Source organism: Drosophila suzukii, chromosome 2L (assembly GCF_043229965.1).
Source record: "Drosophila suzukii chromosome 2L, CBGP_Dsuzu_IsoJpt1.0, whole genome shotgun sequence".
In the NCBI taxonomy this organism is placed as follows: Eukaryota; Metazoa; Arthropoda; class Insecta; order Diptera; family Drosophilidae; genus Drosophila; species Drosophila suzukii.
This window is the reverse complement of record NC_092080.1, coordinates 10,195,366-10,448,379: the sequence shown is the minus strand read 5'-3', so window position 1 is coordinate 10,448,379 and position 253,014 is coordinate 10,195,366. Positions and strand designations below refer to the sequence as shown.

Below are 253,014 nucleotides of genomic sequence, written 5' to 3'. Positions count from 1 at the left end.
GAGAGGCAGCACAAAAAAAAATTTGTTCGCCTAAAAGAACTCCTTTCGTTTTTTGGCAACAGGCCGCTTTCTCATCCTGGCCGGAATTTCAAATGACAAAAGGCAACAGGCTTTCGGGTCAAGCGAAGAACATTTATTTTGCATATACGTGTGAAGAAAATTGGTTGCGGAAACCAGAGAGCGGCTGACTTTATAAAGTGATTTCCTTGAATATTGCAGAAACTGTTGCTTTGAAATCTGAAACGAATGTGAAAATAAACTGGGCTTGGAAAATTCTAATAGAATTTTTTCCCTGTGGTGTAAAAATAGTATAGAAATTTCTTCTTATTATTATAACGAATTCCGTAAGTTGTATGCGTTTTTCTTTTATTTGGAAATTTTATTTTAAGTTTATATTGGGTAATCTTAATTTTCCTTAAATTACTTTGAGCAAATTTTGGTTTAATTCAGTAAATTGTTCAACTTTTGTTATGGGATTAAATGTTTTTGGTAAATATGTATCACTAGATCCATGACTGCATCATTGACCTAGTAATTTCACGCAATTGAACGCTACTCGATTTCATCCCTTGGCCACTTTTTATACTCCGGATTGGCTCTTCGTAACTATACGCCAACCGACAAATTCAATGGACAGTGCACAATAGAGTCGGCTGCCTAACAAACCCAACTTGTCCGATTGTGAACTATAACCAGGGACTCACTTATGTTGTAGTTACCGATTCATGTGCATGTTGAACAAACGACTTCACTGAACAATGCAAATAATTGTCAAACTAAGCTGGGCACAAAGAAGTCAGAGTTATATAGACGAAGCTACAAAAAAGTAAAGCCAACCCCTTGCAATGAAGGGAAGCATATGATTTTTATAGCTCTGCCAGCAGGCATTGTGCAAAGTTGTTGGAAATCAAGCGCGAATACACTGAGAAAAAAATATAGGTAAGTATTCAAAATCTATAAAGAGCTCATAATAACAGCTATTTATAATTTTTTAAGTGGACATTTACCATGTATCACCATTATTTCGTATTAATTATTTATTTTTCTAAATAACCATAGTATTTTTTGAGTCATATCACTGACAATTTTTTCTTAGTGCTATTTATAAGACGTTTAATTTATGTTTTAAACGGGAAATCTAATATTGACTGACTAATTACTTATTTCCAGTTCAACCTCAAATTTAAGACACCAAAAAAGTTATTATTAAGATGGGGCAATGCTTCTTAGATACTAAAAAGTATTTATAATTATTTTTAAGAATTCGTCACACATGATTTAGTAAGTAATATAAAATATATATTTAATTTTCAGTGTAAAAATCGTAATGGTGAATGGAGTGGAGTATGAGAAGAATGCTCTGGTGATTGTCTCTGAAAATCAGAGAATCCGAAATGGCGGAGGTAAAGTCGGGGAAAAGCTATTGAAACGTGCTAAGCGGCGCTTTAATCGCGCACAAACACGGATTCGGAATGGGAAATGTGCAGGACAAATCGACAAGTGCCACAAGTCGAATCCAGACAGAGGATCCTGCGACAGGAAAAAAGGTGCACATTGTTAGCCCTTCGTCCCCTGTCATTGGCTTTTCACATTTCAATGAGCCCGAGATTCCAGCAAGGAGTCACTGCCTCCATTTCGACGAACAATGAAAGTCAATAAATTTGATTTGACATTTCCTTAAGAGACGCCCCACAGTTTTTTTTCGCTGATTTGGCACTTTTTCCCCCGGCTTGTTTGTCGCCGAGCTGCAATTGTAATTTTATTATTATGCCTGACAAAATGTCACACATTCTTGTTTTTTAATGATCGGGGCGTTGTCTGCCAGCCATGTTTTTATCAATTGGTACAGCAGGATGAGTGTCTCGTTCTTCTGGTAGCGTTTCGGTGGAAAATCCTTTAAATGGGATGTAAGTTGGTACTTAAAGGTGCCTAAAGCTTGGAGAATAAATTTAGTTGGAATTTTTAATGTGTAAAATTATTATATAATTATAAATTAATTATAAATGTGTTCAAAAGTATGCAACAACAAAACGTTCTTTGAAATTCATCAGTCATACCCCATAATTCAAAATATATTATTGCATACTTTTAGACACCTTTGTACAAAATGCAAAGCCCAGAGAGACCATGTTAATGAGGTATACATAAAATAATTGTCAATATATACATGCAATTAGGCCCTATTATTATTTTAACCTGAAATGCATCAGTTATACTTCCTATTACAAAATATATTGTTGCATACTCTTAGACACCTTTATGCTAAATACATAGCCCACAGAAAGCCTGTTAATAAGGTGTTCATAAAATAATTGTCAATGTATAAATTCAATTAGGCCCTATTATTATTTTAAATTAATTAAAAATATGTATTGGTAAATCAAACCACACCCTACAATGTGCGTAAATATATTGCCTTACTCACCATACCCCCTGTAGACTTATACTCCTCAGACGCCAACTAATATAGAACAGAACACCACAGAAAATTAATCATTGATTTCTGGATTCGGCCGGTGTGCGAATCGAAATTTATGCATTGCAGCAAGTTTGCCAATAATTGGGCCTGGAAACTGCAATTGCTGCAATTGGTAACCAGGAAATTAATTTACAGCCACTAGCAAGCTTGGATTGCCAAACATCTCCGGATATCTGCGACGACTTACCCACCTGTATTTACCGAGCTCATTTTGAGGGCGCTTAAAGAATCAAAAGACCGGCTTAGAATCCTAATTCTAATTAAAATCATACAACTTGCGGCAATTAGGGGAGCAGAAAGACAAGGGTATCAGCAATTACGTGCCACACTTTAAGCGTCATTTTATGGCAGACATTGAGAGCCAGGTCATATCCCATGTTTATGGCATAAGCTGCTGCTTAAATGGAACGCATCCTCATCCACATCCACATCCTCATGGTGCCTAATCCTTTCTGGAGATTCCAACATTTGCCGGGCACATACAAAATTTAAAACGTTCTCCGTCTGTCGCTTGTAATTACATTGTAATTGCAACTGGATGTCATCTTTCGTATTCTGTCCTTGCTGCTGCAGGTTGCAATGAAATTTAATGCTTATTACATTTTGGTATTTAATGTGAAGGAACTACTTAGTTTGGCATATGTACTAAGAGAAGCGACTTGCCATTCCACTAGAAAAAACAATTTAAAACTGCTTCAAAAAACAATTTAAAACTGCTTCAAGTACTACTTTTTCAACAACTTATTATAAATAAAATAAAGACATTTATTCACTTACAAGTTAAAAGCAAATACCCTAAGGGTATTTGAGCATTGTCGTTTTACATTGACAAACTGCTTTTGATGTTTAGCTTATTTTGAATTATAATAGCACCAGCATTTGGGATTAGGCTTATTAGTAGACCTAAGGACATTATGCTTCAATACAATGTAATCATTAAGCCTTACGGCAAATTGCATAAAATTAAATTGCAATTTACTCAAGAGCCTTGCAACTCGAATGTAGAATATTGCACACAAACAACATGGTAAGTTTGTTTTGTTTTGTTTTGTGGCCAACTGAGTTATTATGACGTTGTTTGGCATTCAAGTGCGGGCAAAATATGTGAAAATTGTGTGCTCATTTGTGGTTAATTGAATGCATATATTACAGTTCAAATATACGGGATTTTGTGATCAAATGTCGATTTAATTGGCTTAGCAATAGCTAAGGGTCTGGCTTAGAGTTCGTCAATCTACAAATCCACAGCAACATGTATGGGAAAAGTCTGTAAATGCTTAAAATGTGAAAATACTGTGTGCTGTTCTATGCGCCACCCACTTTAGATTAAAATTCCCTGTGCGACGGCAACTCTTTCATTTCTTTGGCCACGCAGCAAATTAAAAAATTGTGCAACAATTGAAAGCACTCAAAAAGCAGGGAATATCAGCAGAAAAAAGCTGAGAAATTGTCAAGAAAATGCAGCGATGTTCATGCCACTTACAGAACACCGGACTAGAGTAGCCAAGACAACGACCGAAGTGCGACAAGAAATTAGAAAAGGAAACCAAAGGAAACTTGTCATCGAGGGATGTGACTTAAAGATACTCAGTAACACAAAATATATTTAAAAATTGTTTGTTTAGATTCGTAATTATGTGTCTTACTAGTATTGGTGAACACTTATTGATTTGAAAAACTATTACTATTGATAAAGACATTTGTTATAAAAAAAAACATTTCTTTGGTCACGCGAATTCTTCAGGTTCTGAAACTGCTTGTTGATACTCTGTTATACAAGAATGTTAGAAATATTCTGGACTCATTATACCCGTTACTCGTAGAGTAAAAGGGTATACTAGATTCGTCGGAAAGTATGTAACAGGCAGAAGGAAGCGTTTCCGACCCCATAAAGTATATATATTCTTGATCAGGATCACTAGCCGAGTCGATCTAGCCATGTCCGTCTGTCCGTCTGTCCGTCTGTCCGTATGAACGCTGAGATCTCGGAAACTATGAGAGTTACAATACTGGGATTAGGCACGCAGATTCCTGAGATTCCTGCGCAGCGCAAGTTTGTTTCAGTAGAGTGCCACGCCCACTCTAACGCCCACAAACCGCCCAAAACTGTGGCTCCTACAGTTTTGATGCTAGAATAAAAATTTTAATTGAAATGTATTGTTCTCATCAATACCTATCGATTGACCCAAAAAAATGTTTGCCCCGCCCACTCTAACGCCCATAAACCGCCCACAAACTTCAAAAAATCGTAAGTATGAACGCAGATATCTCGGAAACTATCAAAGATAGAGAATTGGGATTTCAGATTTAGATTCCGTAGCCTTGTACGCAGCGCAAGTTTATTACGCGAATATGCCACGCCCACCCTAACGCCCACAAATCGCGAAAAACTGTGGCGCCCACAGTTTTGATGCTAGACATACAAATTTAACTGAAATGTATTGTTCTCATCAATACCTATCGATTGACTTAAAAAAAAGTTTGCCACGCCCATTTAAACGCCCACAAACCGCGAAAACCTGTGACGCCCACAATTTGCATGCTAGATAAAAAATTTTAACTGAAATGTATTGGTGTCGTCAATACCTATCGATTGATCCAAAAATAAATTTGCCACGCCCACTCTAACGCCCATAACGCTTAAATCTGTCTACCGCCGGTAGGTGGCGCATTTTAATTTCGCTTTGCTGCTTGCATATCTCCATTTCCCTTTGAGTAACGGGTATCTGATAGTCGAGGTACTCGACTATAGCGTTCTTCCTTGTTTTATAATTATGTTTATAGTATTTGATAACAGATATTTTTTGAAAAATTATAATTGCTTGGCTCTCTCGAATACTTCAGTTTCAGAAGTTGCTGGTTGATACTCAGTAGTACAAGTATGTTCAAAATATCAAGGTTTATTTATATATTTTTGTTTATAGTGTTTGTAAATAGTTATTGCTGTATAACACTATTACTATTGAAAAAGACATTTTTTATAAAAAACGATTTCTCGCGAATTCTTCAGCTTTTGAAGCAGCTTGTTGCTTATATAGCGTTTCAATCCAAAATATTTAAAACTTAACCTTTTTTACCTATAGCTTCTGTATTATTTTATATTAAGGATGTGAGTATTTTAATATTCTTTTAGCTTAATAAAAAATGGTTAAAAACACAACATTTACAGGCCTTACAGCATTCTCTTTAAATCCCGTATTAAGGGGTATTGAAAATGGAAAAATTGGAATAGAAAGCCAGCGAGCAAATGCCAAGGAACACAATGAGATGAGCAAGCTGTCTTGGCTGGATGCAAGGACCGGGCTCCGAGGACCTCCAAGGTGCCAGGGGGTGTGGGCCAAGTCGGGGAGGACCTCCAGTCGGATCGGTGTCGGTGGCACGTGCAACACTTGCCACAGTAATTGATAGCACGCTAGAGTGATTCGTAGTGCAACTCAAGGCAGCTTTTGCCTTTTTGCACCGCTGCACGACAAATTTATTTGTTATATGTATTTCCATTGTTGTTTGTGCGAGATTAGAGCCTGGAGTATCCATTTAAAGATGTCTTTAAAAAGAATATAGCCTTTTGAGTCATTATGTTTTGTTAGTAGAATATTCCAACTATTAACACACTCTAAGGATATATATTGTTAGCTTATCACATTGCCTGACCATGTCTGAGGCAGTTTATGATGATGATGACGAGACACTGATTACGATCAGCTCCATTGTTGTGTGCACAATCAAGTGCGCATGAATAATTCCCCTCCGCAAGCAAATCCGTTATGAATTACACACACTTACGCCAACATTCCACAGTCAGCATCCTAGTACTTTGGCTTTTGGTATACTTTTTCTTTCCTTTTTTTTATGACTGCATGCTGGCTGAGTTAGAGGAAAGCTGGATGTGATTTACCGTCAACATCTTGGCACTGGAAATCATCAGAAGACTAGTAAGACTAAAAAAATTGTACTTTGTTGAAAAAATGATTTCGTAAGCCATCGAACCTTTTCGACATGGTATCTGTATAACTTACTAAAAACTTTAATATATTCAAAACCTCAAACAATGTAAAAGTATTATAAAAGTATTAAAAATCTGAAGAATTCGCGGAAGTGAAAAAAATGTATATATTTCAAAGGTTATTTGGTTTTTATGTGAAAATGTCTTTATTCTGATATATATTTTATTTTTCTTTATAACAAAATTTTCGATCATATTTTTAGAAATCTCAGTGTACATAAAAATCCATTGTCTTTGCGTTCAGAGTGCACAAATCTATTTTAATATTTTCTTATTTGCCACTGACATTTAGGAAAAAATCACATATATTGCAGCCCACAGCCTTTTTGTCTCCGATTGTGGAAGGGGATTTGAGCTGCGGGTGGAAAAGCCGACTACCTTAGGAGTTCCTTGGTGGAATTTACCCAGGGAGTACGACGTCACTAAAAAGATTTTTTTCTCTACTATTATTCCCACGTACTTAAATTTTTTTCTTTTTTCGTCCTGTCAGAACCTCTATATTCACACACACACAATCGTAGGGATATAACAACGACGATGACGTCGACCGAGAGATATGCAGAGATATAAAGCAATTTTCTACGTAAATACTTTGTAATGGATTTAGTAAGTAGTAAAGTATGACGCGTTTGGCATCTAGAGCATGTCGGCATATATCTGTACTTTTATGTGTGTTGCCAAAGCTCTGGCTCCTCAAATGTGTGTGTGTGTGTGTGTCTGTGTTGGCCATGTTTGATATTGTAAATCTCAGCATATATATTTTTGCGCATCATATAATTGATGAAAAAGTATTACAGCGATTTTCAGCGGCATTTTGTTGTTGCATACTTATGTGCGCAGACAGTAATGCCTTCGTGTGTGCCTTTCATATAGCCTTAGTAAATGGATGGATATTTAATGCTTTGTGTAATTTAAATATAATAAAATGTCGTACATCTTTTTTCCTTTTCCCTCTGACATCCAGGAGTAAGTACAAAGTATGCAAACATACACAGACAGTCGGAGAAATAATAATTTTACATACTTTGGCAGACATATAACGCAGTCGTAAAATGTATTATACTGATGCTTTTCCACACAGTTGAGTGTGTTGCGCCAAAGAATATGTCATAATTTTTAAGTGCCGTGTGTATGCTAAACCGTATGCAGAATATGGGTCTTTTATTTGAAATGGCTGGCAAGTAGGTGATAAACAACTTGAAATAAAATGTATTTCTAATTATTTAGGTTGACTAAATATTTCTGACGATTCCTTATCCTTGCCTTACCCAATTCAATACCGTTTTAGAGAATATAAAAGCTTCCAAATTTAAAATTAAGGTACCAAACCAAAACCAATGTAAACCGAATTTAAAAGGAATTGAATTTGAAATGCAATATACTGCACCATTTTTACAATAAATTCTTTCTAGTTTATTCCGCATTTCATTTGCGCTCGAAATACAACAATGAATAAAACGCCCCCACAAAACAATCGGTTAGCCAAAATTTGTTCACCTACAACTTGATTAAAAAACCACAATAACCCCCATGCAGTTCAAATAAAAAGTAAAAAAATAAAAAACCGGAAAAGATGGGGGAGAAACTCTCAATGAGCATTCGATTGTGGATTGCGGGATACAAAACGGTTCCAATATGATGCCAACCGACATGTTGTGACAAGGAGGTCAGCCACAGGGTAATTTAAATGAAATGAACAACAAATGCACTGGCACTCGTAAAAGGAAAACAAAGCCATATCCACTCCACATGCGACATGTGCCGCAAATGTTGGCCAAAAATAAATAGCTGCTGTAAATTCCGCTGAGAAGCTGGGAAACATTTATATATATATATATATATATATATACTACATATATATGAATAAGAGGGAACCAGTTGACCGGTTTGATTCCCATTGATTGGGGTGCCCAACAGTTCGCCCCACATATTGCTCTTCAAATTGGTCATCGACTGTAATAAAAAGCGAAAAGTATTGGAAAAAAGGATGACGGGGTCAAGCTTTTATGGCGCTAACAAATTGCTTTTTATAACACAATTTGCGTTGAGATCCAAACAATAATACTCAGCCATTTGTTTTTGCCAAGAAAGAGGCTACCAGTTTTATCTGTAGCGAAATGCAATGCAAATGGTATAGTTAAACAATTTAATGCTTTTGAAAGATTGACAAAGCTAATCTGCAAAAACATTTTACACTCGTTTTAAAAATATTCCCCTTGGAATGGGAAATCATCATTTATAGTGATAGTGTGCACTTAAACGAAAAACTATTTCGGCTTATCTATGGGTAACTTGTATGCAACATCCAATGAATTCTTGGCGGATTACTTCCATTTGTTTTAATAAAGTTTTTGTAATGATATAAACTGTTCAATGGTGAAAAGTATATTGCCGTGGAATTGTTATTAACTTTCAAAACATTTAATGCTTGCGGTAATTTCAAGTTTCAAAGGGTTTCTATCAAGCAATAGTAAATATATGATAATATATAAATATATGATTTCATTTCATAATATTTCATGATATTTCAGTGTTATTTATATTAATGTATATTTATTAATTTAAACTTTACCCATTTCTTAATTTTCCTTTAAGTTAATATTATTTTTTTTTAATTTAAATGTAAAATTGGGCAAACGACGGCGTAAATTTTCAAGTCGCTGCACACTTTATCGGACCTTGCCAATGCCATTTTCCTTAGAGCTCCCGGCTGTGTGCTCTTTCTATTATAAATAACAAATCCCTAAATACACCACTCAAAATTCAATTAAAACTCTCGAAGCGCCAGCGCTGGCAGATTTCGTAAGCCCCTCAGCCACAAATCCATAGGGGAGTCGGTTTTGGGAGTTGGGGATATGATGTCGTTGCCTGGGGGAGAATAACAAAAATCTCCTTTTCTGTTTCTCCCCCAAAAAACAGTTCACGAAGACAACAGCCATTGAGAGGTTTTGCTTTTTTTTTCAATTTTTGTTTCACTTTTTTCGTTTTTTTATAGCAAATATTTATTAACTGTTGTGAGAGGTAAATCGCAGCCTATGCCGGGCCAATAAAAAATCGCCATTGGGCATCGTCGTTGACCGGCACTTAGCATAAATTCAAACAATCATTTTCCCTGCTTATCGCCAGTAGACAGAGCTTATTGCCAATAAAATAAATTAAAATGGAAACGACAAAATAACACCAGGCTTACGTTTGCCGAGGTGAGAGCTCAAACTTTGTTCATTTCTTATACACAACACCGGGAAAATTGGCAAGCTGGAGTTGCAACTCCTGCAAAAAACGACAAAGAAGCCTTCGGTTGAGTTTTCGAAGGCTATATACGTTTGTATTTCAGATCCAACAGTTGCACATGTCTGCAACGGCATACAAATGTCATTAGGGAAGGCCGCAAGCAAAAGAAAACTTATGGGTTCCTTCACATAGCGATGGAATCGTGAGTTTCCAAAATAACTATGGCTAAAAATTTTTAAGTACTCGAAAATAGTGAGGATAAGATATAGTATACATAAGTACCATAAATTGCAACATGGTAGGTGATTAAATAAGTGATTAAATTTTAAATAAATATATTTTAAAACCAAATTGACAAACGTTATGTACAGTGTTATCAATCTGCTGTACACAGAGAAAAATATTGATAAGCCATTATGAATATTTTCCTCAAATTCAAAATCTTCTAGTTCGATGAATCTCGCAATCTGGCGCTTTCTTCGCATTTTCGATCTGAGAGAATTTTAAGGAGAGAAAAGTACTTAATATCAAGTTAATATCAAGTTACATTTTTTTTTACTAGTAAGCTACCTATGAAATAGGCTTCACGGAATTCGCGAATTCTTGAGATTCCTGTACTTTTTACATGTACATAAATTTTATTTTCTTTTATCAGTCCTTAAATTTTATTTTAAACATAAATCATTAAAAATAAAATTTAACAATTTTAACCAATACGTAATACCATTTTAATCATTATAACACTTCCTTTCTTGTTTACCATCAGAACCCATCCCCAGCGATTGTACTTTTCTGTTGGCCAGTTGACGACGCTGTTTGAGCCATTGCGAGCAGCTGTTTCCCTGCTGGTTTTTTGTGGGCCTGTTAAGTATGCAGTTTTTTCCCCCACAGGGGTCCTTCTAGCCCCCGAAAACCCCTCTCGGTTCAGAGGGTGCGTGTTAAATGTGTGCGATTTGTCGTGGGAGCTCTTTAATGGCAAGTGGGTGGCGGTGGACCGTTATGCTTATGGGTTTTTTGCATGGCGGCACGTGTGGGGCATGCAGATGGTCGACCAAGGGGGAGATGGACTTCCGGGGTCCTCTCATTCTGTCCCTGGCCACCGCAAAACTAAAATTGAACAAATTCCTGACAAATTGGAATTTGGTTTAGTTTTTCTTTTTGGTTTTTTTTTCTACTTTTTCGGACCTTTCTTGTGCCAGCGAAATTTTCTCGCATTTTTCTTGTTTTCCTTTTTGCAACTTTTTTTTTGGGGAGCTCTCTGCTATTGTTTCTACAAGATTTCGCCTCAAATATGCGCTTGGCCATTATGATTATTTCTACATTGCCCGCTCGTCCTGTTGAAAAATGACACTTTACAACACTTGTAATTTGTTTTGTTTCCCAGGGGTGAGGGGTTTTGCTGCTATGATGGTCAACATATACGAGAATGGGGAATTTTTTTTATATTTTGGGGTTACCATTGTGGTCGTCAATGTGATTTGTTGCTGGCAGTTTTGATGCCATTTTAAGAGATGTTTTCCTAAGTTAAAGTTAGAGTTAGACTAAGAGTTCGACATAGAATTTTACTTAGAGTCAGACATAGAGTTAGAATTAGAGTTAGTTACTTTTTCATAATAAACTAAATTGTTGTTTACTGAATAGACACAACTTTATTACTATCAGAAGGGCCAGCAATCCAGGTGACCGCATTTTAATCAGCGTGCAAACAATCGCTACTCACCGGCCAAAAACAAACCGCACAAACCAAATGTTTATATTTAGCATTTAAATTGAATGCATTATTTATACGTTTTGGATTACTATAAAAAGTCACTGCCGAAACAGTTGCAAAAGTACTAATTTGAATTACATCAATTGGTTAAAATCAAAAGCGTGACAAATTTCAGCGGTTATTTATGGGGGAACCTCCTGAAGGGTGGAAATGTTGTTAAATTATTGAAATGAATGCAAATTGCATTCTAGTCAACCGAAATGTTATGAATTGTCGAAAACCCAAATTGATTTTAAAGCCGTTTGTTAGTAATTAGGGTTATATTTCCTAATTATATAACTGAAAAATGTAGTGAGCAGAAAATATTTAATCTAACAAATAGTTGAGATAATTTTACTTTTGGGTCAATCAGTAAACAAAATGGGAAGTTAAAAATGTATGACATTGTTACATAAAAAACGATTTTTAAATATTCATTGATTTGCTAATCGTTTACACAATTACAATCCACTTGAAAGGTAAAGTTATTGCCATCATAATAACAAAATTTCATTATTATCAACTTGATATTCGTAGTGCAATGTTAATTTCAACATTTCTATCAAAGTCACGATTTAAGCGCTTTTGGAAACGGTCTTTGATGGCCATCTATCTTTCTCGCTCTGAACCAACTCACACTCAATTTACTAGTTAAAAAACTATGTACTATTTTTCTAGACCCCTCAACTTTTACAAGTCGATAAATGGGCCTTAATGAAATGGAAAATGACGAAAAAAGCTAAGAAATAAGAAACTAAAGTGTCGAATATATAGAATATATATATAGAAATGGAGCAACACGTTGTGACCGTTATTATGAACAGACAAGGGGCATTATTAAGTCACGTAGCATCGTGTGTAGATGACATTTTCTTCAATTATCGTACTTATAGTTTCCTTTCGCGTTTTGTTGACTACTTTTTCTACTTTTCGACTTGACTTTTTCTCAGCAGCCGGGTTAAATGAATTGTGGCTTGAATACGTGGTTAGGTCAACTTGATGACTCCGCCGAAGACAAAACTTTTAGCCATATTAAAGGACGTAGTACTCCTGGATTTTTCATAGGGCAAGGTTAATACTTTAAGAAGACTTGATATATAGCAAATTATGTAATGAAAATGTAAAAAATTAAATTATGTGTAAATATTTTAGGGTCTCTAGTAAAGCTTAATATAAGAAATAATAAATTGCATGCCATTTTAGAACTGATACAATCCCAAAAGAAGCCAAGTTCAAGTTGAAAGATAAGTAATATATTTCGAAGCGATTGAGGACCATTAAGAATTTGAGCACGCACAAGTTATAAAACAAATAAACCATCTACGCCAAATCAGATTTCATGGATATTTTAGTCAGTGGGCGTCGTTTGCGTTGCGAGTGCGGACCGTTAGCGGATTGAATGTGAAAAAGTGAAACTTCTGGCCGTTGAAAAGCAATCAGTCAAAATTCTAAAATATTTTGGACGTTTTTTGTTCAAAATTCAAAGCCTAAAATGTTGTTCCTAACCGCCCGAGTCGATCACACGGCGGAACAGATCTTCAAAATCAAGCAACTAAGACAGCTGGTGGAGAGTAAGCAAAATGCTAAATGTACATTAGTGGGATATACCCGTCGATTATACTGGATAAACTATGTATTTCAGAGTGCGATGACTTGATAGTGGGCACAGAGGACACCCTGCTGACCAAGTTCCTGCATTATACGCGCTGGGATACGATTAAGGCCTACCAGGCCATTCACGCCTACTACGACTTCAAGAGGCGCCATCCCGACTGGGTGGCCCGCCATCCCATCGAGCACTATCGTCAGATATTCTATGGCACCCACTGCCGCTACGTAATGCCCCAGGTGGATCGAAATGGACGGGTTCTGGTCGTCTTCAAGACGGTGGACGGGTTCCAAAACTACCCCAACTATCTGCAGAGCCTCGTCGAAATGGACGACCTGATCTTTGAGTCGCTCCTGCTGTTGCCCCGCGTCCAGGAAAACGGTATCACGGTCATTTGCGACCTCCAAGGGTAAGTCAATCGAATTCAAGGTCCCTAAATCTTACACAGTTTTTAATACATAGTTTTAATAGGAAATATTAATTAATTCATATCTTTTCAAAAAAATAGTTTTAACATTAAAAATAAATTCGAAAAACCATTTACGTATAATCTTAAATTTTCTTAAACATTAAGTGATGGGTTTTCTTCAATTGCTTTACATATCATAAATTTTGAACAGCTAATCGGAAAGTTCTTCTTTAACTAGAGTAGGTTCAGAGTAGGTGTTTTAAGTTTAGGAGATAAAAAAAAATATTGAGGTGGAGTTATTTTAGTTACTTTCAAGAAACACAAACCAAAAAACCTTAAGAAAGCAAACTTCAAGTCACAAATAACAAATTGTTTTACATTTTGTAAGACCAATTTTAAGGTACTAGGGCTTATACGATTTCTTTTTTTTATTAATTTAAGATTTATTTATACAGATATCATTTTGGTTACTTTTTATTGTCCCCAATATATTTAATTTTAAATTTTATTTTGTACTTCCTAGGACAACGCGGAATTTTTTGCGACAATTTTCGCCAACCTTTATGAAGACGGTGAACGAAAAAAACGGAGTCGTGCCCTTCAGCTCCCGAATCGTACATATTATCCAGCGCGGGTTTCTCATGCACATAACCTCCACGCTATTTATGCCCTTTATGAACAAGGAATTTAAGGAGAGGGTACGAATATTGTACTTAATTTAAATGCATACATTTTAATCGCTTTATTTCGTAGATCTTCACCCACGATGGTAAAAATCTCAGCAAACTGCGCGAAATGGTTGGTTATGAAAGTCTGCCGGCGGAATACGGAGGACCTGCCACGAATGTCCTGGATACCAATTTGATTTTCAATCATTTAAGCCAAAACGCCGAGTATCTAGAAAAGCTACAGACTTACGGGAAGGCTTAGGAAACTATAAGAAAGAATTGTTGGCTATTTTATTTAACCTGAATTTTGAACATAAAACAAATATATTACCTAAATATTTACAGAGTGTCTTTTAAATCTAACGACTAGCTACAATAAAGTTGGCAACGCAGTGTTAGAACAATCGATAAACGTTTAAAAACGATGCAGCGGAATCCAATTTTCAAAACTATGGAGTTGTGTTTATACTCTAACTTTTCTTCTGTTAAAATTTAACTTAATTTCCTATTTAGCTTGGAATAAAAGAAAACTTTTGTAATTACTAAAATGTAATTCTAAAATATATCGATATTAAATCGGCGGGTTTTTTGTTATCGCCCAAAAGGTCATACTGTTGTATTGTGAAATTTGTTTTCTGCGCCGAGCCAACAATTCAAAAATCTTTCTGTAAATATTCTTCTTTAATGGCTTCTAACAAGGTGGGTTTATGACTTATTGCATTAACCACAATCTTAATTTTATATTAATACCCAGGAATGCCTTATAATAGTGCTGGATGTGCGCACCTGTGCCGCCGAAGAAGTCAAACTGAAATCGGCGAAATGTGTGGCGGAGATTATTAAGGATAAGGTGTGTAAAATACTTTTAAAAATAATATTTATAATAAAACCGCTCTATTGCATCATCCCCAGATCGTCTGCGATAAGAAGGACTTTGTCTCCTTCGTCCTGGTGGGATGCGACGATAAAGAGAAGGAAACCCAACCAAATGTGGTCCCATATGGAGACCCGCAACTTTGCAATTGGCATCTTCTGCTGGAATTCTTCAAATTTGTTAATAAAACAGCTTGCGAGGAAGGACAATGGTTAGATGGTCTTCAGGCAGCATTGAAGCTTCAGGAAACCGCACTTTCGTAGGTACAATATTTCATTATCAGACTCTCGGTTTTATAAGGTATCCTCTATAGTTTCAAGCCCGCCAGACGAAGGATTCTCCTGCTCTTCGATTTTAATGACTTTCCGCAGGACTACGATAAGTTCAACGAAATCACGGACTACTTGCTGAAAGAAAACATTGATTTGATTGTGGGGTGAGCAGTCAATCTGTATTATTTTCCTATTGAAAACAAATTTATTACTTCTTTTTATAAGCAATAAGTTGTATTATATCTTATAATAAATATTTGTTTTTCGCGTCAGCACCCACAACATAGCCTACAAGGACAATGCCGAGACCGATCAGCCGCAGGCTATTTTCAACTTCTCGCGGAAATGTGGCGCTGAGGAGCTGGAAAACCAGAAGCACGTCCTCAGCCTCGTGCCGCGCTGCAATGCCACATTGTGCAGCTTCAAGGAGGCCCTGCTCACCGTTTTTAAGGTGACCAACCGACGACCCTGGGTGTGGAACGCCAAGCTGCACATAGGCAGCAAGATCTGCATTAGTTTGCAGGGCATGATCGCCATGAAGAACCAGACGCCCGTAAAGCTGACAAAGGTCTGGGCGGAGAAGGATGAAACGGTGACCCGGGAGACGCGACACTTCATCAAGGGCAGCGAGGTAACGCCGCTGCCGGAGGATCTGATGGCTGGTTACATGCTGGGCGGCACTCCGGTGCCCTATGACGCGGACGTACTGGAGCCCAAGGAACCGTTTCCGCCGGGTCTTCATTTTTTTGGGTTCATCAAGCGAAATGCTGTGCCGGACGAATACTACTGTGGCGATTCGTTGTACCTTCTGGTGCACCAGAAGAATAACAAGGCCGCCGCCGTCAAATTGGACGCTCTGGTCCGAGCCCTCATCTCCTCGGATCGGGCCATCATCTGCTGGAAGATCTTTAGCACCAAGTTTAACAGGCCGCAAATGGTTGTGCTGCTACCCCGTCTAGCAGACGACACTCATCCGGCTACTTTGTACATGCTGGAAGTTTCTTATACGAGTCAACACCATTTCTGGGATTTCCCCAGTCTGCGAACGAGCAAGACGCAGTGCAGCGAGGACCAGCTGCAGGCCATAGACGAGCTTATCGATAGCACCGATCTGGAATGCACCCTACGGGACACGCAGCAACCACGTCCATGGGCCCAGAATGATCTGCTTCCCTTCGACGGGCTGCCCAGCATCTTTGAGCAGAATGTGATGGACATCCTTGAGCGAAAGGTGATCTGGAATGATGACCGGGAAAGTGAAATGCTCAAGGAAAAGAATTTCGTAGATGTCTTCTGGCGAGTGCCGGAACCCCTAGAGGAAAAGTCGAAAAGGGCGGCTGCCAATGTGAAGAAGCTATTTCCCCTGCGCTACAGTCGCGCCTGGCAGGAAAAGCTGCTCGCCAAAGAGCAGGCAGAAAATGGAGTGCCCGTCAAGCAGGAACCAGCGGAGAAAGAGATCCCGATGCCATCGGATGGCGTGGGCTTGACCAATCCCGGCTCAGATTTCACGCGCATCCTGGCAAGCGTTCGATCCATCGCAAATGCCACCCAGCGGGATGCCCGGTTTCTGGCTCTAGCTGCCGATACCCGCGTGGTCATCCTCACTCTTTTGGAACGCAAAAAGCTCAACTGCGAGCAGCTGGGCGAGATCATTGCCCTTTACCGGCAGAGCTGTATGGACTTCAATACTTTCCAAGACTACGACAAGTTCGCCGAGGAGCTAAAAAAGATCACGCTGGCCAAGAAGCACAGCGAGTTTTGGCAGGACGTCGTGGTCGAAAAACAACTGGGTCCTCTGGTAATGGGCGAACTAACGCTGGACGACGAACTTGCCCTGAAAGCTTTCTACACCATTGAGAATTGGCAGGAGAAGGAGTCAAACGAGACAGAAGACGTGGAGAACTGACTTATTATTTTTTCTTATAATAAGCAACTGTATTATTCTGCGTCATTTATATACTACTTTTTACTTTCGCCTGGAAATAAAATTGTTATTAAATTTATATTTTCAACCGGACTTTGTGTTATTTTCCGTGTTACACGAGCTACAGGAAGATATGTTAAGAATGTGACCTTTTTTAAAAAGAACGATTTTAACGTAGAACATTAAAAAGCTCAACCACAAACCTTTGTTATTAAGTTATGGAATCTAGAAGTACAGTTTTGGGTACCTATTCTGTCAGCCATTGGAATTACTGAAAAATAGATCATGAAAAAGGATCAATTTTTGACACTCGATAAAAAAGGTAAATTTTAAAGAAGAATATTAGAGAATTCAACAACAAATTTATAGAGCTATCCGGCTTTAAAATCGGGATAAAATAACTGAAGTTATGGAATCTTGAAGTGCTGTTTTGGGTTCTCATTCCGAAAGCCTTTGCAATTTCGGAAAAGTCGAACATGAAAATGGGTTAAATTTTTGACCTTCGTTTAAAAGATAAACTTAAATGTAGAACATTAGAGAATTCAACAACCAATTCATAGATGTATCCCACTCTAAAATCGGGATAAAATAACTCAAGTTATGGAATCTTCAAATGCAGTTATGGGTTCCCAATTTTAATACATTGGAAATACGGAAATATCGGACATAAAAATGGGTTACATTTTTTGATCCTAGTTTTATGGATAAACTTTAATGTAGAATATTAGAGAATTCAACAACAAATTCATAGAGGTATACCAAGTCTAAACTAGGATCCAATATCTAAAGTTACGGAATCTAGAAGTGCAGTTGTGGGTTTCCATACTGAATGCCATGGGAAATACGGAAAACCCTGTAACCCTGCAAGTACTTTTAAACAAAAACCTTTTTTTTTAGCACGTGTTGAAAATTGTACACTGGTTCTTTTTCAAACACTAGTTCATTTTCTTCTCCAATTGATTCACGTTTCTGCATCAACTCTGCTCTGTGTGAACGCTTCGCACTAATCGATAGTTTTTCCGCTTTAAAGTAAGGGCGTTCCATTAATCAGCTGATTGGCATTGGCGTTTGTTAAATATAATTTGAATAAAATCGCAAATTAAATCTGTACCAAATTGTCCAATTTGTGAGGAGGACTAACATACACCATGGGCGTTCCGACGACCGATTGGGCGAACTGGTGTCGCCTGTGCGCCCGCGACGATGTCGTTTTCAAAGTACGCGAGCGGGACGAGGATCTGGTGAAGATCATCAGGAAATGCTTTGATGTGGAGGTAGGTGATTCGATTTCCTGTCACCCCGACTTATGATGCATTGTTTCTCTATGCCGGCAGATGACCCTCGAGGAGCCGGTGCTGGCCAGCATGTTGTGCGAGGAGTGCTACTCGGTGATTGGCCAGCTGCTCACCTTTGCCGAGAGCGTCAGCAAGATCCAGGGCATTTTTGAAATTTTGCGCAACTCGGAGCCGCAGGACCACCAAGATGTGGACGCCCTGCGTCGCGAATTTGGCCTACCGCCGACCTGTAAGCTGGAAATGGAGTTCCTGGACATCGATGATCAAGAGGACAAGTTTTCCTATGACGATGAGGTAATTTTTTCGTGTCATTCCATGACACCTTCACCTGAGGTGCCAAAAAAGCGAGGTCGCCCGCGTGGGAGCTCCACACGTTCCAAATCCGAGCTGGACGAGCCACCCATATCGCTACCCACTGCTCCATCACCTGAAGTTCAAATAAAACGTGGTCACAAACCAGTGAATCTTGCTGCCCAAAAATTGCTGCTAGAGGATGATAGTGAGCCTTGTCTAACCGACGAGGACACCACATCGCCGCAGCCTGCGAAACGGAAACGAGGCAGACCCAAGGGTCCAGGCAAGCCGGAGAAACTTAACCACAGCCCAAAACAATCGCCCGTAGAAACAAAAAGCAATACTAAATCCAAAGCAAAGGAAAAGAGGACCGAGTGCAGCGAGTCGTCCAAAGACCGCTCCCCCAGTCCGCCTGTCGACGAATTTACCTGCAAGGTCTGCAAGGAGTCCTTCATGTCCTTTATGGCCCTGCGCAGTCACAAACACGACGTGCACGGCGGTCCCAAGAGATTCGTTTGCGACATCTGCGGCAAAGGTTTGAAGACCTTTACATCGCTGGTGGAGCACAAGCTGGTTCACACGGATGAGAAGCCCTGCGTGTGTCCCGTGTGCAATGCTGCCTTCAAGAACAAGGCCAGACTTAGGGTGCGTAACGGGATACTCAAGTAGTAAGCTAAATCATGGAACTAACATGCATTTTCCAGGTGCACAGCCAAACGCACGGAGCGCCCCAGTTTAAATGCGATACCTGTGGAAAGATGCTGCAGACCCGGGCGAATCTGAACAAGCACAGGTATGTGCACACTGAGGAGCGACGCTTCAGGTGCGAAATTTGTGGCACCGGCAGCAAGAACTCCACAGCCCTTAAGATCCACCTACTGAGCCACACTGGTCTAAGACCCTATGTATGCAAATACTGTGACAAGGCGTTCGCGAGCAACACCAACTGCCGCTCGCACAAGTGGAAGAAACATCCGGAGCAGGCGGCCAAGGAGGATGAGAGCGAATCTACGCGTGTTGCAGTGCCCACGTTGGAAGAGCTTCGGGCCATGTAAGAGAATGCCCACGATTGTTTCAACAGTTCGAAATGTATCTCAAGCTATATTTTTACTTTCAGAACCCGCGAAATGGCGAAAACCAGCAAGGAAGCTTAGAACAAGAACATTCAGTTGATTTACATTTGAACTTTGTATATCCCACGTTGATAAGGAAGCTTAGAGCGAGAGCATTCAGATAATTTACACCTGAAATATAAGTTTTGTTCTGAACGATATTATGTTTAAAATAAAGTAAAACTTGTAAATGTTTTAATCTCCTAAAGAAATGTGTGCTTTGTCTCTCGAGTAACCTTCGCCTAACCCTTTTTAAAACCCATTTGATGTAAGTTTTCCAATTAAGTTTCGTTTTAATTAATTTCAAAATACATTTACATTAACGCACACTATAATTTGGGAATGAATGGATGGCGCATAGATCTCCAATCAATAGTCTACGCCACGGTTCGGTGACAAAATAGTAAGCGATTCAAAAAAAATTAAGCGATTAAATAATAGAAAATGTAACAAGAAGGTTTAAGGAACAACTAAAAATGTACAAATGTAGCAATTTGTGAGTGGGTCTGTGTGTGATAATTATCTAAATACGTTTTGATTTCGATGGTTTTTATAATTATTTGTTAAGTTTAACACGTTGAGAAGCAAAATCTTTTGGCATGGCCTTCCGAGCAGATAAATGAGTCAACAATTAGTTCATCCATGTAGGTTGGCTCTTTATCCGTTCCTCCTTCACCGCTCCTAGTCAATGTTCAGGGAGGACATCAACTCCTCGACGCTGCAAGTGAAGATAATTGTCGTTTGTTAGTAATCGGGGAATATTGCGAGTTCGCTGTCAGTTAGGCACGAATGTTTACACTGGCACGCACGTGATATCTATGTCCTGGAAGGCCACGCCCAGCCAGGCAACCACCAGGCAGTAGTGCTGGAAGAGTTGCAGCAGCAGTTCCCCCTCGTCCAGCATCTCCAGCCGCTCGATGCGCTGCCTTTCGGCCGCCGAGATGCTCTCGTACACCTGCACCATGTCCCAGGCACGGGCGCCAGTCCAGCCGCTGTCCTTGAAGCGGTTCCGCTGCGTCTCCAGCGACAGGCAGGACTCTACGCCGGCCAGGCTGCAGCCGCGTCCGCGCAGGTTGTTGAGCATCACATCGCCGAAGCGGTCGTTCATGTTAACCTGCAGCAATCGAGGTATTAATTGATACAGTAGGGCAAGTAAGATCTAATGCCAAAGGACGCTTACCTGCTCGTAGTTGACAAAGACGGCGGCCTGAAACTTTTGCGCAATCCACTTGAGCAGATTCCGGCAGTTCTGCGCCTCGATATAGACGAGCACGCACTCGGCGAGGAAGATGGTGGGCAGGGAGTAGTCCACTTCGGCCTGTTGCAGCTTGTTGTCCACCTCGTCGAGGTTGCGCAGGTCGACGCCCATCAGGTGATAGCTGGGTCCGTGGAGATCCGTGGGACTCAGCCGCACCTCTCCATCCTCGTCGTGAATCCTGGCCAGCAGGGCCTTGTTGCGCTTGATTGTGTAGCACTTGCGGGCGGTGACAGTGGGAAAGTCGAGCTCGATGAAGTTCTTCACCTGGTGGGCGGTGTCCCTCAGACGGAAGTAGAGTGTGTCGAAGCCGCAGCCCAAATTGATGATCTGGCAGTTGCCCGAGGTTTTCTGTGTGTGGGTAATGGGTGGGAAATTCGGTTAGGGCAAGGTCATCCTGGCCAGGACATGCGCACCGCAGGCGTGGCGGGCAATGACGGGCCTGGCCTTGCTGCAGCAATGCAACAGGATGACCTTGGCACGTGCCAGACAAATGGGAGCCACCGCGGATGGACTGACCTTTAGAAACTTCTCGACGCACATCTCCACGCCCTTGACCCGGGCAAAGTAGCCACGATTGATCTCCGGCGCCTTGCGCTCCTGGTTGCGCACAAAGTATCCGATGTAGTCATCCTTCCAGTAGCCCAGACGCACCGCACATCGCTTGCAATCACTGGCATCGTCGTTGGTGGCTATCACCGCCTCGTCGCACGGATGGAACTTGTGCGTCGAGCCGGCGGTCGCACCCGGCGATGGCGGCTCCATGGCTCTTCGGCGGATGTGCTCGGTTTGATCCTAATCCTTATTCACAAACAGCTCCTGGGGCGGCCTGGAGTCCCAGAATCCTTGTTTTCCTTTCCTCGGTTTATTTCTCCTCTGAAAACAGCTGCAGGAGTCGATAGACGATAACAGTGTGCAGCTTTGCTTGAAGCCGATAGCTCCGAAGTACCGATAGCTCGATGTCGATTGTTTGGCGCGTTTATTTAAAATTATAATGAACCAAAAGTTTAGAAAACAAGTAACAAAAAAAGGTATTTCATTGATATTTACCTTTCTGTCCCTCTGTTTTTTTAAATGTATGTATTTTCGTTGGACCGGTCGTCTAAATCCTATAGATACATGTTCATATTTTTGAAGAGCAAGGCCAATATCACCTTTTTGATTACCAAATGGTCCAACATTTCCGCCCAACTCCTTTAGTTTGAACAAAATAGGATGACTATATCGTACATATAAATATGAATATTCGAGCAATGTAAAAGCTAAAAATATGAGACTTTCGGAATCATATGCAAACTTTATTAAGTACAAAATGTTGAAAACTTCACATATTTCGGTTTTTTGTTGGTCTGGATAGCATTTTCGGGGTAAATTCCCATATTTGTTATTGATAACCTTGAAACAACTCTTAAAAAATGTTCTCGTAACTTGTCTGCTGGTTATTTGGTATCTTATGCTGCTCAGTGGCTAACTGCAGTTTTTCATCGACCTAATTGACTTAAGCACTTCATTAATAAAGGAAGGGTCAACATTGTAAACAAAGCGTGCTCAAGTGCTTTAATTGCTTCCCGCATCTTTGACATCGGAAGCTATCCCGCTTGGGTTATGTATAATTAAAATTAGCAGCTACGCCCAACAACCCGCTCAATAAGACGGGGTCAAAATGTGAACTGATCGCCAATTGGTTTTGCGCTGCGAAGCTCAAAGCGTGAATCACGACCCATCCATCCATACATCCATCCATCGTCTGCGCTCCGTCGTATATAATAGAATTTAATTAGAAATTATGCAAAGATGTTTTCCGTTTTGTCATGCAAAGATAACTCATTACTACGTTATTCAAAACGGATGCCGAATCTAGAATTAATTGGTTTGGAAGACGAGCTTTCAAGTTTTTGGAGTAATATAAGATTATCGGAATTAAAAAAGAGTTAACTTACTACTTACTTAACTGTTATCATTTTTTTAAATATCTAAGAATATGCTCAACAATTTTCGGAGCCTTATTATATTTTTTAATGTTGTGTGAGGGGTAAGGTATATGCAATGACCATGTGAAACAGTGGTTCTCTAATAATGTTGTATTATTTTAATTAACGGGTAATATTGGGTTCGAGTTTGAAATTGTTCTAAATATCCTAAAAAATATATTTATTTTGAATGGAATGACCGATTGAGACATAATCAAGGTGCACTTCGTCACTATGTGTACTACCCTCAGCAGTTATAATAAGAAATCACCTCAAAAAACAAGAAAGAGAACTAATTTCGCAATACCAAAGTATACCCCTGCGGATTGTTTCTATGGCAGCTATATAGCAGTACAATTTTTATAAAATGACGAATGTACCTATATCTATAGTATTACAAAAATGTCACATTTTAATTCACAAGCCTTAATTTTAAAGTAACATAATTATTATTATTAATATTGCAACGCACCAATTGGAATTATAATACCATCTGCAAAGGATATATACAATTTTGTAAAATTATTGTTTAAAATTATTATTATACAGAGCTTTAGACCCTTAGGTCTAGTCATTAAGCCTACAAAATGTAGATTATGTTATTTCTTTGTAGCTGAAGTACTGAGTCTTAATCCTGATTTACTTTCCTACCCTTCTTTTCTCATTCCTTATTTTATTTTTAGGGCCCCTCGTCGAAGGGCCCGATCTGATACCCGCGCTGCGGGCCTGTCGCCTAGCACCCACGCCGAGTTCCGCTCCTGCTCAGCTGGCTTGGCAGTCTCTCCGACTCGTTTTCGATTCGGAAACCAGTGTCAGTTTGTCGGCAACGCTCGAAAGCGTCGGTTGTGGTTTGCGTCGCTGCGCACAGGTGAGATACAATAACGCAGGAGCGTTCAAAGCTGCGCGCGCCCAATACATCGAAAGAATCGCTCGGCCAGGTGTATCTGTGTGTGAACCGTTGGTAACAGCCGGCACCTGAGTGTGAGTGTTAACTGAGTTTCGTTCTTTGGTGTGCGTGAGACGTCGCTTCTGACGGCATTACCTGAGTCTACCTGAGTCTCAGTCTCTGAGTCTTTGGCTCAAAAACGGTCATTTCAGCTGCGTTACGTTTTTTTCTCGTTTCGAATGCTTTGCTTTTTTAATGCTACCTTTTTCGGGGCGTTGGCTTGGCCAAGAAAGTTATTGTGAGTGTTCAAATGATACAAAAAAACGAAAATGCGAATGGTGATGGTTGGAAAATCGCGATTAGATAGTGAAATTACGGGTAGAAGCCGCAACAAGTTGCCACGGCAACGTCATCAATTGGAGCATAACTGTAAAAACAGTGAGATTGAGCCACACAGAAAGAAATGTTTTTGAGTCAAAATATACGAAGTGAAGGGCTTAAAAAAAAAAAATGTACCCCAAAAGCAATACAAAAATGCTCGAAATCTCCATTAGTCACATTAACAAATATTGAAAATATGTCTTATAACAATGACTTTACAAAATAAAGTGAATCCTACAAAGAATCATGAGTTCTTATGCGATGTTTAAAATTGTTTTGAAAATTTCAAATAGAGTTCCCCAACAAATTAATAAGTATTAAAGTAGCTCTCAAACGTCTTAAACCGAAAAGTATCTAATGAAATCAACAATGGATAGCATTTTTTTCTGTGCAAAAGTAGCAACAACACCTGTGTAATGGGCCAACTCAAACACAGATACGCACACACACAGGCGCACCTGCGCTTCACTTTCAGCGTTATCGTTGCGTTTATTGTTTGCTTTGGTGATTTGATTGCGAAAAACGCTAAACTTCTACAAATGATTCATCAACGGACAACAATAACAAATGCTCACAAAATTTGGACACGAAATTCGATATGAAATTTCTCAGGCAGTTTTGTTAATAAAAAAAAACACAGAGCTCGGCATATTTTTTGTGCAGGCGTTTGCACTTCCGTATTTTTAATACGAACCCTTCGAGGGTTGGGACATCGAATGACCGGGTAACTTGAGGCCTCCACATGCAGGTTAATGCACCCGTATCGGTGTGAGTCCTTGTGCCACTTTCAACACACTCGCAGTCAGAAGAATAGCATCCATAAGGCTCTGATCTTGAGTATAAACAAACGGAACATCCAGATATAAAGTCATATCTTCGAATTGAAATATTTTTGTATGTCAAAAAGTATTTTGGTTCATAAATTTCACAAAAATAGCCAATCTTAACCTTAGCTAGACCTGTTACAAAAATATAATAGATATCTATTTTATTTTCCATATCATAATATTCATTGTTTTGGTAATGCGTTTCACCTCTTTTTTCTTTATTAAAATTTTTACAGAATTTTTAGTTTTATAACGTTTTTTAGTATATTTTAATAATATTACAAAAATGTAGGAGGGAACAAGAAAAAAGTATTCAAACATTAGTGTCTACATTTTTGACCAAAACTGTACCCCTGAAACCATAATGCAACCAGGGTAACGACATTAATGTTGCATCGATACGACTGCATTGCCAATCAAATTCCAAAAACCAAATTTACCCGCCTTTGACACAGGCAGGTGTCTTTATTTTCTCACTTTTTCTTTTCATGCATTTCTTTCACGTACAAGGGATGAATTGGCAGGAAATACCTGTCACATTAGTATTATTGAGTGCATTTTATAGGTATTGCCTATCGTTTATTTATGACAATAGATTTGAAAAACCAAAAAAAAACATTAAACTTTGCCTGATAAGGTCCAGAAACCTATAAAAATTAACAATTTTAAAAATAAGTTTTCTCAAAAAATTGTATTATTTTTACAGTAGTAACCTGAACTGACTTTCGGATTGAAAAATGTATAATAGTCGATAAAATCAATTGCCTAACAACGTTTAAAACAATTTACTTTGGCTCACACAATCTGGGACATACCATTTCCCCAGCTTAGACCAATTTAACGCAATGACCTTTCTCCATTACGGCAGCAATTAACCCATTGACGCCGATTCCGAATACCCAGACAAGGCACGTAATCGTCGGTGTAAGGAGTCTCTCTTCAATCGACACCACTTCGAAGTCGCACTTTATGCTGTAACTTATTTTTAGCGCATTTTTTCGAGTCAGCTTTTCAAACGGGTTTGTCGGTCTCTCGGGCTCTTCTAATGCCGAAGTGAAGTGCCAAGAAAATTGAGCCAGCAACGTAATGTAAAACCAGTTTGTTCACTCTTACTCGAACTCTGGGCCGAGATTTGTTTTTATTCTGTTTGTTTATACTTTTATGGAGTTTTTGTTTGACCATCAGTGTTATGCATTATAAACATAACCAAATACTTCTCAAAATTATGTTTGAAAATACTTTAATACGTTTGTATTCAATTTTTATTTATTAATACTATTATAATTGTATTTTGATGCGGACGATAAGTCATTGTTTTGCGATTTGTAAGAATATTCATAAAAAAATACTTGGTATTCAAGATTTTTTTAAGACGAAATAAACTTTGTGACTGATAGAACCTTGCCTGTATATTTTTCTAGATCACCATGATGCACAAACTAAAATACCGCGATAAATTAAAATGGGTTTTAGGCCTTTTTCTGTTGATATGTACCTGTTTCGTAGAGACAGAGGCACAGACAAGAGATCCCAGATTTTATTCACGTCCAGGCGTTGACTACCATTGGCCAAACCCAGGGGATCCAGATTATAGGTGAGTCATCATTGCAGTTCGACTTATCAAGTTTTGCACTTACGTTTCGAACTTACAGAACCTACACATTTAACGATCGCCGATATGGTCACTATCAGCCGAATGGTTTTGGGGCCAACTATCCAGGCAGGAATCCACCCGGACAATATCCCCAAGGAATGCCCAACGAAGATCGCTTTCGTTTTGATCCGGTAAGCAAATAATTAATTTAAGCAACTATAGGTAACATTTCATAATTTATTAGACGAGGTTCAAAATGATATTAGTTTAATATCAAAGAGATTATAATGGTTATTGAATTCTTAAAAACAAAACAAACAAGTTCTCAGTAATCCGATTATTATTAGGAATGATTGGATATCAAATAACCAATCCAACCAATCCAAATGATCTAAATGTTGTATGGCCTCGCAACCCGCGCTTAATCAATTAAATTCTGTGACACAAAAAACTGACCCCTATACCAAAGAACCGAACCGAGACGATCCATAAGCGAACAATGCCCAGTCATTGAGAAAGGGGAGTTCGTCCGATCATCAGATCGTTCCAATATCAAAGTAATAATCTTAATTAAGTTTTCATGCCACCGAGTGAAGCCAAAGGCGACTTAATCAATTACACATGTCGCCCATTTGCTGATCGGCTTAGAGTCTCTATATGTTCATCCATGGGAAATGGGCTGATGATAATGATGGTCTCAATTTCTTTTTCCCCAATCGCAGAACGATCCGAATGCACGGACCCAGTTTCCGGGAGTTTTGGCGGGATGGCGAGAGGATTTGCAGGGCAAGCAACGTCGGGATTCGTTGACCCTGGAGCGGGACGTGTTCGTGACCACGAACTATGGCCAGGTGCAGGGCTTCAAGGTGTACATGTACGACAATCCCGATCCCAAGTCTTTCTATCGTCCCTTTCACTCGACTGTGGATCGTGTGATGGGCGAGTGCTCTGCGTTCCTGGGAATCCCCTACGCCCTGCCGCCCACCTTTGAGGGCAGGTTCAAGCCGCCCCGCATCCATCGCGGATGGCAGCTGCTCCAGGCCGTCGATTTTGGACCCGCCTGTCCCCAGCCTGTTCGGTATACGGGCGCCACCAAGGGAGTGATGGACATGGACGAGGATTGCCTGTACTTGAACGTGTACTCACCCAAGGTAAGTTCATCTTTAAGTAAGCGACTTATCAGTTCAAAATAATAGATCAGAACAATCATAATCATTCAGAAACTGGTGTATCAAATTTCGAAGAGTGGAAAACCAGATGTTTTATCTCGTAGTACCAAATCCCCAAAAATATTTGTGACTTTATTCTCCAACTAATTATACCTTAAATCATTCAGAAAAAAGTAATATCATATTTCGAATAGTGGAAGACCAGATGTTTTATTTCTATGTACCAAATCCCCAAAAATATTCTTCAAGAAACATTTTGTAGATTGTTATATTTCAGAACATTGAGAAGAAGTAGATACAAAACAAGAGAGTAGTTTATATTTATCTAATTAAATCTTTTATGGTCTCCTCTTTTTTAAGACTGGCGCTGGCGTAGCCCAAAAATACCCGGTGATGGTGTACATCCATGGTGGCGAGTTTATCCGCGGAGCCTCCAACTTGTTCCAGGGCCATGTCCTGGCCTCCTTTTACGATGTGGTAGTGGTGACTCTGAATTACCGCCTTGGAGCCCTGGGATTCCTTTCCACGGGCGATGAGAACTCTCCCGGAAACTACGGCATTCTAGATCAGGCCATGGCATTGCGTTGGGTCCATGACAACATTGAGTTCTTCAATGGAGATCGGGATTCCATAACTCTATTTGGCCCTGGAGCAGGTGGCGCCTCCGCGGGACTTCTAATGGTTGCTCCGCAGACGCGGAACATTGTGAGGCGGGTGATTGCCCAGTCGGGATCGGCTCTGGCGGATTGGGCTTTGATTCAGGATAAGTATCGGGCTCAGAACACGAGTCGCGTGCTGGGACAGCTTTTGGGCTGCTCCATCGAGTCCTCGTGGAAGCTGGTCAACTGCTTGCGCACTGGTCGCAGTTTCTATGAGCTGGGCAACGCCGAGTTTGCCCCTCAGGTAGGCAGTTTTCCCTGGGGTCCAGTTTTGGATCACAATTTCACACTACCCGGTGACGATTGGTACGAGGGATGGCGCGAAAAGGATTGGCGTTTCCTCACCCAAACCCCAGAGACTCTCATCCGGGCTGGTAAATTTAACCGGAATATCCAGTATATGACTGGGGTGACGACCCAGGAGGCGGCATTCTTTGTGGCCCAAAACGAATCCCTAAGTCCGTTTTACGAACTGGATGGTCGCTTCTTCGATCAGAAGATACGGGAGCACGTCTTCCGTTACAACTACACATTGAATCCGAACGGAGTATACGAGGCCATCAAGTATATGTACACTTTCTGGCCGGATCCCAACAATAATACGATAATCCGGGACCAGTACATCAATATGCTCAGTGATCTGTACTACCGAGCACCGGTGGACCAGATGGTCAAGCTGATGCTCGAGCAGAAGGTTCCGGTTTACATGTACGTCCTGAACACCACCGTGGAGGCACTGAATTTGCCGCAGTGGCGAAAGTATCCACACGACATCGAACGATATTTCCTCACCGGAGCTCCCTTCCTGGACATCGAGTTCTTCCCCAAGAAGGATCACCTGCAGCGCAACATGTGGACGGATAACGATCGCAACATGAGCCACTTCTTCATGCAGACCTATTCGAACTTTGCCAGATATGGGTGAGTCACTATTGGGATCATATAAATGAGATTATTTTAGGAAATAAATAGTAATATTTGAACACTAACTTCTTAAAATCGTATAAAAGACTAATTTTACTACTATTTATTTTTTTATTGCTTGTAGGATCGGTCTCATAATATTATTATATCTACTTTTGTCATTCACTGTAGCATTTCCCTTTTAGTGATGGTTAAATTTTATTTTAGTATCATGACTTTTAGTAAGGGTGTGTTATTTATTTCCTAAGGGACTACCAAATATGATTTTGCAGATGGAATACAAATTATATATTATGTCATAAGTAGTTCGTCTTAAACCCAAACTAGATCTATTATCTTACATCATATATTTTTATATTCCAGCAATCCTACACCTCAACAGGTGCTGGGCATGCACTTCCAGCGGGCTTATCAGGGCGAGATTCGCTACCTGAACATCAACACCACGTTCAACTCCTCCATCCTGCTCAACTACCGGCAGACGGAGTGCGCCTTCTGGACACAGTACTTGCCCACGGTGATCGGAGTGCTGGTGCCCACCTATCCACCCACCACTGAGTACTGGTGGGAGCCCAAGGAACCACTGCAGATCGCCTTCTGGAGCATGTCGGTAACCTGTTTCTTCCTCATAGTGCTGGTGGTCATCTGCTGCATCATGTGGCGCAATGCCAAGCGGTAAGTTTGGGATGGAGTTTGTACCATGATATATTCTAACAATCCCTATTCCTTATGCACAGCCAATCGGATCGCTTCTACGATGAGGATGTCTTTATCAATGGCGAAGGCCTGGAACCGGAACCGGATACTCGCGGCGTGGACAATGCCCATATGGTGACCAACCACCATGCCCTTCGTTCCAGGGACAACATATACGAGTACCGGGACTCACCCTCCTCCAAAACGCTGGCCAGTAAGGCGCACACGGACACCACATCCTTGCGTTCACCCAGTTCGCTGGCCATGACGCAGAAATCCAGCAGCCAGGCGTCCCTTAAATCAGGGATTTCCCTCAAGGAGACCAATGGTCATTTTGTGAAGCCAACTGAGCGTTCAACGACGCCGCGTTCCCATCCAAATGGAAATGGTCCGTCGCCGCCCGTGGAAGAGAAGCGTCTGCTGCAACCACTTTCCAGCACGCCGGTGACGCAACTGCAGGCGGAGCCGACTAAAAGGACTCCCACCGCCACCAGTGTCTCGGGCAGCAGTCGGAGCACCACCCCGGTGCCCTCCGCCCGCAGCACCACCCACACCACCACGGCCACTTTGAGTTCGCAGCCAGCGGCTCAGCCCAGGAGGACCCAGCTGGTGGAGGGAGTGCCGCAGACATCCGTCTAAGTAACCGCTCTCTAAGCGCGGGATGCGCTTAGGGAGTCAGCCGAATCGTCCAATCACAGAGCCTGTCGATGATCCAGGAAGAAGGAGAGCAGGTAGGTCCTGGTCTTTCTTCAAGACTATAAATATTTTATTTTATAATTTAAATACCACTCTTGTATTATTTTATAAGCCTTTTCTTTACTCTTAAAGTGTATTACATTATTAAATTAATATTACCCTTTTTCTTATAGCTCTTCCTGAAATTCCATTTAACTTAAGTTAGTTGTTTTCCGAAAAATGTAAGTTTAATTTTGTATTTGTAATACTTTTTTACACAGATCTTTGAGATCTCAGTTTTTAGTTATAGTTTAGGCAAACCAATATTCGTAAGATCTTACTTTAAGTTGTTCGTAAGTTTGATAACCCAACGAATACAAATCCATATCAATGACATTCCATAGCCTTATAATCGGCCCCTAAGTGTAAATATAACATAGGAAATATAGGAAGTAATTGTGTTGCTTGATAAACACATTTTAATTAGTTAAAATATTCTTTTTTCAGTAGATAAAGTGTGTTTATTAAACTTAGGTACTAAAATAAAAGTTCGTACATGTATTCTTTTATAGTGGCAGTGCTATCGAATGAAATTGTAGAGTATACCTTTAAAAAATTGTTAATGAACAAAAATAAATTAACCTTTATAAAAAAGAGAATAAACTAAACTATTTAAAACCTTTATTGAATAAAAAAACATACATTACATTGTCACGTCCCTAATTATAAGATTATCATGTAAAGCATTATATTTTAGCCACTCCCACACATCATCAAGAGCAATACCTACAGTGCCTTCACATCTTGTAATTGTCTTCGATGACACATGAGGTCTCATCGAAAATGTACCAATTAAGTGTGCCTTTCGTATAAATAGATGTACCTTAGTTTATATGTTTTTATATGTTTTATGTGTCGCATATAAGTAAAATGACCATACAAATTCAGTGTGAACCGTCCAATAACTTTATGTTTTCATAAGTATCGTGTACATTATTATTTCTTGTATATATCTTCATTTGTTACATGATTGAAAGCATAATGTATTAACACTTTGTATGTTTATTTGTATAGTTAAGTTTTATGTATTTGTCCCTAAATAAATTAATTTTACTGTACTCTGTGTCGTTTTATGATTTGTTTAATATTATTTGCTTTACTTTCATAATTACTTCACTTTTTGATCAGCAATATCATGATCTTACTGCAAGTATTTTTACACCAAACCAATAAGGCACTAAACGTAGTCGTGGGCAAAACCGTACCAATATATTTATTTTCGCATAAAAATAAAACAAATTTCCATCTTATTTACTTTGTCTGACGGTCTCATTTATTGTAACCTTCTTGGTTGTCGTGTAAACATTGAAAATATACAAAAAATGCGCCTTCATCAGAAATCCGTACTTGGACTTTGCTAACTTAAGATTCGTTTCATGTTTTGAAAAGATATATCATCCACTTTTCGCTTTATGTTACCTCGAAGGAAACAAGCAAATAATTGGTTAGATAGATCATTGAAATCAATTACGATTTCATAAAAACTAAAAACGAATGGAACTGGAAATAAGGCCTTACAACAAGTCTTCCTAAAATCCTACAGATATAACGAGGCGGCAAAGACAATGTCGCGCTTGAGCAGCCGAATGCCCTCGGAAAACTTGTTCTCCAAATCCGTGTTGCCGATGGTTTTCGAGGCCTGGCACATCTGTCGTAGCAGCTCCTCCAGTCGCCGCATGCATCGGATAATGGAGCCCTCGAAGATGTCGGTCATCTTGCAGACGGCGAGGAAACTGGAGCCCTTGCACCAGGCCAGCACCACGTCCATGAGGAAGGGCTTGAATTTGTCCACATACGTATCGGCGTCCAGATCCAGTTTGCATTCCGTCGACACCTTGGCGATACGACGCGCCAGATCCTGCATGGAGCGCAGTGGTCCCGATAGCTCAGTGGCGCTCTTCGGGGACTCGCTGGATTTCTCGTCACACACGAAGCAGGAGAGCAGAGACACGGCCTGTGGAGCGGTGAGGTCGTTGAACACGCCATTGAAGATCATCTCGGTCATGAGGAGTTCATCCGCCGAGCTCAGTTCGCAGGCCACGCGACCCTTGAACTCGATAACGTCGCCCGGCTTGCAGTAGCCCATCCGACGAAGCACGCGCTTGCGGTGCTTCAGCTCCTCCATTTGCAGTAGACTGCGGGCGGCCTTCAACTCTGCCTTCAGGTCCTGCAGTTCCGTTTGCAGCTGCACCTTGTCCTGGTAGCGCCGGTGGATGCGCTCCAACTCCGGCGACTTGTGCAACGGATGCTCCTCAAGTCGCGCCTCAAACTGGGCGATGGTATCGACAATGTCGCGGAATTCTCGCTCTTTGATGTTCATGTCATCGATGGGATTGAGGACCGGTGGACCCAGGGGGAATCGTTTCTTGGCCTCATGGATGGTCTTCAGCACGGCTCGCCGATTGTCCGCACTCCGCAGATCGCTGGGGAAGTACACCCGAATTGAGCTAATCTGGGTGATCAGCGTGTGGGCCACAGGAACAACCTCCATGCATCCCCGCTCGTTCGGTTTGCATGGCTCTGTGTCGCCGGATTTGGCCGCGGCCTCACTGACGTGCAGCAGGACATCGATGGTGACGCTGGGCTCACTCTTCAGAGGATTCTTGCGGCTCTGATCCTGCTTCTTGAAGTTCAGCACGATTCCCCAGTCGTACTCCTGTGAGCCGGCGGCCACCTTCACCAATCGCCCAGGCTGCAGGAACGGCAACAGATACTGGGGCTTCGTTATCCACTGGCGGAACTGCTTGCCATGTTGATCCAGTTGGGAACGTATGTGGTGGTAGGAAGCGATGTTGTGCTCGTCCTTGATGCTCAGCTTGTTCAGCTCCAGTGTCTTCTGCTCCACCTTGTCATGCAGGCCGGGAAGAGCTGCCTGGTTCTGGAACTGATAGAAACTGCGCTCCAGCATGTACTCCGGATTTATTTCCTCCACGCGCAGCAGGTTTAGCACCATGTTGTACGTAAGATGGAAAGCTGAGTTGATGGGATCCGCCTTGCCCTGCACAATATCGCGGCCCACAGCCGGAGAGACCTTCTCGTCGATCATCAGGATAACGATGCCCTTGTCATCCAATCCACGACGGCCGGCACGACCCGCCATCTGAATGTACTCGCCGGAGCTGATCCAGCGGAAGTCCTTGCCGTCGAACTTGCGCGGCGCCGTAAACAGCACTGTCCTGGCCGGCATGTTAAGGCCCATGGCAAAGGTTTCGGTGGCAAACAAAGCCTTGATCAGACCCTCGCCGAAGAGAATCTCTATGGTCTCCTTGAGAATGGGCAAGAGACCGCCGTGATGGATGCCAATGCCGCGACGCAACAAGGGCAGCACATTCTCCACCTGCGGCAGCCGACGATCCTCCTCCGAGAGCACATCCATGGCATTGTTGAACACCTCGTCCACCAGCTTCTTCTCATCTGGAGTATTGAAGTCCAGCTTGGCCATCTGCATGGCGTAGACCTCGCAGTCTTTCTTGCTGAACGAGAATATGATGACAGGGGCAAAGTTACGCTCCATGATCATCTTGACGATTTTAAAGATGTTCGTCTGACCGGCATTGGTGCCTTTGATGCCGCCATTGCGTCCCTTCTGATCTCCCTTGCCAGCCTCACCTGGAAAATATGAAAATTAGCACATGGATGGAATTTTATCTGACAGGACTTACCCGCATTAGCCAGCACTGCCATGGCGGTGGTGAAGTTATCCTCCTTAAACTGCCCCTTCTCGTCGACAATGAGATGGATGCCATCGCCACCGGCCGGGAAGATGTAGTGCTGCAAGGGAGTGGGTCGGTAGTCGGTGTAGACCACGTGACAAGGCTGCTTGTGCAGGTGGCAGACCCACTCGGCGAACTGCCGGGCATTGGGAATGGTGGCCGAGAGGAAGACGTAGCGCACATTGTCCGGCAGCAGGATGAGCGTCTCCTCCCAGACGACGCCACGCTCCTTGTCGCGCATATAGTGGATCTCGTCGAAGACCACCCAACCCACCTCGCGCATGATCTCGCTGCCGCGGTACAACATGTTTCGCAGAATCTCCGTGGTCATGATCAAACAGGAGGCCGAGGGATTGATCGTCACGTCACCGGTGACCAGACCCACGTCCTTGAACTCGTCGGTGAACTCGCGGAACTTCTGGTTGGACAGCGCCTTGATGGGCGTGGTGTATATAACCCGCTGCTTGGCGGCCAGTGACTTGGCAATGGCGTACTCCGCCACCACGGTCTTGCCGGCCGATGTGTGGGCCGAGACCAGGACACTCTGGCTGTTGTCGATGCACAGGATCGCCTGACGCTGGAAGGGATCCAGCACGAAGGGGTACTCCTTGGCGGGCACGCCGCTGAACGGCTGCAGGGGTATGTACTCCTGGTCGGGATGGGCGGCCACCTCGTGGGTGCAGGACTTGGGTGCATCCAGCAGATGGGTCACAATCCTCGTGCGCAGGGCCTCCAAGGCGGCGGAGTCATCCAAGTCGAGAGTGCGAACGGGTTCGTCATCCCCATCGTCCTCCTCCGCCTCATCCTCCGGCTCCTCTTGCCGCAGGCGCTTGGTGGGTTCCCCATTATCGTCTCCCTGGTCATCCGCGTTCACTTCTTTGGAGGATTTCGCCGGGTTCTTGTCTTTTGCCTGCCGCTTGCTTCCCTTCTTTGTACTTCCGCTTCCAGAGGGCTTTTCCTCCTGGTTAACTGCCGGTGGCGGCACATCCGGCGCCACTTCGTCGAAGCAATCGAACAGCTCGTCTATATCCATGCCAAAAACGCTTTTACTTGCCTTATTTTTACAAGTTAATTCAACACACGCCGCAAAACATGTGCAGAGTTTTCAGTGCTGACAATCTGTCTGCTGTTTTGGCGTATCTAGCTATTTATTAGGGGTATTTATTTAGAGGAATCCTCTAAAATATTGTGATAATTTGAGATTGATTCTTTTGCAGTTTGGTTTAATATATATGTAGTTGTAAGAGCACTAACACAAAATATCATTCTCATCGGAACAATGAAAGCTAAAATATAACATTTCATAGCTACCTATGAATCTCATGCTTTCCAAGGTGGAAACATGATACATGGAATGCGATTTTCTTGTAATGGCGTTTTCCCGAAAATGGATGTAACGATTCCAGGATTTATTTTGCGACTTTTAAGACAAAGTATTATTTTGTCGCCAAATTAATTAATTTTTTTTTAAATTTTGACTTTTTAAATTCAAAAAACATTTGTTTACCCCGTAAAAGCAACCTCTGTCAATTCGTTTAAAGAAATTATAAAGTTCATTTGTTCAACGACAAGATAATTAAATAAACTAGCTAACTTTTTTATTCAACAATTAAGTATTTCAAGAGCATAGATTATAACAAAGTTATTTCCGAAAATCAAGATTTTCCTGAACAAGTTCCGGTTCCGGTTCACAGGCAAACCAGCATCTGGTATATTTTCAGGTGCGGTCACACTGGCGCGCACAGCTGTTTTTTCGGTGGCCGATTAAATTATACAATTGTTGGCGTTTTCCGACGTCCACAAAGCAGATATCCAGGAACAAGCGGTGCAAAATGGTGGTTGGTGGTGCCTCGGATACGGGCGGCGTGAAGCCGATGGCCATTGCGGGCCGCATGGTGCGGGAGCGGGAGCGCCTGATCGGCATGCTGCCCGAGGAGCGCGCCTGGCGGAAGCAGTGGCTGAAGGACCAGGAGCTGCACCACGGACCCCGCAAAGTTCCGGCCCTGGAGCTGGAGCTCAACAATCCCATCAAGCGCTTCTACCGCGCCCCCCTCGACAAGGTCTGCAACGTCTTGGAGCCAGTCCTGGTGAGTTATCAACATGGGTATTATGTAATCATATGCTAGAGGAGTAACAATATTTTGGATTACAGGGCTTCCAGCGGGCATTCACCGTGCGCTACTGGACCGGAAAGGCTCTGCTCGCCCTCACCGGAATCTATGCCGGCGCCTACTACTTCAAATACAACCAGAATGTGAGTAATGGGTCCAGGATTTGATTTGTCAAGGCTTCTGGTGTTTCTATGTAACTAAATGCACGGATCAAAAGGTGGAAACGGCCTGGAAAGGGATATGTATGGGCTAGTAAAGGAGAATTTCCAATACCGCCCTCGTTGTTAGCTGCATGTGATTTTCAATATACTGTTTTTCTTCTTAACCAGTCAAAAAGCTATTGATAGGAAATAGAATCGGAAATCTGCAAATTCGTCTTTGAAAAGCTTATATATAGGAATATGATTATTAGTAGGAATTTAAATACTTTCCATATTATTTTTGAATACCTTTAAAGCCAATGTCGGCAGATTCCCATTAAGCTCGGTCTCTGCCGCCACAGAAACAGTGTGACACATCGTTTCGGGAAATATTCACACAAATGAAAGACAATATCAATATATTGCATGCATAATTTCATTAACTTATTAATATATACAGTAGTTTTTAAAGGATTTTTCCAGTTTTAAGAATGTAGCTTTTTAATTTAGGCCCTGTACACACCTTAATAATTTATTGAAGGTTTAAGTTGGTTTATAACTTTATATTGTTTCAAAAATGCTTTAGCTCCCGCATTTGTACCGCTTAGAGACACGCCAAAAAGCTTAAATTAGGGAGTACGTCTCCCACTATAAGTAGGAATATTTACCGCAATGAAGTCATTGTTTTGTTTTAATATGTTTCAGATATTTCAGTGTTTTTTGAATTATGCTCATTAATAGTTTTCAAACCCCATTCATTTACCTTTCTTTCCAGGACTGGACCCGCAAGGGCGGATGGCGTGTGATCCACTCCCGCAAGGCGTGCGTGCCAGGAGATGAGGGCTATCCCAAGGTCTCCGATCGTTCGGCGCCCTCTGATTATGCGGCCCGCGGATTCAAGCAGTCGCCTCTATAAGCTGAAGATCGTCCCCGAGCTCGCTTAGTGATTTTTCTTAAGTTTGAAACGTAAATTAATAATATCAAAACAAAAATCGCAATAAATATGGAAACGAAAACACAGAGGAGGAGATTGAGAATGGATTGTCGGTTTCTGCCAATGCTTCGCTGCTGAAGAAGAGGTTTTTCTGCTGCGCTTGGCGGATATTCTTTTCTTGGCTTTTACTTGGCCGAAAAGCTGCCTAAGCAGTTTGCCGGTGTGCTCAATTCGCCGAAATTGTTCATTATCGCCCTCTTTCTTTCATTTGCATTTTCGAGCTGGTGAAGAAACCAGGCAGCGGTTGAACCTCCAAGAAATGAGACATTTCGAGAAGGTGTGGCAATTGGCATTCAAACAAAGAGTTCAAGCAGATAAATTTAAATACAAATTTATAAAAAAGTATACTAAAAACATACAGCAAGCTAAGGTTAACAAATCACACGTAAAATAAAGTTAATAAGATGAACTTCACAAAAAAAAAACCACTCAACATATATTTCCAAACATTTAAGTAAAACAATGTGATTTGTTAAAAATTTAAAAAAAGTTCATAAATACTAATTACTTCGTAAGTAAAATCAATATAAATCGTGAAAAGGTGGTAGAACAACCATTTAATTTAAATTTACTTCCTTATTTTTAGTTTAAAAAGTGCGCACAAAAACACGATGATTTAAAAATGATTTGTGACTATTTTTTAGAATAAATAATTATAAAAAGAGAAATTTAAAGAAAACATCTGAAATTAAACAATAAATAAAAATAATAAATGTGACTCCTAACCAAAATTGATTAGATATTCAAATTTAAAAAAAGACCGCGAAAATAATAGGTGAGAAAGGCATTCATTTCAGATTTAAATATTAAAAGTTATACTAAATATCAAAAGATATACTAAAACCAATAAATTTAATTCAACTTATCTACAAAAATAAAATATATTCCAACACTAATAATCTATGAAATCTTAATCGTCGAATTTCATTATCAAAAAATAAGTAAAATAAATATCCTTCAAATTGCCCGCCAAAAAATTTAAAACTTACAATTGAGAATAAATCCATATAAGCGTCATTAGAATATTGAATAATGTTAATAAAACTATGATAAACTATAAAAGCCTCTACATAATAAACATAAATAAACAACTGATTAAATTCACGGCGATCAAAATTCAAATTAGAGCGCGTATCAACTGATTTTAAATAAAAGTGAAAGTTTAAGTGTTTTCTTCAGATACAACTACTAAAGATAAAGCCAGTTTCTGAAGAATATGATGTGCTATGTTTAAAAAAAAATAGTGCTTAATAGTTTTATTAATTATAAAACAAAACTCATCATAACCCAAAATTCAAAACAGACCGCGTAATCGAATGACTAAACTGTGTCTTGTGAATATGTGTTTTGCTGGTCTTTATTACATAAAACTCATATTAATTTATTGGAAATGTGTTAGGCGAATCACAAAAGGGATAACTGAAGACAATAATTATTAAATCCTAATAAATAACTTATGGTAAAATTGTGTTTAAAAATGCGCGCCTAAAAACGAACCACAAAAAAGAAAAATCTAGAAGTATAAATCGAAAAATCAATAAAATGTTGGGTGTTGATTAAAAATACATTATGTATTTTAATAAAAAATAGTAGCAAAACTTTCAAAAAATTAAGTTTTTTGCACAAAATATATAATTCAAAATTAAGCGCGCTAAAAAGAATATCATTTGATGGTTATGTTAAAAGTAATTTCAGATATAAAGTTAATAAAACATTTTATTTAATTAAAAAACGAATAATTTAAGTGAAAAAGAAAAAAAAAGATGTTAGTTCAAATAATAAGAAGTGAAGTGGCAGACAAATAGATTTATCAAACACAACGGAAGTAAGCCACTGAACATTCAAATGGCGCGCCCAATTAAAACCCCGCGATCAGCCCAGGTGGCAACTCCGCACCGTGTGGCCAGAGCGCCTGGCGCTCTCTTAATGCACTAGTGCTGTGGCTTTTTGCTCTTGCCTTGCTTGTCCGACGCCGATCGTCCTCTCTCGATTTCGATCTCATCTCGCCGCAGTGCCGACCGAACCGATAATTGTGTTATTTTCGAGTCGCTGAAAAGGCCGAAAAAGTGTGCTTGCGCTTAACTTGAATTTGTGCTGGCCAACGGGGATCGCTTCGAATTGGCCTTGACTTGCGTGGGGTTGAGCTGGCCGTGAAAAAGCCCAAAACGAAGCCCGAGAAAACGGCGTGAAAAGGTGACCAACAAAAAAAAAGGAAAAGAAGGTGAAACTGTCTTGCTGGCTGGCCGAGTGTCTGTATGTGTGTGTGTGTGTGCGGCGGTGTGTGCAATTTTTTTCCCCCATCACTCAAGTCCGCGTGTGTTTTTTCGTGTCCAATCTCCGCTAGAATTTGGCCAAATCCTGCCGAAAAGCAGGTGAGTGATATGGGCCAACTGGGCAATATTCGTGGTAGCAGGTGCTTGGCCCAAAAGTTCGTGAACTCTACGTTTCAAGCGATCTCCTTTAGACCTTTTTTTTCTTCATCTACATTCTACCAGTGAAAAAAAACGAAAAAAACGTGAGCAGCGACGTCGACGTTTTTCGCTCTCTCTCTTCTCCTCCCCACTCTTTGGGCGCGCTCTCTCTCTGCGCGCGCAGCTGTCATCGCTGTCAGCAGCGCGCGGCGACGTCGGGTTCCCGCGCGCGGGAAATCTCCGACTTCAATTGAATTTATTTCCACCAAATCAAACGGGATTTCCGGTGTTATTGCAAAATCAGATTCTCTGAGTTTTAAGCTTTCAATTGATTGCAAATACCATAGGGTTTTCATTTATTTTAATGGTTTTACAGGCCCGCAAAGTTGGTGCCAAAAATGCTCAAATGTTAATCGATGACAACAACAAAGTGGCAGCGGTTTGTTTGGTTTCAGGGCGGCGTTGCCACCTGGTTGCGCCGAGAACGTACGGTCAGATGTTTTGGGTTTGCAATTTATTGGAATTCCTTGCAAGGGCATGAAAACATATAATCAAAGGATTTAAAAAATCTAAAAGGAAGCGTTAAAATAATCTGTTTAACATTCTTAAACTAAAACACATTCCTCTGTCATTTTAGTTGTGTTCAAAGCGGTTTTAAAATTATTTATTCAATTTCAATTTGGAATTTTCTTTAAATTTATAAGTCATAGGGTCACTATACAAAGTTAAACTAGGAAAAAGAAGAAAAATCAGTATAATATTTTTGTAAGACTTAAAATATTTACTTCTAAATCCGCCCTTCTGGCATCCCCCTCAGCTGTTTTGCGACCACCCAGCTGAGAAGCCGTCGAACCTCCAATTGGAGTCTGACTGGCCTGTAAGGGACTCCAATTGCAGACTCCATTCAATAAAATGCCAAGTTGCCACCAGCGGCTTCATCTCGCCCCGTCTCACTCACGCAGCCCGTTCTTTGCGCGGGAGATGCTCTCCCCGTCTCTGTCGCCCCCATTAGACATTCAAGTACAACAAAGTCGCCCCCTGTGTGTTTGTTGCATTTTTTGGCGCTTCGGATCAGCTTGTTTTGGCGCGTTCCTCTTGCACACTCGCCGCAGTCGGCGTCGCGGTCAACGTCGCCGTCGACGTCGCTGCCTTCGGTGCCCAGTTCCACCAATTTTTTTTCGGTTCCAAAGCGATCACTCTGCTGCTGCCGCTCTGCTGCTCGTGAAGTTTTTTCGTGGCCGGCGTGTGACGACGACGACGACGACGAAAAACTCTCGAAAATCGTTCAATTCCCTCGAAAAACAAGTGAAAACATTGGGAAAAGCCAGCATTTTCCATCTTATTAGAAGGTAACAAACCAATTGCACAATGGTCTGATTGGAGGAACGGCGAAAAAAACGACAAACTAAGTGGAAAAAAAATTATATGACGCGTGTGTGCGGTGTGTGACAAGTGTGTGTGGGATGGCCAAGGAGAGAGTGGGAGAGAATAGCTGCGTTTGCCGTCGTGTCTTTGCATTTTTGGCTACGCATACAACGTCCTCTTATAAGAAAATTGACACGCTGTGGGATTAAAAACCGTTGCTTTCTGATTGGCAATGTTCTTAGAGGACTTAAGTTTTCCTGTTGCTGGTAAAAAGGAAATGCAGCTCATTCTTTTGAGCCGTTAGTTTGGGGAAACTTTCTAATCTTTCTCCCGCCCGAATTGCACTTTTCCCGCCATTCGCATAGATTTTGGGCGGTAAAACAAAACTGCGCCAGCCCAAACGCCTAATTCGCGCCACTTTGTGTTTCTCCATTCTTTTCCCCATGCTCATTTCATTTATATACGCTTCCTCCAATGACACACACATACAAATACACACACGTAGAAGAAATGCGCTCCATAAGTTCTTTTTCTCTTTCTCTCGCTCTCTTCCGTTTTATTCCAATCAGAACAGCGAGTCAAGTTATTTTTCCCCTTCCCAACAGCAACAACAAACAAAAACTTTTTAGTACTGCTCTGCCGACGTTGACGGCGACTGCGGCCGCGGCAGCGGCGGCGGGAAAAGTTCAACGCAAAACTTCGAACCTTTTGAAAACTTGACGAACACGAAGCAGCGGGCAAAGCGAAATGGGGAAAAAAAAAGTAGAAAAACATAATGAATTATGTCAAAAGTGGCGCAAAAATCTTTGGTACACCGGAAAAAAGAGAAATCAAGTTAAAATTCCATTATGTCAAGGGATATGAAGCCACACTCGAAGAATTCCTAAGTTTAAATAATAATAATGGTATATCTAAAACCAAGTTTTAATACAATTCATCAAACTAAAATTTTATTCCTAGAAATATTTTTAATATTTAAAATGATATTTTTTTTTGTGTAGTAACTATATGTACGTGGTTTTAACCCATGAGTAAGCGAGATGGCCTACTAAGTCGATCTACGCGTATGTAGAATGGAGTTCATTGATATTTCTCTGTGCTTTGGCTATTGCTTCCCCTCCTTCTCCATCTTCCCCTTTAACTTATCTTCCTCCTCTTCTCTTCTTGCCATTTACCTGCTACAATTTATTTTGTTGTTGTTTTCTTTGCAATTTTTGACTTTCTTCTTTGTGTTTTTGCATTCTTTTGGCGAGCTTTTTTGCGTGTTTGCTTTCTGCGCCGTTAAACTTGTTGAGTGGGCGTGGCGGGGCGTGTGTGGGGGGGCTGGGTGGTGGATTGTTGATGGGGTGGCTTTTTGTATACTAAATTTTGGGATTATGTCATGATCGGGCCGAAATTCCGTTCTTAAATGGTGGGTTAGAAATGTCTAGAATTTCGGGAAAACGTATTTATTTAATAGTGTTTTTATAGGTACTCATTTCCTCTACGATAGTATACTTCTCTGTTTAAGAAACTCACTATCCAAGCCGAATTTTGTTAATTTTGATCTTAAATATTTGGAAAATTGTTGCCTTTTAACAAAGGGCCATTGAGTTCTCCTTTTGTTTCCCCAATCTAAATAGTCCTTAAATCACTTATTCAAATCCAAGTCAACACCTTTTCTATTCTTCCCCTGATCAAGTGCTTCCCACCTTCAAAAGCGGCAGGGCATCAAAGGAATTTCTAGATGAGATGAGAACCCAAAAGTTATTTGTAATATTTTCTCATCCTACACGCTTGGTATAGGAATCACACATATCACCTGCCCATATTAACCCGAATTCCTGGTAAAATACCAAAAATATTTCTCAATTACAAGTGCGGAATGTTTTACAAATATTACATGCTATCCAAGGATGAGTTGTGAATACTAACTCCTTAAATAAATGAAGCATATATGATTGTGTATGTGGGGATTTTTTTTTCTTTATTGTCTATACATTTTTGTCGCTCCAGCAGAAGAATCCGATTCGGAATCGGAATGAGGAGGAGAAGAAGCCGTATGAAGGGCAGAAATAACAATGATAAACAGTTTCCAGTTATTCCCAGACAAACAAAGGATAGTCCGGCAGAAGAGTTGGGGAAGAGCCAAGAACAGGACGCAGGCCACTTGAGCTGGCTGTGGGCAGCATCCTTTTAGACGCTGCTAAATATAAACTAAATAGTCAATTGAGCGCGTCTCGATGTCCTAACGGCTACTTCAAGGCCGTCGATTCCTGGAACTGGAACGCCGCCGCCGCCGCCGCTCCATTCAGGAACTTTGATTTGTTCTCCTTCGGCTGGCCCGGCTTTACTTTCACACGCCGTTTTGCCCAGGCGGCGCTCTTCAGATACCAGAACACACAGATACTCAGATACACAGATACTGATGCACGCAGGAGAAGAGACCTCGACGAGGATCGACTTTCCTGTTTTCGTCTTCAGTACCCTGTAGCTAAGGTCAGGTTGGGTATTTGCGCAAGGGACTTGATTTGAAATTTGGTATTATGCTAGTTAATATTACGATTTCCACCAAACCAACTAAAAATTCGGAAAAATGGGTGTTCTTCAGAGTTATTTTAACGCATAAAATTAAAAGTTACCAAGTTACTATATCATTTATAAGACTTATACCCTGTAATTTTTCTAAATCCTAAAATATATTTGACCTTGCTATTAATTATACTTAATATTGATAGACTTTAGAAGGCTAGAAGATTTTAATCATCCCTGTGATCATGTTTTGAAAAATTAATCAAGCTTATAAAGGTGATTTCTGTAGGAATTTTTTAAGGGACTTCGGTTGATAGAACTTCTTAACAATATTAGGAACACTGAATTTAATATTATTTAAGTAAATTATGTGGATTTCTTTATAAACATTATGAGATAGAACCCAAATATTCGGTATAGTACACCATATGTGGTTGCCCAGCCCGTGTAGTCTTTCGTCCCTTGGAGTTCCAACTAATTGCAAGAGATGTAGCCAAACCACAACAAAAAGGAGGAGAAGGCAGCATTGGCATTGACAACGCAACAGCAGATACCCAGATACCCAGATACTTGTGCATTTATCTCGACTATCTCTGGAATGTATCTCGTCGCATGTGCAGAGCCCAAAATGCAGCCCAAAAAAGGACGCACAAAAATTGCAGGCCCAGACAGTTGAAGACGGCGTCTCCAGAGGCCCCCGGATAACTCGAGACCTGTTTTCCCTCTACTCTATATAGCATATACTCGCTGAGATACATACATACGTATTTATATATATTTTTTTGCGCTCTCCTTTGCGCATTTTGCGCATTCTTCTTTGCATTGCCTCAAGTTGCATTACATATTGTATCTCGAGACTTGGTTCCATTTCCTTGTGGGAAATCTTCGGCACAAAGCAAATATTTCGAGATGAGGGGCCTCTAAATTTGCCGAAAATACGGTCGACTTTATTTTCTATACTCTGGTTTTCCAGTTAAATGACCTTGGAGGACCCCGTCCAGGTAAACAGATTCACTCGAGCATCGCCTTTAATTAGGAACTGAGAGCAAAAGGAAACCCCTGTGCTTATCTGCTCGATCCGCGGCATTATTCATATTTGTATACCTGTCGCCGCGGATTTCTTCCGAACTCGCAGCCTTCTTCACTTAATCTTCGTTAGAGGAAGTTGCAGCCTGCGTGTGGGCAGTCCTTGCAATTAGTTAGGGCTCTATCCAATGCTAGTCGCTGGTATTTGGACAAGAAGAATCGGTTTAGCGATAATACAGTCATTTGTTTGCGAGAATCCCCTGTCAACTCCTTGGGGAGGCCCCAAAGATCCCATAGATTTTATTATAAACTCGTCAAAGAATATTAATTTTAGTCCATTTGTTTTAATTACCCCTCTTATTTTACAAAATGGATTGTTTAAATCTGATTATAAATGGGTTTACTTTGGGTTATGAGATCTTCAGACAAGATTATTCTCATTATTCAGATTTTATAATTATCTTTGAGCACTTAAGTTTCCTTTAAGTTTTCAAGTATTATAGATATTATATGATGGCTATGATGGGTTCTGATAAAAATATTGGTCTTACTGAAAGTTTTATGTATTTAAACTATTATATATTTTTCTTGCAAATCCAAAACGATCGTTTAGAGATAGGTTCATAGTTTTATGGTTTTCTTTTTTATGTAGCAAAATTTCCTTGTCGTTAATAGAATAAGGAGGGTTGAAAACTAGACAAAGCCGAGAAAGTAAAAATGCTCTAAAAGGACTTCGGGGAAGAAGAGGGAACCCAATTAATTAGAAGGCATATCCGCAATTAGTGTGAAAATGATGGTTGAAAAAAAGCAAAATATTGTGCATAAGAAAAGGCCGGAAAAAGCAAACTAAAAGAGAGGCAAAAAATGTGAGGAAAATGGAGAATGCCGTTGCATAAGAATAAGAAAGTAAGGGAAAGAAAGCCGTTGACTAAAAAGCATTCGCATATGGGGTAGGAAAAGGTGTCGAACTGAACTGAATGGTAGGCCGAAGGGAGGTCCATAAATCGTGGCAAATATAACGCCAGGCCCATATGTCACACGGAAAAAGGAAAATAGCTTATGGGAGGAGAACGGAAAGAAGGGCAGGGGAACAAGGAAACGCGACAGGATACAATTAGCGAAGGGGGAAGTCAATTGAAGTTACAACAGCAGCAGGAGCAGAGACATCGTCAGAATCCTTTGAGTTGGGGTAGGTCCATCAACAGCTGCCGCTCCCCTTCTCCACTCAACTCACCTGTCCCTGCATCGAAATCATCCTGCAATTCTAACAGAAGGCCAGCGATCAACTCTAGCCACAACAGGTGCATCGGGGAAATATCGAGGAGACGACTCGATATAATTAAGCGTTGTAAACCACTAGAAAATGTGGACGTTGCGCATGCGCCGAATGAGAAGCACCTGACATTGGTACACTCGAAAAATTAAATTCTCCAATAAATCAGCAATGGGTAAAGAAAAGTAAAGGGTTTTACAAATTTATTAAAATCTCTGGGAATTTGTTTTTTATATTACACTTAAGTAACACAGGATAGAAGTCAAATTGTTTTATAATTTTATGTGTAACTAAGATATTGTGAAGGATTTTATAAGTGTACAGGAAGTTCGTGAGGAGCAGCTGAAGCTGAACTTGCAGCAGAAGGCATCAATTGAGACTCGTGGAAATTCTATTATGATAAAAAATTGACCATCCCGTGACTACCTGTTAAGATGACCCAACTCCACAAAAAAAAAACTCCTACCCAACGTTCTGTTTCTGTAATTTGAATATCTCAGACCCATAGGAAAATGTTTACTTTACGTTCTTTTTGCTAAAAGCAAAAAGTTGGTGTATTTATATTGTTTTTCGAGAAAAACTCACGTAAACAAATTTGTTTGGGGTTTTCGAAACGAGGAAACTCCTCGACCACATGCTGTGTGTGCATGAGTTCTTCTCAAGGATCATATGTTGTTTTTTTCCACAAGGATCTACAGATAATGCGCTGGACTAACTGTTGATAGGTTTTGTGAAGTCGTAAAAACTCGAAAACACGTCACATGTGATGACCATATCTTGGGCTCTTAGATTTTTAGTGATGGAATAACGATTCTATTTCTTTTATTTTGTTCAATATTTATTGTTTCTAATATCTTTTTATATTTTTGTTTATTTTATTTGCAGTTCCTTTTAAATTATTTAAATTATACAAAACAATTCTGCTTTTGACGAGCAGCCTTTACAAAACATTCAGGATAAAGAACATAAACGGCTTATCAAGGCCGTACAATTATGGGTTTAAATGCCAAGAGGTAAGTTTCCTTTTTAAGTTTATTTTATTCTAAATATATTTTTTGCACATATTATTTTTTCTAAATCCCTTTCACATTTAAATAGGTAAACTAATATCAAAAATGTCTTGTAAATGATTAAACAAAATAAAGTATTTATTTTATATTTAAAAGTATATTACTATTTTATTTATGCTTTGAAAGGTATACGATTTTTTTCTTACAGGCAGAGTTACATATTTAGGTTTTGAAGCAGTTTTAAACCAGCTGAAAGGTGTTTAAGTTCTCAAGCAACCTGCATGTTTTTTGTTGACTTTTTTCTGATCTTAGACATTTTCCTTTCCCATCAAACACTTTTCGTGACTTCCATTTCCTCTGCAGCCCTGACCAAACTAATTAGCACCCCACATGAAAGCCAAAAAGGCGACTCCCCAACGGTCTTCAATAACATTTGTTTCTAACGCTCAGCGACTTCCTGTGGCGACATCCGATCGACTTCCTTTTTACCACTAACTATCCTGGTAGGCAGAGTCGCGTCTCCCTTTAATTCTCTTAACCAAAAGTGATGTTTATCTAATAGCTATTTCGTAATTATAAAGTGACAGAGCCCAACTGGTTATGCCCGAATACTCCCCGGGAAAAAGTAGGACCCGCAGGAGCTATAACCACTCGGGATCCTACTGTTCCTGCAGCCGTTTCAACCTTCTGACTCAAGTGCGATAATCTAAAATGCATTTTCACTGTCAATTTCCAAAAGCGAACAAAAAAACAGATGGCTTTTGTAGGTGTTAAAATCGAAACTGCGTTGATAACCAAGTGCCGCATTCCTCAACACTCTGCATACCTTTACAGGACTCTTTTTCGAGGTCCTGCGTGTGATTAGTATATAATTGCGCGCGAAAATGTCATTAGAAAAGTGTTTAGTTGTGGGACGGTTCAGGTCAGTTTGGTTGCTTCAGAGGGTTGCACTTAGGGGGTTTTTGGTTCGGTCTTGTTGATAATGCTGTCACAGCCGACACACACTTTTTGTGGCTTTTTCAGTCATGTCCTGGCCAAAAATTAATTGAGTTTAATATGTTTTCACCCTGCCGTATACAAATTTTGCTTGTGGGTGCCTGCGCATGACCATAATTGCATAATTGCCTAGTCATTTGGTTTTGTCAGTTGCGTCCCCTTTGGCATTCAACGTCATCATCATTGCCCACTGATCACTGCGATCACTTAAGTGATAGTCCATTTTATGGCCATATTTCGTGGTCGACATAATTATTGGTATGTGTTGCGAAACTATTTCGCTGACATCTATAACGGAATTTATCAAAAAAGTCAGGAAAGTTAAGTATTATAAGGTATTTATAGAATGTTGCATACTTTTAAGGGCACATTACCAACGCTTTTCTTTTAAAAAATCCCAACTGTTATCCTTGAGAGTTAAGAACACGATTTGTCAATAGATTAGTATAATAGTTACATGAATTCCGAAGCATAACTGTTCCCTGGATTCAAAAATAAAGCAATAAATTACTAATTCCTAATCCCAGCCTCACAGTTTCATATAATTTATCATGTGAGAAAGATCGATCCTTCGATAGTCCACTTATTATGCACTGGACCATGTTCCAGGAACTACTTCGTAGAATTTCTCCATGTCATCACCAAGATAGTCACCCTACCCATTTGCTACCTACAGGGATACGGATTCGAACCGACAAAAAGAAAGGGGGAAACGAAACCGAAACAAGGTTTCTGGCTTCGCCGCAAAAGGAAAGGAAACTTTCACCTCGAAATGACAAATTTCAGTTTGAACCTTAAGCCGCGGAGAACCTCTGACCCCGGGAACCCCGAGTACAAAGAAAGAAAGAAAGCGGGAAAAACTTGAAGGCCGCCTGCACGTACGCTCCATTAGTCCTTTCTCGCCGTAACTCATTTTTAAGCGATTTCATTTCCTCGTAATTTACTACGTGATTACTTTTTCTTGTTCATTAAACCATTAAACGCGATCGATAGTGCAGGGCCAGGATCAAAACAGGAGGCTGCAATCCCAGCAAGAAATGGCTAAAGCATTTGAATTTATGTGCAGCAGCCCTTTTTTTGTTATCCCCTTTCACAACTTCCTTAAGAAGGAAGGGTTTACGGTCCCAAGGGTTAGATTTCGTTTTTTTTTCTCTTTGCTCCTCGCTCAAATTGCAAAAATTCGCGCATCGAATTGCTTAAAGTGCAGTGGCTTGTTCTGCAACACTTGAGAGTTGTGGCAAAGGGATATAACATTAACATCTGCGCTCTCAAGGAGGGAAATCCTATTCTTTCCGTTTGCCAGCCTCTTGCATTATGCTAATGTCCATGCAAATTTGCCAAAATTGCTCAATCTCAAGGAGGAAAGGCTTTTCCGGGGCCCTTGCAGCGGCGATCCCATTTCCATTTCCCTCGATCAGTCATCTCGATTTCAATTTCCCGGATGTTAAATATTAATGTATCCGTTGGGCGCCTTAATCTCGAGTCTTGCATCGCGATTCGAATGCCGTGTCAAAATTCAATGAATTTATGTTCGTTTCGTTTGTATCTATTTAAGAACGCCCCTATGTGATTTGCTGCTTGCCTCCGTGGCATATTGAATTTCTCTATTTTGCGAAAAAAGAGGAGAAATTGGAAATAACTGATCCCCAGAAAATCGCACAGTGGTTCATTACGTGTATTTTAATACGTTTTAAACAGTTATGTTAGGTTTAAAGAACGTTTGAGTACTCATTTCTAATTATAGACCAATTTAAAGTTTTTGTAAAATATGATTTAACATAGAATTTTATTCCGCTTCAAACAAATTTCTAATTAATATTATAATAATTATATATAATATAATAATATTTATTTTTGAAATGTATTTATAAACCAAATAACTTTATTATCGTTGAAAAGGAACATTACAATGCAGCGTATTTTTAATATATTACAAAAATATCTTATTAAAAATAATATAGTTTTAACGTCCTGTAGTTCCACTGTTAATTTCTCATACTTTCTTTTGCAGTGTTTGTTCTACCAGCAGCACTGAGCCAAATGGCAGCATAGTCACAACCGCCCCCAGCAACGGAGAAGCCAGCAGCAGCATTGTCGTCGTCGTCAGCAGCAGTAGTAATATCAGCAGCAGCATTAGCCCAAACCCAAATCCAAATCAAAGCCCATCTTCGTCGGCAACTCAGCTAGAAGAAGAGCTACCGGGTACCTCAGCAGCCTCCAAATCAGTCGAGATGTGCTCTTGTGATAACCAGAACCTTGCAACATCCACAGCCGCAACTTCCAATGGCAATAAACGTAAACGGCGTTTAAGCAGCGACTCAAACGAAGATGCTAAGGTGAGTAATAATCTTTTCAAAATGTAAGCCCCCAGACATGGCAGATAAGTTTTATGAATGAAGTCGCTTTATCAGGCCATGTGACCTCGATGATTTTTGCAATCTTATCAAGGAAACGCCAAGAGCGACAGCAAGAGCCACATGCCGATGACCCAAACGATCTTCGACAACGATGATCAAGCTAATTTCTTGCAAAATTGCTCGTGCACTCTAATTTTGTATTCGAAATTGATTTAATGTTCGTATTCATTGAGGTCTTCATTTGATCTCAAGGTTCTTTTTTTTTAATTTAGTGATTTGTAGATCCCTAAAGATTGAGATGTTCATGAACTACAGAGTCTACTTTAATAATTCATTGTGCTGTTACTTTAAAATACTAAACTGTGATTATTATTATAAATATAGAACTCTATAAACTGACCAAGGATCATTAATCGGATTTAATTCTCAAGGATCATAACAGATCACTTTAGATTGCTTCGTCGTGCAGCTGGTCTTTGTTATTATCATTTAAAGGAATTGATAAAGAACACTTTTTATTAAAAGTATTGGTATACCCATTTATTTGATCAGAGTTTCCTAATTGTGTTCATTGATCACTGATCTTCAGAGATTTCTCTTTTTCGTATGTTTGGCAAACGATCTTTTATTTGTACTTCCATTTTGAATGGATAGCCCTTTCGTGGCTTCCAGTCGTTTGGCTGCCGATCTTCATTTGATCTTTTGCTGCTTGAGCTCTAGCCAAATAAGCCTTTGGGCACGTAGACAGCTACTTGGCACTTCTGCGCTGGCACAATGCAAAGATGAGCCCAAAAATAAACGCTACTTACTGAAAGGGCTCATTTAGCAGCATCCTTGGAAGCCCTGAAGTCAGATCTTCTCTCAAGTAGCTGCAATCAAGGCGGAGAACAATGGCTTCTCCTGGGCAGCTGTGTTGGTGCAAAGGATTTTTTCCAGTTCTATATGAAATATGGAGTGGAATAGAGGGAATATTCTCCTATACGTGCAATGAACTTGCAGAAATTGTTTTCGAGTTTCTTAGTTTGATACCCTGCTCTGGGGTATCCACAAATATCCAATTATATTTCACAGTTTTGATATCAAAAACATAAAATGTTTAAACCCATATAATATAACAAAAATAACTTTTTTGTTTTTGTCTTACATCTTATCTTAATGGCTCAATAATACAAATTAAATTGTATTTATACTTTTTGTATCGCAATTTCTACACTCAAACTAAACCATATTAAATACCAACTCTTTCAGTATATTTAATTTACCAGGGGTATCTTACCAGTCTGTTCCCAAAAACATACTATCTACCTTGGGTATTTTTTGCCATCGGTTCTCTGCTGTTTTTTGTTTTCGCAACGTTTCTGCACTTACTTCCCTGCCAAACAAATGTCATTCTCAAACGGAAAAAAATGGAAGGCCCCCTTCAGGCGGACGTTGTTGAGTAAGGGAATTCCGAAGGGGTCTTGGCAGAATGTTGAGCATATGCACGGCAGGACAAAGGAGCCGGAGACCAAGGACAGAAGGCGTCGTTGCGCATGCGCGCACACCTTTAGCCCAAGTGCGATATCTCCAGGGGTGGGTTTTCCAAAGTCAAGGCGGCCAAATGTCCGTTAAGGCCGTAGGAAGAATTTGAAATTGCGATAGTTATAGGTTAGCTTGAGGCAGGAACTAGATCAAGAAGGTATAGTTCGAAATCGGGATGGGTAAGGGATCGGAGCGACTACCGGAATGGGACAGAGCTCCGAAACCGCAAACAAGAATGCTCGAACGGAGGGGTTGAGCAACGCCTTATCCTTTTCAAGGATCACTGGGCCGAGTTTTTCCATTTCTTTACTTCCCTAATTAAATATTCATCGAGACGACATTTGCTTCTGCAGAAGATCCAACCCATAAAAAAAGAAACGCTTTCCAACCGGGTTGCATATTGCTACCCCGTTTCGGGACATGTTATCCTTATGCAAATGCCTTCGGATCCTGCGACGTTTGCTCATTAGATTTCCGTTAAACTTTTATGCAAATCATCCGGCTCCTTGGTGCAGCGCTTGTGTCATCTGTTCTCGGGACACGCACAACGCTCCTGCACCGGAATGCGGTCTTGAAATATTATACAATATTTGTTTTGCTGCTGGCACAAGGATCAAAATTATGGTATTATTTTACCAATTTGTCAGTGTAATGTAAACCCCTTTTTCTTATTTTTTTACATGGCAGGCATGAAATCGCTGAAAGTTCCCTGCTTTTTTTGGGAAACTTCTTTGTTTCTTTTGTCCCGAAAGGGGAGTTGGGTTTGTTTCGTCCGGGTTGCTTCTCTCGATGCAATCAAGTGCGGGTCTTGATTTCTGTCAAGTCAGTATCGGGACATTGTGGGAAACTGAATTCAAGTTTCAGTTTCCCAGATTGCATCCCGTTCTGGAATCGTGCATCATCTGTTTTGTAATTCAAAGTTATTTTAATTTTAAAGAGGATTTTATTTAGCTGTAGGTAAACAAGAGATGAGGACTGAATTGTAAGGGAAGCTTGGGCAATGATCTGTTTTGAGATTAATGACACTCAAGATTTAGCGGATAAGGAACCTGTTTAAATATTTGATTTTATACAACTATTTAAAACAGTATACATAATATGCATTCTTAAAAAGTTATCTTAAAATAATTGAAGTAATTTTAATTTTGAAAGCAAAGATACATCTTTATAATGATAAAGGCTCTTCGCAAGAAACGGAGGTAGTTAACAATATTAAAAAATCAACTAGGAAACTATTACATAAAACTTCTTTCAAGGACTGCACCTATCAAGAAAAAGTTGACACATTAAATCCTGAAGAAAAATGATCTTCCCTAACATTCATCAAAATGATTTTTCGCATTCAAAATTCATTCGCGGTTTGTCCTTTGTCCACTTACCCTCCTCCCGTTCCACCAATGGGTTATGCTTTAATTCGTTTTGTCATGGATCTAACCAATTGCATGATTAATTACATGTCCAAGCATTTTCTCCTTCCCCCTGGCCAGCCCAATTTTATATTTCCCCGATGATAAATCCAGCCAAGTCACCGCGAAAGTGTCGTGTTGGATTAACCCTTTATGGACTGACCAGGGGTCAGTTGAACTGCTTGGAAATATGAGTGTTTGTTATGGTCCTTCTGGGATTTGTCCTCTGGCATGTTGTTTGCATATCATTTATTAAAAGGAGAGCAGCGCTCTTGTCCCAAAAGTGGACAGGACTTGAGCTAATTTTGAACGATCATTCAGGGGAAGAAAGGTAATTTGTTAGCTTTTTCTGTCTTTAAAGAATTTATAATATTTCATTAAAAAAGATTCAAGCTATATCCTGAACTTCTCGGAAATCCTAATCTTTAATCAGTCTTGAGGTCCTGAAAAAATATTAACAATTACCGGCAGACAGACCATAGAAAAAAATTAAATGTTATCCAAAGACTTGGGGGAGAAATGAAAAGAAAAATAAAATGAAACAACAATGCAGCATATTACAAGGCAACAGCGGTGAAAAAGTTACACCTGGACCCACGCCAAGGTCTGAAAACTAAAGGTGTTTCGGTTTTCAGACAGACGGCCGTCGAAAGATTACGACACATAAGCGCAGGACTTTATAGGGTAGGCAAAAGCAGAAAGGTAGAATGAGAGAGAGGGAGCATACACAATGGGGCACCGGGATATACTATATTGAGGTTGACGACGCAGCAGAGGTTGTCGCATAACAATCGAATCGCTTCTTGACTGCTTTTTGTATGTACCCATAACTTGAGGAATTGCATCATCTGCCCTGGCGACCCATGGACTCCCTCCCAGTGAGATTTCGAGAGATGTTTTGGGTGCCCCTTGTGGGTTTGCTTCTTGCGTTTGAAGGAGCAGATCGAGACGAAGGACTAAGGACGACGATTGCAGCAGCTGCCTCGTTGGACTTTTTTGGTACTAAATCCTTGAGGCGGCGGCTTAAGGGCAACAACCCAGTTTAACCCTTGTTAAACTTGGGATGCAACCCTCTCGGTCCGAATTGGTCCAGATTCCAGCCCACTTCACTGGCTCTCACTAATTTCTCACACTCACTCGGCCGATCTTTCGCCTCGGAATCCGTCATGTCATAAAGTAAACTGGGAATTTTCGTGCATAATCTTTCTGATTTCTTAACGCTTGACCAACTCCAAATGGCAGATGCAATGTCCACGCACCAAAAAAAAAAGAAAACGAAGTGAAATAACAAGGCTGGAGGAATGTCCATTGTGTGCAGAGCTGGCTTCTTAGGCCATTGCACGCTTTGATTTTAATTACATTGCATCTGGATGGCTTGACATGTGTCCATATCCATGTCCATTTTCATTTCATTCTACGATTGCCGTTCCCGGTTACCTACATCATCTTCTCGGGAGGGTTGTTGCAGTTTGTTGGCCAGAAGAATAAGAAATTAAATTTGTCATGCGTCTTGGACCTTCCTGTCTTGACGCAAAAAAAAAATGTATTTACCCCCGACTCCAGGAGGGGAGTTCGAATCCGTATGTCTGCTGGAAAGGCAAACCTACTCAGACAATTAAAAATGTCACATAAATATCGCAAAATTTTTTCCCTCATTTTAACGTAACAAATTATGTGAAAAACTTTAATGGGCAGCAGGGTTGGTTGATGTTGTTAAACTTTTACGACGTGTGAGATTGACTGTTAAGAAAGTTGATGAAATACACCCATTATTTGATAAGTTTCAAATCCCTATTTGGCCCTGCAAACTTTATTCAATCAATGGAAGGATCATTTGCAATCATAAAACTAAGAAATACATAAGATATTACTTGGATTTTATATTTCTTTGTATAAAGTTATTGTTCACTTTAATGGGAGATATCTTTGTCTTAAATTTAAATCTTTATATTTTTATTTAATGGAGGGTCAATTAACTTTGACCCTAAACTTTTAAAATATAGAGAATAGCAACCATGTTCGTAGGACTGAAGTTCTAGCAACTTTAAATATAGTTGATGTATATATTTGCAATGTATTATACCATAAAGTTTAATGCTTAAGTTATAAAAAAAGTCAACATATTTTAGTTTTTCTAAAATTGCAATATTTTAAATAACTCAAAACAATTATTTGGCGTTAAAGAACGAAAATGAAAAAAAATGTACGTGGAATTGTTTTTAAAAAGCTGGGCTGCCAATGATTTTTTTTTCTTAAAATGCCTATTTTAATAATATTTTTTAAGATGTCAGCAATCCAAGCGTGACATCTGTGTCCCATGTTGTATACAATTTTTTACTTATGGACTTTCTGATCTTGGCTTCTGTTTTCCATCATCTGTCTGCAAGAGAACAATGGTCAAGGATCTCAATTGTTTTCGTTTTTCGTTTCCATTCCAATCTCCTATCCTATTTTTTTTGTCATTTTCATGCTGCAATCTTATGAGTCGGTCTCTGAGCTGAGGTTCCATTAGGCTCGCTCTATATTTGCCTTTATCAACACCCCATCCCTTCGATCAATGCCAAAAGATAATTTAGTAGAGTAGCCTCCAAGATGCAGGAGATTTTTAATGCAGCCGCTGGCAGCTCGAGCCAAAAGCTATAATACTAGCAAAAATAATTTATATACTTCCTATATACTCATTATGTATCGTTGTTTTGAGGGTTATGTGTAGGTAGTGATTTTCCAAACGTCTTGCGTCTACCTGAACGCACAGAAATGTTGACAAAAATAATTGTAAAAAGGATCAGGAGCCACAGCCGTCAGTGGGATTTGTTGTTGGGCTGATAAACACCCAGAGGCGAAAAATGCAATGCAAAAACAACAACGTCGACATCTCAAGAAGTACGGATATCTTCGGGAACTACCCCCGATGAAAAGAGACGGCTGGTTGGTTAGCGATCCTGTTTTTACCGCTGTAGAGTTGCAGTAGAGTAGTCTGTCGGGGGAAAAAGAATAGCAACCCCTATTTCCGAGACCGTTGCATTCGTTGGGCAGGATAACGACGATCGGGGATCGGGAATCGGGGTTCGGGGATCGGCGATCTGGAACGGAGAACGTCGAGCTCAGTTGCACAGCGCACGTCAACGCGATTGGTACTCGATCAAGCCAAGAGCGGAGTGAATACAAGATAAAAAAAAACAAAACAAAACATACCCATACAGCTAAAAGACACTGAGACCAAAATCTAAACCTAAATTATTCCATTGTCAAGTTGCAAAAGTTAAGACTGACAAATATTTATGAAACCAAAACCACACACAACGAGTGCAAAGAACTAATTTAAGAACCGGATTTGCCAAGATCACCCACCAACAACAACTACAACAAACCAAAACGAAGCCAAAAATGTTTTAAATGTTATAACCAAAAAAAAGTAAATCTTTTTGCACAATTGTTTAATCATACCAAAGAAACCAAAGCAACAAATTATACCCAAAGACTGCTACTAAATTGAAAAACATCAAAGCAAAAAGTGCAATAACGATTGAGTAGTATTGATTATACCAAAAAATATTGTTGTAAAGATAAAAAAGAAAAAGGATACCGAAACCCGTTCCCACGAGAAAATCCATACAAAGTGTTATTGTCCTACCTCCATGCGAACACAGAGTCCTTGATCTTTTGTGTTATCTCCTGGCTCTCATTTTGTGCGGGTGCATTTGGTTAAGCTACAACGGTCCATCTATCAAGGATTACGAATTTTGACAGCCGTGCCCACATAAAATTCTACTAACCAACCATTTCTTGGCTAATTAAATTCGGGGCACGTTTATAACTCCGCCACCCGTGTGTTCCTTTCATTGACTCGAGTATCCATTTCATCCGGTTGTTCATGTTATTATGAAGTTGGAACAGAAGCGCAAATTCATTGAAATGGTAAAGATTATTTGCTTATATATCTACTCTTTGTATATTTAAGTAGAATTTGAAGAGTGCAAAAAATGTTTTATCTGAAATACTTTTGAAAATGTGTTGATATACAAATTATTGACACATACCTATGCTGTGTATCGGAATTTTACATTTTAATTGTGATTTATGGATTGTTATTATAGAATATATAAGTTTTCCACATCCTTTAAACCAAAATAATATTGAAACCAATATTTTGTTATCTGTGAACTTTATTTATTTAAATTATTGGATAATTATAATAATTTATATAATTTTTTATTTCAGGACCCCGAACTCGGTTTTGAGCCTCCATCGGCCAAGCGCCAGCAGCGATTGCCCGCTCTGTACGGTAGCGACCAGGGAAACCTCTCGTCGGTGGCCTCCTCGGTGTACACGTCACCAATTGTCTCGGTCGATGGCCAAAGCACCCAGGAGCTGCTCAGCATACGCAGCTCTCCGGCCGAGGAGCTGCCGGAGGCGCCACACAGTCCGCTGCCGGACAGCCCGGACAGTCCGCCGAGTCCCGATCGCGGTGCTAAGCTGGCACCCGTGGTGGTACGGTATGGTGTAGACCAGGTGGTGACCACCACCACCACAACCACCGTGGTTACGCAAAAGCCGGATGACGATGACCTTTTGGAGGACAGCTGCGAGGACTACTCGTACGACGAGGATGAGGAGGATGATGTCGAGGAAGAGGACGACGAGGAGGAGATCTACTCGTCCACCATTTCGCCAGCCTCCTCGGGTTGCAGCCAGCAGCAGGCGGTTAATGGAGAGCGAACTCCCGGCCTCCAACAGCCCCAGCAGCAGATCCAGCTTCCGGTCAGCGACTTTTTGATCAATATGCAGGCACCCAACAAGATTCTGGACGACACGGCGGCCTTTAGCTGCATGTCGCCGGCGGTGGAGAACGGCCTGCGCATGTGCCCACTTCCTGCTCTGGCATGGGCCAATGCCGCCGATGTGTGGCGCCTGATGTGCCATCGGGATGAGCAGGACTCGCGGCTGCGCAGCATCTCCATGCTGGAACAGCATCCCGGTCTGCAGCCACGCATGCGCGCCATCCTCTTGGACTGGTTGATCGAAGTCTGTGAGGTGTACAAGTTGCACCGCGAGACCTTTTACCTGGCCGTCGACTATCTGGATCGCTACTTGCATGTGGCGCACAAGGTGCAGAAGACCCACTTGCAGTTGATCGGCATCACCTGTTTGTTTGTGGCCGCCAAGGTGGAGGAGATCTATCCCCCGAAGATCGGGGAGTTCGCCTATGTGACGGATGGCGCCTGCACAGAGCGGGACATCCTCAACCACGAGAAGATTCTGCTGCAGGCACTCGACTGGGACATCAGTCCCATTACCATCACCGGCTGGCTGGGTGTCTATATGCAACTGAATGTGAACAATCGCACCCCGGCCTCGTTCTCCCAGATTGGCAGGCAAAAGGCCGCGGAGGCGGACGATGCCTTTATCTACCCGCAGTTCTCTGGATTCGAGTTTGTCCAGACCTCACAGCTGCTGGATCTGTGCACCCTGGACGTGGGCATGGCCAACTACTCCTACTCGGTGCTGGCAGCGGCCGCCATCAGTCATACTTTTAGTCGGTGAGTTAGCTAGAATACCCTTTCCCATACGAAATGTATGTCTTACCGGTTATTTTTCCCTAATAGTGAGGCGGCTTTGCGTTGCTCTGGCCTAGACTGGCAGGTGATTCAACCCTGCGCCCGCTGGATGGAGCCCTTCTTCCGGGTGATCTCCCAGAAGGCCGCCTTCCTGCAGCTAAACGAGCAGAACGAGCAGGTCAGCAACAAGTTCGGCCTGGGCCACATCTGCCCCAACATTGTCACCGACGACTCGCACATCATCCAAACGCACACCACCACCATGGATATGTATGTAAGTATCTGAATGGTGATAAAGCCAAAAAATAACAATAATATTGACGGGGTATGATAAGGGAAAATCATAAAATATATTTATATTAAGATCAAAATTTCTTTAGTCACTTACTTATTTGAATTCTTATCTTTTAGGACGAAGTGCTGATGGCCCAGGATGCGGCGCATGCGATGCGCGCTAGGATTCAGGCTTCCCCGGCCACCGCGCTGCGCGCCCCCGAGAGTCTACTGACGCCACCCGCCTCTAGTCACAAGCCGGACGAGTATCTGGGCGATGAGGGCGATGAGACGGCGGCAAGAAGTGGCATCTCCTCCACAACCACCTGCTCCGCCACTGCCAGCAGCAACGGCGTCATGAGCAGCAGCAACAATCCTGCGACCAGCTGCAGCAGCAGCAGGAGCAATCGCTGAGAGATTGGCCGCCCTGCTCTTGGTCAACCATTCTCTCACACTCACCACACCCGCCCAAACAGTCTCTACGTTAAGTGTTTCTTATATTTAAATTATTTTTGTTAAGTGAAAAGTTATTAGTTGCCTAATTCCTATGCTAAAAACATATTTAATTTGAAATTTTCCACGCGCTTTTGTTTCTCAACTCGCGATATATATTCATTTTCCTCGCTCAGTTTAATATTTAACTTTGTGTATTTATAGAAAATCAGAAATATAATTTTAAATGTACACTATCTATAAAGCACACAAACGTATATATATATATATATATATTATACACCTAGAGTATAGCAGACAAGGCAAAACTGAATTAACCATTAGACTAATACCTCTTGAAAAGGAGCAAAACAAAGTCCAGCTGAAAGTTGTGCTATGGTCACAAACTTTGCTGGCGCCTAAAAAATGAAACACAAAAAAAAAGCTAGGTTCGCAATCAAACATGTCCAGCTGTCAACCAGTCAGTCAGTCATTCAATATCAATCACCGAGAGCCCAATTAACAAAACTAAAACTAAAACTGACGAAAATGAAAGGGTCAGCGGCGGCCCAGAGCAGATTACTTGACTAACCAACTAAAATTAGCATATAAGTCGAGGGAATCCAACTAAATCTACTAATGCTAAACACTGCATTTCATTCGACAATTAATCCTACTAACAATGAATCAACAAACACAAGACAAGTCCATAGCTGACATGGAGTGACAAAGAAAATGGCAATTGAAGAATATCTGAGTTATACACATGAATTGAACAGACTATATAAACACAAGTGCATGTATGAATATATACGTCAATGTAACATTTTTTTTAATTTAGACTAATTTGCCATAATTTGCTAAGCAAATAAATCCTGTACATAAAGCAAAACAAACACAAAACGCACAAAAACAAGAATGAACCGTAACTGAAACGCATATAATATATTATTATATAAGTGTACATTTCTATATATGGCATACACAATTTTATGTACATTCAAAAGGCAACAACGCAAAGTAGAAAAATATTATTATTCGTTAGTTTAGGAATAAATAACATGTAAGTGTTCATAAGATTAAGGCTGGAATTAAAACAGAAAACAAACAAAAACAGCAACTAAAAGAAAAACAAACAAAAAAATCTAATCTATTTATGTTTTATTTGTAGTTTTTAAAAGCAATAATCATTTTAAAAATATGAATTTGATTTTAAATAATTTCACAAGTACGCTTATATTCATGATTTGATGTCAATAAATAAACAATTGCAAAATCATAACCTTTACAAAACAAGTTGAATTAAATGAGTAAATAAATATATATTTTTGTAAATAAAACCGAAATTTTAATGGTGTTTTTTCTTGTGGGGGACAATTGGGATTACAATAATAATAACCTGTGCTGTCGCAGATCCAGGAAAGGGAATATTTTTTCTATAACAGTCGAATATTATTTTTGAACAATATTGTTTTTTTACAACCTTTTTAAGTTCAATTAAAAATCAATAACATTATTATGTTTAAATTGAACAAGGTTAAACCTGGGTATTTCATTTCATAATAATGACTAAAAATAATTTTTCACAGTTATTTGTTTTTTAATAAGGGTTTATTTCAATACTTTGGGCATGCAAGTTAGGGAAAAGAGGTCGTTTTAATTGAATCTTGTTAAAAGGGCTATAAAAAGAGAGGTCGACAAGTTAAGGACTTAATTAAATTGGCTAAGGTAACAATAATAAAGAATTATTGAAAGTTTTAATATTTATTTGGAGAATAAAATTATTTGTTCCCTTTTATTTAACAAGTTAATAATAAAAAGGAGTCTTAACCTATCTACATATCCTCTATTATTTATCAGCATTCTAAGTGTTATAAGGTCATTTGAACTATTGGCGCCTGAAATTAACGGTTGCACTTTGACCCTCATATCGACAGCTCTGTAGTCCATTTACATTCTGTACCGTTAGCAGAGAGGGAGAGGTTAACAGTGGCCATCGGCCCATCTGGCAGCACCGGCGGAAAGCAACCCCAACGGTCTTGGCCAAAATTGAGTTGAGAGGAAACGAGTTCGAATGGCGAGGAATCGAGAAATCGAGGAATCGTGCCCCAAGAGCCTGCTATCTTGCCCCAAAGAGCACACTCAGTTCGTGGCGAGAAATTGGCGAGTGTGGATGCGTTCCGAGCAGAAACCGCGTCCAAACAAAAATTCACTTCTGCCCAATGCAAGCCGAAACACCGATAAAAAAAGAAAGAAATACCAACTCAAAGTGCAATATTATTTGTCACACATGAAAGTTTAAAGTGTTTTTCTGGTTAAGTGTTGCAAAGCCAGTTTGAAAATCTCTGTATACGCCGCAGGATATCTTCAAAATCCAAACTTTGGAAAAAAAATCCAATACAGATATCTGTGTATATGTATAATAATGTATGTACGTGTGCGTGAACGTGTGCCTGTGGTGGTGGTGCAATAATTGTGAGCGCCAAAAAGCCGAAGAGACGAAGCCGCGCAGCCAAATAAATCTCTCGTCTCTCCAATCGCGCCTCTCATTTTCGCGCCGCTTTGCTTTCTCCAGTTCGAAAGTCGCGTAGTAAAAAGTGTCGGCAAATCTGCACCACCTCGCTGCACCACCCACCCACAACCAACCACTGAACCACTGGAAGCACTCTGAGCCACTCTGAATCACTCTGAAATTCAGCCAGTTGGCCACTTTGTTTTTGGTCAAGTCTTTCGCACTCTCGATTTCGAAATTCGAAATTGCGAATTTGGCGCGCACCGGAGCATCAAGTAAGTGAGCAAAAGGACGAGAAAGAGAGGGAGTCCTTGTCGGAGAGAGCCAGTTTGCCCCTTTGATTGCACAATAAAATGGGCAAAACAAAAAGCCAAATAACTAACAAAAGCGTGGTTGAAATCCACCAAATACCCATAAATTGCCGAAAGTTTCAATTGATAGAAGCATAAATCAAAATTCGAGTTTGTACAGGTATAGGTATGCTACACGTGTGTGTGTGTGTGTGGGGTCCTTGTGTTTTGCGCGCCCAAAGAAGTATGCTACGCCGTTTTACTATTTACTACTACGCACGCTCCCCCAAAAACACACACAGACACATGGCACCCACACACTCGCATGGGCACATGGCACATAATAACGGTTTATCGTTTACTACAGCCACGCAGCTTACGCAGCTGCGTAAAATCTCAAGGCTTGACCAATACCCCGTAACCACTGGCTGGCCTTCCAAGTCCCCAGCCTCCAACTTCGAAGGCCCCCTAAATCCCCATCTCAATTCGAAAGACAGTACATACAGTGCACGATGTACTTACATCAATGTATTCTGATATAAGGGATATTGTTTGGGTTTTTTTAGATTCACTTTTCACTTGCATAATATCTACAAATTTAACATAACGACAAATTGCATTGCAAAATATTTGGTGCCTCAATTCGTTACTGAAACATTCTAATTATATTTTGGACCTACTTTATAAAATTATTAGATAGCAAACATTATTTATACATGTTCTACAAAGATCAGCTATCCTAAAGATATCATTTTCCTTATAGATTTCACCCAAAATGTTCAAGTTTTTACATAAAAATGAGTATTGATGAAAGGTATAATAATTTAAAACTCAAAGCATGCCTAAAAAGTATTATAGACCCCAAAATAACGTTTATGTTCTGGACTTCTACACAGAGAAAACTCTGAGGTTTTCACATGAGTTGAAAATTATTCTAAAAACAGAGCGACATTTTTTCAGCTCAAAATATTTTCAATGAGCTTGAACCAATTTAAATTGAGAACATTAAACACAAAATATACTTACACGGTTTTAAAGAACGAATGTTCTCAATTCAAGAACAATTTGCTTGAATATTTCACTTTGTATAAAAATATGAATTCGGAATGAACCTAAATAGTTCAATACGTTTAATTCAAAAATAAATATGGGACAACATTCTTAGAAAAGAAACATTTGTTATTATATGTTAATATCTGATTTCTTTACAATATTTACAAGTTCATTGAGCAAATATCTACAAATGGATCAAAAGTTGTGAAATAATGTTCATATAATGACAGATTTAGTAGTAGCTTGCATATGCTCATTTGACATTAAAAACTTATGGACAACTAAAGTGCCAAAGGGTCTTTCAGCACATAACAATAAATATGTCATGTGGCCTGCTTGAAAGCCAACAGTGAACAGATTTATAACTTATCAACATTTTCCACTGCCAGACACACAGACATATCCGTCTTTGGTTGTAAAAAAGTTTCGTACGCCGCCTATTGAAATTTTCACAGGCACATTAATTCCATTACGAAAACTCCCAAGGCCATATTGCTTTTAAGCCGCCGCTGCTGTGGGCCAAACAAAACCAAAAAGTCAGGCCAAACATAAAACGGCAAAGGCAAACAAAACAGAGGGGCGAAATGTGGGTGGGGTGGAAATCGGGATGGGACGGGAAAGGACGAATGCGCAGGATGGGGAAATGGAAAAAAGAATGGCAGGAGCTAGCGATATATGCGATATAATAAATCTTTTGTATAACACGCAAAACTTTATGAACGTGCGCCAACTATAAACTTTCACTTTTCCACAATGGGTTCGTCCGCTCGATGTTGCCCGATGCCAACGTTGCGTATACGCCATGTTGCACATGCCTTTATTTTTATTATCACTATTATTTTTTCTACACTTTTTTTCCACCCGAGACGCCAACGGAAAAGGCTATTTTGATGACGTAATCGCAAATGACGGATTTTCACTTAAATGCATTAGATAAGACATGAGAAGAGCACTGAATAAAAAATAAGTTAGAAGTGATTAACGCGAAATATGGGTTGCTTTGATCACAGTTGAGGTAATGTTTACTAAACTATCTGGAGAAGTAAAATATAAAAGTTCTTAATCAGCAAAATCGTTATATACAAATATATTATCAGTTTCAAGGCTATCTAAAAACACACTTAGGATTTTTATTATGAACATCCATACTTCAAGGCAAATTCAAAATCTAAATAGATTGGAAGTCATGGCTACATTTTGTAAATTTTAATATATGTAATCAATCCATAAATTTTCTTGTAAGCATTTTTAAACTTAGCTGTTAAGTAAGTAAATGAAATGTGAGTAAACATGTTTGTTATTTTTTAAACTTATAAATTTTGATATGTTCAGGTTAGTTTTGATAGTTTAATTTTTATATTTTATTTATGGTTATTTTACCTAATTTAAAGGAGTATTTTGTTTTATAATATGTTTTATAAATTCCCAACTTTCATTGTTTTATCTACATCATAAATATATCAAGTATTTGTTGGTTCTTAAACACCATTATTATTTCAAACAAAGATAAGAACAGTAATGTGGCATATGAGGCCACATGCATTGGTTAGTTTATGCTTAAAGTTGCCTACTTCTCAGGGCTTGCAGTGAAGTCGTTGACTTTCTGGTGGTTCTGGATGTGCTGCCGGTTCGAAGTAGCATCCCCAGCGTGGATGGCGCTCCACTTCTGTCAAACTTTTTGATGTTGAGGCAGATGAGGAAACGGGGGAGGGAATCAGAATCAGAAAAGCGTGCGAAATCCGGTTATATACACACACACACACACATATTATGTCTATGTAAGTGCGTATTGGCCGCAATAAATTGTCTTTCATTCTTTCTTTCTGGCGGATGTGGTTGTAGGGTTTTTCGGGCTGTGGAGACTAAAGGCAAAGGCTTGCAGCGCGTTTAATGAAAATTATTACGCGATATCCTTGGGGACGCAGGATGTATGGCAATGTGCGCCTTGTTAGGGGGTGGCATGCCCATACAAAAAAGGACGAACGAGCGAAGCCGCCTTCCCACACTGCGCATGTACGCCAGATTCGAGTTCGAGTTGGTTTTTTCGAGCTCGAAAACATCCCGAAGTTCGTCCTGTGTGAGTTATGCCCCTGCATCCGTGTGCGTGTGGGGCGGTGGGTGGTAACGCATTTCTAGGTCAAATCCACATGGAGCCAGGGAATCAGCCCCAGCCCCTGCCAATTGGCCCACAATCCACAATCAAAATCGTGAAAACATATATTGTAGAAATATTTCTGGTCTGTTTGTGAACAGGAGAAAACTATTCGTAAACGAATACTCATTCTGAAATAGACAAAAATAAATACTGCAAGGCCGCAGACCAGAATTTTAAATAAGTTTTACTGAGAATCATATACTTATACATACATAGAATAATTTTTCGGAGTTTATCTGCGTTTATTTAATGTTAAACATTAGAATATACTTCAGTGAAAATCTTAAAACCGATAATTTTATTATATTTTTATTACAAAGAATGAATAGTGTTGTAGTATTTGAAAATTAAAAAATAATTTAATAATGATTTCAGAAATATATCTGTAGTGCTAGGTTTAATTATATCAAAAACCAATAAAAAAATACTAAATTATATTTCTTTCTCCTTTGCATTTCAGGTCAAAAACACACTTAACTACATATCCAACTACCAGTTCAATTAACAATTGTTGCCAAAAAATAAAAACGGTCATAAAAGCTTTGCAACAATGTTGAACATAACCGGGAAAAGCAATAAAGACTTTTGGCAACAAAAAACATCTGGCTTTAAATCGTTCATAACAAGTATATGAGAACGAAATACAATCTGAAACTAAAGTTGCAAAAACAAGTCAACAAGTCAAAACAAGTAGTGCAATAAAAAAAGAATATACCAACTATCGTAATGCTAAAGAGAACATTTTTCGTGAAGTGTCAATAGGTGAAAATAAATCAATTAAAACGGAAATTCTATTTAATTTCTGACCCGTTCTGCGGTGTTTATTCCATGTGCCGAGCACCAAAACAATAAAGCAAAAATTATACATTTTGGAAATCAACAAAAGGCAATCGATAGTGGGGCAAACCACAAACAAGAGATTGGGATTTAATCGTGAAATATCCAAAACGAATTGATCCACATAGATACGCACACATACAGCAGCAAAACAAGCGAAAATGGAGAGCAAACACTGGAGCTGCTTTGTGGCCATTGTTTTGGGCGTGCTAATATTCAAAATGCACATGTTTGTTGCATTCGCCGATCAGGATGAGGATATACCGCACAACGAGTAAGTTTTATTCATCATCCAGCATCTGACATCCGACAGGACCAACAGTTTCAATTATGCATTTGCCAAATATTTTGCCAATTTCCTCGGACAGGAAATTAATTGTAAATTTGTTTATTCTGCCCCGAAGCGTTTCAACAGCGTTTTCCCCCGTGCCCACTGTTTTCCATTTACCTATATAATTTACAACGAATTCTCGTCAACAAACAAACTGCTGAAACATGTATGCAAATCTGAACTGTTTTTAGTTTCAGTTTTGGTGTTGTGTTTTCTGCTCAATAATTGAGCTAAACTAATTGGCAGTGTTGACTTGAATAGTGATGTTAATGTTACTAAATATTTATCTGAACTACAACATTTAAAGAGTATTTTTTTAAGCAATTCAGTTTTGTTTATCTGTAACTCGTTGAACTGTACTGTACTCGGGAGCTATGAAAGCTAAAAAATTGGCAGATTCTTGAGGTTCTTGCGCAGTGATCACTCTAAGACCCACAGACGTTAGCTAGCGCCCACATTTTTAAATATTTTGAAAAAGTGTTAATAGAATTTTGTTCTTAATATTAATGCCCATTTTATTGAAATCGGTCCATTCACTAAAAAGTTATAAGCAAATAAAATGTGTCATCTCGGAAACAGCCGATTTGCTGCATGCATATATCCATCTCACTCGCACTAGCTTTCGCTGAGTAACGGACATCTAATAATCTTGTTTATTATTTAAATTCTCTAGACTTGTAATTTTATGGTGAGTCAACTCACTTCTGAAAACATTATGTTTATTACAGCCCTAAAATGTTTTAAAAGTATTTCTGTCAATGCCCCATAAAGTTTTAGTTCTGTAATTATTTTGTGTATAAATGTGTTCATGCATCATCGGGATTTTATGTATACCAAAATCTCTTGTGTGAAACTTTTGCCATTCGTTTGCCTTTATAGACCAATTTATTTATGATTATTACTTTGTTTACCACACACAGATTGAAATGAAATCCGTTCACTCCCTTTGACTTGATCTTTATAGTTATAGTTATAGTTATCGTTCTTGATATTGAGAGGAATGTCTCACAAATGGGCAGTTCCATTAAAAATGTGCATAAATGAAAAATAATGAGTGACAAAATGCCATTAACCAAAGAAGTCTTTACCCATTAAGTATACGACAAGATGGTTATGAATTTTATATGTAAGTAGATGGGTAGATTCGAATTCTATTAGTTAGTGGTTGGCAGGAAAAGTGAGGGTCTGATTTTCTGATGTGACAACGCGATACTTTTGTACGGTGTGTGCGTATCTAATGGATATATAATAGGATTTTGCAATTAGCTTCACACGGTGACTGGTGGATGGGTGGTTTGGTGGGTGGTTCGATGGTTCGGTGGTGCGGCGAAAGGCAACACACGTAACCGCAACGTTCACTTGGCTAATTAACCCAAAAACCAACTGCCATTTGCAGGCAAGGACAACTGGCGGCTGATGGGAATTTCGGGGGTGGGGCTACAGACCAGAAACCGGAACAGACACACTAAGTGATTTTTTCGGGGTTCTGTTTTCGTATCTAATGTTACTTTTATTTATTGAAATTAGTTTTGGCGTGTGGTTTTTGTGTTGAAATTCAATTAGTTATTTGTTGAACCGTTTCTGCCTTTCTGTTTCCGAGTTTGGTGGTAAAATTAGAGTCAATTCTAATAAACAAGTAGTTTAACGTATGTCCAGTTTTCCTTTTATCATTAAATAGCATCCAAAAACTTTTTAGAAGATTTGGTGACACCGAATTTTCCCGTTTTTAAAATAAAAATCTGTTAACTCCTTGACTTTTCTTCATTCCTGGTTCATCTTCGACTGCTGACATGTTGTGGCACATGCGTGAAATAAATTTCATTAATTTGAAAAAACAAACTTTTGCTTTCGCTGTTGGCCGGGTTTTCTTTCAACTTAACTGGAATCCTCCCTTCCTCTGGTGTCCATGTTGCCATTTGCTATATGTCACTGCAGAAATTCAATTAAATTTATTTCAACTTTTGCTGGCAGGCGGCAAAAACAAGCAGTGCCTTGAGGGTCCAGCTTTGACGATTATGTTTTGGCATGGCCCGTTGATGACGATGATGAAGTTGGTCCTGTTTCTGGATACTGGATGCTGGATTCTGGTCCTGCTGGTGGCATTGGTCCTGTGCGCTTTTGCTTTGACCCAAATGCCGTTCCACTTTGGAGGCGAAGTCGAAAGCCTTGTTTTTCCTCGCCTGGCCCGAATTTCCCTTGGCCTGGCCTTCATGGTATCAACGGGTTTTCCTTAGGCCGTCCGCTTTTCCAGCCGCCCATTTATTTGCCTCATTTTCAGTTGCAGTTGTAGGCATCGCCATTTTAATGCCTCGTTTGCTTAAGGATCCCCATCTGTATACCCATCCCCAACCTCCCTCATCCAAAGGCAGTTGCATTGACAGCATCTTATGGGTCACGTGCCGTGGCCAGAAACTTTAAATGGTGAAAAAGGGGACGGCCTGTGTCAACAGGATTGTTACATGATTCCTTTTCTGGCGTGGCCTGCGGATGAGCGATCGATTCGGAAAATTAATCGAACTGAAGGACTTTCTTTATGCGCAAGTTTTTACTTTTTATTCAAGGTTTTACTTTAGCGATTTAAAATTCAGTTCTGTTAACATCTTGATTTTCATTTATTTATTTTATAAAATATAATTTAGAACATTTCATGTTAATACTTAAACTTTAAATTATATGTTTTGGTACATGGCACATTATAAATTTTAGTTGTCTAAAGCTTACTTCCATTCTCGTTTTTAATGGAGTTGTTATTTTCGTTGGATCTGCAACTGGCAAAATTTGCTGCTTAAAAACAATTTTGCATTCGAATTACTGCAATGTTTTTTGTTTGGGCGTGGCTGATCTAATTACCGGCAGGGGCAGGCAGCTTAAGTGAATAAATAAAGCAAAATCAACAAAAGGGGAGCAAACACAGCACTAACTACTTATGACAAATGACAGTGAAAGTGCATTAAGCAGAAGTTGAACCAGAGACACAAACAGAAGTGACAGCAGTGCTGCGTCTGGCGCATTATTTTGGTTTTTTATTTTCCACCTACCGGCAGCCCTTAGTTTTATTTATCCGCTATAAGGGGATTTTGAGCTAGTGGGGAACACAACAAATTAATTAGCAAAAGTTGCTTTGCCAGGCTTGTGAGGTACACAGATCCAGAACGAAAAGTTCTGCACTTTAATGTAAGGTACATTTTTCTATGGGATACATATCACACATCCGTACCTTTATGGATTTCACTTACCGGCCCAGCAGATTGAATAGTTTTTATTGAAATATACATATTAAATAGGAATTGATTACAAAAGCAAAAAAGCTTTTATGCGTTGTTAAAAAAGATATCATGATATCATCATGATATAATAATATACTCAACGTTATTTATGATACAATCCAGAGTCCAGTTTCAAAGTCTTAACCATCAAGGGTGACATTCCCAAGGTTTGTTTCACTTTGTTATATTCTCGTCTAAATAAGATAATAGTAAGAATTACAAATATTTTTGCAGATTATTTGCTCAGACCTGCCATTTACCGTCTTTTAAAAATTGATCCGTTTTATTGATCTTATAAAGATATATAGATATATAGATAAATGTAATTTTATTGAAAGATATTTGCATTTAGGTTATATCCAATAAATCCTCTTCTAAGCATCTGTATAAAAATTAATTCTTGAAGATATATAGACATTTACTAAAATCAAATGTAATTTTACTGGAAGGTATTTGCTGTAACATCTTGATGCCCCTGCACACGTCGAGTGCGCATTGAAGTGCGCTCTTGTGATTGCGCATTCAAGTCTCTTGGCAGCGCTGGCAGAAGGGGACTCATTTCAATTTCAATGATGCAAAATGGCAAAAACCCATTGACCTACTCCATGGGTCGACTACAACTACAACGGCAACGAACAGCCTATTTCCACCTGCCTCAAAATAAACTTGCCGCCCTGAGAAAAGTGAAAAACTGCAAAGACAAACGTGAAACGACCGAGGAGGCCAACGGTGAAGAATGCAATGGAACGAAACTGGTTCGATGGCTTTGGGTGTACCATATATGGTACTTGAGCATGACATACGTGGTTGGTTCGTGCTCAAAAAGCTGAGACAGAATAGAAAGTCACTACGAATACACCTGAGCACACCCATACTTTTAGCCATTGTCAAGTTTCTGGCCAAGCAGTACAAAACATAAAAATCTATGTATAAAACAAAACGTGACTTTGTTTTTTTGCTGGGCCAGCAGGAAGAGTCCAAAGAATCGGAAAAAAGAATCTCTTCTACTTGAGGCCAAGAAGATGACGTTGATGGCCTTTCATTGCTGTGGGCTGTTTTGGACCCGATTTTCAATGTTTTTCTTGTTTCTTGTTGGATGTGTGTATATGCATTGTTCCTTTACTTTAAGTATATGTAGATATGTGTGTTTGTTTTCCACACGAACATGAAATACTTTTTGATAGCACAAAACTGGAATAGAATGTTGGTTTTGCTGGGTTTCATTGTTTAAAACCGAAATTTTGTTGTGCATGCCTGCTTATATATTTTCTAGAGAATTTTTGTGTTATGCATTTTGAGAATAGGATATGGCATTTAACTGTGTTCTGTGACATTTGTGGGTGTAGATTGTTGTATTTTAGGTTGAATTTAGCTTAGGAAATCTTGGTAAGTATTTGGTAACTAATATCTACGGGCGAGCATAGGGAAATTTAAATATTTGTTTATATTTTTGTGAGGTATTATATTAAATATTATCATAAGTATATATTTTAACTACTCTTTTATTAAGTTGTTGGTTGTTTTTTAAGTTTAATTCTGCTAAAGAAAATTTGGTAACTATTTGGTATCTTGTATCTACCGATGATCATAGAAAATTTGTAATATTTATTCCTATATTTAATAGGAATTAAAATTTTTCTTATTAACTTTATTAATAATTGGTTATCATTATACCCGTTACTCGTAGAGTAAAAGGGTATACTAGATTCGTCGGAAAGTATGTAACAGGCAGAAGGAAGCGTTTCCGACCCCACAAAGTATATATATTCTTGATCAGGATCACTAGCCGAGTCGATCTAGCCATGTCCGTCTGTCCGTCTGTCCGTCTGTCCGTCTGTCCGTCTGTCCGTCTGTCCGTATGAACGCTGAGATCTCGGAAACTATGAGAGTTACAATACTGGGATTAGGCACGCAGATTCCTGAGATTCCTGCGCAGCGCAAGTTTGTTTCAGCACAGTGCCACGCCCACTCTAACGTCCACAAACCGCCCAAAACTGTGGCTCCTACAGTTTTGATGCTAGAATAAAAATTTTAACTGAAATGTATTGTTCTCATCAATACCTATCGATTGACCCAAAAAAAAGTTTGCCACGCCCACTTTAACGCCCACAAACCGCGAAAACCTGTGACGCCCACAACTTTCATGCTAGATAAAAAATTTTAACTGAAATGTATTGGTCTCGTCGATACCTATCGATTGATCCAAAAAAAAATTTGCCACGCCCACTCTAACGCCCATAACGCTTAAATCTGTATACCGCCGGTAGGTGGCGCATTTTAATCTCGCTTTGCTGCTTGCATATCTCCATATAGCTGAGTAACGGGTATCTGATAGTCGAGGTACTCGACTATAGCGTTCTTCCTTGTTTTTATTATGACAACATTTTACGCATTTATTACCATTTTTATTTCATTAAGATTAACTCGTATCAGTTAACTCATTGCCACTCAACTTTCAACCTATAGTTGACCCTTACATAGTGTGGCTCCCATTTAATTATCATCACTTGACCCCAACCTCCCATCCCCACCATCATCATCACTTGGCCAGCTCTTTGTTGTTGCCAGCCAGACATCAGCATTATCCAATTTCAATCACTTTGTTGGCCACTTTATTTCGCTTCATTGTTTACGCTTTCATCGCTGCGGGCCACGAAGATGCGGGAAGTGCTGGGGAGCATCCGTTTATAATACAATTTTCATATAATTTAAATTCATTTTTGGCATCGCTCGAGCCATAAAACTTTGTCTGTGGCCCGCTCGACTGCAGTTGCACTTCCTTCCCATCGCAATCTGCTGTCTTTTTCAACAGCCCAACATCCCAACAGCCCAGCATCCCAACAACCCAACTTCCGGACCTCCCTCGTCGGCCATATAGCATATAAACATGCGCTTATTTGGTATCTAGATGGGATCCTTTCTTTGGTGTGGTGGCTCGCCGCCGGCTCAACATAATCAACATTGCGTATACGCAACATTGCTGCCGTTCGAGTTTCCTTGGCTTCACGTCCCTTTTGCCACCGTATTGATATTGCAGATAATGCCATAAAATTGTGCAAATATTTTTGGGAGTTATTATTCTGCAAGGTCTTTACTCTGGGCTCAACTTGACTTTGTCTTCTGGTCGTACTTTCTTTTTTTTATACTCGTTATATCAACGCTCAGACTTTGGGTCCTCCTGGTTTATTTTCAATTTGCTGTTGCTCCAGTCACATTCCCCCCAGCCCGCAACTTGTTTTATGAGCACTCGTTGTGCTGCTTTTGTTTTGCTTTTGACTTTCGCGTTTAGATTATAAATGTTTGGCAAATGTTTTCACAATAGTTGGCCGTTGGTCCTGTTGTTATCCCTCGACCCTTGGGAGTTTTCCCCTCACTTCCTTCCCAACCGTCTTCTGTAATGAGTTTTCCTGCTGTCTTGGGGGTTGCCCAAGTGATTTGGACTTTAGTCCGGTCCGGCCAACTGGTTGATTTACCTTTTTTGTTTTCGTAGCCAACTTTTTAGCAAATATTGAAGGAATATTCGTCCAAAGTACATTTTCTTTAATGATAATATTGGTTGAGTATTCTTGCCAGCCAGCCATTTATTGTTTAATGGGATATTTGTATGCATTTACGTAATGAGTTGGAAATAATTTATGCGCAATTTTAAATCGATTTTAATTGATTTTTAATCAGTCACGTGTCGTTGAATGGCTGTTAAATTGCGGGCTAATGGCTTTAAAAATATTTACCAATATCAGAGGAATGTGGTAATTGATAATATTAAATCCGTAAAGATGTTAAGACTTTATGACTTTATTTATAAATGACAAGGATTAAGTTCAAGACAAACCAATTTAATTTTAATTAATGACATTATTGTTTTTTTAAAGTATAAAATACCCGAACACAATAAATTTGAAAGCCTATTTTCTGAAAACGATGATTTTATGATTTTCCCTGACTCCTATAATTTAAAATACAAATATTTAAAAATAAAATACTTATTAAGGCTAAATACTAATATATATTTTCTTCACTTCTTGCAGGGTTCGCAACTGGGCCTTGAAGTTCGGCGTTGACTTGTGGGAGTTCGGACGTCAATTTACCAAAATGAACGAGATCAAAAGTGTAAGTAATTAGGTTGGCCATATGGCTAGACAAACAATAAATACACTATTCGATGGCTGTGATAATTTAGACATATGTATCTGATAATCCTGACATGTGGGTACGACCAATCGGCTGGGTTAATGGCTTCGATTGTCTGGCTGGGTTTTAGTCGAAACAAATACGCTTAAGCTCCTTGGCCACTTAGTTGAACTTATCGATAAGGAAGAATATATCGATAAAAGCTTTGAATGGCCCGGCTTAGTGGAAGCTTAACTAGCAAATGCGTCAATTTTTCGTGTTCTTCTTCGACGCTCTTATTTGGTTACTCGCTTGTTTGTTTGTTGGCCCTAATGCAATTTAAACACAAATAAGGCTAATTGGGGGGGTAAACCGTGGGTTAAGCGGGCTGATATAAGTATGTGCCTGGCTGCTATCTATGTTAATAAGCATGACTGTGTTTGGATTTGGTTGACTGCGTGGCCTGCGGTGAAAGATGGTGGCTTCCAAGTGGGTTTTCTTCCCCCCAACCGCCAGTCGCGTACTTTCGCGTTTAATCAGACGTGCATGAGTTGGTGGGCTGCTTTTATTGGCCGAGTGTGTACGTTGTGATGATGTGCGAGGGAATCACGCTTATGAGGATTTATCCACAAAAGGGACTGGGTTATGGGACTTTGTTCTATGTTCTACTTCAAAAAACGTTATTTTGAGACCAAATTTATGTTCTGTAAATATGAATAACTGTTTTTATTATCTATTAAAACAAAAATTATAGTAAAATATTTTTTAGGAACTAAATTCTGTTGTAAATTCTTAAAAACAGAAAAAAAAGTTATTTTGAGGCCAAATACATTTTCTGTAAATCTGAACAGCGGTTTTTTATTCCATTAAAACAACAAGTTTTATAAGAACTTGGGCATTACAAATATTAAAATACTTTTTAGGAAATAAATTCTTTTGGATATGCTTTAAAAACAGACTTATTTTACAAAAAGTTATTTACTTATATTTTTAAAAAGTACTGTCTGTTAAAAATAATATTTTATTTTTAATTACTTGATTGTTGCAATTATTTCAGAAATATTATATATTTAAAAATTAATAGAATTAATGAAAAAGATATGAAATTCATGTTATGAATAATATAACCAATTTTATTGTAATAAAAATAATGTCAAGGCATAATATTGATCATGATCATGAACATGGAATGATTTTGCTGAAAGCTCTTCGACCTCATAAAGGGTATAAATATCAGGGGAATTATACAGAGAAACAGGAATTGGGGAAAGACAGGGATGCTGAGGGGACGGTGGTACATGCGGAGGAAGCTACAGGATTCGGAGCCAGAAAGGCAGCTAAAATGCAAATAAATTTGCTGCTGTGACTGTCATTGAGTCTGTAATTGTCAAGTGCCTTGTTGCTGTTGCTTTGCTCTACGTGTATGTGTGTGTGTGTGTCATTGTTGTTGTGCTGGTGGTGGTGTATGTGTATGGGTGTTGCTGTCGCTGACAACGTTTGTTTGTGTTAATTTAAAGCGCACGTCCCTTACAACGACAAAAAAAAATGAAAACCTACGCCCAGATTGAATTAAATATCAAGTATACGCCGCGTTGTGCGTTTGGCGGAAATGCTCTGTGCCAGTCTCTTTGTGTGTGTGTGTGTGTTTATATACGCACACATATGTGCTTTATAAACATTATATCATACCATTTTGTGCGTGTGAAAGTTGATCTGTCCTTCCGTCGACGTGTTTCTTTGTTTGTGTGCTGTTAGTGGTTATGCGAGTGCAGCCCTTGTTAACGCCTTTCACTTTGGCATCAACCTTTCGATGGTTTGGCCAATAAATTGTGTGTATTATAAAATTAATGACATGCCACCCTTAAAAAAAGAGAGTTTGCGGGGGTGTTTCGGTACTTTAACTATGTGCTTAAAAAAGAAACCAAGCGAATTTATAAACTCCTGCTTGGTATCAAATATAAATAAGAACCCAGTTTGTTTTGGTACTTAAAACTTGTCCTTAAAAACAGCAAACGAATTTATAAACTCCTGCTTGATATCAAATAATAAAGATAATACGTTTATTTAAAGATATAATTTAAAAAAAGGATTGTAAAATATATCTTTTCTATTCAAAGAACTCAGTATTTTATTTTTAAGAAAAACTTGATGTAGCACAGTATTGATAGTATATATTAGACCGCATTTAAAATAATTAAACTCATGTACTTATAAACATTGAGCAGATCATTATTTATTTGATTAGATAAACATATTTATAAGAATTAAATTAATTACTGTCAGAAATAGTCATAGGACTTAGCATCTGGTCAAGAATCCAAGACTTGAATTCAAAAACGTCTGTGTAAGTGGCGGGAACGTTTTTCTGATTACAGCCCACGCCCCAGTTGACAATGCCAATTTGCTCGAATCTGGTTGGATCCTCGGCCATTGGGCAGAAAAGTGCTCCTCCGCCATCGCCGGTGCAGGCATCCTTGCCCTCCTCGCCACCAGCACAAATGAGACCCGAAGGTAGGTTGAAGGCTTTGCCCAACCTGGTTTGTCGCAATTGATCCTGGCAGATGTCCCTGGGCACTATTGGTAAATCGATTTTTTTGAGGATCCTTGTGTTGTGCTTATCCTTGAATTCTTTTTTACCCCAACCAGCCACCATACAGCGAGTGGAGGTGAAAGATCTTTTTTCTGTGGGCAGGCAGATTGTATTTATCCGTTGCGTTATTTGGAACTCGTTCTCCAGAAAGAGAAGTGCCAGGTTATTGGCTCCTCTTTTAAGATCAAATAACGGATGTATTACGATTTTCCTCACATTATGCTCTTCAAATGGATAGTTTTCTAAAGCATTTCCATAATCCCATTCACCCGCGCTGACGGAAAGATCTGCTGCCAACTTATTATATATCCAATGAGCGGTCGTGAGCACAACATCTGGGGCAATTAAAGATCCACCACTAAGGAATCCTTTTTGATGAAGCACAGCTACTGTCCACGGAAATTCACCAGGTGCTGCTTGACCATCAGTAATGTTAAAGTCCAATTCCAGAGGTATTAAACTGCCTTCACCGCATTTCGGCTGTTCATCTGCAAAATCGATTTCCTAAAAATGATAAAGATTGAGAGTGACCGTAATTAAAAGATTATAGGAGCGATTTCAAACACAAACAGATATATACGACATTTGCCGACACACTTTTCGACTTATTTAATAAGTCAGAAAATTTATATTTAATTCTTATTTAGGCTTTTTTAGACACTTACATTTTCAATACTTTGATTGTTCTCAGCTTGTTCAGCCGCGCCAAGTAAAATAAGGACGGATAGAAAAATTAATAAAGTCCAGACCGGGAACATGATTCCGCTCCGAGATTTAATTCTAATTGCGGAGACCTTTTCGCTACACGTTCTAATTATATATATGCGTTATCAAAAAAGCTTTATTTTGATAGTGGGATCAGTTATTGTTTGAGTATTTATTTAAAAAACATAAAAAGCAAGATTAAAAAATACGGTGGCAATCGTAAGCTTTTAAAAGCTTGAAGAAAGAATTATTTAAAAAAAATTATTTTAAAAACCAATCTAAGAAAGAGCTTTTAATATACATTTTGCATAATATTTAATATTTACATTTTTAGAATAATATAATTATATTACAATATTTAAATCTTAATGAAAACAGCATAAATTCCTTAACATAGTTATATTGAATTGGTTTTTTTCGCTGACACATTTTTTTTCTCCCGTTATCCTTCGAAAAATGTTTAGCAAAATAAGAAAAGGGGAAAAAAATTAAAAAGGAAAGCGGACAATGTTGTGGGTGTGGCCCGCCCCCCGTTTGGCTACACTCATTTATTCGCTTTTCTCCTGTTGTTTTGCTGTAGCTGCTATTTTTTTGCTATTTTGGGTAGCTGTTTTTTCCGTTTGGCATTTTAAAGTAGCATAATAAAATGTAAAACAAATGCAGCGCACACGTTCAGTTATGCGAAAGGCGTCGCAGGACAACAGGAACACCAAGGACAACAACAACCCGAAGACAAAATGGCTGCCACGAATGAGGAGCAGAGAGAGAGAGAGCGAGAGGAAACGGAAGGAGAAGAGAATGGACACGGAGTGCTAGAGTGTGAGTGTGTTCGTGTATGCCTGTGTGTGTGTGTGGAATGCCTGTGCGTGGCGCATATTCATTTATTTTATTTTCCGTATGCTTCTGGCTCGAAAGCGTTTAGCGCTGACTAGCTAAAAAAGTATCCATCTAAGCCATGAAATATGTTCTTCAGACAGATAAAACCTACAACAGGATTCTAAGGACCAGGCGAAGATTTAATGCCCTCTCTTTCAAAAATAATGTAGTTCATCGAAACAGATCAGACGATCGAAAGAATTACATCAGGGGCTGAGCCTCAAATGAAATATTGAGTGGTTTATTTGCACTGCATGGTCAAAGGATAAAGAAAATATTACTTCAGAAAATATCTCATATATTATGAAATAGCAAGAGAAATGTGATAATAAGAAATCACAATATTATTGCATCATTCTAAGAAATAAGCTTTGTTTCACAAAGTATATAGTGAGTTGTGATTACAAAAGATGGCAAGGTTGGTGACTCATTGTGGAAATTTATTCTATGCTCTTTATCAGCAATACCGAGACGGCATTTGATTTTAAAGGTTTCTAAAGAACTTAGAAAATTCGTAGGAAGTCGTCGTATGTTTGCTCCGGAAGGAAAAACAACATATCAGCTAAAAAGTCTTTTAGACAACAAGAGACGTATTTTCATAAGACTTATTAGCTATTTAAAAGTTAGAACAGAAATAATATTTAGGACCAAGAAGGGGTGAGAGTAATCAAAAAAATGGTCGACACGATATATATATGTATAAAGTTCCATATTTTGAACTTAAAAGTATCTGTTCGATTTTTGCCATTTAATCTTAACCCAAAAATAAAAAAGAGTTGAGAGCCGCCTTATAAAAGAAACAAATGGCGGCATATTTCTGTGACAGATATGAAAGGGTCTTATCGACAACATGGAAACGGAAAATGGACAAAATGACAGGAGTTCTTATTGTGAGCTCTGCGTGTGTGTGTTGCCATTATGGCAAATGATGATGTGCAGCTAACGGTGCTGCTGATCATTGTCGAACATCTGGGCACTCACTTGCAGTGAAATATGGGTCAAATTCAAGCAGAAATTACCTACTCGCTTTGCAGGCAAATAAATTTAAGCGTGCTCTCATTTTGCACGTAATACAAAACTTTTTAACAGCGGAATATATAAGAAAACAGAACTGGCGCGTGCTGTCGTTTTTCTTCAGCGTCCAGCCTTCGCTTTCCCTCACAGTTTTCCATTTTCCCTCCTCTATTTCATTTTCCCAGTCGTCTCCCACTGTAAGTGGCATGCAAATTATTGTTTTCTGCCTCTGCCAGCTTATTCTGGTTCTTCTACTTGGCATTCTCCTCGCTGCTTATTGAAGGTAAAAGTAAACCATTTGTAAGTCGAGTTCACGTTCATTGGAGAAAAGACTTAATATTTAAAGTATTTCAAGATTTTTACTTAGCAAACTAAAGATGGTCACCATGTATTAAAAAGAAGGTTTAAAAATCAAATTGTCTTTGAAGCTTGATGATTTTTTAGACATATATTTTGAAAGCTTCTTAATGAAAGCATTTAAAATATGTAACACAATATTTCTAAATTAGTTCCTCAATTGGTCACCATGTATTAAAAAGAAGGGTTAAAAATCAAATTGTCTTTGAAGCTTGATGATTTTTTAGACATATATTTTGAAAGCTTCTTAATGAAAGCATTTAAAATATGTAACACAATATTTCTAAATTAGTTCCTCAATTTTAAAACACATATTTTAAAGATGTATTTTTATTATAAAAATTCTAGTATAATTTTAGGTGTTAATATAAGGATGCGGCATAAAAATCCTAGTAAAATTTAAGGTGTTAATATTAGGATTTGGTTCGGAAATTAAAACTTAATCCCTAGCCATGTTTGTGGTTTTTGCATCCGCATTGTGCTCGCTGTCTAGGCAATTATAATTTTTCGTGTGCAGGGTCTGCCGCCCGAAATGCAGATTGCTGGCAAGTGGTTGCCCACTCCGGCGATACCAACTACCCATCACCAGGCGACTGCAACTCCCACGCGGCGATTCTGCTCCATTTCCCGGGTCTGGTGACAAATAGAAAGGCCTTGTTAAGGACCTTGTGGCTGGAATCGGGCTAAACTTTGGGGGGCGGGTCTTGAAGGGAGTCGGTTTTGTGTGTTTGGCTAACTAAGTGTGTGGCGAACAGTGTTGCGGACTGCAAAGAGACTAATCGTAAATCAAGGAGACGACTTGGGGGCCAGGGAATCCAAATCCCTCGGCCCAACTCCTTCATGGGGCTACTCTCCACTGGCTTTTGTGTGGTCCAAAATGCATTCGTGCCGCAGACCCACACAGTCCTTGATCCTCTCCATGCATATAAATATAGGGATGTATGTTTGTATGTATATACCCGTATATATAGCCAGGACTTGTCTATGCAAATATTTAAGTCTGTCGTTGTCGTTTGGTGGCGAAAATGCGAGCATGACATACAGCTGCCGGCAAACAAATGTTAAGTGGGGCGGAGACTTCTCGGGACTGGTCCTTAATGAAAGTATAAAGCAAATTAAATATTTAATTTCATCAAATCCTCGAGGGGTTTGTCCATTAAATGGACGTTGCAAGTGCCAGGTAGGATGACTCAACTCCCAGAAGATTATTTGCTTAATTAAGTGCAGAATAATTAAATGGTGGTCTGCAAACACTCTTCAAGATTGGTCACTTTTCAAGTGTTCTGTTTTTTGTTTTCCCTTTGTGATCAGTGCTAGTTTTCAGTGTTAGTTTTTAGGATTGATATAAAAGAATTCTTGAATATACCCCCTTTTTCCGAGTTAGTCAACCCTGGCCCTTCAAACTATTTTTCCACTCGACAGCAAAGGACCTTAATAACGCAATTATAACTGCTGGAATGAACTAACTTTTTACCTAGCAATTAAAAATACAGAAAAGCATGCTAATTAAAACTTTAATCCAGCTTTCGCGGAAAAAATGAAGCTTATCCATTAGAAGGAGAGAAATCAACAAAATATGACAGTAGCAATAAAAGCAGAAACTAAAAAGTTTAATATTGCAAAAAATGGGAGGGGAAAACTAAAAAAAAATGGTGCTGTACTAAGGAATTAGCAAAGGAAATCTCTGCTTCAGTGAACAGGGAAACATGCGCGTTGATGCGAGACATTGTTGCTCGCTTTTCCAAAAGGGATGGGGCCTCGAAGATTCGCTGGGGGATGGGAACTGGAGTAGAAGGGTGACAGCGACATCTTCATTAAAATCTAATTAGCGCGTTTCCAGACCAAGCCACAAAATGCCAAACCAGACCAAAGAGTTGCTCCGGTTTCTGGGACCGCCGCGGCACTTGAGCGCATAATAACTCAGACAGGAGGAAGCCAGGACGAAAGTCAATATATGTGCCTTAAACTACAACTGCACTGGGCGAAAAACTATCTTAAAGTGAGGGCTGTCGAAGAAGAGCCAGCTTGAACAATAAATTTGTTTGTTTTATTCCGCTAGGAAAATTATTTTCTTGAAGTAGAATTAAGATATTTTACTAGATGCTATTGTGTAAAAATAAAAAAATATAAATATAGTATGTTACATTTGATCAAATTTCCTGTTTATTAAACAATCTTAAATGAGTATCTTTATTCCTTTTCCGTTGTTGTGTAGAAAGAAAAAGAATCAAGTTCTTTTTTTTTTCAAAATATATAGTACACCTTATCAAACTTCCTGTTTAATAAACAATCTTAAATGAGTGCTTTTCCCAACAAATGAGTCAGCTAAAGATTAACATTCCTAAAGACCTTGACATTAATATTTCGCGCTATTAGTGATTAAAAAACCATGGTATAATTTTTATGTTTGTTCCAAGAACACATTAAAAATTTTGATTAATAATATATATTTGGAATGATTTAATAGGTTTTATGGACTTTTAAAAACATCTTTTTTTACGACAGGCATAACTATTTTGAATCTAAAAGAAATAAAATCATGGTGGCTTAGTTTCAGTGCAAAAGAATTTATAAATTTGCATTAGTGTTAGAAGCTGGCGGAGTGCAGGTTCAGGTGGCCGATGCTTCTGTTGCATCTGCTGCTGCATGCGTAAGCTGCTTAACTTGAGCTGGAATTCAACAGGAGCAGAAGCCAAAGCTCAGGAATGCTCCTTATTCGCAACTCCCCCCCCCCCCAAAGGATGTCCTTGCTCCAGTTAAAGTTCTGCACCAGCTGCATACGCACCCGCCGGTGGGTGGCTGAGTGGGTGAGATGGCGGAGCAGGCGGTGAAGGTTCGCTGGAGGGCTCCTCCTTGCGCAACATTTTCGAATTCCAGAGTCAACCGCAAAATGAAAAACTTTCTATGGCTGCTGCTGCTACTGCTGCTGCTACTGCTGTTCTCGCTCTTCGAGTGCTACCCATATTGTATACATATTGTATATACTTCCTTGCACCACCACCCCCTTTTTACCGCCCCACCGCGACAGGACACTCACACACACACACACACGCGTGCGTCCTTCAGGCGTGCATTGCATTTCGATGTTGCTCGCGTGGAAATTGCTTTATAAAATGTTTCCATCGCATGAAAGTTGGGTGAGGTTTTTGTGGGCGTGGCCCCTGCAGTCGTGGCTAATATCTTGCTAGCCCCCGCAGATATACATATAGAATATAGCCGGTTTTTTTTTTAGTTTTTCTTCATTGATCCTTTTTGTTAAGCTGCTGCTGCTTGCTTGACATTCTTTTAATTTCCAATGCATTTTCCCCTCTCGATTTTCACTTTGCCTCACTCCTTTTTTAACCATTGCCTTTGATTTGGCAATAGTTTGCTAATGGTTTTTGCAACTGCAATAAATCATTTTTGTAGGAAAACTTTGGGGATCCTATTACTTGTGTGCAAAGAAAGTAATAGAATTTTGCTCAATTTAGCGTCAAACGTTAAATGCATTATTCCTTTAGCTTTTTAAACTAGTTAACAAGGTATATAGTTACGCTTTAAGAAGATTATGGAAATCGCAGCCCTAGTATATTTCCAAGATGCCATTTAGGTAACAGACATCTTATGTTGCCACCTTAACCCACGAATGTGTGAGTCAAGTGCTCTTATTTTAGGCGCTTGAAATCTTCTTATAACATTTATAATGCTCAGTGGCATTACAAGTATATAAGACAAAGAAGGGGATAAACTGCTTGTGCTAGTAATACTTTCTTTTTTCGCCTTAACTTGTGTGGGTGACATTTTCTTTTTGGCCAACTAATGAATGCCTCAAAGAGGCTTCGCCCTGCAGTTTAAGTTCTGTGGTCACACACAAGCACACAAATGGTACATGGTTGGATTTCGGCTCAGGCCACAAATATTTGCAACGCCAGTGTGTGGGTACGTCTTCCTGTTCAAGTTCTCTTGGAGGAAAACTATAGTAAATGCATACCGAGAATAGGTTGGTCTTAAAATAATCTTAAAAAGTATAAAATATCGAAGAGTTTTTAATAATTATTATTTAGTTTGATGTTACAAATCGTTTTAGATTTGCGTCATTTGTTTATATGCGATTAAATACTTTATTATTTAAATTAATGTATCTTGTATTTATTTATATTAACTTATTTAATTTGAATACTTTTTTCTAAAAAGCTTTTCGAAATATTACCTTTTTAACTAGTATAATAATAATTATTATTCTTTATGATAAACAATTTCAAAAAGTCTAAATAAGTTGAATCCATGCATATATATATTCAGATTAATTTAGTGCCCAACTATATTGGTTTATTAAAATGGTTTTCATATATTACTAAACTATTTAATTATAACAATTTATAATTTAAGAGTACAGTTTCTCTTTGGGTACCCTTAATCAAACGATAAACGTTTTCAGAATGTTTAAATAAAATGATTTAATGCATATATTTATTCAGATTAATTTGGTACCCAACTATATTGGTTTATTAAAATTGTTTTCATATATAGCTTAACTATTTAATTATAATAATTTATAATTAAGGAGTACAGTTTTTCTTAGGGTACTCCTATTCATAGCCGAGCATGTTCCTCTATGCCCAGCCAGTTTCTCTACTCCTGCTGCTGGCACTGAATCAGTTAAGAAAAGTTTTCTAATTAATTCGCTGGAGACATGTACAGGGTCCTTCTCCTTTTCTTTCTCTTTCTCTCCTCGTTGCAGCAAAAACATAATTTAACTGACAGTTTGTTTGAAAAGTGACAATTTGAAATGGGCGTGGTCGCGCCCCCTCTATAACTCCATTCCTAAATTGCTAATTTGTGGCACTTAAATGCATAAAAAACTCATAAAATGCATTTGCTTGTACGAAACCCATTTCTTTTCTGTGCGCCTGCTACTCTTTCGATTATGATTATGGGAATTCATCAGGGGGGGGTGAAAAAAACCAGAGAAGAAAACTCATCAGAATTTTCCATTAAAACAGATGACAACACGTTCAATAGGAAAATCATTATAATGGCGAAGGGCATCTGCTTGTGCGTGTGTGTTGGTGTTTGGCTGACTGGTGAAGGAAAATCAGGGCAAATCGCTGAGGCCATTAACTTGGACATTAAATGCGTATTTCTGCTTCAATCTGAAACTAGGCTGTGTGCGTGTCTCACTTCAGTTAGCAGAAGCTCCTCAGGGGATAAGTGAAATGGAATGTGAAATTTAATTAGACTGTTTTGTCGCAGTCATGAAATCTATCCCAAAACATATAATATGTGTAATTCTTTAAGCCTAGAACATTTATTTTCCGTATAATAAATAGCCTTCTACTTAAAGGATATAGTCAATATATAAGGAGTTCGGAAAAGAAATAAATGAGAATAGTATAAAAACATGCTATTAAAAATAAATATTTATTTTTAGAGATTAAAGTATCCCACATAAAATGTTTGATAAATGTATATCTCTACTGAGAAATATAAGCATGATAGGAATTGCTTAAGTCAACATCCATTAAATTCAATGACCAGCGGCATTTCCCACGCCCATGCTACACAGCTTCCAAGAAAATGGAACCGAAACCGCAAATGAAAACCTAATTAATTTAATAAGATACATTAAAATCAATTTAAGAGTCGCCTGCAGCCATAGAATCTCCGCCTACTTAGGCAATTTCAGGCCGAGTCCGATTTCAGAAGTACATCACTGTTTTATGTTGGTCAATAAGAAAGCGCAAAAGTTTTACAACCCTTTAACCCCTTTCTTTTTATTTGCGAACCGACGCCCATCAGCTTTTATAGTTTATGGCTGTAGAATGTACTGAGAATTGTGTATCTGATGATTTTGGTTTTTCATTTGCAGCGCTTCAAGGACAACGACATCGAAGTGAAGCGCAAGGATGGCATTATCCTGCTGCGTGAATTGGCCGCCGAGGTGAAGAACTTTATGGATTTCAAGCGCAATGCTGTGATGGTAAGTGAATATCTCTGACTTTTTTCTCTGCTTAACCTCCAGCCACTCCCTGGTCTTGTACACTGACAAAAATTAATTGCCTTTTTTATACAAACGTTAAGTGTGCAAAAAAATCCCAATGCTCTTTGTCCTGGTTCAAAATAGGTTTTTATTAAAATATTGCTTACATTGAAATTCAAAAGAGGGTATTTCGTTTTCTATACATTTTGAAACATTTAAAAATATAACAACATTGAATTACATCAGAAGCAATTGACCTGGTTATGTCTTTTCAAATTTAAAGCTCAGCTGGCATAAAAATCACTCATACGCCATGTAGCCAATGAGATACTTTGTAAGGCTTGCTTTTTTGAGTGTACCATCCCCAAGCTCCCTGTTCTTGGGATGTGCCTACAATTGACAAGTGGCTCAATCTCTCAAAGCTCAAGGGAAAACCGGCGGCGGGCGAACTCTCAAATTTGAGGACGGCACTAAAAAACACAACAAAACAATAACACGCGGACACAGGACACCGTCTCCAGTGGGACACTGGCGTAAAGTGGAAAACAATAAATTGCCGTGGGGCCAGTCTGATTGCGGTGGTGCTGTTTGGCGGATCTGGGGGTTTGGGGGAGTTCTTGTGGGGTTCCGATGGGTTGGGGGGTCGGAGGTCGGCTCCAAATTGAAATTAAAGTGCGCCCCGCCACAAGCACAAGTTTTTGATGGCGCCCGCAGCTGCTGCGTGTGCGTGCCGAGCGATGTCACGGGACTGGAGCTCCTGGCACTCCTGGCGAAAGGACGAGCTGCCACCGAGGAAACGCCCCTTTCTGCGGTCCCTGCGGTCTGTCCCTCTTTGCGGCTCTCCACTGTGTCCTGCGTATCGATGAAGTCCTCCCGCCATCCGGGTAATTTGCCACGGGCCACGACCGGTTAATGATGCACAGTGGATTATCCGTAAAATGGAATCAATTGGTCCTAAAACGATTGTTTTATTTGCCTTTTATAGCGAACAAGGACAGAAATATATAAGAAAATCCGAAATATTTTCAAGAAGAAATGAGAATTCTTTTGTTGTCCTTTTTGGCTAACAATCCAAGACTAAATGTTCAAACACCTTATTCACTTTCTTCTCTGAAATCCATTTATGACTAAAAAAGGGAAAAATGAGGTTGGTACTTCAAGAAATTAACTTTTATTCTTTATTCATCTTTCATCTAAACAATTTAATTTTTCCTGAATAAGTATACCATTAAAATATACAAAATTATAAAATCAATTCAATTCGTAGCCCATTGTAGATGTAAATATATGAGACAAGTTTTCACTATTGCCGGAATCTTGGTCGCGTTGATTATTTCCTTGAGCAGACGCGTCAATCTGTTGATAGGGCCTATTCCCAAAGTTATTTTGAGCATTTCCATTGCCATAAGCATGGTTTGGATTGGCCTCGTGAACAACAAACTTACTTGGATTGACTGGTTGGAAAGGTATGTTGTTCACTGGGTTATGCTGTCCAATAATTCCATTTTGACCATATCCATTGCCAAAAGCATGATTTGGATTGGGCTCGTGAATAAAAAACTCACTTGGATTGACTGGTTGGGGAGGTATATTGTTCACTGGGTTATGCTGTCCAATAATTCCATTTTGACCATTTCCATTGCTATAAGCAAGATTTTTATCGGCCTCATTTAGAGTCCACCTATGTGGATTGACTCGTTGTACATGTTCATAGTGACCCTGGTCAAAACTATTCATTTCATCAGGTAAGGGACCATCTGTGGTCGCCCTATTAATCCATTGACGAAGGTTGGCCACATTAACATAAACGCCCGGGACTCCCGGTATTCCACATTGTACGCCGAAGTTGACAAGGCCCGCCAGTTCATACCGCTCAGGATCGTCCTGTCTTGGACAGGCCAGCGGAGAGCCACCATCGCCCATGCAGGAGTCCTTGTCTTTCTCACCGCCGGCGCACATTAGGCTGTTGTGTAGAACGAACTCGCCTCCTAGATATTGGCTTATAGCGTGCTGACACGTACTGCTCTGAACCACCGGTAGCTCAATCTTCTTCATGATGTTCATGTGGGTGAAGTCTTCGAAGGACTTCTTGCCCCATCCAGTGAAGATGCAGCGGCTTAAATCAAAGTTCTTTGGTCCTTCCGGCAGGCATATGGGATTAATATGGATGCTAGCCTTAAGCGATCGTTTGAGAAAGAGAAGGGCCACATTATTGGCTCCGCTATCCATATCAAAATCAGGATGACGCACAATCTGCTTGACCTCAGCATCCACATGACGATAATGCTCGGTTTCGGTCTTAAAGTCCCATTCGCCAGCCCGCACAAGAAGCTGCTCGGGATTCATGTCATCGATTTTCTGCCTGACCGAGATCACGACATGCAAAGCGATCAGGGCGCCGCCGGCCACGTAGCTTTTATCTGTTGCATCGAGCAAGGCCACCATCCACGGAAACTCGTTCTCCTGGGCCAAGTACTGTAGGTCACCTATTCCAAAGGTCGTTCCTTTCGGGTTAATACGCCCGCAGCTGGGGTTAACTGGCTCTTGGACGTCGATGTCTACTTGGTCAAGCTACAATGGAAAAAAAATGTGATTAAAAACAAGGAAGACGTCTAAATTGTATGCGACAGATTTGTATTGAAGTACATGTAGCGATAGTTCCTAGGAAAGCTTTATGATCTCGTCCGAAATTATTTATAGTTAATATTTAATATTTCGTTAGCAATTAATTTTATTTATAAAACTTCCAATATTAAACTAAAAAAAATTATATTGCCAATTGTTTCTAATCTGACCCTCATACCGTTCAAAGCTAAGCATTTTAAATGAAGACTTAATAATTTCACCTAAATTTTCATGATTTCATCCCGTGGCGTTCGTTCTTTATAAACGTAAAATTGCTAAAAATGTTCTTAATATTTTCGTTTTTTTTTTGGGTGGAAGAATATATATAATATATGCCGATAACGAATATATATAATGGGGACGGATAGACGGCAGGGAAATAACAAAAAAAGAGCCATCTTTGTAAAAAAATTACGTAAAATATGTTTATTATTTAGATACCTCACAAAATGTCCTATTTTTAAGTCGGAAGTCATGTACTTTTATGTATAAGCAATTATTTAAGGTTTTACTCTATTGTAATGCATACGGAAAGGTAACACTTAATAAAGAAAACAAAAATCCAATTTTAAAAAACTTTCCTTTTTAAACTCTTTTTACTTTCCCTTAAAAATTTTGTTTGTTAACCTTTTAAAGTGAGTAAAAACAATTTCAAACTACTTTGTCAAAGTTTAAGTGGCTTGAAGCACAATTGATAAGCTTTTGGTTTCTAATTTTCCTTTAAGCAATGCTTTAAAATATCTTTTTTTCAAATCGAAGTCTTGAAAATAAACTGGACTGGAATACACAGGCATTTTAATGTTACTGAATTTATTGATAGTGCTTACTATTAACTTCTGGGGACAGCATCTCGATGTGGAGGGGCATCCTAAGTTGCCACTCACTAGAGATCGATAGCCCAATTGAATTTTGCACCTAGGGCGCGGAACGCAGAAATAGTTGTTCGATCCACCGCAAGGCTGGTAGTCGAACTGTCCCTGGCCTTGGACAATGGCCAGGAATAGGCACAAGATTGAAATTATTTTGATCCCGGTCAGCCGAGCCATCCTAGTCAAAGTAATGAAATATACTGAGCTCTCTGGAAATCTGTGCCGTCGTATATTAAGCGCCAAAAACGATCAGTTGAACTCTTACAGATAAGGGGGGAAATACGTGAACTTCTACTGATAGGAGATTATATATTTATAAACATTCTCTGCGAAACTCGTCTTTATATATGAATTCATGAATATATTGCATATTTTGAGCGCAGACTCTTGGGAAATTTAGTTCCCAAAATCAAAGTTTTCGGTGGCTAGACTGTTGATACTGATAAATTTTAACTGGTATACCTGTTGGTGCTCATCAAGAATTTAGCATTTTATAAACATACAACCAAGTAAGTCGACCATATTTTTTATGACGGACGCTTTTCTTATAAAAAGCACAATTTTTTTACCAAATGCAAATGGCTTTTTTTTGGAAAAACTGAAACAGTTTACTGTATTTCAAGCGAAGCGTTTTGATTGATTGTTTTGAAAAAGTGTCTCCTTTGCCAGTCTCCTTAATACCCCTCTTTTAAGACCCTGTCCTGGGATTCCCCCCACTACATCAGCTCGTCCTCTCTGCCTTTCGTCATTCGTCTTCGATGTCAGGCCATTCATCTACTGGAAAGTTTTCCCCCGGGCTCCTCCTAATAGCAAATGGTTTTATATGCCCTGCTGCATCAACTTCTCGCATCCATTTAATTTAATTATGAAATTATTTACAACTTCACGAGTATGCAGGGTAAAATACGAACTCATTGTAGCCAACAAGCCACAGCACAGCTTATCAATTAAGTATTATAATAAACGCATGGAAATGCCCTTACGACACCACTGACACGACGACCCAGTGCGTGGGTATACATAAAGAATTTTTTATGATAGCCACAGAATATCGATTAAGTTTGTTTTGTGTGCGTGTTTTTTTGTTTTGGTTTGTTTGGATTTGCAAACGTTTTCTTGTGGACACTCCGCACCCACTCAAATATTACGCAGATGCGGAGTCCTTGGCTCGTACCAATGTCGCCCATAAAGCATCATTAATTAAAAGTCCACCTACGAGAACAGCAACGACAGACGTGGGAACATCAAAAACAGTCAGCAAACAAATCTGAAAAGAACCAACATTTGGATGACAAGCTTTTTTTGAATAGATGGACCAAACATTAAAGCCTAGCCAATACGAATCGCTGTGCTTTCATGACGAATTTAATATAAAAGTAGCCATGTATTTAAAAAAGGCATCTTAAGTAAGAATAAACTAATGTTGGGGAAATACAAAAATATTGAACTATCAATTTCTTGGGTAAATACATCCAGTTTTTATGTAGTTTCCAACTATGCAATTTAATGTGGCTTAGCTATGCTTCACATAAGATGTGGATATGGAATCTCGATAAGTAGTACTGGGGCGATGCCCACTTTATAATAGCAATATAAGCATTACCGGTTTTATGACACCCTCGGCTTAAAGCTGCTTGACAAGCTCTGTTAGACAGAGGCGTCGCTGGAAGGCAGCTACTGTAAAGCTTTGGAGGCTTATCATTGAAGAAAATAATATTGTAGACCTGTGAATACACTTGACTTGATAATGAGACGAACAATGTTCATCGGGAATTCCTGTAGTAAATAACGAGTTTTGAGCTGCAAGAGCAATGCGATAATTGATATCTGCGTAGTACGTTGCATTTGATTCTGGGAATCTCCCGATTTGATTATTCTCGCATATAATCTGGCTGCACAGATGACCTGAGCCGGCAGTATCTCATCGCTGATTGCAACGAACAGTTCACTCGAAAATGGAATCGTACACCTTTGTTTTACTGCTGCTAATTGGCTGCCTGATTGTTGGATGTTGCATGGCTGCGCCTCAAGGATGCAATGGCGGCTTTTATTCCACCAACGGTAACCTGGTGATCGACATAAACAGAATTCAGGATCACCTCAACTGTGTCAACCGGCAGCATCAAAATCGTGGATAACTCCCTCAGCTGGCTTTTAATCTTGTACATATTATATATATATAAATAACAAAGTGCAATGCAAAAAACAACGAAAAATGCTCAATAAAATCATCTAATCTAACCACAATTGACACTAATTTGAATTGGTACGACTATTTGTCGATAAACAACTGCTAATGCAGGTCGAGTGTTTAGCGCACGTGGGCTTTGGATAAACAACATTTCGTATTCGTGATTTTAATAAGCCGCACATGTTGGGGTCTCGAATAAAAATAAAAAAAACATTTTAGAACTCGTTTTTTGTTTACTATACATTTAATATATTGTCGGCTTAGTTCAACGCCTCGGCACTTGGTGAATTCGCTTAAAAGATTAACAAATACAGCTAAAAATACAATAATGTTAAAAGGTCTACTTAACTAATTATTAAATCATTAATTTAAATTAATAATAATTAATTGATTTGAAAATTTTTTTTCTTGAAGAATTATATAATTTCGATTAAGATCTAGAAAGCTAGATAAAAGAAAAACGTTTTCAAACCAAATAAATAGTGTTTTATATAATATTAAATGTTGACATTTGATTTGTTAATTTTCTTTCTTGAAGAATTCTGTATTTTCTATAAAATTTAAAGGTCGAAAGCTGGATCTTAGGAAATCATTTTCAGACCAACTAAAAAGTGCATTACATTTTTTAAATGGTTACATTTTCTAAGGCATCTAAAGTACAATGTTTATATATTTTATTTATAGGTTGAATCAAATCAGTGCTGTTTATGAGGTTACTGATTAGAATTAGATGGTATCTGGTTAAGTAGTTAAGCCATTTATTTAAAGGGACTTTCTTAGACTCATATATTGAAACCCCAACCATTCAAAAACTTATAAAGCCGACTCTGGTCGGGAACAGCGAACTAAGTGCTATAGTATTTGGCTCCCCGTCGCCCCCCTTGCCAGCCTTCGACAATTTGCGTTCATGTCGAACATGAAAAATAATGAAAAGCAACTCGAGCGCGACCACACTAGCAGGTGCTGGCCCCTGCCCGCCCTTTAACCCCACATCGACCTCCATCAACGTCACAGGCAGCCCCATATACCATGTGCACTCTCTTTCTTTCCCTGTCTGCATCACTCGGTTGGCCACCTGCAGTTGCCGTCGCCCTTTGTTTGGTGCGGCATTAAAATGCTAATTGCCTGTAAACATAAAGGCAACTGCAGATGCCGCAAATACATACACGCACACATCGCACAACAACACAGATACACACGCACACACATCTCATTTTCCACTTTGTTCGGGGGCGTATGCGTAATAATTTGTACACAGCGTAAAAACGTGTGGCAATCGCCGTTGCTAATTCGATTTCTATCGACGCCTGTCAATGCCGCTTTAACTGAGCTGTTGCAACTGCAACCTGAAACTCTTAAGGACCTTTTACCCTTACACCCCTTTGCCCTGGGCTTCCACTAATCGTGTCCTGTTGCTGACAGCATTTATTTGCATTCGTTTGCAAGCTGAAATTGACTTAAAAATTGCATTTAATGGCGGAAAAAGGGCAGAGCCACGCCCCCTGCACTCGCTGCCATTCATTTTCGAATAGTGCTGACAATTTGTCATTTGGCTTGTTAGATCTGTCCCCTTTTAAATTGATTTAGCCGGGAAATGGTCTGTTTTTTCTTTCCATTCCTTGAAACTTGATTTAAGGCTTTTCATTTTAATATATTAATAGTACTTTTTACTTCATCTACCTTTATTAAATTAAAAATTTAATAAATAAAAAAAAAAAATTTAATTCATAAAAATGACAAATAATTTAATGAGGGTACCTTTTTTCATAAATTTCGTATTATTTCGTATTATTTCGAAAAGCTTCTGGTTCCTCGATTAAGTACACACTACGAAGATACATGTTTTTTTTGTACTTAACATGAATTACTTAAAATACTTAAATTTGAAAAATGTAGGACCATCTGCACTAGAATAGCAAGGAATAGAAAGCCAGATCACGTCCAAAATGTATCTTTAAACAAAAATATCTTTAAATTAGAAAAATTAATTTTATGTTAAGTTATCTAAACATTTGTTGATAGATCGAAGGAAAATAAAAAGGATTCCAACTTGGCAAAGCTTTTTCAAAAACTGAAATATCCCCTAATGTTGTACCGCTTTTCAATATTTAAAACCAGTTAAAATTAAAAATCCTTGGGTTTATTAATGGACCTTGTCATATTTAAAAGGTGTACAAAGAGTTGAAGAAAATCTGTTCAAAATTGTATGCCATAAAAATGCTAGTCTTTTTCGGAGTTAGGAACCAAACAAAATCATTTTATGAACATAATTTTAGGTATTGATCATAATATTACAAATTTTAAAACTACATTTCCGTGACAAAAATTTTCTTTTGTATATTATTTTTTTATTGCATCTCAAAATGCTTAGTGGGCATCACTGTTTTGCACAGTGTCTCTCTTTGGCTCGATTTCCTTTTGGCCACACCACCCACCAACAGCCACCACCCACACTCACCCACTCCCACATCCTGGGTGGTGTTGACTTCTTTTGCCATAATGCCACTTGCACTTTGACGTTGACATTGTGCAAGCGAGAGGGCAGACGCAGCTAGAGCGAGAGAGAAGGATGGCTGGATGGGTGTGTGTATTGAGTATATTGGAAAGCTGTTCGGGTGTTTTAAATAGAAACATGCAGCAACGCGGCAAAAAAGTCTTCACACTAAAAGCATTTGCCTTCCACTAAAAAAGACAAGAGAGAAAAGAATCTTCAGAATGGCAGCACACAAATTTGTTGACACTTACTCAATGTTGTAATTGCACTTGCGACAGATTTACTGATCTTGTCATTAAATAGAAGAGAACTTAATGTTTTTAAAGCGAAATATTTAAATTTAAAATCTTGAAATGTAAAGAAAAAGTTTTGTTTTATAATAAAAGTATCTAGAATGTTGTATTGCCATGCTTGGGAGAAGTAAAATACATCATAAATTATATCTTTAAATATTTGTAAATTAACATTTGTCCACAATGTTCGTGATCGCATAGTAAAAAGCATGGTCTACCAACAATCTTAAAGGGTTAAGTCGAAAGGAAAACAGCTAACCGCAAGGCAAAGTTGCACTTAGGTCAGGAAAAAAGGCGTTTGTAAGCCCCCAAGAAATCCGCATTAAGTGCAAGTGTGAATGTGTCGTCGCAGCCCAGTCAGCCAGTCACACTTGTGGCTAAAAATACCCAACAGATTTGGCCAGGACAGACCAGGACATACGTACTTGAAGAGGACAGGTACCAGAACAGGTGCCAGCCACTTGATGTCAGTCAGTCCCTTTTGCCACGGGGCTAGTCATACTAATCAGGGGTTCCCTTACACAGGATACTCCCTCGAACGTCGTCAAATATTTAGCTGAACTCATATTAAAACGTAATATAAATTTCTTTTTCGGCTGCACAACTTATTGCTCCAACATTTGGCACGTCCATTCAGATGGCAAATATATTGCAGAGACTGCTAAGAAAAAAATCGCTGAGAAAGAAAGGAAAGCTGGCTGGGGAAAAGAAACGAAACGAAACGAAAAGTCTGAGGTCGGACAGAAATCGTAGCTTAAACACACATCTTGCATTATCCAGAGAAAGGAGAAAAGAAATGGGGATGGAAAATCACTCGGCTGGATCTGGCTTTTCACTTGGCAAATGGTCAACGCGTATTCGTTTTTTTTTTGCCCAGCACACTTTCAGGCTGTTGCTCCAGCCAACGCCCAGAGTCCTTGAGTCCTTAGCCTTATCCTTCTTGCGAACAAATTGCGTGCAAGTAGCTGCATTTTGCTAATTCCGGCAGAGCCCAGACACTGCACCGCTGACATTTGAGCAGGTCTCCCCAGTCTCGTTCTCGGTCTCGGTCTTCTAGACCCGGTTCCAGTCCCATTTCCATCTCCATTCCCATACCCAGCCATCGTTGGCGTTGTCATTGTTGGCTTTTGAATGTTAAGATGTCGACAGCTGCACAGACGAGCGACAGGGAAGCCAGCTGGTGTCAACTGAGAATTGTGTGCGAGAGGGCATTGCTCAGGGTCGGGTATCCAAGACCCACCCATCTATCCATCTATCCACCTATCCACCTATCCACCCGACCATGCAACCCTTTTCGCCCTTTCGCAGACACCTTCTTATTTTCTACCCCCTTCCTGTGCATTTCTTTTCTTTTCACACTGCCTCGACCTTTCCATAAGTGCATAATATTGTTGAGAAAAAATGTACAACAAATATTTCATAATACACGGCCATGTTTTGTCTGCCGTTCTATGCCATCATGTTCCATCCCGAGTTGTGTTAGACAAAGCGACTACGCATGTTGGCAATTATTTACATGGCTATGACATTGTTGGCCTTTGGAAATAACTAGGGGTTCAGACGAATAACATCTTATAGGGGGTTATTCGCGATGCAACAACTTCTTTTTGCAAAGCTTACAAGTTAAAGCACTCTTAAAAAAAGTATAATTTATATAAGGTCTTTACATAAATCAACAAAATCAAAAAAAGATCATAACTAAACTTACGCGTTAGTCTTTGAATATATTTAAAATTCAATTAAAATGTAAGGAAAGGGCTATGTCACTCTCAACTCTTAGCCTGCAATCCTTTATTCCTTGCAGTTTCAAACTGGAAATTGAATAACTACTTTCGAAGCAACTTTAGCTACTTTTACCTGCCCTCGGGCCACCATGGCAACCAAGTTTCATCTGGCTGCTGCCAACCAAAAGCGTCGAAATCCGATAGAAACTTCCTGGTCGGTTCCTCTTGGTTGCCAGTCGCTTACCTCCAGTGTGCTCCTCTCTATTGACTCACTTTCGGCAGTGTTTATTATTTAATGCCTTAACTAGCTCGCTACTCAACACCTTTTTGGGCAAACTTTAAGACTCCTTAACTAATTCGAGCTGGAGGAAAATGTGCAAATAACTTTGAGAGCTGGCTGAAAGGAAGGGTTGTGAGGAGGCTCACCTGGAAAGAAGTTTTCGGTGCAGCAACTTTCTTTCTTTCTCTCTTTCTTTCCCACCCTCCAGCTGACATTCTTTCACCCCAAAAACTCCCCGCTGCACATTTGTCTAAGCCGCTGACACATTCCCGTGGCACCGGCGTTTGCCCAACGGGAGCCAATTTACATTGAAATCTTCTTCAGACTCTCGGACTGGTGACTATGCTTCTCTGTATGCCCCAGAGAATCGAGAACCGAGAATCGAGAAGCAGCACCGAGCTCAAGCAGTTTTATTCTATTTTCCAGCTCTACGTTCCCATTGTGCAAAAGTAGTTGAACTATTTCAATGCACCCACATGCAGCTTAGCTCGGCAGCCACTGCAGCATCTTCAGGTGCACCACCATCCCCTTGGGATGGGCGCAGGGCTGTGGGCGTGGCCCATCCACAGTGTCTATAACTGCAGGTGTTTGTCCTCCTTCGGAACGAGCCAGACCTGCCCCCTCTGGGTCTAATTTCGCTGCAGCTAAAGTTCTTGTTTGCGTCTTATGAAAATGCACACCGTGGGCACCGAGCTAAATTTGTAAAGATAATTTGTGCCCCAACTTTGCGAAATCCCCCGCAGCATCCCAGTGATTTGTTGAATTCCGCCTGGCTCGTAAATTGGAATGCGATTGAATATGCGAGGGTTTGAGACAACCTAATCCCTAGGTCCTAAATACAGCCTGGTTGATCTCCTTAAAATTGAGATTAATTTTGGGCAAAGAACTTTGAAGTAAAATGAATTACTTGAAAATCTTTTTATTTTTACCCAAAAATGCTGTAAAGTTAGAAATTTTGGTTAAGCAAAGTACTTAATAAATTGAATTCATGTAAAATTTTATTTTCCTAACATTTACCTAACTAATGTAACATTTTCCTTTGCTTATTGCTTGGTTTTTTGGCTTTAAAAATTGTTTTAAATCATTAAATTAAACCAAGATTTTAGACAAACAACTTATTTGTTTAGGGATGGAATGGGCTCATGTAGAATTTTTGTAAACATTAGCATATCAAATAAAAAAGATAGCCTACTTTTAAGCTGCATTTTGAGCACTGTGCACGATATTCCCGCGCAGATAACTCAGGGCTTTGAATAATACTCCACATACCTACACACCCAAGTTGAACTGAAAGTTTACCCAAAAGAAGGCAAAATGAGGCAAAGCAAACTCCAGTGCTTTGTGCAATTTAAGTCGCAGCGAAGAGAATAAATTGCATAAAGCGCGGAAACTTTTGCAACTTTTCCCCAAACCCTCGAACCCTTAAGCGATCCCCTAGAGAAATATTCAAGCAGATTGATGTGGCACCGACTCAAAGAACCAACAAATCTTTCTTTCAGCGCCTGATGGACTCCGCCGAGCAGGCGGCCCTTTCGGAGCTGGAGGGCCAGGGCCAGACGGAGTCGCCGATGGGCGGACAGCAGCACTATGATGCCCGGCGGATCAACGAGTATAATGCCGATGGCAAGCTGGCGGACGGAGCCCGCCACATGGACATCCGGTTCATGCGGCGCTTCGAGCGCCTGCCGGTCAATCTCAGTCTAAGCTCGATTCTGGTGCCGCACGGCGTCGACTTGGATGAGGCGGACGTGAAGTCGGCGCTGCAGTGGAGCGGCCACTTGGACCCGCTGTTCCAGAACAACTTAGAGCAAGATCCGGCATTGTCGTGGCAGTACTTTGGCTCCTCCACAGGCTTCCTGCGCCGCTTCCCGGGCACCGCCTGGCCCCCGGAGGGCTCCAAGGGCAGCAAGCTCATCCACGACTTCCGCACGCACAATTGGTTCGTCCAGGCCGCCTCGTCACCCAAGGACATTGTGAGTATCCATTGGTTCAGGGTTAGCTTGGTTCAGTTATGCGAATACTTAAATGTTTTAATTTGCGATTTGTGTATTTCCATTTTTAATTGCACTACTTGCAATGCATTGAAATGTAACAGAGATTATGATATTTAATCTAAAATACTTATGATATAGTATATAACATGCCTAATGGTCTGTCAAATTCTTAACGAACTCTAGTACAATTTAACTATTCATTTAATTGTTTTAAATACAGCTTGGATCAAAATTATGTTAAAATTATACACCATGTAAAGTAAAGAAATTAAACTACATTTTTTTGGTAATCATATATTATTTTAGAAAATATTTCTGAAATATAAATTAATCTTACAGTTTTAAAAAAGTTACAATTTTATCTTCGTTATAAATGGTTTTATATAATATTGCAAATAATATAATATTAGCAAAGCATATATTTTAATACCATGAAATGTGTGTTTTATATCTGTAATTCATTGCCTGTTCCCTAACAGATGATTCTCCTGGACGCCTCGTCCAGCATGACAGAGAAGTCCTTCGACCTGGGCATGGCCACTGCTTTCAACATTCTGGACACCCTGGGCGAAGACGACTTCGTGAACCTGATCACCTTCTCAGAGGTGGTCAAGACACCCGTGCCCTGCTTCAAGGACCGCATGGTTCGAGCCACGCCCGATAATATCCAGGAGATCAAGTCGGCCGTCAAGGCCATCAAACTGCAGGATACGGCCAACTTTACGGCGGGATTGGAGTACGCGTTCAGTTTGCTGCACAAGGTAAAAAGATTACGAGCCTAAACAAGAGAGTTAACATAATTATTATGCCCAATTGTAGTACAACCAATCGGGAGCTGGAAGCCAGTGCAATCAGGCCATCATGCTGATCACGGAAAGCACCTCGGAGTCGCACAAGGACGTGATCAAGCAGTACAACTGGCCACACATGCCCGTCCGCATCTTCACCTACCTAATCGGCAGCGATTCCGGTAGCCGGAGCAATCTACACGACATGGCCTGCTCGAACAAGGGATTCTTTGTCCAGATCAACGACTACGACGAGGCCCGCCGCAAGGTGATCGACTATGCCCTGGTAATGGCCCGTCCAATGATCATGTACCAGGCGGATCATCCCGTCCACTGGAGTCCGGTGTTTGTGGCTGGAAAGTCGGGTGGACTTGGACGCGACTCGGAGTATCAGCGACGCCTGGTGACGACAGTTTCAACTCCGGTCTTCGATAGACGAAACCATTCGGTACGCGTTGCCAATCTGCTAGGCGTGGTGGGCACCGATGTGCCCATCGAGGAGATCCGCAAGGTGATCCCCCATTATAAGCTGGGACCGAATGGATATTCGTTTATCGTGGATAACAACGGACGGGTGCTCTACCACCCTGATCTGCGGCCCCTGGGCGATGCCAACCAATATATCGACCAGTTGAAGCCCAAGTACGCCTCGGTCGACATCACGGAGTTGGAACTGCCGGAAACGGAGTTCGGCAATAATAACGAACCCATCGAAATAAACAAGAATCTTCTCAACGAGGTATGTGGCCCAGACTCCCATTTGTTTTATATTATTTAAATAAAATATATTATGTTAAAGTATCTTACACAATCCCAAAAAAATATATTCTTGTAGATGGATGACTATTATATGGTTGTTCAGTTAAATAACAATATTTTTATTTACAAATTCTAAGATTTTATAAATAATATAATACCTCTCATAGATGCGCGGCGATATGATAAAACCCAAAGAGGGAGAGACGGAGTTCACTGTGATGAATCCCTACGATGACTCGAAGAGGGTTTCGACCAGGACACATCGGTATTTCTACGGTCCCATCGAGGACACACCATTCACCCTGGCTATTGTGCTCCCGGAGAAATACGGTAGCCATGAGTTTGTCTCCCAGCAGGAGATCCGTCATTCGCGTAACAATGGTAAGATATTACCCAATATATCTTTTAGTCATCCTAACTAATTAATTTTTTTCCAGTTACCGAATACTTCAAGGGGGACAACTGGCGCGTACATCCCGACTGGGTGTACTGCGAGTACAATAGCGTGAGTGATCTGGAAAAGGAAAGGGAAAGCTCCGGCGAGTACTCCTCACGTGATCAGGAGCCCAGCTTCGGGTCGCCAGAAGAGCAGGTATTGCATTTTCTGTCTCGCGCTGGACGCCCTGGTTGGAAGTGGATGTCGGTAAGCAATCTAACTTGGGCAACGGGTCCTCAACCGGGGGGATTTCTTATCAAGGCACTATACTGATACCCAAAATCCCTCCCCTAATCAGGTTCGACCCAAGTCACCGCAGCCACATCACAACATGCATAGTGGCTCCAACGGCAATCCGCCCGGATCGAGCCACTTTGGATCGCAGCACTCCAGCTCTCAGGGATCTCGCAAGGCTGAGCCCTACTTCTGCGATCGAACCCTCATCCAGAGCTTGGTGCGCGATGCCATGGTCACCGATGGACTCGACAGGAACACCACGGGATCCTCCAGCGGCAAGGAGGATAAGCAGTAAGTTTGAATGACCAATGTTGGACATATCAATGCGGTCTTTTTATTTTTAGATTTTTAAATATATTTAAAGCTAATTTTAATTTAATCTAAATTGTTTCATAATTTATATTATTCAAAATTTAGTTGATATATACTTTTTGAGTTCTTAAAAAAAAGCTATTACTTTTTTATTTATAAATTTTTACTAAAGCACAAAAACCATTTTCTCTCCGCATATATTTTCCACACTCTATTTCTTTGACGGCAAAAACTTTTCCTTTTTTGCTAAAACTCTGCACTTTTTCACCTGAATAACCATAATGCAAAAATATTCTTCCCTACTGCAAACAATCTTAAAATATTTATTTAAACAAATGCAATTTTGAACTGATATGCACCAATTTTATATGAATAATTTCTATAGTCCAATCGCCACATTGATGGCAATTCTTAAGAGGTAAATCAATGAGTAATTCGATTGAAGTTGGAGTAGAATTAAACAATGCAATCGCTTTAGAGGACCAGCCACATGGATAAGGCTTGAACAAACACCCCTTAGAAATATCCTACGCTCAGCCCAAATGATTAAAATCCTGCAAATTCAAGAAGTCTAATATATATATATTTTTTTATTCTTAGGCAAGGCTATCAGAAGTTTGTGGTTGCTACTTCGTTTGTGGCTACGAGATCGGGTCTTCTCCGGTGGATTGATCATGTCAAGCGACCTGAGGATACCCCCGAACCGTACGTATAGGAAAGATGATTACTTGATAGATCCTAACCATTTTGTTTACTTTTCCAGACACTTTAGCGAGGATAATGTAAGAGCCATGGACACGTCGTGGTACAAGCGAGCCATAGATCAGCACTCCGTGGAACCAGACAGTTTTGTGTACAGTGTACCCTTCGGTTCGGGCTATGCCATTAAGTCGAATGCAACCCTGGTGACCGCCTCACATGCCATATTTGTGGAGCATCGAGGTCACAAAGCTCCCGCAGGAGTTGTGGGTCTCCAGTTCCAGCACGATTCGCTAGCAAAACATTTCATAAACATCACATCAGCCGTGAGTGTTCTCCAAGTTATGAAAGTTGATATTATAGTTATAATTATATAATGGTTATACAAACATAATTACAATAATTTCCTTAAAATATGGTATTTGTTTTTGAGTAACATATTTTAAGAAGGAAGAAATTTCGTTTAAGTATTTCTATCTTGGATATTAAAACTGATACTCTAGGATCCTTTATAAGAGTTTTCCTTATTACATAATAACAATTTTAGAGACTTTACTAAAACCTTCATTATTTTAGTGCACTGGAATGACGGGCTGCAAGAGAACGTGTGCATCGGACAATCTCGACTGCTATGTTTTGGATAACAGCGGATTTGTAATCATATCAGAAGAGATGGAGCACACGGGCAAGTTCTTTGGCCAGATTGATGGGACCATCATGGACTCCTTGGTCCAGGATCGCATCTACAAAAGGGTAACGGTCAACGACTACCAAGGTGTCTGCTCCGATGCGGACAATCCCTATACGGCTGCTGGTGGCATCTTGAAACCGAATCGCCTGGGCTCCTGGTTCTTAAATCATCTCTTGGCCCTGAGTGCCACTTGGTTGTCCTTTATGCCGGCATCCTTGAGGGCGTGGCCCCAGGAAGAGTACACCTACGACAATGAGGATGTTGTATTTGTGGACAACAATTACTCTGATGAATACGAGTTTGGAAATGAAAATGAATACAATATGCAGGTGGACCAGGAAATGGATGAGTTCTTCACCACAGCAGATGTGGTAAGTGAAGGCTTTAAGAAAAGATATTTCATTATCAACAAAATCGGAATTTTAATTGAGTTTTGTTTTTTTTCTAGGAATATACGACGCCACCACCTAGGCAGCATAAGCCCCATGTGGGACCGCGGTTTTCACCGGATCCCCAGAATGCCAGACGCTGCGATCTGCGCACAGATCTTTACATGCTTCAGCCTGAGCGTCTCAACCAGGGTAGTCAGAACAATCCACTAAAGGTGGTTATAGATAAAAACGCGTAGCCTGACCAAGGGAATCTAAAGTCTTGACTCTTTTTAGGGTAAACTAACCAATTGTCATGCGTCTGGTTGCGAGCGTCCTTTCAGCGTCCAGAAGATCCCGCACAGCAATCTGATCCTGTTGGTGGTGGACACTCTGTGTCCATGCGGCTCCAAGCAATTGGACATCGAGCCCATGGAGGAGGCGGGCGTAATCGGTGAGTATTGGTGGGATAAGTATAAGTAAACCTTAGTTCATTCGCTGTCTTTTCTTGAAACCCCAGGAGCCTGTAGTACGAGACGTCAGAGTCAAGAGCAAGAGTCGCGTCGACGACCCAAAAAGTGCATCAACTACCATCCCGAGGAGATCGAGATACAGCAATGTGGGCGTGGCAGCACCCTGCTGCACATGTCCGGCTCGGTAATTGTGGCCCATCTCCTAATGGTCACCGTGACCTTTGTGCTTGCCAATGCGTGATATGAGCACTAAATGAGTTTTGATTGTTAGGTTTGCACTTTTTTTGTGTCGAGTATAATAAGCGAATGAGAGGGCCCCTAAAGGGCTATACAATTTATTTTGATCAAAAGAAATACGCAGTTTGAGTTTGTTGATTTCAGATCGAAGTGGGAGCTGTTAGTAGACCCCTTACCACTAAATGAGGTAAAAGGAAAAATCAAATATGTATTTATTAGAAGATTCGCAAAAAAGAGCAAAGTTACACAGATAATAGTAACAAGTTTATATCCCTATTTTTGTAGACAATAATTTGCAGGACAAGATTTTCATTGACCATTAGACAAAACGATAGCTAAACATAAATTCTGTAAGTAAGTATGTGCAGTACGAATAGCATTTAAAACCAAATTCTTTAGACGAATATAAATACTTTATAGAACGAGCTTTGTTTACCATTTATCTATTGATTTTCTTCCAAATTAAGAGACGCAAAAGAAAGAAGCAGTGCAAAAATTATTAACTGAATATAATAATGAAGAAAAAACATTTATCAGCCGGATTATGTAAATAGTATCAGAAAATATTCAAAATGAGCAAAATTCCTACCGATAAATAATTCGTTATTTTTCCTGTTTTCTATCGTACAACTTTAATACTAAATAAATGGAGTTACTTTTGCACTCAACTGCGTACGCACAAATATCAAGTATTATATATTTTACAACCAAACAAAATCGAATTCACTGAACAAATGGAAGACTTGAAATACCAGACAGCAATGTAAAAACAACAAAAGCACACCAAAACAAAAGAAAAACCAGAACAATGATATAGGCAGTTCATATCTGATATGTAAATGGTTGACATCCAATTTTGAACAGAAAAAGCAAAACCAATACAAAGGAAAAACAAGTTAATTATTAAATATATATATTTGATTAGTTTTGCAAAAAAACAAAAAATAATAATAAAAGAAAGTGGAAAAGAAATAATAATTTATTTTATATACATTTTTATACAAACCTCATTCATATAAAAAGATGCGAAAACCAAATCGATCAACTAGAATAATCGTTTCATTAATTTCTAGACTATATCGTATGTTCTTTGTGTTTTATTTCATTTATTAGGCCTACATAGAAATTTACATATCTATCGGAGTTCTGAAATAAAGAATATTTGTTTCTTTTCTAAACTAATAAACAAAACTATTTAAAAAACAAATTACTCGAAACACTTACATATTTACACCTACACTCACTCAATCTAAACACAAGAAAACACTTACAAACATATACAAAATATAAAGAAAGAATATTTTCTGTGTCTTAAACTTGTATAAAAAATGTCTTCCATTACAAATACTTAACGAAAAATGAAATCCAAGCAAAGTAAAACAATTTATAAATCAATACCTACTAATTAACTTAAACTAAAAAATACGATTATATAAGGACATATATATTAAAACATTTAACTCGAAAAGTCATTAACCAAGCATACACAATTTCAAAAGTTTCTCTCTGGGTCACCTGTTCAGCTTTAAGTTGTCAGCGAAATCAGGGGAAATAAAAAAAAGAAAATTATAATAAAAACAAACATTCTTACACCCATTAGAAGGTTAGATAATGTAGTTAGTTAGGGCGGCAGAAGGAAGGGCATGCAAAGAAGGATCATACAAGCATTAGAAGAAATATTAGCAGAATATTTAATATATAGTAAATATATGTAATAAACCTAATTTAACACACAACTTAAACCGAGTAATCAATTGTAAGTCGTAAGTCATAAGAGCTGTTTGTTAAACGTTGACGATGTTGCATTGCTATGGCGGGACACCCGTGCGTATGCGTAATCTGAGCTGGAGTGTGTGAAAGTTTGGATGGTTAGGTGATTGTTTGGTGTTTGATCGCGTGTGTGCATAGCTGGGGACCTTGACTGACTTTAAGTGGCGTGTGGGTGGGAATGTGTGAGAAACGACAATGGATATACCTGGTAGGCCACCGAAGGCAGAACACAATATACACACCGTACAGTTAAGATCGCTAACAAACATTTCCCCTCTATATCCCCCACTCGGTATATGCTGCCGGTATCTTCCGGTATCAGCAACATTCTCACTCACTCCTGTTCACCACAAATCCACTGTAAAATGGCATTCAATTCCTTCGCATAACTTCAACTCGAAAATAATAAACATATTTATGTATTCAACTTTTTGCAAAACAACAATTCCATATCAAGATACAAAAAAAAAAAATTAAAGGAAAATAAAACTTTACTGAAGTATGTAATATTATAATAATGTTCTGCAAGATTTTCTATGTTTGTTTATTTTTATAAGGAAATCGAATGTTTGTATGTGTAGTCCATAATTTTCTAAAGGCATATGAATATATTGAAAAAGAAAAAACAAAAAAAAAAACGAATGTAATGTTTATTGGTCTTAATGGAATGGAAAACAAAATGAAAAACAATTGAATCTACCATTATTAACTTACGAATTAAATCAAATTTTTGACAATGCGATTTTTGCTTTTTGGAAATCGTGCTTTTTGCTAGAACAAAACCACAAGAAAACGAAAACAAAATGAACTATAATTAAAATATGAACATACTTTTGCTCTCTATAAACCCTATATACAAGCATCTTTCTATATGGAACATTTATATAAAGCCATCCGAAACAAAACCAAAAAAAAATAAAGTATATAGAACATGTAACAAAATGATCCCCTAAAAACTCATCTCTCTCTTCATAAATTTATACAGAGAATCAATGAAATCCCAAAGGTTTATCTTTCTTAATTTGCCGCTCTTTGTTTCGTTTAATTTTCTTAAATTTTAATTGCTACATTTAATACTAAAATTGAGACCGAATAACCATTATAGAAAACAGCTGACAAGTTAGCAAAAATTCATGTCAAACTAAAAAAACACAGTTATTGAATAATCAAGGTAAATAAATTCTGTTATTGCTGTCAACACATTTAAATAATAAAAACTAAAATAAACCGAAAGCAACTTTTAAATTGTGAGAGAAATTGTTGTTTCATTAAATTTGTCATTATGAGATTTGAAAATATAAATGTTTAATGCAAAACCAAAACAGTATGAAATACATATACGTACACACATGTAAGTCATAAACATTCTGTATATTCCAGAGACCCGCAAAACAACTTACAAAAATATCGAAATTGTTCAAAAAAGCTTAAAAATTTGGATAAAAGAAAAAAATGTCTTTCGTTCTACAAGAAAACACACACATAAATACGCTCACCAACGACACACACCTACACCTATAGACGAAGCTTATGTTATTTTGTATGGAATGTCTACAAAGAATTTCGCGGAATAGTTTAAAAGAAATGAAAACTATTAAACATTAGTCAACGTAAAAAAAAATCATTTGCAAAAAGCCTAACTGTTAAGAGAAAAAGAAAGAAAGTAAACCGCATACTTACATAAATTAATTATAAATTAATATAAACTTGCTCATTATTCTAATTACAAACTGGAAATTATAAGTAAATGGTATACATAAATAATATAATTAAAACCAAGTTAAGATTCAACATTAAACAGGAAGATGAACAACTAAAAATATTATAAATACATAATATGAACGAAGGAACAGAAAAAAGCATAAGAAAAGAAAGAATGGAGAAATAAATGACAAAAGGTATTATAAAATAGTTATTCTTGTTTTCTTTTAATGGGTGATGAATGTGTAATTACATTTAATTTAGATGGACATGACAAAATAAATAGTTTATTATACATAACAGAAATGTTAGACATAACATTGTGTAAACAGTGGAATATTCAAAGCTGTGTGATCGGGCCTTAAAATTGAAATACCAGTGCTTACATTCCATTTTACATGTAAGATGTAAACTTATCTGGTTATTTTGAGTGGCGCCACCAGTCGGCTAAATTCAGAACTATCAGTAATGAAGCTCTCATCTTAGTGCCACAATTTACCGTACAGGTGGCGCCAGTGTATCGTTTATGAGCTAACTTTAATATTTGGATACCACCCACAAGCGAAACAAACTATGCAGAATCGAAATGCATGGGGAGCATCATTAATGACGTCCTGCACTTCCGGTGCGCAATTACGCATGGCAAACACAAATCAAATGCCGAAATTGCGATATGGAAGTCTGGACTCCGTGGCACGTGATCCATCCCAGAGGATAAGCGCAAATTATAAATTGCGTAATCAAATAAATTTGACAAGACTATTTAACTTATTTATAAGGCTAAACCGACACACGGGACGGAAACGGCAACTTTTTAGTCAAACAAAACGGGTCTGCAAGATAATATTATGCAGAATATTTGCACTTTATGTACTGCCAAACCAAATTCCAATCAAATAAACTATAAATGTCCGTGGCACTGCGACTTCAATTTCGGCTTGAGCTGCTCGATGGGCCGTTGTGTTTGAGTTCGTGCTGAAATCGTTATCCTGTTACTTGTCATTAATTCGACCCTTCGTGCATATTGTTATTCCTGTCATTATTGCCCCGCATTGTTGTTATTTCAGCTCTGTGCGTCGAGCCGTTAAATTAGCCGCTTATCAATTATGTATTTGAATTTAATTGGCCAACTAGAAGGCTCCAGGGACTCGTTGGCATGTCGAACCTGGCGAACCTGGATTGAGCTTTACACAGGTTTGATATTAAAAAAATAAATATGTTAGTAAATTAGCAAAATATGATGGCTGGATACATATATGCACAGTGATGTGTAAATAAATATAGCTTGTGCTCTGATTGGGAAATTATGATTCGTATTTAATCGAATTGGCTTAAAAATGATATATGAACCCTTCGTAGGATTTAAATTGTCTAAAATACTATCGAATATGTTTTTTTGACGGTCTGTACCTATTTCATTTCTTATATTATATTATAACTGGCATAAAAGAATTAATGAAAATACATAAATTGTTTGTAAAATAGGTAAATAAAATAGTTCTGGCTAAAAATGAAATCTACAATTTAGGGGCCAAATTAGCAAAATTTAATATATCAAAGAAGTAGTTCAATGAAATCACAAATTAGAAACCTAAAAATTATAAATCCTTTCTTCATATGGAAATTAGACAAATCACAAGGTTCGTCAAAAAAGTAACCGGATCGATTTTGATTGGATAACGATTGGGGGAACGACTAAAAATGATTGTTGGTTTTTTTGTGTGGCCCGCTGCAATTGAATTTTGTGTGATTTTGGTTATTTGTCGTGGTTATTTGCTCGACACAGGACCAGTCAGTCTGATTTATTCATTAAATAATGTGTGGGGAAGGCCCCTGCCACGGATGCTCCCTCATGCGTCATGATTTTCTACAAATAAGTTGATTTCAGTTTTCAACATTAATTTAATAGTTGTTGTTATGGGTTGGCCCAGTGGTTTGGCAGTGTTTTCATTGTTATTGCAATTGGCCTGGCTGTTGGAAACTGGATCTGTTGCTGCTGATGGTTACATTTCGTAATTTCATTTCGCATGGCTCCGCGGATTCCGGCAATTGAGCATTATGCAATGCATTTACATATATGCATGAAATCGTTTAATTGCAATTCAGGAGATTTTATTTTTTGATTTTGGTTTTAACTGTTTGCATTGTTTGTGACCAATTTGCAGTCGCATTCGCCATTCGCATTCCTTACCACTTGCCCACCAAAGTTGGTTGATATTTCTGACGACCCAGCGCATAATCGTAAACCAAGCTGGAATTTCCATTTGCCATTTTTACGATGCTTGTCGTTAATAAAGCATAATATGTTGACCTCAGAGCTTTCAGTGCTACAGTGCCAGCCATAATTCTGCCCTCAGTTTTGCTGTGGCTTCTGTGGATGGCCCTCGCTGTTGTGTTTCCAACCGCTGAAAGCAATTTGCGTTTGAACTTGTTTATGGTAGGACTTGAATCCCTGCTCCTGGCGTTAATTTGACGTATTTGGCTTAGCAAATGCAGTTGATGGGATTACTGAACAAAGGGGACCAAATGTATATCAGGATGGCTACTTAGTACTTGCACCGAAAGATGCAATTGTGAAGTCTATAGATAGTATATATATATAGTATATAGAAGACAATATTTTAGAGATTTAAGTTAATATATGTTAACTTAATTTTTAATGTGTAGAATTATACGATATTCTAAGACCGAACGCTTTATTCAAATTGTATTACTTATTAAATACAGTCGACAAAAGTTGATACAGCTGGATTGATGTCCGATGAATTAAATTATTGCGGTTCTTCTTTAAAAGCCAGTTAAGTTCTTTGAGGTTTCAGAAATCCCGAGATGGCCCTCGGGTGATTTCAATCAAGGATCAAACTTATTACTTAACTCCTTTAGCCCTTAACCACCACTGAGTTTCTCGAACTTTTTTCCCTGCCATCTTGGCGAACATACCTCCAGGGGCCCGGAAACAATTTAATCAATCACCCCGCAACTATATAATAAGGCACGAATCTGGCGGAAAAATAACCTGTTTGACTTCCGCAAGTTCCATTGCGTAAATTGATAAATCCTTTAATGTTTCGCTCACACACGAAGGACCTAGAAACTGGTTAACGGATGGTAAAGGGTACTACTGTACATCTGTATACAGTGGGGCGTGACACAATGACACACACACGGCCATGGGGGTATTGGGAGAAATCAACTTTCGATTTCGTCGAAATAAATCCACTTTACAGATTGAGACGACGACTGTGGGGACGTGAGGACATGAGGGAATTTCAATTTCTTCTAAGCACGACGTCGGGGACAAACTCATCGAACGAGGGCGAAGTCAAAATACGTGCAGTGCGAAACAGTTGCGTTCAATATAATAGCCTTGATATAAAAGATACTGTATCTTTTTATTTTCAATAAAAATGTTCTGTAATATTTTTGAACAAAATTTCTTATTTTAGTTAAATATTATTTTATAAAATATTTATATCCAGATATCCAGTTTTTATATATAACAAGACTAAGAGAATACTTATGAAACATAATGTAGGCTTTCTCAAATTATGTAGAAATGGAAAACAAAGTATCGCTAATATTTTGACAAAAGCTGTATGCAGATGGAGCAGGCAGGATGTTGTGCTCAAATAATTGAATTCATCAAAGTTAACTCGCACAATTGTGGAAATTCTCGAGCCGCAGCCACCGCCGGGTGCCTGAAGCTCTTAAGGATTGCTGCCCCGATTTCCCCGCAACATTTGTTCGGATTTAGTTCTGTAAACTTTGCCCCCTCCCCCGTTTCCATGGGTGTGGGTTTCCTTTGATGGCGGAGACAGCGGCTAAATTCGGCTAAAAGAATGGTGTACAAAAAGATTTGCGAATTGACAAAGTGCAAGTAGGTCCTGGGGCACGAACATGCCAAATGAACGGGTAGGCAACGATGGAACGGCACCTCATAAGCGGGCACGTGTGTGCGAGTGCCTCTGAGGACCTAAAGGACATAAAGGACATCCCCGGGCGGGCAACGAAAGCGACAAACAACTCGAAAATCCATGTCAGTGTCACGTAGCAGAGTGTGCCCAAAACAGGAACAATAACAACACCACCGGCAGCCAAAAGCAGCAACAAAGCCAGAAGAAACAACAAGAGGGTGCTCGAGACGATAAAGAAACGGATACTGTCAATATGACTAAGCCCAGATACACTAATACATTTTGTTTTTGGAATAAGGACATAGCCTAGATTTACTAATAGATTTTTGGGGGTTAGGAGTAACCCGAATAAACAAATTGGGGTCAAGGATTGTGAAAAGTGAATTATGAAGCTAAGGTAGGTCAATTTAGTATCAGTATTTCAGTATTTATGGAAAAAGTAATAGGATAACTATTTAGTTTTTAACATAAAATCTGTATATTTATGGAGCTTTATATTATATTTATAACACGTATGTTTTATCTTTACTTTCCTAGTGCAAGAAGTAGTTTCTATTTTTTCTGAAAGATATAAATTGCATTGTGTTCTCATAGTCCATTTAACATATTGCTTAGTATTTAAAGGATAAAATCATGTCTTAAGGCTTAGTATCTTCTTATAAATTGAAGAATACATCTAACCCATAAAACACCTAACCAAACCCCTCTAGTAATCCATGTACCTGTAGCCAAATCCATCTGCTTCTTCTATTAAGTTCCTTACTTCATCTGCGACCCCCTCCCCTGCCAATTTCATGCCCATCATTGTTTTTCCTGCTGATTGGTGTCTGTGTTTTTCTTTTCTTTTCTGCCTGCTCTGGATCTGTACTTGTTTCTATATCTGAATCTCTTGTTCATCATAGCTTCTCAAGGATGTTTTCCTTTCGCATTGCGTATACGCCACATTGCTCGCTCCGTTGATTAAGTCGTTCGGTCGTCGTGTTTAATCAATTATGCGACGTTTGCAAATTCACGTAGCTGCTCGAGTTATTTTCGCTAATCACTGGAATACAATAAACATAAGCCTCAAAGCCTCCAAGAGATGCCGCACTTCATTCGAAAGGGGTCCCGAATCGCTTAAGACTGCTTCAAGTGGTCTTATGGTTGCTGGACAATTTTCCGCCGCCCCCTTTTTGCTGGCCCGGTCATTTTTCATTCTGATGAAAATATTGATTTCGATTCTCTCTCTCGCCCGCCTCCATTCGCCATCTCCATCCGCGGTCGACGTGATGTCGATGTCTGTTTGTCAGTCTAACGATTGCTCCTTCAGCGGTTGCCTAGCCCTCAATGAAAACGGAAACTTTCCCCCGATTACATTCGTTTGCCCATCGACCCATCAGTCCTCGTCCTCAAAGATTTATGAGTTGTCCGCCTCGGAGTCGGGGAGGCAAATGAAATATCGCCAGTGGGCAAATATTTGCGATGCGGAAGGCGCGTGATTCGATTCAGAAGCCAAACGCAACGAGGTGAGCCCGGCTCCATGCTTCATGCCCCACTCGAAGCAAGCTAAATCAATGGGCAGGCACCCGAGTGCACCTGTGAGGCACAGTGGGCTGAAATGCATTGGTAAGAGATTCCCAAAAAACATATTTATTTTCAAAAAGAATAAATGTAAACTTCCTTTTGACTTTCATATGATTATGTTGACTATTTTTAAGGAATATAAAGTAGAGGTATTTAAACGTATACATGTGTTCCAAAATTTAAAAAATATTAGTTTTGAAAATTCATATATAAAATTCTAGGCTTAACATTATTTAAGTATAAGCATAGAAACATTGATTGTATTGATTGAGTGCAGGTGTTAAAAATAAAAGGATTTGTTTAACCTTTTTATATAAATATATAATGATTGTTAATTAGTTAATTTACCAAAATAAAATAATAAATTTAAAAATGTAAACATTTTAAATTAAACATCTTCAATTGGTCAAATATCAACTGCTTATTAAATGCTTAAAGAACATAAACATAGTTATATTTTTTATCTTTACATAATGCTGAAATCTTTACCACAGTGTACAAAGCTTAAAACAATATTTTTTTTAAATATTCTTATTAATAAAAATAATTTAGATGATATTTATATATCATAATATATTATACTAACCAGGGTGCATCGTTTAAATATTTAACATTGCTTAGCTTCTGGAATTGCGACTCCTGGCTGACAGGTAATAAGGTCATCAAAACGCCAGAGCTCGATGCGGTTTTGTCGACTGATTTATGAAGTTGTGTGGTCAGCATGCAGCAAGCCAGGCCAAAAGGAAGACGCCGAGGGGGCTGGTTCTGGCTGGTGGCTATGGAGGGGGGTCAAAAGTGCAGCCAGCCAGCCAGCCGTGACAACTCAATCGAGGACAGCGCGCATACGCCACGTTGTTCGCAGTCACCTTTATGGGATGGAAATGGAACTGGGGATGGGAATGGGGGATGCCAAGGATGTGTCGCTTGGTCAGTCACCGATTTCGCCTTGTGCTCTGCTCCTTCCGGTTGCGTTTTTTGGAAAGCGATTTATAAACGTTGCAAGCATAAATAAACAAACAGATGCTGGCAGAAAAAATATATATGTATGTATGTAGAAGGCCAGTGGGGACACGGCATAAAGAACTGACTGGCAACATGTGCCTGGCCTTCGGTTTTCGCGCTGTATATTTATTTACTTTTGCTCTTTTATAAAATATTTTTTAATGCAGCCACAGGGCTGCCAATTTGTGCAGATTTATAGAGGCTGCCAACGTCATGCCCCCGGGAATAAAACCGACATAAAAAAAGCCAAAAAAAAATGCACACGACCAACGTTCTCTGTTGACAATCGCCACAGGAAGTGGGCAAGCAAGTTGCCAAGGATGCCAGAAATGCGCATGGTTGTTGCTCGTGCCACTGCTGCTGCTACAATAGGGTCATAACTGATTGCTGCAAACACTTACGGGGGGCGGTGGGGTGTGGCAGGACACTCGCCGGTTGACTGGACAGCCGGCAGGATAAAGGAGAAGGACAATGCAGCGCATTGAATGGGCATTTGATGGCTGTTTTTGCAACGACTCTTGGGCATTCGGGTTACTCGTGACTCGTGAGGCGGGACAATTTTTGAGTTTCCATTAACACTTATCATTGGTATTTTGTGGATTTAACAATAACATTTCACACATTGCTACTCATACATGAATGTTTAGAAGCTTGTCATTTATCAGTAACCTAAATATTTGTAAAAAAAAAGTATAAAGATACAAACTAACGTTAATAAAATATTTTACACATTGAAATAAAATATTTCCAAACAGTTAAACAATTTAAATAAAGTTATAGGTATGCATGGCACATTTTATTGTGTATTTCTAACATTCGGTAAATTCCCTTAGAGCCCCCAGCGTATTTTTGTTAGTAAACATTGAGAGGAAAACAAAAGTGCATGCGTTCGGCCAGGGCAAATAAAGAATCGGGGGCTTCCCCCTCTGTGAGGGGATAATAGATTTAGTATGTTATGCCTGACAGTTACAAGGCTGTCAGCCACTGGCTGTTGTTTCCCTTGCTTTACTGTTGTTTGTATTTTGCACCGTGGAGACTGCAATTGAATTGCTCCTCAGTCCACAGTCCTCAGTCCTCCGTCGTCTGGTCATCGCATCGTCATGGATGGTCATCATTAACATGGAGCAACGTCATCGACATCGTCGCAGGATGTGGTGCAATTTGTTGCTGCTGTCGCTGTGTAAGTGGGCGTGGCGTGACTTTCTGCCAAATATGAGCACCGGAAATTAGCACACAACTACCCCGCCCTCGACCACGCCCCGCCCCAAAACGAGGGCGAAAATTGAATGGACATCGGACAAACCCCTTGCCCGATATAATTACTTTTGTCCCTGGACGGGGGAACAAGGGCTTTTAGTGGCAGCTACCCGGCTATCCATCTCCGATGACCCGGCGGGATCACCGGATCTTAATTAACAAAGGGCCTCAAATTAAAGGCTAATCAGCCACTTGACCACTTTGTCCACTTGACCCGGCCCAAAGAGTTTTGCTGCGGCTCTGGGGTTTGCGGTCACAAAATGGATTTATGATGCATGGCAAACAGTGCGGGAACTACTTCAGAAACTTTTCGCACAGTTCAGCCAAACGCGTTAGCCTTCCTTATTTCCATTTCCCATTTCCAGTTTTCACCAAACCCTACTGCAAATCAGGCGAGTTCGGCTTCAGTTTTACCTCTAATTATACCATAATTCCGATTTTAAGTTCTTGATAAGGAAAATGTGTTATGGCTTTTTATCAGTGTGAAATAGAACGATATATAAGCCAGTAAAGTGTTGAAACAATATTTGTAGTTGACTTGTTTATAAAAATTATGATGATAAATAATTTACAATAAAGAAAACTAACAAATAATTAAAATGTGTATATTGTGTATCTAAACAATGTTGATAAGAAAAATTATAAATATGGGTGAAAACCACAGTATTCTCAAACTTTCGGATTTGCTTAATCTCTTATATATAGAGAATTATACAGTAAAATCGAAAAAGATCAGTACCATTCTTTAAACTTTTGTACTTAGAATTAAAAGTTCATTCTCCTATCATATTACAAATTGGCTTCAGTTTCAATAAACAGGTCTTGTGGTCTTGCAACAGATAATGTTTAAAATAATTCAAATGAATACCAACTACAATTGTTCATAGAACAAATAGACATGAATTAATTGGAAATAATAGATTTAGGAATAAAGAAATTTGTTTTGGTCTCCTTATAGCCGAATTGACTTTTTCTAAAAATTCTACCCTCGTATTCTCAGAAAAAAAGTGCAGTTCTTCCGATGCGTTCAGAAAGAAAAAAACATTGTAGAGCTGGGAAAACTTTCTCCACGTATTCAGAAGCCCAAGGAAAGTAAAGGAAAAATGCTGAGCCGAGCACAGAGGCAACTTTGCGTGCTTTTGTGAGCGGCAACTTCGTTTGCGTCCATTTTGAAAATCAGGAATGTGTGAGGGTGATGTGGGTGGGCATGTGTGTTTGGCATACATTAGCATCTCTTGTGTGTGCTGCATACATTTAGGCGCAGGGCAATGCAATGCACAATTGCTTATGAAATTGAGCAAACAAAATTGCGGAATGCTGTAAAACGGCAGCTAATGAGCCGAGCTGCACTCAGAGGTTAATGCGGAAAAAAGCTAAACTTCTTTGCTTTCGATTGTACACTTGAAACAATTTTGAGTTCTTCTAATAATTTTGTATAAATATCTTCCAATAAATGGAAATTAAATGTTATATGTCTCTAGATTTAAATATTTAAATTGTTATACTCGAATGCCATGTCCGAAGATATTTTATTTTTTCTGCATGTATTTTAAACCCTTGCTGTCAAAAAAAGCGTCATGTTTTTATGATTTGCTTAAAAAATATTGATGAAGCCATGAATAATAAAAGACGGCACCCAACCTTCTCAGTTTTCGACGAGGAAACAAACTCATTAAAAGGTTGCTGGCCAGTCAACCAGTCAACAACTTTGGGGCCACAAAACAAGCCATTAAAAAATGTTTAGTACATCGACTATGGCAGAGACAGCCGCAGAAAAAGCAACAGAAACGACAGCCAACTGCCAAACAAGTTCATGGAAAAATGGGGGAAAAAAAAGTAGAAGCACAAAATTGAAGGCAAATGTTTAGTGGAAGTTTAGCAGAGTGGTGAAAAAGTTGGAGCAAGAGCGAAAAAACACTAGTGTCCCCAGGGCGCATTTGAGGGGTGTTTCCAACCCCCTCCCACTCACCTGTCACGTGTAAAATGCCGCCAACGGACGAAAGTCCTTCATCCCTGCTTTCACTGCGAATGGGTCCTTTTGTGCCCGGCACATGTAAATTGAAAACAGTCGCCAAACGGCATTAAGAAAGCGAATGAGGCAATGAACTGGGCTTTGTACCCTGGTGTGTAAATTAAAAATTAACTGTCACCGGGGATACATTCTCAAATTGTATGAACGACACACGAATGGCAGCAATTGTTGGTTAAATGATTTTCTTTATTTGGAGTTGTGGAAATAGAAAAGGATGTTCATATCTTATCAACAGGTTTGGTTTGAATTGAAAAGGCAAATTAGAAAAATGATTTAAGCTACAAGGGATGGTTATAAAATATACCTGTGAAATAAAATGTGTTTCTTAAATTACCTTATCAAGAAATTCCTTTGTGTTGGAGCTATTGAATTGCAGAGCCTTCTCCATAGCGATTTTGAAATGAAAAATTATAGTAATTAAATATTAAATTTTCGTAGCTTTTATTTGACTAAAGGACCCCGATTTATACTTAGCTCCCCACACTAGGAACAAACCCAATCTGCTAGTAGTAGCAGACTTCAGATGCGGCATCCGCCCACTTTTAAACATTTCCATTCATATACTTTCACACAGATTCACAGGGGGCAGTCGTGCAAATCTAGAAATAAACTTCAAAGCATTTAACATCTGCCCATTGACCAAGAACGCCCCCGACTCGCCGGCGATGTAATCTACACAATGGCATGGCAGAGTTTTAATTGCTATGACACTGCCAAGACACGGATGACTGGACTGGGTTGGGTGAGGGATGCCACAGGGATGGGGATAGGGATCGGGATTGGGATCGGGAATGGGATTGGGATCGGCTGGTCCAGGGGCCCGTTTGCTGTTGTCGTTTTCTAATTTGATAAAGATAAAAATCATTTTGTGAACGCCCTCGACGATGTCGCCATCAAGTGTGTATGCCCCTGACAGACGGGCAGGTCTGTTGGACGGACACCAGAAGCAGGACACTCGCCAGGACACTCCCGTTCCAGGACACGCTCTCGCAGCTCGTTGGCTGCCGCTTAATTGAATGCTCATTTCAACGAGCGAGGTCCAGCTCCACCTCTTCAGCTCTGCAGCGTCGCCGGCTTTAATTGCATTTTTATTTCATTTCCCAGCAATTATCGCAAGTTCGTGTGCAAATTCTATAAACCAGAGGCGGAAGGAAGAGCAACACTGGGAGAAATGTTATCAAACTAACCTCCCTTTTTTATTATATCACAGAAATGCAGGAAACTTATTTGAAATTTGGAAATACCAGGAAACTATTATGCATCTTTTAAGTCCAAGCCCTGATTTTTGTTTTAAAATAAAATTGCCATAATGTATTAATTTTACTTCTTTCTATGTATATATAAATATAACTTTCGACTAAGAACTATGAATACATAAATTTACATTACTCAAAATGGCTGAAGTATATTTTAACTGTGTTAAATTGATTTGCTAACATTTGTGAAATTTCTTAAAATTCCCTAAGAACAAAAAAATCGTTCATAATTAATATACTCTTAACAAGCACCCTTTTGATTTCGCTCAGTGCAAAGAACACTGGCTTGAAGCGTTGGTCATGTGGCACCTGCAACATCCCAAAGGCAAGAGGTCAATCGTGTCATGGGTGTATCTGTGCCATGTGCAACTAGTTAGCAGCTTGTGTGAGTGTGCGAAAGTGCGGTCCAATGTCCTGCGAAACCGTAATTAAAGGTAGCCAGGACTTTTAGCAAGCTCTTGCCCAGTTCCTGCTGATATTTATTGTCGGAGCTGCGCTTTCTGCCCTCTTATTGTCAGTGCAAGTCCAAGTTGCTGTTGTTGTTGCTGATGGTGCTGTTGCTGCTAGTTGTTAGCAAAGCAATTAGCATGAGTTTGTTATTGCAACACACGGCCAGGAGTCGGCAGAGGACAGGTGGAAAGACGCCGGCGACACAGCGACCGTGTCCGGCACATCCTGAAAGTTTTACACCGAACCCGGGGGCTACAGGCGCCCCCCGAATGCCGGCAAATAAGAATTTAATTTATTTACTCTGCAACGGGCAAAGTGCTGGCAAATGGCCATGTAGCGTTTAACACTCCGCAAACAAATCACAAATAACTAAAAGTTATGCAACAGAGGCTTATAGATTGGGGGCTGTGCATTTAAAAAGCAGGCACTGCAATTATTAAGAAAACATTATAAGAATAATATTAAAGAAAATATTGATTTATTAAATTATCTGCAATGTACATCTGAATAAATAAAAGCAATTTTATAACTTGTAAACAAATATTTGAACCATTACTTTGATAAGTTTATTTATGCGATCAAAGCGGGCAATTGAAGTTTACGCCCCTGAAAATAGAACTATCATACATATCTTCCTTTTTTATTTGCTAAAATGTAAATAAGCTTATCAGATTGAGTAGAGGGCTCTTTACATTTTGAAACCATCGAATCGAACCTGAAGTCAGTTCATTGGAACCTTTCGAGTCGATATGTTGAAGTTCGGGAAATATTTTTGGATCGCATTTCTTGTAAGCCATCTCTATGGCAAAGCCATGTCAGAGGATACTTGTTCCTTTTGTGTACTAAAAGATGCACCAAGTCAGTGTGCTACATTTTGCCTTTCGGCACTGCATCTGTTGTTTGATCACAATAATAAGCATCAGCACAAGATGAACACTCTTGCTGATACTCTGTCTAATAGCAACGTGAAATTGGACAAGATCGAAGGTCAAATGCAGTCCATACAGACCACGATGGAAACTCTAAAAAAATCCATGGAGGAAATTTTACAAAGGATTAACAATCAGAACTGTGACACACGGATAGAGGAAAACCAATTAACTGACAGTCAGAAAACTGTATCCAGAATGAATGATAAAATCACTTTGCCCGGCTTCAAGCAGATCGGGTCGAGATCATTCTATATCGAGAAAAGAGTTAGACAAGATTGGCCCACTGCTGAAAAGACTTGCCGTCTAATGGGAGGTCACCTTGCATCAATAAAAAATGAAGAAGAGTTTAATGATATCACCGGAAAACTTGATCAATCTTGGTACTGGATAGGCATAAACGATCAGGAAAAAGAGGGCGAGTACGTGTCTGTAGCATCCGGAAAACCAGCACCATTTCTTAAATGGGGTTGGTTCAGATACAGCGACGGAAACGCTAGGGATTGCGTAACATTGTCTAAAAACGGATTTTTGGATATTTATTGTAACGAAACTTTATATTTCATTTGCCAGCAAGACAATGACATATAGTTACAAACTAAAAAAAACCATATATTTCTCAAATATTTTTTAAACTTACATTTATTTTCTTTACAAAATATGGTAAGGTAAATAAATAGTTATTGCTTACCAAAAAAATGGCATTTAAAATTTGTTTTCTTTTTTAAAATTTTAAAACATTTTGAACTAGATCTACGTATGAAAATTAAGCCTACTTTCTTTCAGCAGCACTATTCTCTTATTTAAATATCAAAAATACATATGTCTAGATATTTTTTCAATCAAATAACAAATAATGGCCTGACCAGTCGAAAAGGTTCACTTTCAAAGAACACCACACCCCCATCATCCATTCTCAACCATTTTCCAATCAGTTTTCCTTACACCAATTCCCTTTCAAATCGAGTTCCACAGTTTTCCAAGCCACGGCTTAGATTTAGTGCAACTTTCGCCTCCCCAACCTCCAAGTTTGAGCCATCTCATCACTTACTTCTTTCTTGGGGGTAACCTTCAGCACCTTTTAAGCCGCTTGGCGTGTCCTTCAATGCCTCAAAAATCCATTTCTGCCTCATCCTCCCAGCGGAATCTGTTGCTTTGTTATCCTGGCCCTCTTCTATTGCATTTCATTCACTCGATGGGGAGTTGCTACTTCGCTTGGCTGCATCTCCTTTGGGGGAAAAGTGGGTTTGATTTCGGTTTGCTGCCTTTGCCGCCAGCTTCATCGTGGATTATGCAAAAAGTTTTTCATTAATGTTGGATTTAGATATTTTTTCACGCTCGGCAACTGAGCTTCCACAGACCTCCTGGTGAGAGCATTTTTTCGCCAAGCTTCCCAACAGTCCTTTTCCCAAATCCGCTTTTTCCTGAGTTTTGGTTGTTGACAACGCAACTTTGGTCCCAGGATACGTTAACTTTTGTGCACCGCAGCGCCGGGCTCAGTGCAATGAAAGTTGGCACCACAAAACACAGATACGTTTGGATAGATAGATAGATATATATATAGATAGACAGCTAGACAAACACTTAACAACAGAATCCTTGAAGCTGCCACACAGCAAATTTGCGTTACAAGTGAGCTGGCAAATGAAGGATGAATTAAACGAGTGGTTTTAAAAGCTCCATGATTTCGAATGGTGGTTAGGCACAGGTAAATGCAGGGAAAAGATTGGTAAAACTTAAAAAAAATACCTTATGGAAAATGATTTCATAAATATAAAAGAATAGTTAGGAACTATGCAAATTAAAAATAACTATTTCTTTACCAATTTAGAATAGATGTGATAATTGTCTAATATTGATAATTCATTCAACATTTTGTAATGTTTTAATAAAAGTTTTTGATAAAGTAAGAAAATCAGGTAAGATCCTTTACTTTATTTTTAGTCAATAAATTTAGAAACATATCACTATTCTTTCAGTGCATGCCCTCATACAGTTTTTTTGCCACAACATGCGCTTTTTTCCCATTGCAACATAACTTGGACCTTCTTTCTTTCCCTATATATATTTATTCCGTATCTGGTCGGGTTTTGGTGGTTGTTTCTTTGGAGACACTTTTGCCGCTTTGCAGTGCAAATTGTTGGGTTTGCCTTTCTTTTTTTCAGTTTTATTCTTATGGCATTTTTTGTGCGGTTTTTATTTTCCTTTGTGGTGTTTTCGATTTGTCTGGCTGGCGGATTGGAGAGGGGGCCTAAAAGGACCCCCCATCTTCTTCCGCGTTTCAGCATTTATTTGAGTGTGTAAACTTTTGCTACTTGAATTTTTCGGGGACTTTCCTGTGGCAATTTCACAGTTGGTCCTGCCCCATCCTCATGTACCCAAGCCCCTATACCATGCCAACTTTGATAGTTTTGTCAAAAGTTTTTATTGCGATTTGTTGCAGCTGCAAGTCCAAGTCTTGTAAAAGTAATGCTCATCCAAAAGAAGCAAAAATGCTGAAATTCCCCAATTGATATTTTTGTGTGTGCGATGAGAATGGGAAAACATTGAAGTTTTCAAGGGTCTTTTGAACAACATGTTGTGGGCTCGCTAAGAGATCTTCGTGGGCTAAGGGGAGTAAATATTTGAACAAAAAATGGTAAATACCAAAGCATTTAAATAAATTGCTTTGAGCAAGTGGAATGGGGGAATTTCTAAACAGGAAAAGCGTATTGTTTGTAAATAAATGTATCGTATCAATAAATTTCTTAGTAAATGGCTAGTAAGGCGCTATTATGGTAATTACCCAGAGGTCGAAGTTAGGGATATTAAATTAAAAGTTTAATGTTTTGATTTTAAATTTTTTCAGATATTGTTAGGTATATTTCTATATCAAGTTTGTTGTAGTTATAAATGAGTTAAGGGCGAGAGCGGCGATATCTAAGAATATGTATTAGTTAAAACGAATGTTTGCCTCCTCAAGCAAGGACCTTCCCTCACTTGTTATCACAATTCTCGATGACCACCACATCGCCATAGTTTGGAGGCGGCGTCTCCGGTCTGGCGGCACCACTCTCGACCACATCCGTGTAGAATCTAGCCGTGGAAGTGGGCGGCGGCGTGGTGGGGGAACTCGCCTCCCGATCCCGATCCCGGCTGGTGAAGAGGTTGCTCCGACTGAGGCGCCGGATGAGGGTGGCCGTGTTCTGATTGATGGTCCGGTAGTACTGACTGCGGGCCGGACGACCAAAAAGCCGGGACACGAAATTGTCCTGCGGTCCGTAGGGTTGGCGGACGACGGCACGCGATGCACGCTGAGGATTGGAGCGTCTGGGGTGGCGAGTCCGCTGCGGTGACCAGGTGTGAATGGTGGGCAGGCTATCCTGCGAGGGATCCAAAGGAGCTGTTGGTAGGAAAACAAATTTCAAAAAATAGTTGGACACTCTCCTAATTGAGTGGACCTACCTGAATCCCCATCGACCACCTCTGGGCTGCTTTTCTTCTTGCGCATCTCACAGCAACTCTTAAGGCACAGGGCAAAGGTTATGATGAAGATGACCATGCAGACGCCCGTCGCGCCGCCCACCACAAAGGCCAGCTTGAGGTCATCCTCGTCGTAGGAGTGTGAGCGTATGATTTCATCTTCCAGCTGGGAGTTGCCCCCGGCCAGGAGTTCGTGACTCACGCGCTCCAAGCAGGTGCGGTATCGCAGGCACAGCTTCTCCCGGCTTCCCTCGCACACATCGCTGAGGGATGACATCTGGCCGTCGTCCTCCTCGCTGTCCTGTTCCTCACTGGAGTCCAGCTCCCGCCAGACAGAGAGCACGGATTGGGGACCTTGGGTGCTGGGCTCGAAGTGCTCCATGCGTTCAAACTTCATCTTAGCCTCCTCAACGACATCCACGTCCACTTCCTCCTGTGCGACCGGCACCTCCTCCTCCACGCAGTCGCTCATGAATATGGCCACGCCACGCTGTCGTAATCCAGTGGCCACTTTGGCCAAAGCCCGATCGCAATTGAAAGGATTTTCCTCCACATTCAGGGAGGCCAAATAACGTGGGGCATGAAAATCTCCCGGACTCAGGGTCACTAGCATATTCTGAGCTAAATCCAGTTGACGCAACTGGGGCATGGCACTCAAAAGCTGGATTCCCAATTGATTTACCTGCGAGTTGCGCAGATTTAGAGAGCGAAGCGTTGGACTCCTTAAAATGGGTCCTTTTCCCAGGGTGGACAATTTGTTTCCCTCCAGATTGAGGTGGATCAGTTGGTTGTTGGACTCGAGGATATGTTCATCGATCTGCTCCAGGCGATTGTACGAAAGATCCAGGTATCGAAGTCTGGTCAATTCCGAAAAGGCATCACCATAAATTGTGTGGATGGCATTGTGAGCCAAAGTGAGGTTGAGCAGGTGAATAGTGGTCTACGGATAAAATAAGATAATAAATTGTTATACATTAAAATTTTTTTTAAGAAGAAAAGAAGTTGATATATAACGTTAGAATTGATGTATGATGACTTACCTTGAAGGAGTCATCATCAATGGTTGTTATATCATTGTAGCTTAGGTCCAACAGCTCAACCGTTTTGGGCATTTCTATATTGGCGCTTATCAAACGCTTGGCACTACACACAACAAAGAATATACATATAATTCAATGCAGAACAGAACCCAAATGAATTTCTAACTCAATGAAAACTCACCTGCATATCGCTCGATTTCGCTGGGCATACAGATCACAGTGGCAGACAGTGGGACAGAACATTTGCAGTTGGGTTTTGCTCCTGCAGACCTGAAGAAGGACACAGAGCAGTAGGCCCACGTAGAGCAGGATCTGCTTAAGACCCAACCACATTTTGGGCTTTACGACACATTGCAGAGCCATAAGCTAAAGGCAAATAATATTTTCATTGACTGGAAGGGACGTCCTCAATTAATGGTTCCTCATTTTCGAGATGGTTGGTTTGGGAATGCTTGCTAGTTTTCGACTGACTGAGTGCTTAAAACATGTCTCTCCATTCACTTTATGACTAACTGATGAGCTGTATTCCAATGGTGGGATACCATACTTTAACTGGTTTCGTTATAAAATATTAAATAACGAAATTCATTAGCTTACTGATATGCCCGGTTAGAGCTCTACACTTCCACTGCAGATAAGATAAGCCTCTTTGTTATTATCTAATCAGCTGATGCGGCTATATTCGTGTTTCGATGGAAGAGCGTGAGTTTCTGTGGTTTCACTTGTTTGGAAAATGCAGAGCTATAAAACCCAGGTGAAATGTGTAGCTGATAAGGTAATTCGGCTATTTCTTTATCTGCAACTTATTGGACTTTCCACAAAAAAATAAATACTTATGTTATGTTTTGTGTAACTTAAGAGATGCAATTTTTCAGTTCAAAGTGCTAATCTATCGTGAGTTAGATAATCGTAAAACATTAATCAGTTGGTTTTTTAAGTACTTCTAATTTCTGTTGATTGACGAACAGATAAGCGAAGATTTTTAAGGCATTTATTGCACATATATTTTTTGCAAGCTTTACAATTGAATTGGGCACTTGTACATGGTATTGAGACGTTTAATATCTATCTCACTCATCTTCAAACGCTGACCCATTTTCTCCTGACCCTCGGGATTCAGAGCCACAATTGTGGCCTCGCCGTTGATCGAAAAGGCCACGGAACTGTAGTGCAAGACGCTTCCATAGTCGTAGGGCTCGTCGAAATCCCCCACAACGTCATCTTCGTATTTGACAAAGTTTTTCTCATGGCCCTCGGATATGTTCTCCTCCACAATCTTCACGAACTCATCTCGATTCGGAGAGCATTGCTGATGATGGAATCCCAAAGTGTGGAGAAGTTCGTGCTGGATGGTTCCCAGCCTGAAGCAGCCAGAGTCCAGTTGGCCAGGTTTAAGTTTGACGGTTCTTTCACCCGGCTGATAACCCACTTTTGAGCTACAACCCGAAGTGGAAGGCAGCACAAAAACATAGTTTTCCTCGTCTTCAGCAGCAGGCACAAAACGAATACAAGAGGAATACTCGATGATTTGCATGCCAATCTTAATGTATTCCATATTTATTATTAATATATTTTTAAAGTTCATTAGCAAACCGATCTATCTACTTTCATACCGAACTCATCAGAGATCCTGTAAGGAACTGTGGCATTTGGCCAACGACGTGTCTCAGAAAGATGTCCGTTTCGAGTAAAATCCACATCCATATCACCCTGGAAGTATCCTGCAGTCAGCTCTGGATCCGTTTCCTCATAATGAGTACTGTAGGGAGCTGGAAAAACCACAGAGCACAGAGTGCACAGCAGGAACAACTGAATCCAAGCAGCAATCATTTTCGACTGATTTAAAGAGAATTAACAGCTAATATATTGCTAATTATCGCAAAATGTGCGGCCTTAAGAACTACTTGTGATTTATTAGCGATAAGAGTCCGCGGAATATGAAATACTACAAAAATGTGTAGGATTTCCACAAATTGCGGGTGCTAAAGCACTTCTATCCATTGTTACTATGTTCTGCTTTAGAAAAAATGGAAGTCCGTCCTTTAGTTAAGTTCTCTGTTGGGAAGTTCACTAACCAAAAATATTTGTTATTCCACAACTTAATAATAAATATTCTATCCAAAATACATATGCAACTATAGATGTAATCGCTATATGAATAGCCTATGAACTATATAAGATTATTGATTTAAACCTAAGTACTAACACAGAATTACAAAGTATACAGACCTGTTTAATTTCAAATGTTATTCTGGAATTGTTTTTAACAAGTGTCAATATTTATTGACTTAAATATATTAAAAACAAATTAACCAAGTTTGATAGAACACTGATGCAAAGTCAAATCGAGTTGGACAATATTTCTCGAAACATCAAGTCTGAACAGGCCTGATAATTTCAAGAACTTAATGCTCTTGAATTTGTATCTTTCAAGGAGGTCTTAGTTTCTCTGACTGGACAAGTTGATCGTTAACCAGCGGAGCTCGAGGCTACTTAGCAGCCCAGCTTGCGCTTCCGTTTGGTCACAGTTCCAGGCTCAGTCGCATTCCTTTGCCCAATCCCATTCTCCTGGCCAAGATGTAATGGCTGAAAATCCACTTGTCCGCTTTCCTCTCCTCACTCAACTTCCGTACTCGGTTTGTTGGCTTTAATTTATGGCCATGTCCAGACGACTGCTGCGGCTGAGTCTTCGACTGAGACTTCTACTTTTACTGCAACTGCAACGGCAATGGCAACGGCGCCTCCTGTCAGTCAGTGTGGGCGTGGCCAGTGGTCGTCACATCCGCTGTTTGCCAGAGGTTGGATTTGTCCACCCACACCTCCCATCGAATGATCACCACAACGTTGGGCAGTCAAAATGGAAACTTTTTCACACACATTCTCAGCTTTTGCCGCTCGGGGTTTTTCACTTTTCAGCTATAGAACCGGACCGTCGGAAATAGTTAACTTTTATGCGCATTTCAAATCGAAAAGTTTTACATTCAAACTTTATTAAAATTACGCTCGATGCCCGTCCAATTGTGCCTGCCAGCTAACGGCTGGACGGATCCGAACTGCGAACTGTTGGTCGCCATCTTCATGGCCATTGTCGCGGAGGTCCGCAAAGGTTCCAATTCTTTGTTTCAAACGCGTTTGGAGTTGGGAGTTCCCTGGGCATTTGGGCTTTGAGCTGAAATGGGACACATTGGATAAGATTAAGCCATTTAAATTTAGAATCTGCATGAAAGAAAATGTTTGACTTTTATCTATGACCCATAAATATAACTAGTTTGGATTTTTAGAATAGAGTTGTTTTTTAAATTGCTGAGAACAATTTGGGGATACTACTTAAAAATTTTTTCTATAAATCAAAGATAAGAAGTACCGAAAAAATAAAGAACTTCATTAAAGAGTCAAATATTTATCCATGTCCCTTTTTTTATATCTCTTAGAAATAGTTTGCGATATTATCTTAGTCGCTTTAAAATTTCGTAATTATCTCGGTGAAAATTTCCCCACTAAATTGGGAAGTGCATTCCATCTTCCTCCATGTGGAAGGAAAACTGGAGAGTTTTTCGCCGCCGAGCATTTGCATTGTTGTTTTGACTGCTGGCGCCTTTTTGTGGTCATTCCAGTGGCCCCCCCTTAGCCGCCGCCCCTGGCCAACAGTTCCCGCACTAATGACCGACATTGCTTCCTAATTACAAAAGTTTTGCATGCACTCGCTGCAAAAGGATGGTGGGCCGAATTGCTTGCCGAAAATGGCTAAAAAAATAAACTTTTAAGTTTATTTTATTTCCTTTATTTAATGTTGGAGCGCTTAAAGTTGAGCTTTTCATTTGGTTTTTAGTGGCCTAACTAACGACTCCATTAACCCAAGGCGGCCACAATACACATGTTTGGGTAAGCAAAAAAAAAAAAACGGAGAAGAAAATATTGCATCCAGGCCGAGGAGAACTAGCACTCAGTACATTCCAGTTGCACGTATGTCATGTGACACATGCTGACCCAGGAACTAGCTACTGGATCCGTATCCAAAGGGCCCACTCTTTCTGGCCATGGGCCGCACTTAATGATAAACAATGCTTGCGGTCAGTTTAACATGCCGCGCTATTACCCTGCCACTCAGCCGCCCTGCGTCCTTCGTCCTTTTAACCATGCTACCCCCTTGTGGCAGGACCGAAAACCCAAACACCCCCTCCCGCATAACGAGTGGACAATTTACACGCTGAAACTGAACGTCAGCGGACATTGGGGCGACAGGGGGTGGACTAATTGATACCTCAGCTCTTCGGGGAAACGACCTATTGACCTGCAACTGATTTGATCTAAAATGCAGCTTTGGTCGGGGAAATGTTTACACATTGATTTTACTGGTTATTTTCAAAGAAGGGGTATCAGTTTCACTAAACAAACCAATTATACAATTATATTTGTTGTTTTGGTGTTCTTATTTTTTCATAAACATATTAGGTTTCTTTATAAATGAGTTGCATTTGTTAGAATAGAAGGATAAGTTTGTTATCTGAAGACAATAAAAATTCTTAGACTTAATTTTCGGTTCAAATTTATTAGTTTTTCCTTTTTAAGTTTTCCTTTTGTTGGTATGGAAATATTGTACATATTTTTCACGTAAAATTAGCTTGATAATAATCAAATCTATATATAAATAATGTTATATTTTTAAAGATATTTATTACAATAAAGGTCTTTTATTCATCAGTGTTAACTCTAAATTAAGCTTTTAAGAATTATAGACTGCAAAATATACTCATTCAAAGTCAAAGACTCCCCAATAGCTCCATTCCAAGTATAACTAGCAAACTAGGGAAAAGAAGAAGCGACAAAAACAGCATGGTTAAAAGAGCAGTAAATGAGAATTTATCCACTTGCTGACCAACGAGACGGCCCAAACCCCCACCCCCAGCCCCTCCTCGCCACGCCCCCCATTCCCAGGCAGAGACACAAAAACCTTGGGCGGAGATATAGGGGGTGTGGTATAACTGGCGGACACACGCACATCGTAAAGTTTTAATCGGATGTTGTCCAGCTTTACATGACGCCATCTACTGGCTTAGAGTGCAATATCCTGTGGCACGCGATAACATCGAGCAAAAGAGTTGGGTGGAAGTGGCACAAACGGCGGACAAAGGCCGGCGTGGGGATGTGGCAGAAGGGGGCGTGCCACCACCCTTGTTTATGCGAAACGCCCGGGCGAAACAGAAACGCTTCTGGCCCTTTGCTTTTTGACGGCATTTGGCATTGCCACAGCCACGCACAACAACTACAAGGACTCGCCAGGATGCCCAGCAATTCCGTCTATGGGCTACAAAGCCGGCACAGTTTCTGGCACGGCTACAGATACAGATACAGATGCCGAGGCTAAAGCCAAAGCAACAGCAACAGCCGCTACAAAGGCTTAAAAAGCGCTCAACACGAAAAAAATGAGCGGAACACTGGGATGGAGAAAAGACAAAAGGGGGTCCTTTGGAAAGCCGAATTGGTGTGGCTCTGTAGATTATCAAAAAATCGAAATTATCAACGTGATTATATTATCTTATAAGTAAGGGTAAGATTTTCCCAACTGATCATATGAAAAAACCCAATTTTCTTTAAATCGTATATCTTAAAGAGTTTTGAAATCATCTGAGATTTGTGTTGGTGACCATTAATGTCGAGCCTTAAATAATTTACTTTCTAAAACACTTTACTGGAAGAACGTACCAGTTTCAGGGCACAAAAATATATTGTACCAAACGTCCTATTATATTATTATATCGGCCGTCTTAAATTAATTTGAAAACCACCAACGATTTTTGATAATTTTAAAGATATTTAATGTATTTTATGTGTTTTGTATGGCAGTTATTCCAATTCAACGATTTCCTAAACATTTAAATACGGCTTTGCCAGACTTGACCTTTTGCACAGAGAACTAATAAACAATGGACGTGGGTAATTTAAATTTATAAGATAAATTCCCCCGATGACTTTTATGATGCATGACTCTCACCTTAGCCCATTCGAAAACTTTGACTTAAAGTCAGCAGGCCTCGGCAAACCTCATAAACAATACATTGTATCCTTGCAGGCAAAGTGCATACAGAATGGCAGTGAAATGTGTGGCTCTTGTTGTTTTCTGGGCTTCGGTCAGCCGCTTGGCTAGACGCACACTTGGCTGGATGGCCGGGATTCAGGATTCAGTAGTCGGGATTTTCAGTGGACTGAGGGGACTGCAGAACTACTGCCCACGAAAGCAACCCACTAAAGCACCAAGCCAACGAACCTCGTTGTCATTGTCGTGACAGGAAATTAAGATGAATGTGGCGAGCAAACTGCAGTTTCTACGCAGGGGTTGTCCCTTGTAGTTCCTCCTCCAAACCCGCTCCTTTTGGCCCTGTGCTGCCTTATTGTCGTTTTTCTATTCGGTTAGACAAGGGAGAGACAGACGGCTGCCTCTTAAAATATTCATAACACAAACTGTTGCCACCACTATCTCGAGTGCAGACCGCAGCGGATGCAGGCGGACCGGGACAAATGGCATCGCTGGGAGTAATCCGGAAAAGCTGGAAAAGCTTCACCAGCGTGGGAAAGTTGCGCGTTTGAATTAATTGATTTTTATGAATTTGTTAAGTGAGTTTTCCATGCCCCAGATAGCAGGCGGGAGTTCATGACTGCGCAAATGTTGGCTTTGGGGAGAGTGCAAAAATGTGTCACCTATTAACTATGCCTTAAATGACAGATACATACGAAACGTTGGTAATTCAAACTTTTTATTTATTTTGGTTTTTGTCAATTTTTTTATATTTTAAATCATAAAGTCAATGCTTTTTTAACTTATATAAACAATCAATGGTAATTATAGGTGGTTAAATAAATATATTTTGACTCGGGACAATCAAATTTGTCAACAAAGGAATTTATTGCCATCAGAAAAAATCAATTTATACTTACAAGCTAATAAAAAAAATGCATATTCTTTTAATTGATTCTACTCGCATTGAAATATTTATGAAATTATTAAATTTAAGATTAAAATAATGATTTACAAAAACAGTCCATAAAAGAACAAAATTTCTTTAGTCTTAAAATAATTTAAAAGCCCTTAATTATGAAAACCATTTCAATAAATTTAAATAATAGTTTTTTCATTATAAAAAACGATGTTCCTTCGTAGGAAACATTTTCTTTCCCATTCTAGACACTTTCTGCAGCCTAAATAGAGATAGTACTGTAACCAGAGTTAGAATTAAAATTTCATTAGCAATCGAACATATTATATATAAATTTTTTGTGTTTTAATAATTTCAAATTTGTTTATGCGTTTGATTCTGTTGTTTACCCCTGTTTACAACATTACCTGCGTTTAATAACCCCTAATAAAGGCAAATTCCCCCGTGGTGGTCCTGGAAAAGTTGTCTCAATTATTTGAGGACAAGCCATTACATCGTAAATGAGGCAATATTAATGTGAAACTTTCAAATGTTTCCGTTTGGCTTGGAACTGGAGGATAATAACTTAATTGAGCCATTGCACGCATGGGAGCGTTCATTTAAAAGTTGAGAAACTGTCATCGTCTGTGCTCCTGGCTAATCCCTGGTGCTTATATAAGTCGGAGGAGAGTCGACATTGTTCAACAGTCTTGACTTTGACATTATGGGTCGCTACGTGCCCCGTTTCGCTGATGGTCAGAAGGTGAAGTTGGCTTGGCCCTTGGCTGTGTTTCGATTGAATCACATATTCTGGCCCTTGGATCCGAGTACTGGGAAGTGGGCCCGATATCTGGACAAGGTTATGGCTGTGCTGGGATGCCTGATTTTTATGCAGCACAACGAAGCGGAACTAAGATATCTGCGTTATGAAGCTAGAAATCGGAATTTGGACGCCTTTCTCACTGGCATGCCAACCTATTTGATCCTGGTGGAAGCCCAATTCCGGAGTCTTCATATTCTCCTGCACTTCGAGAAGCTTCAGAAGTTTCTTCAAATATTCTACGCCAAGATCTATATAGATCCGCGAAAGGAACCCGAAATGTTTCGGAAAGTTGATGGACAAATGCTGATAAATAGATTAGTTTCCGCCATGTATGGAGCAGTAATCTCACTCTATCTAATCGCACCTGTATTTTCGATAATTAACCAAAGTAAGGATTTTCTATACTCAATGATATTTCCGTTTGACTCGGATCCTTTGTATATTTTTGTGCCACTGCTTTTGAGCAATGTGTGGGTTGGCATTATCATAGATTCCATGATGTTTGGGGAGACTAGTTTGCTGTGTGAATTAATTGTGCATCTTAATGGTAGCTATCTGTTGCTCAGAAGGGACATGGAGTTGGCCATTGAAAAGATTTTGGCAGCCAGGGAACGTCCATATATGGCCAAACAGCTTGAGAAACTAATTATCAAAACTCTGAGAAAAAATGTGGCTCTAAATCATTTTGGCCAGGAGCTGGAGGCCCAGTATACTGTGCGGGTTTTCATCATGTTTGCCTTTGCTGCTGGTCTCCTATGCGCTCTATCATTTAAGGCTTATACGGTAAGAGAATCTTAAAAAAAATTTTTAAATATAATATATTACAATCATTCATTAAATATTTTTTAAATCCTTCTAAAATATTAATTTTTAACAGAATCCCATGGCTAACTACATCTATGCGATTTGGTTTGGGGCCAAGACAGTGGAACTGCTTTCTTTGGGACAGCTTGGCTCAAACTTGGCTTTTACTGTGAGCCAAACAACCTATTTATGAACTATTTAAGCAATTTTTGTTTTCAATTTAGACGGACTCTCTCAGCTCTATGTACTACCTAACCCAGTGGGAGCAAATCCTGCAGTACTCTACAAGTCCCCGGGATAACCTGCGATTGCTTAAACTTATTAATTTGGCCATTGAAATGAACAGCAAACCCTTTTATGTTACTGGACTAAAGTATTTTCGCGTTAGTCTGCAGGCTGGCTTAAAAGTGAGTGAAAAGCAATTTCAAAAACATTCAATTAACACCTCTTTCACAGATCCTGCAGGCATCCTTCTCGTACTTCACATTTCTCACTTCGATGCAGCGTCGACAAATGAGCAATTAAACAATTCACATTTTTTTAAATGCCACACGGCTGCCTCCTTCTGCGACTCTAGTCCGCTGATACAAATGATTGCATATTAAAAGTCAATTATTGGTGAATTAATTTTAATTAAATTAAATTGATAAAAGGCGCTGGCTCACACGCATCATTGACTTTCGCTTCTTTTGCTCTTTTTCCGTGGCTGTGTGTGAGAAAATGTGCGTGTCCATGTGGGTGGCCTGAAAATGTGCAATAAAATATTCATGATTTCTGTGCAGCAAAAACTTGCAAAAAGTTAATAAAACTTTTGCCACTGCTGTTGGGTAATGAAATTAGAATATCGCAAGCATACCAAACGCAAAAGAGAGTCAAAAAAAAAAATATATAAATTTCCAGCTTTCCATGTTTTGCCATCTCTGGAAATGATCAGCGGCCATTAAGCCGGGTTTGGTTGGCATCGTCTCTGCCGTAAGCCATAAATCTCCAACTTCGGAGGAGACTCCACCCTGCTATGTTTCAATTTCCTTTGGCACGAACATTTTGGTAAATTAATCCATTAAAGTTTCGCCATGAAAATGCACAAAAGTTTTCACATAAAAAGGCCATGCATCTCGCTCGCACCGAGCTTAGGCTGTCTCCATCTTCCGCCCATAACTCCCTCATAAGAGGAAGTCGAACTTCGACAGGCGTGTCCCGCTCATTGATAATTAGACCCTGTCGACGTCTCCATGGCCGTCGATTTCAGGCTTCGACCCGCCCCATTAGCCAATTTGTACTTCATTATCGCCGTGTTGTTCGACTGGGTCTGTGTGCCACTCCTCGAGGAGCTTGCCAGGACTAATGAGTCCTATTTGTAGTGGAAAAGGGTTTGTTTCAACCCCAATACCATGTACCTAAGGGTAGCCTAGTGTAAGATTACTTACTTCATTTTTATCAATACGATTACATTTTATTTATTTTTATTTTAAGTAAAAACCATCAGGTAACTTTGTTTCAAATGTGCCGCTCCTCGTCTTGCTTGCCACTATTGAGTTCTATTTGTAGTTGGATTTTGGTTGGAAAAGGGTTTGTTTCAACCCCAATACCATGTACCTAAGGGTAGCCTAGTGTAAAGTATCTAACTTCATTTTTATCAAAGCGAATAACTTTTAAGATAGCTTTTTATTCTGGTATTTTAAGTATAACTTGGCTTCAAATAAACCAGTTTATAAATGCTTAGATGGTAAAATATTGTATTGTAAAAAATCCTATCTTACTATACCCTTTTTTTTAAAGAATTTTATCCAATAAAAACAAAACCTTCGTTGTTGATTTTCCGAATTCTTTTCAATTAGGCTCTGTTCATAGAATCCACTCCTGATTAAAATAATAAAATAGAGAACCGGAATTTCCCACATGGATTCCAAAGCGTGATGTTTGATATCTTTATATGCATTGACTGCAAGTCGCAATAATGGCGCTTAATTAGAACCGACAGAGTCTGGGAAAAATGAGCATTTGGGGGGCCAAAATATCCTGGTTCTGCACTCACATTCCCTTATCGCTCCCACTGGCTTTGCTGAACTTTTGTGCTAGCCACTGAAAATTTTATATTTATGCTTGTGTTGCCAACTGAAGCTAAAGGCAAATGCACAAATGTATAGAGGGGTTAAAGTGAGTGCAGGAAAAGTTTTTAGCTTGTAATTATCATTAGCGATATTGTGTCTAAACTTTTCAAGCAGCGCGTGGAGCGCAACAGCAAGCGAATAAAGTAAGAAAGGGATTCTACCGCTTTCGCAGGGACTCAACTCTGATTCAAAGGCCTTAAATCAATTACAGCGGAAAAAAGGAGGACACTTGTTAATTGCCAGATAAAGCGGCAGTGATTCGCTTTTATTGCAGTACCTGTCATGCAATACTTTTCGAACTGACAACACGTCGTATGCTTAATTAATTTTAAATGCACTTTAAAAGTTTGCCCTTTCGAGAAATGTCCTCCTGGGAAGCGAGGTGGCTGCGAGGCATTTTCACCTTTAAGTCAACTTTCCCCTGGCCCCGTTAAAAGTAAGAACAACCTAGAAAAAGCCCCGAAGAAAGCCCATTCATGTGTGACTGCATTTGTCAGTCTACGGCCCAGAATCAGAATGAGGCTCCGAGTCCTGGCATTCACATTCCTTTGCCCAGGTCCTGTGAGTTGTGTGTGTAATTATGTCTGAGATTATGCCCACAGCCACGACGGTGCTCCTACTACAGCTGTCTGTCTTTAATATGCCACCGCAGCCTCCATTTCCATACCATATTATTCCGCTTTATTTCTCACCAGTGTTGCCAACCAGAAACTATGAACATTTGTTAAGCAAATAAAATATTTTATCTTATTTTTTTAAGTAATATTTCATCTTCAGCTTGTATATTTTAAGCATTAATCATTTTTTTTTTTAAATATTTAAATTTAACTAGGAAATGTATAGCTTGGCAGAGCTAATTCTCAGCTTTTACGGGCTTGTCGACAGCATCAAAAGTTTCTGCGGTCTGCCAGCTCATCTTCCCTTGGCAACGCTGATGTGTTGGCATTTGCTTTTGCTTTTACTTGCTGGCTGCTTTAAGTGGAGGTCTTGAGATATTTTTTCAGGGCTTGCCTTCGCCACGTTGTTCATATGCAGTTCCTCTGTCGCACTGCAAGAAAATACTGATTTCCTTATTGACCGCTTATAATATTAAGTGCAAATAAATAAACTGGGAATTTCTAATTTTAAGGCCACTGTAAACTGTTTTTTAAAGATATTTACAATTTAATTAAATGTGTACAGAGCTACCAGTTTTAGAAGTGCAGAGTATTTATTTACCATACAATTTTGTCAAGTTGTGCTCATTAAATGCCAACAACCTTAATTGCAGTGTACTCTGCTTAAGTATTCTCATTTCCCTTCAGTTGCCGCTGCTGCTGGTGGGTTTTTGGCTTTTGCCTTGGCTCGTAAAGTCGCAGGAAGTTATTATCCTAAAAACTTTACCCCTGAGGGCAATACAAACAAAGGCGTAGCAGGGCAACAAAGCGCAGCATTCATGTCTGACTATGAAATGGCTATGGCTGCACTCGCCCGCCTCTAGAACGACCCCCTGAATACCCCCTGAAAACCCCCAGAAATACCCCCTGAAAACCCCACATACACCCACACATGCGTCTCGTTAGCTATGCATGAAAATAGAATGTCATAAAATTAGAACGATCATAAGAAGAGCGAGGGGCCAAACACACAACACAAAGAGCTCGGGAAAAGAAAGCGAAAAGAAGAAAGCGGGCCTCCAGCCAGCTGACTTTTTTACTGCTCTTGGCGAAAACTTGATGGCCAGGCGTCCTAGTGGCCGCCTTAACCCATTAAATTCTCTTTATTATGCCAGCAATATTTTCTCAAAATAAAAAGCAGGAAATTCCCAAGACATTATGACTTTAGAGCGTGATAATCGCGTTGGGATGCTGGGCAAGGACGAAATTTGATAAAAAAAGTGATTTAATTGAGTTGAGGTTTGCAGGAAAGGGGATCGTTATGTTTGTTATGATATTGAGTAAGAACTTTTAATTTCTTGCACTTAAGATAAGATATGATCATTCTCTTGAATTTTATGTGTGGTTTTAGTATTAGTTTAAGTATTTTAGTTAGTTAAGTTGAAGTATTTAAGGTTTTTTATAAAACTTGTAATATTTTCAGAGTCATTAAACTTCTAATCATTTGACGTGCCGTCTTCCTAAATTAAACACTCACTCTAAAATTATCTCCTAAGGTAAGTACACATTTTAAATGCCTTGTCGGTAAAGCAACCAACTTAAAAAGCTGATAAAACCAACAGCAACACAAGGACTAAACCACCTATTCCGTACTGGATGACGTTGGCCCATCTTTAGTTGCAACTAAAAAAGCAAATGCACTGCTTGCATAAATTAAATGTTTACGACTTCCGTTTTGTGGGCAGGTAGCTCTGGAGAAGCTTTGGCTTTAGTACAATTTGTGCCATTAAAAAACCAAATATATGTATATGCGAGTCCTTGTGTGAGGGAGATAGAGAGCCGAGAATACGGCACGGTCTACGCAGATAGTTCGTCCTGGGATTATACGGAATACGGAAGGACTCGGACTCCATGGGTTGGCTTTAGGTGCGGGCTTCTCGGTCGCATGGTTAGTTGCCTGGCGCGCTAATTTTTAATTACGACCACTAAATATTCAATTTTTAGTTGCCGGCAAAGGCAAACACTTCCTCTATGCTGGCCGGGGCTTTTTGTTTTGCAGATTAACCGGTCTGTGGTAGAGGTTTTTCGGTTGGCAGGGGGGAGTCTCTAGTTTCCTGTCAAGTGCAACAGCTCGTTAGAATTGCAAATGTTGCGATTACTTTGAGAGAGGATGTAGTCTGGCTATGTATATGAAATTAACACAATTGGAAACGGTTTTTATCCTCACGGCAGTTCATGCAGCTAACAAGCAAGTCTAATTTGACGTGAGGATACATTTTCCTAGGCAAAAACAAAGTATAACCAATTTGGCTTAAAGATACCAATGTCAATTTATTAATTAGGATCTATAACTTATATTTTCATAGATAGCCAAGTTATCTACTACTAGCCTCTTGGGCTTACTATATAAAGATTATAGGATTAGCAGTACATCCTCCGTAGGGTTTCCACATCCTTTGGACTCAGTTGTCTTGCCTTGCCAATTTTTGCATCTGCCTTGAGAGGAACGATAGTTGGTTTCCCGTTCTTGGAGAATGCAAATGGTCCATAGTGCATGATGCTGTCGTAGTCGTAACCCAGGCCAAAGTTAGTCACTCCATTGGCCCGAAGTTTCTTGAAGTTCTGTTCGTGGCCGGGTTTTATGTTTTCCGTATGAATCCTTACATAACTGTCCCTTTGCGGATCGCTCTGGGTGTGATAGAAGGCCAATGCATGGAGTAGTTCATGCTGTATGGTTCCACTAGACATGCAGCCCCTAGCCAGATTTAGAGCCTGGTCTACCCGGCCCAAATATCCCACATACGACCAGCAGCCGGAACCTTGCCTTTGTATTACCACCTGTGGCTCTCGACGGTTTTCTGTCCTGCGAAATCTCACACAGGTCTGCGATGATATTTCTGCCATGGCGCTTTCTACACGAGCTTGGTCCAAGGAAGCTATGGCCGCGATAAAATATAACAACCTTTTCTACAATGTATTTCAAAAGTTTCTATAGACCAAGGTGCTGCCTCTCCAATAGAACTCTGCCCTCGATTTTACAACCCGAGATTCTGGGTATCCTTCAAAAAATCCCTGCTGTTCTGGGATGATTATGATATCATCCTCGTGAATTTCAATCGTAGGACGAGCATGGCCCGAAGAACCGAGGGTAAAAAGCAAAGCGATTACAAGGTAATGCATCTCGGAACTGATTTCCAGTTATCAAGAGCGAGACGTTTTTATTCGTTTGGAACACAATGGACTGAGATAATTCCTCTAGATTGCGCGAAAAACCTGCAACATTGCAAAATTTATTGTCCTATGGTAACATCTGTTTATATCTGCAAGTGATTTAAACCCTAAAAACTGAGTGTAAATCTTTTTATGAGGGCTTGTTTCCGTTTTTATTTGTTTGCATTTTATATAGCTCTATTGAACCCTTTGGGCCTGGAAGCATTTAATTTTTCTCGGAAGCAGTAAATGTGTTTACCCCATTAGAAGACAAACACTACCTATATATTATGACTGTTTTTATTTAAAACAGGGATTACATTAAATTTGTTATCAAAAAAAAATAAATCTGGGTATTGTATTTATAATAGTCGCTATATCAAACTATTAATTGCACCCTTAAAATATGCTACAGTAGTAAATAGCTGGCTTTAAAATTTCTTACAAATTAGCCTTAGATAAGAACCCTTCGTTAGCTACCGATCCTAACGATTAGATATAATTTAAAATCATAAATTAGAAAGATTAAAGATTAATTCAGCGCGCGTGCTTTAAATTTGCCTGGCAGTATTGAATGGAGCGTTTAACAACCAACATGTATTATTACAGTGTATTATACCTGATTTTGGTTCTGATCACCGTCGGTTTGGCCGCCCCATCCGAGCGGATTGAGACAGATCCAGAGCTTACTGCTGGATATATCGAGGGTGATATGGTGCCTAGTGGAATGTCGAGGAATATTTGGCGCAATGAGACCTATCGTTGGCCCAATCGAGTCATCTACTATCACATCAATAGCTATATAGGTGAGAGCTTAAATTGAATTCCAAGTCCCTCAATAATTAGTAATAATCTCAATAGATGAAGAGCATCGGAACCACATTGTAAGCGCCATTCAAAAGATCGAGTCCATATCGTGTTTGACCTTTAAGGAGGCCACCTCCGATCAGAAATACTATGTGAATGTGACCTCCGAGGAGGGCGGTTGTTTCTCGTATATCGGTTACCTAAACCGAGTTCAACAACTAAATCTTGAGAATAATGAAATAGGAGTCGGTTGTTTCCGCCTCTATACGATTGTTCATGAGTTCTTACATGCCCTGGGATTTTTCCACCAGCAGAGTGCCGCCGATCGGGATGAATATGTGCAGATTGTGGAGGAGAATATCACCGAAGGCATGGAGTTCAATTTCGATAAATATACCGAACAGACGGTCAACGATTTTGGCGAGAAATACGACTATGGCAGCGTTATGCATTACGGTCCCTATGCATTTTCCAAAAACGGCGAGAGGACAATAGTGGTTTTGGAGGAGGGCAAGGAAGATGCCATAGGCCAGCGACTGGAGCTGAGTGAAACTGATATCAAAAAGCTAAACGCCATGTACAAATGCCCTACTGTTTAGAAATGAACACTGTTTATCGTACCGCCATTCAGCGTTTTCTACCGGCGTAATGAAGATAAATTTCGTTTCATTATTGTCATCTTTTGCTCAAGCGAAATATAATCTGTTTATTGTGTTGACAAATGCAATTAGGCGAATGTTCGTCGCTGTCGTTTACCTTCAGATTAATTTTGTCACTGATTTTCTTTATTTTGGGGGTGGAAAGGCATTGTAATGCTGATTGAGATTGGAAAGGTTGCAAGATGATATTACGCAATGGGACAGGTCATGGTCGGTTAGTCTTTGTTGTTTTCGGAGCGAAGGAAAAGGAGAAAGGTGGTTTGGGAAGTTAAGGTATTGCAGGAGTAATTTAAAGTTAATTGAGATAAGTTAAGGTAGAGTGAAGTAAATAAGTTGTTCTTTAATGTGTAAATTAGTTATTTATTGATATGATGCTAATAACAAATTGTAAATTATTTGGTGGTGACAGTGGGCATGAGCTATAGCTGCTGTAGGCCTTCAGCTCTTCAGGTTATATATAATTTTCAATTTCTTTTCTTTGGCCTATTTGTGATGCATAAATTATACTTAATATTATTATAGGAAATTCGTATTTTCCCAGTGAACAAAATGCTTCCTCATCCCAACTTCATCCATATAAAAAGGTATGTAGATCTTATCTCGATGGCGGGAATTCCAGAAACGCTAGCTAACTCTACCCTGAATTAAGATTATATATACCCGACGTATATTATGCAGGCAACCTTAAACGATTAGATAACTACTTAGCAGTGACCATTGGCTTGCCATAAAAGCTTAACTCTGTTAAAGACCATAAATTATCCATTGAAAAACTATACCGCTTTGTCACCTTATAATTGGCGACGTAAACAGTTACTTGCTGACCGTGAAGCCATCAACATGAACACCTGGACCTTAACTTTGGTGGTTGTACTCCTGGCTAGCTGCTGCTGGGCTGCTCCTGCTGCACAGGAACGGATTGAAACCGATCCGGAGCTGACAGCTGGCTATATTCAGGGCGACATGGTTCCCAGTCCGGAGGGAAGGAATGGTCTTCGAAACGAAGCCTACAGATGGCCCAACCGCATTGTCTACTACTACATCAATCGGGATATTGGTAAGGACATATACTCTCTGAAAAGGTTAAATTAGATCGAAAGCACGATTCGACATAAATATAATCTAAATGTATAAAAAATAATATTTTATTGTTAACACAAATTTTTATTAAAAATACAATTCAGACACCGAACATCGCGACCATATTCTGCGAGGTATTCGCATCCTCGAGCAAAATTCTTGCTTGGTTTTCAAGGAGGCCACCACTGATCAGGAATATTATATAAACGTCACCTCGGAGGCGGGTGGATGTTTTTCATATGTGGGCTATCGCAACAGGGTTCAGCAGCTAAATCTGCAAAACTACGCACTGGATTCGGGCTGCTTCCGGCTGGGAACAATTGTCCATGAGTTCCTTCATGCCCTGGGTTTCTACCATCAGCAAAGCACATGGGATCGCGATGACTACGTGCGAATCGTTGAGGAGAACATAACGGCGGGCACCGAGGGCAACTTCAACAAGTACGATAACGAAACCGTCGAGGACTACGGGGAACCCTATGATTACTCCAGTGTGCTGCACTACACGGCGTATGCGTTCTCTAAGAACGGAGAGATGACCATTGTGCCGCTGCAGGAAGGCGCCGAAGAGGTGATGGGACAGCGATTGCAAATGACCCAGTCTGATATTAACAAGCTTAATGTCATGTACAAGTGCCCTAGGCAGGTGTAATAATTATAAAGGGTTATACAATTAAATACAAATGTATTTGTTACCACAAAAGTTTGAATTTTCATTGAGGCGCAATGGAGGTTAGGGAAAACCTAAGCTAAGATAAGGGACAAGAGTTCCAAATATATTTACATTTGATATAGATTTCAACTGATTAATTTTACTATCCCAACATCTGAAAGTATGCAAGCATTATTTTGTACGTTATTCAAAGTTGTACTTTTCGGCATAAATTAAAATTAGAATCGATAACCATATTATAAATGTTTTTGTTATGCATAACACCATCAAACAATACCGCGCCAAACGGGATAAATTCCAATCTAATAATAAAATTTTATTTAGGCTTTTGTTCTTTAATTTCACCTGCGATATTTCTTTGACCTATTAGAAAGTTCGCAAGTGTTATAACTAACACGAATTATAAGCATGTCGTTTTAAATTGAAATAAATATATTACTATGTTATTCATGGTAAATTATATCAGGCTATAATATCCACTATTACGACTAGCCGTTTAGTATAGTTTAATATCTGGCTTCATCATGTTTCTTCTGGCATTAGCTCTAATTTTCCTGTCTGATAGAGTAGTTTTCGGTAAACCTTTTATGGATCCGGAACTGCTTCCGGAGTATTTTCAAGGGGACATCATAGGTGAGCCGTTTCGGTCCCGGAACGGGATGACCAATGAGATCTATCGCTGGCCCAATGGCATTGTACATTATATCATTAAGGAAAACCACTTTAGTATGTATGCAGACAAAGTGAGATGTTCACTGGTTTAACATGAATTTCCAAGGTGGCAGTCATTATCTGGAAATTCTCAAAGCTATGTCCATCATAGAGGCAAATTCGTGCATTGTTTTCAAGCCGGCCACCAAAAAAGAGCGTTTCAAGGCCGTCATCATTAAGTCGAATGGCATGGGCTGCAACTCCTATTACTTGGGCTTCAGGAATAGAACGCAAGTGGTGAACCTCCAGACTTATCCACTTGGCGAGGGTTGCTTTCGTATAGGTTCCATAATCCACGAGCTCCTCCACGTCCTCGGCTTCGAACATCAGCATGTGGCACAAAATCGAGACGAGTTCGTCAAGATCCAATGGAATAATATTAATCCGGAGTACAATATTAACTTCCTTAACACCGACACTACAACACAGTGGCACGATTTTGGAGAGGAATACGACTACGAAAGCCTTATGCACTATCTACCAACGGCCTTTTCCAAGAACGGTCAACCCACAATTTTGGCTCTAAAGGAGGGGGCCGTGAACATGGGTCAGCGACACTATTTGAGCGAAAAGGATATTCGGAAGCTTAACAAAATGTACAAGTGCCCTGGTTATGACCAGGAAGCCTCGATACAAAAAATCATCTTAATATAACAATAAAAATCTTACTTGTACGAGAACTGATTGATTGACTAATATTCTAAAGACAAAAAAAAAACGAATAAAAAAATTATTTTAATTATTATTATTATTATTTTTATTATTTTAATATTGCTTTAGATTAATCTTGCCCTGATAACAAACCTTTGCAAGCTTTACAATTAATTAATTTACAAAATAAAACGATAGATCAATAATTTTGTACCGCAGTGTAATAATCACACAAGCGTATAATTCTCTTAATTCAATTCTCTCACCTGAGTTATATTTTCTGTAAAGAAGTCAGTTGAGCACTTTGCTTATTGCCTTGAATGGGTTATCACTTAGTCCCCGGTTTGTAGACTCGTAGAGTAGAGAGACTGTAGAGAACTGAGTGCTGTGATAAGGCCCTGAATGTGAACACCTAATAGACAACCCAATGAACAAGCGATTACGCGTGGCTTGGTTGTTGGGCAGTAATCAGTTATCAACCGACGATTTTGAAGGAATTACTCACATTTGGGGAGCAGAGGTTTTAATTATATATTTGTTTTTGTTATTTTTGTCGGCACTTAAGAATCCAATCACTGTTCATATAATTCGCTATCACACACAGGTAATCACGAAAGTCCAAGAGACAAGCCATGACGTATGTATGTTAGAGATATTTATCGTAAACTTACATGACTAATGGAAGGTTTCCATCTGGGCGCCTCGCTTGCTGAAAGGTGACATGCAGTAAACCTTGATCTAATTGTACGTATCGATTGTCATTATCAATTTGCGAAATAAGTTTCTGCCCGTTTGTATCTAATCTGAAATGTACGGCCAGCCTTCGTCCGTGTTTTATATTAAGTTGGCCATGCTCTCTGGCCAGTTTACTAGTCTATTTCGAGGAACCTAACTGGCAAGATGTCGAGGTCTGGAATAATATATCTTCTGCTGCTGCTGCAAGTGGTGCTTAACTCTGGCAAGCCTCTGCCAGCAGGTGTCTATGATCCGGAGGAGGCGGCTGGCTTTGTGGAGGGGGATATGATGCTGACGGAGGAGCAGCAAAGGAGGCTGGAGCATGGTGCTCCAATGGCCCGCAATGGACTCATCAATACGGAAAGGAGATGGCCCGGAAATGTGGTGGTCTACAGGATCTCGGATGACTTTGATGCGGCGCACAAGAGTGCCATCCAGAGTGGCATCGATACCTTGGAGCAGAACACCTGTTTGAAGTTCAGGGAAGCCACCGACGATGATACGGCCTATGTGACCGTTACGGCCAAGTCAGGAGGTTGCTACACGGCAGTGGGATACCAAGGAGCGCCGCAGGAAATGAACCTAGAGATTTACAAACTGGGCGAAGGATGTTTCAGGCCAGGGACCATCCTGCACGAGTTCATGCACGCCCTGGGATTCTATCACCAACAGAGCTCGGCCATACGAGATGGTTATATAAACGTGGTCTATGACAACATAGTGCCCGGCAAGGAGTTTAATTTCCAAAAGTATGCCGACACAGTGGTGACCGATTTTGAAATGGGTTACGACTATGACAGCTGTCTGCATTATCGACCAGGAGCCTTCTCCATCAACGGCGAGGATACCATTGTTCCGCTGAATGCCACTGCGCAAATTGGACAGCGAGTGGGTCTCAGCTCAAAGGATATTGATAAGATCAACATTATGTACAAGTGCCCCATTCAGCTGTGATTCAGAATCGGGTAGACTATGTACTAGTATACTAATTGTGATATATATATATTATATATAGCTATATTTTTCAGCCACCGACTGAAGCGATTAGATCGGTTTTATTGATCTACGCTGTCATTGTCAATGTGGTCTGTACTATTTATAAAGAAGCGTAAATTAAAGCCATATTCCTCTATGACATAGTCTCTGATTATTTCTTATCTGGAGGGTACAAAGCACAATCGGGGGCAAGAACTATCAGTGTTTCCGTTTTCAACGCTTCGAGAATTCAGGCCCAAACCGCAGTTTGTGTGCCCATGTGTCGAGGTCTAGTAATTGCGTGCTGCTAATGCGATTTATATGCGAGATGCAAATGTCTGGGGAGCATCTGGGCCCAGGGAATAGGGGCCTGGGACACCTAGTATTGCCTGGAACTCGGAGGACCTCGGCGCAGGCACTCAATTCTCACATTTTGACAGCGCTTGTTAGACCATAAATTCGATTCTCGTTCGTTTCGACGACACGGCTTCTCCTCTTCCCTCCACTCCGAATATCCTGCAACGTCTTCCTTTGCGCATTGTTTCATCCGAAATTAAGAAAGGACCTCAGTAGCGGTGTACGAGAATGTTTTGGGGAAAATTACCATACACCAAGGAGCAGCGACAAATTTTCCAAAGGCATTTTACATGGCAAAATGAAATTGCAAAAGGCACAAGTTCGGTGATTGATGTAGTTTTAGGCAGATGGTGCCCAAAATAAAATTACTATAATTTTTCTTTAGGGTTTCTAAGGGCTTTTACTTTGATTGTTTCAAAATTTATTTAAATGCAGCTAATTTCCAAAAAAAACTTTTATAAAAACACTTAAAAGCTTTAATAAGCTCCTGCGTTTACCCTTGATTATACATTTTTAATTAGGTCTTAAGTGGAGGTGTCAAAATGAATAATGAGCTTATGCCCATTATCAGGTATTGTCCAATTAACGATTAAAAGTCATTAAGATTATTTTAAGTCCGTCGGTTTTCTTCAAAAAAGTTACACAGTACACATTTTTGTGCTGAATGGTTGTATAAAAAACTAGGCGTATATGTAATATGAATAGTTACAATGGATCCCTTTGTATGCCCATTCAGGATGTTTACTTTTGGTTTTTTCTTATCTTGTGAATGAGGCAATATATGAAGTATTAACACTGCATCTGATTTTTTCTTATCAAGACATTTTATTGGTTCTCGTAAGCACTATCAGTGAAAAGGCCCTATGAACAAATATTTACAGGTGGTAATTACATTAGTAATTAAAAAAATAATCGAATTGCAGTGAAATCAATAACATTTATGTCCGGAAAGTCCGCCAATTGAGTCATCACAACCTTTGTACTAGACATTGACCACTTATAACATAATCTTAATGAACAGACTTAATAGCCCCGAATTCTAGTAATGTTTCTATAGACAAGGGGAAATACCTAGTTTAAGGCTGACGCATTTTCTTTACCAAATTTCACAAGGTGCTTAAATTGACTTCACCTGACTTCCGCATAAAAGTGTGCCTCATTTTTATGGCCAGCTAGAGTCGACTAATTGCGTTCAGCCCAAAAGTGAGCCATAAATAAGGCAGCATTTTCTATTGCATTCAATATGCAAATCAGCTGCAAACAATTCCAATTTCGCTGGCTCTTTGGGGGATCCGCGCTTGCCAATAATAACTCATGGAGGAAAGTGCGCGTCCGCAAACAGAAGCGGAAGCAAAAACCCAAAAACCCAAAAACCGAAGCCACATGAAATATGAAACGAATTGTAGCAATTTCCCCAAAGGCGCAAAAGCGCATATGTGACCGAGTTCGAAACCGAGAGATTCTGGATTCAAGATGGGCCACTGAACTACAGCATCCCAGTCTTTTTGGCCTCTGCGATTTATTGCTGACGAATGCGTATTCAATTTTAAAGCATCGCCGAAATGATTTATACATTTAATTTTATTTTTCTTGCCCAGCCGCTTAGCGGAAATGAGAAATCACTTGCAAGGGCTTGCATCCGTCTTTCCCCTACTCGTCGTCCTTTTACGATCCATGTTTTGGGCACAATTTTTCATCGCTCATATTTATGACTATGACGTCGTAAAAAATTATGCTTTAATTTGATTATGGTGCTGCAAAGTGTGTGTGGTTGACGTGGCGTATACGCAATGTGGATGGCTATAAATTCGCTAAAGATTATTGGGTCAACGCCTGGGCGTTTCTTACTTGCAATTGAGTTTTGTGACTACTTATAACGTTAAAGATGACATGCAGTTCAGAAGTATTAAGTCAAATAAAATATTTTACTTAGTCATCAAACTTAACTTTAGATAATAAACGGAGTTTCACGAAATACTTGTTTGTTTTCGCCGAAGTGAAGAAACGAGGGATATGGCTGTATCGTAAGAGGAGGGGCAATTTTGTTGGGAAGAACAAAAAGAACGCCCTATTAAATTGAGCCATGGAACACAACAAGGAAAGTTAATAAGCGACAGCGAAATGTTTCTATTTTATTTACCAAGTACGTAAAGTTGATCGCCTGCGAAGACGAGAGATCGGCAGCACTCTATAAGGCTGCAATTGACAAAGTCGGCGAGGTCTACCCCGGGGCCAAGCTGGCAGTTTGTGAGGCTGCGGACATCCCGTCTCGACCGAGAGCGAGGGTGTGGCTGCCGTCGGAACCATCGGAACCAGAGGCTATACTCAGCCTGCTGACCAGGTTCAACCCAAAACTGCCAACAGACGGTTGGAAGGTGGTCAAGGTGGAGAAAACCGAGCGAGTCACCATGAGCGTGGTTATCCTCCTAAACCAGGCCTGCTTGGAACCCCTCGCAGCCCAGCAGCACAGAGTAAACTACGGGTTCGACAAGGTGCAGCTTCGTATTTACGACACCGATAAAACAGCGGCAGACAACCTGGCTGCCTGTGCGTCGTACGAACCCCCGAGCGACGACGAACCAGATCACGAGGAGGCCACCCTCACCGGCTACGTGTCAACCGACTCGGAGCTGACGGAGAGCCTGAAACAGCTGTGCACCCAGGACACAACCCGACCAGGGCGCTCTGTCCTCCAGGACATAGCGGAGGAAGCGGAGGGTACCCAGCCCGACCCCAGTCCCAAAGATGGTGCAGTTTCTGCAAATTAATCTGCACCACAGCAAGGCAGCATCCGCTGCCCTCCTCACCCGCCTGGCAACAGGCAACATAGACGTAGTCCTCATTCAAGAGCCATGGATTGTTGGTAACAACATCTGTGGCCTATCAACCCCCCTATACAAGCTATTTTACACCAAGGACAAGGGTAAAACCAGAACCTGCATTCTTACAAAAACACACTTTAACACATTTCTTATTCCACAGTTTAGCGAAGGCGACCTTACCACGGTCAGACTGGAGCTAAACGAACACACCCATCACACCATAGCATCATTCTATCTGGCTCACGACCACGAAGGGCCACTACCAAACACCACTACACAAGAACTCATACGCACTCACTCATCTAAGGAACTCATCCTGGGTGGGGACGCTAACTCACACCACACACAATGGGGAAGTACAAACACCAACGAAAGGGGTGAGTTACTCTACGACTATCTCCTTCAATCAAATCTATTCATCTGCAACAAAGGTAATGACCCAACTTTCATCACTAGAAATAGGAGGGAAGTACTAGACATTACTCTAATATCTGATCCCTTACTTAACCAGCTAGACGCGTGGAAGGTGGGGATCGAACACTCATTCTCGGACCACCGATACATAGAATTTACAATAAGTCTAGAACATCCTCCCGCCGAGAACATAACTAATCTAAGATTAACCAACTGGGGATACTATAAAAATCTCCTCAACAGGAACCTACCCGCTCCTCCGACACACATACGCAACCGTCAAGAATTAGATAGCCTAGTTAACACTTTTACTGATATCTGCGGTGAGGCCTTAAAAAGGGCTTGCCCAAGTAGAACAGTCAAAACAAAGCACAAACCCCCATGGTGGAACCCAACCCTAGCGAACCTTAAAAGAGAGTGTAGAACTTACTTCAATAAAGCTAAATACAACAATAGCGAATCCTCCTGGAATCTATATCAGTCAAAACTAAGCCTATACAAAAAGGAAATAAGAATATCAAAACGAAGAGCCTGGGCTAACTTCTGCAGTAGCATAGAATCTACTGCGGAGGCATCCAGACTCAGAAGAATTCTAGCTAAAGCTCCAGCTACCATTGGCTATCTTAAAACCAATGCTGATGGCTGGACGGAAAACAGTCAGGAAACCCTTGAACTACTGTTAGACACACACTTCCCTAACAATACCCAGGTAGTGGAGGACCTCCACATAGAGGTGAATCTAGACGACCAGAGTATTGCCAACATTTCAAACCCTGACCGCATTCAGTGGGCAGTTAACTCTTTTAAGCCCTTCAAATCACCTGGCCCAGATGGGTTCTTCCCGGCCCAGCTACAACGGACATTAGATATGTCCCTTCCCTGGCTGACAGTCATCTTCCACGGCTGCCTTGCTCTAAACCATATTCCAACAAGGTGGCTGGACGTCAAGGTAATCTTTATACCGAAAGCCGGCAAGCCCTCCCACACTAACCCAAAGGACTTCCGCCCGATCAGTCTCTCTTCCTTCTTGTTGAAGACCCTGGAAAGGCTAATTGACACCCATATCAGACTAACCATCGACCATAGCCTACTCTCCGACGCACAGCATGCGTACCGTAAGGGTAGATCAACCGATACCGCCCTCCACTCTCTAGTGTACAGTATAGAACGAGGCTTCCACAATAAGGAATACTCTCTTGCAGCGTTTCTAGACATAGAAGGCGCCTTCAACAACGTCACCCCAACGGCGATCACTGGTGCTCTGACTGAACTGGGCATTGAGCGGCCCATAGTGGGACTCATACACACCATGCTAACCAGCAGGGTAGTGCACTCCACTATGGGATCGGCCCTCTCGACCAGGAATGTCAGTAGAGGAACCCCACAAGGGGGCGTACTCTCACCTCTTCTATGGGTTTTGGTGGTCAACAAACTGCTATCACTTCTAGAAGAGGCGGGCACAAAAGTGGTAGCCTACGCGGATGACGTGGTTATCCTACTGCAGGGCAAGTTCCCGCAAACCCTTTGTAATCTAATGGAGACAGCCCTATCCACCCTTTCCAGGTGGACGGCTGGCTGTGGACTGGGAGTTAACCCGGTAAAGACCGAACTAGTTCTCTTTACAAGGAAGTACAAGGTACCAATTCTAGTTCCCCCAAAACTACACCAAACGCGCCTAACCCTTAGCAACCAAGCAAAGTACCTAGGTGTCATTCTTGACAAAAAGCTCCTCTGGACTGATAACATCCTAGATCGCACACGCAAAGCGGCCATAGCCCTCTTCGCTTGTAAAAAAGCCATAGGGAGGAAGTGGGGTTTCTCCCCCATGATAGTTCACTGGCTATATACTGCAATAGTCAGGCCCATTCTCCTCTACGGAAACATCGTTTGGTGGCCTTCTCTAGATAAGAACTGCAACCTCCGGATCCTTCACAAGATCCAAAGGAGCGCAGAGCTCTGCATCAGTGGGGCGCTGCGCACTACCGCCACCGAGGCACTAAACACAATTCTCGATCTCCAACCCCTGGACCTACTTGCCAAAAGCTGGGCATCTGCAACAGCGCTGAGACTCCGTGAAGCAGCGGCTTGGACAACGGGCTCCACGGGTCACTCCATTATCCTATCAAAACATTCACCCCTACCACGTTATACAGACTACGTCCCACCCATAGTCAACTTCGAAAGAAGATACAAAATTCATATACCCACCCGTTCAGACTGGGACAACCTCCCACATCAATTCGTAAACGCCGTCAACATATACACTGACGGCTCCAAGTTTAACTCCCAAACAGGTGGGGGAGTCTTCTCCCCCGAACTAGACATAAAAGTCTCATTCCGCCTACCAGACCACTGTAGTGTTTTCCAAGCGGAAGTGATGGCAATTCAGGAAGCCACTACCCACCTGAACACGTCTGTACATAAAGACAGTGATATCTTCATATTCTCGGATAGTCAAGCTGCCCTCAGGGCCCTCGACTCCTACACAACGAGCTCAAAAACAATCTCTGAATGCCGCAAATCTCTTAACGAGATGGCCACTCATCTGAGAATCAGCCTCATCTGGGTGCCTGGGCACCGCAACATTGAGGGCAACTGCATAGCAGACGAGCTGGCAAGACAGGGGACAACCGCCGATATCCTTCGTGATAAGGACACGGTAGGGATGCCCATGGCTACCTGCAAGCTCCTTCTCAGGCAGAGATTGTATACTCTTTCCAACAACCGTTGGAACTCAATCTCAATATGCCACAATTCTAGACTCACATGGCCAAACTATAACACGAAAAGAACAAAAACTCTCCTACAATGTAGTAGGGAGGACATCTCCACTCTCCTAAATGCCCTCACGGGCCACTGTCTCATAGGGACTCATGCGACAAGGCTGGGTCTAAGTAACCACGACTTCTGCCGCAGCTGCAAAGAGATAGACGAAGAGGAGAGCATCGAACACCTCCTATGCTTCTGCCCAGCGCATAACCTAAAGCGCTTTCAAACCCTAGGTAGCTACACACTTCCGAACCTTGCGGCCATCCAGGACGTAAGCATTCAAAAACTACTATGTTTCTTAAGAAGAACAGAATACTTCGCGAAGGCAGTAAACCCATGAGCTAGGGAAACGGATCTTTCAGAGATCATGTGGTATCACAAGGGGCCCATTGTGGCCTAAGTGAGGGGACTAATATTTAGTCTCCAACCACTCCTACCTAACCTACCTAACCTAACCTACCAAGTACGGCTTTCAGAATGGGAACCCAAAACATTACTTTAAGATTCTATAACTTCAGTTATTTTATACCGATTTTAATATCTCTATGAATTTGTGGTTGAATTCTCTAATATTCTACATTTAAATTTATCTTTTAAACGAGGGTTAAAAATTTGACCATATTCATGTCAGATTTTTTTTTAAATTCTAATGGCTTTTGGCCAAAACTGCCCTTCAAGATTCCATAACTTGAGTTATTGTATCCTGATTAAGATGTGGGATACCTCTATGAATTTGTGGTTAAATTCTCTAATATTCTACATTAAAGTTCCTCTTTTAACCGAAGGTAAAAAATTTAACCCATTTTCATGTTCGATTTTTCCGAAATTCCAAGGGCTTTCAGAATGGGAACCCAAAACTGCACTTCTATATTCCATAACATTAGTTATTGGATCCCGATCTAGAAGTGGGATAGCTCTATGCATTTGTTATTGAATTCTCTTATATACTACATTTAAATTTATCTTTTAAACGAAGGTAAAAAATTTAACCCATTTTAATGTAGATTTTTCTGTAATTCTAATGGTATTCGGAATGGGACCCCAAAACGGGACTGTTAGATTCTATAACTTGAGTTATTTTATACCGATTTTAAAGTGGGATACCTCTATGAGTTTGTGGTTGAATTCTCTAATATTCTACATTTAAATTTATCTTTTAAACGAAGGTCAAAAATTTAACCCATTGTCATGTACAATTTTTCCGTAATTCCAATGGCTTTCGGAATGGGAACCTAAAACTGCACTTTAAGATTCCATAACTTAAGTAATTTTCTCCCGATTTTAGAGTGGGATACCTCTATGAATTTGTGGTTGAATTCTCTAATATTCTGCATTTAAATTTATCTTTTAAACAATGGTCAAAAATTTAACCCATTTTCATGTTCGATTTTTCCATAACTCCAATAGCTTTTGGAATGAGACCCCAAAACTGGACTTTAAGATTCTATAACATCAGTTATTTTAAACCGATTTTAAAGTGGGATACCTCTATGAATATGTGATTGAATTCTCTAATATTCTTCATTTAAATTTATCTTTTAAACGAAGGTAAAAAATTTAACCCATTTTCGTGTACAATTTTTCCGTAATTCCAATGGCTTTCGGAATGGGAACCCAAAACTGCACTTTAAGATTCCATAACTTAAGTAATTTTCTGCCGATTTTAGAGTGGGATACCTCTATGAATTTGTGGTTGAATTCTCTAATATTCTGCATTTAAATTTATCTTTTAAACAATGGTCAAAAATTTAACCCATTTTCATGTACAATTTTTCCGTAATTCCAATAGCTTTTGGAATGGGACCTTAAAACTGGGGTCCAATGGCTTTCGGAATGGGACCCCAAAACGAGACCTTTAGATTCTACAACTTCAGTTATTTTATACCGATTTTAAAGTGGGATACCTCTATGAACTAGTGGTTGAATTCTTTAATATTCTACATTTAAATTTATATTTTAAACGAAGGTCAAAAATTTAACCCATTTTCATGTACGATTTTTTCGTAGTTCCAATGACTTTCGGAATGGGAACCCAAAACTGCTCTTAAAGATTCTATAACTTCAGTTATTTTCTGCCGATTTCAAAGTGGGATACCTCTATGAATTTGTGGTTGAATTCTCTAATATTCTGCATTTAAATTTATCTTTTAAACAATGGTCAAAAATTTAACCCATTTTCATGTACAATTTTTCCGTAATTCCAATGGCTTTCGGAATGGGAACCCAAAACTGCACTTTAAGATTGCATAACTTAAGTAATTTTCTCCCGATTTTAGAGTGGGATACCTCTATGAATTAGTGGTTGAATTCTCTTATATTCTACATTTAAATTTATCTTTTAAACGAAGGTCAAAAATTTAACTTATTTTCATGTACAATTTTTCCGTAATTCCAATGGCTTTCGGAATGGGAACCCAAAACTGCACTTTAAGATTCTGTAACTTAAGTAATTTTCTCCAGATTTTAGAGTGGGATACCTCTATGAATTTGTGGTTGAATTCTCTTATATTCTACATTTAAATGTATCTTTTAAACAATGGTCAAAAATTTAACCCATTTTCATTTTCGAGTTTTCCGTAATTCCAATAGCTTTCGGAATGGGACCCCAAAACTGGACCTTAAAATTCTATAACTTCAGTTATTTTATACCGATTTTGAAAAGGGATACCTCTATGAATTTGTGGTTGAATTTTCTATTATTCTGCACTTAAATGTATCTTTTAAACGAAGGTAAAAAATTTACCCCTTTTTCATTTTTGAATTTCCGAAACATTAGTTATCTTATCCCGATTTAGAAGTGGGATACCTCGATGAATTTGTGGTTGAATTTTCTAACGTTCTACACTTTAATTTATCTGTTAAATGAGGGTCAAAAATTTAATCCATTTTCATGTTCGATTTTTCCGTAATTCCAAGAGCTTTCAGAATGGGAACCCAAAACTGCACTTCAAGTTCCATAACTTGAGTTATCTTGTCCCGATTTTAAAGTGGGATACCTCTACGAATTTGTGGTTGAATTCTGTAATACACTACATTTAAATTTATCTTTTAAACGAAGGTCAAAAATTTAACCCGTTTTCATGTTCGATTTTTGCGTAATTCCAAGGGCTTTCGGAATGGGAACCCAAAACTGGACTTCAAGATTCCATAACTTGAGTTATTTTATCCCGATTTAGAAGTAGTATACCTCTATAAATTTGTTGTTGAATTCTCTATCATTCTTCTTTTTTTTTTCTTTTAAGCGAGGGTAATAATAAATTATTCATTCAACAATCCGAATTGCCTTTACCCAATTACTCAGAATCCAAATTTATCCACATACTGAACTAATTCCCATGTAAGCCAATGGGTTTTCTCTTCTGATGAAATAAGTACAACAGTTTAAAATCAATTTTCCTTGCGTATATATGTTCCGTAATAGGGATTGAGCTGGGAATTATCTAGTCAACGCTATTATTGTGTGCCTATGCCATTAACAGTGCCATTATCCATTCCAAAAACCTTATCGGGACAAACGATTTCGGTAAGCTACTTAACTGTAACTCAATCAAACAGCGAACTAATTAATTTGCATTTGCATTTCTTTGGCATCCTTTAAAGCCCGCCCAGAAACACACACACTCATTTGCCAGGACCCACCCACAGATGTATACATTTAAAATGGTTATTTTGGCATGGCCGCCTTTTGTGTGAACATTAAAATCTTAATTTGAATATGTAACCGCTTGTCTATGCCACTTTTAATCCCCATTTGGCACACTACCCACCTGTGTGTCCCTTTCGTCCTGCGGGTCTATCCATTTCTGTGTGTGTGTGTGTGGTGGTTTTGGATTGTTTTTCGTACACCCAAAACTAGATGGTTTTGGGAGGCAGACGGGCAGCATCATGTTCATTTAAAAAGGTAATTTCGGCGTTGAGCTTATTATGCTCATTAAGTCATCACGGGACGAAATGGGCCAGCTCCTGGCGTTGGTCCTGGTCCTAGTTCCGATGAGTCCTGTTCCCGGGGCAGGACAACATTATAAAGTGCACGGCGACCGCAAAACGTGTGCACTCGATTACTGTTGTTGCTTAGCTCAGTTACCCTTTCATCCACTGCAAATTACTCTTTGGAAAGAAAATTATAAACCTTATTTTGTGTATAAAATATTTTTAATTTAAACTTTTCGTTAAAAAATGTTCAGTTTAATATATCTCTTAATTAATGTTAATGAGCTCATTATTTCCAAAATCAAAGTTAATGAAAAGATGTGTGTATTCTCGCTGCCAAGATATGAATATTTTAATGTAAAAACCAATTTATATATGTCAACAAATTAGTAAAAATATAATTAAATAAATATACTTGGGAAATGGTATTTATTATTTTCCGTGCAGCTACTGGCGGACTGCACTTCACTTTACTCCACTTGCTGTCCCTTTATTTTTTAGCAGGCGCAGGACATCGAGCGTGAATTAATTTTTAATGATGTTGTGTGCGGTGCTGTGAAAACAGGTCCCATTTTGTTGCTATCTGTGTGCGTGAGCTCTGTGTCCTGCCCAGGATGTAGGTCATTTCAAAAAATGGTTTGCTTTAAATTGCATTTGCGTTGGCCGTGCGATGACATGATGCACTATCCGCCATCCAGCAGCCGCCCATCAGCCACAAGTGTTTGTATATGCATCATCGGGGGGGTGGGGGCCTCAGGTGGGGGTCATGCGGGGTCATGGGGCAGGGGGCAGGGGGCAGGGGCGGCTGCTAGTGGCACCTCAACCACCAAAGAGTGTGCGCCACGCAACCACGCACAACCATGTCACTGGTTTAGGGGTCCTGGGATGGGTGGCAGATGGCGCTTGTTTAGCCATTAGCGAGAGAGAACTGGCTGCAAACAGTGTTGCAAGCCAAAGACAGTTTTAAAACCATTTATTAATATGCTACCAATTTATTGATCTGGCTTATAAAACAAACATTTACTAACTTTATCGGAATTTTCTTAAAATCGTTTTTGTTATTATATATGTTGTAGTATTCTGTGAAAAAGTCCTACTTTTTACAAAGTTAGTGTTTTGCAAATACTTCTAACATAGAAAAATAAATAAATATAAAAATGTAAATAATAAAATGTAGTATATATGATACATATCAGAAAAATAAGTAATATCTTTTATGATAACCCACTCAAATATAATATGCCGAACAATTTCAAGAAAAACAGCCACACCTGCAAAATGTGGCAAAAATAAATCTGAATTGGCAACACTGACACTGGTAGTGGGTCAACTGCCTAATTAAAAATATAATTTCGCGAAATTCGTTATGACACCTCATGCACAACACAGGATTAAATAACTCCACCTGCCGTGGTTTTCGCACTTAAAATCCACCTTCTTTGTGCCTATCTTGGTCTGGGCGTGTACTTAATTTACTTGATCAACTACCGCGTTTAAAATTCCTTTAGTCCCGCTGGCAAAGCAATTAAGCGATTAATTCGCATTCATGCCACTCGATCTTCGCCCATATGACAGCCTGCGAATAAATCAAAAAGGGATTTTTATTGTGGCAGCCGGTGGCTATTGCCAACAGTTTGGTGGCCATTTTATTGCCAGGATTCTGGCTTTGTTGCTGCTGTTGGCCAGTCGTCGCCGCTGTTCTTTATTTTCTCAGCTTTTTGTTCTCTGGCTACTTTGCCGCTTGGTGTTGATTCAATTGAACGCACACGCACGCACCCGGTTTATGCAAATGCAATAAATTACATTTTATTATGAAAATTTAAATGCCCCAGCCCCGGGGGAGAGGTGACAATAACAAAAGGGTAGTAAAAATCCAATTAATTGTTATTTTATTTGTTTATTGTTTTCTGATTACGGTACAGGCGAGACGCCATGCGAATATATTTTTGGGTTCTGCGCCACATTTGATTTATTGTTCAGCGTTTATTTTTCATAATTTAATTAAAACATTTATGGACGAGATTTTAAAATGTATAATTTTGTTCTGTTTTTCCGTAACAATTTCATTCGCTGCTTAACGTATTATTTCTTTAATGTTTCCTTTTTATTTTCACAGGTAATCTTACAAAAGGATTTCATTTATATACAGTCAATAATATATGTGATATTAAAACATTTTATTAACGAGGTATATCTATTTTTAAATAAAAATAAACAACCATCGATTTATTTTTCTAACCCTCTTGAGTACCTCCTTTCCATTTTTTAAAGAGACTCCCTCCACAGCTAATGACTAAATGCATCTGAAACAAATGATGTGGTTTCTGAGCTTACTCCCCTTACAACTCACTTAAAAATTCCATGAGCACCTTTTTTAGACCCTCATTTGAGTTGTCAGTTTCAACTCATTTATCACCGACAAAAGTCTCGCGCTGGTATTTATTTATACCTCTCCGCGGGGACGACTTAGGTGGGTGGACCGTGTGTGATCCTCCCACCTTCAACATCGCTCAGGTTGACAAGCCGCGCGGAGCAAGATAAATTATTATTTTAATTGCATTTAAATTACACGTTGCGTTGCACGGGGCGTATGCGCCATAATCTACAAAAAGTCAAGGCTGCCACGCTTGAAGGGACATTTTCCGGGGGGGAATGTTTTAGGTGGGTTCCGACCCCCCGATGCTAGATTAACTGCTACCCATGGCGAGGGGACTTGACCACCGTTTAGGGGTTTTATATAGACTTTTTATGCTGAGGCTTGACTTTATACCCTCTTTTTATGGAGTCCATAAATCACGTTTTATAAATAAATCAAGGTAATCTGTTTTTGAAATTAAAATAAGATTTATCTGAAGTATTTGTAGGAATTAATTAATATGCCTAATATTTTATGAGCTTAAACTTTAAAAATAATAATCATTTATATTTATATGAATTGCTTAGGAAATCTGAAGAATTCAAAATTTTAATATTTTGTTAAAAGCTGAGAATTTGGTATACATATAAGGAGAAGTACTGAAAGATTAGTCAAATACTTTGAGGGCATCTCGACTTCAACCAAGTGAATTTTCATCCAGTTTATTTGATATATGAGAGCCCCTGGGAAGCCGCCGCAGCTTTGAGCTACATTAATAAATGCTGGCATTGCTGGGGTCCTTAAATCCCGATTCACCTGCTCCGTCTGTCGTTTTTATACTGTATACAATGTATACATACATTTTTCTGTGTGTTATAATTGCCAACCACCCGCGGCGACTTCAACTTTTGTGAACAATCTCGGGGAACAGTTGGCGGCTTCTTTCGGCCAGAAAGTGAGGCGGCAATTTATATTCATGAGTTGTTGTAATGCATGTACAAGTTGTTGCTGCTTTCTGCTGCTTTCCCCAAGAGCATGCTTATTGTTATCCGTGAATTAACTTCTCTTATCGCGACGCCTGGGCCCCTTGTTCGCCGCTTTGATTTGCGTGCCCCGACTTGTGGTTTATATCGCATATTAAGCTTATTATTATGGCCATACGCAAAATGTCCCCCTACGATTTCTTGCTTTGACATCGGCATCTCAAAATTCGTCCTGTTCATGTGCTCACGCAGGAAATAATTGCCAAAATATAAACTAGTTATAAATTATTAGACTAGTCTAGGCTGGCAAAAGCATTCAAAGCTCCAAGTGACAACGGCAGCAGCAGCAGCAACGACAACTCCATATCCTGGCCAACAGGCAAAATGACAAAGACAAGCTCAAGATGTAAGGGATAAGCACGGACACACATAGAGCTGTTGACTGCCATATTTTATAAGCCTGTGCTGTGCGTTGTGGTTGAAATTTTAAACAAAAAGCCAAGCAACAAAATCACAGAGGGGGGAAATTCTACTTAAGTTATTTCTAAAAGGGGAAGTTGTCAGGATGCTAAGCAACGAAGCCTCGATACGCTTCCTTTTGGGTTAAATTAAATTATTTCAGAAGATCTCGGAAGTAGCCTCTTCCAACCGTAATCAAGTCAGTGAATTTATAGAAGCTAGATTAAATAGTATTTAAGGGAATGGGAAACAAACTAATTTAGAGTGGCTAACAAAAATGAAGAAAAATATTTTTATAAAAGATATGATTAAAAATCGAATACGTGAATCAAGTATAAGTCATATAATGTTCTTAAAGGACGTATGACTCCCTATTCAAAAATTCAGCAAATGCTTTAAAATCCAGTGTGGTGAAAGATTGATCCGCTTGAGACCCGGCAAGCTGCTTGTCAAAGTTCTAATGCCCTGGAAAATGTATTTAGGAATCAAACAAAACAGGAGACCACATCCGCACAGGATTGCCACGCCCCCCGTCCTCAGTCCTTCGCCCACCCAACCAAGTCGTAAGCAACACATTAAAGCGTCTCCATTGTCCTTGGTCGAGGATATGGGCATATCAGTGGATGCTGGGGGGGCTTGTAAGCAGATAAAGTCATTTGCTTTGATATCTTTTACTAATTATTGCCAAAGCGTAGTCTAAGCCAGTCTTGTGCGGCAACAACAGGAATAATAAATTGCAACAATTCCAGCTAACTGCGGCTGCTCGAATCCTTTTTTCACTTCCAGACCAGCCGACCACAACCAGAGCATCCCGGCCAGAGCGGAATGGAGATGAACATTAACAGCATATTATATCCTGCCAAGGATCCACATGCAAAACAAAAGCCAACGAAGCGTAGACCCAAACACAGGGCTGGCGATTGAGTTTCCCTTTTTAAGAAAGTGAAAAATATGATGGAATTAATTTTTGTGTGTTTGGATTTGAGCACTCGCTGCTGAAAGGTTGAAAACTGAAATGCCGTCAGATTAAATTAAAGCCTGCTGAAATGTTGTCATTTATAATTTTGGCACAATTGCCGCTAATCAAATTGCTGCCAGAACGGAGAAAAGGGTAAGCTGTTAACCGAATTCCCAGATCCCGGAACTGGAGAGCTTTTTGCACGCTTTTGCTTTTTAATATGCCATAAAATTCAATGGGGAAACCCACTGATGCCGCAGCTTCTTCTTCAGCTAGACCCTTCTTCGCCTCACCCCCTGGCCAACCATTTATTGTAACGAATCTATTAAGTGGAAATTTATTTAAGCCAATGCAAAAAGTTTCAGCCATAAAGTGTTGCTTGTTTGTGCTGCTGCTGTTCGAGTACATAAAAATATTAAAAAATAGGAGAAGGGCCAACCAGTCAGCCAATAATAGGGAGGCGTTGCCATTTTTCCGGCATATCTTCATTTTTCCGCTGCCGTTGATATTTTTATTGCACTGCCGGCTTAGGATCCGCAATTTTCCTCAACCAATTCGGCTGAACGAGTCGCATGGAAATTTGCACAGGATTTTGCCTACAGCTTGGTTAAGCTTATGGATTTTCCAGCAAAAGGGAGAGTGCTTTTCTTCGTTGCCATAAATTGCCCATGAATCCTGGGCGTATGCGTTATATTTTAGTAGCTCTCTCAGATGAATGATGGGCAGAAAAGTTAAGCTAGTAATACTGTTGAAACGATAAACTAGCCTTGAATTATAAAATGAAATTGCTTTTTGGGTAATTTGTTAGTTCAACATTTTGGACATAACTTGTTTAGGGGACGAACTATGGGAACTTATTAAGTTAATTCTAACTAATTTAAATTATTTATACTATTTTACTTTAAGTAACTTAATTTTACTTTTGCAAATAAAAACTAATATTCATAAGTTTTGTCAATAAAAATAGTTATATCATTATTAATATACGGTCAACTATTTCATTTCAAATACTTAAGTCTTTTAAGTCTTTCAAGATCCTACAAATTTGTAATGCATAGGTGCAAATTATTTTTATTGAAGATAAGTAAATGCAGCGTTAAAAACAAGAGTTGGAAAGTCTTCATCCCATTTTGTTGTCTTAACAATCCATGATTATCCCATCATGACGACCATTTTCTTGCATTATGCAGACCCATTTTTTATTAAGCCCGCTTAAAAAGTTCCTCTGTGCCGCAGAATACGCATTGTACATTTTACTTTCCATGGCCTTAAAGCAGATTCGAGAGAAAAGGGATTTTCCTTACCGCACGCTTTTCCCTTTTTTTCCCCAGCCATTGAGGTAATTTGCCTGGGACACAAAGGGGAAAAAAAACAAAAAGGGACTCGCGACTGAAGCCTGTAAGTGAGAAAGAGACAATTAAAAATCCATTAATTTGAGTAGCGGCAACCATGTAAAGCTACTTATATCGCCTCCCAGTCGGCCACGCCCACTCCCCGAACCGAATGGAAATTTACATTACATTATACTCGCATTTAAATAATTTTTGCAAAATTAAAACGTAATGCATGGGTCCATTTTTCGTTGGTAGCCAAGGCGAAACTTCATGTGTTCGGGTGTGTGCTTATATAGAGATGAATAAGAGTGAGTGTGTACGAGTGTTCGGGGTGAGTGTGTGTGTGAGTGCATCCTTGATGCATTGACCGTGTGCTCAACTCGGCCCATGGCAGTGAAATTATTTATGTGTCGCACATTTAACTTGCACATGGCAAAATATATATTTTGCATTTACCGAGTGCACTTCCATCATTATCCACCCGAAACTCTGGCCGTCCCACTCTCGTCCAACCAGGATCACAGCTGAATCCTGACCGGATACAGGACTCCCCAGACTCGAACCCTTTGGGCCGCACTTGCATTGTTTTTTGGCCAGGCCAAAAGAGCCCGGGACGCCGCCTGCGGATTAAAATGCATGGGTTCATGAAGTGGTCATCTGTCATCTTTGCGGTAGGAAGAACTTCGCATGTTGACATTGTCGCAACAGTTTATATATGTACAAACATACGAGCGGGTATAAAAGGGAGATATACATGGAGGCACTGGAGGCAGATCCAGCTATTCAAGTCCAACTCGAATGACCACAGCCCCAGCTTGATATTGTTATTGTTTCGGGAACAGCATTTTTTGGGATTTTCGGGGATGTTGGGATTTGAATGAGCAGTGGGTAGTAACTTATCAGTACCTCCTCGAACCTAAAACCAAGCAATTTGGGCAGGAACTAAAGATAAATTCATAAATATATGCAAATTATAAGGTAAAAGACCCTAAAATACATTCTTTGAGTGTGTATTAAGACTTAATATGATGTTATATTATTAAACATTTATAAAAATACAGTTTTAGGACTTTTAGCAATGTGCTAATTATATGATGACTTATCCTAAAATACATGCTTTAAGTGTATTTTAACGTTCAATAAGATGTTATATTAATACAAATTAGTGAAGATACATATTTAAGCCTTCTAGTAATATTTTTTCAGTATTGCCAGCTGAGTATTCCCAAGTCCTTTCCTTGGATAGCCTTGACCTCACTCCTAGTTATTTATACTTCTGCTGTTTTGTTGCCTGTGGAGAATCGCCCGGCCAGGGTAGCTGGTGCGCATTTCCCTTACAAGCCGGATTAAATATGGCTTAAAAGTCAGTTGACACGAGTTGGCCATTTCTCGCCGACTGCTGTTCACTCAACCTCCGGCGGCCCAGGCTCCTTCTCATCTGTATCCCCTGTATCCCAGGGCGAAATGCTGTTGTTCGGCGGTGTGAGATGATAAAACATTTATGCAGATAGCCCAGGCCCAGAGTGCACCAGCAATCATTGACATTAAGTGGAAACCCAAAAGCGGGATGGGTGAAATGTCTTTTAGATGTCGTTTAAATTAATTGCAATTAATTGAAGAGATTATTCAAAAGTGGAAAATGATTTAAGGCTGCATGGCTTAAATGCAGAACACTCTGGATGGAGAGGCAGTAGCAGCAGTAGCAGTAGAATAGAAGCTTGGGGCTCAGCTTTCATTATTAAAAGTTTAATCTATCACCGTTTACTTCCGACCATTTCATCCAATCTAATTTTTTCAATTACCAGCAGCTCTCTATGCCAATTAAATCACCTGCAAAATACCCAAAGGGGAAAAGCAGAAACCAGTTTCGGACAACCCTTATCTGGCCAATTATGAGTGGCCATTTGACAGGAAATATGTTGTGATATATTTTCCTTTTCGCCCTGTTGCCTTGTTTAATTGCTTGGGTATTTATTGATTTTTGCTAAACAAAAAAAGGAACGCAATTCAAAATTGAAATTGGAAAAATATTTCTCCTTCAGTCCTCGAAGGAAATTGCAAATTTTTTACATTCTGTTAGGTAAGAAAAATGGATTTTGCTTGATGACACGTTTCTAAAAAGGCTTCTGAAAACTGAGTTCTGATGTGTGAACGGAAATTGGCTTGATTACATTGTCTGGTGACTTTAGACAGTTGAAGTATGAGAGAATTTAATTCCTTTTGCTGACTACACAATAAATTTAATTATTTCTGTCAGGCCTATTTTTAAATTACTGATTCATTATTTAGGCAGAAATTTAGAGAGGAATTTTAACAGGCAACAGAAAACAACTATTTTATATTAATTTGTTTCCTATATTTTTAGAATGTTTTGTGTAAATATTAATTTAAGTATTTTTTGAAGTCGAAATTTATAAAATATGTGTGAAAAATTGTTGTTTGTGCTATTTACTAATTTTACAGAATTCCAGAGCCATATCTTGTGCTGTTTTGCCTAGATTTGCGGCCTAATTTAGGCGTATGTTTCCCTTCTAATCAAAGTCCACTCTGTGACCAGCTGGCAGGTTCTGGTACCTCTAGCTGGGGCTCGGCTCCTTTTGCCTTGTTCATCCTGCATGTCGCACAAATGTTGTATTACGTCCTGACATGCAACATGAATATTCACTTTGCACTTTGCGGGCGCATTGGCTGGGGCAAGGATCTGGGATACAGGTGTTTTGCCAGACTGCCCCGAGGGGCGTGGTGGGGGTCTGCAGGATGTTGATGTTGTCCTGCTGCCCGAATTTGCATCTTAATCTCTGCCGTCAGCGCCGCTGTTGACAAGCAGCAGGAGCGGAATGAGGGACAGGACCAAATCGCTTGCTTACGCACTCGAGAGTCCTGCACGGTCTCCCCTGCTGATTGCTGTTTAGTTTTGCAATTTAAATCAGACTTTCAGGTGCAATGCTTGGACATTCCGGGCTTAAATTGGCAGGACATCTTCGTCCTGGCATACTTATCATCTATTCATCCATCCAACCAACCATCCATCCATCCGACCCCAAGGACGTGATGGTGTATCGGAAAACCCTTTTGGACCCTCATAACGCCTTTGGGCGGCGGCTGGCTAGTTGGCTTTTTTAAATTTGCGGCTCTGCTTTTTGCTGCGGAATGAAATCAAATGAAATGAAATGTAGATGCATATCCTTTTTTCGGCTATCCTTGCTATCCTTGTATCGCCGCTGTGTGTGCGCATGTAAATTGTATAAATGTGCGCATAAATTTTCGTAGGCAAAATTTGAAATTCCGATTTTCGACCAGATTGGTAAACAATTTATGTAAGCAAACCGAACTGAGCCAAGCACATTGAAAATCTGGTCAGAAGTGTCCTCTGGCTTTGTTTTGTTGGCTCATCCACCCCTATTCCCATTTCCCCTTTTTCCGAATGGTGCTGGAAATCATGTAATTGCGTAACCCTTTCGATAATAGGGCCCTTGAGTACTCGCATGTGTGTTTGGGTCCTTGCTTATGGTTATGACCACACAGAGAGACAAACAGACTCGCCCCATCACTTTTGCTTATCTTAAGTATTTTACTTATGTCCTGTCGGAATGCCCCTGCTCCTGCTCCCTGTCCCCGAACATTTTCCATGTTTGCATTTGCACATTTCCCATTTTCTAGGCCATTTGGAACTGAGATTCACAGACTGATTCTGTAAAGTTTTTCTACACAATTTCGTGCACACAAAAAAATTATTTTTAAAGTAGATTAATACATATTTAAAGGGAATATCTACTTCATTTTGAAAAGATCTATGCCTTATTATTAGTAGTAAGGACTTACATAAACCGACCTGAAGAAGTTTTTGGAAAAAATTGTTCGAAAATATAATTTTCATATGACCCAATTACCTAATTAATGTATCCCAAATTATGTAAAAGATGAGGAATTTTAATACTTATTATTTTAATTTAAAATTATTAATTTCTTAAGTGTAAAAATGTTGTTCTTTGATTTTTTGGGCAAAAATTTCTCAAATTAGTCAGCAATTGATTTATGGCAGTTTGGAGGTTCTTTTACCTTTTTGCTTGGATCTGTGTTGGTAAAATAATCAATTTCATGCTGACTTTTATCCCTTTTGACTTAAGTGAAAGTTAGTGAAAGCCCATTTTGGAAAACTTTTTTCTTGTATTTTTTTTTACCATTTATACATAGAAATTTTTGGGGTATTACGTTTTTGAGCTCTCAATTCTGTTACTGGACTTGGATGGCTGAGCAGCTTTCGTACTCGACAATTTGCTATTAATTGAAAACAGATTTGCTGTTGAGATTGCATTGTCGACAGGCATCTGATTTCCGCACAAATTAATTATAACTGCCATTGACATTGCCCAGACCTCGACTGGCGATTGCCGATGGCCGATTGCCCGGCATGGGAGCCGAAAGCTGCTGGGACCTCTGCGATAAGGCAGCTGGACGACTGCCGAGTTTAATTCAATTTTATTGAGATTTATTCTGCCAGAAGTGGAGAAAGTGCTTTGCCCGACCATAAAGCGGCATATTAAATTGAGCGCGCAGAATTACTCAGCTGCAACTAAATAAAAACAGTTATAATTGCAGCGACAAAGCGTTGGGCGGAAACGGAAATGCCGACGTGCCAACGGAAATGCAACGGCGAGCGAGTGAAATAGAGATTTGCTGGCAAACAGAAAGGAAAAGTGTCACATGGAGTGGTTGTATTTTTCAGTGTCTATGTTGCAAGGTGAATGGTATACATATGTTTAATATAATGGCACAGCATTTTTACAGCTAATTAATTTTTTTAATTGAGATATTTTATTGCCTCCGGCCGTAAATTCACATTAATCGATAAAATGACTTATTAGTGCGGATTGAAAATACACGATGTGGTGCAAAAGAAATATTTAAATTATTAAGGTAAAGTTCAGAATTAATATACTTAAATAGATTTAATTATTGTATTTTGGAGTTAATTGTTGTAGTTGAAGCTAAGATAATTTAAGATCACCACTAGAATCCTTAAGTTGCCTACCTTAAACATTTATAAGTGCATTTCTGCCTAGGATTGAAGCATAAGTAATGCCTCTCTATGAATGCATTTTACATTAGGATAATTCATTTTAATTGAGATTAATTATCAGTTGTCAACTGTCTGATTTGGTTCGCCATGCACTCTGACCCAAGCCGTCGGGCAATTGAAATCCAAATCCGTAAATACATACGGATGTTCGGGTATTTTGTGTTTGCCATTCGAGGCATTTAAAGCGAGACAACAAATTAGTTTTATGTTTAGTGTTATGCAAATAAAATTATCGTTTAGCCCGACACTTTGGACCCATTGAATGAAATGACCAAAATGCTTGAATGGACAGTTGGATAGATTGATGGCTCTACATATTGATTTGTTTGCCAGCCATATGTATTCCCCTCGGTGCAGCCATTTCAATTATTTTGTTTTGGCAAGGCAGCTGCAGATAGATACTTCTGTGTGAGAGTGTGTGTGTGTGCACTTGTGTCGGGAAGTATCTGCATCTGTGTGGTATTTTAATTAAAAATTGATTTAGCGAAATTTGCATAAATTATGCATATCCCGACGGTAAGCCAGCAAAACATACAAACCCAGACTGTGTCAATAAATTAGAAAAGATTAATTGCAAATTATACAACTATTTCTACAGAGAGCTGTCTAAAAGGCCAGATTTGGTACGATTACTCTTGTTAAAGATTTATTATTTATATGCCCACATTAAAACATATCTCTTTTGCCCAATTTTGTTAAATTCATGCTGTGTTTTATTGTCAAGGCATAATTAAAAATCATTTAAGCTCAGTGCCTTTGCCTAGAGCTTCTTTTGAGTCTGAAAAGTCAACCGAAAAATATGCAAAGTTCACGAAATGCACTTTTCGCAGTGGGGAAGAAGTTTTAACAATTTATTGTGGCAGCGTGAAATATGACCAAAGTTTTGAAATGAACTTGGTGGAGAAGAGCCGCAGCAACATTAACAAATGAATGGGCAACTGAATAAATGAATGACCAAGTGAGTGATAAAGTTTCTTTATTTGTTCAAAACAGGGCTTTCAAATTGGTTCAAATTAAATACTTAACTTAACTTACTTACTTAACACCATTTATATAAATTTATAGTGTTTTACAATGGTACGTCCTTAATAATTATTCTCCATAATATTTAATTAATTTGCACCGACCTGTATCGATCCTTTTTATGCTTGATAGCCTGCCATTTACATGAAAACTTCATTACAGAGAAGGCAAATAAAAATCCATTCGTTTAATTTATTTAATGTTGTTTGGCTTAATTTTCCCTCAATTTCATTTACATTGAGCAAATATTTATCGACACCCGTACCGAAACTGTAATTTATATGCAGTGCCGGCGGTTTTGTTGTGTTTATTGTTGTTTATTTTTTTGATTTTTCCTGGTGAAGAAAACATAACCTGTGGCTCTTTATGTCGAAACACTCGAACACTTTGCTTCACACCTGAAAGTGGCTTGCTGGCAGCATGGAAATGGACTTTTTTAGTTTCTCAAACTTGTATTTCTTTCATTTCCAGCCCGGCACAAACAAACTCCCACGTTCATCGATGGCAAATCCAATTTAAAATCAAATTTTCCCCACCGGGCAGGCGGCCAGGAGGAAAGCTCTCGACATGGCTTCGAGTGCAAATTAAATAAAATTGTAAAGTGGCAAGAAAAGTGTACTACCCTCTCTAGTTGCCGGGCGATGATTGTCTGTGATTGATTTTAATCGCCTCAAGTGATTTCACTAAACGATTCAACTCCGAAATTGGTTACTTTGCATTGTGTCTGTATCGCCCTTTATACATATATACGTATATATATTTTGCATATGTGGGGTGTTGGGTGGCTTACTTTTGGCGCAGAGTGTTGCGCTTCCGGCAATTTTTGTTGCAAGAACGAACTACTAGTATATTTGCAAACTGTCCGCTACATATTTGCTTACCTCAAAAGCAGGCAGCTTGAAGTTTTCAGTCGCTTTACAACTGACATATTTGAGTATATGTGTTTGAAGGGCTTCAATGATGTTCAGTGATGGCTTTTAATAATTTTCCATATTTCATTACAGCATTTTAAAAGAATTTCTATTGTTTTTTTAAACGAAAATGTTATTAGATCTATTTTTTTTTAAACTTCAACTGGAACTCCTAATTTATATTTTTGATGATCAATGCTATGGAATTTTATGTATTTATCTACAAAAAATTTCAGTGTTGTGATAAAGGGTATTTGAAAGTCTGGTTTACTTCATGGTCGTGCTCACTGATGTGGCCGGCATTTTTTCGCCTTTTGCTTTCGCAACAATTTCATAAAATTCAATTTAAATGCACACACTGTGCCCAGAATATTCAAATGAATTTCAAGCGTAACAATTGCATTCTACTAGCTCCCTACCCCTCTTTGTGTTATTAGTTGAATGGAGGGGATATATAGTTTTTCGCTGGCCAAAAGTGTTGTGAAGAGTGCAATCTTGATACCGCCTCTGATTGACACTTTTCGAGGAGAGCTGGCATTCAACTCGGCTGGCTTAATTAAAGTGGCACCGGAATAGCTGGCCAACAAAGCCGGCCGAGAGCAGCTGGCCACAAACAAAAGCGGCGAATAACTGCGGCCGACAAAAACGTGGCACAAAGTTTTTCGGGGGCCACAATTTAAGCTTTTTTGTTTTCGGCGGAACTCAAACAAACGGAGGCGACGAAACCAATACAAACACACACAACAGCGCCCAGATAGAGCCACATGAAAAAAAAAGAAAGGAGGCCAGAGAAAAGGATGCCCGTCAGATTATCCTGTTGCTGGCAAACAACAAATTTCAAGTGCACTGCAAGGCCATAAGCCATAAGCCATAAGCTCGAATCTCCAGCCATTGAGGCTGCGGACTGGGGACTGTGGACTGTGGACTGGGCACTGCCATAACATGGCTGATTACCCGCTGCAACTTGGCCAAAACCGCTAAGCGCCAGGCCAAAGTTTTCATTAAAGTGGCTCCCGGCTTTCGTTTCGGCCTTTGTAATTGCCCAGCATTGGGGAATTGGCACCACGGAGAGCTTAGCCTGGTTTCCCTGGCTTTTGGCCCTGAGTGACAGTCGCCAGGTGTGGTCTGGATTGGCCTAGATTGGCTCAAAGAAGCGAATTCCGGGGAGCGTTAAAGGAATTTATTCCGGATTTTTTGAAGGTTCCCCTGTCTTTCAAACACTCTCTATAAACTTCGTGAAAGCATTCCGAAACTTGGCACAACATGCTATTGATACCCACAAATACTTTCCAGGCTTTGATCTGCAATTAAATTTAAAATTGAGTCTGTATTGGCCGTAAAATATTAATTAATTTTAAATTGGTAATATATTTACAGCTATCACGATTAAAAATGTTTTTAAAACTATATTCCTGATTATAAATGCTAATGTGTCTCTTGTATCTGCTCCAGTAATTTTCAGTTCACAAGTGTTTTTGTCTGAAAAAATGTGTTATAGTTCGAGATCCCCAAATTGTATATTTTATTTATTTTTATAGTCTACTTTGAACATTTTGAATAACAATTAAGCATGTTCCAAAAATATTTAAGCCCCGAAGTATCCAAATATTGCTATAAATAAAACCATCAATTTCCAAAGTCCCCATTTAATTGACATTTTAAAGCAATTAAAAAATCTCCGCCATTTCCAAATGAATTTAGGCAGCTGTAAACAAAAAATTAAAGCTGAAATCGTCCTACCATTTCATTTCCGGCAGCTGAGCTCTGGCACATTATCCTTGACATTTTTCCACCAGTTTTTCACTCTTTTTCGGGCCGTCGTCCTTCTCTCTTTGCGCCCCGCTTTGTTTAATGAATTATCAGTGCGCTCATTACCAGCACTTAAGGGGGCGGCTCGTGGGGGAATAGGGGGCGTGGCACTGACACTGCAGCTTGAGTTCGCTTTATGTCACCGGTGTCCTTGCGCCCTCTTAGCCGCAGGCGCATTGAATATGCCCCAGTGATACCCCCTATATATACACCATCCTGACCCCGAGTTTCTTTTTTGCTGCGAAGGATTATTTGACATTGAGGCGTTGACTTGTTGAACTTTTGCGGTCGAGAGGACAATATCTGTTGGCTTAGCCAAACAGGAAAATTAAATCCAAGTGGCATTTAAGGGTAAACTTGATATATATCCCATCCCGCTCCTGGCGGGCTAATCAATAAATGCAATTGCCATTAACTTTTCGGTCGTAACTTTGGCCAAGCTCGCTTGTGTTTCGTTTGCGAACGGGAGAGGCGAAACTATTTTTCAATTTTCGCCACTGGAAAAGTTTTTTGTTCGTACAGCTGCCTCGGAAAGTAATGCAACATCCATTAAAAAGGACGACAGCAATGGGATGGAATGGGCTGGGAAAGTTGAACAGGCAGCAGCACATTAAGCAGGCGGCTGCATCCTGTTTCCTGCTCCTACCATATCGATTGCCAATGTGGCCAATTGAAAAATAAATGCCAGCCGGGAGAAAAGCTGTGGAAAAAAATTATATTTAAAAAACAGATTCCTTTATAATATAATATATGTCAATTTAAATGATTTTTACTTTGACGGCTTCTGTTGAAATGTTGATTTTTGAGACTTTATGCAAGCTGTGGAATTTCATATTTCACTTTCTAGTTTCATTTTAAGGTTATTTCTTTATGAAATCCTACTCTTTGGTATGAAACATATTTTTCCCGTGTAATAAGAAATATTCATCTCCGTCTCAATGCCATCAATTGGCATTTTGTGGCTTTCAATCGATACCCGTACTACGAATTGTTTCTTTGCTGCCTAAAAAATTGGCCACACTTTGAATTGATGCTGACTAAAAATAAACAAAGCAGCAGCACAAAAAAAAATACGAGAGAGCTGAAAAACTGAAACAGGTAGCAGCTGCCTGACGCTAAAGTGCCAACTTATGCCACGAAAATGCTTGAATATAATGGCCGTTGTGGGAGGCTTGAAGAATGGCATTGGGGGTAGGTTGGGAGGTGGGTGGTGAATGCTGGTAGGATAGTATGCAGTTGCGAGTTGCTACCACAAAGGCCGCCAAGATGACGACGACGACGACGACGACATGCAAAAGTGGGGCGAGTGCTGGCTCTGCTGGTGCGTTGGCATTAAGTGGCATGTGGAAGCGGCTACAAGGACACTGATAATGATGGAAAAATTCCCTGGGCACACACACATAACATACATTGCTCCGTTAGCTCCGCTCATCGCCTTATCAACCAGGGGAGTCAACTAGTTGGTACTCAGCTCAAAGGTCCTTCGTCGCCTTGCCGAAAGCTCAAAGGGAATATAAGGCTTATACTGCCAGTCTTACACTAGTCAAAAAGTCACGTCTTTACTTAAGAATTTTACATTTTTAATTTTTTAATTTAGACCAAAAGAACCTATAACTTATAAAAAAATATTTATCGGACAGCTTCATTTACAGTGCATAAAATAATAATTTTGGTATCCTTAAATTATATAATAATCTTTATATACTACATCCCGTTTAATAAATACCAAAATATATAGTATTTAATTTACAGTGTGTAGTATTTTATAATATTCCATGTACCTGGGCACACTTAAAACCACCAGGTCACGTATACATCCCTCATACCCTTCGCTGGCCACATATAAAAATTGCACTGGCAGCCACAAGACAGTGACAAAAGGGCACTTGCCGACCTTCCACCCACTGCCGCCCACCTTTCTCGCAATTTCTGCCACTGACAGAGGCAGGTGCAGGCCAGGATAACGGGAATGTGGGGGGAGTGGCAGTGGGTGGGAAACGAAATCGACCTTGACTGACAGCTTGACATGAACTCGACTGCTCTCGACGTTGTTGCTCTTTACTCTGCTTCACGCCGAGATCCCTGATGTTGGCTCATTATTTTCGCTTTAGCCGGACAGCAGGCGGTCAGGTGGGTGGCCCGAAAAGGAAAAAAAAAGCAAGGGGAAATGTAAATGGCTTCGCCCTTTAAAGCCGACAAACCGCAAAGGGCTAACCGTGGATCTGGGCCTGGTCCGCAGTAAGTAACTTCAAGTAACCAACTCGCCCTTCGGCAGATGGAGTCCGCTTTAATGGCCAACCATTTTCGGTTACTTTTGCCTTCTGACACGTCTGCGTGCTCGAAATTCATAAGCCTGCCAGCCAGCCCAGGGTTTTATCAGCCAGTCATAGCTTAATTACATGTTATTCACGTATAAATCAAGGCGAACGGAACGAAATTGAGATCACAGAAGGAAATTAGCCGATAAAAGGTTTGCGAAAGCTGGGTATGTATTAAGGGTATTAAACCAGTTTGACAATTTTAAACCATTTCCATATTTAGTAAAAAATATTATAATTTTCAGTTATCAAATTTGTAAATAATTTTTTTTATTGACGAATATTATTTACTACTTAAAATAAATGCAAAATGGTGTTCCTAATATTCCATTCTTAGCTATTTTTTTCAAAGAATCATAATTTGAGAAAACTTAAATATAAGTATAATTTGAATAGGACAACGTGGGATTAAATAAATATTATCAAAAATTCATAATATGTGCATATCATCTTTCTTTCTATCAAAAATGAAAAAAAGAAACCTATACTTACAAAGTGTATGCCATTACTCGGTTCCGACCTTAAAATATTTACAACTTACGCTTGTTTAAGACGAGCCTTAAATATTTATGAGCTTATGAGCACAAGGCCCAAATGAGCTATTGATGACCGAGGCCACAGGAGGATTGTAGCAGATTCAGGATTGCCGGGGCGATTTCCATTTTACACAATGTTTCCCGGAAAAGTAGGCAACGTTTTTCATTCAAATGCCTGCGGGCCAAAGACAAAGTCATGTGCGACATTGTGTGTGTGTGTGTTTCAGTGCGAAGGATATGGTGTGGGGAGTGGTATAAAGCGGCTATCATGTCGTCGTTGTCGTCGTGCCAAAGGTTCATAAATTCGTTTTAATCCTGCTTTATGGCGACATCACATCGAACATGAACTTTAACGCGCATGTGACTACGGCGACGGCTTCATTTGCATTTTACAACTTCATTTGGCAGCCGGAATGCGAGGCGAAAATAAAAGAAATGAGCGCCGAACCAAATTGGCGTAGTTTCGCTATATAGGGGAAGTCCATGACACGCCCACTTCCACCTTGTTCTTTTTTTGGAACGAAATTATTGTTTAATCTTGACCAACGCCCCCGCAAAAAGCGAATGCGGCACGAAAAGCGACAATTACTTGCCTCTAACCACCGGAAGTGAACATTTGCACGCCCCTCGATTAACCCATTCGATCCAGTAAAACTCGCTCTCTTACTTTCTTTGTTTTTCTTTCAATTCTCAACTAATTTTATTTTTGCTTTCTCTTGTTGGTTTGGGTGAAATGCTTTCGAGCTTTAGTTTAGTGACACCCTAAAATACGTTTTTGGTTTTTGTCTTTATCGTTTTTCCTTTTAAATTACAATTTAGAGTCTGGATCTAATTGGCTTACAATTTGTGACCTGAACTGCGAAACTGAAAAACAAACATCTAACAATCAAACAATATCAATCAATCTATCGATCTGCAGTCTGTGCCAACTCATACTTATGATATTTAAGGTCATCTATATTATCCTTGTTTATATTGAGATCGCTTAAAGTACAAAAACACTTGTAGTTAGACTAACACGAGAGCTTTCTGGGGGTTCTAGGATTAGGTTCCGTTAGGTGTGTTTTTAGAGATAGTGTCTTTCTTCTAGGGGAATGCTGTCTATACACTTACAATGTCTTATGTTTGTTTGTATTCCGTTTGTATTCGGGATCGTGTTTAATATTGCATAGTAGCGAGTATAAAGAGTGGAAAAGTGTTTCTATAATACAACAGAGGGGCTGGGTATCGAACCAGTTGAATGTCCTCCAGCTACCTAGGCCTAACTAACTATCCAGACAAATGCATTTTATCGACGGGCGAGAGCTTGCAGGGATTAGGCTTAAATGGTCTTTTATATTTATTTAAATGTGTGTTCTAAGAACTTTTAAGTTTTGGTTTAAGTCTTCTTAAAATTCAAATAAATTTATGAGTGGTCTAAACTTATAAAATATAATAAGATGCCAATAAAACTTTTTAAAACCTCATATTATAAATCCAAAGTATTTGAACATAATACAATTTTTAGAAGGTGTGCACAAATTATTCATAAATTATATATTTTTTTGATATGCATTTAGATATTGCAATAATTACAAATAGGTTTTCAAATATTTAAAATGTTTTTATCAAGAACTTGGAAAAGGACAACTTTCTATGTTTTAAAAAAATTCAAATTACATTTTCACTTGTTACTACTGTTTATAGACCCTTTTTAAAATTCCTGCAAGCTCAAGCCATCTTCGGCGTTCCGAAGGCTCACGATCTTTCTCCTGCCCCCTCACTTAATCCTCCGGCTGTACACGATTGCGATTAGCTCTTGAAAATATCCTGTCCGGGCTGCGGGGAGGCGGGCGATGGGGATCCCATGCCGGAGCCACCATTCGTACCGCCACTCCCATCCCCGTTCAACCTCTTCAGCATGGCGTTGCGGTGCAGCCAGTAGGGCGGTGGATCCGGTGGCTGTCCTGGCAGCAGGGTTTTCGTCTTCAAATTGCTGGTCGCCTGTGGTTTCGGACTATGCGAGGCTGCACTGTACATCACGGGGTCCGCCAACTGGGCAGCCGACTGGCCGATGGCCACTCGCAGGGGGGTCTCCTTCTTCCGGATCGTGTCGCAGGTCTCCTTCATCTTGCACAGCTGATCCTGTAGGTTGCGGTACTCCTCGAGGAATCGCTCCAGCTGAGCGGCATGATAGTCATAGGCTGCCACCGAAGAGTTGGCAGCTCCAGCCGCCCTTGAAGCCAGGGCCGAGAAGTCCAGCAGGGGCGTGGCCGCACTCGATAGGGATCGCTGATGTTGCACTGGACTAGAGGGCAGGCTGGGCTTCTGACCCAGATGACCCGACAGCAGATTGCCCTTGTGGGCGCCACTTTGCACCAGGTTGAGGAAACTATTGGCCCGCTGGCCACCGCCCGTGTAGGTGGCCGTGCTCGAATAGTTCGCATAACTGGACTCCGCCGAATATCTTCTGCCCAAGCCCATGGCCTCGTTGAGAAAGCTCCCATCGCCCAGGGTGCTACTGCCGTACTTACTGGAGTTGTCCGCCAGCAGCGGTGACTGACTGTCCGAGGAGTTACGGAAGTATTTCCCACTGGTCTTCAGCTTCCGGGGCAGGGTGCACAGACCGCCGTTGGGAGTGGGTGTGGCCTGGCCATAGCCCTGTCCCCGACCTTCCTGCTGCTGGGCCTGGGCCACCGCATACTTGGCTATGTCCAGCAGATCTGGGTAGTTGCTGTCGAACAGGTCGCTCTCCTGGCCCTCGCTGCAGAACACCGAGGTGGCCATCTCGTCCGCCGGATGGTTGCCGTAGTGGGCGTAGGGCGTGGCCGTGCTCGAACCCGTGCCCTGGGCATTCAGGGACGAGGATGCCGCAGAGGTAGCCGGCTTGCTGTGCGGCGAATTGATCTTGGTGGTGGCAATGGGCGTGGTCTTCCAGGTGTGGCCGGCATAGCCCGCTAAGCGGGCAGCTGCATCCACCTGGCTGGAGATCGAACTCGAAGCGGAATCGGTTCTAGGAGAAGGGAAGTAAATGAAATTGGATTTATTTATTATTATAATAAAAGTAGTCAGTCAAAATGATGGTCTTGTTAAAAGTAAAGTTCAATGTCAGTTAGAAAATGAGTTTAATCAAATAATTTTATGAACCTGGCCTTGTGAACTTTTGATGTTGGATATTAATAGCTTGTCTGTTTAGATATTAAGATATGTCACTTTCCAAATATTGATAAAATTAAAAAAACGAATTAATTAATGACTAAAATCTTAAGAGCATAAGCCGAAAATATTCTTTGTCATTGTCAGTTACAAAAAAAATCCCTCATCCTTTGTTCTTGCACCCTCTGTATCTTATATTCGTTGAGTGCTCGACTTTTCAGATTCTCGTTATTCGGCAGTGTCCTCGTCCATGAAGATAACCGGCCGCACATCCATTAACCCGCACTGCCACTCGTATCCGCGCCAGGATTCCTTTCACATGACAAGCGCCAATCAGGCAGAGTGAGTTCTCAGTGTGCCCGAAATAAAGCACTTCTCGGGCTCGTGGATGGGGTCTTGTAGGTTGGATGTAGAAGAGAAAGTATATGTGGATGTGGATGTGGTAGGTTGGATGTGGATGTGCTCGCATATTTCGCGCGTCATTAGCACGCGCGTTCTTTTAGACGACGGAGATGGAGGTTGGTGGTGGTTTCTGGGGCTGGGCATGGGGCCCTTTGGAGAAGGGGCTCGAGCTCAGAGTGGAAGTGTCAAGTGTTGCCCATAATACGGACGCAATACGGAGATCCGGGCGCGTTCCGCACTCGAGCATGACAGCTCTTTGACAGGGACACGGACGCCCGGTTCGGGGGACAATTGCCACTCGAAGTAACGAGAACCGCAGAAACAAAGGGCACCCCAGGCATACACTGAGCCAAATAAAAGTGTTTGTCAAGAAAACAAGAGCTATGAAACTTTTATTTCAAATTAAAATAAAATAGGTAAGAAAAGGGTTTTAAGGTTTATAATTGAACCAAAACTGGGACCCCAATAAAATATGCGAAACAAAATATGTGAAGTTTATAAAATAAATAAAAAGGGTACCTCTTCACCTATTAATTACGGAAAGCGTATCCATTCGATTTTAAATTTGCTATTTTTATTTTATAAGTATTTAGTTTAACATTAAGACACAATTAGGCAATGAAGAAGAACTAATCAATAAAAAAAAATAATAATCCCCTCATATTTTTCTCCCCGTGTAGGTCAACTCACCCGCCGATGTCGATGAGGCGCGGTATGTGCAGATCCGTTTCCTCCAGCGGTGCTGAATTATTCGTCCCGGATGCGGAGGCAACATGGCCCTGGGAGCCTTTCCTCTGCTGCTGCTGCTGCTGATTGGGATGTGGATGTGGGTGGTGCTGCGGGTGGTGGTGCATCTGCTGCTGCTGCTGCTCCTCCTCCTCGTCGTCGCAGTGGGTGGAAACGTGCAGGTAGTCCCCGTTCCTCCGCTGGGCACTTCCCGCACTCGGATTCACGATGGCCGCCGCCTGTCCCGCATCATTGTCGTTCAGGGGTGTGTGGGTGGCTGCCCGCAGATAGCCCTGCTCCTCGGCATCGTGAAAGAGTCCGGCGCCCGTGGCACTGCCGCCCCCGCAACTGGCACCGCCCCCAAGATCCGGTCTCGTTCTGGCCGTCATCTCGATCTTCTCGTAGCTCTCACTCCGCCTCACCGGCGGCACAGAGTTCCACAGACGCAGCTTTCGCCGCCTCTGCAGAGAGCACAGACAAATGGCCGCAAAGGAGGATCCGCCAACCAGGAGCAGGGCGGCTATAACACCCAGCAGTATAATCCTCACGCCCCACGGCGCTTCCGGAGGTCGTCGAGACACGGCCAATGTAACACTGGCCTCCACTTTGCCAGCCTTATTCTCCGCCGCACACGTATAGATCCCTGCATCCTGCATGTCAGCCGTGAGAATGGTGAGATTCGAGGCATTCCTCAGCATATTAACCACATACGTCTTCCTGCCCTGCGTGGCTGCCGCCGTCCTGGGCTCCGAATCGGAGTCCCCATCCCCGCCAGCACTGAGATTGGCTATCAGACGGTTCTTGAGCAACCACTTAACCGCCGGTTGGGGCACACCCTCCACATAACAGCTCATGGTTATGTTCCTGCCCTCCACCCCATGGGCTGTGGTGTCTGTGGCCACAATTTGCGGCACGCAGGCGAAGTCATCCACATCCAGTTTGTCCCAAGCTCGGCCAGACAATCGCGGCGGCGATTCGCACGTGGGCGGTATGCCACTCGGTATATTCTGCTGCAGCATCCAGGATCTCAGCGGTCGCAAGGAGCAGCTGCAATTCCAGGCATTGCGGGCCAGCTCCAGGCCATGGAGCGAAGCCAGCGAGGTGATGGTGCCACTCCTCACCTCGCTCAACCGATTCCCGTCCAGCTTCAGCCACTCCAGACTGCTCTCCAGTCCGGCAAAGGCCCGCACCGCAATGTGCGACAGCCGGCAGTCGCTCAGCTCCAACTTGACCAGTTGTGGTACATGGCCGAAAGCATCGTCCGGTACTCTCAGTATGGGATTGCCACTCAGCCGGAGTTCTCTGAGTTCCGAGACATGGTAGAGAGCCAGCGAGGGTATGGCCGAGAGCAGGTTCTGACTGAGATCCAGCTCCACCAGGTTAATTAGCTTGCGGAAGGCATGCCGTTCGATCAGACGCAGGTGACACCTGGCCAAGTACACCTTCTGCAGATTGAGCAACTGAGCCTTCGCGAAGCTATCGTCGGGTATCGATTGAATCTCATTGCCACTGAGGTCCAGGAGCTGGGTGCCCCCGTCCAGCGGCTCCGGGATGTGGGTGAGATTGGCGTTAAGGCACAAGACGGACTCCTTGCCGCTCTTCCACTTGCACTCGCACACCGCCGGGCACTCGGCCCTCAGCTGGCCCAGTTGGCAGTAGCAGCACAGCAGCCACAGCAGCAGATGGAGCAGGTGAAGCCGCTGGAGCGGCTGGTGGAGCGGCGGGCGGGATCGCAGGGGCGGGTGCAGGCGCCGCTGGGGGCGTGGCCCTTTTCGCCGCACCTTCGTGGCCAGCGTGCGGCTCTGGGCGCTGTTGTCGCTGGCTATGTCCTGACCACTGGGCGGACCCGGGGCCTCCAGCGTCGCGGCTGCTCTTCCCGCTGCCATCGCATACTCGAACTAGAATGATTCCGGATGAGGATCAGGCCTGCAAAGAGCCAGAAAGTAGAAAATGGGGAATGGTCAGTGCGGCTGTCGTAAACATGGAACTGCGGACAGTTTAATGGACTTCAGTAAGGGTCCTTATGTATTATGTTTAATGCACCGGAAGAAATAGGTGAGGGTAAAGCATGTTAGGAACAACAATTTCGACTTATTAAGTATTAGGAAGTCCTCAAAGGAAACTCTTAATACTTTCTTCGTAAAAGTCTTTTTAATGTAATTGTACGTGTCTAAATGTATGCAACATTAAATTTTAAATTTATCCATTACCTACTGCATACTTTTAGGCCCCAGAGAAAAAAGATAGAATTGTTAAAAAATGTAACTTTTCTTCGAGTGCATCTTTCTCAACCGCCACTCGCGTAGGCCGCATTAAGTCATAACAACACCCTGCCAGGAGTTCCATGGGCGCAACATTTCCCCCCCTTTTCCATGCCTCACTGTTGCACAACTAGAAATTTGGCTTTCCTTCGTTTTCTGTTTTTTTCCATATTTTTTTTTGTGTTTTTGGTTGTGCCCCGCGGTTTGTTTGACTTGGCTGAAGTCCCAAGTCGCCCACTGCGCGGCGTGTGTGTGCTTGTGCGGCATGTTGCAATTACGGCCGACGACCATGCAAGCCAAACACAACAAGCCCCCTTTTTTCACCCCCTCTACGCGACACCCCTGGCCTAATATATGAAATTTGCATGCAAGCAACGGGGCGTATGAACAACATTTTGGCATTTCCGCGTTAATTTTTCAAGCCCAAAACCGCAAGGCTGGCGAGTTCCTATCTCGGTCGCTCTTTCGTGTGGCAATTTCAGCAGAGTCTGGTGTAGTGTTACTTAAGATTATAAAAGAAATTAAAAGAAAGGAAGTGCCAAAAAAAATAACATGAGGTACTTAAATTTATGAAAACAAATAGAAAAGAAATTAAATGGTTTATGAACCCCAGAGATTTAAGTAAAATATCCAGAAAATTTGGTTCATTATAAATAATTAAAAAAACAAAATATTATAGAATGTAATTAATCTGATAATAAAACAATTTGTTCTGAAACAAAAATATTAAAATATGTAATAATTAAATTACAAGCGGATTTAATTGTGTTTTAATAGAGAATGCGAGTAACAATGCGAAAAGTGTATTGTATTAAAGTGCGCTGGAAAAATGCAAATAATTTATTTTATGACAGACAGTTCTCCTCTGATTTCGTACTGGAATTCGTCGCGTTGACTTGCCGTTGGCATTTCATGGGAATCCGAGTACCGGGATCGATTTCAAGTGGCACTGTTGCAAATACCTGTAGGGCACAAGCCAAACCATTGATGGCTTAATTATGAGGCAATGTCGCATGCATATTTAAATAACTTTGAGTTGGGTAAATACTCAATTGCTCTGAGAGCAGTTGACTTTCGGGCAGGATTGCGAATTTTTAAAGCCGGCTTTCGAGCAACAGAAGCGAAAAGAGTAATAGTAACAGTGGCAGTAACAGAAACCGGAAGCCACAAAGCAAACAAAATGCTTGCAAAAACCGCGATGGTGTCGAAATGGTTGCGGGGGGTGAACAAAATGGAATGGCTTTGTCACTAATGTTTGGATTGCAACTGTGGGAGTGGGTAAGTGTGGATGTGGAGGGCGTTTAGGGGTCAATACACTGGACGACAGCCGCAGAAATGAAATGAAGTTTTTGCATGTAGCTGAAAAATACTCAGCTGCATTTTTGCCCGGCCAAAACAAAGGCGAAGGCAAAACGAACGTACGTAGCGAAATGCTGAAAAAAGGGAAATACCCGCAGACTAACACACACAGATACAATTCCAGACACAGATACAGCTACGGCTATGAGTGTGCTGGTATATGGGTATGTGGTTGTGGTATTGTCGTTGCCGTTTATCATATGTGAGCACTGCGCCGTGAAGTATGCAACATGCAAATGCAAACGCTGCTGGGCTGCCTTTGTTGTGGCCTTTCTCCGGCTGCTCCGACTCCTTCGGTCTAGCCATCCAAGACCAAGTCGTGTTTGTTCTCCCTGCGCAGTTGCTGCAGACACTAATCCTATTTATGTTGCATTGCAGCGGGGTTAATAATTTTATTTCCAACTGAACAACTGCAGCGGACACTGCAGTTGCCGCTCCCGAAAGCCAGAAGCCGCTTTCCCTGCTTATGACACACGATACGTGCCCGGGGTTCGAGAAACTTTCCACGGAGTTTGTCAGTTCTATCTGACACAAGCAAAAACATGGAGCAATGGCCGCTGTTACAGGAGGGGGGGAAAGTTGGGTGGCCCGCCTAATGAAACTAACATTAACGGGCGTTATGACAAACACACAAATGTGACGTCTCACGTGTCACAGATGAATCCCACGAATAGTTTATCCAGCTCCGCACAGATAATGTATTCTCATAGCATACACTCAAATCAAAGCTACAGAAAAATAATTTTATAAGAATGGTAGGCAATGTAAAGACCAATTTGAAGTACTTAGATATTATAATAAATATTATAATAGATATATAAGTGGTATTGAAATATATATTATAATATATATTGTTATTGGTATTAAAATATATATTATAATAGATATTAAAATAGATATTAAATATGATACCTATTGTACTAGATATTTTAACAGGAAGATGTGTTAGCCAAAACGAGGTTATGTCTGCTGGGACTTCAAGAAATCTAGTTCTCGACCAAAACAGAAAATATTACCTATTTTACAAAACATTCGATAATAACACCAAAAAATATATTATTAAAAAAAAATTGAATATACCTAAATAAATATTATTGTTATAAAAAAGATATTCAAATTTAACTAGATATTTATTTTTGTAAGAAATATGTAAGTCATACGTATACTATTCCTATATTATATTCTAACTTAACTAAAAATAAAACCAAAATACATTCCAAAGAAAAAAATATATACAAATAATTTTACCTAACAATAGAACATCCCACCACTAAAATCCTACAGGCTTATTTAGCCGACCTAACTTAAAGTAATCTGTTCCTATTAGAAGTCCATAAGTCTACCGCATTATTTATGCCTGCACGGTGTGAGATGTATTATGTGACAGCTGCCAAATGGCAGCTAACTTGTTTTTTGGCACGGATTTTTTTGGCCTGGTTTGTTTTTTCTCTCTTTTTCTCTCCATCTCTCTCTCTATCTCGCACACACTCTTAGCCCTTCCTTTAATGTAAAAATAATGTCCTTTAGGGCCGCATTGATTGCAAATAAATTACGCACACACCGAGGCGTCGGGGCAGAGGAGCGGAAAAGGCCGAGTTCGAGTGAGGGAACAGATTAAGTGGCCGAAAATGCTGCTATCGTTGACTTCATAAAGCCAAATACACACTCACACAAGCAAATAGGGGGAAATGGGTAAAACCCGGTCTGGCCAAAAATGGCAGAGCCATTAATTTCACTTTGGCGCCGCGTTTCGTTTCGTTTGCTGAAACTTTAATTAGAAAATCCCGGCAAAGATTTTTGTGTAATTTTCCCTGCTTGAATGCCTCGACTTCATCTTCTTCTTGCTGGAAGAGCTGCTTGGCGCAGATAATGAAGTTCTTTCCTCCACTTTCTTCCACTTTCCTTGTATTCTTTGCATTCACACTTCCGGCTTCATTATGCGCAAATTATTTTAGCTGCACTTCCCCAACCGATTTCCTTCCCCCTGAGGTTGGGGCAAATATTATTTCACTGCTGCTGTCCGGAGACTTTGATAGTAAATTCCCTTTTAATACCCTCACTCGGGGGGATCGGTGATTATGTCTGAGAGAGTGCTATAATCCGCGAAAATAAAAAAGACAATGTATTCCAAGGATATCTTTAAGTAAGGGTGGTAACAAACTAAGAAGCTTGCTGGTATACTTATTTATTTTTTTATTTCTTTGATTTTAGTGGAAAGTTAAGTTCCATTCACAAAGTTGCAAGCATGGCAAATATTTTTTTTCAGCTTCAGAAAGGGTATTCAGCATTTTTCATATTACAAACTGAAAAGCAAACGGAGTTAAAAGTAATCTCTAGACCATTCCCTCCAGTTCGCTGTCATTATTCATTTTAGTGTGTATTTCTTTTTGTGCTGTGTAACCTTTTTTGCCGCATTGTTTTGCAGCTGTAAAGCAATTTTCGCAAGCATAATAGACTTTACTCAGCTAAAAACAAAAATGAAGGGAAAATAACTGGGTAGAAAAGTGGGGAAACTCCGAGCAAAATGCCAGAAAAATATAAAGCAAGATCAGAGGCTAAGCGTTATTTCTCAAGAGGCTTGGCCCGAGGAGAAGGCTCTCGCTGTAACCTAGGGGAATATGCTTTTCCCAGCTTTTCCCGGCTTTTTCCTGCCGGTGCCCTCTTAGTCGCGACCTGTGGTCAGCTGCAGTTTCAGGACGAAATCGTAAACTAGGCCTAGTCCTCGTACCCACACTATTTGCTCCGCTGCATCCTTTCAACTACGGCGACCCCAGTTCGCTCTCATTTTCGTCAAGGACCTCTTCACCGGCTGTTGTTTGTTATTTGTTGCATTCCTTTGTCAACATTTGTCCTGCCATTTGCTGTTGACTTTAAGTGAGGCATTCCTGCAGGGGGAATTTAAAATATGCCAAAAGAACGTCACGGAATTTTATTAACTGTTCCCAAAGTCCCTTCAATCGGTTTAGCATTTACACTACATAAAGCCCAACAATTTTCAGAGAACATAAATTTATGCATTTTATGAAAATAGGGGAGAATTGAATGGAATAGTCCCTTGATTGACAGAATAGTTACTTTTATTTAATTCAATTTAGAAATATTAAATTGTAAAAATATTCAAATCTAAATAAAATTCACTTTAGTCCTTCATTTTTTGTAGAGCTTTTAACTACATTTTGTTTATTTTTGTGTTATTTTACTAATTAAAATTAACTTATAATCACATTATAGAAAAAGAATAGCAGTAATGGTCAGTAATAAAAATGTATTTATAAAATTACAAACATAGTATCTTCTATGTACTTATTAGATCAATTTTGTAAATTGTTTTTATTGTTTTGCCAATTAAAATAAACTTATAATAACTTAAAAAAAATAACAATCGTAGTAATGGACAGCAAGCCTAAATCCTATTAAAAAAGAAAACGTTCAAACATATTCCCTCCTATGTAGGCCAAATAAATAAAATTAATGTACACCAGCCTTTCGGGCATTCTGGCTTTCAATAATACAATTACAATTGCACTAAGTCACCTTTACCTCTGGCACATGAAAAACTTAAAATGAGATAGAATTCATATTTATGTACTGCAAATAGCAGGACTCAAACATAAGTTTTCATTGAGCTGGACACTTATTGGGCATGATAAATCACAGATTCAATGGACTAATTATTACCATAGGCAAATATAAATTTATTGTCATTGATAGAGGAGGTGGTATTTTGTCATCGCTGTTAAAGTTTAGTGTGCGGCAATTAAATAAACGTTTATTTTGACCGGGTCATAAAAAAGTTGTTGGTTTAAGTGCCTGATAAGCAGCCTTGGCTTCGGATGGTGAACCTCGAGAACGTGTGTCTTATTAAGCCATAAATAGAGAAATAAAAGTTAAATTATAACAGGCAGCTAGACAGGCACGCGCACCTTTTCCAATCCGTATATATCCACCCCGCATCCCTCAAATCCCTCGCATCACAATAACCAATAATACCGAAAGCCAATAAAAGTAAACAACCCGGCCAACAACAAAACAGAGCCGCAGGGCCACCCGCATATTACGTATACGCACACCAGCACACGTTTACAATATCCTTAACATAAATATCCAAAAATACTGGGGGTGCTTCAATTTTACGACGATACGGAGTCAAGTCCCTCTGACAACGTGTTCAATTGCCGCAATAAAACTTCTTGATAATATGTGAAAATCATACAAAGCACAATATTAAATTAGCCCACAACGAAAATGTGAATGGCATTGACGACAACAACAAGAGCGAGCCAACAAAGCACATCGAACATTAAATTGTGGCCATGGACCATAAAATGTGCAAATGTCAGCCCAAAAAAAAGACGAAGGAAAAAGTTGATCAGCATATTCTTGGGCAAAAGAAAAGGGGGCGTACCCAAAATCAACTGCCGCAAGGTAAGCAAGCCCATAGAATCGAATGGTTTCCATTTAAATGTGGGAAATGTCGGATTCGGGCATCAATTTCAACGAACTGTCTTTGGGATGTATTTTAGAAATTAAATTAATGTTGGGAGATATCTTGGCAGGCCTGTATATTGTGGGGGTAATTTTATAGCTCAATTCAGAGCATCGAATCTATTTTTTTTCTTAGCTATAGGGCCATTATAAATCCACAATTATATTACCTTTTTTGGCCAGAAGATATAAGATATATATATTTTATATCCAAAACTCACTAGTCCATCTTCTTTAAATGTATCTTTTTATAAGAGTACTTAACTCGCATCTAAATATCTCAACCTGATCAATCCGAGTTCACTCAACCAAAACTTTTTCCTTTCCAAAACCTTCTCTTTCCCCTGATCCGATTGTAATTCAATATTCCATTTTTCATTAAGCAATCCAACAGTCCACCTTCATTTGTTTGAACAAGATGCAAACCTCAATCAAAACAAATGAAAACAGCGCGTCACTTTATTTGTTCAGTCTCTGTTTTGGACACACCGAACTTTCGTCAGCCGAAAAGTTTCGGGCACCAGGAGCTCGAGAATTGGTTTTGTGTGACAGTTATTGATTATTTAGCCGGGTTCTTCTCGCTGATGGTACGAGTACAATATCGGAATGGAGTGGCAGGTGAGGCTGCTGGGAAATCACCGAAATTGGCACAGATTTCGGGATCGAAGGCTGCAACAGCAGCTCAACGCTCAACTAATTGTCCAGGTTCGACTGAAATGCCATGGCAACGTCGCCGAAGACGAGAAGATGCAACTTTGATGAGGGGAAAAAGGATTTTCAGCAGGGACATGGATTTCGGTCCGGAAATTTGATTTGCCCTCCCATTTGGGCACAGAAATTTCCACAAGGGCAGGCCAAGTTAAATGCTAAATGCAGCTCGCCATATGCTAAAAGGGCTTTCGCCACACAAAAAAAACTCTATAATAACATAATATATATATTTTTTCTGATTTTTTTCGGCTTTCCCTTTTTTGTTTGGCCACGATTTCCTGGCGCGTTTTCACGCCAGGCTGATTCGATTTGCACTTGAATCGATGGTTGGCGGTTGCCACCAGTCGGGGCTGCAATATTTTCATCTGAATGGCGATGCCATCGATTGCACCGAATTCCAATGCCATTTACTTTTATTCGGTCCGCAAATATTTGCCAAAATTGAATGCAAAAAAATTACACATGCATTCTGGCGTCAACAATTTTTAGCCTTGGCTATTATTCGCAAATCAAATATAGTCATTTCTGATTGTATGCTGCTAAGTGCACACTTTCTTGAACAATCAATTAGCTTTTGCTGAGAAAATCTATATTGGGTAAATACTTTTAATGATAAATAAGCAAAGGCGTTTAAAAAAGTATGTATAGAAATAACTCTTTAAATACTGTTAGCTTTAAAATTTGAAATTGTATACGTTTCAAACTTTTTTTTAACATGCTAGCATGTACTTGATCGAAAAAAATAAATATGTAAATGTGCGGAAAAAAACTTAAATTAAAAACTTAATACCGGTTGTATTAAAATCACACGAAAAAGTAAAGTAAAGTATACATTCAACACTAAATAATATAAAGCCTGTAGAATACTTTACAGTTTCATTTCTTTATTAAAGAGTCCAGAGTTTGAATTTTTGGTATTCATTTTTAACGAATTACACATAATATAAAATCGATACTTGTGGTTTCAAAGATTTAATGTAATACTTTACAAAATATTCAGTAATTATTCCTTTTATCGACTCGAAATTAATAGTCAATAAAATACAATTAATGTATAGTTACTTTTATAGTTACTTCTCTACGACTATTTTTTTGTTGTTAAAACATTGCAAGTACATTTCTATTAATTCCCTGATTATAATCCTCTCTTCATTTCTTGCAATTTTCTCGATTAATTATTCAGCTGAACAAATCCCGGCTATTCAGGTATAAAACAAAGTTACTCCCGAGAAGCTTGGAAAAATCTTGCGAGAAATCCTCTTATGACAACAAGGAAAACTCAGACAGTAACCGACTTGATTGCATTTCCTTTGCCTTTCCACCTGCCTGCCGTCTGCGATTCAGTTTTCAATTTCCCTTATTTCAGCCCGCCTTCCAGCCGAAGAGACAATATTGCCACTGGCATTGCAGGCAGCCGTTGACTTTTCCAATTGCAGCATCAACATCAGCAGTTGGGAAAACCCCCCTCTCAGCTGATTGCTCCGGGAAAACTTTGAAACAACATGTAGTGGCAGCTAAACTAACAGATAACAGATAACAGATAACGGATAACTGATGGCGGATGGCGGAGCAGACTGCTCCTGCTCCTGGTGACGGAGTGGTTCGTCAAGGACTCCTGCTCCTTTTACTTTTCCATTTCCATTGGCATTTCCACTTTGTCGCTGGCAGTCGCGTTTTCAGTTCAATGGCAATAATCAACGAAGTGAAAGCCTTTGTTTATTAGCGCTGCCACTGACAAAACGATGTCCTTGCTGGGGGATTGATACCATGGCTGGGGGGATTCTGATATAAATTGTTCAACTTTTTGCCAGGGAAACAAACTTGCTTTATTTAACTTTTACCCTTTACCAAGGGAAAAATTCCAAGTTTCCGTGCCTGAAGCTTATCAGAAAGTTTCAAAAATATTCTTTTTTGTTTTATTAAGATGTATAATGATGAACTGATGCCACCATTTAAAAGCTGAATAAAATACATATGTATAAAAACTTTTAAAAATTCTGTTTTTTTCACAAAATCACTGCAATACACTATATGTCAACTAACAAAACATAGATTAAAACCATTGAACAGCGTAAGCTAGCTGTGTTTTACAGCTTATCCTGCTGGGAGCGACAGTAAAAAAGGACAATATATGGTTGCCATCATCATCGAGCTCAATCGACGAAATGAAATGCAAACACATCTCGGACCATTTCTCATAATTGAAATTGTAACGGATCAGGGAATGCAAATAAATACAGTTCCCGATCGCAGCCCCATTAAAAGCCTTTCAATGGATTTCCCATCCGCCCATTGTGCACGGTCATGAATTATTGGCCACCCGGCCCATAATCTGCCATCCCTCGTTATTTTTTCCACAGTGCTTTTTGTCCTTGTTAAGGACTCTCGGGTGACCCACATGGCATTTTTGCAGTTGTTAGTTGCAGTCAATTAAATGCAACGGATTATATCAAAATCTTTGCTATTTTTAATAAATATGCAAACATTTGCATAGAACATGGCCATAAAAAGCGATAGCTGGGCTATGAACAAAAAAAAGGGCAAGCCTTTTTTGTTGTTTGCCCGGCCACCAATGGCAATTTATAATAACCGGGCTATTTTATGGCTTTAACGGCGACAATCGACAGGCTAAAGCTAAAAACATTCTGCAGGACAGGGACTAAGCCCGCTCAAAGCCCGCTGCTGTGCTGGCTGATGAGAACGAAGGAAAACCCATTTCCCATTTCCCAGGCAGACTGGCATTAGTTTGGCATAAATTTAAGGGCTTACCCACCTCTATTTTTGGTTATTTATGCTGAATAACAAAGCGTCCGCTCAGAAACTATTTAAATATGCATATGAAACGGACGGCTAAAGGGGGATTAGTACAGTGGATTAGGCCTACAAGGGAATTGGTTAGAGAATTGTTTTCTTTAATACGCTTGCTTAACATAAAATTCAAATTTAACGCTTGCAATAAATATTTGTATTTAATTTTGGTTTTAATTGAAATTTGCTTTTAAAAATTCGAGAAATTATTTTGCTCTTGCATAAGCAAACACAGAAAGTGGCCGTTAATAATTGTTATTTTGGGCTTTATACGGTGGATTATGTTGATAATTTTATTAAATTCAACTACTGAAAAAACAAAAATTTAAAGCAATTTTTGTATTGAAGAAACTTATCTTCCTTCCAGCTGTTTGGTTACTTAATATGACTCGTTAAATTTCTCTTAACAACATGTTTTTCCGCTTCTTATGCAACACCCACTGTACCTTCTGAGGTATTGCCAATATAGAATTTGTAATACCTTTTTGCTGGATGCACAAAAGAGTGCCACACCTGACTACACAGACATACATTCCCAGCCTCCCCGAAGTTACAGCCCACTTTTTCCATATATAGTTTATTTACCACCTATTGTTGTTGGCTTTTGTGCGATGTGCCTGTCTGTTGCTGTTGTTATTGTTGTTGTTTTGTTATTGAAAAGCATTTGGTCATCAAATATGTATATGTGTATGCACACTGCCATATATATTCTACCTATTCATATATCAATATACATGCAGGAATATGTATGGACTGGCATTCGGGTCAGTGGATCAAAAATGCCAAAGACGACTTACAAAAGTTAAAAGCTGGCTGGCCATCAGCATCGATATGTGGGTATCTGCACTTCCATGTGTTTGGGCATGTATATTCCCTTATGTGAATGTGTTTGAAACCCTCATCTGTGCTCCACTTTCGCTTTTGTGTTTGTGCATTTGCCATAATGGTCCAACTTTCGGTCAAGTGGAGGCCTTTAGCGAAAAGGACCTGAAGGGCGAAGGTCAACAGCTGTTCAATGGGGAGAGAAAAGTTTTTACTCAAGCTGTAATTCATTTTCCCTTCGAATTGCTGAAGCTATTGGAACTTGTTTTGCGATTCATTTCAATAAATATATATCCTAATTGAAGGAGAACTTTTGCCAAACGAAATAAACTTTTCAACGGCATTAATCTAAGTTTTGGGGTAAGGTAAATAGGTCGAGATTGTAATACATTTGGCATATTATAATAAAATGAGTTGCTTTTTAGAGGTATTAAATCAAATAATACCAAATAGGCTGTAACCAAATACTTTTAAGCCCTTCTAAATTTAGTAAACCTTCCTAACATTTATGAGTATCTATATATCTTGTGTACCTATACCATCACTAACATTACTTTGTTGGATGTTCTTATGCTATTTATATCAATCTATGTTTTATATTCAATCGAAGCATCTGCATTAAACTTTTGCCAGAGTGTGAATCTCATTTCTGGTTTAGACCAAAAAGCTTCAGATTTTCGACTCCCTTGTTCCCTGAAAAGCCAATAAAAGTCACAGCAAAGTCCCAATGCCAGGACCCCATTGCATTTTTCCACCCACATGCATTACCATAAAAAGCGAATGCAGTTTGGGGACTACAAACGAAACGCATTTGTATGCACTTTTGCTTTTCCTAGCCAAACATCAGTCGGCGAATGCAACATTAAGGGGAAAGTGTTGTTCCTCCTCCATATTCCTGCATCTGCATATGTGTGTGTGTGTAAGGATAAAGGGGGCGGGAGGCGTGGCCCGCTTATGCGCCATTATGCAGTGGAGAGAAAAGGAAGAGGAGCGGTGCTAAGTGCTTTTTCTTTGCTCATGAGCGTCCAAAGAGTGGGTGAAAGTGGGTGAAAGCATTGTTTGCCCATTAGGGGGTGGGTGGGTGTTAATAGCGGGCGGTGGGCGGTGGGTGGTGCTGGATAGGCCACATTTCCATTCACAGCTAAAGCTCAATTTAAGATTTCAAACATGAAGCCAGAGATATTGATTTCATGAAATAAGATTTTATAGAAGAAATATAATGATTCCTTAATTAAACTTCCATATGCTAAGCATACTTGCATACATGTCAATTGTTTATTTAAACTAAGATTTATGCCTATTTAACAATCAGTATTATTTGGCTAAGACAGCCACATTTGTGTTTGGAAATAAGGGTATTTAATCAAATGCAAATACTGCATTGTGCTTGATTAATTATTTTAATGACCATGCTTTCTTAACCATTTTAATATATATGTTATTTATTAGATATTATTAAAAACCATAAATGAATATAGAATTATTTAAGTATAATAGTACAGATAGTATTTAATTCGATATTGTAGATAGGCTTTTTATAAGATTTTATTTAAGCACATAAAGACATTAATCTCTAATAAGTTGTTATCTCTGCTATCAAACATATCTTAAGATTGTGAAACACCAATTATTTTAAGGAAAATCCTATGGGTGATATTTTTTTCAAATGAGTCTGATTACCGAATTAGCTTTAAGCTAATGTCAATATTATATAAGCTAGATAATTAAAAGATCATATCTCATTTCATATTTCATTTCATTCAATATCCAACACTTGTAATCAAAATGGGATCAAATTTATTAAGATTTTAATGGCTCCGTTGACCGTTAAGATCTTGAAAAATGCAGCTAATCCTTATCCTTTTCTATCCGCAGAGCATTTGCCAATCGTTATCCTGACCCGCTGTGATCCGGCACAATGGAAGCCACTAAAAAGAGTAAACAATTTGCGCGCATAAAAGCCGAAGAGCAAATAAACTCCCTCCACAAAGTCCTGGCAGCCCAGAACAATGCAAATAAAACAAAGCGAAACGAAACGAAACGGAGCAGTGGAGCTTGCCTACTAATGCAAACAGGACCAAAGCCGCACACACGCACACTCACTCACACACATGCACACACATCCTGGCCAATACAAACACCAGCACACACACACACACACACACACACACATAGGCCGCCGCAAGGTGCTTTGTGATGTTGCTGTTGTTTTTGCGGCAATTGCGGGTTTGGGATGTTTAATTTGAACTGCGAATAGGCATCCAACAATTTTTAATCATGTTTATGGCCAAGCAAATACACACACACTTTGGGTTCAGATTTAATTGCATACAAAAAATTATAAATTCAGAGGCAGAATCACACAAATTCTGGCATTTATTTCAATAAATAGAAATAAATAGAATACAAAAAGATTAGCCCAAATGCCTGGCCAAGTGTAAGCCACTATAATTGAATCAAGCAATTAATAATCCGGCTGTAAATGCAAAATTCATTTGAGGCATTTATAGTAAAACTTCACAAACACAGTTTATTTGGCACCTTTGCATTATTAATGGCATAAACTAGGTGATCAATCAAATCGAATTTAAAATGCAGCAAAGCTGTGCTGCTAAGAGTTTGCCAAACATGTCGATGTTTAATGTAATATTTGAAATTATATTTTAATATTTTAATATGTGGTTCTTAACAGAAAAATGCTGGTATCTAACCAAGTGACAACACGCTTTTAATAAAATCTTTAACTCCTTAATTAATCATATTAAAAATATACATATTCAAAATAGCACTTTAGATATGATATCTAATTCTTAGATTGAACAGTATAAAGGAGCTTATTAATGGTAATCACATTTTACTAAATTTAAAAAATATCTTCAATACGTTTAATATATTCTGAGGTAGTTAAAATATTAATGTTTATTATTATACATACATATAATATTGACATATCGTCTTTATCTATCTTTTCATATCACATTCCTAGTGATTCATTAAATCAAACTAAGCAGGCGAATGAGTTGCGGATTCCCCCATCTCCAAAATGAAACACATTTTGCTGAGCCTGCTATTTTTAATTGTCTGAATCAATCCGCGCTCGAAATTTTAATTAAATATTTAAATTAAATGTGCAAACAAATACCGGCACACGCAAATATGCAAACAGGGGAATAAATGCACACACCCCTGTCCTTGGGCTTCCCTTTAACCCACATATGCAGTGATGAAAATTTCATTTCTTTTTTTTTTTGCGCATAATAAATACTTTTTAGTAGTTTGTTGTTGCTGCCATAGTCCGCCATTCATTTGCATTCATTAGGAATTTTATTCGTGTGTGCGGGAGTGTGTTAGCAATTAAACAAAACTCCCCCAAGGAGCAGGGGAGGAGAAGGGGCAAAGTCAAGGACAATTTTCGCTTTACACGTGCCACGCACACAGGATTGTGTTGGATTGGCAGGAAGCCTAGAGCCCGGAGCTTTTGCCAGGACAATTAAACCGTTTTGCAAATGTGTGTGGGCGGGCTTTTAAATATGCATGGCAATGCACAAAAGAGCGAAATGCATTTCCAACATGACGCTGATTACACAAAAAGCGGATGAAATACTCTCACCTTGGATGGGGGATAACAAAACAATGGAAAGGACTTTGCGGCCGGGCATGTGTTCATCTTTTCAGCTACTCTTCTTCTTAAATCATTGGTTCTTAAATTCCAAAAAGCCGAGCCCTGTCATTAAAAAGGATTAACTCAAATAGGCTTTTAGTATATCAGCAGTAAAGTAATAATCTTTGAGATTTTTTCATTACCATCTCCATAAAATAGATAAAGTGCAGGCTCTCAAAAATGTTTTTTATTTTTGGCTGGCAACATACAAACCTTTCATTTACTAATTTTAGCAAAATTCCTTTATAAAAATTTTAAATGTGTTGACAGAAATGTTCTATAAATTCTCTTAACCTATATGCAATTTTTCCATGCAACATGGCCAGAAAAGTACAGAGATGGGGTAGAAAAAGTTGTCGAGGACAAAGGTCAAGTCCCAGATTGCCACGCAAGCAAAGCAAATGCCACCTGCTCACCTGTCGGCCTAGTTTCGGTTCCCAGCAGCCTCCATGCCATCCCATCCCATCTCATCTCATCCCATCCCCTTTTGCTCCATATTACAATCTGACCTTTGGCTATTGTATCTAAAAGCCTGAAAATGCTGCCCCGTCATGCGGTGGGAACTTTAATATAGAAAAGGCCGAGGCCGGCCAAACAGCTGGCCAACTGACCACTGGACTTCCCCTTCCGCCCTTTTCCGGGCCCCCTCTTTTTCGCCATTTCCCGATTTTCCTGGCCATTTTCTCAGGCAACCTTCAGACCGGGCCGCAAACTTTTGATTAATGTTTGTTAGTTTGTCTCGGCGTAAAATGTATTTGTTTTAAAACAAAGTGCAGTGCACGAAAGTGTGAACGGTAGGTGTGAGCGAGATGCAGATAAAACTGCTCCTGGCTATATCCTTTCGACCCCCCCCCCCCCCCCATTTACACCCCCTTTTTTCAGACCAACGACTTTTGCTTTTAATTCTCACTGTTTTTTTTTATGGGTTTGCTCGTTCATTCCCTTTAACACAATATACATTTTTCCCTTTTGCTTATTTTTTCCCCTCGTTCTACCAGTTTATTTTTGGCTGTTCATTCATCTTCACAGTCCGCAAGCGCATAAAAAAAAACTTTTTTTGATATATTGACTAACAAAATATTTGGCTTTTACACGTGTCTATGCACACAAACATAGGCCAACACTATCGAGAAAAGTTGGGCCATGAAAAGACGTATACAGTAAGAATAAACTAAATAAATTACATTTTCGGTTACATGATTCTTTTGTTAAATTTAGAATTTTTCTCGGCCATTCAGAACTATTTCTGGGAAAAGTTTAATTTTAGTTTGAATGGCATTCAATCGAGTTGTTTCACTTAGCCAATGTTAACTGTTTTCCTTACTCTTAGTCATATTTTGTGTATCTTTTCATGGGTTAACATAGGCCGCCCGTGTTTTTGTGTGAGTGTGTGAGATGCAGTCAAGCGTAAACTAAAAGATTAGAATTTCAAATATTTTTTTGCACTCAATTCTTTTTAACCGATACCCAATTTGTTCGTGGTACGCCTGCTCCTGGCCCCATTTGCTTGTCCAATTTGTAGGGCAGCTGCCAGAAAGCCAAGGAACCCAGAAGGGCATGACGGCAAGACAAACGAGGTATTAATGCAGGGCCCCGAAAAAGTAGGCAGCGGAACACATTTTTAAAGCCAAAAAGAACCGAAAAAAGGACGACGTTTAATACACTTTTCACGCTTGATTTGTTGCCCACAAAAATATGCTTTAAATGCCTAAAGGCCGTTGTTTCTGCTGGGCTAAACGTGCTGATTTCCGGTTCAGGATAAAGGATGCCCGCAGGAGGGTTTAATGAGTGCCCCCTAGGCGACCCTCGTGCTTTGTGCGAGACAAGGCACGCATCAGGAAATTAGAAGGGATGGACAGATAAGAATTAGTCGGTGGTGGGCGTTGGGCTTCATTGTTCTTCTAAGGCTTTATGGGCCTTGCGTTTTTCAAATAAAATATTAGAAAATTATAAGCAGCTGAGGCTCCATTGTTTTGAAGGAACATACAATGCTGCGTGAGTCTAAGCAGTAAATAAAGAACTTCGTTCGTAATGAACCTGATTTGAAATTTATTGCTGCATACTTTCGGACACCTTTATTATTGATTTTAAATCTTAATTAAATATCTTTATTAAATTTATTCCGGAAGTTTATCCTTTTATTATATTATAAGCAGTCATCAGGAAATTGGTAGGGGATAAGATATATAAATTAGTCGGTGGCAAGGGCTAAGCTTTATTGTTCCTTTAAGACTTTATAGGGCTGGCATTTTTTATACGGATCTCTAGCAAAATACAAGGAAGTTAAGAACACTTTTTGAAATTATTTACAATGGTGTTTCAATGTAAGAAGTAAATAATAACCTTCATCTTCCGGAATCACTTGTATATAATGTTGCATACTTTTTGACAACTTTATAGGTGGATTTAAAACTCACTTAAAATCTGAATTAAATATGTTCACCATATAAAATTAAAAATGTTTCTGTTATCTAAATACAGATGTATCAGTTGTCGATCAAGTGAATAATCAGGCAAACTGAATGCAATTGAAACAAAATGCAGCTGCCAAGTGGAGAATGTCAAGTTCAGAGTTGCGTGTAAAGCGAAATGATGCAATGATGGAGTGATGCAATGTCAGTTGATTGTGAAAGCATTGGGGGGGGAGGGGACTTAAGGGGCGTGTTGAGTGAGACATATAGGTGCAATCCTGACTGACTAATCAGAGGGACGTCGGGTTGTCAGCATTACAGCACCATCCAATTCCCACTCCCGATGACTGCCAACGCAGCGATTCAACCATCATCGTCATCGTTGGCGGCGCATGTAAAGCGATATTTCAGCTGTCACTTCATGCTTCAACTATTCCAAATCAAATCAATGCGAAAGGATTTTTCCCCCGCTCCCACCTCCTGGCTCGTTGGCAATGATTTATGTTAAAAGGACTGCACACACGCCGATTGCCGGGAGGAGGGGCGCGGAATTGTAAGCGTTACACCTTTTACCAACGCAATGAAATCGATTGCGTATCAACTATAGAAAGAGCTGGAAAGAATCAATTCAGAAAGTTAAATTTAACCAAGGCTCTTGGGGAAATTCCTCAGTGACGATGCAGATGGGAATGAACACTTTTGAATAAAAAACAACATTTTAATTGATTTGGTTTTATAAATAAGTGACAATATTGAGTATCTAAATATACCTGGTTTCTAATTAAGAATTCACCTTAAGTACAGAGATTTTTTTTAAATTATTACCGATAGAAAATTTAATTATGTATATATTTTTGAAATCCATTACGTTTAGGAAACTTTTAATAAAAATTACAAATGTTCTAGCAAGTCTATTTAAAACAAAAATATTATATAAGGTTTTGTGTCTTTTAGTGTTAGCCAATCAGCCCCAATTTATTACCATCTCACATTTTTTGGTAGTGTACTTGAAAGACGAGCTTTCAGTGGTTCTTTCCCTATCCAGTTTTCATTGTCGTGTGAGTTTTTCCACCATAAATTCACAAAAGTGAATCTACATTGCAAATGCAAGCGAATGTGTGTGTGTGGGTGTGTTTGTCTGTATTGGTGAGTTAAAAAGAGAAACAAAGCATAGATGTGGCACACAAAAGGAGCAAGAGAGAAGGGGCTATGAAACAGAAGCTAACGAAGCGTAAAGTTTGCCAGGCGGCCACCGCCCCCTTTTTTTCCCCGCCCCTGGCCGTCAGTGTTTGCCTTGTGGCATTTTTTATTAAATATTCCTAATAAATTATGCAAAATTCTTGTATTGCCAGGCGAGAGCGAGAGGAAGATTGGAAAATTGGCAAAAAGAAGATAGAGAGAGATGAAAAAATGTGAAATTCTGGTTGAATCAAAAAGTGGGCGGCCATCTGTGCGTGTGGGCGTGTCATAACTATCAATAACTTGGCCCAAAAAGCCAGCCTCAGATCCTGAAACACATAGAACTTATAGGAGAGAGGAACAATGGGTGGAAAATGGGTGGAAAATGTGTGGAAAATGTGTGGAAAATAGGTTTAAGGACGAAACATTCTGGACGTTCCGCCCATGGGGTTGCATTATAATACAATAAAAGTAAAGGATATCGCTGTATCCGCTCGTGTCCTGTGATAATAAAATAAAATTGAAATATGGTTTGCAATTGAGTGAGCGCAATGAGTGGAAAGCCTGAAATCGCTTTTCCTGTGTGTGGAAAAGCCACAAAAGAGGACTGGCGACCCTGTCAACGACAGTGTCTTTGTATCCGAGCAGTTTATCCCAGACGGATGTTGGAAAGTCCCATTTGATCGATGTCCTTCAATAACTTGACAATCGATGTAAAGTGGTTGATGCAACCACAATTTGTAGCAGAAAGGTTAAATTGGCATCGTTTGGCTACGACTTTGAAAATATTTATTAAATTATTACTATAAATTCCTTTTCCAGGTCTTCTCTGACCAAAATCCCTCTCCCCGCAAATTAAAAATCTGGCAAATTCAATACGACCACAAAAGTCAAAGACTTTTACGTTTATTTCAATTTCCCACTGGTTTTTGAACGATTCCCTTTCCCATCGTCGAGTGAACTCAGCTGTAATCAATTCACAATCGCATCATCATCAGAATTTTCCCCTTCTGGGTTTTCCCTTTACAATTGCCTGAGCATTCCGTCATCGTGAAAACTTGTGATGTATGAAAATTGTAAAACAAAGAACTAAGCTTATGAATTAATAAGCTCACACAAGCAAAAAAAGTGCGCTCACATCCATAAAAATAAAAGTAAGCACTTGGGGGTGGTGGCAAAAGGCTTTCGACAAACTTGAGATTTTTTGTGAGGGCTGGTATAAAAAATCTGCAGCACCAACAGTAAGAACCAACCATAACAATAAATACAACAAATGTCTTATTTATTTTGGATTTCTGTGCCAGCAGCACAAAAATGAGAAGAAATTAAGTTGCCGCCTGCAGCCTTGTAACACCAGCAAGAGATTGCCACTCCCTCGGTCCCAAAACCGCCCCCGGAAAACACATATACCCGCATAAAAAAAACAACACAATATGAAGAAAAACACGAGCAACAACATGAAGGGAAAGCAAAGAGTGTTTATCTGATTTAAACGTTGCCAGCAGTCGGCAACATTTCCCCGCTTTTCCCCATTTCTTTCCTGGTTTTCCCTTGGCCCAACGTTGGGGCAACCTTTTGCGTGTCTTTGGCTGCCGTCTGCTTTTCCCTCCCGCAGTCCATAAAAACTTATGTTTTCCAACTTATTCGGCCCAGGCTTAATTCTCACTTCCGGTGGAAACTTTAATATTAATCATACGACCCGTATGACCCACGAAAACAGTCCAGCCTACACAGAAAGCAAATGATATAGGAGAATTAATCCTTGACATATTATTAATTATTGTTCAAATAATAAATAATTTTAAAAAAATGTTATTTAACAACGGATACTAATATTCGAGAAAAAAATATTTTTTGTTTTGGTATTAAGTTACTTTCAACCTTGAGCACCAGAGAAAATCAAATAAATATTAATCAAATATAAATATATAAGTTGTTCATTAATCTTTAAAAATAATATTAATATAATATTAAGCCAAATATGAATTTAAACAAGCAAATTATGCAATCGATTGGCTGTTTCTTCAAAGACAAAAACATCTATAGAAGCTCTGGAAAAACAAGGGACATCCTTTCAAGAGATTACCCATGACCAACAATTGAAGCGCCAAGTGTAAATTTCCCCACGCATTTCTGTTGGTTTTTTTCAAGCCCTTTCTATTGACTCTCCCCCGAGTGAAAATGTTTTCTGCGGTTGCAGTCGCCAAACGTCAAAAGTTCTTAGTTAAATTCGTTTTCCTTTTGGTTTTTCGCAAACTTTCCTCAAGTGGCTCATTGTGGTTGCTGGGCGCTGTGAAATGGTGGAAATGTTGACCCACCAAACGGAAAACTCTGGAAAACTCGGCGATGGGGGGCCGAAGTAGATGGGAGATAACCACCGCGACACTTGCTTACTTTTGACAAGGACACGCAGCACGCACACAAATAACCGAAACTAAAACTAAGACCCCGACTAGGACAACATTCGCCAGGACGACACCCTGCGGTCCCCGGCTGCCGTGGAATCCTGCCAGAAACAACTGAATCCCGAACTAAACCCAAGACATGCAAAAACTTTTCGGTTGTGGCAGGGAAAACGCAAATGATTAAGTGCGTAGCGTGCTATAATTCAACGAGACAACATTGCAGCGATAGACGTCAGGGGAAAACCCCAGGACGACGGGACGAAAAGGACTACGACTAGAAGGACTGCGCCCGCAATGATAATGATGCAATTGCAAATGACATGGCCAATGGAGCGCGTTGCCCGGAGTGCCAAGGCGAAAGCAAATGCCTTGTGGCAGCCATGAAAGGGATAAGTTTTGATTGAGGCGAATTGAATTTGATGCGACAAAGAGCCCGGCTTGAATAAAGCCAAATGAGGAGGGCAGCAGCACGGCGAGGATTATGGGATAAATCAGGCAACCAGGGTCAACTTGGGGGCTGCGTAAATTAGCGCACAAAGTTGGTCTTCGGGAAAGCCTTCTATTAATATGGTCTGCAGTGCTGACATCTAGACTTTTTCCAGCTGATTTTAGCTATTTTTTAAATATACACTGGTCGGCATATGTATTTTGACAAAATAAAAGTTAAGTATACTCATAACTTGAATTTACTTCTTGTAAACTATAGGCATCAATGGAAAGGTAATTTCAATGCCGTTTGAATGATACAATACATTTCTTTACCCATTCAGTACTTATTGAAAAGGACAAATTTGTGTAAATCAACTTTTAAATTTTTTTTTCAAACTTTTTTCCTCGACTTGAAAACTTAAACTTTTTGATGCAAAAAGTTTCTTCAAACAAAAATAATAGTAACTGCAAAAAGAATTTTTCAAAAATCATTTTCCTTATATTTTTTATGATTTTTTGAAGGTGACAATGTCGGAAAAAATTTGTATGAAAAAGAGAAAAATATGGCTCAAATGCCTGTTTTTAAGCATTTTCAAAAATTCATAAAAAATATAAGAAAAATGATTTTTGAAAAATTCTTTTTGCAGTTACTATTGTTTTTGTTTGAAGAAACTTTTTGCATCAAAAAATTTAAGTTTTCAAGACGAAGAAAAAAGTTTTTAAAAAAAATTTAAAAGTTGATTTACACAAATTCGTCCTTTTCAATAAATACTGAATGGGTTAAGAAATGTATTGTATCATTCAAACGGCATTGAAATTACCTTTCCATTGATGCCTATAGTTTACAAGAAGTAAATTCAAGTTATGAGTATACTTAACTTTTATTTTGTCAAAATACATATGCCGACCACTGTATTTATATTTTACTAGTAAAGTTCTTTTATAAATTTAATGGTTTGCATTTTAAAAACTAATTTAATCCAAAATTATTATAATGCAAAAGGGTCTATAAAAAAGCATGAAGTTCAGATATAATTTGTCGCTGCATGAAGAGATAAAAGCTGAATCGAAGAAGGTGCTGATGGTTATACTGGAAAGGGACTATTTGGCATGTTTCGAGGATTGTAAAAAACGTTGTCATAAGAGTATTATATAGATAGGTTATAGATTTGGAAAGATTTGGAACGCAATACGGTCCAAGATGCTAGTAACATGTAAAACTGATTTAAGTGAAACTTGTAATGTGCAGTAACTGTAATGGCTAGCTCAGATACTTTCATACTCGGCAACACTGAAACTACGATCCTTTGACAGCCATCTGGTCTTGTCTGCTTTCCCCAGCTTCCGTTGGCTTTCCCACCGCTTTCCCAGCTCTGCTCACTTACAGATTTCCCAGCGACAGCAACAAACACGAGTTTTGCTGTTTAGCATTTCAACACAAAAACAGACAGAGTTGTTGCTGCTCCTGTGGCAGAAGAGCAATTAATATGTATCTCTTACTCGGCACGCTTTATCACTTCACGCCAGTCCACTTCTTGGTTGCGAAATGGAATTTTCCCCATTGCGAGTTTCTTATATTAATACCCGTTACTCAAAGAGTAAGAAAGTGTACTGTACTCGTTCAAAAGTATGTAACAGGTACAAGGAATCGTAACCCTTAAATAATATATGTATCTTCAAGATAGCTGATTAAAATGTTATTTTCCCTATACATATATGAAAAAGAATTGCCCAAATTAGAGGCTCATTTTTTATTTTGGTCAATAGAGTAATGGGTATCTGACAGTCGAATCATTCGAATATTTCATCTCTTCTTGTTTTGTTTCTATTTGTTCATTTCCTCTACAGTTTTGTTCTGCTGGTTGGTTGTTATTTTGGGTTTTTTTTGTTTTTTTGGTGCTTTCTACATCTGCTGCTGTTGGACAAAAACTTTGCACGTAGCCATTTTATTTAGTGCTCGGGCATTTGGCACAGTTACAGTTAGTGTTACATTAGGCCACGCCCATCTAGCCCATCTAGCAGACACACATTTTTGGTAGCATTTCTCGCAAGTGATTTATGACAGGCTGCATGGCGTATACTTGATATTCCCTTTTACCATCGCATGCAAAACGCATTTTCGCAAATTTTTAAATGGCTTGAGAAGGGAAGGCAAGTAAAGGGTATGAAGTTGAAGCCAGCAAAAATGAGTGGCAAGAAATGGCACGCGCTCAAGCTAAAAATTTAATTAAAATGCACATTTGTTTGTCCTTGACAGCGTTTTATATTTTTTACTTAATTGGTAGAGCCGAGCAGCTTCCAAGACCGAAGTGAAGCAGCGAAATGTGAGCGATGAGCAAGGCGCCAGGATGCAGGATATGGGACGTAGAATATAACCCCATAAAGCTCTTGCTTTCCATGATGCGGTTAGATAGGGAAAATTACGACGAAACGTTGACACAGAAACTAAAACTAAAACACGCACGACCAACCTGAATTAGTCGGGCAAGAAGTGTGTGGCATGGTATGGGGTGTGTGGTGTGGTGTGCGAATGTGACTCCGAAATGTAGTTAGTCAGGACGACATCCTTGCTACAGCCTTCCCCAGCCCTTTTGGTTGGCATTTTGCAAGTGCTCGAAATGAAAACGGGCCTGGCAGAAGTTAACTTGATTATGCAGCCGGGACATGCCGTTGAACAACTTGCGTGAGATTTAATAGAATTGACGAGGTGGGAAAACTTCAAAATTAAGGGGCACTTGGCGTAAAATAAACGAAGTGAGTGCTGCTATGGTAGCAGCATATATACATGTATGATATTGAATTATGCACATTTAGGAGCCTTGATACTTTTCAAATGAATCATATTACTATTATTAACCTAATTTAAACGGTAATGAGATCTTGATATACCAAGTAGGACCGTCAGGCATGTGGTGCTTGATTTCACAATAATTTCCATGGGAAAAATTCAGGGGTTGGCACCACGTGAACTTTTTCAAGGGGTTTCAGGCCTTTTTCCATAGGAATTTCCTATGTAAAGCGGTCGCGAACGTTTCAGTACTGAAAATTTTGGACAGCCTTAATAAAAGCGAATGGACTTTGTCCATAATGGGGATGTGAACCTGCAGCCCTTTTCCATAGGAAAAATGTACAGGTCCGACTGGGTATTTAAATAAATCATGTACTCCGGAATATATTAACCTCTATTAATCCCAGACAACTAAAATATATGAAATTGATCAAAACTGTCTAGAAAACACCTTCACAATGCTAAACAATAAGTTTTTAAGTAACTTAAACATATAAATATTTAATAAAATACTAGAAATATTAAAAGCACATAATTTATTATTTAAAAAAGTTTATGTTCCGGCTTAAAATATTAGAATTTTAGCAGCAGCAATCATAAAATCCTAGCCAATTATTGCCCAGAATTACTAATTAAACAGTTACATCTGACATCGAAACCCCAGAGAGCATCCATTTAAGGTCCAATTCCCACAGCTTTGCAAAATCATTTCCGTATGCTGAGTGCCATTCATATTGCATGGCCAGGACTTTGCATTTCCAGGCGAACTTCTGCTGGTGTTATATTTCTGGCGGAAATTGGGAGCAGCAGTCGGGTACGTGCCGTAAAAGCTGCCAACTTGCGGCAATTTCTCACATTCCCCTGCTCTGGATCCTGACCCCCCCTGTGACCCCCGGAACCGGGTTTATGGGGTCGTCGCAGTCGTAGCACACGCAATTATGGGGGATTGGCATTACCAGGGCTTCCCGGGATCAGCCAAACTAATATCCATTTCGGCTTGTCCCCTGTCCAAAAACAAAACGCATTAAGGCGGAAGTGCATTTCGGGTTTATTTTGCATTTCGCAGAGACATGCACGTATTCATATTTACCTAAATAACTACTCCGAATGGATGAAAGGGGGAAATGATTCTCATTCTCTCTCCTGTTGTCCTTTTTATGATGGGCATACAAATGCTGAGCCAAAGGGATTTTACTTACAAACGAGCGAGCAGAGGAAAAAGTGCAGAAGAATCGCATTGTCCCTTTGCCAGGAAGCGGAGAGGACGAAGGACGCAGGACGAAGGACGCAGGACGAAGGCGAATGAGGGGTCATAAGCCGGGGCATAGACAAGCGCACAAGGATATGTAGTGGCATAAGGATTTGTTTTGCCCGGCTGCATATGATGAGGATGATGATGAGCCTGCTCCTTATGTGCAGTCACGGTCTGTCTGCCTTGTTGTTCTCAGTCGGCTGCCCTGCCGTCTCTTTCTCCCCGACTAATGCCGTCTCTTTCAGTGTCGCATCTTGTCTGGGACTCGGGACATGGGACATGCATAAGTGGCTGCCTCACAAAACTTGTTATTTGTATTTACTTTTGATTGTTGCAGCTACATTTTGTCTTCCTTTTCTTTTTCTTTTTTTTTAAGCACTGCAGACAAGTGTCAACACAAAAATTGCACTTTACTTTAACTTTTATACTCTATCGCAACTCGGAAAACAATTAAAAGCCTCATCGCTTTGCAGCCCACTTTTTGCTCAACTATTTTGGGCACTCTGCATTTTTCATGGGCCAACTGTCAGCTCTTTTTGTCCTTTAAAATTTCCATCTGGGCATTTTTGTACTTCTGCTATTTGTTTTCCGTTAAACGTCACTCACTGCAAAATGAACTGTCAAATGGAAAATTCGAAGGAACGAAACGAGACTGTCACTGACTGAATGATGCTTTAATGGGCTCTTTCCATCTCATGTAGGGAGTATACGTATGTGAGATATGGGATAACGAGAGGAGATATTTGTCGAAGAGCTGCCAAAAGAACGCTGATTAAGGGTATCCAATACCGATCGAAAAGGAAGTGGAATAAAAAGCTATATATCACAGAAAAACGGTATAGGGATTTTAAATGTATGTTGAATACAAAAAGTTTGACCAAATTTTATTTTGGATCAAGTAAATTTCTTATTATTTTAAACAAACAATCATTATACAAATATTCTATGTTATTTTATTTATAATAAAATAAATGCCATTAAATGGAAACTTTTTCATTGAATTAATTTACATTCAATAAAAAAGTTTCCATTTAATGGCATTTATTTTTAACTTTTCCTATATATAATATTTTAATAATTAACCTGTGTAATGTAGTAGTAAATTGACTTATTCTTCATAAAATGGTATGAATTCTTTGTCGGGACTTAAACGTGTTTATTGACTGAAGCACACACTTCATGGATTCCACTCCACTTATCCGAACCCACTCAACCCAAGTGCATTGGCTGGCAGAAAGGCCAACACATGACGTCAGGAACAGGTCGGAATTTCCCTGGTCCATTTTCCGCAATTTCCCCCACAGCCTTCAAAAGCAGAAATAAAAGACCCCTGCTGCTTGTTGGCCAGTCACCCACAAATAGCATTTTGTGTCTATTTTAGTGTAATTTTCCACTTAAACGGTTTTTCTCTCACAGCCTGGTGGAAAGCCTTTGGAAAATTCTCCCCTTCCCCCAAAGCCCCTACCAAGAAGTCATCTGCTTGTGCTGCGTCTGGCAACCGCCAAAAAATGCCAAGTTGGAATGAAAATTATTGGTTCCCCCACTCCGGAAAATGGGTAACCAAAAAGGGACAAGGGAAAATATATGGACGGCTCCAAATTGAGTTTGAGCGGTTTTTCCAACACGCCCCGTAGTTTTTCACTCTTTTGCTATCGATTTCAATTGTGCTAAGGCAACTGTATCTCCCCCGATTTTCACCCGATTTTTCCCCTTTTTTTTCCCTTTCCCCCTTTTTGGCCAACTTCAAAGTGAGCAGCGTGCAATGAAATTGACACCCGCAGCGCCGACTCCACTGGAATGAAACTATGGATGGGTGAAAAATAAATGTGTAGCGGAATGGAAGCATCTCGCATCCCATACCCAGCATTTCAGCCCTTTCCCTGGCGCCATTTGCCTTGGCAATAAAACCATTTTAATGAGATTCAAGCTTTAAATTTCGCGCTTTATTTACGTGAGTGTTGTGCATGGCTGTCGGAAAATGGGGAAAACGGTTGGCCGCAAAGGGCAGGGCATAAAAGTGGGCAAAAGCGTGTTAACTTTGATGGCTTGAAGAAGAAATTAACGACTGTCTGCTACCCAGTAGTAATAAATTTAAGGGAAGTTTATAAATTTCCTAGCAATAATTCTGTATAGTTGAACTGGTGTTCATTTTTATAATGAACTTCATATATTTTGTGAATTTTTTAAAACATATTTATTTTGTGAAGTAGTGCATTTTTTGAAATTGCTAAATATAAGAGAACTTTTATTAAATTATATTTGAATTGCAAAAAAAATACCAACAAAATCAAAGTAACGAAAAAATTATTTAAAAGTAAGAAAGAAAAAATAGTATTTTTTAAGAGGAAGGATTTATGTTCCTTTAATAAATTCCGCAATGAAGGTAATTAAAAAAGTTTTTAATTATTCACTTTTTTAAATTAATAGCACCTCTGTAAAGTTTTTCTCATTTTCCACATAAGCCGAACATGCCCAAGGAAAAAAACCAAACAAATGGGCTGACTCAATTATGTAACTCAACGAGAATTTTAATTAAAAGCATGCAGATGATTTAATTGATTCCTGTGTATAACGCATACGCCGTGTGGGCCCAGAATGCTGACCCACCAACACAGGCTAAGCAGGCCACTTAGAGAGAGTTGGGCAAATATTTTAACAACTTTGTTACGGCGTTTTTATGAAAATTGGACACCAGCGGAACAAAAACAGAAGGCGCCTGCGAAGATGGAGCCTCCGAGATGGAGGTTTACACAGTTAATAATAAAAACCATTTACTATGCAAATATTTGATCGGCTGGCAGGTCAGCGGAGTTGGGGGGAAGTATATACTTTTGCCTTTCGTCCATCTCGAGCCATTTTTCACGCTTAGCGTATGGGAATTTTGAATTTTGGACACGAGATGAAAGATGAGCATAGTCAAAATCCAAGTTGAGTGCCGGGAAATGTGTTTGCGATGGGTTAAGTATGACTTACAGTATATGCATATGCATTGCACAGCCACCCCATCCTCTGACTTTCGCTTCGGTCTCGTGTTTGCTTTGACTTTGAGCGAGGCAGCCATGAAAAATTAAAAAGGGATTTCCATGCGGCAGCTGAAAAGCATTTTCAGTAGTAACTTGAACAACTTTTTCCACTCGCCCGCCTGTCATCGCTTTCTTTTCGATTTTTCACCGCCTCTGCGAGATGATGTATGTATGTCGGACAAGTGCTTGAGTTCGAGTGAAATGTGGTGGTGGTGCTGCTGCAGCAGCAGGATGTGGGTTAGTCAGCCAAGCATGTGGCTTGCATTTAATTACGGGGATTCCCCGGATCCCAGCCACACACAGCGGATGGGGGGGCTAATTGAGCTGCGAGAGAGTGAATTGCCTGGCCAATATTCTGCGGCGAAAGCACTTTCTCCGGCCGCAAGTTTGGGGCATATAATAAGGAGGTCGACAAGTCAGGGGTGGCCAATGGTTTGGGATAATGGCTTCAGGGCAGGGACTTATCATTTTCCCCCTAAGAAACCATATAGCTCATCCCCCTTCAATGTTTTTGGGTCAATTCACCAGCTTTAAGAGGCTTTAAATTTTTTGAATTCATTTGAAATAAATATTTAATAAATAAGTACTATCTAGTGCAGCGAATGTTTTATTTAGTTGAACTGCTCAGTGATAAAAATTCACACAAATGTATCTGTGGAGTTAACAGTTGTCTTAAAAAGTATTCAATAAAATACACAAATAAAAATAATTGTTTAGAAATATTAAAAAAAAAAGAGATATAAAGACAATTTTATAAATTAAATAATTCTCTTCATATAAATCTTGCGATCTTGAGAACATGGAAATATAATATTTTACATCTTACTCTTCAGTCAAATTCTTTTTTCTTTAAAAATTCTAGGCTTACATAATTTTATAATCCTACTTAAATATGGTCACCCGTAAACTCAATATTTTTATCTGTTAGAGTCATAAAAACAGTTAGAAGAACAAACATTTTTAACTGATGATACTTAAAGCTTTAGTAGCAAAAATCCTCATTAAAAATGTACAAGTAAAGTCATTACTTTTTATTGTCATTTTTGTTCGAAGGTAATCCCATCTGCCCCATTCCTTCACCAAAATTGTTTGCCAAAACGAAAAACTTTCTTTGCACTCTCAACTCATCTGAAATTGCGATAGGTCAGGTTCTGACAATCCCTGTTAAAATGTAGTAGCCACCATTAAATTTTGCTGCTCGATTTGCCAGCCAAAGGTGACCGAGGACATGAATTTGCCGCCCCCTACAGAAAACTCTAAATAAAATATAAAAAAAAGAAGGAGGAAAGCCGGCGCTTACCTTGTGCAATAATAAAAATTCGTTGGACAAGGTAGTTGGCAACTCGTAAAAGTGTTGCCAATGTTGATGTGGCTGCTGCTGCTGTTGTTTTCTCCTTTGTTGTTTTAGCATCAAATGCTTTGGCGAACTTTTGGCTTAGTTGTTGTTGGCGATTTGTTGTTTGTAGCTTTTGTATTAGCCATAGAACATGGTTGTTGTTTCCGTTGATGACCGAGTGACTGGACCTGCTGCTGCTGACGATGTTGATATTGCTGCCATGATGTTGCTGTTGCACTTGGTGTTGCTGCTGTTGCTGCCGTTGATATTGCCGCTGCCACTGCTGCTGTTGCTGCTGCCGTTCATTGTTTGTATTTCGAGATAGAGTTTTAAAACGTTTTGTGCTTATTGTTTTAGCCACTTGTCATGGAATGAATTTGCAAAACTATTTTATTTGCTTGTCTCCTGCCCTTTTAGGCAATTGTAAACAATATCTGTTGTTTGCTTTCGTTTGTTTGCTCGCTTTCTGATGAATTGTGGCTTGGCTAACGATAAGGGAGAACAATAAAAATTTAATTTTTAAAATATTTTTCATGTGTTCTTTTTGGGGATTTCACATTCCTTTCCCGCTGTTGATGATGATGGGAAATGGCAGCCCATATGCGAAAAGATTTATGACCATACAAAATGGCAAGCGGTTGGGCTGTCTTGCCCCTTACCCCTCAGACCCCCTCCCCAGATCCCTGGTGGCCCATGAATTATGCAATGAAATTTATTTCATTTTTCCCATTTCAGGGCGAGAGCACATGAACTTTTTTTTTAGAAGTGTCGGGGTCGTCGACAGACTTCTGTTATTGTTATAAATGAGGGAGAAATGATTCTTTAATTTATGAAAAAAGTAGCATATTTTTGCCAGATGCAAAGATAGGTTTTAAATATGAATGGGTGAAGAATGTTGCTCCTGGGCACACCGACACCTAGACTTTCCCCGAGTTTCTCATTCCTGACCTGGCCCTTTGTCCTCGGCCACTTTTGTCGCCTGGCTTTCCTTCCACTTATTAGTCTGCGTTTTGCAAATATTTGCATACGAGGCACGTTTCAGACATTTTTCTTCAGCTCATTTCTTTTATTTTGTTCTTATTATTATTATTACTCCTTGCTGCCACTCCGCTTCCCCCGCTTTTCCATTTTCCATTTTCCTGTTTTCAGCGTCCTTCGTTAAAGTGTAAATGCGAGATTTCTTTGCACCACATCAAGCAAAATACAGGAAATGGGTAATAGTATGCGGAAAGAAAAGTATTTAAATCAGTTATGAAATTTTTAATGTTGGCCAGCTGGTATGCAAAACATGAAATTACCCAGGACTATAAAAAAGTTACAAGAACAACGCAAAATTTGAAATAAAAAAGAAAAAATGATACAATGATAAAGAAGGAGATTGTTATAATTGCTAGGAAACCCAATTTAAACAACTTATAACAGAACAGACTGCAAAAATAAAAAAAATATTTTTTTTAACTATTAAAGCTAAGTTTTTTTTTTGAATATTTACATTTTTCCAGGATGAAAAATTTAAAATAATTTTAGGAATTATTAAAGTTAAGTTTTTTTTTTAATATTTACATTTTTCCAGGAATAAAATTAAAAAAAAGGAAACGCTTTGAAAAATATGGCCTAAAAGAATAATAATAACTCCAACAAATTCCCAAGTGCCGCAAATCACTTCAAAAACGGCTAATCTCATAATGTAGGACATGAACACTGTATTGGCTCCACTTGTTAAGCATCAAAAGGCCCATGAAAATGGAAGCCGAATTTAAAAGATGCCTTGACAAGGACACCCCGCCGATTGATGGCCTGAACATTTTCAAGGAACTAATCCTTAAGGCGACCCCCATAATCCACTTAATCCGCCGAACCGAACACGTTGCTGCCTATCAGACAAACGATTTCAGTGAAAAGGAATAAAGGAGCCGCTGTAAGGACATTTGGCAGGCTTCCCCCCCATTATTTCCCCCCCATTATTTCGGGCACATCAATTTGTAATTTGTAAATGAAATTGCCTCGGCTCGGGCTTCCCTTTTTTTTGCTTGGGTCCCAACAGAAAAATGCAAATTTGTCAAATTGATTTAAAGCCCCGGTGTTGGCCAATTTAAATGCCAAAAATTAATTACACATGCACGCGCACACACGAGCACGGGTTTTTGTTGCCTGTTTTTTTCTCTTTCTTTGTTTTAATTTTTTATTTGTGTTTCAGCCGCCTTCACTTTACACTTTTTGGGGTGTTTCGGAACTTTTGATCTTTGGTAGGACCGCCGCTTGCCTGATGGATATCAACCGAGATTTGAGATTCGAGATTGCCGAGATTCGCACACCTCACACATTAAGTTGGCAGCTCGGCCCAGGCCCAAGTCAAGTATCCGCACCGTTGGCCCGCCGCTAAACGAACTCCGCCACGCTCCCGAGTGAACTGACTGGTGGCCCCGAGTGCCGCCAGCAGGTGACCCGAACAGGGGCTTCGGCCGTCGCACGAAGCTGGGTCTTATCACAGCCGAAGAATAACCCGAGCGACCCGACGCAGTCGCACAAAAGAGAGCCGGCTTTCGTTGGTGTGTGGTGAGTTCTTTGTGTGGTGGCTTCCTACACCACTCGTTGGTGAAAGGACCCATGTGCCGTGTGGTGAAAGTCAGCTCTTATCCTTATCAGTTGTGCGTGTTGGGTGGGGGGGTTACAGCTCTTATCGGCCTCACAGACTGCCGCCCCCTTCCCGCATCCTTGCCCCGGCTGTCTCGTCCTTCGGGCTGACGAATGTGGGCAGGCGTCTGGCAGGAATGTGCCAAAATGTCGAGCAAACAACGTCGCCAAGCTGGTTTTTGTTTGCACCAAAAGCGATGATAAAACCAAGTCACTTACCACTGCGGAGAACTGATTTTTTTATCGGAGGGCGGGATGATTTCCAGAAAGTCACTCTACTGACAGACAAGCCAACAGTCAAGTGACATGGTCACAGGTCTCTTGCTTGGCTTCATAGGCAATTATTTCTATAAATACTCCATTTATCTTGAGTGGTAATTCAACGTACTCTAGATTTAATAGGAATACAACAACTGTTGCTTTTGGAACACGTTCATAATATCAATTTGATAATAATAATATTACTAATTTAATTTGATATTACCAAACAGCCAGCAGTATTTTCAGCGCCGAGGATGGTAACCCATAGACTTAAATTTCCCACCCCATGGATCCCACTTTTTAATTCGAAATCATTTTCTCCATTCACGCAAAATTGTCCTGAACGTATAATAATAGCCTTGCACATTATACGAATTAAATAACCCTTTTTTCTATATCTGGTACCCTTGATATCGTTCTACAAGTATATGACTGCGAAAAAATTTAAAAAATCTACAAAGAGTCGCCGACGTTTCAAAAGGAGTTTTTATTTGGCAAAAACAAATAATCATTAAAAAAACCACAATCATTATTTAGCTTTATTTCTTCCGATAAACTCCCTTTCTTATAAAAAACAATAATAATCGTTATTTTTCAGCAACATTATTTAGCATAAATCATTTAAAAGTCATGGTAAAAATGGATGGACCTTGGTGTTATTCTTTTCTTTAAGTGTCAATTGATTTTTTGATTAAAAGAGCATATCCAAAATTATTATTTAGAGACCTTGATTAATTCAAAATATAGTATAAAATCCATTTCATTACATAATAGTTTTAATTAAAATGTTTCAGAATAATTTCGAATAAAATTTATTATAGCTGTAGACAGATTTTGATGCCTTTCCGTTCGAGACCAACAAATCACAATTGCTCCTTTCAACTGCTCCACTTCACTGGGATCCTGATGAAGAGCTGCAGCGCAAGGACAACGTGTCCGAGTGATGTTCTGTGCAGTCACAATGTCCGGGCCCCAGCCAGTCCTGCTCCTTCCTCCGCCGGATGGGCTGTCACCTCGGAACATTCATTCCGACTTTCATGCTCCTGCCAGCCGGAGAGTGTTCTGTTTTGACCGTAGCCATAGCCATAGCCATGCCATCGCACTCCATGGAAGCGATGCTCGCGGCGGTAGACGAAGGAAATCCATCGCTTTTGCGCGCTTTCCTCGGGCCAAAATCAATGCAGCGGCATGACAGCCTGGTTTATTGGCTTCCATTTGGACGCTAAGGAGGCCAAACTAATTACCGTGCATAATAAATCAGATCCCTGTCATAGTCTGCCATTAGTTTGACACCACCCTGCCGACCGATTGCCCATTGGCCACTGGACACTGGCCACCGAGAGAGTTCTTCTAGCATTTATGCAAATTGGCAGCAATGCCAGTGCCCGGGGCGATATAGCGACCTGGCTGGCTGGCTCGCTGCCTTCTGCATTATTAATTGCAATTTGTTTGCTAGTTTTTCCAAGAAAAGTGTACCAGCTTTAACCTAATAATACTCAAGCACATGGTGCTTGGTCCCCTGACCACGCTGACAATCCGGTTTATTTATGCAAAATTAATTGATTTCTATTGAAAGCGATGGGGCCAACGGAAAATGCAATTGACACATTTTTCTCGGGACATAATGAGGGGTAATTTATAATCATGGCACAATTGAAAGCTTTTAAAATAAGAGCCATGTTGCGTGACTCCGGCGTTGAAGGGGTCAAATTGTAACAAATTGTTTACGTCCTACACCGAGTGGGTTGAAGTGCATTAATTAGCAGTTTTTAATTTGACATTTCAACTCGGAATGTTGCATGTTAGTACAGAAGAAAAGATTGATTCCTGCGCATTAAAATAATTTGTTATTAAGGAAATTGTTAGTAATAGGAGCTCTTACCTCAACTGCCTAAAGAAGTTGACTTTCTTGCGCGTTTCGGATAGATTGTGCATATGATCATCGAGGAACTTAAAATCCAGGCCCGTTGTGAACTCAAAATCGTTTTTGGGCTTGCGATTAAATAACGGATCTGGAGACTCGGTTTTTGGAACGAGGGGCTTACAACGATTCGGATACGGCTGGGAATATTGTCGTGTGTAACTGGACAGCATTGGGGGTTCCATTATGTCATCGATATCGGAAGATCCATAGCGGGGACTGAGGAAAATAGTTAATTCTAGTCAATGATTCAATGATTTATTGATTCAATGATTCAATGATTCAATGATTCAATGATTCAATGATTCAATGATTCAATGATTCAATGATTCAATGATTCAATGATTCAATGCTTCAATGATTCAATGATTCAATGATTCAATGATTCAATGATTCAATGATTCAATGATTCAATGATTCAATGATTCAATGATTCAATGATTCAATGATTCAATGATTCAATGATTCAATGATTCAATGATTCAATGATTCAATGATTCAATGATTCAATGATTCAATGATTCAATGATTCAATGATTCAATGATTCAATGATTCAATGATTCAATGATTCAATGATTTAATGATTTAATGATTTAATGATTCTATGATTCTATGATTCTATGATTCTATGATTTTATGATTTTATGATTTTATGATTTTATGATTTTATGATTTTATGATTCTATGATTCTATGATTCTATGATTCTATGTTTCTATGATTCCATTATTCAATGATTCAATGATTCAATGATTTTTCAGCATGTCAATATCACTTAGATATCTTTTTAATTGAACGAAGTCATTATTCCGATTTCAGAACAGTCAAATTTGAGCAAGACTACTTAATGGCTTTTACTACCCACAAGGACCCCTCTTATTTCCCTAAACAGGAAAATTTTCCACTCACTCATCCATATTGAATGACTGAAAGTTGACCAGCTTTTTCTCCTGCGTGGAAATCGTCCTTAGCCCCTTGGCGCCCTCCTCGAGCATCGCCTGTGTGGTGGTCTTCATCTCATCCTTGGCCATTGAGTCCCACAACTTGGTCTTCTTTTTGCAGGCCATTTGGACTGTGAACGTTGTGTGTTTGGAACGGTGAGTTAACGATGTGAACGAACAGGCAGCCTGAACGAAGTTTGCTGGGCGATCTGAAATGTTTCTCAGAGTGAATTCCTCTCAACCTTTGAGCTCGTCATAATCCCCCAGAGCACAAAAACAGAAATCACATCATTAAACAGCCAGAGAGTTGTCGGCTGGCAGTCGTTGCACAATATTATAAACGCCACAATTGAATTCACAAGCGGATTTGTTGTGGGCGGAGGCAAATGGTTTCTGAATCAATAGGCGATGAAAATGAAAATCGAATAGTGGGTCAGGTCAGGGATGGGGAAATGCACGGGAGGTGAAAGCTTCGGCTCGGTTTGTTTAGTGGCCAGCCCGACTACAATGGCCAATAACAATGCCGATTGGCTCTTTGGCGTCTCTCATAATGAGCTGCCACCTCTGTTTGCTCTTGCAGCGACATTAATACGGGCTAATTAAACAAATATTGTGTGCATCCGACTATGAGTTTCCATGTGCGTATGGGTAGCTCGGGTGTAATTCGCTTAGATGGTGTGTGGATATGACTGCGTGAGTCGCCCTGTGGAAAGAATCATTGAACTATCTCTAGTTAAATTGAATTTATTTTAAATTTTCTTATCGGTTAATTTGTGTACTTACTTTCAAAAAATTAAAAAAAAATAGAACTACTTTACTTAAAAATTCAATAAAAATTGTAACCATATTAAAAAAAAATTTCAATTTATATTTTAGTGGATTTGTTTTGAAATTTTAATAAGAAAACGACTACATTATAAAATGTAGATTTGTGGGAACATTATTAAAGAACTATTTAAAATGTAAATCATTTTGAAAACATAATATATTCAATTGTACTTTAATCCATTTTTTTTTTAACACATCTCTAAAAAATAAAAAAAATTTTATTTCATTTTAACCCCGATCCTAATCCCCTCACGACTCCATTCACTATCGCATCTTATAAGCCTGCCTGGGAGTGTATCTATTTCCGTGATTACGCATATCAGGCGACTTGTATCAACAGACAACATCGCAACGTCGGTGACACCAAACCGAATTGTCAACAACATAATGGGATAGTCGGCGAGGGGAATTGGAATTGGAAACGGGGAGCGGAAACGGAAGTGATGCAGAAAATGAACGCATGGTGGCTCATAAATTATGGGGTATCATTCTGCAACCGCTGCATTTTGCGGCGCATAATTTGCACTTTTAACCATTTTCACAGTGCATTGGGCATAATTAAAAGCAACAAGGCCAAGGCTTCTGGACGCTAGTCGAGCTTCGATTTCGATTTTGGCAACTGTTGCCAAAAAAAATCCCGGATAACCCTAAAAGGTAGAGCAATGTAAGCGTACGGAAAATATAGGATTTTGGATAGGATCCGATCTGTACGGTTTATAAAATGTAAAACATATTTCATATTCATAAAATCTTTTCTTTTTGGATACACCTGACAGAAACAAAATTTACACTGTCAACATTTTTAGCCTTAATATTTAATGTACTTATAGATATCCTTAATATTTAGAAACAAATATTTTGTTATTAAAGCTTTTTTATTTTATAAAATTTTAAAAACGTTTCATATGTATTAAATGTAATTTTTTTGGATACACCTGACAAAAAGAAAATGTACACTGTCAACATATTTAGCTTAAATAATTAATTAATTTAAGAAATTGTTAAAATATTGAGTTCGTCATTACAATTTTTTTTTACCCCATATTAAAATCATTTACCTAAGAATAATAATATGGATTAGGTATTGCAGATATATTTTATGATCCAGATTATTTTAAATTCCTGTGATGAAAAAATATTTCGGCCAGCTTCATTCTAATTTTAGAATTTCATCAGTACAAAGATGTTGCCGACAGACAAGTTTCTCACCTCAAAGTTTCCCACGCCCCCCAGTTGACTCTTACAAGGTTTTCTGTGGGCGTGGTCGCACCAGCTTTGGGGGCAGGCAGCCATGGTGCACTTAACAAATTAATGTCAAGCCACAATAAAAGTCAACAGCTGGCTGCTGCAGGGGCGGCGAAAGGCAAAGCAGGCTTAGGGCCAAAAAGGGGGCAGTGAAAGTGGTGGCCCAAACAGAGGGTGGTGCAATGAACGGGATCCGACACACATAAGTTAAACAAATATACTGCACACCCGCACGCCCATAAAAATGCAGATGCAGTTGCACAGATGGTCGGACGTCGTAAAGTCTCCGGAAAAGGGGAAGTGCACCTGCTGCCAAAGACTCCAAAACTTGGGACCCGAGATGCTGAATCAAATTCAGATATTAAATAATCGAATTCCTTGCATGCACATCGTTTCAAATTCACGTTCGCACTTTCATCCACATCCAGTGCACATTCACTCCACATTCACATCCTCACTCTGGCTCACGCGGATAAAATCAGTTTGCCCTTCTCCCCGAAATATTCACCGAGCTTTTTGTATCCTGCATCTTTAAGCAATTTTTCTCGCCAACTCGCTTTGCCCGAGATTTTGCGCTTGACATATAATTTTTATGAGGCTGGGCAAGGGCGTGGACAAAGGGATTTTTAAATATATTAAAAATAATCCACCTTCTCTGGCCTAAGCTGTGAAAAAAATAACAAGTGTTAAGGATTGACCAGAAAGAAAAAAAGAAAACAAAGCACAGGGTTGGTCATTTAATAAGTGCAATTTTTTCGTATTTGAAAATGCGTTGAAACCGAAAAACAGACAATAGAACAAGATAGCTCCTAAAATTACTCTGGGTAAAAACCAGACAGCAATATTTAAAATTCTTGGGAGTATAAAAATAAAGCAAAAGGCAAAAAGCGAATATATTAAAGTAAAACCTCCCGTTTCGAATATCTATATCGAATTGATACTTAATTTCTAAAAAATATCTTTATATCTTTTCAATATCCACCAATTAACAATTACTTTTTCCTTAATAACTCCCAGCCCTTTCCTCGAAACCCCCATATAAAAAGTTAACTGTACGCCCATGCTCAAACATTTTCTGTATCCTTTCGGTATCCTTTATTTGCGTATGGCAGAAACTTCTGGCACGCACGTCCGCCCCAACTTTTGATGGCTGAGGTGTGAAATTTTGCGAGCTGCACGAGGCAAATAGGCATAAAATTATTTAAAACTCGACGCGGGACTGCACAAAAGGATGCGCCGTAAACGCGTGGCAGTTTCGCACTTCACCAAAAGTCTTCAGTTTCTTCCTTAAATTTAGTTGGAAACGTCCTTCTGCTGCTTTTCCAGTTTCTGCCAGGCCTGGACATATTCCTGGTAGAAAGCGGAAAGCAGGTGAGGGACATGTTCCAAGGCGAGATCCAAAGGAACCATTTCAGGTTCATAAAGATCCTTGAATTTTATAAGGAGAAACTGCTCCTTGTAGATGTTTTGTACCATATCCAAAATAGACTCTACTTGATATCCTCGCTCAAAAGCATCGACTGCTGGAATTTCTGGAAGATTCGAAAGATCTGAAGAGAACTTCTTGAGGGGTCTCTTAACTGTTTGAAGTAGGGAAAAGGGTGGTGGTTTTGTTGGCAAGGTGCAAGTTCTTTTGGTCACAGGTTTCTACGGAGATTATAATTAGTTTTTGGTGGATGTTTTTTTCGTTAGAGATCTACTTACATTATCCTGGCTGACCAGAGTTTTTCGTTTTCGGGCCGCTAGTTCCATTTCGCCTTGTAAAATATATATATTTCTGTATGCTCTTCTGACTGTTCCTGTCATTCAGTGTGGAAATCTTTTTGCTACTTCCGAGTGGCAATTCATAGCCTGCTGTGGTCGGGAAATTCATATGACTTTCGCTTCTGTTGCCTGCTCTACAAATGAACTTCCTGCGGCCAAAACAACTTCACGGCACTTTGAGCCCGGCCCATGGCAACCAGTGGAAAGCGGTGGAAATGCAGTTAAATGAGCGGAAATGCAAAATTAACTCGCCACGAAAGCACAGAGCAAACAAAGAAATTGTTGTACAACTAAAAAAAATACCCCCCACACACACTCTGACCGAAGAAAAATGAAGAGGAAATAGAGAATGAGAAAATCAAGTGCCGTGGCGCACAAAAAAAAAGGGGTAAAAAATGGGTAAAAAACGCAATTGAAAGCAAGTAAAACCGGCAGAACAGAAAAAATATATAATAGCAGAATAAACGTTGCCACTTGGCCAAATTTAATGCAAATATTTGGCCAGCCGCAAAAGGAAATGTTGTCTTTCCCGCTCCCGACGAAAAGCTTTCATTGCTTTCAGCTAATGTAATGGGGTTTTGTGAATAAAATGACGGGAAATTATGTGATTCAATTTGGATACATTTCATAATATAATTTCTGTATATTTAAAATCAGTTGAGACCTTTTTGATTTTCTAAACATTCGAAGATGACTTTCCACTTCCGGCATCCATAAAAATGTGAGATGCTCAGCAAAGCCAACCGTTTTCGTTGCCAAAAACCGAATTTCCTCGCAAATTTAAAAATATATATATTTCCGGTTCTCCCAGCCCCTTTTTCCAAATTATCCTCCGCAAAGAATTCCGCTGAGCTTGATAAATAGAATTCGTTCGAGAACTGTGCATGATTTATCTCTGGGCTTGCTCGTTTTATGCCGGTCTCTTGTTTATTTTCTTGCTGTGACAACGACGCACTTTTCGGGATTTTCGAAATTGTATTTAATTGTTGGGGTTGTAGCGGCGGCCCAACAGAACAGGGAAGTCCTTCGCTCGGCATTTAAAATTAAACAAACATTCTGCCTCGCCATGGAAATGACAATAAAAATAGCATCAAATTTATGGCATACCGAAATAGAGAGGTGGAGGAAACGAAAATGGGAAATGGAAAAGGAGGAGCAGGACCTCGTTGAGGTCACTTTATTCTCTTGCATCGTCCTTTTACTTCAACTCCATTTCGTCTGACGTTCACTTAAAAAATTATTTCTTAATTTAAAAATTTATTTTATAAACCTATTTTTTGGCAATTATTGTAAATTTAAAATGGTTAAATACTCTACCAAATATTTTTTAAATTCTAAAATAGAGTAAGTGCAATGCACATTGTGCATACTAAACAAACTGCATAAAGAATTAATGTATTTAAACATACAAAAACATCCAGCTCATACATTGAAGCAGTTTTTAAAAGGACTGTACAATAAATAATATTGTAGAATCCAATAAGTTAACACAAAACAATATCTTATCAAGCAGAAATTTAAATGAAATGGCTAAATGGTAAGAAATGGGCATATTTTTTCATATCAAGAACGTTTTATTATTAAAACAGCTTTCTAAATTAGATAACATTTTCGGGCGAAATCAGTTTCTTAAACTAGAAATGTTTGTATCCTTATATTAGACATTTTCGGATAATTTGGATTTTAAGAAAGATATATTTTTGATTCAAGCGCACCATGTTCATCCGTTAAAGAAGCCCAAACAAAAAATCCCATATCAAGTATAAGTGGCGCTTTAATTTAGGATGTGTTTTTTCTGAGTGCAGATAAACTTATCTTAATTATAAATTGTAAACTTTAAATGATAAAATGACCTTCTTAACTTTATATATTTATAGTTTTCTCTTTCTGAGCCCTCATGAATGCATTAATAAACCGTATAACTAATATTCTAATTAAATAGCGACAGATCGTTAATTTGTTTGCCTTAAATCCAGAATGTCTGGGAGCAAACCTTTTTTCCGACTGTTTTTGGCAAGTGGCGTCTGTTAACTTGGCACTGACTTTGCCTTTTTCAGTCGCACTGACTTTGCACAATTAATGGCCACCTTCTGCGGTACCGCTGCCCCTCCCCTCCCAACCGCCCACTGCCCACCAGACATTCCCAATTCCGCGCAATTATTGCGGGCATTGTGTGAGATCCTTTTGCCAAGTGTCTTGTGTGTCATCGTCACCGCTAAATTTAACATAATCCTCGGATGCTTCAGACCAAATGCTCCGAATGCTCCTGTTGGGCGCCAGGAAAATTGTTGGCAGCTGACGCGACTTGGCCAGGATGTTGCCCGAGGTCCTTTGTTAGCCCTTTTCCAGCCTGCCGCTTTTCTTCTTGCGCATAATTAATTTCACGTTCTTGCCAAAAATTATGCGACAGGATTTGTTTGCCCACGCTCCTTTTCCTCTAGCGGAAAGTCCTTCCTCATTTTGATTTCCCTCTTTGCTGTACTTTGTTGTATTTGTTTTGCATTTTGGCAACATCTCGTCAGCCGCCCGGCGAACTTAATTCCTCCGACGGACCGTCAAGTCTGGCCAATTGTGCTGCAAAGTCAGCTTAAATAAAAAGTTTCTCGAAATAATCAGTGTAAACGGCTAAGCCATTTTAAATGCTTAACATTCCATTGTCAATACGAGAAAGTTGAGTGCAGCAAAGTGAATTTCTTGAACCAACAGACATTTTTTGTGTTTCTACAAGACTTTAAATGTTATTGTTATTTAAATAGTAAAGTAAAGTGGTGTGAAATAGTACAAAACATACAATTTGAGCAACCACATAGCCAAGATAAATTTGTTTTTGAAGCAGAACGGAATAGTGTACATTGCTGCATTCAAAATGCAAACAGAAGCTAAGCCAGATAAACACTATCAAATATCATATTTATCGATGGCACAAGTTTAAGCATCACAAACCCTCTGGAATTCACACTCGGACATTTATAATTGTTTCGCAGCCTCTACAATCGATAACAATTTAAATCCATTGCTGCCAATAAACAATTATTGCAGCTAACAGCAAAAGCGAGCGCCTCCACCATTTACCCCAATTCGATTTCCATACCAACTGGGCTCAAATGGGTTCTAGGCCATCAGCCCCATTAGCCACAATCCACAGCATGGTAGTCGCCTATAAGCCGGCGGACATTTGGCCAGACTTTCGTTGAGCTTTTTATCTTCATAAAAACGCCGCCAGTCAAAACACACATGCAGAACGAGATGGCAGACGGACTAACCCGAAAACGAAATTCATTGCAAAAATGTTCAAAAATTGGCGAACGAAAAATTGAGTGAAAAATTCAGGCAGCTGGCTGCCCACACCATACCACCAAGGAGCACTAAATAAAGTTTGCACTGAAAAACTATTAGGGAGTCGGCACAAAAAATTCACTTAGAATGTCACAGACAAAAAATAACAACAGGCCAGCCCAGCAAAAAAAAAACGAGATAGAATTGAAAGCAAGTTTATCCACCCATAGAAGCTCGTATTGCAAATTCCAAAAGAGGCAATGAAATGGCAACCGACTGTATGGGATTGGAGGAATTTGAAGGGCTTTTTTCCCAAGGGGGAGAACAAACCGAAACAGGAAATTAAAATCGAATCGTGTGTGCTTTGAATTGTGCATCTTCCATCTGAGCACGTGTATCTTTGTATCTGTGCATCTGTAGGAAAAAGCACCCCCTGATAAGTAGACGCCCCAAACACCAGAAAGTGTTTAATTTGATAGGGCCCCAGGGACTCTACAATGGAGGGGGTTTTTTGGTCAAAAACTTTTCGCCGTTACCTTGACTTCCAGAATTTATGTGCAAAGTTTTTCCGCGTCTGCGTTTCTGGCTGTGTGTGTGTATGTGTGTGCTTGGCCAAATTATGCAATTTTAACGCATAAATTTCATGACTAGCGACCGGCGGCCATTGCAGGGAGGAAGCTCCAGATTCGGTATCCAGCTCCAGCTCCAGTTTCAGTTTCAGTTCCAGCTCCGGCTTCCTCTTCCACATTTCCCCCGGCAACTTTGGCCCAAAGTTCACACAACTGCGACTGTCTAATTAAAGCGTCCAGCTGCCGGGACATCTTTCCTGGCCCATTCGCAGTCGCAGTTTAAGTCGCATTCCCATCCTCTCAGCCAGTGCAATTTAAATGCAGCAACCAAAATAGGTAAAACCGCTTTTATGGCCCCAAAGTAGGGTATTTTGGGTAAGAAAGAACAGTGGATTATTAAAAACATGTTTTCAAGAATTTCTAAGAGTAGTAAAATCTAAGATATCCATAAAATTGGTTAAAAAATGTATACTAAATTTTCAAAAATTAAAAAAGTTTTTTATATTTTCTAGTAGCATCTCCAAAACTTTTTTACTACGCTCTACAAACCGGTGCATTCTTCAGGGAGCAGCCAATCTACTCAGATATTCATTTATCACCGCAGTGCATTAATCAACTGCGAGTGTATTCCATCTTCGTCTCGCCGCCAGTTTGCTGATGTTGGAGTTTGGTCTTGGACCCGGTCGTAAATATAAAAGTTGGCATCGCTCCCCGGAGACAAATCAGTTTGATTTTGATTGCATCTTTTACGGCCTTTGGCACCTTATAACTTTTTCCGGCTCACCTGAGCGACCCGCTGAATTCTGAAGTGGCGAAGAAAGCGGCGACACGGGTCTAAACCGATGCCCTAAGCAGATGTCGGGTTGAGTTCTATCGTGGCAGACGCTTGCCCTAATCCCAATCAGGTGCACTGTTCAAAATTGTTAGAACTAGTCACAAATAAAATCTGGACAAAACACATTACGTTTTTCACTTTCAAGTCTAGATCATCATACTATTTAAAGTGACACATTTAAGGAGGAATAAATCTATCAATAACATAAAAATTATATTACCCATTATTGGATAAAATCATAATGACTTTAATGCTTTTTTAAGATACAGATTATTTCTTCCAGTGTATGTTTCATTTCTCCTTTCGCTTAACTGCAGTTTGGCATCATTGGGCCATGTCCTGTATGTGTTTCGTCATGTTTTGTAGCTCGTCCTTCGCCGTGCTCCTGCTTTTACTTGCCAGGATAAGCTCGTAAAACTTTTCGTAAGCCAAAAGCCGAAAGGAGCGAGGAAAAAAACTTGACTTTGTTTATTTCTTGTTTCCTCCTTTTTTTGGCTTTGTTTCCCGGAAGTTTTATGCGTGAGCCGAAAGGTGACCAAACGGCATGGAGAACAAGGAAAATTAAGGACTTTAATGAATCGTCAGGGAGCGCTAGAAAATCCTGTGAGGAAAACCCCAGAAACAACAAAAAAATATTTAAAAGGGATAGGAACATCACCAGCTCTATGGCAAGTCTAAAAAAATGTCACACACAAAATGCTTTTACAATTGAAATGTCAATAATGTTTTATGACATTGCAGTGAAGGGCCCAAGGAAAACCAACCAAGTTAAGGGGAAAACTCGCCCCGCAAAATATTTTCATTTGCCTGACAAATCTTGACATGCAACAGCAATCAAAAGCGACGGCTTCGGGCTTGCCCAGGGGCCACCAGAGGGTTAAGGGTGCGGGAGGCGCCACCGAAACAGGACAACATTTTGTGGCCTGTCTTGCGGTGTTTGCCTGAAATTGGCCAGAAACGAGACAGGAACGAGCGCAAAAAGTACAAACGATAAAAGGGACTGAGGAAATCCAATTCAAAATGCCATCAGACATTCTAATTTCATTCATTTTTCAATACAATTTCCAAGGTCCGGCCACTCACTTCCTTGTGGCCGCATAAATTGTGATTCCGATAAAGGCAAAACAAGCCAAAAACACGGAATCAAAATGCGAATGGAACGGGAATGGCAACGGTGACAGTGACTGCTCCTTTGGCGTGACTCCAAATTCGGAATTAGACTCGTTTTGAGCAAATTGAATTTCTTCACTTGTCTTTCAGATTTGTTTGTTGGAACATTTCAAGAAGTTTTGGTTGCTTACATTTTGGCTTATCTTGAATTTAGTGTTTGGTAATTAAGTTTAACAAATATACTTTCAACCCTTTATAAAGTTTTAAGGTATATTTTCTTTATAATAGTAGTAAAAGCTTAGTTTCCAAAATGTATTTTTAAATCAAAAATGTAATAAGATGAAAAATACAATATTTTTTTAAACTAACCATTCATTAATATATTGTATTTTCTGGTTAGGGTATTATAACTTCGCAGACCCGTCATAAGTATGAGTTACCTTTCCTAACGCATTCCGTCTGCATTCGCAACGCGACAATGTAGGTGACACTAACCCATTTCGAAATTCAGACGCAGTTCCATCTGCATAGGACCTAAAGGGAATAAAAAATGGTATAAAACCAGACCAGCTACAGACAAAAACTGCAGAAGCCTTGCAAACGTAGAAGAATTCAAGAAATTTCCCAGTTTTCTATAGAAGATAAGAATTTGCACTTCAATAGCAAAGACAACCGACTTGCGGTCATTAACTGGACCTTGATCTGGGTCTTAAGGGCGAAATGAAATTAGCCATGGCGCATTGTTTGATCGGCAGAATGAAATTGAATTGGTCCGCCGCAAAATGATAATTAGCATCATAAAGCACGGCTCCAATGTTCCTTGTAAACTAATTAAACCTGCTGCAACAACAGTAACAATTGCCAACGCTTCGCCCCAAATGCAATCACAAATTAATTGTGGCAATAATTGCTTTATAAATAACTATAAGCCCACAACTACCAACTTGCCATATATGTTTGTATGTAATGGGCGTGCACTTGTATATATGTATGTTTATTTATAAGTGTATATTTGAGCAGGTGCATAAATGTGGGTGTGGTGTTTGTGTGTGCGCACCCTCGCAAAACCATTGAAACGCTTTGCGGCAGATTAGTTAATAACCAAGCAAAGTTGATTTAAAGCCGCAACGCGAGATGCCGGCTAATACACTAGGTTAAACAAAAAAAACTTTTGTATTTTAAAGTATTTGTTTAACCACAAGCTATTAAGTATGCTATCTATTGGCATTTAAAGCACATTAAGGCATTATAATAATTTCGATTTTCGGATATTATAAATAGATAGATATTATATAGATTTCCATTAATGGATATTTCATGTAACTATATACCTTCTTTGTTCACGAATATTTTAATAATCCAAGCCTTAACCTATTTATTCAAGGCCTTATAGTTAAATAACATAATTATAGAACCAATATCATAACATTGTATTTTTCTGAGTGCAAACTTAGGTCGAAATGAAGAGGGCGAGAAAGTGGCTGGGCTCGATGCTCGACTAATGAGGCCAACGGCGCGTATGATTGATTTAGGTAACTGTGAGATGGGGCTGAGTGAAATCCGCTTGGGGCTGGCATTCCTATTTGCATAATTCATAATTCAATTGATTCGCACTCCAAAGCCGCTCTTGGTCAACAAGCCCTACCGTTTCTCATGGATAATATAAGCTGAAAACATAGTATTTTACAAGGGTAAGTGTTCATTTTCAGCAAGAACTTACTTCCCAAGCATACAGCAAATACTGAAATGAAACATATAAGGCCATTTCGTATGATGTGGGATGCGTTTGACTGAATCAACTGCTGGTCGCACTTCACACACTCTGGTTTATTGAGCTTTTTGACCATATCATCCAGATCCAGTGGCTTCAGACCGGTCTTTAAGGTATAGACCCCTAGCCTTGGGGATTTCTTGGGATCCAGTTCAATCTTGACACCCATCGACTTCCACTGGGCATTTCTTTCCTTAATTAACTTGTCTTTGGCTATACTCTTTACAACTATGGAGCAATCGGGTAAAACCTCCTCAACTGGCGACAGGGTTACAGTAAACTCGGTGGTATCAAAAGCTTCTATTGTACCTTTCGACGGTTCCGCCTTGTAATCCGTATCATTACTCAAAGAAACACTATAGATCACAACCTTATCGCTAGAATTGATCAGAACTATCAGACGCTTTTGGGAGTGCAAAAGAGACGCCTGAAAACTCAGGGTTCTGGGTGTTACAATTAGCTGAACGTCAGACATTTTGAGGTTATCAAATTATTTGTAAAAATTATTCACAATTTTTTTGGTGAACACAAGTTGATAGACTACTTCGTTAAAGTCAGCATCAATTTATATTCATTGGAAATGAAATGCGTGTTTAATTAATAAATATTTTAAACATTTTTTTCAGGTATTTTTTGCTTAACAAATTGAATTACTGCTAATTCAGTGACCCATACTTCAAAAGTCACTGGGACAATTACGTGTTGTCATGATATATCTTGGTCCTGGACTTATCCTGATCCACTTGAACTGGCCTGAGGGCAGCCGCTCATTATGTAAATTGCTTTCCCCCTGTATTTGCCACATCGATAACATTATTAGCAACAAATGTCCTTGTCCCATCCTTGACTGCTGACCAAATTTGTCAGCTTTGCCAATTTGGGGCTACCCTCGTCTTCGCTTTTTCCTACCAATTTTCCTTTTTTCTTTTTGGCAAACTGAATGGGCTGCCTGGATTTGGAGCGCGTCCGCTGTCAGCAGCATTTGTTGAACGCTTCCTGGGAGCTTCTCCTGCCAAAATTCCGATTCCAACGATTCCCTTCTCCCCTCGCAAGGACTTTTCCCATTCAGACTTATGAAGCATCGTGCATTGTTGTGCCGGGACAACCGTTGACAGCCAGCATGGAGACAAGTTTTTCTTTCGTTTCGGCTTGGACAAAACGGTGCGTAGTTGAGCGCAGCTGCTTCAAAATATAATAAATAAATAAACATAATTTATAAGTAGCAGATTTTTTACGTCTGTGTTGGCACAAATACTTAAGCACTCCCTCTTTTATACGCCGACAAGGATCTGCTCGGCACTCGAATTTATTTCATTTTTATCTCGGCAGATGAATGCGGTGCCATGTTGCGGGTATTTTTGCCGAGGCAGGAGTCCTGAGACAAAACACGATGAGATTAAGCATCTTTTTTTTTCACAGGATAACTTATCCTGGGGGTTGTGGGCGTGCCACGTCAAGTGCATTGCGTGTCCTTACGTAAGCGGGATGTTGATGATTCAATTCACAACTTTTTGCTGATATTTTGTTTTTCTTTTTCATCTTTTTGTAAGTGCGAGATTGCTATATTAGTTGTTTAACTATACTTTCAATTTAAATAAGAATATAAATAATACTGACCACTTAGACATTGTATTGATTTTAGAGTATTTTCTTATAGCACCCTTAAAATTTGTTTTTATTTTTCCTTTAACATTTAAACTATACTAACTTTAACTTGATATTTATAATATTATTCAATTCAGAGCCTTTCCCCTTAAGACAAAAACCGAGCCGAGTTTCACTTTTAGCAACCTGCCATTCACACTCACCCACTTAACGTAACGTAACTCTTTGCGTTACGTTGACCCTTAGTTGTTGTGGTTCGCGTACCCTTCACCACGCCACCCACTTGACCCACACTGACTCCATATTGCACTTTAGATTGTCAAAACCACAACGGTTCCGCCCTATTTTTTCCCCCCAACTGCTGCTAAAAATGCCAGGCCGAATTGAAGAACAAAGAATTTGTAGAAGGCCTGGCTAACCGGAAGTCGAAAACACAAACGTACTAAAAGCCGCACTCAGCAACAGCGCGGGATATATAATAATATATATATATATGTATTTGCGGATGGGAGGACCTCACCCACATACTCAACTCAAGCCTAAGGGGGGCCACATTCAAATGGTTCCATATTTCTTGACAATTTAGGACACCATTAGCGAAAAATTATTACTGTGCAGCCAGTAAGTGGAGTGCGAGGAGTTCGAGTGGGAGTTTTGGTGGGGGCGATGGGAATTTTGCAGGGCAATGGTTGAGCCTTAAATGGGGGAAAAAATAGGCGACAATAGGCGAGGACGCCGTCGTCCGAGTTTTGGCAGTGACAAGACCCCCAGCAGCCATGAAAATTCTAAGGGAAAAAATCGAAGAAGTCAGCTAGGCACAATGGATCAGACTATGGTAATATTGCTAAAAAATTATAAAAATAAACATAATTCGTATAAAACTTTCTATTCATGGATTGGTTTTCTTATTATTATGATTTTTAGAATTTCCTTAAATTATAAATTTAACTTGTTAGTCTAAGAAGTAGAATATGTATAAAAATCTTAGAGCAATTTTAAATCTCGTACCTTTTAAAAATAAAACAAAAATATTAATATATTTACAATCTAATAATTGTAATACAAAGTCAAACACTATATAATAAATTTACTTTAAATTAACTTTAATTGATGTTATTCAAAAGATTTACTTAAAGAACAAAAATGTATATTAACATTTGTGCAAACTAGTATGGTAAATCTTATTTATGATACAATTTCAAACCAGGGTGCATTGGCTGTGTTTTGCCTTTTTGTTGTATTTTCGGGAAAAGCGCGGAAAACTTATGTGGGTGCTTAAGTGAACCATTAGCGCCGCGCGTCATTAAGTTGTTTCCGCTTCGCACACTTCTCGCTCTGTTTTCCATTTCGGCTGTGGGAAAGGAGAAAGGATCCGGATCCGAGTCCCAGTACCAGTACCAGTCTAGGCCCAGACATGCCTTTCGAATGGAATATATATATAGCACGTACTCCTGGGGGGTGACGATTCGGGGTGGCATAGGCCACATCATTAATGGTTATGGACCCGAGCCGCAGATCCCAGACCCGAACCAGACACCAAAGACGGGGCTTTTGCTATTTTGCAGAACCTTTGCGGTTCATTGACCAGACGGAGGGCGTGTTGATTTATGCTGCTCCAGTGCTATCTGGCCGACTGCCTCGTTATTTTTCCAATTGTTCCCTGGCAGTGGGCTCAACATGTTTTGCGCCTGCTTTCCCTTTTCAGTGCAATTAGATGAGGGGAAGTCAAGTCCACACACACACACCAGACCAGTGTCAAGAGCAAAATTCAATTAAACGCAAATCGGTGCAAAAATCACACGAAACGTCAGGTAGCCGTGTTGTTGGTCTGGCTGGACCTGTTGGCCAGGCCAACAGTACTCGGCACACGCCGCAGGCAAACAGACCAGACACCGGGCACCACAAAGTCCATCGAGTCCATCGAGGAACTCAACTGGCTATCAATGCCTTGTCGCCCCGTGACCACCACACTGCAGTCCGCGTCGGCTCGGTTTTAGCTCGGGTCAGTTCAGATCGCAGCAGTTGGGAGCAGATTCGAGCAGCAGTGCCCGGCAGTTTGTGCACCACTTAAACGGTAAGCCCTGTAAACAAGGACACTGGAAAAAATATATCTTACTTGATGGTTCGCACAGAAAAATCCATATAAGATCAAGTTTCGATTTTTGACCTTTGACTGTAACCTATATTAATCTATGGCATAACTTAAACCCAAACTGTTTATAAATTGTTTTTAATTAAAATAATAATTTAAACAAATGATATAAATGATATTTATTTACTTAAGTACGTTATAGCTTAAGGTACACATCTCCTTTTACACTTCATATATTCTTCCTTTTTTAAGAATCGAAAATAAAAGAATTTATAATTGATAATGATAATGTATTGGTACCTCGAAGAATTTTTGGTATGATATTATATAAGGAGATATAACCATAAAGATGAGTTCCTAGAAGGGAAAAACTGTCTGAGGGCTGTGTTATTTATGTAACTTATCTATGTATTTTTGTCGCCTTTGGTATAATAAGAACTACACTTTTTCTCACAGTGCACACAACTGAAAGCAATAGTGTGCGTGCAGCAGGTTTAATGGCAAATAAAAGCCCCGGGCTGAACTGCAATCGGAGCAGCGCGGGATCAGCAGCCTGAAAATGCCTGACGACCCGACAGCCATTACGGGCTAAATGGATTTGATGAGCGTTTATGTGCAGTGGCGGCGATTGCATGTTCTAATTATGACAAAGGGCCGGACTTGCCACCCACTGACCCTTGGCCCCTTCCCCTGCCCCCTGCCTTTGTCCCTTGCCCTTTTGGCCTTGTCCCGCGCTGTGTTTGTCAGCCATTCAGGTGTGCTAGTGCCAGTTGCACCTTGCCTTGCGCAGCCAGCGTGTTATGTAAATGTTTGCCTTTATCGCCGTTCAACGAGCTAAGCGCAAATTAAATTTCATATTAATGGTGGAGAAATGGTTGCAACCCCAAGCCATGGGTATGCATTTATTAGCCAGAAAGTGTTTAAGTGAAAAACAACTGACTAATTATAAACAGCTAGCCCTTAATTGCTATGGTTCCATTAAATAGTGAGAGGTGTGAACATAAAAGGTTTACCTAAAAATTGTTCATTTGAATTTGCAGAGCCAGTGAAATAAATAAAATACCTTAGAAATCGTCAAATAAACAAATAAACCGCACTCAAATAAAACCACACAAATGCCAAAGGTTAATCTGAAACCGAATAACAAAATCTGTTTGTAAACCCCATGAATGCCACTGAAAATTGCCATAGAAATGCGCACACATAAAGTTATTATTATTTGTACCTTAGCCGTATTCCTTTAGCCAACGCATTCAGATTCAGACCGCCCAGGCAATTGGCTTATCAGACACCCGCCTTTGGGTCACGCCCCCATGCAAACCGAATTTGCATGTTTATTGTGCGGTGGCTTTATGGCTGTAATAGCAATAATTAAGGCTTATTTACAAGCTCACAATGGCCGGCATTGGCGATGGCGGCAACAATTAGAGCGCCCTCGCCACGAGGATAACGACCCAGGACAACAACTGCAGGAGCCACTCAGTACAGGTAGCAGCAGCTGGCCAACAGGGTCCTGCCAGCCAGCCAACGAGCCATCCTGCCATCCTGCGTCCTTGTGTGTGCCCTGTGCAAGTGTGTGGTCATTTGACGGCTCATATTGGTAATTATTTGCACATTGGGACAGGGATAACACACACGGAGCAGCAAAAAGGTGGGCAGGGTAAAGAAGGAGGTGTTCAGGGGCAGTCGAACGCTTTGATTAGCCGCACCACCCACCTAACCATCCACTCGGCCACCCACTCAACCACCCACTCATCCACCCGAAAGCAACACAATCAACAACGGCAAAGGTAGCAAGAACTGCATGCCAATGCAATGCAGTTGATCAAAATTCTTACACAACAAAAATATATTTGTAAGCTCCATTTTTTCATAATAAAATGTTTAAACAAAAACAAAAGCAATTTTTAAGCTAATTAGTGGTGGTACAAGTTTTGTTCAGATGTGAATTTAAAATCAAAATAAAATCTTATCTTATTTACTTAAAACATTGCTTACTACAATTTTTGTATTTTTAATAATATTTTACTGTAAATCGGGAAAACTTTAAGGTGCCCACTGTCGGTAGTTTTGGATATCAATAGTAGTCTCTATCGATATTATCGATACTATCGAAAATCATAGAAAATAAACTACAAATAAGAAAATTAAAAGAATATATAAAGAATTTTAATTGAAAATTTTTTAGCTTACTTAAAAATAGTTTTATATAAATTTTAAATATTATAAATTCAACTTAAATTTAAATATTAAACACTTACATTAAAACACCGTCGTTTTTTAAGAAACATATTTAAAAAATACTTTTTATTCCACAAACATCTCTAGTAATTAAATTATTTGCTTAGCAATACTGTAATACTCCAGTAATAACACGTGTATAGTAGTTTTAATAACTTTTATTAAACAGTCGCTATTGCTCGCTACCGCTCGCTTTCGTTGCTTATCGTCGACTCCTTCTTGAACTCAACATACGACGCGATTCAACACGCGTCGTGGTGAGTTTATGTATCCAGTGTTGGGCTCGAATCCCGATCAGCTGACACGGGTTCCCACATCTCTCCTTTTTTTTTCAGACGCAGTTTTAGACCTCCCTGTGGCATCTGTGAGGTGAGCTCCGCGTCAATTGGTTTGGCCGGGAATGATTCATCAGTCCTTTTCGGGGACTGGCCCTTCTCTGGCTGAACTGCAGCAGAGGATTCGACTTTCTTGAGGTGACTGGCGTTCCTGGTATACGACTTCCCATTTCCGGTTACCTGGACCACATCACCGTCTCTGCTGGTCACCTCGTAAACCGTTGGATCGAACGTTGGTGTTAGCTTGTGGGGGATAATAACATTTTTAATTAGAACCCTGTCACCTACAGTTAATTGAATATCTTTTGCTCCTCTAGCTGCATCTGCTACCTTCTTCCCTTTTTCTTTCTGGCACATGTCCTTATCTCTTTCCTCCGAGTCCACATCCTGATCCAAAATATCCTCAATTCCGGGAATTTTATCTCGAATCGTCCGATTGTACATCAGCTGGGTTGGAGCTGCACCCGTTGTACTATGCGGTGTTACATTATACATAAGAACGAACTTTTGCAACTCCTTCTTATTGTTACTTCTACTCGCATATGCGATTTTGAGACGTTTAACCAGCGATTTATTCATATTCTCCACCTCGCCGTTCGCTTGTGGCCAATATGGAGGAGTTGTACGCAACTCGATCCCGTTTGTTGTACAAAATTCTTTGAATTCCGCGCTTATAAACTGGCGACCGTTGTCCGCTGTTAATGTTTGGGGAAAACCTAGCCTTGCGAAAATTTCCTCCATCTCGTTTATTATAGTCTTTGATGTGATGCTCCTCGTTATTTTGTACTCCATATATCGAGAGTAATAATCGATTAGTACCAAAATGTATTCTCCGTTTGGTAGCGGGCCTAACAGATCGGTTGCCAAACACTTCCATGGGCCATTTGGAAACGAGTGCCTCTTCATTGGGGCCGGACGTACCGGAGCAGACACCAAAATGCAGCTACGACAGGTTTTAACGAACTCTTCAGCTTCTCTGTCCATTCGTGGCCACCATACTTTCGATCGGAGTCGCCGCTTCATTGCAGTCTCGCCTGGGTGACCCTCATGTGCTAACTCCAACACTTTCCGTCGCAGATTTTTCGGAATCACTATCTTTGTTCCTCTTAGCAGCAAATTACCGAGCGTCGACACTTCAAATCGAAACGGATAGAATGGACTCGATGTAGCTAGCTTCCACGAATCCTCCTTTAGGCACGTCATTGCATCCATTATCCCCTCATCATGAGTACTACTTTCTGCTATCTCTGAGATTGATAACGAAACTGGAATTGAATTTGAGACGATATGAAAAATGTTTTTCTCCCCCTGCCAATCGAATGAGTTTGACTCGGTTTCCTGGGACAGTCTCGACAATGAGTCTGCGATGTTTTCTTTTCCTGGCTTATACACGACTCGGAAACGGTAAGATTGTAGGCGTAGAAGCCACCTTTCGATGCGGGCTGGAGGTCTGGAAGTGGGCTTAAATATAGCCTCCAGAGGTTTGTGGTCTGTTACTAGGTCAAATTCTAATCCGATCAAATAAAAATAAAACTTTTCTACCGCCCAGACTAACGCGAGACTTTCCTTTTCTGTTTGAGAGTACCTTTTTTCTACCTCCGATAAACTCTTGCTGGCGAACGAGATAATACGGGGAATTTTATCTTTGTCTAGTTGCACCAATACCGCTCCTAACGCTACCGGACTAGCGTCCGCAATCAACTTAGTCCGATCAGTCAAGGTAAAATAGGACAGCATGGGGACTACTGAAACCTTTTCCTTTAATTGTTTAAAAGCTAACTTCTGCGCCTCACCCCATATGAATTTCTCGTTCAATTTGAGCAATCCTCTCAATGGCTCTGTCGTATCCGCCAAGTCTGGTATAAACTTTCCAACATACGTGACCAAACCCAAAAAGCTGCGGACCTCTTCCTTATTTTTGGGTTCTCTAAAGTTTTGTATTATCTCAATCTTGCCTGGATCCGCCTCAATCCCCTTGTCAGAGAGGATATGACCAAGAAATTTCAGCTTAGTTGTCCGCCAAACACACTTCTCCTCGTTGAGCATCACATTACGGCCCACAAAAACATCTTTCACCGCGCTCAGCGCCATGTCGTGCTCCTCGAGGGTATTGCCAAAAACTATAACATCGTCAATATAGTTTATGGCATTTGGGCACTGTGCCAGCATCTCCTCCATAAGCCTCTGGAAAATCTCCGGAGCTGAGTTCACTCCAAATAGCAACCTCTTATACCTGAACAGCCCACGATGTGTAATGAATGTCGTTATCTCCCGGCTCGCAACGTCAAGCTCAAGTTGATGATAGGCGTTCTTTAGATCAAGCCGAGAAAAGTATTTAGCGTTCTTCAATTTGGTCATCAATGAGTCGAACGTCGGAAGAGGATAATTTTCCCTTTTTATGGCCTTATTGGCTCTGCGCATGTCCAAACACATTCGAATATCTCCACATTCTTTAAACACGATGACCACTGGCGATATCCAAGCGCTCGGCCCAGTTACCGGCTCTATAATATCAAATTTTAGGGCTTCCTCTAGTTTTTCGTTTACCTTGTGCTCCAGCGCCGTCGGGACTCGCCTCATGGGTTGTTTGACAGGCACCACCGTTGGATCAATTGAAAGCCTTATCTGAACATCTTTCCATTTGGGGAACGACCCAATCTGCTCAACTCGATTTATGTTTAACCCTAGTTTTAAAACATTGAGTTGTATCGCAGTGTCACATCCTAGTAGTGATTGTCTGCTGTTTTCTATGACGTAAAACGTAGCAATTACCTCCGGGTCCCTTTTTACGCTTATCGGAGCTTCAAATACTCTTAATATTTTGAGAGGTTGATCAGAAGCATAAGAACGGAACTGGTTCGATGATTTAGTGCGCATGTTGAAAATGGTTGCCTGGTCGTCGATAAGTTTCTGCCAATCTGCTTGACTGCATAGATTGTGTTTGGAACCAGAGTCGATAACCATTTCCATTGTCCTGCCGCCGACTTTGCATGGAATAATCTCGTCATTATTCCCCTTGGTGGCTACTCGAAAACAATCAGAGTTTGCTGACTTTTCTCCGTCGTGCACACACTCACAATTAACCAGCCTGATGTGTGTGTCTGTACGCCGTGGCCGTTTTGCCCAAGGCCCGTCCGCGTCGTGGTTGCCTGCTCTTATTTTGGTCTTGCATTTCCGTGCGAAGTGTCCAATCTTTGAGCATTTCCTGCATGTGGCGCTTCGTGCTGGGCAATCTGGGCTGTTCTCCCTATGTCCCTTTCTCCCGCAACGACCACATTCTTGCAGTGTATCAGGGTTTCGTGCCTTTTGATGTGAAACTCTCTGAATTGTGCTTTGTTGGCCAGCTGCACCCATCGTCTCTGTCTGCCTGTTAACCTGCTCTTCGATGTGACACATCTTTACAAAATCATTTAAAGTAAATTCGTTCTCCAAGAGCTTCCTTTTTAAGTCCACCGGCGCCCAGACATCTATGATTTTGTCTTTGAGACAGATCTCCTCAATTTCCTTCTTGGTTTCGCCGAAAGAGCACTTTGCAACTTGTCGACGCAAGCGCATTAAGAATTCGGTAAAGCCTTCACCTTCCACAGGAACCATAGTCCGGAAAAGGTGCCTCTCGAAAACCGAGTTCCGTTGTGGAGAAAAATACTCGGTTAATTTCTCCACTAGAGGTGTAAAAATGTCATTATTGGCTTCCTCGTCGAACGCAACAAGTGCCCCGGGTAAGTTGTACACCACTGCCTGCAACTGCGGTCCACCCAGGTGCAGCAACTTATTTCGCTTTTTGTACACAGACGTTATCTCCTCCGACTCTATGTAGATGGTAAAAGAGCGCAGCCATGTCTCCCACTCATTTCTCCACAACGCCTTGTCAAATGCTTGAAATAGAAATGGTTTTAGCTCCGCCATTTCGGTAGATTACTGAAATTCAAGAAAAATAATAACAATCAACTTTTTTTTTCAGCTCCAATAATAACAATTCGTTGTTATTATCATTTGCTTTATTTTCAACTCCACCACGCTCTTAAACATGCGCTTTTGCTATGCCTTTTTGCATTCGCTTTTGCACTTACATCTCTCTCTCATCTACCACCACCTCTTTCTTATTTTTCTTTTCGTGGTGTGTTTCTTCTCTTTAGATCTGCAGGAATTTAATCCGCACACTTGCTTCAACCTATTTTTCGTGGCGTGGTCGAAACTTTTCCCGTTTCCTTTTTCTTGTCTCTTCTTTCCTTTTTTTTTTTCTTTTCTTCTTTTTTTTTTTTTTTTTTTTTTTTTTTTTTTTTTTTTTTTTTTTCCTTCATCAGCCTGAATTTAATCGGCTCTCGATGAACGGACGTGATCGAAACTTTTCCAGTTTCCTTTTTCTTGTCTCTTCTTTTCTTTTTATTTCATCAGCCTGAATTTAATCGGCTCTCGATGAACGGACGTTTTACCCACTTATTCGTTTTGTGGCGTACCAAGCTTGCATATTCACACATTTACATACAACTACACATCGCATGTACATTTCGCACATACATGAGCGCTGCACGTGCAGGAATATATATACATACATATATGTATGTATCTCTATTCCCTTTTCCAGCTTATGCACTTTTTTTTTTCTTTACCTGCATTCGTTGGCAGCGGTCGTTTATTTTATTAATACTCAGTAGTCTTTCTTATCCGTCAGTAATAGATTTTAATCCTCGTCGCCAATGTAATACTCCAGTAATAACACGTGTATAGTAGTTTTAATAACTTTTATTAAACAGTCGCTATTGCTCGCTACCGCTCGCTTTCGTTGCTTATCGTCGACTCCTTCTTGAACTCAACATACGACGCGATTCAACACGCGTCGTGGTGAGTTTATGTATCCAGTGTTGGGCTCGAATCCCGATCAGCTGACACGGGTTCCCACAAATACTATCGATATTGTGTCCAAGCCATCGATGTTTTTGAAATCATACAACCATCGATAGTATCGATACTGATATCGATCTTTTAACCAAGAATGTTATTTAAATCATAAATATAAAATAAAAAGTATACCCCTTTTTCGATCTCAAATATTTGAATATTTCTTGGACTTCTAAAACTTTTCCGTGTGCAGCTTTTAGCTTTCAGCTTGTAGCTCTCAGCTCCGTAGCGCTTTTAGCTGGCAAATGAAATGAAATGCTTCCCGAATTGCCGATTGAGCTGAAGCAATTTGGTTTATATCTTTTATGCGCGCCAAACACAAACATTTTGCACGTAAAGCCAATAAACCCCGCACATGCCCTTTGTGTGTGTGAAACGCAGGTGAGGAGCTGGCATTGAAAATAAGAGGTATTCCGCTGGAGTGGAAGGAGTTCCAGCAGACGGCAAACAGGACAGGAAGCTCCATGCCAATGACGATATCATTTCAAATTGTTTTCAATCAAATGTGACTTGCATCTGTAATTTGTATGCAAACGAGTAACGAGTTGCCCTCCCGATTTCCCCCGCGCTAGTCCATCAAACTGATTTGTGATTGACATGCCTGGGAATGCTGGAATGCCGGAAATGGCTGGATAAAGAAACGCTGACGCAGTGGCTGCCAACGGAAAATAAACTGCCTCTGAGGCAAACTCTTCGAAACCGGACCAGTTGATTAGGTTTTGATCGTGTCTTGGGAATGCAATCGCTTGGAAATTGATTCCGGCTTTGGATCTAAGAAAAAATCAAGCAGAGACACTTCCTCGAGAAAAAATTAAGCAAATCACATGATCCATTTTGAAAATTATGACGATGAATTTTAAATATCCTTTATAAATGATCTTGACTTAAATTTTTTAGAAGATACTTGTCTGAGAGCTATTCAAATATTTTCTACCTACGAATAAGAAGAGTATTTATTCCTTAACTTATCGCTTTAAGACCGATTAGGCGAGTCACGACATTTCACTCCCATTAAGTCGGCATAGAAATTCCTACCTTAAATAGATATACTATAAGATTTTATAATGGTTCTAAAGAATACTTAAAGATAACCATAGTACAAAATTTTCTATAAATTACTAAAGACAATTAAAGTATAAGGTAAGAAATTGATTCCACAAGAATAAAAACAATGAAAACGAATAAATTTTGAAACGCCCGATCGCTATATTTATACCTACATAAATTCCAGCAACATTTTAAGCCGCCCTCGCTGAATCATATCAACGAACAGTTTTACTTACAAGCCCCGACTGTGTACTTATCCTTTCATTTGTACCCCTGCAGTTTGCAATGTTAATTAAATTATAATGCGCGTGTTAATTACTTAATGAAGCGAATTGTTGCATCCATTGTCCATAATGCACTGTGCATGTCAGTGGCAGCTCCACTCGATTGTGCAATGACCGATGACAGCCACAAAGGACTTCTTCATCAATGACATCATCCTTTGCTGCCACTGAACTTTGACCCAACCATATTGCCCACTTTTTGCGCCCCCTTATCCAGCGTCTTTGCCGTCGCGTCGGCTTAACCCGCCTTTTGTCCGTCTTTTAAGGCCATTAGGATGGATATACTGGCTGGCCGCTCATTAAAAGCCCAGATGAAAAGGCAGCGGATGGGAAAAGGTACTTGGTGAGGAAGCAAAGATGTTACAAATAATATGCTTTTCTAGGAAAATAGCCCGCTTTGTGTTGGCTCTTTGCTTAGTACTTAATTAAGAGAAGGTTTTCTATTTAAAGGCAAAATAAATAATACCTTAATTTGGATCCTTTGGTTTTGTGGTTAAGTAGTTTGATAAACATTTTTGAAATACGCAATTTAAGCATACAGGTTTAAGAACAATAAGGTCAAACAGATACTTAAGTATATAGGTGATACCAATTAGATAAATATCCTTTGTTTTCAGACAAGTCTATGTACCCTGCGTATACCATGAAAAAAAGCTAACGCGTGCGTAAAATTGCATTAATGTTATTACGGGGAAAAAAGGACATTTTACGTAGAAGGTTTAATTCCTGGCTCCGCTGGGGCTCTTCGCCTTGTTGTTGCGGTTGGTAAGCAATTGGGATAAAGTGAAATGTACTTAAGGGCAAAGGCAACCATTTTCCTCTTGTCATTGAGTGAAGGGGTCCCGGGTTCGCTACCCATTGTTCGCGGAAAGTTTTTCTTTTATTTTATTTTTAAGAAGTAATGAACCACGGACAAAAGGTAAAAGGGTTCACTTTCTTCTTGCAAGCAGTGAAAAGTTCTCCAACTTTAAGTCTTTAAAAGAGCCTTGGCTGCGGAGTGTTTTTTTTTGCTAAATTATGGGTCTCATAATTTAGACAAACACACGGTGGCAAACAAGGATTGAGCCGTTTATCAGAGTAGAGGTTGGAGGTTTTCCGAGTTTTTGGGGTTTTTCCGAGTTTTCCACCTAAGAGCTTACACATGTGATTTGCAGAGCTGAAGAGCCTGCGGAAATCTACTCGCTTTGTTGATTTAGTTTGCACTTGTTGCGTGGCTAACAAATTGTTATCCTTTATTTATGGCGGATTTCGTCGCCATTTCTGCTCCTGGGGCTCCTGGGGCTCCGGTTCTCCGGTTCTGCCCCCCAAAAAAAGCGGCAACAAGGCGCTAAGCGCATTAGCACACTCCCTGGGAGCACTCCTGTGTGTCCTTGTGCGCCGGGGTTATTTATTGGAAGTGTGCCGAGTGCGGTGACAATGCGCTAATGTGCGGCACACGCTGTGCATAAATTCTATTCTTATTTTTACTGCATTGCCGGAAAAAGTTCCGCCACCAGCTTCCAAAATTTAAAGAGAACGTCAGCTTTGAAATTTTGGGTTTTCCCCCCAAACACAGCATTTAGAGGTCGATGGAAATAATTGTACATTGACCACTTTTGAAAAGCGGTCGGTTTGTGGTGTAATACGTTTCAATTCAATAAATTCACGATTGGCTAAGTGCACTTTTCGAAATTAAAGAATGTTCAATAAATAGTGTGAGGGTTACCCACAAATCCCACAAAAAAATCCATTAAAGCTGCTACTGTTGTCCAGCATTTTGCCAAATTATTTTACGCTTAGAACAAACTTTTAGTTAAAATAAATTAAATTATGTGAGTCTTTATTATATCAAGGAATATTAAGGAAACGCATGTAAAACTTTTATATTTTTTTTCAACTTATTAGTACAACGCTGTATACATTTTATTTCTTAGCTTTTGGATTAAATAAACCGAATTAAATTATGTGAGTCTTTTTTATATCAAGAAAAATTAAAGAAACTCATGTAACAGGTAGTCTTTTAAAATACGTTTTTTCCTAAACATCAATTTTTTTTTAAAGAAAATAATAATTAAACCTTAAGAAAGACTAGATTAACTTTCAGTATTTTTAATAATATGTAAACAAAGGCTAGAACAAAGTATAGATCAGAATAGTCAATCTTACCCATCAGAACCTCGACGATTTCAATAAAAACTGGTTAATTAAAATCCAATGTTAGGATAGCGATAAAGGTAATGATTTTCCCGCGGTGCAAGTGACGCTCAACATGTGGCAGCTGCGGCACGCACAGCCAGTTGAATGGCGAATCGCATATAGCAGACATAAACTCCTTCACTTTTATGGCAATTGCGTTTAAAACACGCACGAGAGGGCGGCGAGGTTTAAGCGGACAACGTGTCGTATGCGCGCTCAAATCAAATGAAGCGCAGTTGACAGCGACATTGCTGAGCTGCAAGTGTCGCATGTAGGATGTTGCGACATTGCAACGTGACAAGAGTGGGAAAAAGAAAGCAAGGTTTCCAAGGTGCAACGGACAGATGCCACATTGCAGCTCACAAATTGCCCCTTATTTTCCCATTTAAATGTTACTAAGTGGGGCGCTAAATAGTTTCCAAAAAAATTCTAACACAAAGTGTAAAAATTTATTTAAATAATTGTTCAATAAAAAAGCATTAATTACTAAGAAATATACAAATTAAAATAATAGCTGGCAATTGCTCATGATTTAGGGGGAAATGAAAAGAAAAAACGTTGACAGCCGGCCATTAATAAACATGTATAGCATTTCATGTGGAAAACAAAACTAATTAATTGCTGCGGCCGGGCCTTTATGATTTTAAATCACACACTTTTGTTTTACATGAAGGCAGGCCAACAGTTTTATTGCCATCTCAGGGACCATTCCATAAATAAATATGCCCGTTAAGGGAGGCAAACAGTTTTCCGTCATTTGGTGAGCAGTCACATCCATCAACTGTCAAGCGACAAAACCGATTCGCGTGTGTTAGTTTCGGATTACTCAAAAAAATCACACAAAAACACTAGAATGCCGGTACAGCAATAATAGTCAGTATATTGACAACGACAGCAATTTTTCCTAGTCAAATAAATGAATTGAATTGTTGTTTACCGTTCGTGTTATTGGGCAAACGGCATGGAATTGCATTTCATTTTCGAAAACGCTTTTCCAAACTGACAGCTAAAGTTATATCGCGAACTTAATTGCTCGGTACATAATGCGATTGTCAAGCGGATGTTGAATGCTGCATAAATATAAATAACTTTGGATAGACGTGCGATTTTCTATAAAATGGTACATCAGTTTTAATGGTTATGCGTTTTCTGTGGTTTTGAATTTATTATGAAATGAACATTTTCGATTAATTATCTGGCCATTTCACGGATTAAAAAGAAAAAAAGAATATTAGAATTTCTTGAATATCTTATTCTATTTACGGCTATATTTCATAACTCAATCAATCTGCATTTAATATGCCTCGTCGCACATACGCTTTTGTCTTCGATTCGCCCATAAAAACGCGATATAAATTCAATCGACCATTTGGTATTTGGCTGGGGCATGCAAATTGGCTCAATGGAAAATATTTCGCAATTAAATATTTAAAATGCAAGCGCGCTGTCATATTTTGTGCCCATTTCCATATGACTTGCTTGTGGTGCGCTCCCATGTATTTTTTGCACTGCTCCCATTTCGGCGCTTGCGAATCAAATTGAGGCTACCAACTGTCGGTAATTTGCATATTTGAGCTGAAAATTGTCAGCCAACGAAGTGGGCTTAAGGCCCACACTCACAGAAGCCGCTCTGCGGCTGATTGAAGGAGTCTAAACTGGGCTTTTAAATGGATATATGGCCATGATGAGGTTGGGGTTCGGCAAGGGGCGTTTCTACTAAATTCATAGGACTCAAAATTGATTTATTATGCGGTAATTGTTTTGGCCCACTTCGGATTCTGCATACACAATGGGGCTCTGCAACTAATAATACATTTAACTGCTCGAGCATTAAAATAAGTGACTAGGCAAGCAATTGTCATTCGGAAAATTGGAGCAATTGGCTAAAGACTTTGGCACAGATACTAAAATTGGCCCTTTTATAAGGGTTTTGCTATCGACGTGTATATGGAACTCACAAATAAATTAAAAACATTTTTCTTTTGAGATACAGAAAGCTACGCCAAGAAACAACCTCCGCCCCTACCAGCTACCAAATTTTTAAATTGAATGGGTAAAAAAATCAAAGCATACTTTTTGAGATAATAGTCAAAATAAAATGATAGATTTCTTGCTTTTTAGATATGTTGTTGGACTTTATGGAACTTTAAGAAATTTTTTAACATAAACAAATTAATACTTTAATAATTAAAAATGAAGTATATTTGTTTAAGTATTTTAACAAATAAATCCTAAGAATCAACTTATACTATAAATACTAATGTTTACTTTAGATCTACCTACTTGAAATGTAATAAAATGGCTTAAAGATTATCTCCCTTTCCGTCAATCGACCTTAAGAGTAATCCTTTAAAGTCAATCCATTTAATAAATATTTAAAATGCGATTCAGTCCTCGGCTTGTAAATGCATGGGAACCTCCTCGATTGTATTCTTGGGAAAATGCCACAAGCTGCTTACCCAAAATCCTTGCGGCCATCCCTCATTAAATGCTAAACAAAGTGTGCCCCTGATCCGGTCTTATCCTTGGCGAATCCTGGCTGCTAAATGGCCAACAATTATGCACAGACAACGTAAATTTCAATGATTTCATTGTGTGGCTTTTCATTTGGAATTTATTGCTCGAACAACGCCATGAGATGGGTTTGGATGTGGGTTTTGGGTGGTGTGAATGGGATTGGGGATTTGGTTTAGCGGAGTGCAAAAAGTTGCAGACTCTGCTGGCGGAAAATCAACATGAAAATAAAGTTTTATATTTATTATTTAAAATGGTTGTGTGTAATTCAGCGAGTGTCGACTGCACTGGCAAATTAAATCGTTTCCATAAGCCCGCTTCGAGGCAAAACTCTCGACTCAGCGGCGACGGCATTAAAGTTGTAATAATGAAGTGCTCGCTTTAAGCAAACACTTTGGCGACAAGCCCTTTGGGGAAATGCGGAAATAAAAAAGCATTTTCTCATTCAATTTGCATTTTTCATTTCCATTTTATAGCCGCTCAAAGAACGGAGCTCTGAAAAAAAAGGAAAGACGACCAAAACAAATGTTGCTCCATCACGCCGCTGTCATTCAATCCAAGATCAATTGCTGTAAAAATGACAAAATTATGCCAGCAACGCTTTTACCATGGAAGAGGGGGGTTGGTAGATTTGCAGTAGATTTGGTCGCTTTCAATTTGGTTTAATCTGTTCAAATGACCGTCATTCAAAAAAAGAACAACAATAACAGCACAGAACTAGTCAGAGCTGCCATTTGACAGATTCAATTTGCTGAGCGGAGTTTTTGTAAACTCAACTGGGAATGAATCGTGCGGAAAGCGAATGGTTAAATTGGGTGTGTTTCTTCTCCGAGTTTGTGTTTGTGTTTGGCGATTATTAGGGAAAGACGTTATACCCAGGGGTTTTTTGGCTTTAAAGTTAGGAAGTTGAAAGGGGATGCTATTTTAAACACGTTTTGGTCGTGAATATTATATATTTCGTACTTTTGTAGCTAGCTTAAATTTTTGCTTAACTCTTCCCTTGAGCTCTGCCGTCTTCCAAGCTTAAAGCATCCGCTTAGCTGCCCTTCCTGAACTCATATCTCAGGCAGCATCTCGGAGCAATTTCCACGTCTTACTTCTTCTTCCTGCACAGTGCACATTATGTTCTCCTCTAAGTGCCGAAAAAGATGCAGCAGCTGGAAACTTTAGTATGCCCCCCGAAGTTCCCAGATCCAAATTCCAGATCCCTACCCTCCTCTAGTCTCCTCTATCTCCGTCATCGTCAGCGGCGTCATACAGAGAAACTAAAATTAGAGAGCTCTTAAAGAAAGAAAAACTTTTGGCCCAGTAATGGCTTCATAACACGCAACATTACAGGGCAATATAAGTGCGGGGGCAGCTGTAGCCCCCTGCTAATATGCAACTATATATTATGGGACACTATCTTCCCGGAACAAACCCCCTCCCCCCACTCTTTTGGTATCCTTATCCCCCTTATCCTCTGGCAACTCTGTTGACTTTGGCGGCACCTGCAGCGGCGGGTCCTGAAGGATCGGGACCTGGAGTTGCGCAACAGCTGCCGACGTGCAGCTACATAGCTGCCGTTAATAACTGTTATAGTTGTAATTATAATAAAACTTGACTCTAAGCAAGAATGATGGAGAGGGGGGAGGTTGGGCCGTGGCCACGCCCACTCGCATCTGCCGGTTAACAATCTCCAGGCTGTTTGGCTGACTTGGCAAAGGATTTTCACTCAGTCGCGGTCCTTTTCCAGGGATTCGGTAATGGGGTTCAAGTGAATATATCTGATATATTATGAAGCAAACTCTTCAGGCTGAAAGTTCGTTTACTGACATGTCGGGTTTTAATGTGCGATGTTGTGGTTCTCTAAGATAAGATACGACTATAAAAAAAATTTGAAATCTCCCTTTATTTAAATATGGCTAGGAAAGATAGACAATTGTTACTTTATACAAATTTTGGAATACATTTCGTATACTTTTAATAAACCTAGAATTGGGAAAATTTAGGATCGTTTTATTATAGCTTGTACTTTACTGAAATGAGTTAGTCTTACATTGTTTTAAAAAATATATAAATAATATATAACAAGTAATGAAAGTAAATAAAACTGATTTGGAGATGGTAATATTTTAAGAAACTATATTTTGTGTTATTTGAAATATTTACTCCCAACTTTCTTTGACATAAAAGATACTCCTAACGATTGAAATCATTGGCAAACGAATCTTCATTCTGCCAAGTTCTAATGGGACATAAACCTATTCCGTAAAGATGAAATAAGCTTTTTAGGGTACCCACCTACGTAGCTCCCGACCACCACAACAACTCCAGATTATTAGAACCGCATGTGCTGCGGGCGTTTACTCTGCTGTCTTCCGGTTTGCAGTTACCGGCTCGCCATCTTGGCCATCTTGACATCCTGGCGTCTTTGCCCGGGAAATCTCGTGCGATTGCTGTTTGTGGCAATCGCTCGGCGATGCTTGAGCACACGGCAGACGCACTTGAGCTTTCTGCCACGAGTACAACTCTCTATCGCTGCGAGTGTAACTGTCTGGGATTTTAATTAAAATTTTTACCAAAATAGCTCGCACATAGTTGGGGGGAGGGGGTGAGGGACTGAGTGCTGAATAGTTGGCTATCCGGAAAATTTATGGCCAGGGGAAAATCTGAAATCTTTGCTGCAAAAACTATAAGCTAACATGAGCGGAAAGTTTTATCCGCGCAACACACCCTCGCTATGTAGTATATGCAGTACATATATCCATCCCTATGCCATCCGATCGATGGCACTCCGGGCTAATGAATATTTTCGAATAAAAAGGCGAGCGGCGCGGGATGGGGAGCTGTGTAATGTGTAACTGTGATGCGGTTTCTTTGTTTCCTTTCGTCTTTTGTTTTGGCCGCGATGCTGCATCTCCTGCTACCAATGCCACCCATTTTTCCTACAATTTTCCACCTCCCCCTGCGGCCATTAATGCCAAAAGCCAAACGCGATTGCAAAGGCGTCGAAGCATGAGCTGAAACGCTCTGTGGGTTGACAATTTTTTCAAAGGCAGTGTAATGGGATGGGTCGAAAGAATGGTGGATAGAAATTGTCCCAATGGATGCAGTAAAAAAATCTTGTGGAAAATAAAAAATATATACATCACAATATCTTTACATGCCATTAATATATTGGAATCAGTGCACCAACAAAAAATGACAGATGTGTATTCAAAGGGGAAAAGGAGATAATACTTTACTGATTACTGGAAATTATAAGTTTAATAGGGTATTTCCAGTTAGATCCTTGAAAAACGATAGATCTTTTTTGAACAGCTTCCTACTATACGGAATTTTACAAATTGGCAAAATGAATTGTGTAATACCGTTTTCTCACAAAGATATATTTGTAGGATAGCTTAGGGCCTGGTATTCTGAACAAAGACATGGCACTCTAGATATAGTTTTTATGTTATTCATTTTATAAATTATATTTGCATAGGTAATCATAAAACACATAATTATACAACGATAGATAATGACCACTTAAGGGAACTTAATTAAAACTTATATTTTATCGCGGAATTAACCCCTTAAAGCCCACTGTCCAAAGAGGACCGCTTCGTCGCGCAATTGATGGCATCGATAGCAACGGCGACTGCGATTTGAATCGCAATGGAACTCTGAGCGCAAAACCAAATTGAAGTTTTTCAGCGACTTTCCCCGCCCTGCTCCTCCCATTTCCTATTTTCCGCCCCCTTTCACTTAACCCCTTGTGGCTTTGCTATTTTTTAACGCTCGTTGGCTTCAGTTGGTTTGGCTCTGCCTGTTGCGGCTACTTGTTCTTCACTTTTGCCAGCGCATTTTTCTGGCCTTTGGCTTCTGACCATTTATGGTGCGCCCCCTGCCGCCGCCCACCGCCTTTGTTTCGCGGACACATGCCAGCCTTTGGCGGCGGATCCGTTTTTTATGCCATTTCCCCACCAGCCACTTTCGTTGCGGCTTCTGGTCGGCCATTTGCCGTTTGCCTTTGCGTTTTCCACCAGCCTCAAAGTTTAATTTAGGAGATCCACATATGAACGTCCGCGGCTTCAGGCGGCTCTCAAGTTTGAAAAGTCGCCCAATATCCATTATAGGACTTGCATATATATATATAGACAAGTAAATAGGTATCTACACACAAAAAAATTGTAGGTAAAATAGAACCCAATCCATCGACTTGGAAGTTTGTCCGACGAAATTTTGCTCTCCCAACAACAAAATGCATTTTATGGTAGTATTACTATAATATAGTACCAAAACAACAATAAAATACACATCAAAATCTTAAAAGGTTGTTAACTTTATTTATAGTTACATAACTATCCGTATTGGTCGATTTTATCTATACAATTTTTTTGTGTCTACTATTTTTATTTGGAGCTTTGTAAAGAAAATGGTTCTAAAGAACCAATATTAGATATGTATCTAGCCATTCGTAATGATATCCATTTGATTTGTTTTTATTTTTAGACAACAATCCCAAGCACAAAGTAAGTAAGTAACTAAAGTAAGTGGTAGATGATAGAAAAAGGTATTTTAAAATCATAGAAAAGACTATAAAACGTTATATCAAAATAGGTCATATAATATAGTTTTAAATTAGTCAAGAACGTGCTTGATGAAGCCATTCTTCTGATTGGTCTTTAGCCAAGGTCACAAGTGGCGAATACTAATATAGATCGCAGAAACCTTTGGAATTCCTGATTTCATCCTACCATTTCTGACTTTATTGGCGCACCTTCCATCTTGGCAGTTCACCGCTGAAGCTGTTGCATCTGCTGCTCTTGGTTGACCGCCGGCAAAGTTTTTGGCTTTTTTGGTTTCTTTCGGGCCGCTGTTGCGCCATTAAAACGGTCGTAAAAAGGCCGCCATCCAGCGCTCGGGGGGCGCTCATAAAGTTTTGGGGTGCGGCGGCTTCGTCTAAACTTTTTCAATTCGCCTTGGCAACACCTACATACATATATATATACCGAACGTAGCTGGTATAAGAACTTTGGCTAGTCAGTCAATGGCTCGACTTTTGCCCTCCTACCCTCCCGACTCCTTTTTATGGCCACAGGACTCTCAAGCCTCGTAAATTTTTAAGTGCATCTCATTTTTTTCCCCTTCGTCTATTTAATTTTTGGTCGCTTTTCTTGCCACTTCTTCGTCGACTTTTGTTTGGCGAAATTAAATTGTTTCACCGAAAAACTTGTCGAAGCAGAGAAAATTTAATTTGTTTCTATATAAATATTACGAAAGTGAATTTTAATCGCACTGCACGGTGAACAACCTCCGTCCTTTGAACATTGCTCGAAATTGAAACAATTTCCTTAGTAGCTGCCTGAGTAGCTACGGTTATTTTACCCGATCCCCCGGAGAACGAAAGCGGAACGGGTTATTAGTTTTCAATGTTTTTTTGTTCGGCATCCCACCGCCGGAATGGAGCGGAAATTGGTTTTTAAAAATCCATTATGGCCCCGAGACGGAGATCGCTCCGGGACATCCTGTTGATGATTTCGGTACCCGAAAGTTGATTGCGTTTGCAGGTCGTTTTCATTCCTGAAGGCCGAGGGGAGGTTGCCTTGAACCTGTTTCGTAATTAACCAGCGATTCCGTCCAACTAATTGGACCAGCCCTTTTCGACGTAGAAATCAACATAATTGCTGGCACAAAATTCCACTTGCAAGGATCGCAAGGATTCGGCGGATTTTTCGTTCAACAGAATTTCTATCATTGTCGGTTGCCGTTGGCGTTTCCTTGGCAATTGCATTTTTCCTCGGCGTTCCGCCTCATTGCGTTTCGGCCCCGGCTTCTTCGAATTTTCGCCATCGTAAATAACTTGAGTATAAGTTCAAGCTGCACGGGAAGAAAAACTGTATCACTTCTATATTTTTCAGTATATTTCCACTACGTTATAGCTTTCTCTTCAGGTCCTTGGCCTTATGCCATAGAAAATAATGAAGCCCCTTAACATTAGTGATTTAATATATATATCCAACATCAAAGAAACTTTTTAAAAGCTTACAATTATTTGTAAAAATAAAACAATAATAGAACAATATGCTTCAAGATATTACATTTTAAAAATAAGTCCTCAGCACCGATAGGAAAAAAAAAATTTCAAATTGACTGTAAAAAAATACATCTATAATTAATTCGCTCTGCATCGTTACGACCGATCAATATAGTATCCTACTACTACCTACCTTCTATCAATATAGTATCCGTACCATATTTTAGTAAGTTTTGTTAGAAACAAATATATATTTAAAATGATTTTCAATTGACAAAAATTAAAGTCTCCTATAAGTAATTCGCTAAGCATCAATAGAAATACTATCTAATATGGTTTCTGTACTATGTTTCAGTATGGATTGTTATTAACCCAACAATTTTTTCTAATTTAAAATCTATGTAGCAGTTTTGCTTTATTTATTTTCAGTGTACTGTTCTTATTCCTGCGTTTTCCAGTGGCATCCGTTTCCTTCGGCAAACTCACACACACTCTCCCGCACGCCGGCAAACTGCAATCGATATCGAGATACACTTACAAAATTAACTATCGTCAACATACGTGCCTGGTAAATGCAATTACTTGGCGATTGACGGTTCTGCCATCTCAGGGCGGAATGTGTACATGTGTATATATGGAAGGATCCGGCTGCCGAAAAGGATGCGCCGCATGTCTGTGGCACAAGGTCGCATCGAGAGCTCGTCGTCAGTTATACTATACTCGGGTTGCACAAGAGTGCATGGCAATTGCATTAAGGGACTAATGAATGCAACAAGCAATCAGGCAACAAACTGTTGCATTCAAAGCACAACTAATGAGTGGGTGAATTCAATTTAGACGAGAGCTGCCACTAAAGACACACTGAACAAAGTGGCGAGACATGTAACTGGGGTGTGCTAATCGGGCTTTGGCCCAGAAAAATTGCCATCTGCTGTCAAATGCGAATAAAACGCATATTGTAAATGTTTAAACAAGCCAATGCAATCAACCAAAACACACTGAAAGTGTGGGTCTGTAAATAAATTGCGCATACGCTGCGTGTTTGCCGGAGGTCAACAAAAAACCAAACGAGTCTGGAAAAAAACATGTATTAAAATTATGGTTGCGTTTTATTTGTCATTTAGAGAAAGCAGGCGAAATTAACAAATTGTAATTAGGCTTAGTCGGGGATTAGAGCCAACTTGTTGAATGGCATTTTAATTGGGGCCAGTTGCCACATTGTCCTCTGCCAAATTAAATAATGGCAGGGATTTCATGAATATGCATAGCCTGTCCTCTGCTGGCACTGGAATCCAATAAATTAATTTACAAAAATATTTTAAAATGTAAATTGCTTACAAGCGAATGCCCGAAATAAAATCATCAAAATATTCGAGCTAACTGCTTGTAAAGAAATTGCAATTTGATTTCGAAATGTGTGTGCCGTCTCTCTATCTTGATTCTAATGAAAAGCTTCAGCATTTCCGGACAAATTTAATTTTATTGCTGCCAGCTCTTTGGCTGTCTTACTTCTGGTGCTATCTGTTGGCCAAGACAAATCTCGTTTGCCCAGATTCCACGGTAAACATTTGAAAAGCGCTCCACGAGGCAGCTATCGGGAAATCTGCCCTCCTTTTGCGCAAATAGAATTGAGATAAACGCATCCTTTTGTATCGACTCCTCGATTCGCGAGGATTTTGGATTTCTCTTGGCCCCAGCGAATATCCATCCAGATCCATCCCCCCCATCCCAATTCCTTCCTGAAATCGGTGGGCTTTTGCTTTTGCTTTTGCTAGGAGTTAACTGCGCCTCGTTGGGCCCACAAACAAATTTAATTAAATTGACTATAGCAATTTGCTTTGTGTGCGTTCTCGGAGGCGGAATGCTATGGGGATGTGTTGAATCCTGGGTAGCCGTTAAGTGGTGCGGCTTCTGTGCGCGAATCGGGTTTTTACCAGGCCAGATAGTACAGAAAAAATACCCTGGTTATAGGGGGTATATGAATGGGTCAACCAAAAAAAAACATTACGTCCTTATTTACAGCTGAGAAAAAAATATAAAATTGGTTTATAGTCTATTTTCAATAGCAGACTTAGCCCGTTGGTCCTTCGAGCCGGATGAAAAAATATGTTCAACAGAACACCATTAAATCAACACCACTAAATAAATCATCGAATTTTATATTTATGTTAGTTGCCCTTATAAGCATTAAGAATTTCATTAATAATACAGGTTTTTATACAAGGATATTTAGCAGTCGAATCTTTACCCTTATTTCCATTTTTTGCCCAGCCGTCTTTGGCAACTTTTATATTTTTTCGCGCTCCATAAACCAGCCAAAGCTCATGGCAAGTGTGTGTATATGTGTTGGTTCCGGGTAGTGTGGGCCTGTGGGCGTGGCACTTTTCATAATTAATTAGAAGCTGACGAGTCTGGGCAAGTTTTAGCATCTAGCAAGCAGCTTTCGCTTAGCCAGCTCGTCTAGTCTGAAACACTCACCTTTAGCTATTAATATAAGAAGTTTAGAGACAAAATGGAAGAAAGTGGGGATGAGATATAAGGGGGAGCTATTAGGGGGACTTACAGGATAGAAACCGAAGAGAAAGTTGGTGCATCAGCTGCTGCTCTCGACTTTTCCTATTTGGGCTTCTTGCTTTTGGAAACTTAATTTGTTTATGCACAAACATGGTCTTAAGCCACTCCTGTTTATGCTCCACGCCCACTTGAGGACCTTTCCGGATCCTCGATGCATTATGCCCGGGCTCTCGCCCAGTTTATTTACAAACAATTTGCACGTCTGTCCACATTTGATGCATGAGCATAAGGCAACGATGAAGATTCAAATTTCATGAAAGGAAAGCACTAAATAAGCCGAGTGCCTCGCCCAACTGCACAATGGACACGTAAATCCAGGTGATAAATTAGCAGGTGATTCATCAAGAGGGTCAGGACTTTGTGGCAAACCGATGAATTTTTACTTTCGGCTTCTCGACCCTTTCAACTTTTGCCTTCACCACTTTTGTCACCCCTGATGTGGTCAGCAAAAAGGTTAAAAATAAAATACAAAACATGTTTTCTAGCTTAGAATAATCCGGATGTGTTTATTTGGAAGGTAATTGTAATTCATCAAATTAGAAATAATAGAGAAACCATTTGAAACACTGTACAGCCTTTGATCTATAGAAAATAACCTCTTTAAGCAGTTGGTCATTTGTTTCTTTTGGCGACCTTTAACCCACTTTCAGTCTTACTTACTCGGCTGAGACTTTCATTGATCATTAAGTGAAACTTTGCCCATAAGTTGAGTAACTTTCACCTTCTGACGGAGTCTCTGGGTGATGAAGGACCCATTCCCTGCTGCCCTACTGATTCTCGCCGTGTTGGCCAGCCGCAAATGGCAATGTTTATTAGCCATAATGATGCTGACGGTGCAGCAAGGACGACGACGGTTGCCATGGAGAATATGTCCTGGCTGCCGGGACAGCGTGTCCTGTAACTTTGAATAAACTGGAAGTTTTGTGTGCGGCGAAAGAAGCAAACAACAAGAGCAAAAATCGTGTCCTGCTGCTGCCACTTTTCACTACACAGAGAATATATCTTTTTAAAATATTTTTAAGTTAGTTAGGGATTTAATAAATATTTTAAAAATTGTAAATACATTAAGTATCACAATCGTAAAACTAAATATCACAATTTGTAAAATTACCCAACCATTATTTTTTGATCTTGCAAATTGAAACAATGTTTTTTTGATATCACGGTTCCTATTTTAGGTGTCTAAAAGTATGCAACAATATTTTGTAAGTTCTAAAATACAATGAATTCTTTCAGAACGGCGACCAACCAGTTCCTACAGCCTACTTGTAGACTCTTAAAATTAGATTTAAAATTGATTTCAAGTCGTAGTGATTTATTTTTCTCTGTGTAGTTTCCGTCTGTCACCTCTTGCCCCTTGACAATTTTACTTGGCTATTTATAACTGTCATTGCCTGCTTGGCTGGCTGGTTGCCTGTCTTCATTGTTGCCGCGGAGCATCTTTATTCCGTTTTGTAGGTGAGAGCGGCGCAGGATCCTTGTCCTCCGAAAAGGCTCACCAATCACTCGGCGCCCGGCGCAAATTGCGGTCATTTCTTGTTGTCGCCTCCAACGGCGGGAATTACAAGCCCCAAAGTGGCTAATTTGTCACTCAAGAGGGCAGCCAAAGTGGCAGCCGGACAGCTGGCCATGCAAAGTCCTTGGTCCTTGGTCCTTGGCCCTCCTTTGTCCGGATCCTGGTCTTGGCCCTAATTCGATCATCCGTTCGAGTGCCTGGGCCTGTGCCTGCAAATCAATTGCTTATGCCGTATGAACGAGAATACCCGTATCCTGGCACATCCTCTGAGCAAATGTTTTGCCTGGCAGAATAACAAAGGATATCGGAGTCCAAAGCGATTCGCATGTCCAGTTTATCCCCTCCATCGCCTTTATTGCGATTTTATTGAGCAAAAATGCAACTTTTGAGCATGCAAAATGTTTCGCATGAATTGCCAATGTGCCGGAGGGGCGTTCCAAAAGGGGGCGGGGTCGGGAACTAAAAATGTCTGTGCAGGAAAAGCCAGGCAGATCAGGATGTGGAGAGATGGCTTAAAGGATAAATACTCTTTCACATTTACGAGGATCTTAGATCTATTGA

The 253,014-nt window shown here is 39.7% G+C and overlaps 25 protein-coding genes across 33 annotated transcripts; 14 read left to right on the top strand and 11 right to left on the bottom strand.

Moving 5' to 3' along the window:
* The first annotated feature begins 12,810 nt into the window (after positions 1–12,810).
* LOC108010046 (retinaldehyde-binding protein 1) lies at positions 12,811–14,491 on the top strand. The gene is made up of 4 exons (XM_017074860.4): positions 12,811–13,034; positions 13,106–13,481; positions 14,005–14,179; positions 14,235–14,491. The coding sequence occupies exons 1-4, from the start codon at positions 12,956–12,958 to the stop codon at positions 14,409–14,411; spliced, it is 807 nt and encodes a 268-aa protein (XP_016930349.3). The 5' UTR covers positions 12,811–12,955; the 3' UTR covers positions 14,412–14,491.
* A 209-nt stretch (positions 14,492–14,700) lies between these two features.
* On the top strand, positions 14,701–17,298 carry Ku80 (X-ray repair cross-complementing protein 5 Ku80). The gene is made up of 5 exons (XM_017068788.4): positions 14,701–14,848; positions 14,904–14,999; positions 15,062–15,282; positions 15,337–15,459; positions 15,569–17,298. The coding sequence occupies exons 1-5, from the start codon at positions 14,834–14,836 to the stop codon at positions 17,199–17,201; spliced, it is 2,088 nt and encodes a 695-aa protein (XP_016924277.3). The 5' UTR covers positions 14,701–14,833; the 3' UTR covers positions 17,202–17,298.
* A 953-nt stretch (positions 17,299–18,251) lies between these two features.
* wek (weckle) lies at positions 18,252–20,132 on the top strand. Its single transcript, XM_017090226.4, has 4 exons — positions 18,252–18,493; positions 18,554–19,453; positions 19,513–19,859; positions 19,926–20,132. Exons 1-4 carry the CDS (start codon positions 18,368–18,370, stop codon positions 19,960–19,962), a joined length of 1,410 nt encoding a protein of 469 aa, XP_016945715.3. The 5' UTR covers positions 18,252–18,367; the 3' UTR covers positions 19,963–20,132.
* A 57-nt stretch (positions 20,133–20,189) lies between these two features.
* On the bottom strand, positions 20,190–22,080 carry LOC108021486 (leucine carboxyl methyltransferase 1). Of its 2 annotated transcripts, none has more exons than XM_017090227.4 (4): positions 21,695–22,080; positions 21,101–21,526; positions 20,718–21,034; positions 20,190–20,638 (listed from the first exon to the last, which is right to left on the bottom strand). In XM_017090227.4, the coding sequence occupies exons 1-4, from the start codon at positions 21,938–21,940 to the stop codon at positions 20,602–20,604; spliced, it is 1,026 nt and encodes a 341-aa protein (XP_016945716.2). In that variant the 5' UTR covers positions 21,941–22,080; the 3' UTR covers positions 20,190–20,601. The 2 variants fall into 2 exon arrangements, with proteins under 2 accessions (XP_016945716.2, XP_016945718.2); XM_017090229.4 differs by having other exon boundaries at positions 20,730–21,034; positions 21,695–22,079.
* A 1,843-nt stretch (positions 22,081–23,923) lies between these two features.
* Positions 23,924–32,074, top strand: Gli (carboxyl ester lipase-like protein Gli). 3 transcript variants are annotated; one of them, XM_036815619.3, is made up of 8 exons: positions 23,924–24,013; positions 26,661–26,833; positions 26,892–27,024; positions 27,556–27,984; positions 28,363–29,582; positions 29,949–30,260; positions 30,323–31,012; positions 31,151–32,074. In XM_036815619.3, the coding sequence occupies exons 2-7, from the start codon at positions 26,667–26,669 to the stop codon at positions 30,918–30,920; spliced, it is 2,859 nt and encodes a 952-aa protein (XP_036671514.3). In that variant the 5' UTR covers positions 23,924–24,013; positions 26,661–26,666; the 3' UTR covers positions 30,921–31,012; positions 31,151–32,074. The 3 variants fall into 3 exon arrangements, with proteins under 3 accessions (XP_036671514.3, XP_036671505.3, XP_036671508.3); XM_036815610.3 differs by having other exon boundaries at positions 23,963–24,126; XM_036815613.3 differs by lacking the exon at positions 23,924–24,013 and adding an exon at positions 24,209–24,329.
* A 189-nt stretch (positions 32,075–32,263) lies between these two features.
* On the bottom strand, positions 32,264–35,859 carry Mtr4 (exosome RNA helicase Mtr4). Its single transcript, XM_017089358.4, has 2 exons — positions 34,679–35,859; positions 32,264–34,625 (listed from the first exon to the last, which is right to left on the bottom strand). Exons 1-2 carry the CDS (start codon positions 35,760–35,762, stop codon positions 32,554–32,556), a joined length of 3,156 nt encoding a protein of 1,051 aa, XP_016944847.3. The 5' UTR covers positions 35,763–35,859; the 3' UTR covers positions 32,264–32,553.
* A 610-nt stretch (positions 35,860–36,469) lies between these two features.
* ND-B17 (NADH dehydrogenase (ubiquinone) B17 subunit) lies at positions 36,470–38,000 on the top strand. Its single transcript, XM_017071178.4, has 3 exons — positions 36,470–36,816; positions 36,882–36,983; positions 37,756–38,000. The coding sequence occupies exons 1-3, from the start codon at positions 36,562–36,564 to the stop codon at positions 37,894–37,896; spliced, it is 498 nt and encodes a 165-aa protein (XP_016926667.1). The 5' UTR covers positions 36,470–36,561; the 3' UTR covers positions 37,897–38,000.
* Positions 38,001–39,949: 1,949 nt separating this feature from the next.
* Positions 39,950–61,262, top strand: CycE (cyclin E). Of its 5 annotated transcripts, none has more exons than XM_017090250.4 (6): positions 39,950–40,167; positions 47,446–47,573; positions 50,578–50,902; positions 58,072–59,390; positions 59,457–59,682; positions 59,820–61,262. In XM_017090250.4, the coding sequence occupies exons 2-6, from the start codon at positions 47,554–47,556 to the stop codon at positions 60,093–60,095; spliced, it is 2,166 nt and encodes a 721-aa protein (XP_016945739.4). In that variant the 5' UTR covers positions 39,950–40,167; positions 47,446–47,553; the 3' UTR covers positions 60,096–61,262. The 5 variants fall into 5 exon arrangements, with proteins under 5 accessions (XP_016945739.4, XP_036674877.3, XP_016945737.4 ...); XM_036818982.3 differs by having other exon boundaries at positions 39,950–40,195; XM_017090248.4 differs by having other exon boundaries at positions 39,950–40,346.
* Positions 61,263–62,258: 996 nt separating this feature from the next.
* stol (voltage-dependent calcium channel subunit stolid) lies at positions 62,259–107,319 on the top strand. 2 transcript variants are annotated; one of them, XM_017082644.4, is made up of 17 exons: positions 62,259–62,900; positions 66,584–67,234; positions 74,586–74,667; positions 86,058–86,168; positions 98,144–98,617; positions 99,118–99,399; positions 99,458–100,165; positions 100,353–100,566; positions 100,623–100,828; positions 100,920–101,149; positions 101,556–101,588; positions 101,771–101,875; positions 101,934–102,195; positions 102,446–102,931; positions 103,009–103,164; positions 103,226–103,382; positions 103,449–107,319. In XM_017082644.4, exons 2-17 carry the CDS (start codon positions 67,122–67,124, stop codon positions 103,640–103,642), a joined length of 3,813 nt encoding a protein of 1,270 aa, XP_016938133.3. In that variant the 5' UTR covers positions 62,259–62,900; positions 66,584–67,121; the 3' UTR covers positions 103,643–107,319. The 2 variants fall into 2 exon arrangements, with proteins under 2 accessions (XP_016938133.3, XP_016938141.3); XM_017082652.4 differs by lacking the exon at positions 101,556–101,588.
* Positions 76,876–78,076, bottom strand: LOC108016076 (phenoloxidase-activating factor 2). The gene is made up of 2 exons (XM_017082673.4): positions 77,923–78,076; positions 76,876–77,761 (listed from the first exon to the last, which is right to left on the bottom strand). Exons 1-2 carry the CDS (start codon positions 78,013–78,015, stop codon positions 76,937–76,939), a joined length of 918 nt encoding a protein of 305 aa, XP_016938162.3. The 5' UTR covers positions 78,016–78,076; the 3' UTR covers positions 76,876–76,936.
* Positions 87,317–89,870, bottom strand: LOC108016065 (phenoloxidase-activating factor 2). Its single transcript, XM_017082661.4, has 2 exons — positions 89,621–89,870; positions 87,317–88,739 (listed from the first exon to the last, which is right to left on the bottom strand). Exons 1-2 carry the CDS (start codon positions 89,837–89,839, stop codon positions 87,420–87,422), a joined length of 1,539 nt encoding a protein of 512 aa, XP_016938150.3. The 5' UTR covers positions 89,840–89,870; the 3' UTR covers positions 87,317–87,419.
* On the top strand, positions 91,560–91,909 carry LOC108016085 (uncharacterized). The gene has a single exon (XM_017082685.4). It carries the CDS (start codon positions 91,618–91,620, stop codon positions 91,798–91,800), a length of 183 nt encoding a protein of 60 aa, XP_016938174.1. The 5' UTR covers positions 91,560–91,617; the 3' UTR covers positions 91,801–91,909.
* A 15,012-nt stretch (positions 107,320–122,331) lies between the features above and the next one.
* On the bottom strand, positions 122,332–124,499 carry LOC108008286 (matrix-remodeling-associated protein 5). Its single transcript, XM_017072090.4, has 4 exons — positions 124,196–124,499; positions 124,015–124,117; positions 122,957–123,914; positions 122,332–122,894 (listed from the first exon to the last, which is right to left on the bottom strand). The coding sequence occupies exons 1-4, from the start codon at positions 124,375–124,377 to the stop codon at positions 122,488–122,490; spliced, it is 1,650 nt and encodes a 549-aa protein (XP_016927579.3). The 5' UTR covers positions 124,378–124,499; the 3' UTR covers positions 122,332–122,487.
* A 490-nt stretch (positions 124,500–124,989) lies between these two features.
* Positions 124,990–125,865, bottom strand: LOC108011189 (seminal metalloprotease 1). Its single transcript, XM_070995614.1, has 2 exons — positions 125,621–125,865; positions 124,990–125,573 (listed from the first exon to the last, which is right to left on the bottom strand). Exons 1-2 carry the CDS (start codon positions 125,842–125,844, stop codon positions 125,033–125,035), a joined length of 765 nt encoding a protein of 254 aa, XP_070851715.1. The 5' UTR covers positions 125,845–125,865; the 3' UTR covers positions 124,990–125,032.
* Positions 125,866–131,578: 5,713 nt separating this feature from the next.
* Positions 131,579–133,229, top strand: Or35a (Odorant receptor 35a). The gene is made up of 4 exons (XM_017078339.4): positions 131,579–132,531; positions 132,626–132,721; positions 132,777–132,959; positions 133,009–133,229. The coding sequence occupies exons 1-4, from the start codon at positions 131,650–131,652 to the stop codon at positions 133,075–133,077; spliced, it is 1,230 nt and encodes a 409-aa protein (XP_016933828.2). The 5' UTR covers positions 131,579–131,649; the 3' UTR covers positions 133,078–133,229.
* Positions 133,230–137,676: 4,447 nt separating this feature from the next.
* Positions 137,677–138,670, bottom strand: LOC108012703 (zinc metalloproteinase nas-13). The gene is given in 1 exon segment (XM_070994403.1): positions 137,677–138,670. A coding segment is annotated over 1 exon segment (759 nt). The 5' UTR covers positions 138,440–138,670; the 3' UTR covers positions 137,677–137,680.
* Positions 138,671–139,027: 357 nt separating this feature from the next.
* On the top strand, positions 139,028–140,003 carry LOC108010573 (seminal metalloprotease 1). The gene is made up of 2 exons (XM_017075455.4): positions 139,028–139,275; positions 139,331–140,003. The coding sequence occupies exons 1-2, from the start codon at positions 139,044–139,046 to the stop codon at positions 139,873–139,875; spliced, it is 777 nt and encodes a 258-aa protein (XP_016930944.3). The 5' UTR covers positions 139,028–139,043; the 3' UTR covers positions 139,876–140,003.
* A 737-nt stretch (positions 140,004–140,740) lies between these two features.
* Positions 140,741–141,718, top strand: LOC108009548 (seminal metalloprotease 1). The gene is made up of 2 exons (XM_017073995.4): positions 140,741–140,992; positions 141,120–141,718. The coding sequence occupies exons 1-2, from the start codon at positions 140,776–140,778 to the stop codon at positions 141,665–141,667; spliced, it is 765 nt and encodes a 254-aa protein (XP_016929484.3). The 5' UTR covers positions 140,741–140,775; the 3' UTR covers positions 141,668–141,718.
* A 477-nt stretch (positions 141,719–142,195) lies between these two features.
* On the top strand, positions 142,196–143,088 carry Semp1 (Seminal metalloprotease-1). The gene is made up of 2 exons (XM_017075939.4): positions 142,196–142,414; positions 142,467–143,088. The coding sequence occupies exons 1-2, from the start codon at positions 142,213–142,215 to the stop codon at positions 143,051–143,053; spliced, it is 789 nt and encodes a 262-aa protein (XP_016931428.3). The 5' UTR covers positions 142,196–142,212; the 3' UTR covers positions 143,054–143,088.
* A 566-nt stretch (positions 143,089–143,654) lies between these two features.
* Positions 143,655–144,917, top strand: LOC108008066 (seminal metalloprotease 1). Its single transcript, XM_017071861.4, has 2 exons — positions 143,655–143,794; positions 143,871–144,917. Exon 2 carries the CDS (start codon positions 143,951–143,953, stop codon positions 144,737–144,739), a length of 789 nt encoding a protein of 262 aa, XP_016927350.3. The 5' UTR covers positions 143,655–143,794; positions 143,871–143,950; the 3' UTR covers positions 144,740–144,917.
* Positions 144,918–147,130: 2,213 nt separating this feature from the next.
* LOC139353238 (uncharacterized) lies at positions 147,131–148,233 on the top strand. The gene is made up of 3 exons (XM_070996824.1): positions 147,131–147,141; positions 147,216–148,040; positions 148,100–148,233. The coding sequence occupies exons 1-2, from the start codon at positions 147,131–147,133 to the stop codon at positions 147,883–147,885; spliced, it is 681 nt and encodes a 226-aa protein (XP_070852925.1). The 3' UTR covers positions 147,886–148,040; positions 148,100–148,233.
* Positions 148,234–173,482: 25,249 nt separating this feature from the next.
* Positions 173,483–208,493, bottom strand: kek3 (kekkon 3). The gene is made up of 3 exons (XM_070995607.1): positions 207,977–208,493; positions 177,047–179,008; positions 173,483–175,811 (listed from the first exon to the last, which is right to left on the bottom strand). The coding sequence occupies exons 2-3, from the start codon at positions 178,966–178,968 to the stop codon at positions 174,611–174,613; spliced, it is 3,123 nt and encodes a 1,040-aa protein (XP_070851708.1). The 5' UTR covers positions 178,969–179,008; positions 207,977–208,493; the 3' UTR covers positions 173,483–174,610.
* Positions 208,494–211,722: 3,229 nt separating this feature from the next.
* On the bottom strand, positions 211,723–213,988 carry LOC108009789 (uncharacterized). The gene is made up of 3 exons (XM_017074439.4): positions 213,738–213,988; positions 212,790–213,047; positions 211,723–212,734 (listed from the first exon to the last, which is right to left on the bottom strand). The coding sequence occupies exons 1-3, from the start codon at positions 213,893–213,895 to the stop codon at positions 212,710–212,712; spliced, it is 441 nt and encodes a 146-aa protein (XP_016929928.1). The 5' UTR covers positions 213,896–213,988; the 3' UTR covers positions 211,723–212,709.
* A 2,925-nt stretch (positions 213,989–216,913) lies between these two features.
* Positions 216,914–217,706, bottom strand: Skadu (skadu). Its single transcript, XM_017077891.4, has 2 exons — positions 217,547–217,706; positions 216,914–217,489 (listed from the first exon to the last, which is right to left on the bottom strand). The coding sequence occupies exons 1-2, from the start codon at positions 217,646–217,648 to the stop codon at positions 217,136–217,138; spliced, it is 456 nt and encodes a 151-aa protein (XP_016933380.4). The 5' UTR covers positions 217,649–217,706; the 3' UTR covers positions 216,914–217,135.
* Positions 217,707–224,777: 7,071 nt separating this feature from the next.
* Positions 224,778–225,675, bottom strand: LOC139352312 (uncharacterized). The gene is made up of 2 exons (XM_070994402.1): positions 225,117–225,675; positions 224,778–225,063 (listed from the first exon to the last, which is right to left on the bottom strand). Exons 1-2 carry the CDS (start codon positions 225,640–225,642, stop codon positions 225,038–225,040), a joined length of 552 nt encoding a protein of 183 aa, XP_070850503.1. The 5' UTR covers positions 225,643–225,675; the 3' UTR covers positions 224,778–225,037.
* Between the last annotated feature and the right edge of the window lie 27,339 nt (positions 225,676–253,014).

Coding starts and splice junctions, on each gene's coding strand:
- Semp1 (XM_017075939.4), top strand. CDS start 142,213: ATGTTTCTTCTGGCATTAGCTCTAATTTTCCTGTCTGATAGAGTAGTT. Junction 142,415..142,466: donor CATTAAGGAAAACCACTTTA/GTATGTATGCAG, acceptor TGAATTTCCAAG/GTGGCAGTCATTATCTGGAA.
- LOC108016065 (XM_017082661.4), bottom strand. CDS start 89,839: ATGGCTCGGCTGACCGGGATCAAAATAATTTCAATCTTGTGCCTATTC. Junction 88,740..89,620: donor GCTGTCCCCAGAAGTTAATA/GTAAGCACTATC, acceptor TTTCCATTGTAG/CTTGACCAAGTAGACATCGA.
- Skadu (XM_017077891.4), bottom strand. CDS start 217,648: ATGACAGGAACAGTCAGAAGAGCATACAGAAATATATATATTTTACAA. Junction 217,490..217,546: donor CTCTGGTCAGCCAGGATAAT/GTAAGTAGATCT, acceptor TAATCTCCGTAG/AAACCTGTGACCAAAAGAAC.
- LOC108009789 (XM_017074439.4), bottom strand. CDS start 213,895: ATGGCCTGCAAAAAGAAGACCAAGTTGTGGGACTCAATGGCCAAGGAT. Junction 213,048..213,737: donor CAGTCATTCAATATGGATGA/GTGAGTGGAAAA, acceptor TATTTTCCTCAG/TCCCCGCTATGGATCTTCCG. Junction 212,735..212,789: donor AACTTCTTTAGGCAGTTGAG/GTAAGAGCTCCT, acceptor TTTAATGCGCAG/GAATCAATCTTTTCTTCTGT.
- Ku80 (XM_017068788.4), top strand. Junction 15,000..15,061: donor CGGAGATTATTAAGGATAAG/GTGTGTAAAATA, acceptor CATCATCCCCAG/ATCGTCTGCGATAAGAAGGA. Junction 15,460..15,568: donor AACATTGATTTGATTGTGGG/GTGAGCAGTCAA, acceptor TTTTCGCGTCAG/CACCCACAACATAGCCTACA.
- Gli (XM_036815619.3), top strand. CDS start 26,667: ATGATGCACAAACTAAAATACCGCGATAAATTAAAATGGGTTTTAGGC. Junction 26,834..26,891: donor CCAGGGGATCCAGATTATAG/GTGAGTCATCAT, acceptor TCGAACTTACAG/AACCTACACATTTAACGATC. Junction 30,261..30,322: donor ATGTGGCGCAATGCCAAGCG/GTAAGTTTGGGA, acceptor CCTTATGCACAG/CCAATCGGATCGCTTCTACG.
- LOC139352312 (XM_070994402.1), bottom strand. CDS start 225,642: ATGTCTGACGTTCAGCTAATTGTAACACCCAGAACCCTGAGTTTTCAG. Junction 225,064..225,116: donor ATTTGCTGTATGCTTGGGAA/GTAAGTTCTTGC, acceptor CTATGTTTTCAG/CTTATATTATCCATGAGAAA.
- LOC108008286 (XM_017072090.4), bottom strand. CDS start 124,377: ATGGCTCTGCAATGTGTCGTAAAGCCCAAAATGTGGTTGGGTCTTAAG. Junction 124,118..124,195: donor CGAAATCGAGCGATATGCAG/GTGAGTTTTCAT, acceptor TGTTGTGTGTAG/TGCCAAGCGTTTGATAAGCG. Junction 123,915..124,014: donor TTGATGATGACTCCTTCAAG/GTAAGTCATCAT, acceptor TTTTATCCGTAG/ACCACTATTCACCTGCTCAA.
- Or35a (XM_017078339.4), top strand. CDS start 131,650: ATGGGTCGCTACGTGCCCCGTTTCGCTGATGGTCAGAAGGTGAAGTTG. Junction 132,532..132,625: donor TATCATTTAAGGCTTATACG/GTAAGAGAATCT, acceptor AATTTTTAACAG/AATCCCATGGCTAACTACAT. Junction 132,722..132,776: donor GCTCAAACTTGGCTTTTACT/GTGAGCCAAACA, acceptor TTTTCAATTTAG/ACGGACTCTCTCAGCTCTAT.
- LOC108016085 (XM_017082685.4), top strand. CDS start 91,618: ATGGAATCGTACACCTTTGTTTTACTGCTGCTAATTGGCTGCCTGATT.
- LOC108021486 (XM_017090227.4), bottom strand. CDS start 21,940: ATGGAGCCGCCATCGCCGGGTGCGACCGCCGGCTCGACGCACAAGTTC. Junction 21,527..21,694: donor GCGTCGAGAAGTTTCTAAAG/GTCAGTCCATCC, acceptor ACCCACACACAG/AAAACCTCGGGCAACTGCCA. Junction 20,639..20,717: donor GATATCACGTGCGTGCCAGT/GTAAACATTCGT, acceptor CTTCACTTGCAG/CGTCGAGGAGTTGATGTCCT.
- ND-B17 (XM_017071178.4), top strand. CDS start 36,562: ATGGTGGTTGGTGGTGCCTCGGATACGGGCGGCGTGAAGCCGATGGCC. Junction 36,817..36,881: donor ACGTCTTGGAGCCAGTCCTG/GTGAGTTATCAA, acceptor TTTGGATTACAG/GGCTTCCAGCGGGCATTCAC. Junction 36,984..37,755: donor ACTTCAAATACAACCAGAAT/GTGAGTAATGGG, acceptor CTTTCTTTCCAG/GACTGGACCCGCAAGGGCGG.
- wek (XM_017090226.4), top strand. CDS start 18,368: ATGGGCGTTCCGACGACCGATTGGGCGAACTGGTGTCGCCTGTGCGCC. Junction 18,494..18,553: donor GGAAATGCTTTGATGTGGAG/GTAGGTGATTCG, acceptor CTATGCCGGCAG/ATGACCCTCGAGGAGCCGGT. Junction 19,454..19,512: donor AGAACAAGGCCAGACTTAGG/GTGCGTAACGGG, acceptor TGCATTTTCCAG/GTGCACAGCCAAACGCACGG.
- Mtr4 (XM_017089358.4), bottom strand. CDS start 35,762: ATGGATATAGACGAGCTGTTCGATTGCTTCGACGAAGTGGCGCCGGAT. Junction 34,626..34,678: donor GGCAGTGCTGGCTAATGCGG/GTAAGTCCTGTC, acceptor CATATTTTCCAG/GTGAGGCTGGCAAGGGAGAT.
- LOC108010573 (XM_017075455.4), top strand. CDS start 139,044: ATGGAGCGTTTAACAACCAACATGTATTATTACAGTGTATTATACCTG. Junction 139,276..139,330: donor TCACATCAATAGCTATATAG/GTGAGAGCTTAA, acceptor TAATCTCAATAG/ATGAAGAGCATCGGAACCAC.
- stol (XM_017082644.4), top strand. CDS start 67,122: ATGGAGAGCAAACACTGGAGCTGCTTTGTGGCCATTGTTTTGGGCGTG. Junction 100,567..100,622: donor CCGTCATTCGCGTAACAATG/GTAAGATATTAC, acceptor ATTTTTTTCCAG/TTACCGAATACTTCAAGGGG. Junction 102,932..103,008: donor TCTTCACCACAGCAGATGTG/GTAAGTGAAGGC, acceptor TTTTTTTTCTAG/GAATATACGACGCCACCACC.
- LOC108016076 (XM_017082673.4), bottom strand. CDS start 78,015: ATGTTCCCGGTCTGGACTTTATTAATTTTTCTATCCGTCCTTATTTTA. Junction 77,762..77,922: donor ACAATCAAAGTATTGAAAAT/GTAAGTGTCTAA, acceptor TATCATTTTTAG/GAAATCGATTTTGCAGATGA.
- LOC108011189 (XM_070995614.1), bottom strand. CDS start 125,844: ATGATTGCTGCTTGGATTCAGTTGTTCCTGCTGTGCACTCTGTGCTCT. Junction 125,574..125,620: donor TCTGATGAGTTCGGTATGAA/AGTAGATAGATC, acceptor TATATTAATAAT/AAATATGGAATACATTAAGA.
- LOC108008066 (XM_017071861.4), top strand. CDS start 143,951: ATGTCGAGGTCTGGAATAATATATCTTCTGCTGCTGCTGCAAGTGGTG.
- CycE (XM_017090250.4), top strand. CDS start 47,554: ATGGGTTTAAATGCCAAGAG. Junction 50,903..58,071: donor ACTCAAACGAAGATGCTAAG/GTGAGTAATAAT, acceptor TTTTTATTTCAG/GACCCCGAACTCGGTTTTGA. Junction 59,391..59,456: donor ATCAGTCATACTTTTAGTCG/GTGAGTTAGCTA, acceptor TTTCCCTAATAG/TGAGGCGGCTTTGCGTTGCT.
- kek3 (XM_070995607.1), bottom strand. CDS start 178,968: ATGGCAGCGGGAAGAGCAGCCGCGACGCTGGAGGCCCCGGGTCCGCCC. Junction 175,812..177,046: donor CGCCTCATCGACATCGGCGG/GTGAGTTGACCT, acceptor CCCTTCTCCTAG/AACCGATTCCGCTTCGAGTT.
- LOC108010046 (XM_017074860.4), top strand. CDS start 12,956: ATGTTGTTCCTAACCGCCCGAGTCGATCACACGGCGGAACAGATCTTC. Junction 13,035..13,105: donor ACTAAGACAGCTGGTGGAGA/GTAAGCAAAATG, acceptor TATGTATTTCAG/AGTGCGATGACTTGATAGTG. Junction 13,482..14,004: donor GTCATTTGCGACCTCCAAGG/GTAAGTCAATCG, acceptor TGTACTTCCTAG/GACAACGCGGAATTTTTTGC.
- LOC108009548 (XM_017073995.4), top strand. CDS start 140,776: ATGAACACCTGGACCTTAACTTTGGTGGTTGTACTCCTGGCTAGCTGC. Junction 140,993..141,119: donor CTACATCAATCGGGATATTG/GTAAGGACATAT, acceptor AATACAATTCAG/ACACCGAACATCGCGACCAT.